This window comes from Ischnura elegans, chromosome X, assembly GCF_921293095.1.
Source record: "Ischnura elegans chromosome X, ioIscEleg1.1, whole genome shotgun sequence".
Classification (NCBI taxonomy): domain Eukaryota; kingdom Metazoa; phylum Arthropoda; class Insecta; order Odonata; family Coenagrionidae; genus Ischnura; species Ischnura elegans.
Genome location: NC_060259.1, coordinates 108,795,829 through 109,050,601, shown reverse-complemented (window position 1 = coordinate 109,050,601; position 254,773 = coordinate 108,795,829). Strand labels below are relative to the sequence as shown.

Here is a 254,773-nt window from a genome sequence, read left to right as displayed (position 1 = left end):
TCCATCATTTATTAATAACATTTTCCTCGCTGGAATAAACTGCCTCACGTTTTTATCCTGGCGTTTTATTCTGCCCTCAACCTTGCTGATAAGGGACATGAAAATATCCTGACTTGTCGTCAATTATTATCGATAATAAACGGGAACATCGGCGACCAACTCCTTCTCCAACATGTTTAGCATGCGTATTCCAACGCTTTCATACCCCCTTTCCAACCAAGGCCAAGTTCAGCATTCCTTCTGTTTTCTTTTTTCTCATCTTTAATGTTCAAGAGACCTGTTCAGACAATTTCGCCTGCTTAAAAAGAAAGAATCCTCCACCTCCACAAGTTTCCTAGTTGTTTACATAAATATCGTCTTTCGTTTGTTTTTGATCAAAATGAGATGCATCGTGGGACACCCCCAGTCCAGTTGTATCAAAATATTTGCATCAAAATATTTGGACAAACATTTTGATGCAAATATTTTGATGCAAATATTTTGATGCAAATTTGACCGTGGGACATCGGCTTAATTTTATAAGTGAGTCCTATAAGGTTACCAAAAACTTCCACACATGAAGTTATAAATAGCAAAGCCTAAAACGATGCAAATTTAAAGAAAACGATCTCCGATTCCAGCATTCGAAAGTGAATCTTCTGTTCGCAAGGCAGACGCGTTTAGCATTTGGTTGTAGTGATGGGCAGTGTGGAGCCAAGCGCACACGACTTTGGCGGATCAAAGGCAGCACATGGCACTACTCGCGGGTAGCCCACTGCTCACCTTTGCGCGCCGCTTGAAAGATTCTCCTGATTCATTTTCTGGGTATTACTCTAATAAATCTTACATGACCATTATCGTAATTCTCTCTCCTGCATGTTCCATGTGTCGTGAAAGCAAAAATGGTGGAAGATGCTCATGTAAAAGTTTTCGGCAACGGCAAATTTGAAAATAATACGAGACAAAAATGAAAATTTGATGTAGTACAAACAACTAAGATTAATCGATGAAATTAATTATGAATTGTTAACATGATCATGAAGTTTCGGAGAGAATATTTTGTAACAATAGAATTTATTAAATTGTCATCTTTAAGTACAGGAGACGGAATACATTTTCGTCTTCCATGAAAGATATGACATGAAAATGGTTCCTAAGTTATATCACCTGTTAAACATTGTGACTAAGCAATACGTGATTGATTTGAATACAATTTTTCTAATTGTGAAATCCCCCCTCACCACCTTCCCCTCTTCCCCTTTCTTCCACACCCTCTTCCCCCTCCCCTCAAACCAGAAGAAATTTGCTGAGGCGCACTGTGCGAGCGGCTCCCAAGAGTGTGCTATGAGCGGTGAGGCAGCTCCACAAAAATAGTCATTTATGCCATCACTATTTGGTTGACCATTTCGCCGAATCGACATTCGGAAGTGGGTTAAACACAAATACAAGATTCCATCGATGAAACAGACAAACAGACGAAGCAAATTCAGAAAAAGCATGCAATAAAGCATAATTACCTAAGAGACTTTAGGTTTGAACCCTCCCACAACATCACCCGTAAATACCGCGCATGGAAGTTACCCACTCGGCCACGGAGAGTCGTCTTCATGAAACATAAACGTTGAGTCGAAATATGAATGTACAGAAAGGAAAAACCTCTCCACGGGGGCCGAAAGAAAACACGCAGGCGGCCCAATGAGTGTTTGGGCGTGAGTTTCCTCAATACTATGCGCGCTTTTGTGAGGGTTATGCGCACCTCATAGCACCACTTCTTTCCCTCCTCAAGGGAAAAGCTGTGTGGAAGTGGACTGCAGAGCATCAAGAAGCGTTTGAATGTGTGAAAAGAAAGTTTTTAGACACGGTGATGTTACGCTATCCTGATTATGATAGGCCGATGTATTTGCAGACAGATAGCTCACATCATGGCATTGGAGCTGTTTTATTTCAAAAAGGGGAAGATGGAAGGGATCAAGTGATAGCTTTTATTAGTCGTACATTGAAAGGCGCCAAATTAGCGTACACAACGACCGAAAAGGAGGCGTTGGCTATTGTTTGGGCCGTTCAGAGACTCCGACCTACTATATTAGGAAGTGAGTTAACCATAATTTCGGATCACAAAGCTCTCAAATTTTTGAAGAGATGTAAATTAAATAACAGCCGTCTGACAAGGTGGGTGTTAGCATTGCATGAGAGTACGGGATTAGCTCCAATGGAAGTGCATTTTGGGGAAAAACCATCCCGGGAGGATGATGAATTAGTAAAAGTACCAGGCCAAGCTGAGTATTCACGGGCTGATGTGACGCATTTGGTGCGAGGGAGACTGAAACGAGCCGGTCGCATTCGTCGGTCTAGACAGAAGGGGAAGACTCATAAGTTTCAAGTAAATGACCGAGTCTTGATGAGAACCTCTCGTCCTTCGGACGCGAAAACAGGAAAGTTTCATAAATTCTTTCATTTATTCACGGGACCGTTCCGTGTCTCAAAGTTTGCGGGTCCAAATGCTTGCCATCTCGAAGAAGACTCAGGGGAGTCAATTGGTATACATAATGTGGGGAATTTAAAACCATATTTTGAACTTCCTCATGGGGAGTAGTTAGTCTACTGTGGGGATGAGACGATTGGGTAGAGTACTCAATCAGTAATTAGTTTTGTTGGATTTATGTTATTGTAGGCAAAATTTATTGTTTTTTGGCTGGTAAACTAACCAGAGGGTAATTTAAATGGAGATACCCCGTGTTTAGTTTAGTGTGGGGGTGTGTAGCGGTACGGACCGGAGCCGGCCCGACGCATCACTTTAAAACATCGCGGCTAGGGGGGTTACGTCTGCGCGCACGCTCACAATTTTAGCATTTTTTGTTTACGGAGTTCTGTATTAGATTTATGTAAAGGGTTTATTTTTTTTATTGTAGAATATTTTTTTATGTACGTGAAGTCGAGTGAAATTGTGTGAGAGTGTATTTCCGGGAGAGGCGACGCAGTGGTTCTCCCCCGGAATGCGTTTGAAAACCCGCCTTTCGGCTGGGGAAAAAGAGGGCGTTGTGGTGCACCAGAGGTGATTGTGGGAAGTAAAGAGGTGATAAAAGGGAGAGACGAGAAGGCTAGCTCTCTCTCTCCTACGGTCTGACACGAGATAAGTCAAATAGTGGTGTTCAGTGACAAGCAGCAGCAGCCAAGCTACGGCACGTGGAGGAGGCATATACGAGGACAGCTCTTCAGGGGTGGCGAGAACAACGGATAAAGGAAGTAAGCTTGGAATTTACCAAAGCCCGAATAGATCCTTTTGTATCCAGATTGTCCCCCCCTTTGAAAGTCCCAAGTGTACTCCCCACAATAAGGCCCTAGTGAATTCACTGTTGGCTGGTCTTAGTCACGGCCCTGCAAGACTTAAGTGCGGCACGTGGTGAAGCTTGAGCATAATATCTGAATGTTAGTGTCACTTGGCGGATCATTGAGCCCGAATTCAAGACGGGTGGCCACGTGACCAGACTAACGCCCAATTTATACTTGCTTTGCACGCAAAGTTTTTTTTGGTGTAAGTTTGAAGTCACTATTTTTTACGTTGCTTATTTGCCAAAGAGCGTGGGTATATTTTGCTGTTGGAAACATCATTTTTAAAAAATAATAATCATTGAGAAAGTGCGATTGTAATTTTGAAGGAGAAGCCGAAGGTGCATATTTCATGTTGGAGGTGACGCCGATGGATTTTGGAACGGGGATTTATTGTGTGTGTTTGGGGAATGCTTTAGTGTCAGTGTAAAGTTAGGAACCTATGGTAGTTCAGTTATTAAAAATCAATTGTAAAAGGGATGTCATTAAAGTTATTTGTTTTGCTATTGCCACGATTTCCTTGAATCCTGTTGTAAGTGAGTGTGCGTGCAGGCACGAACAATTGGGGAACTTGATTTTAAGCCCGGAAACGGTAAGTCTCCGTAGGGGCAATTTTCTATTTTGGGGGAGTTGAGAGTTAACTATCACATGTACGGGGAGATATCGAACGGGAGGCGAGCGGGCGGCTCTCGCGGTTTGAACCGTTACTATATATATATATATATATATATATATATATATATATATATATATATATATATATATATATATATATATATATATCTACACTACAATAGCTGTCATCCGCTCCCTCCCTTTTTCTCTTTCCATCCGTGGTCACAGAATATGTAATAATCCAGACTCCCTTAATAGATTCCTTTCAAATTTACACCATGTTCTCAGGAGAAGGGGTTACCCGGAACCCCTCCTCCGGAATAAGATCCGAAAAAAATCATATGTCCCGAAAACACTAGGCGGGGACAATTCGTCGCAGTTCCTTTCTCTCTGTACGACCTTTTTTCCGGGCGTGGACGTACTGCGTAGGACCCTAAAAGACCTTTTCCCCATCCTCTCAGACAACACGGACACTTCCAGATTTTTCCCGCGATGCCCTTCACTCGTTTTTAAAAGACCACCAAATCTGGCCAGCATCTTAAAAACAACCAAACCACTGCCCAAATAAAGTACCTATATTAAACCACAGCCCTCGCCCTGCAACCGTGCAAGATGCAAAACTTGTCACATCCTCATCACCGAACCCCTTCCCGATCAATTCCTTGCCTTCCCTCTCCCCTCTGTGTCGGACATTTCTTGCACAACAAAAAACATTGTGTACTATATACTGTTGTGCCAGAAATGCCCCGCTTTTTATATCGGCTTATCCACCACTCCCCTTTGCATCCGAATGAACGGGCATCGCTCTTCATGCAATAGTGTTTCTTCTGTTTCTGCTTCCCTTCCAGTCGCCGTTCATGCTTCCTCCCACAAAGCTCTGAGGTTGCCGTGCACCGTCGAACTGAGATTACGATCCGAGTTCTTAATTTTTCGTAGGTTCTGGGGCTCGCGGTCAAGATGGGAACTCACGGCATTGAACGCAATGGCACAGCAAGGGGATGAATGACCTCGTACACAGCGAATGACTGTCATACAAAAATTTATTCAAAGAAAATAAAACGAACACTTTTGTCCTTAAACACTAATGAGGGATGGAATGGTGATGCTGACTTGGGCGAGACAATAATGATACACTTGCAAAAAAGAAAAATGAAGAAAATATGCCAGACACAAAAAGAAAGAAATCCAACATCTAATAAATGAGGGATGAGATGACTATTGGGGTAAATGAACAAAAATGGACAAAAATAACACTGAATATCTCAATGATTGCTATGACACGGGCACTCGTAATCTTGCTCGAGTTGCGACAAAAATCACTGCACTTCAAAGACAATTATGGGTAATGTTCGTTTTTATACTTTCAAATGTTACATGCTCCACGTTCTGTTCAATCAAAAATGAGTCTGACGTCAACCAGATGGGATGACGCGAACGGGAGAATCGTGATACAATTTAAAATGGTCTTTAGACCGAGAAAGAGCGACGTGAGTTTATGTCAGAAACCACATGGTTGTCAGGATGACACACGTGCACACTGGGGGACTTTCTTCGTTATTAGGGCGCGTGGGCTGGCTGGAGCGGGGGAGGATCGGGATTATTTCCCCGTCCCGGGAGAGGGTTTAGAGTACTTATGTGTCAAAGACGGCGAGTCCGAATCCTGGTCGCCGGGTCACGATGCGTCGATCGCGGGGAACCACGTCCCGCGAATCCTTGGACGATGTCGTGATGTCCTGACGAAAAAACGAGGACACTTTTCTTGTGCCTCGCTGTACTCCACGCTTTCCTCTCCGGCACGCCTTTCCCCTGGTCGCGTTGCCCGACCTCCAGAATGCCGTAGCCCTCGTCTGCCGCGGCCCCGTCTTATTGCCCCACCTCGGCACTGTCACAGCTGACCTCCGTCCTCTCTAGCGGATCAACCACCGCTTTCTCAGGAATCGACCCGAGTTCCCACAATACCGGGCCTTATATACCCATTAAACAACAAAAGACATGCTAAATTCTAGCAGACGACACAAGAAAAAAAGAAGGTCGCTCATCACTCGCTGTTGCCGCGCGCCAACATGAATCGGGAAGAAGACGCGAACGCAGAATGCGCCGTGACGAGGCTTTTCGTCACATCATATATATATATATATATTGTGCCATAATGGGCACTTTCTCAATCCCTCCGAGACTCAACCCCTCTGAGACTCGACCCCTCTGAGACTTGACCCCTCTGAGACTTGACCCCTCTGAGACTTCACCACGAGGAGACGATTCGCGAGCTCCTGAGTACCAGTCTCGCGAAGCTCCAGAGTACGTCGTGCCTGACTGACCCACGCGAGCCGCTGATCCTCGCGTCCTGTGAACTGCTCACAATTTATAGTGAGTTCACCAACGGTGTCGGCCTCTTTACGGCATGTGTGAACTTCAATTACCCTCCGCCACCGTTTACCCAATTGTAAGGTGAATCGTCAGCGTGAAACCTGTTTCCCCTCCTCTGCCTACACCTCCCCTCTCACGCCTGCTTCGAGCGCCGCCGCGAACTTGCAAGCCGCCTGACTCGCTCTCTCTGCTACTGACCTCAGACAAAGGAAGGAACTCTCTTTCGTGCCGGCAAGAGTACATTATCCTCAGGCAATTTAGTATTTTATGTATTGTGCTCCTAAAGCTTACTTCGGTCATTAAATGTATTATTACTGTTGGAAATCAACCATATTGTTTGTTAATTTTTTACTCCTAACCACCTATATTCTCGTCAATTCATTCTCGCGACGTGTGTGCGTTGCAAAATGGTGCCGTGACCAGGATATTGGTCGAATTGACAGGTGGTTTAACTAATGGAGTGTCATTTCTTGTATTCTTTAAGTTGTCTGGGCACTGATTTCCACTATAATCTCTTAAATGGTTTACTTGTCTTTCACTGCACCTTGATCGAGGTATTTTCTGCTATTGATATCGTATGTATTACTGATTTGCTTAGTTTATTCACTGTGTTCTCTGGTGTGCATATTCTTAAGTCACTTGTTTTCGTATTTACTGTGTTTTCTAAGAGTGTCGTGACATCGACTCAGGCCTTGTGGTGTGACTTATTTAGGGTCTCTTGCTCTGATAATTATTACCTCGCATCAGTGTTTGTCTGCTCTGTAGATTACTGCGTTCATGTCTCAAAATCCAGAAAACCCCTACGCGGTAGAGTATCTCACCACGTCGTCAGACCGGCGTGATCGTCTTAATGCTCGCCAAACTTCCTTGAATGCTGTAGAGTCAAACGTAGGCTCAGCTAACTCTCTCGAGCAACACGAATCCATAGTCAACATGGATAACGCGGACGGTCTGCGTGTGGTACGTCAATTGATTGACGAAATTCCTACTTCGTCAAGTTCGTCTTCTAGTGTATGGTTTAGTTTTATTTGTAAAACCTCAGAGTTGTTAGATTTGGCTCTGACCTCTCAAACTCACTTATTTACTCTTTTACTATGTAAGCTGCCACCAAATTGTCGACCCTTCTGGCTGGGTGTTATTCGTAGGAATGCTTCCTGGGAGCAAACTATCTCCGAAATTTGGGACACTTTCGTCTCCAATCGCGAGCTTGACCGTCTGGTCTCTCAGAAGCTCAAAAGATTTCAATTTCCTAACGAAAACCCTCGTGATTTCTATTACTCTATCGTGTCTGCAAATAAGGCACTAGGTAAAAAGTTTACCGATCTCGAACTCGTGGAAGTCATTCTTGATGGTATCAATCCACTAACGCAGTCTGTTTTGCTCTTTTGTCAAAAGCCCACGAATTTGGTCGACTTGGAAAAAATGTTGATTCATGCCGCTAAAGCTCTTATGACACGAGCTGAGTACTCAAATTCTGTTTCCGAATCGCGCCCCACTGTTCAATTTCCTCGTTCTCCTCAATCCTCTACTCTTACATGCCATTACTGCCGAAAACGTGGTCACGTTGAGCGAGAATGTCGAAAGAAAATACGTGATTTGAACGCTCGAGACAGGCCGTCTCGGCCACAGCTGACTTTTGCTTGCGGTGACTCATTCCTCGGCCTTGCTCATATCCCAGTTCAAATTCAGGGCGTGCCTGGAGACGCGTTGCTTGACACAGGGTCTACTCTGTCTTTGCTTGATGAACGATTTTGGAACAATATTAATAAATGCAGACGAAGTCGAGGACAAGGCTGTTCAATTCCATTACATTCTATCGCCGGTGATAAAATTATACTTCGCACTCGAGTGACTTTACGTGTGAAAATTAAATCGTTGTCATGGCAACATCAGTTCTATGTGTGTTCTCTCCCGCTTCCGTGTCTTTTAGGATAGGATTTCATTAAGAAGGCGTCTATTTCTATTCACCCGAATGGCTTTTCTTTTGCGTCGTCTCCGGATCGCGTATTTCCATTTCGTGAAAAACTGATAGAAGACGATTTGGATTCCACTATTTCTGAAAACGACGGTAGTGAGCATGATTTCAATTCGACTTGTGTGGCAAAATCCATGACCGATGGCGAAAATAGAAATTTACGCCAAACTAATTCGCACTTGCTCGCTCGTGACGCTCCCGCTTCGCCGTTTGAACTTGAAAAACAAATGAGCAGCGTATTATCTCGTTTCTCCGATGTAGTCCGTCATTCTCATGGCGCGACTCACCTGTTACAGTATGAATTGGAGGTGACGGACAATCAGCCAATTCGTTCGTCCCCGTATTATTTATCGCCGCCGAAGTTACAAGCATTGAAAAGGCACTTGAAGAAACTTTTGGACGATAAAATTATCGAACCGTCTAATTCTCAATGGGCAAGCCCTGCGTTTCTAATTCCCAAAAAGGACGGATCTGATCGGTTGGTGGTCGATTATCGTAAGTTAAACAAGAAGGTAAAGGCGGATTGTTTCCCCACGCCCAATGTCGAAAATGCCTTCCAGTATTTGGGTAAGGCTAAATTCTTTTCTATTATCGATTTAAATTCTGCATTTCATCAAATTCCTCTCTCGTCAACGGCGAAGCAGTACACAGCTTTTATTACACCACTCGGTCTGTATCAATACACTAGGCTGCCATTCGGTCTAACGACTTCACCCCAAATTTTTTGTAGGTTGATGGATTTGGTATTGGGTGACCTTAAATATGCTTGTGTTTTTCCTTATATTGATGATCTGTGTATCTACTCGAGGGACTTTGAGCAACATCTGTTGGACGTGGAAGCAGTGCTATCCAAACTGAGGGTGGCAGGACTCACGGTACATCCTGACAAGTTAAAAATGGCCCAAACATCCATTGCATTCCTTGGCCACAGAATTTCTGAAGGGGCACTTATGGTGGACCCAGATCGCACTGCAGCAATCAGAGAGTTCCGCACTCCGAGATCGGTGAAGGAGGTGTCACGTTTTCTTGGTATGTCCTCTTTCTATTCTAAATTCATCCCTAACTTCGCCGAATTGTCATCACCGTTGACTCGCTTGAAACGGAAGGGTGCTGTTTTTCGTTGGGACGGTGAGCTGCAGGAAGCATTCCAAAAGTTAAAAGAGTGTTTAACTAATCCACCAGTACTATCTCTCCCTGACTTTGACAAAGAATTTCACTTGTATGCTGATGCCAGCCAAGTTGCCCTAGGGGCTGTGTTAAATCAATATTATGATGGTCATTTAAAGCCAGTTGCTTATGCTAGTAGGATGCTCAATGATCATGAAAAACGTCTGCCCTCTTATGAACTAGAATCTATGAGTTGTTGTTGGGCTGTTGAAAAATTCCGGTCATACGTCCAATTTAAACCTTTTCACTTGTATACTGATAATAATGCCTTGACTTGGCTATTCAAACATCCTAAGCAGCTAGGAAAAGTGGGGCGTATGGTCTTAAAGTTATCTGCCTTTCGTTTTGTCATTCACCATGTAAAAGGCAAGCAAAATAGTGTTGCTGATTGCTTATCTCGCCCCAATGAGTCTGATACGGCTTGCCAGAGCTCTCTCTTTCTGCATCATGTCCCTCTCTCTTTTGTAAATATTCGTGAGCACCAAATTTCGGATGCTGGTCTAAAGACCATTATTGAGGATTTATCTAGAGACCCAGAGTCACACCCGGGCTGGAAGTTAAAAAACCACCTTCTGTGCCATGTCACAAACAGAGCTGAAAGGCCCAAAATTGTTGTACCGCCTGCTATAAGGCCTATGTTATTTAAATATTTTCATGACCTTCCTACCAGTGGCCACATGGGTATTGCCAAAACTTGTGAGAAAATTGGACGTCAGTTTTGGTGGCAAAATTGGAGGAAGGAAGTCACTGATATGGTCAAAAGATGTCACTCTTGTCAATTATCTAAGCCTTTAAATCGTCTCCCACAGGGGCAAATGTCTTCTGTTCTTTCAACTTACCCTTGGGAGAGAATTTATGTAGACTTTGTGGGTCCTTTGCCCCGTAGCAAGAATGGCAATGAGTATGCATTCACAATAATTGATGGTTTCTCAAAATTCACTTTCATTGAACCCATCAGGAGTGCAAGTGCCTCCTTGGTTGTTAACCTTTTGACAAGGAAAATATTTCCCAAATTTGGATATCCAAAATTTCTTGTGTCAGACAATGGTTCTGCTTTTAAATCAAGGTTATTTCATGATACAATGTTTAAGCTTGGTGTTTCTCATGTTTGCACTTCACCATATTATCCTAAGGCAAACCAAGCAGAGAGGGTTCACAGAAATTTGAAATGTGCCCTCTCGTCTCTCTGTCATAATTCTCACAATAAATGGGAGGAATTTCTTCCTGATCTGTCTTTCTCGTTTAACTCAGCTCGTCATTCTAGTATTGGCCACTCTCCGGCTAAGGTGTTCTTGGGTCGTGAGTTGCCACACCCATTGAATAATGTCTGGGAAATTCCCCCTGAAATGTTTAATGATGGTACTGATACAAAAGATATGTCTTCATTTTGGTCTGAGGTACTAAGTAATTTGAAAAATGCACATCAGAGACAATCAGTAAGGTTCAATAAGATGCACAGTGATGTTCAATTCAAGGTGGGAGACCAGGTACTTCTCAAAACTCACCACTTGAGTTCCAAATTAAAAGGTAAAACTGCCAAGCTATATCCAAAATGGGAAGGCCCATTCACAATTGTTAAAATGCTTACTCCTGTAACAGTAGCTTTGAAGGTGTCATCAAAAAAGGAGAAAATTGCACATGTTTCTCATTTGAAGGCCTACTGTAATTAATCCAGTCTACTTGGCTAAAACTATCGGATGTCATGTTTACCGATTTCAATTTGTGTTACTGGCAACTTGTATTATTATATAAAAAACACATATTTGAGTGGTCTATTAATAATTTACTGAAAATATGAATAATATCTCAAATAATTTATGATAATAAGTGAATAATATAATGAATTTAGTATTCTCTACTCCGAAGTGGTGTGCAATTGGTATTGTGTTACCCATCTATATGTCGTCACTTACACCAGATGTCACTTGCCAGTCACTCTTGACTGATTCCATTTTTTCACAAATTTATGAGAGCATTCATTCTGTGAGTGGGAAAATTCACTGTTTGCCAAATGGTGAATTCATTATTTGCTGTTTATGGGTCATGCCATTAACCCAAGTTTATTCATGGTCAATACTGCAGCCAACTCGCCAACCCAAGTTATTGGGGGCCTGATTTTGAAGTGATGGGAGCAACCCAGGGATGGTGTTAACCCAAGTTGGTTACTGACCCGAGTCAGCTGTTTGCTCGGGAAGATGATATTTGTTCATGGCTGATGGCCTGAACACCTGCAATGCCCAGAATGGGACCTGTTGCCACTGATGGAATTGAGATTCCTGGCACAGATGGCTTATGTCAAGCCACAGAGATTGGCGTAGGGGGGTTGCGTTCCCATCGTCCGGTTGGCTTGCCTTCCGCAGTCAGCACCCAGCAGTATTCTGGCTGGTATTTTGGGGGGATTTATGGGGTTATCCTGTCTGTCGACAGAAGAATTCTAAATATGAATTATTGAAATACTGAATACTTGAATTGTTGAATAAGGCTGTTTGTATAATTGACCATTTAACCTCAGCCATTGACTTGTTTTTATTCCCCTGTTTGTGAGCTTCTCAGTAAAGCTCATTTAATTCTTGTCCCACATTTAGCTGGATGCTCTCTGTCTTTCGATTCTTGAACATGCAAAATTACTTCTTTCACGTTTTTTCAAACCCAGTATGGCACTGGCTAAGTAATATTTAGAGCATTTTGCTGGATGATTTTATTCAAATTGTTTATTTTGCTTGTAATGCAATTATTTATCTGGTGTCTACGACATATAGTGGGCAATTGTGTTTTCTCTGATCCACATGTGGTTAAGCAGTGGACAAGATAGTTAATGTCATTTGTAAATGGTAAGATGCACTCTTCATCTCTCTCTGCCTCCTACTTGGTTCACGACTGATGGGTACCATCTCATCTAGTTTCTCGATGGTTACCTTGTGTAAATTTTCAGTGATTTATTTATACTGCATCACTACTTTTGAATTCTTTATATTTTCACCCTTGCATCCATGTTATCATGGGGAGTTTATGATGTCTATGCTTTTTGATGTCTGGTATAGTGAACCTTAGTTTTTCATGCTTTGGCCTAATCAAGTAAAAAAGGGTTATGGTTCATCCTAATTAGTTTGTCTCACTGAGACGGAAGAAAAGTTGATAATTGTGTTAATTCTCTTGTTCCAGTGAATATTTTCTTTGAATTCTTATCCAAAATGTTTGTAAGACGGTAAGTGTGGATCAGAAAAGATCTCCTTAATGGAGCAACAAAAGAAAAGAAAAAAATGTTATAACAATTAATGAAAAAAAAAATATAATAAAAAAAAAATATGTATATTCAACAAAATTGGTTTAAAAAAAAATGAAAGAAATAAAATATGAATGAATGAAAAAAAAAATACAACAAAAAAATATAAGAAAATATCATTACAAAGATTGAATTATAAAAAAAAAAAATAATAATATAACAAGGTCCACATTCGTCTATCCTATTTTCTATCTATTATGCAATGATTTATCACTAATGTTATTGTTAGATTTGTTTGATCTGTCGTGATTATGGAAGTCTGTGACAATATTAAGGACTTCTCTAAGAGTCAGAAGTTGATTATTTTCTTGTCACGTATCTTTGTTGTTGCCAAAGCAGTATATTGTGTAAATTAGGCAGAGATGGAGGCATCTAAATAATATGTATTTTATGGTTTTCTTGGTAATTTCTAAACTATCGTTTCTCTGATAATAAATGATTACTTTGCCAATATTGTATCATGAGTGCATTGATAGTAATGCTAATAATAATGTCTGTTGAACAATTAATATTTGCTGATTAACTTATGGGAACTCTACAATAATGTAATATGCTATATCGAGGGGTTTGGATTGGTCAGAAATAAATGTTTTTTTCAATATTATTAATTCACTTATTTGCTTATTGTTCAGGGGAAGCTCTTTATTGGAAGGGATATCTGTTCTGGGTGAAAAAGTCTCACCCCCATCTTTAGTTCATTTTGTTCAAAACACATCAGTGGGTGGATGTGCCATAATGGGCACTTTCTCAATCCCTCCGAGACTCAACCCCTCTGAGACTCGACCCCTCTGAGACTTGACCCCTCTGAGACTTGACCCCTCTGAGACTTGACCCCTCTGAGACTTCACCACGAGGAGACGATTCGCGAGCTCCTGAGTACCAGTCTCGCGAAGCTCCAGAGTACGTCGTGCCTGACTGACCCACGCGAGCCGCTGATCCTCGCGTCCTGTGAACTGCTCACAATTTATAGTGAGTTCACCAACGGTGTCGGCCTCTTTACGGCATGTGTGAACTTCAATTACCCTCCGCCACCGTTTACCCAATTGTAAGGTGAATCGTCAGCGTGAAACCTGTTTCCCCTCCTCTGCCTACACCTCCCCTCTCACGCCTGCTTCGAGCGCCGCCGCGAACTTGCAAGCCGCCTGACTCGCTCTCTCTGCTACTGACCTCAGACAAAGGAAGGAACTCTCTTTCGTGCCGGCAAGAGTACATTATCCTCAGGCAATTTAGTATTTTATGTATTGTGCTCCTAAAGCTTACTTCGGTCATTAAATGTATTATTACTGTTGGAAATCAACCATATTGTTTGTTAATTTTTTACTCCTAACCACCTATATTCTCGTCAATTCATTCTCGCGACGTGTGTGCGTTGCAATATATTCAATGTTTTGCAGAAATGCGATGCACCGTATCACATAATATGAATGTTCAGGTGCTCCATGTGTTCATCGAACGAACTAGACGCCACTAAAACGTCATCCACATACATGGTTACGAATGACTCGGCTTCCGGTCCTATAATCCCATCGATACACCTCGTCATTGCTGCTCCACTATTTTTTAATCCATAGGAGCCACGCTGAAACACATAAGAAGTATGTTTGTGAAAAATGCAGTATATTTTTGGTCATTAGGATGGAGTTTCATCTGCCAATACGCAGACGTGAGGTCAGTGGTGGAAAAAAACTCTTCCCATGAAATTTTCTCAAAAGTTGCTCCACCTGCGGCGGCCTATCACGCTCACGGATAGTAACTTTGTTCAAACGGAGAGCATCCAAACATAACCTCACGTTTCCCTTTCCCTTCTTGACCACAACAAGTGGATTTACAAATGGGCTAGGAGACTTCCTAATGATTCCCATTTCCACCATCTCATTAATCTGGGCATCTACCAAGGGTTCATACACGCGAGGAATAGGGTAAGACTTCATTACGAAAGGCGTTTCCTCCGTCAACTGAATCCTATGCGTAAATCCTTTAACTAACCCCGGTTCCTCAGAAAAAAATCCCTTGGAATTTACTTAATAAAGCACCCAATGATAGTCTTTGATCAATAACTAAATGATTGAGGCTTTGGACTGTTTCTTTAATTTCGCTGTCCGTGACAGTGGCGCCCTTTCTCCCTTTTTCTTCGCCCAAAGTCAACGTGCACACGGGAAACTCAGCCTCTACTCCATCCTCTTCTCCCACCTTAAATTGTACTTTTCCATCCTTAAAATCAATCGTAGCGCCGACTTCCGCCAACCAGTCTGTCCCTAAGATGAGTTGACGAATTAAATTCTGCACAACGAGAGTCACTACGTCAACTTATCTTATTCCCACTTGCACCGTAATTAACGCTTGCTTGGTAATTGCGTGCGATTTCTTTCTATTAGCACATACCCAAAAACACTTTTTCATAGGAAATATTGGAAGTTTGGGGTCTTTAGCTAACAGCTGCTCAAATAACGCTTCGTCTATCGCTGAAACTTCGCTACCCGTATCTATCAGAGCCCCTACCCTATGACCTCCACACTCCACTTGAATCTCCGGACATTTTCTCCTCATAACTTGTCTTTCTTCCTCATACAATAGGTCGTCTAAAGGATTACCCTCTAGGATGCACGTAGCTATTATTTCTCGTGATTCCCCTTTTTTTTCTTCCGAGCCGACGGAATCACTCGCCTCGGACCTTACCCGTTTAACGGTATCGTCTCAATGCTTCTAACCCCCGCGCCTTCACCTTGGGTCGTCTCACCTACAACCTTACTAATTGCTCCCTCCTTCTCGGCTTCCCTTCTCATTCTCTGGGGATTACCTAATGCCGGCGGTGGGATCGTAAAAGTGGGTAAAACCGGAGTTCTCGCCTCAGACCCTCTCAACTCCCACTCACCCTTCCTTTCTACGGCTCCCCTTCTTCCCTCTGAAACGTTTATGGACGCCACTCGCCTGTTTTGTTGGGCTGCCTGGGGCCCCGACCTACTCTCCTCGTCATTCACTGAGTCGTAGATTCTTAACATACTCATAACTCATGGGTCGACGCTACCTTCGCACTTCCCAACAAATTCTGTATCCCAATGGGATAATGACGGCTCAAAAAATAAATAATCTCCTCCTCACTTAGTGGTGGCTCGCAATCTTTCGCTAATACGATTTTTTTCATCGCATATTCTTCCATTGTCTCCCTTCCCCCGGGATAATATCTCCCTTTACTTACATTTTCTCGAGATCGACACCTGGCCTTCAAGTCTCAATATCGACCCAAAAACTTCCCTTTCAAGTCCTCGTATCCCTCATCGATGGATTCCAATGTCTTTACCCACCGACTTGCTTTTTCCCGTAACATGTTAACAAAAATTATACTTTTTTGATTTTCCCCACAAGATACCGCTGTAAAATACCTTTCTGCTTCCTTCACAAAAGTAATCGGATTCTCGTAAGTATATCCTCGGAACGTACGCATTACAATTGCGTCCTTCGCCCATGTGATTCCCGGTCCGGTACCGGTGTGTAGCGGTACGGACCGGAGCCGGCCCGACGCATCACTTTAAAACATCGCGGCTAGGGGGGTTACGTCTGCGCGCACGCTCACAATTTTAGCATTTTTTTGTTTAAGGAGTTCTATACTAGATTTATGTAAAGGGTTTATTATTTGTGTTTATTGTAGTATATTTTTTTATGTATGTGAAATTGTGTGAGAGTGGATTTCCGGGAGAGGCGACGCAGTGGTTCTCTCCCGGAATGCGTTTGAAAACCCGCCTTTCGGCCGGGGAAAAAGAGGGCGTCGTGGTGCACCAGAGGTGATTGTGGGTAGTGCAGAGTCTATAAAAGGGAGATACGAGAAGGATAGCTCTCTCTCTCCTACGGTCTGACACGAGATAAGTCAAATAGTGGTGTTCAGTGACAAGCAGCAGCAGCCAAGCTACAGAACGTGGAGGAGGCAGATACGAGGACAGCTCTTCAGGGGTGGCGAGAACATCGGATAAAGGAAGTAAGCTTGGAAATTACCAAAGCCCGAATAGATCCTTTTGTGTCCAGATGGTTCCCCCCTTTGAAAGTCCCAAGTGTGCTCCCCACGATAAGGCCCTAGTGAATTTACTGTTAGCTGGTCTTAGTCACGGCCCTGCAAGACTTAAGTGCGGCACGTGGTGAAGTTTGAGCATAATAGCTGAATGTTAGTGTCACTTGGCGGATCATTGAGCCCGACTTCAAGACGGGTGGCCACTTGAACAGACTAACGCCCAATTTATACTTGCTTTGCACGCAAAGTTTTTTTTGTGTAAGTTTGAAGTCACTATTTTTTACGTTGCTTATTTGCCAAAGAGCGTGGGTATATTTTGCTGTTGGAAACATCATTTTTAAAAAATAATAATCATTGAGAAAGTGCGATTGTAATTTTGAAGGAGAAGCCGAAGGTGCATATTTCATGTTGGAGGTGACGCCGATGGATTTTGGAACGGGGATTTATTGTGTGTGTTTGGGGAATGCTTTAGTGTCAGTGTAAAGTTAGGAACCTATGGTAGTTCAGTTATTAAAAATCAATTGTAAAAGGGATGTCATTAAAGTTATTTGTTTTGCTATTGCCACGATTTCCTTAAATCCTGTTGTAAGTGAGTGTGCGTGCAGGCACGAACAATTGGGGAACTTGATTTTAAGCCCGGAAACGGTAAGTCTCCGTAGGGGCAATTTTCTATTTTGGGGGAGTGGAGAGTTAACTATCACATATACGGGGAGATATCGAACGAGAGGCGAGCGGGCGGCTCTCGCGGTTTGAACCGTTAGAATATATATATATGTATATATATATTTCACTCAACCATCATTTGGCGTTGCTCCCGTCATAAAATTAAGTATTTTTATTTTAATTTGAGGTTTGCCGTAATGCTATCACATTCTCTCACTCTGAACAGGCAACTATATATCACTGAGCAATCGGTTGTTGATTCCCTTGGCGTAAAAATACGATAATCATAAGTAAATATGAAGTTTTCCACAATTTTACCACTTTCTCACATTTGTAATAGGCAGCTATATTTCATTTTATCGTCAGCTATTGATTCCCTTGACGATAAAAGAATATTTTTTTAAATAAATATGAGGTTTGCCGCAATATTATAATTTTCTTTCACTTGGAATGCGCAGCTCACATTTATTTCACCCAATCACAGTTTCTTTACTCCCTCGTCATTACACTTCTTTTAATTACTCCAAGCTCCATATTTTTACAACAATTTTCTTACTTGTTCCTCTAATGTAAAATGTACTTTTTGAATCCTACTTTCATATTCCATGGCGTGTGATTTTCGTCTGAAACGGTGCCAATGGCATAACCATCCGTTGATAACATTTAGACGGAACGTACCTAATGACAACTATATTACCAAATCATAAATTAATAGCAATATCCGGTACCAATATTTAAAAAAGAAAATACGATATCAAGGATAATTTCAGTAATTCATTCCAGCAACAACAATCTCCATCACATACAAACTATGTTTCGATGCTTTAATATTGTTTCCTTCGCTTCTGTAGGCAAAGCACTATACCACACATTATGTAAGCATTGTTAACAAGTTACCCAATATGAATTATCTTAATCTAACAATAATTCGTAATTTCTGCAAATAAAAAGATTTAAAACAACGGCAACAAACTGCATACCAATGAGTCTTCACTTGTTTCTACCCTTCTTTCATTGGTGGTGACACGTCACACGACTTCTAACTTCGGATGTATTCGGTTTTTCCCTGTTTGGGAAGGAAGGGGAACCGTACCGACTGGTTTGAAACCGACGACCATACAGAATCGCTGGAGGTGCCGTCGTCGGAACGGAATGATGTCCAGTCGGGGGGCTTAGAAGGAAACCAATCGGTGCGGTACCGACGAAATACAGAATACGGCCCCTGGACAGAAACGTTATCTTAACAATGCATTAAGAGACTTGAAACATGACCCAGATTCAATGATACATCGTTATCTTCAGCTGCTCTTACGGTATAATGTCTCTCTTAAGTAATATTCATACTAAGGGGTGGGGGAAGGAAAGAAATGAAATAGTTGATTCCTAGGTGCCCAACCACGGTTGGAAATGTTTTTCTGTTGCAGTGACATTTACTTTCTCTCGTTATTAATATTTGCGTCATGGCCTTGAATGACGTAGGTATACCACGATCGTGGAATTCACTTGAACACCCAAGAGAATAGCGGCCTGGTGAAGGACACGCCTATTTGACATCATAATTTGATAGGGCTTCAAATAAACCTTAACCTGGAGGGTAGATTTAAGTGCATGCTGTGGGTGTTTTGATGGTGGCCTAATCTTTGTTCGCGGGAAATGGAGTTCCTAATTCCGTTCGGCGAAGTATCTCTCTTTTTGTTTTCTTTCTGCCCGACATGAAAATATAGTTCGGTTCTTGCATTATTTCCTCTTTTTCACTCTTGATGGATTTATTAGTCGATTTCTTGATAAGCCTATTGTCAATTTTTAAGCTATCTAATGGGAAGCCTAGAATGTTGCCGCAACAGTGGTTTTCAGCCAAATTACTGCTTTGTAGCACTATCTGTTCGCCCGTACAATTTAAAAGTATTCCGACCCATTTACTTGAATTTTTATTTCTTTGTATTCGTACGCTAAATTGGCGCGGCGAAAAGACAGGCTGATATCCTTCTTCCTGCTACATTAATTTCTCAATATATTTATAAGCTATTGATTGAGCCTCCACCTACCAACTCTTTCCTTAGACATACCGTCAACCGTCGATCCCAACTTTAAACAAATGATCTCTCCTCCACTTAAGGCCGCGTTAGGGCAACAACTTAACTTGACATAATTTGGCGTGACTCCGTTGCTGAAAACTTGAGAAGAGCGTCCACCGGTTCACAATAACTTATAGTGACGCAACACAACTTTGACAATAAACAATAGAAAAAGGTTTAATTTGGTAGAATTTTTCATTCACAACGATAGAAGAACTTGTCCACACTTCAATCAAATTTACATGGTCGCTTAACAAGGAACGAAGGCTATTTACGGAGGTTACTTGTTAAACGACCATGATCAGGTTAACAGACATTAACAGTGATCGAAAGTCATAAATATGGTTACTAAACATAAAAAGAAGTTTTTTACAGAGAGTCCTTGTTAAACGATCATGTTTCTGTCTTTTGCTTATTGTTGCTATGTTTTTGACCTTCCTCACTTTCCACAAAAGTGTCATCCATAAGCGACCCTTTCATTTCTTTCCTCTCTGCCAAATGGGGGGCTAAGGGAGCTATAGCCCCTTTGGATATTGTTTACATCAGGTGAAGGTATCAGCGTTATATGGGCATAACTAAGTGATTGAAATATTGATAAGATCGTCCACTAGTTCACAGCATCTTAAAGCGGCGTAGCTGAAGTTGGAATGACCATTACTTAATAATATCATAAATTTGTTATGGTGGTAGATAGTGTCGAGGAAGGCGATGATGCGTATTGACAGCCAGGGCATCCATCTAAATTTCTCTTCCGTGATTGGTAAACGTTATGAGCTGTGATTTTCAAGATACATCGCTTATCTAAATATTATCAATTCAAGCTACGCCAAGTTAAGGCGTTGCGAACAGGACCTTCCTCCACGTCCCTGTCCACTTACTTCTTTGATGATATAGTTCTCTGGTGTAATTTTGCCTTCATCTTCCCCAGGTGTTGATACCTCTATAAATTGTACCATTCGCACGTTGCACCACATTTCGAATGCTTCCAGTCATGACTTGGTATTTCATCAATTTTACTTGAAATAAGGCACGAGGTTGTACGTCGTGATAAATATTATCGGAACGTTCTCCAGAAATTCCGGACGGAACAATGGAACAAGTCAGGAAAATGGACGACATGTTTAATTTCCTATGAAATAAAATTTTCATCTTTTGGCATGTTATCATTCAATTTTCAAAGCCTTATACGACACGTGGTACTAAAACATTAATTAAAAATTATCGTCACATTACTTGTCAGATTTCTCAGATTTTTTCTATGGCTTGTAAAAAATTATAATACCGTAAGTAATTTATCTTATGCCAAACATTATTTATCTTTTCAATACGCAAGAATTCATGAGGATAACGTGAGAACCATACTAAAAAGCAATTTTAAATTAAAATCTAGATTAAATAGTGTCACAAATGAGACATCAGAGGTGAGAAATAAATAATGATTAATATCGAATTGGTTAAGATTATTCTAAAAGGACAGATTTAAGACTCAATCATGACTTTTTTGTTCTTCCGTGCATATGACCCCTCGCGACAGGTTAAATGAAAATGAATGATTCTTGAAAAAACGAAAATTCCAGCACCAAGAGTTTGACCACTGGCTGAGGTGACAACAGTGGCGGATCTATGGGGGCGCTAAGGGGACTACAATTGGCTATACAATTCACACTAGATAGAATAAGTTTAACAGATTCAGGCTTCAATTGGTGGAAGTTAGAAATATTTAAATAAGTAAAAGATCGTAGCACTTTTCCACAACATTTTTGCAGCATACAAATGAACGCGGCACGCGGTACCTCGCGAATGGTACGCGATAAAAATTTAGTGGAAAAGTGCTACGATCTTTTATTTATTTCAACTAGATAGAATGGTAATTTTGTTCGGACCCCCACTACTACTGGGAGGTTACCCCCTTTTTTTCCCCCCTTGTACCTATCCTGGATCCGCCACTGGCTGACAGTGCTCCTTTCCGTATTAAAGTTGGCTAATGGAAATAAGCCGGAATTTCTGTGCACACCAGGGCAGTGACAGCTGTATGCAGAGAGGACCTTGAGCAATAGACTACCGAAAGGCATCAGCATCCCTCTAAATGTTCTAATATTTCTAATGTCTTTTTTTGTCTTTTTTTGCCTTTAAAAAATAACGATATGAACTTTGAAATAACTCTGTATATCCATCTTGAAAATAAATGCAATTTAATCGTAGCTTAACTGGCTAAAGCACTCGACCGGAAATCGGGGGATCCAGGTTCGAATCCCGGTCAAGTCGGATGATTTTTTCTCTGTGGATCTTTCGCACGATTCTGGAGGGAATTTCAATTCCTTCTGCAACCAGCTTTTGAACGTCTCATTGAAATGCTCATCTCTCCTCGAGCTTTGATTCCACTTTCTCAGGTATTGCGGGAAAAAATTCTTCGCATAACGCGCGTCAGAATATTTTTTGCATGCTTGATTTCATTCAGTCGAAATCTTGTTACTAAATATTCCACGACATATTCCTTCTTCTTCGCTAATGAATATTCTTTTATCTAAGTTCAACAGATTCAGGCGTTGTATGGTGGAAGTCCAGCATAATTAAACAAAAGGTAGAATACTTTTCCACAGCATTATTCTTTTCTCTCTGTATTATTGTTGTGGACCGCAAGGTAGGTAACATTTGCGGCACCCATAATTCAAATTTAACAGGTGTAATTTCGGCTGAAACGATGAATGTGATTTCAAAGAGCTGTCTGTTTTTAACCAATAAAAAATCAGGTATTATGACTTGAAATTGAATAAAATATATACAATCTTATATAGACATATCTCTGAGTTTCCGGCGTATCCTGAAATTGGAATGCCAAGGCAAACAATGTGCTTCAATAATCTGGACAGGAGGAGTATATCGAGTTAGCAGAGTTAATACAGTACGGAGCACAGCACTTGCTCACCAAGCAACTCACAAAATAAAACTGGGTGGGAAATATTCAGCACATCCATCACTGGTCATGCTGTGGGAGGTTGTCATCCTCATTCCGTTATTCTATAAGAAAAAACGCACTCGCAAGATGCACGCTAGGGTGGGCCGAAAAAAGGTTTTTTTTCCTGATCAAATTTGCTCTGTGCGGGAAAGTTGCGAAATGATATAAGGATCTCGCACACAAAATTTTTTTCAATTCGGATAATATTAACCACTGCCGCCCGAGCTCTAAAGTTTAAAATTTTGCGAAACATCAGGCTGATTTCAGAATCAAACGGCTATGAAGACAAATTTTATGAAAATATGGGATAATGGATAATATCAAAGAGTGGATACATGTTTATAGTTTTTGAAAATGAAATTTGAAGTTTTTTGACAAAAACTATGGTTAAAAAAATGTCTATGAATTAACAACAAAATTAGAGTATAGACCACCCGCACAACACAACTCATTTTTGCCTACATTTCTAAAACACCATTTTGGGGGCTAAATTGCAGGTAAAATAATATTTATTTCGATTGAATTTCATTTCTTATCAAATAAGTCATCATATGGTAGTAAATAATCCCACAAAAAGTAATATTAAGGTAAATTATTTGAAATTAACATCAACCATAATGACGAATAACGTACCTGTGGAGCTATTTTCAACAAGAAATTCAGCCAAGGCTTAGAAAAAACAGAACCTGAACACCAAGCATTTCACTAAGTAGCTCTCTGCTAGTTTCGTAAAGAAACTACCCAGAACTCACCACGAGGAAGAGGCTACCATCGAGTTCCACCCGTGTCCCCCAACCAACCTTCCAAAGGATTACGGGAGGATTGACGCAATGGTTAGAATAGAGGGAAAGCGTACCAGGTGTGGAGTGAAGTGCGTGATATTTGTTGCACCCGAAAATTTCATGGGTAATGATTTGCCCACTTATGAAGAGATGATGAAAATGTTTTTGTACTCTCGGTACATTGAAGAAGAAAGTTAAAATACCATTATTTCTCTGTCTGGAATCGCGGAGACAGTGGTTTATGCCATTGAAGGCATTTGGCATAGATCCTCTATCCCAGTTGTTGGATATAGGCAAATTGTTTGAAAAATTATTCAATATCATGGAAATAATCGCAATATTCTTCGATCTGTCAACAAGAATGCTTTCATTGATCTAAAGCAATACTTCCTTCGTCACGCACGTCAGCTTTTTGATGTTGCGGCATGTAAATTGCTTTAGTGAGACTGATTCTGTTTGTGATATTCTTTCGAAAAGGCCTTGTTTAGAATGGGAATTCCCTAAGGACAGAGAATTGGCAGGAAAATGAAGATAGGCGCCATCGATGTACAGGAGACCAAAAATAGGAAGACGAGGCTTTGCAGGTTAGAAGGAACAAAGGAACACCCGAATGTTCCACCCTATTTTGTCATAACACTTCTGTTCGGAAGACTCAGGTGATGAAATGACATTGAAGGGAGAGTTATGTGATGCAAGTGAAGGAGAGGATTTCATGGAAAAAGGTTAGTGTAAGTAATTTGAAATTGCCAAGATTTGCATCATCCTGTGAATAATTCTGCATGTCAAACCATACCTCTGCAGCACTTGCATCTGCGCACCTAATAGATATCGGGTTGGTTACTCCAGGAGTCAATGTACTTTTTGTTGACAAGAACAAAGTTAGAAGGGAAAGAGAAAGATTGCGCACGTCTCTTCGGAGGAATGTGGGAACTGTTAAACTGCAAGCTCTTTACTTAGACGAGAGGAAAGACTCTGCTTTCGTTTACAGTCAATCAAAGTGAAAAACAATAGGTGAGGAGCATGTAACTCTCGTTCAAGAGCCCGGTTCACGCTACTTATGGCATGTCACCCCATGTGTAAGATTCCATAACGAATTTTCTAGGGGAGGAAATGATCATTACCGATGGACTCCAAGCAATTGTGTGCGATGGAACTGAGGTTAACACCGAAAGCCATGCTGGAGTAAACAGGAGAATGGAAATGGCCCTAAGAAGACCTTGCATTGGTTTGTTTGCCTGCTTCATTGAAATGAACTATCGTTCAGAACCGTCAAAAGAACTGATGACCCTGGCAAAATTTGTTATCTAAGTTTACGCTCCAATGCGGTTTTCAATAAAATTGAGACAATATTGAACAGAAGTCCCGAAGTATATTATGAACATGATTCTTCTTATGAAATATATAGATAGAGACATCAAATTACGCCGCTACTCTATGATTCAGGGAAATGTAATTTTGCTCACCCAGAGAATATTCCGCTTGCAATGTTAGCCGATGAACGCAAACAAATTTGTGCAATGGCCATCACAAATACATTGAAATCGAGAGAAACTCAGCAGGAGGAATAGAGGAAATTCGAATTTTCCAAAGCTAACCTTCGATGGAGTGAAGAGTTCTCGGGATCGCCACCGGGTCAGGAACTCCATATCTGCCGACGTTTCGATGACCGAGTCGGACATCGAAACGTCGGCAGATATGGAGTTCCTGACCCGGTGGCGATCCCGAGAACTCTTCACTCAGTCCATTCGCCGGGAAAGCACAAAATCTTTCTAAACTTCGATGCTCAAAATTATATCGACTTGGTTGACTGTGAACCAATTGAGGTAAATCAACCACCAATAGTAGCTGGGATGACAAACAAAAACTTGGAAGACCTTGTTACGGAAAGATCTGTATTAGAAGTACCTTTTCTCTTCCACAGAAGCAGTTGAAAGGATGGTACAAATGATAATGTTAGCATCAAAATCCGTGTGCAGTATAGGACGCAGGCATGGATGGGCATTATCGTGCATAAGAGACGGATAATAATAATAATAATAATAATAGAATAGAATAATTTTCTCATAGTAATTGATGTGCTTTCACAATCGTGTCCTTCGTAAGGTTGGCTGGGGGGGACACGGGTGGAACTGGATGGTAGCCTCTTCCTCGTGGTGAGTTCTGGGTAGTTTCTTTACGAAACTAGCAGAGAGCTACTTAGTGAAATGCTTGGTGTTCAGGTTCTGTTTTTTCTAAGCCTTGGCTGAATTTCTTGTTGAAAATAGCTCCACAGGTACGTTATTCGTCATTATGGTTGATGTTAATTTCAAATAATTTACCTTAATATTACTTTTTGTGGGATTATTTACTACCATATGATGACTTATTTGATAAGAAATGAAATTCAATCGAAATAAATATTATTTTACCTGCAATTTAGCCCCCAAAATGGTGTTTTAGAAATGTAGGCAAAAATGAGTTGTGTTGTGCGGGTGGTCTATACTCTAATTTTGTTGTTAATTCATAGACATTTTTTTAACCATAGTTTTTGTCAAAAAACTTCAAATTTCATTTTCAAAAACTATAAACATGTATCCACTCTTTGATATTATCCATTATCCCATATTTTCATAAAATTTGTCTTCATAGCCGTTTGATTCTGAAATCAGCCTGATGTTTCGCAAAATTTTAAACTTTAGAGCTCGGGCGGCAGTGGTTAATATTATCCGAATTGAAAAAAATTTTATGTGCGAGATCCTTATATCATTTCGCAACTTTCCCGCACAGGGCAAATTTGATCAGGAAAAAAACCTTTTTTCGGCCCACCCTAATGCACGCACCCTTGGTGCTCTAGTCCTCATCCCATCCTATCAACGCATACTGGCTGTTGAAATAATCCTTTGAACAATAGGGTGGTTTCCTATTATTTTCTTATTGCCTTAATCGAAAGATTATTACTCCTGGAGTACGTATTTCACGCTTTTAGATTTTTAAATGACGATATCTATTTTTCGCGATTAAATTAAAAGTGAAAATTTTCAAGCGCGCGAAAACGCGACGCCTAAGTATGAATGCCGGGAAAACTCCGTGTGATGTCGTTCTGGTTCCCGCTGCCACAAGTGAGGTGACCTTGGGGCGAGGCTCTGAGCGCTGATACGACGCAGGATGCTAACAGGTAGCAGAGTACCCTGCTAGCTGATAGCGCTTGGCTTAAATAAGGATTATAAATACCTTATCAAACGAAGAAAACTTTCCGACCTTAGCCAGTTTTAATAGGTGATTAATAAGACATGTTTTCCTGAGCTCTGTGCCTCATGCATGCATTGGTAATCTCAGACGATGTAAAACTCCTATCTACTCGTATAGAAATTAGGTCCCAGTGTCGTCACGTGGAGTGGAATTGCATGGGCGCCAATCTGGCCTTTTTCAAATGAGGATAAAATTGACCATTGCCATTCGTCTAAACTGGGATTTTTTAAACCAAATAATTTGTATATTATAAATACACTAATGGTGGGCAACAAATCGCAATGCCTTTCGTTTTCTTTGATGAAGGAAACTACCCTATTGTTGGCGGCACTGGGGTGGCAAGGGGATTAGGGAGCATTTATTTCTCCTAGCGCCTAGACCTTATTTCGGAATAACGTGCTGCCAACGCTGTCCAACATGTAAGGGTTCTCTTCTCTATAAAAATATAAGGAAAGTTTTGCAGAGAAAAGCTTCTAGCGATTACTGTAAGTTTCTCGCATAGTGACTTATGTAGTCACCCATAATTTGTCTCATTAAGAGCATGAAAACCGGCCCTCATTGATTTCATGAATATATGAAGGGTGAGTGTACATACGTGAAGTGTTCATACGATAGGCGTGAAACATTTGATGAATGAAATTCCACAGGATGTGGAATTATGTTGAGTATACACCAATCTTACATTGCATTTCATGAGTACTAGATTGTGGTCCGAATCCGCATCCGCTGCGGGGAAGCTGCGCGAGTTTTTCACACTATTCCTAAACCTCTGTCTTACCATAATGTAGTCTATTAAATATCTCCCCACATCCCCTGGACTTTTCCACGTGTACCTTCATCATAAAGGGCGAAGGTACACGTGGAAAAGTCCAGGGGATGTGGGGAGATATTTAATAGACTACATTATGGTAAGACAGAGGTTTAGGAATAGTGTGAAAAACTCGCGCAGCTTCCCCGCAGCGGATGCGGATTCGGACCACAATCTAGTACTCATGAAATGCAATGTAAGATTCAAAAGACTTATGAAAGTTAGGAAGGCGAAGAAATGGAACGTAGAAGCCCTGAAGGGGAGTATGAGGAGAGAATATCAGGAACTAGTGGACATTAGTATACGGGAGATTGAAAGTACTAAGACTGTTGAGGAAAGATGGGATAATATTAAAACGGGAATAGTCAAAGCGGCGGAGAAGTCAATTGGTTACGTTGACAGTAGAAGGATAAGGAAGCCGTGGATAACGGAGGCAATGGTAAATGAAATGGAGGAGAGGAGGAAGTGGAAGAACGTGGACACGGAACAGGGAAAAAGAATGTATAGGGAACTGAATAATCGATTACGACGTGAAACTAAGAGGGCAAGGGAGGCTTGGTGGAAAAGACAGTGTGAGGAAATGGAAAAGTTCCAGAAGGATGGAGAAATAGGCGCGTTGTACGCCAAAGTTAAGTCGCTATCGGGCGGCAAAAGAGGACAAGCCATGTCTAAAATTAAGGCTAAAGATGGGAGGATGCTAACCGAGCGAGAAGAGGTACAGAGTAGATGGAAGGAATACGTGGAGGACCTGTATGACGGAATGAACAGACCAGAGAGATTGACTCTAGAGGAGGAAAGTGCAGTGGAGGAGGATAATCTTGGGCCGGGGATATCAGATTCGGAAATAGAGAGAGCACTTCGTGATATGAAGGCTAGGAAAGCAGTAGGCGTGGACAATATCCCGTGTGAGCTTCTGAAGAATCTAGGAAAGGAAGGTAAGAATAGGTTTTTCGAACTAGTGCGCAGGATCTATGAGGAGGGATGCTGGCCGGAAGATTTCGTGAAGACGGTTTTAATTCCGCTTCCGAAAAAGAAGAAAGCTGTGGAATGCGGAGATTATAGGACTATCAGCTTAATATCGCATGCGGCGAAAGTGGTGCTGAGGATATTGAACAGACGAATGGAGGCGAGGGCAAACGAGTATTTGGGCGAAGATCAATTTGGTTTCAGAAAGGGGAAGTCAACTCGTGATGCAATAGCAATAATGAGGTCCCTCGTGGAGAGGAACCTAGAATACGACCAGGACGTATATGCGTGTTTCGTGGATTTTGAAAAAGCGTTTGATAGAGTGAACTGGGTAAAGTTAATGGATATTCTCAAGAGAATAGGTGTAGATTGGAGGGATAGACGACTGATTCGTAATCTGTATATGGCCCAGACTGCGCAAGTGAGGGTAGCGGACGGAGAATCCGGGTGGGCAAGCATTGGCCGAGGTGTGAGGCAAGGCTGTCCTCTATCGCCGCTGCTCTTTAACGTGTACGCTGAAGAGATGGTAAGGGAAGCATGGGATGAGTTAGAAGCTGGAATAAAAGTGGGAGGAATGATGTTCAAATCAGTGAGATTCGCGGATGATCAGGCGCTGATTAGCCAGTCAGCAAGGGGGCTTCAGGCTGTAGTGGATGCGTTATACGAGCGTTGCGAGGAATATGGGATGGGGATTAATCACAAGAAAACTAAGGTAATGCGGTTTTGTAAAGCATCACGAGCGAGGAATGTGAGACTTAAGATAAAGATGGGTGGGGAAAAACTTGAGCAGGTTGAGCAATTCAACTATTTAGGCAGTACGTTAGAGGAAAACGGATACAGTAGTAAGGACATTAGGAAGAGAATTGCATTAGCGAAGGAGGCGTTCATGAACCGGAAGGAGCTTCTAAGAGGATCGTTATGTAAGAGTTTAAAGAAAAGGTTAGTGAAGAGTTTGATCTGGAGTGTAGCTCTCTACGGTGCGGAAACGTGGACACTAAGGAAAGAAGACGAGAGAAGATTGGAGGCATTCGAGATGTGGGCATGGAGAAGAATGGAGAGGGTGAAATGGACGGATAGGAAAAGGAACGACGAAGTGCTGGATATGGTTGGCGAGGAGAGGCAGCTTTTAGATGAGATACGGAGGAGACAGAAGGTATGGATGGAGTTAGTGCTTAGTGGTGAGGGGATGTTGAAAATGGTGCTAGAGGGTAGAATGTTAGGGAAACGAGGGAGGGGAAGGAGAAGAATAGGATTTTTAGATAGATTGAAAGAGAGTAGGCCTTACTGTGAGTTAAAGAAGGCAGTGCTGGAAGGAAAGAGTGGCTCCCAGATCACTTCTTGCGTACTCCATGGAAACCTACCTTAATCGGTAGAATACTATAATAATAATAATAATACACCATGCGAGTTCGACCATCGATAGAGCGCATCGATAGATATTTGAACGATAATGCCATTATGTCTTCCGTCGGCCGCCGGCCAGCCGCCCTAATCGGAGCGGTGCACCGCTCAACTGATAGCCCTCTAGATGCCGGATAGGCAAGATTTTTTTCTCCATCTTTGTAGTGTATACTCTTCCCAAGGATTCTACATAGCATAATTCGAGGAGCACGGAGGAGCACTAGACTATATCGACACATTTGACCAAAAATAGGCCCAAAAATAGCTAACACTATAAATAATTAAATACTGCTATAAGAAATACTAAAACGAACAAAACTTACTATGATATTGTTTTAAATATGCAAACATACCGTATAAAAATTGACAGATGAATCCCATGAAATTTATATAGTCATTTGTTAAGTTGAATTTCCCTCAAATCGACTATTTCTACGCGTCGGGCGTTTTGGGCTGAACATGCCCATGTGTGACGGGTTACACAGGTCAACATAATAATCACACAGACCTATCAGGCACGAAATATTGTAGGCCATATCCTGTGGAATCCGAATACATAATTCAAAATTTCCTTTTAAAAAGTGGAAAAAATGACTTTTGGCCAGCTTTTTACGTTTTGGGACCACTGTGCGACGCCTCCAGGGATAAGGGTATGCCAGGAAGGGCGAAATGGATGGGAAAATGTCGTCGCCGTCATGAAGGTGACTTGAGCTACCACAACCGAAACCGAATTTGCCGTAAACATAATGAATAACGGCGAACCTTGAATGCGCGGCGAGCATATGGGATCAGGATTGATCCGTAAAGTCCAAAGGAAAGCTGCGCAGAACGTCGAAAACTGCTACGGGCGAACAGAGAGCCTAACACAGCTGTTACTTGACTTAGGAGGAAGAGACTCAGAGGCTACGTGCCATGCTTAGATTGCTTGAGTTAAAACATACCTTTCAGAGCGACACGGAGAACATGAACTTAAATGATTTTAGATCCTACAGAAAGGATCAAATTAGAGAAATGCTTCGGAGAACGGATAGGTATAGGGATTCGTTTTTCCCCGTCCAATAAAAGACGTACAAAAGGCTAGGAGAGAATTGGTAGCCAAATATCTCTATCGCACACTTTTTTTTCTTTCTTTGAAACGGTTGATGAGCGAATTGCGTGCGTATATTGAGGCGGTTGCGGGGTAGTACGTAGTATGTCGAGGGATTCCCGTAGCGCGCTCCTGCCACCAGCTGTTTGCAGACCATCGGCCACGTCCTCATTATTCGCGCGTGGTAATGTGTCGAAAACAATCCTTTTCACGCGTGTATTGTTATTATCATTGTTAATCTCAAATCGTTTCGACAGGTAAGGTCACATCAAAGCGTTATCAAGGAAGAGCGTAGCGCACACAATTATTTCGGAATCGATATCAGTGCGCTAATCCAAGATATGCATCTCTTGTCGGTTGGGCAACGCGGGCCGTATAAGAGAAGGCGAAAGGGGACGGCGCCCATCCATCGCAACATGCTCCGAGTGGTGGTACTTGCTGCGCTGTGCGTGTGGCGGCTGAGCGAAGCCGGCCCCGTGGTCTCCATCGCGGGCCTCGGCAACGTCGAGGGCGTGTTGACCGCCTCCGTGGACGGCGGACATCCCATCTCCTCCTTCCTGGGAATACCCTATGGCAGCCCGCCCACCGGAGACCAACGCTTCAAGGTACGACCCATGCTTCGCTTTTGTGATCGACCCACATTCATCTATGATGTGATGATGATGTGCTCATAGGATCACTTATTTTGCCTATCACCCTTTGTGCCAACAATGAACGGTGGCTCCAGATGCGATCGACGCTCTGGCGAATCGTAACCTTTCCGAGGGTTTCACGCATTCGCCTGCATCACCTCTTCTCTGGACGATACACTCCGATGCCGTCAATGACTGCCTCGATTATGGAAAATCGACCGTTGGAATTCCACATTCAGGAAATTTATTTCCTGAATATGGAATAGTTATTGCCTTCGAGAGGCATACACTTTGCAGTGAAGTTTTCTCGGGTTTCGCACCGGGTCAGCTCCTCCATTTCTCCTTCCAACGTTTCGACGGACAACGACGGACAACAACAACGGTCGATCCAGGAATCCAAATTTCTGAATTCCTGGATCCCTGATGACGATGGGCGAGTTGTCCGTCGAAACATTGGAAGGATAAATGGAGGAGCTGACCCGGTGCGAAACTCGAGAAAACTTCACTGCAATTATTCGCCGGGGGAAAAAACAAAAATTATAGGCATACATTTTAATAGTATACTTAAGGTTTACCTACCATAAGAAAAAGTGAGAGATCAATACTGAGAAAAATTAGGCATTCAGTCGGTGATAACGTAAGCTTAGTGACTATCCGATTTTATGGAGATAACTTTTTGTCTCATTATAAGATACCGTTGTACCTCAGCGTCAACGCTTCCGCGAACTGAAGGACGGCCATACGATCGAAGGAACTAGGATCACGTGACTTTCGAGTGAGTGACGTCATCCCCACAACTTCGAACTGAGACCACCTTTCATAACCCGGCTCGATGCCATTTGGAGCATACCTCAGCATAAAATTCGATAATTGAGCACGCAGCCAAATTGAGAAGACGACTTTCATCATTATCGTGTTTAAAGGACTTCAGGCAAATGTAGGGATATCGCTGCAGTAAAAATATTGCTACTACTAATTTAAGAATCACATAGCATTTCATATCAGGTTAATGACGAAAAATGAAGTCATCATCCGCAAGTCCTAAACATAAATCACGAAGCCTATTTGAAGTGTATTTGGGTAACAAGTTATAGTCGATACATACGCTCAACGGAATTGCGTGAAATGGTTCATAATGGCTACCAGTGCGCACGCGAAAAATTAGCGGAATTAATTAATTTAAAAGAACTAAGGGTTGTAAAGAAGCAATTTATTTATATAAACGATCGAAAGCGTTAAAAACCAATGCTTACCTATCATAATAACGAAAACCTCATGGTTTCAGTTTTCCGCATTGGCATTATTTTCGTGGGCCAAGCTACCAATGCGCCGAAAACGCTGAAAGGATAAAAGACATTTCTTTGGCATTCTTTCAGCCCTCGTGGCGGAAGTAGCTTATCTACGATAGATTCCGGGAGAAAGGGAGCATATGAATATCGAAATGGAGGAATATATCATCGAATAGCACATGTTACCGACAGTGTGATTAGGACTAGGGACTAGTCCTACCACATTGCAGGCATTACACAATTATCATCCTGAGGTGGAGTTGCGAACAAGATTATGATAACACGCGGTTACCGTACTAAACTAACCTTCGGGTTGAAGCACTGAGTGATATTACCTTATAAATGTTAGCAAAAACAGTCTCCTTAACTCCACTTCTATAAAGCGGATGAGAAAGTACAAGAGAGGTGCTATTTCGCGCTCGTCCGGCCACACCTTGAATATGGAGCGAGCATATGGGATTCGGCGCAGAAAGACTTTATCGGTGAACTGATTAAAATACAAAGGAAAGATGCACATTTCGTCAAAAACTGTTACGAGAGTACGGAGAGCGTTACACAGATGTTAAACGAATGAAGCTGAGAGCCACTGGAGACTCAGAGGCTGTGCGCTAGGCTTAAATTGCTTGAGAAATTGAGGATATATGTGTTTCAGAGCGTCACGCAATTCATCATATTGGAGCCTCACTGTATTTTCAGGTCCAACATATACGATAAATTAAAAGACATATTTTGTCTAACGGATGCGTATGGGAAGTAGTTTTTTCCCGAACAGTAAAGGACACTAATAAACGCTAAGCGGAACTTCGTTCGAGCATTTAATTTTTACTTGCGAACAGCTGGTGTCGTAACATCCCCTGTCACAGGCCCTTAGAGATGCCTTGCAGGGTAGTATGTACATGAAATCAAAGTAGCACTTGCTCGTTCATATAGTGTGACCATGGTCTTCTTCGAGAGAAACGCTGATACGCGAATCAACATAGAAAGAATACGAGAAACCATCAACCATGCTTACTCATGCAAATTCTATGTATCAATAAATTTTCAAGACCCTATAATCGAACGTGCATTCTCCATATGCCATGCAGCGAGTGAAAAATTGCGATGCCCATTTCTTCAAAATAGATGCAATAGAAGTGTATGATCTACAAATCTATCCAAGAGATTTCATAAGGTGCAAATGTGATTGGAATGGTCATAACGACGTCAGAAAGTGTTTGCCGCATTAGTATAAACATTCAGCACATATGCAGGACTGGATCAGAATATGCCAACGTGATTGATTTGATATAATTTTCCTAATATCATTGTATCGATGGGATTTCCGTTCTTAATACTCAAGTGTAAAGGCTGTGATACTATTGTGGACTTGCATATCGCCCTATACCACGGAATACGGAAAAAATTATCAATTCGAAGTGTTGAGAAAGAGCAGTATATTATCGGTTTTTACACCGATTCTCTAAGATATGATAAAAGCAAATCATCCCGTTATCTAACGCACGTATCTGTTCTTCTGTAACATAATAGTGCTTAAAAATACGCACGATCATCTAGTAAAAAGTAGTTGGTACTGAATTATGAGGAAACATCGTACCTTCTAAAATGATGATATTTTGACTTTTTTTTACAATTTACTAGTATGATTATTTGACTAAAAGGTGAAGTTTAAAGAATGTATAGATTAGGTATTTGTCAAAATTTGCATTTTTCTTATTTTCAGTGAGTTTACACGGGAAGAAATACAGGGAAACGTTTTCAAATTTGAGATGGAGACAAAGGCGGGCGAGGGTCGACTTCGCATGCCTTGAAAAGGGCATAGCCGGATAAAGAGGGTGAAAAGTCCCCCCTCCCGGATTTTTCCCGTACTTGGGGTATGCGATTTGGGATCAAATAGGACAAACCTCCCCACATTTCCATCCCGCTATGTGCCCACCAGGGCCGGCTAGATCGAAAATACGACTTTCACTCTTTTTTAATATCTCGGTCAAGAAGGCATATTTTTAAATGCGGTTTGCGGCATTTGAAACCTTATTTAATGGAGCAGATTTCAAATTGTTTTCAAGAACTTTGAGCGAGACAAGAAGATATGGCGTTGATTTGAAAATTTCTAACGCATGTTTTATAAAAATTTGTTTGAGAGAGCCAAAAAGAATAAACGTTTTCTGGAGGTGTTTTTTAATACCTTTCGGCTGGCGTATTGAAAAAATAATTTTAGGTGGTGGAGCATCGCGAAAAATGCGATTAAAAATATGCGATTTGTGCCATTTGGCTCTATGCTCTGGCCCTCCATAACACCCCTTTTTAATTATTATCATAGTATTCTACCGAGTAAGGCGCCCACCACAGGGACAGAATTGTATGCATACTGGTGCCGAAAATGGCTTCTCTGCCCTTAAAAACGCCCGAGTATGCTAAAAAGAATTTCCCGGCCTCCAACCCCCTCCGTCACTCCTTTCAAACGTTAGAATTGGTTTGATTTTACCGTAATAAACGTATCATGAGAATTTATTGAACTTTTTCAATGTCCTCCTTATCAGATATAAATTCATTGAAATTACCTCACCTATGCTAAAGCATTGGGATTAAATCATAAGTTAATGATAGCTGTTTGCTGAAATGAAAAAAATAATGTGTTTCAACTTTTTTCCAGTTGGCATACAAATAAAAAAAATCTGGTGAACAGTATCTAGCCAAACAGATGAATTTTCGGTGAATTTTCACTATTCAATTTTATATTGACTCCAGGATGTCAATAAAAATCTGTCTTGAAAGGTTATTCGTCGTCCTCTGACTATTCATTGATACATATTATTATATTGTCCGTCAAAACAATTGTTGTTAAAATCACGGCTGGTCTTGCGATTTTTATTGGTACTGCCCATTGGATAAATAATAAATTGTTGCTGCTATATGAGCGCAACATCGTATTCTTCTATTTCCATTACCACAATCACAGCAATATGTCAATATGCTGCCTCATACGATGCCATTCGCTGTAAGTATTCTAAATAAAAATTATAGTTCGTCGTATTTCAATAATATTTTTCCTTAATATTACCATTAACCAACCCGTCTTAATTTTGCCACGAATTACAATTGATTCAATTCTTTAGTCGTTAACTGAGATCGCTTGCCTTTCAACGTTGGCATCAGCACACTGAACTCTAAATCATCTTCTAAATATGACACAACATCCCGAAATCCTCTCTCCAGAATCAAAATGTCACCCTTTTTCATGAAACTTTTCATTGGATATGCCGATTGCAAGATTGATTTTAGAGAATCGGCATCATTTTGATTGGCCAAAAAAGGTCCGGGCATATAAACCACAACCCATCAAGGGTAAAAATAGGGAATGTTTACAAAGGGGAACTAGTACTGTTCATGTTTCCGGTTTGCAGCATAAAAGAAAAACTATCAGCCCTTGAGTGACTGACCTAACATCCGAATTTCTCGTCGACGTTACTCAGTTACTTGGTCCCATGAAAAACCAATAAAAGTTTGCGGACAATCAGTTCTCTGGAAAATGAAAGTCACAAAGTTTCGCCGTCAAACTGCGGTTAGATAAATCAGCGACTTTGTTCACAAATAGACGAATTTTAGAAACATGCAAGGAAATACTTATGCAATAGATACGGAATTGGTAATTGAATAGGTAAAAACCGCTTATCATGTAGATAATCTTTACAGACACATTTTTGAAAGGAATGATCAACCTCCTCTCACCTGCAGTCTAGAGTCTACGGTAATAGGATCGAGATAATTTATAGCGGTATATCCACAAATGAAACAACACTTGTGCGAAGATACAACGCGGGGAAAACTCAAATCGAGCTCATTTTCTTAATCTATATTCTTAAATTCCGGCAGTTTTTGGAGGCCCTGAAGCCATTTTCGGCACCAGTGTCCATACAATTCTGTCCCTGTGTGGGCACCTTAATCGCTGTAATACCATAATAATAATTAAAAAGGGGTGTTATGGAGGGCCAGAGCATAGAGCCAAATGGCACAAATCGCATATTTTTAATCGCATTTTTCGCGATGTTCCTCCACCTAAAAATTACGTTTTCAATGCGCCAGCCGAAAGATATTAAAAAACACCTCCAGAAAACGTTTATTCTTTTTGGCCCTCTCAAACATATTTTATAAAACATGCGTTAGAAATTTTCAAATCAACGCCATATCTTCTTGTCTCGCTCAAAGTTCTTGAGAACAATTGGGAATCTGCTCCATTAAATAAGGTTTCAAATGCCGCATACCGCATTAAAAAATATGCCTTCTTGACCGAGATATTAAAAAAAGAGTGAAAATCGATCCAGCCGGCCCTGGTGGGCCTCTAGCGGGCTGGAAATATGGGGAGGTTTGTCCCATTTGATCCCAAATCGCATACCCCAAGTACGGGAAAAATCCGGGAGGGAGGACTTTTCACCCTCTTTATCCGGCTATGCCCTTTCAGAGTGATAGGTTGTTTGAGTAACGTACGTCACTGATCGTGATGAGCACCTGAGCACGTGAGCACCTGACGTGAGGGGTTGGTGCATTCAGTCATCTTCGATTGCTCAGAAGGAAGTTCCGCTTCTCTGTCCCATGGGCGTACCCAGCGAGGGGCAGGAGGGTGCAGCTGCCCCCCCTAGAAGCAAAAATCACAAATGCCTAAAAGGAAAATGATATTTTTTCAAGCAAATAATTTTAAAAACTAATAACGAGTTGTTACAGTTTCCTTAAAATGTTGATTTCATTCACCTTTTCCATGCTTAAATCTTACACAACCTACAACTTCAACAACCATGGCTTCCCCCCCCTAATGTTGATCCTGGGTACGCCCTTGCTCTGTCCCTCACAAACATTGCCACTCTGCACTCATGCCTCACCTCGCATGCCCTCCATAAAGGCCGTTTTACACGGTACACGGAATTGCGCAGGTTAGACCTGCATTAATTTCTAAAATGGCGTGGAATTGCGCGAATACATGAACGAAATTAGAACAGGGGCTATTTTGCCGTCTCGCATCCACGCATTCTCGCATGTGTTCTAGCAATTCACCGCTTTACACGACGCAATTTTGATTGCTCCTTCACACGTACGTCAGACTGCGCAATTCCGTGTACCGTGTAAAACGGCCTTAAGAACCTGTGACATATTTTAAGTGAAGCCTTACTGGAGTAACACATCATTTATTTTACCTTTCCCACATTCCAGAGGTATACTTTGCATGAAATGCTATGCAAAGTTTCCTCTCCACGGATAGAAATGGTCCTCAAAGACAGACACAACGCTCACAACAATTATGTAATAGAGCGAATTCGATGAATTCAGCATTCCATGATTAATCATAAATTGGCGCACTGAATCGATATCAGTGCGCTAATGTGCAAAATTTACATTCCAAGGCTACATTTTTTCACAAAATTTCATGAATGTACATTTAGGAGGCGTTATTCAAGCTGCCCAGTACGATAACATTCATTAATCGCTGTCAAGTTTATGTCATTCTGAACAGACCACACATGAGCACCTCTGTCGTAATTTTAATAGCATACCTATCTTGTGATCGCGAAATATTGCGATTGCAAATCGGGAAATAGAAGTCTTACAACGAAGAGATTTACTTGAAATCAACTCATACCCATAAAAAAATCATCACCTTGGGATCTCGACTACTTCAAAAGCTTTTAACTTCCGCATTATATTTTTTGTATTCCATTTGCTTTTTGTTTCACCGGCAACTTCAAAAGAGGAGCTTCATAGAACGATTTTTTTATGGAACAACGTAGATTGCTGGTCGGCCTGAACTCTTCAGTTGCTTGAGTCGAGGACATGATGAACGGAAAGAGCGAGCGGGTCTATCTAAATTTATCGAAAGGCACCTGACATTACTTCGTTTTTTCACTGGACCTAGCCCGAGGTGTAAAGTAACCGACGCGTCGGTTACTTTACACCTCGTGCTAGTGGTCGCGACGGGCCGCACTGGGCGCCGGTCTAGAGGATCGGACTTCCAGATAAGGCTTCGAATCTACTGACTGTGAGCAAAAATTTCAGAAAAGAAATAAAGGAAGAAAAAATGCAATGGCACAAATTGATACGCTCGCAACATAACACGGGCCAACGACATAAGGCGAAAACCGCCACTCGTGTGTATATGTCGATCAGAGTTGCTTCAAACACTTCAAAACTTGAGGTCAATTTAGCGCTCGAAAATTTTTAGCGCTCTTTCGCACGTTTTCCCTTCGTAACTTTTTTTAAGGCATTGAGAGGAGTAATGTATAAAGGTTCGGTGCAGGATCAGAGCCAGAAACTTCCTACGGGGAGTGCTTGAGAAGTAAACGCGTTGCCCGTATTAATGTTGCGTAGTCAACGCGTGCGCATCGGAAAATCATACATTTCATTATGTTAGCTTTATATTACGTATGCATTAAGATGAAAGCTAAAGTCATAAGTCTTTATTGGCAGACATCATGAAATGTAACTATCTCGAAAAATGGAGTGTGAGAGGGTAGGTGGCCCTGGGCTTAGTTGCTCCTTAGCAGATGCCTCTCCGGTAGTCGCCACAAAGGAAAACATCTCGTGGGTGGCTGCAGCCCCCAAAGCCTGCAAAGGCAAACTTTTGGAAAAAATTTGCATACTTCATGCAATATCAGCAACACAGGTGAAATTTTTTTGTAAAATAAAAATGTGCCTAAACTTTATCGGTAAATCGGTATCGGACCTCATGTATTTTAAAGGCATTTTAGTGGCATTTATATTGAATAAATTCATTAAATCAGAGAAAAATAAATTTCAAAAGACGGAATTACAATATAGTTCTGCACAAGTGGTCTTAAAATAAGTGTTTTTTACTCAACTGAACACTTTTTTAAAAATTTCTAAATGATTCCACCGTGTCCGTACATTTATTTGTCGCACCTGAGCAACTATACTTTGCTATGTTCTGATTATATTGGTGAGGATAGCTCCAAAACTGCTTTCAAAAAACAAGTTCTAATGGATACGTTGCTGCCATATGCAGGCTTGTACGGAATTCCGGCCCATAGTTTTCAAGACTTGGAAAAGTTATGTTTAACAGCTTCAAAATTATCTAAATGAAGTTGATATTCTTGTGCTAAAATGTGGTTGATTAAAAACAACGGGAACCCAAGGGCCCCTGGCACCAAGAACCCAAAATGAGTTTTCGGGACTTGAAACTATAACACTACTGCAAACCGTGAGATTGAATCGTCATTGGACTGAAATTTCGTTTGTTTTGACGCATCTATGAGCGGTTGAGAGAGATGGTCCCGCGAAGTACGATCGCCCCCTCCAGTGCGCTACCCCGCACCGCGGTAGTACCCAACTGGGGGCGCGTTCCGTAATTCACTGGCAGTACTGCTACTGCTGCTGCAAAACGGAACGGAAAACAGCACCGCCACTGTAAGCAAAGCAGTGATTTCGGAACGGTCAACAGTAGCTGCCGTGATAATTTCGCGGGAAATAATGAATCGTGCAAATGCCACTTTCAAAGTAAATTCAATATATAAGTTGTAAGCATGAAACTTCGACATTGATGTATTGCAGCCTAAAGAAATATTTTAAAATATCCATTGCAATCGAGGAGAGTCACGTAAGACCTTTAAAATTAAAAGTACTTCAATCTCAGGTTGAAAAATGCCTTCCATTGTTAGGTTTTCAGTGCGTAAACATTATCAAGAACAATTTACAAGGCACCGATGCAGGATTTAATTAGCTGTCCCTCAATATTCATGATTGAAGAAAAGTTAAAGGCAATATACGCTTTACTACACATTATATTTCGTACTTCATGGACTAACGCAAAATAAGCGAGTATGCTGAAACTTAAGCAGACGAAAACATGGGTACAGTTGTAAGGTTATAGAAGAATGCCAAGGGAGACGAATTTCCAACGTACAGTTAAAATTGCGTGTGCCACTACCTAGAATATGCTTACACATTAAACGGTATGGCATAGAATAAGGAAGTTGCATCTCATTGACGATAGAAATTAAGAAAGTTTATGCATACATTTCTGTAACACATGATACACATACATGCGTGGAAAACGTAATTTTAATTATAGTTTCTAGCGTTGAAGTTTTGGGGGATTACTTCTTAACGTTAACGAGTCTTAACGAGTTAACGAGACATTATTCAAGACACCATCGGTTAATCACACGAAATTAGCAAACCAAATATTTCATACAGGCATACAGAAATTCATTCGCGCACAACACTGGCCATTTTCACATCCAATATATATTTATGAGTGGAAGTTATTTCTCTCAGTTTACTTGAATATATTCTGAATTATGTCCATTATATTTCATTTACTTGCGTACTATACCACGTTTAGCGTACTATTTGTATTGTATGTGTTTTACAAGGCGATTTCAGTGTTCCAAAAACAGGTGAACATCGGCTTCCGTCTGCTTACTGCCGCTGCTCCTGCCCACGGCAAGAGGCTTTTCTTGAGCCGTAGCCTACGTTATTCATATAACGTAGGCTACGGTATAGCACCTTCATTCTTGGCAATTTTTTAGGAATTGTCAGCAAGAACAATGCCAAATAGAGTCACGATTTACCGTCGTTTTAACACTTTTTCACAAAAATCATATTCCATTAGGCTTTAAAGATTACTTGGGTAATTTAAGACCTGAATTATCTTCGTCAAAAGTAAGACAACATCGTTATATTTCTATTTTCCACTGTAAATAGAATGTATCCAGAAACGATGGGATACAATTAACTTTGACTGGACCAATAATTCAAAGAGAAGACGGCAAAGCAGCCTGATTTACCATCAGCCCCCAAAAAATCAAATTTTTCGGTTGCTGAACACTTCACGAACCCTACTTTTAATAAGCAGATATTCGAGCTTTTCAGTCACTAGAAGTAGATATTATACATGCATATAACATTTCATTACCCTTTCCACTTATTCTTTAGTGGCTGTGAAGAGATAACTCAGGCATTTATTATAATTTGCATCTTCTCGCGCGCGCAATGACTATACGAAAACACACCGCCAAGTTAAAATTTTACCGCCAATCGTCTGCTTTACTGCCGCTACTGCTGCTCTCGGCTTGCAGTAGCCGCACTAGGGCGTAGTCCAGTACAAGCTCCCAGTGCTCCGAAGCGCTGGAAGCGAGTCTTTGCGTGGTCCAGTAGAAGCTACAAAAGCTCCCGTAGCGTTCTCGTACGTCACGCATGACGTCACTATATTCGCTTCTCTCTCGCTACAAACGCTCCCAAGAAATAGGTAGGGCGGCTGGAGCGAACCGGTTTTCAGCGCGAATTTGAACGGGAAGGAAGGCAAAAGAAAATGGTGTTCATAACAATTGTGGACCTGGCCGGCAATAATATGACCATATGGAGTTGATGGAAGAAGTCGCTAAGAGAGCTTGGATAGTAAATGCTAAAAACAAATGGTTAAAGAACTATTCGGGGGATATTACGGTGAGGCAAATGGCTGTAACTCAATGGTTTCACAATTCAGAGTCGCCACGGGCCAGATCGGGGAAGAAATTGAGCGGCAAGACCAAGATATCTTATAAAATTTGTTGTTGTGATAATTAATTATATATAATATTATTTAATTATTAGTGGTTTAAGCTTGAGCTAGCGAGAAGGGGAGATAGAAAATGGCTATTCGAAATTAATAAGACATGTAGTGAGTGAACTTTCCGGTCGAAGCATTAATTCCGTCCGTTACATATAAGAATTATGTTAATTTTGTAAGTTATATTGATTTATTTGTTATTTAGATCAATTATTAGTTATTTGAACTTGATATTGCGTGAAATTGAGATAGAATATGACTTCTTAGGTTAGGGTACGTGAACTTCTAGTTAAAGCATTCCGTTTGTTGCTTTTTGGCGGCCAACCTAGGTTTTCTTCAAGCTTTCCCCATGAAGATTGTATTCTCTGTTAAATGATGATATCTTCCTCTAATCTTCAACTGAAGTTTAATCAATTATTGATGTTCGGTTGTATTTTACTTATGTAATTTTCTTAAGGTCAGGTTGACACGCATTGCATTTATGCTTAAGGCTCGTTGTTGACGAGATTGGTTCAAGTGTAGGACTGCTTTTGAGACTATCATACAATGTCATGAGTGCAATTGATAAATCGTATAAAGGACACTCCACTTAAGGCCTTTTTACACCTACATAAATCCGTACAAGTCTAAATGTATGAACGCGAGAAAGAACACGAAATGTACCGTACGGTTGCGTTGTTGCACGTTAAGTGGTTTCACGTACGTAACCACTCAACTTGTGCAAATGCATGATCGACAAATTTAACCTATTTTAGCTAGGTTCAAACATTCGTACATGTTCCGTTTCGGTCCACAAAAATAATTCACGCAAATAGGCATTAACTTGTACCTGTATCGTTTATACGCAGGCTTTTAGGTGAGTTAAGTTAATTAGGCTTATTTTTCGTTTAATTGAAATTTCTCTAATAAGGTATTTAATCAGTCTTATCTTCTTTAATATGTATCATATGATCTGCTCTTCATAGTTTAAGTTTATCACCTTGTTGTTAGAGGATTTGCAAACCAGTGGGTAAAATCTTCAGGACAAGCATCGGTCTGCTGTGGTGCCCGATCATGGTATCCAATGAAGATCTAATATTAAATAGATTTCTTGTGGTGTATCCCATGGTCATATTCTTTTTGTCATTTATATTACAGACCTCTCTAACAAGCTAAGTAAAGTACAAGGGGCTATAACAATCCCTAATTCAGACGATCTAATATCCGAGCAGACGATACTAGTAAAACAAACGACTAACAAATGCTACAATCGCTCCAGCCGTGATCCAGTAGGGTAGCACTGGGAGCGATAGGAGCGAAAGTGGACCACGAATCTGTAGCGTCTGTAGCGGGAGCACTTGGGAGCATTGGGAGCGTGTACTGGACTACGCCCCTAGAGTCCACCGTAGGGAACGTCATCAAATGACTGACGTCATCCGTTACTGCACCGTGCTGCCAGTTGATTTCGGAACGGTTTGGCAGCACTGGCAGTACTGCCAGTGAATTTCGGAACGCGCCCTAAGGCCCCCACTACGTACTTCCGCTGCGACACACTTCCCCTCAACCCCCTCAACGGGAATGAATGCTCTCAGTGGACATGTGCACGCTTGGATTGCAGAATTGGACGAGAGTTTTCTCTGGCGTCGTTATTGCCGCGTGAATGACGAGATAGCGTGCGGCGAACAAGTTGTACGCGTCGCGAATGGTATTGCCGGAGCCTTGCTAGATACCCAGCGCAGCGGTGGGCAGGGGGTGCGGCTGAGCCTGGCTTGGGTGCGAGAAGCTACAGACAATCCCAACAGCGCATTTCAGCGATCACAACGACTCGTAAAATATATACTGGCGACTCTTTACTACGAAACATGCTGAAGTCTCGCTAACGCCTCCCTTTCACACGAGCGTTGAAATCATATGGAAAAACTATTTTGAGTACGTGAGAGTCAAAGCTGAGTAATTCGCGTGTGTGGTAAGGTACACACTATGATATTTACCGTAACTGAGACCAGCGTTGAATCTGTGTGGTGTTTAATTAAATTTCCACAGTTCAAAACTATTTTATTATGTTCGTATTACAGACAAACTCAGATATAACGTCAATGTTGGATTTTCAAAATCAAATAAACAGCGTAGCATCCAAGTATCCAAAAAGAAACTTGATTGTAGGTGGAGATTTCAACGTACCTTCTATAGATTGGGAGACTTAAAGCTACATTCCTGGTGGGAGGGATAAAGTGATCTGCGAGGCTTTATTACACACTTCATCTAATTCATTGTTTCAAATAGCATCCGCACCAAACAGAGGAGAAAGTATTCTTGATTTATTAGCGACAAATATACCACACCAGGTAATAAACGTTGGCACTGTCGAAGGAATAAGTGACCATGGGGTAGTAACTGCAAAGTTTTCTCTAAATACCGCTGTAAACTTTAAAAAAGAGCGTAAAGATTTCATTTTTAAAAGAGCTGATTTTGATAGGTTTAAGAGTCATCTGAAAAATGCTTTCCCCGAGTTTCAAGAATCAGTATTAAAGTTATATGTAGAGAATGTTGAAAAGCCTTTCTTTCACTCGTAACTTTGGGAATAAATAGCTACATCCCTAGTAAAACAGTAAGAGAAGGCAGCGAACCGAGATGGTACGACGCGGAAGTGAGAAAATCATTGAGGCGACAGAGAGCGTGTCATGCTAAAATGAAAAAAGTCAGCACGGATTTATCCGCTAATGAACGCGAGCTAATAATTAAAAAATATAGGATGACTAAAGCCGCCACGAAGGAAGCGTTCAGGAATGCATTCACGAATTTTAAAAGAAAGACACTAGTAGAGCAGTTACAGGATAACCCAAAAGCATTTTGGTCATATGTTGGGGAAGTTCAAGGTAAACGATCTACCGTATGTTCGCTGAGAAACGACAATGGAGATGTGTTGACAAGCAGTTACGATAAAGCCAATTTATTAAATTCCTACTTCAAGAGCGTGTTCACCGAGCCTTCTGAGAACTCACCCGAGACCGATGACAATCCCTGATAAGATGCCAGCTAGTGACATTAGTACGCTCGGAATAGAAAATATATTGAAATCGCTTAGTCCAAATAAATCACCTGGTCCAGACGAAATCCCTTCTCGCGTGTATAGAGAACTAGCCTCAGAAATTGCCCCCTACTTGCAGTTAATATTCAGTAAATCCATCAAGCAACACGAAGTACCTAATGACTGGAAAATCGCTAATGTAACACCAATATTTAAAAGTGGAGACAAGGAACAGCCATCTAATTACAGGCCGATATCTTTATCGTCCATCTCATGCAAGGTCCTTGAACACATCGTAGTCAGCTCGGTAATGAAACACCTAGACGCGCAAAACTTATTAATGGGAACTCAACATGGATTCAGGAAAAGCAGATCATGCGAAGCTCAGTTAGCGCTTTTCGCCCACGATATTTTAGTCTCCGGGAAGACAACATTCCAGTAGACGCGATTTTTCTTGATTTCAAAAAGGCATTTGATAAAGTACCCCCCCGGAAAGTTAATAATAAAACTGAAATCTTATGGTCTAGACGAGGATGTAATTTCTTGGATAAGAGAATTTTTGAGCGACCGCGTCCAAAGAGTAGTATTAGACGGTGCAGTCTCCAATGAGGTTAGAGTCACTTCTGGCGTTCCTCAGGGTAGTGTCATAGGCCCACTCCTATTCCTTCTTTATATAAACGACATTGGCGAAGTAGTACACAGTAAGTTACGATTATTTCCAGACGACGCTGTAGTTTACAGAGAAATCCGTTCCAGCAAAGATATAGATGAACTAACGAATGACCTTGCTGCTATCCAAGCTTGGTACGATGCTTGGCAGTTATAATTAAATTTGGAAAAATGCGTCGTAATGAATTTCTGGAAGAAGAGCAACTCCTTACAACGTAGCTATATAATTCGGGGTACCCAATTAGAGACTGTTGAATCCGTGAAATATCTAGGAGTTAGACTCCATAATGATCTATCGTGGAATAAACATATTCGAGAAATAACCGGTCAAGCTAATCGTAAAATGGGTTTTGTTAAAAGAATATTAGGAAAATGAGACGACAAAGTGAGAGAAATTAGCTAATTTTCCCTCGTTAGACCACATTTGGAATACGCTGCCAGTGTTTGGGACCCTTATGAAAAAGGCTTAATAACAGAGTTAGAACGCGTGCAAAGAAGAGCTGCCAGGTATGTGAAAGGTCGTTACGATAGTCTTGTTAGCGTAACTGACCTCTTAGATAAACTCGGATGGGAATCTCTGTCGGACCGTAGATTGAAAAATAGACTAAACCTTTTAGATAAATTCAAGAGCAGTGTCTTTTCTGACGAAGTTAACCATATCTTACGGACGCCAACATACTACGGAAGATCAGATCATATAAATAAAATAATAGAGATAGATTGTAGAACAGACAGATTCCGAATGTCATTTTTTCCACGATCAATAAGAGATTATAAAGGCAGCAATGAAAGTCGTAAATAGATTGCATGACTTGTAGTGTAGCCAACTAACCTATGTAAAAATTAATGCATGTTTCTTAATTCAATTATTATTTCTAACAGCATATAGTAGTATAGTTTGTTAGTATACGGGACGTTTTTTGGACGATGTGGTGTGCATGTGGGAGTCCAAATGCATGCTGCATGCTGGTGATTGATCACCCCCTGCCAAACACCCTAGAGGTGGCTCGCAGGGTATTATGTAGATGTAGATATTTAACATAATTCACCCCAAGAGTCGGCAAAGTGATCAAAGTAATGAAAATCTGGCATTGCAAGGGACCATTACTGCTTGCTTGTAGATTCAGAATGTCTTTTTTCCACGAATAGTGACAGACTATGACGGCAGGGTTAGAACTAGCAAATATATTAGATGACATGTGTTGTAGCCTACTAACTTACGGAAGGGTTTCCATTTCTAATCCGGAATTTTTGAATGAGAGAATTCCTGGTCCTGGGTTTGGAACCCTCAGTAAATCCTCAGGGCGACATAAGGAAGGGAACTGGTGCCCATACTTTGAATTTATGGCTGTGTGCCTTCAGGCTGGGTTGAGCTCTATCCTCGCGTACACAAACCAACCTTCGGGTTGAATCACTGTATGATAGTGTAAATGATACGTATCATTTTTGGTTTATCCTAATGGATTAGTTCAGCAAGACGACCAAGTTTCTCGTCTTCTTCAGGTATGTATGTACTATGGGGGAAAAAGGAACTCAACAAAGTTTTCGCCTCCGCTATCGTAAGTACTTCAGGAAAAAAGTTTCCTTTCAGATGGCATAATATTATAACGTCTAATTCACGGCGAGAGAGATTCAAACTCGTCGCAACTTCTTCCATTACAGCATAAAAGTCGTACAATGACAGCATTGAACCTCCTCCGAGAGCAATTCGCGTTGGTCACCAGAATGGAGTCGCATGAGATAATGTTGAATTAATGACTTTGGAACGTTCCATTTATAGTTCGTGGATTCTTTTTGATTTCTTGAGAACTTGCCATATTTTGCAAGAGAAGGAGCCAGGTCTGAAGAATAAATAGGAATGAAGGATAAAAATGCGGGGATTTTTCGTAATTGAGTGAAAAAGAGCGTTTAAAGCCATAACATACGGATTTATATCTATTTTGCCACCCAATTCTGGAGACCAACGCGAGTCATGCTTAAAGGCAGACATGCCACCGGTATTCCGTGACCTACAATTACACAGAAAAAGAGGACGACGAAACGAAGTGTTCGCATTTCCTCCGTCGGAATTCGGCCTCCGAGAGGGAATCGACTATCTCACCGAGCACAAATGTAAGCGGAGTACCAAGTGCATTCCATAAGTAATGCGACCAAATTCATAAAAAATCATTTATTGAATCTATGTGTACAAATAATCAAAAATCTGCGAAATTACACCCTCTTGCGTCAATACACTTCTGGAGGTGGTGTTTCCATGCCTGGAAGGCATCCTGAAAGGCATCCTGAAAGGCCTTTACTGTAATGTCCTTTAGAGCCGAGGTAACATGGGTGCTTTCAATCGTGTCCCAATGTTTACCTTTCATGGCTCCTTTTAACCGAAGAAACGAAAAAAACAATAGCGGGAGCCTGGCCAAGACTATGGGGAGGCTGGGGAACCAATGGGGGCCAGGAAGTCGTTGTCAATGAAGGCGCTGTGACTCGGCGCGTTGTCGTGATGAACTTTCCACGAGATCTTAAGCCGCTTCGGCAACGCTCGACCCTCCTTTTCAGTATTTTTAGTACTTCCAAGTAGAAAGCTGAGTTCACTGTGGTTTCGGTAGGAACAAATTCGTGATGGACAATGCCTCTGACGTCAAAGAGGACAGTGGCAACGAGACTGCAGGGCGGGCACGCGGGGTTACACTCCCGGTCTTTAAGTTCTCGCCCTCACCACGGAAGGGGGAGGACAAGGAAGGAGAAAGGAAGGAGGACGCCTCCAAGGAGTGGATAGGAGTTGAAGGAAAGGGTATCCCGCACAGTCACTGAGGCGGGTGGCGGGTACTACTAGCGAAACAATGATTTAATGTTTCTATAGAAAAGAAAAAAATCGTATGAGGAAGGAAATTGCTACGATTTTCCGTAGATAATCAAAGAAGACAAGAACTCTCAGGGTTCAAGGCGAACCCTGATAAGGGTACAACGCACCGGGGCCCGGAACCATGCCAGGGGCTTATACGCCAGGAATCCTGGGGAGGGGGCTGGAGAGGAAGGAAAAGGGAGAGAGGCGCCGCGGCGCGCCGTCGCGATCGGAGCCCGCCGACGCCTCCTGGGAAAGGAAAAGGGTTGGAAGGGCAGGAAATAGGGATAAAACACTCCAGTGCTATGGAAGCAAAGGAGGCCCTACCTAGCGAAACCAAGCGTACGCAATTTCTCTACCACCATCCCGGGGAGATTTTTCTACGAGGAAGAAAAATCCCAATGAGAGGGACAATCAAAGAAGACAGGATCTCATGAGAGCTCAAGGGGAGCTCTTCTAGGATACAACCACCGGGGCCCGGAACCAAGCCCGAGGCTCAAGCTAGGTTTACACCTGCGAGAAATTGCGCGAGTTTACTGTCTGACAGTCAAAATTGCAAGTGTAAACGGGTCGGCGAGCAGTGTCGCGAGCTGGGCGGCGGAGTGTCTGACACTTCGACTCGCAGGTCTAAACATGAAACTTAGCTCTAGCAATTTCTCGCGCTCGCACTGTCGCCTGATCAAACCGTGGGAGATATTTCCCGACACTTTTGCGGAAGTTGGGCTGAAGTGCAGTTGTGTTGTCTCTCGAGTCTCCTGTAATTAGTTGTTTTTTGTTTGTTTTTTGTGTCATGTTGTTTTGTTGATGGATGAAGGGAAAAGGATGGAAAATCCCCTTGAGCAAAGTAGTTACAAATGGTCGGACTTGGAGACAAAAAAACTTATTACGTTATATGAAGAAAGCGAAATATGGTGGAATGTGACCCTGAAAGATTACAGAAACCGAGTGAAAAATCAGGAATCTTTGCGTGACATTAGCAAGAAGAATAAATACATCAGAGAATGATAAGAGTCACCTAAAAATAGAGATTGTATGACGAAGATAGTGCATAGATAGTACAGCGCCAAACATATAGCTATGCATGGTACCACTTCAGTGGCACAAATTTGCTCTCAAGTAGATTGGGATGGACAATTTTACTACTTTACTAGTATTAGCTATTCTTATAAAATTTGAAGAAAATTATAATTGAACATTCATAACTTCCTTCGGTCTGGTAATGAATTCAAATATACGATGATAATTAAGTGGAGTTAACATGGAAGTAGTGGCCACAAGCAGTATAAGCTGAGATTTGTATTTCGGAAGGAATCAGGTTCAGTGGATGATTCCTATATGTTTTCCATTTCTATGTTACCTCTTCCGCTTAAATCAAATGATAAAAACAACATCTTATGGCAGAATACCAGGCCGTCTTCGATCAGGTATTGTAGACCCATTAAATTATTTCTGGAAGATGAAAGTTATGAGGTAACTGGGAAAGAAGTGAAAAAGATAAAGGCACAAATATCTCCACTGATGCCCTTGGTCATCGAAATAAACGGGAAGAAATTGTACAAAGTATCAGAATTTTGACGTTAAAAGAATCCTGACATTTCATCAGGCATTAGTTGAGTAGAGGTGGCATTATTTCATTGGTTTGGAACAATTCATAGCGCACTTTCCTGTGGTTTCTCCATAAGTACACGTGAATTTGAGAAGTATGCTAAAAAAACAGAAGAAATGTACATGCGTCATACTCATGGTATTACATGCCTTTCACGATACTTAAAATATAATTCATGAAACAAAAGTGATTGATTGCCCCCATTGCATTGCTTTCCGAAGAGGCCCAAGAAGCAAGGAATAAGCATATTCGGAAATTCAAAGAAAATCACGCGCTAAAATACTCCAGAAAGGACACAATGAGAGATGTTTTTAACCTACTATTAGTCACATCTGACCTTATGTTTTCAGTATTAGTTCGTTGCACCCAAAGCATTGTTATTCCCTCTCGATGGATGCCAGGCAGCTTCTCATGGAACCAATATTACCTGCGCCTAATGAAATTAGTAATGTTAAAGAGTTGGAGGACGTGGAGTCGGTAAATGTCGGAGATGAAGAGAGTTGGGAGAATAATTATTATGAAGGTGACTAACGTTTCGCAGTTCACTTTCTGTGAAAAACGATTTTACGTTTAAATCCTGTGTTTAAGAGCATATTTTTAACGTAATTAGTTCATTAAATTAAGAAAAGCGCATTACTATACAATTTTTTTATGATTTTCTTCATATTTCTCAATTGTTAAGTAGCATGAAATTATTTTGCAAATTAAATTAATTTTTTTCATAAAAACCACCTTGAAAAGACTTGTGATAGTGTTATTTTGTGTTTTTGTCTATTATTTGGCATTTCTGAATGTTTTCACGACAAAAGATCTAAGTTTTTTGAGAAAAATAATTTTGTCCCGCTAGATTCGCAATTGGAACCACTGTGCCATCCGTTTGGTTACTGTGGATATTTACACATACGTAAACAGGCCAATATAACGAATAAAAACGATTATGCTTATCAGAGGCAAGAAAACGTGGGGTTATAACTATCAGCCGCTGACTCGCTGATATCGATTCCCTCAAAACTATGTCCTGTTTTTGGACTTATGGCCCAACAAAGTAGAGCAGATTCTCCAGCTCTGTATCAGACATCCTGATGAAATTCCTAAACTGTTGAGAGTCGTCTATTTGTAACTCATTTACTTAAAGTCGTGAAAGCTCTCAAATGTTGCCTTCTATCAATCCATTCCACCCAGATACTCCTCTTCCTTTTTTTCTGTTTATGTACTCTATGCCAGTAATAAAGTAACACTATTGTAGCGGCAGTTTGCGCACGTCTACTTCGTGGCATTGTAAAAAGCTACTGACCACGGTATGGGAGGGACCACTTCCGCGAGTTGAAATTGCACCGAATGCTGTCACATGTAAACGGATTTCAAACCAACTGTCGCAACCAACAGTGACACTGGCTCGCGCGAGAGCTCGCAAAATAACACGCGTCCAACTCTCGGGAAAAATTGCATCTGTGAGTTTACACTATGCGACACCACTCGCGCAACTTATGTCGCAACTTTTCTCGCAGGTGTAAACCTAGCTTTATACGCCAGGACACCCGGGGAGGGGCTGGAGAGGAAGGAAAAAGGAGGGAGACGCCGTCGCGAAATCAAAGAAGACAATGAGAACGGTTTTAATCGTAGTCGGATCCATGGATTTGAGGTTGATGGCCGTTCACTGCGAGGTTCATCCGTGATCCCCCCTCGGCCCTTCATGAAGGACTTGTGCCATCGGAAAACTTGTGATTTGGACAAGGAATCACACCCACAGGCCTATACTGAATTGATGGAAACGTTTTGGTGACGGACCTTTGAGTTGTTTCTGTATCCACTACAGGAGTTCGTGAGAGTCAGGTAAAAGCTATGGAGGCAATTGTTTTATAATTTTCAGTTATAATTTTTCGGCAATAATTTTCATTACACGTGGTTTAGAGGAATGGCGTCATTTTTTGTACTTTTTCCACCACAGCGCAGCAGTAGGAGAATTGATAAAACATATAGGTAAAATTGAAAATTGGGTTTGTTAGACGCGCGGAGGGAGGAGGTGGAAAATGGGAGGGTAGACTATAGAGATAGGGATAGGGATTAGGGGGGGGAGGATTTGTGGGCAATGTGGAAAGGGCTGGGGGTGGTGACACAGAAAGAAAGGTAAGGGAGAGTTCGTCAGTGGCGGACACAGATGGGGGGCGCGATGGGGGGCGCGATGGGGGGCGCGGGGGGGGAGGGGGGCTTTTGCGGGCCCGCCCGTATTGCCAAACGTTGCAGAACCACAATTATAACTCTTTATAATATAAGATGGCATTGTCTTGTATATGTGCGTAATAAATTTAATTGAAATTATCTAAAACTCTGCAAGTGACTTGATTATTGTTTATTAGGATAAAATAAATGGTAACTCAAGATATCTTTTGCGCCCCCCCTTGAGTTTTTTCTGTATCCGCTACAGGAGTTCGTGAGAGTCAGGTAAAAGCTATGGAAGCAATAGGGGTGTTAACCTCAAACGAAATTACCCATTTAAGCAGATGCAAACGGTGAGTTTTGGCTAATAATTCACATTGGTGAAAAAATTTCTGCAATAGGTGCATTACATTTTCTTTTGTGCTGCGTTGAAATTTGTGCGCTTTCGAAACGGCCAGTTTCGGCGGGAAGTCAGGCTCGAATGGCTCTGACGTCACACACAGCTACTTAGCTGACTGTACGCTTTTAGTGAACGCCGTTATCCGAGCCGTGCTTGAATTTGTGAATGCCGTGGTGAGACATGCCTTCGGATTGTGGTTTTGTGAGGGCTAATTCTAATGCTGTGCCTAATATGAGTGCTCTGATGCTCATTTTTCATTATTAATATATAGAGGACAAGGCAAAGAAAAAATACGCAAAAATAAATCTAACAATGACATTTTTAGCGCTCCGGAAATGCAAGGTTTCAAGCAGGCAAGTTAGGAGTCAATGCATATTAATTATGATAGCACTGTTAAATATGTTAATCGTACTTATGAGTATATTTTGCATCAAATACTTAATTTTGTTACGATTTACTCAGCCTTGGCTTCCATTTTTAATCGAATTATCCCCTAGTAAACGCTGAAATGATTCTGGAGGGATAAATTTCATATTATATCACAAATCCCTGTCACGCAATGCTCGTTTTTTTAGTTTTAAAGGCTTTTGATAATTTATAGACTATAAAAACATGGGTGACATAAAGGAACTAATATTGTAAAATAATCACTTTTGTCCCTCTCAGATTTGTCTGAATCATAACATAGAATGGTGAATTATTGTCAATATTTATTCTTGTGAATGTTACCTACTGTAAGGCCCAGTGCACACGCACCGATTTTGGACGCCCGTTAAAATATCGGCCGATATTTTACCGGTGAAGCGCTGCTTGCACACACGCCGGATTTTTACAGGTCAAAAGATAAGTTGCTTAGTTGTTAAGCTGGCGCAGGGGATCCGCGGTGGCATTGGCCGGTAGCTAACCGACTTTTTACCAGTGCCGGTGCGCGGTCGGTCAGTGGCAAGCAGAGTCCTCTGGATGGCAGTTCTCTACACTACTACCTCATAGGGTCTTTGTAGTGTATTATCAACAATCCAGAGGACTCTGGTGCAAGCTCCCATGCCTTTCCATTGTTCACTATCGGAATGTGGATGGCCGTCCAAAATCGGCGTGTGCAATGGGTCTAAGGGTTGAAAAATATTTTAGCGCTGCCAGAAAAGAATACGGCGATTCAGCAGTTTGCAACTTAGGGCCAGTTTCACCAACGAGGATAAATGAATTAACTCGGATAATATTCTCCAAAAACCGAGATATTACAACAATCGCCTTTCACCTATGCATTAACTCGGTTTTGGGCTGTTATCTCGGTTTATACTTTTACTGATGATATTCCGCCGTTCAAAAGTTATTATCTGAGTTAATCTGAGGGTAGATGTAACGTGGCATGGCGCGCATGCAACTTCATCAGCTCTCGGAAAATACGAATGACAGCGATGAAGAATATCGACATTATATTCGGAGACCACGTTCATTATAGATAAGTGAGCGTGCAGATTATTTTAATAAATATGGTCATAGGCGGATCCAGGGGGGGGGCACGGGGGCACGTGCCCCCCCCAGACCCTCAAAAATATGCAAGATTTTTAATACGGTCCTATTATCATTGCGTTCGTTTTGTATTACGAGGTATCCTTGTGCCCCACCCAGAACAAAATCCTGGATACGGCCTAGCTTGTGCCCCTCCCAGAAAAAAATCCTGGATCCGCCCCTGAATATGGTAGAGTACATTTATTTACTCATCCCAAAATGGCAAATGAAACTGCAAAGGCAGTTCTCGCTCTCATTGAAGAAGACGAATTTTACTCACAAGGGGAGGTGGAGGTTTCCAATGCCGTATATTTTATAGCATTCGGAATGGCGAACACATCTCTAAACTGGTAGCGGTTCTAATGAATGGGCCTTAGTTTGGCTGTAATTAATTAATTTTCATGCGGTACTTTTAACAGGCCTTATACAATAATGATGTATACTGCTGAAATAGTGCGGAACCTTTGCATGTCGGGCAGTTGGTATAGTGGTACCGTCGTCGACTCTCACCCACGGGGACGGGGTTTGAGCCTTCGCCAGAGCAACTTTTGCATAGCTTTTTCTGTCGTCCTCATTTTGATCATACGGCGACAAGTATATGAATAATTTTAATTGAAGCAAGCATAGACATAAGGAAAATTTTTTATCGTCATAATGGGGTACGTGACCGCCCCTTGTCAAAGCAATTTCACGTTTCTTTCTTTTAAACCTGAGCTTTTCCATGCCTATGCTCCTCTTGAGCCAATGATTCCGACAACTCTTGCCAAAATATGTTCGCATTCATTAATGTTACAAGCCTTTCTTTGAATTTTCTCACATATATATACAAAACCGTTAATCTCTGTCCTCTTCCTGAATTAATACCTATGTAACAGCATCGTTATCTTCGAAATCGCAATTTTACCAATGTGAGGCGTAATTAAGTATTGTGGCATAAAATAACCAAGAACTGTGTTTATTTAAATCTGGGAGTCTCGGTAAATTAAAAATTTTCATTTTTAAATAACGATGCCTTAAACAAAGGTGCTTACAAGTTTTCACCGCAATATTCTCGCATTCCTTGCTCTTGCCAAACGCGGTTCCCCTATTTGTTTTTTGTTTAGTTTTTATTACCCGTGCGTGATATTCGGTGAGGCAAATTAATAAATCCTTCCATGAAAACGTAATTTTTGAGCTTATCTAACTCTCATTGTCAATATAAAAACTGTTGCTGTTCATTTTCTCTCTCTGTACTTGATTGTACACTGAAGGGCTCCAACTTGCTGCGATAAGTTAGCCCCAAGTACGCAACGCCGAGTTATGAAGGCACCCTTAAAGGTGTGACGTCACGAAAAACGTCACACACCCGTTTCTCGCCTCGCTCCAGACGCTCCCCTGAAAACTTGGGTCGCGGAGGAGCGAGTCATTTTTTGGCGGAAATTCGAAGGGAATTCACTGAGGCAATGGAGAGCTTACTAACGTTGCAGCTGTTGGACGCTGAATGTGGACGCCTTCTTTCTGTAAAGGTGACTACGAAGTAACGGAGTAGGCTCTCATAGTAAATAGATGTAAATTTAATGGTGATTTAAATAAATATATAGCAAGCACTGTATCTCCGTAGACATTCTCGTATCTCCCCCAAAATGAACTCAAATGTCTCTGGAAGCAACCTTTACATTCAAAAGGCAACATAAAATTAATAAAAGGGACATGAACTGTAAGAAAGGATTGTAAGAACATATATCGACACATCAACTGATGCCATAAATTAAAATCTGAAGAGAAATAGGATAAAAATGGAAAGGATTAATGTTTTATAATAGTTGTTATCCATAATAAGTTAATGTTTCAAGTGAGAAAACGGTAGAGTACCTATAGGTAGTTTAAGTTATTATAAGTATACTTTTTCCTTTACTAGGGTAATGAGTTTCAATTAGAAGGGGTAGGCGAGGGTAGGTGTGAGAAATACGGTCCAAAGTTTCTTGCTTTACTTTGTGGAACCTCGATACTGGAAAATAAAATTCATTTAAATGATATTCGAACATATTTATTTATATTTAATGACCATAATCGCCTCAATTCACATTTAAAACCATCTCTTCGATTTAATAATCCCAGTTTGCCCACCCTCGTTCATTTCCGCCATTTTGACTTCGCTCCTGACCGGTCCGAAAAGAAATTCTCGTAGCGAACGTAGCACCTATGGACCGGAGCTCCGGAGCAGTTCCGTCAGTAGCGTCTGGTAGAGAAAGTAGCATTCATTGGACCGCACCCTATATGAGCGGCGGTATCTCTCTTCCGCATCCTCTCGGCAGCGGTCGGATGGCATCTATATGAAAGGATGCACACATACTCTTTGCATCTGGATGACATCCAGCTGCCAAGAAGAAATTTGATGGTTTGTGCCGGCTGGGAAGTCACCCCTCTGTCTCGCGTGGTTCCTTTTTGTGTAATCCCTAGAGTGCGATTTTTATAGAGGGTATACCCTCTAAAGGCCTGTTTACAAGGTACATTAACACATACGGGTAAATGTCTAAATGTATGAACCATGGGCGTACCCAGCGAGGGGCAGGGGGGGGGGGCAGTTACCCCTTCCTAGAAGCAAAAATCGCATAAGTCTTTAAGCAAAATCAGTACTAAATTGAAACGAAAGTATTCAACCAATTTTCTTTATTAAACCCACGAAAAATAATATGTATTAGTATAACATAAGTAAATAAAATAAAACTATTTTTTCGAGGAAATAATCTCACAAAATAATAAAGCGCTGTTATAATTTTCTTAAAATGTTGGTTTCATTCACCTTTTCCATGCTAAAATGTCACAACTTGGCTTTCCGCCCCCTAGACCATGGCTTGCCCCCCCTAGTCATGATCCTGGGTATGCCCTTGGTATGAACGCGAGAATAAATGCCAAAATGCACCGTGTAACCAACCATCTTGTGCCGATGTGTGCACAGAAAATAGAACCTGTTCTAATTTGGTTCATGCATTCGTACATGTTCCATTCCGGTCCACAAAAGTCGTTCATGCTAACAGACATTAACTTGCACGTGTTAATGTATCATGTAAACAGGCCTTAACACTCTGAAGGAGTTTATGGGCCTAAACTCTAATGACGTCACTAACTCACGAAAAGAATTCAGCAAAATTTGCGTTTTCCATTTTAAAATTACGAGAGAATGGCTGAAGGAAGAAGATATTTTTCATCTTTATTTATATTACTTTTCATGCACCAAATCCTTTAAATGAATTGCAATTTCGACAATAGAGTGAACTATCACACTCTAGCGGGAGTGCAGTATGCTTTGCTTAGTGCACACATAACAAAGAATGAGTGACTCTCCAGATATCACCAGCAAGCGTCTCTTTGTGTTTCCCACAGCCGGCAGCGGCAGCGCCCGGGTGGGATGGCGTGCTGGATGCTTCCAAGAGCGGACCTGTGTGCCCCCAGCCACCCCGGTTCACGTCTGCATTCACACCGAGTGGCGAGGGCATCACCGCAACATCTTCCGAGGACTGCTTACGCCTGGATGTGCATGCCAGACAGGTGAGTCCACCCACAGAGCTAAGTAGTCTGTTGGACCTAAAACTGACAATCAATCTGCCACAAATTTCAATAGAATTTTAGCCTCTGTCTATGTTTTTAAGGGGACTGGATACCACGCCAGAAAAGTGCCGTTGCAGCAAGCTACCATTTAGGTCGCTAGGGGGCCATTTTTGCATGTAACGAGGAACTGTTTCCACTAAAAAACATAAGATATATGTAGCCTTGGTTTGTATGTCTTCACAGTTGCACTCGTAAAAACCTATTAGGAGAAAAAAAATTGCTAACTTCCCAAAAAAATCGCCTTTTTCTCGTGAGAATTACTCCGCTCCAAATTGAGACTCAGAACTGATCAAACATTTGAGTCAAGGCTGCGTCTTTCATAATTTCAAATATATATACCGGTAGAGCGTGCATGCAACCAGATTCGCGCTTTGTTCTTGGGCGTGATGGATGTTTTGGCCTTTCTACGGCTCGACGTCTATCACAGCGCTGGCGGGGACCTGGCGCTGTCGTCTTCCAGAGAAGGATCCCCCCACCTCCACTTCCCCTCTTTTCGGAGGTCTCTCTCCTTCCCCTCTCTCTCCCCCACTACCAATCCCTTGCCTTCCTTCCCCTCACACTGCTCCACTACGTCGGGCGTCATATTCGGAGAAAAAAATTATTTTGTCTCGGGAGATTGGAGAGTTCAAGCTTGCTACGAGAGAAAGATACCCCTGTGTTTTTCGACGGGTCAGTGTCGAGATTGATTGTGGACAGCAGATTATGGAAAAACCAACTCCTTACGTGAAGTGGAGATATCGTAACGGTTACCAGCCAAAGAAGAGGAAATATCACCCTCCAAAACCTAAGGAGGCAGGTAATTTCACAATGAAGTTCAATTCATTTTGCGTTTAAAAAATGACTCTCTTGTATTAATAGTGTACCAATTATTTAAGCTTCAAGAAAAATAACGAGAATAAAAATTCTCTCCTATGCCTGAAGCCTTATTACACATTTATTTTGTAGCAGTTGAAACCGGAAGCGTTTATTCCGAAGAATCATCGCCAATGGGTTCCGGAACAGGTGTAGTGGAAAGGTAAATATTGCTGAAAAATAATTACATTAAATCTTATACCTACGATTTAGTTGATAACAGTTCAGAAATATTCAATGGAGCGCTAGTTGCTAATTATAATTAACGTGTACATTACATCACCGTCAGCAAAAACGTTTTCAATCAAACATTCGTTTTCTCAAAATTAGTTTTTTCCCCTTAGGCCATCATCACCTCAGCCTGGATGCAGCAATTGGCATGGTCGAGAAATGGACCCTAAGGAACAGGATGAATATCGACGAGCTGAGCAATCAGACGTAGATGATTGCCTTCCCAGAGTTGAGGATCATTTGGAAAAAACGGATAGGTAATTGCAATAAGACTTTGGTGGATTTGTTGATTCGGTTCGGTTGAATTACTCGGAACATAATTTTGAATACGCAAACTCACAGGATTTAAAAACACATTTTAATGTAATTCACCGTCTCCTGTTTTGTACGCCCCTAGTTTAATATATAATATCACCAACAATCCTGTAGAGTCATACAACTCTTGCGTAGCTAATGTGCATAAAAAATTTGTTCATTAGAAGCTATATGCATTCATTTTCTCAATACTTAGTTGAAAGTTAATTTTAAAACTTGAATATTTTATATATTTTTATCATGAAATCATTCACGATCAAACAACATCGCTCCCAAGTAATGAAATCCTCTTTATTACAGGTGATGGTGATAGTAGCATAGTGCAAAGGCTGTCTAGGGAAATGCCATATGGGCAGCAGTTACCAGTGCAAAAAGTAGAATGCGTCAACCATCTACTTAGATATTACAGCAGTAGACTGCAAGATATTGCACGACGGCCAAGAAATTCAAAAGGGGCAGTGCCCGTTGGGTCAAACTCCGACAGAAGGACATAGAGCAAGGATCGAATCATGTTTTTGGTGACCATAATAAATGTGACAAATATTATTGCAAAGGGCCCAAAGAAGGAGAGGAAAACTTGGTCCCTCATTTCATTAGTTGCGGCAAATGGGAGGATATCACCTTTGCCAACAGTCTATTATCTCGTCACTCCGCTAGTTTGATATATAACGTGACAAACAATCTTGCGGAGTCCTACAACTCTTATGTAGCTAAGTACGTAGGAGGGAAAAGGGTTAATTTATGTTTAAGGGGGGCCTATGAAACTAGGTGTGCCATTGCATCGGTAGCCTTCAATGTGAAAGATGATGTACATGGCATAATTCACAAAGGACTGACGAGCAAGAGCCCAGGAGAATACACAAAAAAATTCTGTTTCCTCCAAAAGGAATAGGGAGTACATGAGAAAGCGACGACTGGAATTCTCTGAAACTTTAAAAAAGAAACGTCTGCGAATTGAGGGACCAGACAAACATTATGGGCTTGTTCCTGATGCACAAAGTGACATCGCATTGGCCAGCCAAGATTCCATGAATAATTTCCTATCATCACTTAAAATGGATAAAACCTCAAGGGAAAAGTTGGAGAGGGAAATACGGGAGCAAATGCTCAATGCGGCGTGGCAGGCGGAAATGTGGAAAAGGTTGACGGCCTCTTTCTTTGGCCGTATTTGCAATTTAAGGCCCACAATATCTAGGAAGAAGGTGGCAGACGATATTTTGTTTCCTTCCTTCAGAGGAAACAAGGCTACAGATTGGGGAAATGCTAACGAAAAATCTGCCATCAGGGAATATGAGTCTTCAATCAAATATAAAGTTTAACCCGCTGGTCTCTTTGTTGATGACAAATTACCTTCTTTGGCTGCTAGTCCTGATGGGGTAATATCTGATGGTGAAGGCTTGGTTGAAATCAAGTGCCCCTATAATTGTAGGGATATTACTCCTGAGAAAGGAGTTAAAAATAAAAGAGCTACCTTCATGGAAGTGAAAGAAGGAAAATATAAGTTACGCAGGAGAAACAGATATTTTTATCAAGTACAGGGACAGCTGGAAATATGGGATAAAAAATATTGCGATTTTATTGTGTGGTCTCCTCATGGGATTATAATTGACAGAATTCAAAGGGAAAGCAGTTTTGGGTCACAGCAATGGTGGATAAATTAAAAGAGTTTTACCTGAACTTTATGCTGCCTAAAATATGCCAGAATACACCTGGTTACAATAAATTATTGTACCGGAGTTGATGTTTTTTAATCAATCCTTTCCCTCAACTTTTTACCCTTCATTTCTCTTTGCACACCGGCCTCCTGGAACTAAATATGGTAATATTTTATCCCTGTATATCGCGGTGCGGCCAAAAGCAGCCTTCTGCCCCGGCCACTGGTTTTTCCTGGATTATCGCATATATATTATGGCATGGCTGAGTAAGACGCATTTTTCTTTTCTCGACCAATTTTATAAATTAATTAATGTTGTAACAAATTTAAGTGCGACTCCATTAGTGCTTACAATATGCTATACATCGAAATAATTAATAGCTTTCAGCCACGCGAACCACATTGTTTATCGAGTCACGCGCGCGTCATAAGTTTCCGGCTTTAGCCTTAAGGCCGTTTTACAGGAGGCACGGAATTGCGCAGGTTAGAGCTGCATTAATTTATAAAATGGCGCGGAATTGCGCGAATGCATGAACGAAATTAGAACGGTGGCTACTTCGCCGTCTTGCATCCACGCATTCTCGCATGTGTTCTAGCAATTTACCGCTTTACACGACGCAATTTTGATTGCGCCTTCGCACGCACGTCAGATTGCGCAATAGGGAACTTGCATATATTTCAGATATAATCAATAGCCCCAAAATTATATAAAAATATATGTTTGCATACCTCGGTGAAAGTTTTTTTATTATTTTATGACGTGGTTTGCGATATTTAATGCATCAAAGTTCACGAGAATTTTCAAATGCAAGTGAGAAGCGAAAACGCCCGATGATTGGCTGGTAGAAAAGTGACGTCATAGTTCAGTACGAGGCACGGCGGCACGGCCATAGTATAGGTTGCATACTTGAATACATGCGACGGCGTGGTTATGATTCATTTATTGAAGTGCAGACTTATCGGAGTTGTTCATTGTGACTTAAGGGCTATTATTTGATCTATTTCTCCTCCATTGAAAGCGATATATTGCGTAAAGATGAAGGCATATGGTTATTCTTAGGCTGATCCTAGCAAGCTTCCTGTTACTGATTCCATCATGATAACAGGGTATTTTAGTGAAACTGTAGACTTCGTCGGCTCGGAAAGTCGATTCCGAGAAATGGAAAGGTAGCTGATGTGCATCTGTAATGTTTTATAGTTCATAACAAAGTGAGACTTGCGTATAATATTGGCGAAAGCGTATACTCATGTGAAATGTGTATTCTTTTGGCAGTCCGGTAGAGTCTTATGGTGAACTTATTTCCACCTCGAAGCTGTCGCTGATACTTTCAACTTAAAAATACCTTGCCTGGAGGGCGACAGGAAGCTCCGAGGAAGCCAGACTATTAATGTTTCAATTTAGTAGCGATAATATAGACGAACTTCCAACACAATCTACCATCTTGTGACTAAAAACCCCGAAGCCACTTCCTATTCTGCAGAAAGAATCGGTCAATCGCACTTCGATCAATATAATAAACACAACGTCTTCAGGTGTTAATAAGTTACTTTTGAAATGAAATACTTCCTAAATTAGCATTAAAATGTGCATGTTTTCCAAACAGAGTCTTCAATACATTTTGGGAGCTTTTCTCACGATATATCTGAAACCTTCTCTAAAGGCAAGCTCATCGTCATTGCGATCGGTTGTCACTTAAAAATTCCGTATCGGAAATCCTAGAGGGATGACTTTCGACGATGACCGTGATCACCTGCACTCTCACTGGAACCCGTGGTGTAAATATCATCCCAATCGAATATCTATTTGGTTTTAACTGGGGAAAGAGCAACATAGAACTGCACATTCTTCGGGCAACTTTGGGTTTGACTTTCCCTCAAACACACCATTTCCCCTGTTGTGCACATCAGTCCTATCTTTATACGATGGCCCGACAACCTTTAAATGGATCCTTGGTTTATCCTGACAGCCAACTAAATGGAAATTGCTGATCCACACATATCCATTCTTATCTCCATAATTTCCAAATCAAAGGCCGCGGAACATTCCTCTTGTGACTCAACTTTTTTTTTAAAAGCAAGCAACGGCGCAGAATAAAATCAAAGAATGCTGCGATTCATTTTTTGTGACCACCTCTGGATTCCATTCTTTTTCCATCTACAACTTCCTTTATCTTTCGGGGTAAACTATGGGACAAGATAATGTTCAAATATTTTCATTAATTTATAACAAAATATAAGTTCTAAAAATACCCAAAAGCCATTTTATTAATCCGCACTGATGAGTGTAAATTAATGTGGAAGATGAATGCTGTAGACGTAGTAGTTTTCCTTAGGTTGAGTTGCAAAGTTCATGAAGTTGACAAAACGGCTAATTTTTCGGTGCGCGGAGTCATTTATTGCACCGACCGTGTCTACATTTTTCAATTTTTTTGTAATAAAATAAATCAGAATTTAGGATAAAATTTCCTTTAAAATGACGTATAGTTCATTTTTATAGCATGTAGTGAAGCCAGGATATAAATTTGCAAAGTACAGCGGCACATCCCCAGACGGCACAGAATCCTCCGTATCTAATTCATATGCAGATTGTATCCATGGACAAAAAACGATGGAGCGGTAGTCAATGAATACTATCTGCATACGAATTAGATACGGAGGATTCTGTGCCGTCTGGGTCATTTTGACGCCTACAGTAGAAGAAAACGCTGTCTTCTTGGCTGGCACTCGAATGCATGAGGATCAACGTTGCTCTATATTTTCATATTTCCTCCCTTGATTTTAAACATCATGGAATTTTCTATGTCCTTCCGTAACTGAAATTGAACAAGTGCCTTAATAATTTGAGTCCATCGTAACCATCGAGAAACACCTATCTCGATTTTTGTTCGGAAGTTGAGTTTTTATTCTACGGCGGCCGAATTATCAAGAAATCTCAGTTTCAAGTTATTCAGTCAATGAAATATGGAAATATTATTTAAAGTTATCTTCGCTCACATAGCACACGGGTTTATCATTCCGTTTATTATACTCTTATTTTTCCGTAACGCTCATCCCGACAGACGGCATACATCGAGGCTTTTCTTCTAATTTCCTCCGTGGGAATGCAGACGAAATTTTTTTCTGGGGTGTTATTGCACAGAGGGACAATGCACCACTTGTAATTTTTCCTTATTTCAGCCATGTTCTCCTTAAACGCAACGTGGCTCTTCCAAACCTGCAGTTACTGAGCTTGGATCTTGGACTCGTACTGAACTATGACGTCACGCCTAAGATTAGTGGGGGCGGTATTTTTTTGCCCGCGAAACTCGGGAGACTTTTTGGAGTCATTTTCTAGTGTATAAACTGAATTTTAAGCGGAAAAAAGTATATTGCGGTACTAAGTGTTTACTGTAGTATATCAACATACTGTTTATAAAAAGTATGCAATTTCCCTATTAGAAGGATGGTACATGAATCCTTCGTGAAAAATATTCCTCCGACTTTAAAACCATCTTAAACTCGGTAAATATGGATAGTATTCTCCCAGATTACAAAAGGACAACACTATATCGTCGTCTTTTGGACATAGGCTTCGTGTACGAACGCAGGCGGAAAAGAAGCATCCTTATCGAAAGGGATGATATTATTCGTTGGTGGCACAATTAATTATTTAAGGCAGCTAAAAAAATATCGTCGCGAACACAGGACGAGTATATTCACAGGCGAAAGTTGGATTAATGTTGGACAGATAGTGAACATTAGTTTGTGAAACAAACAATTAGAGAATCCGCGTCAAGCTTTCCTTGCTGGACTAAATACTGGGCTTGGCCCCCACTTCCCGAGGAGGACGGTTTGCTATTATACACGCAGGAACGGTACCTGGGTTCATAAAAGAAGCCCATAATCCTTATTTCACCCATGTTCTCCTTTAAACGCAACGTGGCTCTTCCAAACCTGCAGTTACTGGGCTTGGATCTTGGACTCGTACTGAACTATGACGTCACAGCCAAAGATTAGTGGGGGCGGTATTTTTTAGCCCGCGAAACTCGGGCGACTTTTGGGAGTCATTTTCTAGGGTATAAACTGAATTTTAAGCGGAAAAAAGTATATTGCGGTACTAAGTGTTTATTGTAGTATATCAGCATACTGTTTATAAAAAGTATGCAATTTCCCTATTCCGTGTACCGTGTAAAACGGCCTTTAGAGATGGGATTCTTACAGGGTAATGAGATCGCAATACATGAAGTTACTAATTCCACCTCTGAATACCCTTCACCAATTGTGAACCGAGTCGAAATTTTTCTGTGCTGCGGCGCGACATTAATTTTCTCCGGGCATTTTCAAACGAGTAAGATAAAAAAATGAGGATATCATGACTCCTCAGCTTCAGTGCCGATTACAGCGCTACAGACTTCAAAGTTAAGAAAAAAATAATTTTGCATGATCCCAGGGGAGTTGAGATTTAATAACTGTGTATGAATTTTTATAAATGTAATCATAAACACGTATATGCATCATATGAAATAGACCACTTGTAAAAATTTTCGAATTTTAAGACGTACTTTCACCTTTCACCTTTGGAGTTGAAGCTTTCGAAATAGAGGTAATTTAGGATTCGTCCCAGCTGTATTAAAAATTATGCTGTCGTTGCCATCATTGGAGTATATAAACGTGGATAATGTGATGGATTGCAACAACAAACGGTAGAGAGAAAAATGAAACTGCAATTAACGAAAGTGATACACGATTTTTCGCGTTCTCGTTTCGATCAATTTTATTGTGCAATATTGGTTACCGGCGTGGAATAAGTCAAGTCATACGGTCTATTTTATTTTTATATTATAAATTATAAACTTCAATCTTATTTACGATGCATTCATTGAGGTACAGGATGAATAGAAATGGGACACCGTGAAGAAAGCGAGCGGAATTCAATGCGGGAACTATCCAGAGAAAAAGAGACCGACCGAAGGGCTGATCAACTAAAGTAACACAAAAAACACAAAAAGAGTTTTTTGGGCCTCGAGAGTTTTTTTTCAACACAAACAACTCCTTGAGGTTTGCGTAGGTCATCCGAGATCCCGACCGCCAGCGGACCGAAATCTGACACCGCAGAAGGAAAGCTCAGTCCCTCACCCCAACCATGAATTTTTCTTTGCTCTCGAGTCCCCCTTCCACCCAGTCAACTTCCCCTCCAATTAAAACTGCAGCGGTCGCTTTCGGAACTAAATTCCAGCGACCGTTGTCGCGGAGTTCTCCCGAAGTATCCTATCCCCTTAATGTTTTGCTATTTAAAATGAATGCACTAAATGCACGCAGTGGCGGATCTATGGGGGGGACTCTACCCCCCCCCCCCCCTTGGGTATCCAATTTACACTAGATATAATTGTAATTTTTTCGGACCCTCACTACTTCTAGGTTAACTCCCACTTAGCCCCCCTTGTCCCTATTCTGGATCTGCCACTGAATGCACCCATAGGCGGATCCAGGGGGGGGGGGGCAAGGGGGCACGTGCCCCCCCCAGACCCTCAAAAATATGCAAGATTTTTAATACGCTCCCGTTATCATTGCATTCGTTTTGTATTCCGCTCTTGTGCCCCACCCAGAACAAAATCCTGGATACGGCCTTGCTTGTGCCCCTCCCAGAAAAAAATCCTGGATCCGCCCCTGAATGCACCTAAGTATGTACAGCAAGCTCATGCTTTCACGATTGTACCAAATGGAGGGCAACTTTTAAAGGATATTATATCGCCTTTTAGGAAAATGATTAGTGCAAATACACCATATGCTTTAATGCTTTAATGGGACCAAAAATGGTGTAGAATGATTTTTAATGTTTAATCAAGCCATTCTCATTCTTTCTTTGGCAATCTCGTGAAAATAGCGGTCCAGTCCATAGGGTAGGCGTGTGTTAGAATGCTCGCAATATGAAGTCATTCTCGAATTATCAACCACTCCCTCTACTTTGTCAAATTTTCAAATATTTTCAAAAAGCTTGTTGTCTGCGTATGTAATGGGCTTTCTCATCAATTTTTATGGCCCATTGTGTTAGATAGAGTTGGGAAAATAAAAATACCCATATATCTCTGTTTTTCCACCTACTTCATGAGCTATTCGCGACTAAAAATTCACCACCCTTAATATTTTTGCAGATAAATTGACGCCATGATTTCATGTTGAGCGGTTCACTGCCTCTCATTGGCAGCCACTGCTCCTCGCCCGTGGACATGGGCCTCGCTTCATTCCTTGTCTACACTCTCGTGAGCGATGCCTTCCCTTAGTGAAAGGTTCGATCTGAATGAGTAAATGAACCAGGAATTTAGGGACGTAACCAACTGATGAAGACTATTCTTGAAAATATATGCACATATAGCTATTAAAATTATTTAATACGACCAGTTTCCTTTTCACAGCATATTTCTCTATACCTGAATATACTCTGAAAAGCAAAACCATAAAATATTGCTAATTGGATGCTGCCTTTATTTTTTCAACAACATGTCATGCATGGATTCAATGGCATTTCGTCTAAAGTCTCTTATAGTTACAACTGATGAACAGTGGGAGACAAATATAGGTTTAAATTTTCTAACTTATACAGGTATGGTATTTGAAGGAGGCGACCGACAGCTTAGGTCATTTGCGACAAGAGGGAAGGGTGTGGAAGAGAGGGTGGAGAGAAACCCGGCATCGGCGTTAGCCTGCTCTTAACGAAAGGTGATGAGGGGACCACGGCTTAACGTCCCATCCGACGGACGGAGTGTTGCGCTTGAAATGTCCTCCACACAACATTCAAGCAGGGATCGGGCAGTCTCTGAAAATTCTCTGCCATTGCCGGGATTTGAACCCGAGCCCGCCGGGTGGGAAGCCAACACTCTAGCCACCACACCAACCCGATCCCCTAACTTATAAAGGCTGAAGAACATGGCCAAATGGGGAATGTTTTTTTTCGTAGTAACCTTCCCTCCCTTCCATGTACCGAATTATGTAATTTTATTTATCGCGATTTTTGCAGGTCTGATTGAACGGTCCAACTGCCTGTCCAACTGTACCTTGTACAAGCTCTGTTGTCTGTCTCAAGGGCTATGTAAAATCTGGACACTAACTAAATGTGCACCAATTACCCTTACACTGACCTCATGGGAGAGCTGCATACACTTCTACCAGGATTACTGCAATAAATTAAATAATAAAATGCAAAATATGATTCTTTTTCTGTAGTTATTTACGATAAAATACACTCTTCCACAGACTGAGCCAGGAACATTGCTACCAGTGGTAGTTTTCCTGCATGGAGGAGCCTTGTCGATTGGGGGTTCATACTCCATCAAACCAGAAATTCTTCTAGACCAAGAAATGATTCTTGTGGTCCCACAATTCCGACTGGGACCTCTAGGTAGGCATAAGTCTTCCAGGTGAACAAATGTCTCCATATACTTAACAAAACCATTTGAACTTTACAGTAACACACTCTCTCTTTCAAGGCTTCCTCAACTTAAATACCCCAGATATCCCTGGGAATGCTGCTCTGTACGACCAGCATTTGGCTCTGCAGTGGGTGCAGGACCACATTGAGGACTTCGGAGGCGACAAATCGCGAGTTACCCTCGCTGGCCACAGCACAGGAGCAGCACTAGCTTCACACCACATGCTCAGCCCCATCTCCACAGGTAACTATCACATTTTATCACACTACTACCATCTAACACCTACCATGTGGATGACTTCTAAAGCAGTTGTGCTGCTTCCCAGCCCATGGCAAATGACTGATCATACCTTCACAGGGCCTCTGACGGTTCTTTCGATTCCCCCACTCTGTCACCACTGGGTAGGGTCTCTTTTTGGTCTGTCGTCATCAATTGAATCCCTTGCATCGCTAAGGAAACAGTTGTTCTTGGTGAATATAAATACCGTATAAGTGCGTGTAAGAGGCGCACCTTTTTTCCCAGTCATTGCAGCCGAAAATGGGGGTGCGCCTCTTACATAAACTTCTTATCTTCCCCCCTCCCCTTCACCGGTCGCAAGGCCAAGTGGAACTGAGTGACCTAGGTTTTCAGCGTGAGTCAGTCATCTGAAACCCTGGGTCAAAATCAAGCGGCAGGCAGGGGAGTTTCTCCCTTAGTGACGCATTTTTAAAATGCTCGTGTTTGCTTTTCTTACTCGTAAGCATCGCGCCGTCACGTCGGTACCCCAGAGGTTAACATGGAAAAGATCGTGCGGGGTGATTCGCTCCGGAGCGCGCTAAATTTAATGCCACGAGTGGGCATTAGGGCGGATCGCAAAAATCGATTTTTTTCAAATCCATCTGGCCCAATGAAAAAAAGTTGTGGGACCGATCAAAAATAAGGCCTGAAAATTTTCAGACCTGTACGTGAACCCCTGACCCTTGCTCAAATGCAATTTAGGGGGGGAAGGTCAAAATTCGAAAAATATAATATTTTATGGTCATTCCCTATAGATTTTGCCGAGTTACTGCCCTTTTAGGGCGAAACTTTCGTGCATTTTGACGTATCTGCCACCATTTAGCCACAAAATGCCTAATTTGAGTCCGCGTCCGCGAAGAAAATATTCCAACGCCCACGCAGCGTCGCGGATACCAGAGCCGAAGGCCGATCCCTTCCCCTCCACGCTCGCTTCTCCCCCTCCCACGCCTCTAATACAGCAAAATTCATTCCGCGCATGCTGCTAGGAGGTCGTTTATCTTTGATAATATAAATCAGAAGATGGTAGAAGGTAAAAAGCGATGCGTAGTGAGACGACCCCTCGATAAAATTGTCAGTGGCGTGCTAATCTCCGTTGTTCACCGTAGATGACATTTCACGATAACGCTATTGAAATAAAAACTGTGAGTGAAGTTTTTTATTCCATTATTTCAACGAATAGTAGTGAGAAAAGTCACCTGTGTGGGCTAATTTAAGGGTTTAAATCAGTGAATAAATAGTTGTTTTCATCATAACGAGTTCTGTTATTGTCAGTTGTACGTGATGAATATAATAATGTGACAGTGACATCCAGTTTTTGATAAGAGTATTTGCCTATTTCCCACTATATTTTTATGGTATATGCTAGTATATTGTTTATGGATTTACCTATATTATTGAAATAGGTTATAGCTTGTGTGTGTGTTGGCAGCGGAACCGATTCGCGATCTCACATGTGGATTGTGTGCAGACTGTTTTGCTGTGAATTCGTACCGAAGGACGGATAGGACTACCTTCTCCGATAATTCGGTGTTGCGAAATTCAACAGCAGAGCTTACTCTAATGTCAACAGCACAGCTTACGATCGTTATCCTCCAGTATTAAAAGTTTCTTTTATAACTCGATTTGCCGCCGACGTATAGCAATAATTTGTCTTAACAAATTCCATGAGGGTCGTGGAATTAATTTTTGGTGTCCTAAAAAAAGGCTGGTGTCCTAACACCCCATGCCACACGCCTTTTAGGCGGCTTGCAGGGTATTACGTAGATGTAGATGAATTTCAGGTGTACTATTCGAACGAGTGGCAACGTTATCATCCATTTTTCCGATCACTAAAACATACGAAGTGAAACGCTTGTACTTCATCATCCCGATGCCGCATTATTAATATCCCAAGTAATAATCTAGGCACAATAGCAATAGGTATACTTGCCCAAGAATAACAGAACAAAATAAAGTGACGATGAGCGGCTAAATACTCCCTCAAAACAAATTTTACACCATGCGTTCAGCGTATTTCCCTACTCCCAACGGTTGTTTAGGCACTTATGACGTCACGCCTGGCCTCGGCAACGCTCGGGTGTCTTCGCGCAGTGGTCGGCTCAGAGAAATTTTTCTCGATTTTAAATGCAATTTTTTTATTTATTTTGATGTTGAATGGAGAAACTGAAGGTATTTTTGCGAGCTAATGTATCCATTTGACTTATTCAAAATAGTTTTTAGAGCAATCTACGACCCATGCAAGTTCCTCATTGAACCTGGTAGACCGAAAAAGGTCAGTTGGTGAGATGGGGTAGGGATGAAACACGTTTCCTTTGGTCCCCTGTAACCTGATAATTTCCTATTTTCCTGTGGAGTCTCGGAAAGGAAAAAAACGGCCGAGGTATTGGTTGATGGAGAGCCGAGTGTAGTTCCGTTAGGCCCCTTGCACACACACCGATTTTGGACGGCCGGTAAAATATCGGCCGATATTTTACCGGCGAAGCGATGCTTGCACACACGACGGATTTTTACTGGTCAAACGATAAGTTGCTATGTTTTTTGAGCCGGCGATCCACAGTGACAATGGCCGGCAGCTAACCGGCATTTAGCCGGTGCCGGCGCGTGTTCGGTACGTGTGCAAGCTCCAATGCTCTCCCATTGTTCACTATTGGAATGTGGACGGCCGATATTTTACCGGCCGTCCAAAATCGGTGTGTGTGCAAGGGGACTTAAATCTACGACGTGGTTATTATCCTACGGCGCTGAGATTGCCCCGATTGTTGTCCAATCTCTTGGGAAAGTTCATGCTATGTGCCTGTCGTGTTTTGCCTTAAAAATTTCCACGGCTGCAATTGTATTGCAATACTCCTGCGAAAGCTTTTAAACAAAATTGTTCGTGAGTATGACAAGTAACGTAGAGCGATGGCGTATGCTAAGAGAGGATCGGAACTCTTTCTACTCCCTCTTATGCCTCTATTACCGCCGCAGTTATCAAAATTTCCTCTTTCAAATAGTACTGAAAGAGGAAATTTCGATAACTGTCGAAATTCCAGGCATACGTCTACAACACTGCACGATAGGATTAAAAAAATGCCGCAAAATTTTTTTCTTTATAGCTTCCTTCCTCAAAATAGGGGTGCGCCTCTTACACACGCTTATGCGGTACATAATAGAATATAAGCTATGGCAAATAACTGCTTAAGCCCGTATGACACTTCCCAATTTATTGGCCAATCCATTGGATATTGGATTGTGGACCCACTGACACACACCAATTTCTAGCCCAATCTCCGTTTCACAATATTGGGCACAATAGAGTATTTGCACGTTTTTGGTGAGGCCTGTTAAAAATATCAGTTTGGTTTAATTAAGCAAAATTCCAACTCCTACAGTCGTTCGACCATGGGCGAATTTGTTATTAACAAATAAACATTCCAAAATCAATGTTGCGCTTAAAACACTACGCCGCCATGCCAGACGGCTTGTGACGTCAATCCCCATACTCAACTGACTGCAGTTCCTCCGATCATCTGCGATTGATGGAAACCTTGTTTATTGTTGTTTACGAACACTGAGGTGAATCTGACGGAATAAACCATCTGTCCTACTATAAATTAGTGGTATATTTCGTACAACAATTCTTTAAGTTCGTAGCCATGAGCGGAGATAGATTAATGGCTTGTGGGACAAAATTCCGGAATGAATATTGTTTTGTTCCGATACGTGGGAGCACCCGTGTTTCTACACCGAACAAGATTTTTGTGGATGTTCCCGATAAGCCTGAACTACGACGGAAATGGTTATTGGCAGCCCGGAGGGATCTTAAGTCGATGCCATTATTACACACAAAAGAGTTTATTATTCCATTCAGAAAGGAGAGACTAATGCGTAATACTGAAGCATATGTATGTTTGAGATGCAGTTATTCTTGTATACAAACGGCCGTGTATTCATTGATGATATACATTGCATATTTTTTCACTTCGGATGCTTACTTTCATTATGTATGCTTGATGACTATGGAAAAACATAATTGGTAACGTCAGTATTTTAAGCATTTATACTCGAAAAGCAGATATAAACAATGCTGGAGTGGAAAAGGAAAATTTAAAGAATTTACAATGCAGTAAAGAATCGTAAAGAAAATAACGTTACGGTAAATGTATAAATGGTACAAATTTGATGCATTGCAAATACCTACATGCGAGCAATTAGTAACATATGTTTACTCCTAAAATGTTATAGTTGAGGAAACACAACAACCTGCCTCCCTACATTTAAATTTTCAAATATTGACAGCATAAAAGTGCGGAAACATAGGGAAAAATAGTTTACTAGAGGTGTTAATGAATAAAAAACTATGCAAAATTACCCTTACTTGTACTTATTTATTGCTCATCATATCACAAATAGCACTACCACGCACACATTTCACGAGCTGTCTTTTTAATACTTATAATCAGTATATGCCGAATCAACTGTTTCAATGAAGAACTTGGCTCACAATAAATATAAAACGCTATTATGTAACACTAATAAAGCATAATTATCGGTTTTCCAATCACTCTGCACACCACACTAAAAGAATTTGCACTCCTTGAAATTCGTAAGGATTCTTCACATCTCACTTCCCACACATCACTAACAACTTAGAATCAGTTTACGTTATTTCACGTTAACATTGCGAAGACAATTAAATGAATAGTCTGAAACAAATTACCTACTAAACCAGTTATTGTAACATCAAAAAACTTAGAATTTCACTATCACTCCTACCGTAACCAAAATATGACCAAAACAATAACGAACAAAAGCGCAACGAATATGCGTGAAATGTAAACACTGACTAAATCTCAAAATGAATTGGCAATAGGTTTAATACGTAATAAAATCAAACAGAACTTAGAAGCGAACAAACGAATGCAAATTAATACGCGTTCGATGTATCCCTAAAGCACAACTAGTCCAAATATGAAACATCCCCTTCGCAATAGTCAGATACCTTTGATCGCAATGCATACGGTTGGTTGAACCAGCATGGAAGAAATAAATTCCTCGAAGATGTTACATTCACAACTCACTTCACTCTTTACTTCATCGTCTATATGCAATCGAGTTAGAGACTTAATTGTTGGATGAAACGCTTCATGAGTCTATTTTCTCCCAACTCGGGAGAAAATGAAGTTACAGACCTTACAAAAACGAAGATAGGCCCTAGGTACAGTGGCGGATACAGATGGGGGGCGCAGGGGGCGCGCGCCCCCCCCCTTGCGGGTCCGCCTGTATTGCCGAACATTGCAAAACCACAATTGTAGCTGTTTTATATCATAAGATGGCATTGTCATTTACATGTTTACAATCACTTTAAATAAAATTTTCATATACTTTGCCTATGACTTGGTCATATTTTATTACGATAAAAGTAAAGACAACTCAAAATATGTTGCGCCCCCCCCTTGAGTTTTTTCTGTATCCGCCACTGCCTAGGTATACACCGATCACGAAGGAGTCAACGTCTGTGAGGTTATTTGAAGAAGCTTTAACGAAACCAGGTTCCATTTTGCAAATTTACTTGCAGAAAAATGAAGAAATATCGCGTGAAATACGTGAAATATAAGTTATTCGTCAATGCTCCCGTCTGCTTGCAACTATAATATGGGAGATGACGTCACGTAACGAATAGCCAATTACAGGTCGTTTTACCCTCCAGAATTTCGATGCTAAAACAAAGGTTATTAAAACTTAAATAATAAATTAATAACAAAACACATGGAATTTTCATTAAACATATGAGAACTTCAAACATGTATGCACTAAATGGAAAGGGTTTCATGCTTATTCCTCACCCATGCAAACACTCTATTTCTTGGCCAATCTAGATTTTAGAACGGGTTCTATTTTCTCGAGGCCAATCTCCAATCAGAACTCAGTCTTGTCGACTCCTAGTGGCCAAATCTAGAAGCTCGTTGCAAAACATTTCACCTCGGAATTTTAATATCATATATAAAAACTTTAGAAGCATAGCAATCCATGGAATAGCTCAAATAATTAATATGTACTTTGAGAGAACATAAATTCACAAACATCAACTGTCTAAAGTGGGTGATTCGGAAATAACATTTCGGATATTTAATGAATAAAAACGTCGTGATTCTCCTCGATTGCGTCTATATTTTGTTTAAATTACAATTATTAAACTATTTTTCATGATTTGAGCGCTAAGGTTTCGGGTGAAAGTCCCAATTGATGACACAATCTCTGTTTATTCGATGAACATATTCCAGCCAAAACGAGCCGCTACGTTATCTTGGCTCACCTATGAGATCACAATATTTCCAATCTCTCATCATTCAAGGAACTCACCCGAATGAAATTTCGAGCAATTCGAGAATATCTTTGCAGCCCCTCGAAATAGTTATTAAATTTACAATTATTATGCCACCTCCCATTCTGTAGCTCATTGGCAATCAATCTGCGTCTTGAGATGCTCTTTTGTCATTTTGTGTTATGTGGCGTTCTCTAGTGGGGTATTAGAACACTATAACGGCCAATATTGGTGTAAATATTGGTACGTGTCATACGATGCCTAAAGCCCAATATTTTAACCAATATTGCGCGCCGATATATTGGCCAATAAATTGGCAAGTGTCATACGGGCTTTAAGAAGTCGAGAAATATTTTTTAGAAAAATGTATTTTTTGCAGAAATATGATTATATGCTATAATTTTACAGTAATCAGTCTTTTGAACATGAAATTAGCAAAAAAAATAGATTATCACCATTGAATATGAACTCAAAATTTACACCTGCAATGAAAGTGTTAAACATGGTACTCGGGGAGAGACTCACACTTTTTTGGATTGTTTCCTTTCAATGGAGGATGGATTCAATCCTGGGAGACATATCAGCTCCATATTTCTGCCAATAAGGATAGGGAAAACAGGGGTGAATACATCTCAGTGATGAGGGCATAAGATATGTGTACCAGGCCTACAACCACATTGCAAAAGAACAGCATGCTCTCCCTCTCCAAATGTAATGGGCGAAGGGCAGTGGCGGATCCAGAGCGTGTGGAAGCCATTACCACACCTGACCCTCTCCACTGCTCCCTTCGAGATGAAAAAGTATAATAATACAACAATACTGAGTGCAAAATTCAATATCCAACACCCGGTACATTGGGATATTAGCACTTACATACCTACATACTGTTCCTCTCCCCTCAGACAGATTTATCCTCCACCCCCAAGAGGGCATCCTCTAGCTTCTCTCATCAGATCATAGACACGACATCAGCCAGAGGAAAATAATAATATTATACTTAAAATTACGTTTCCAATCAGCATTTAGCCTCAATATCTGAATTTTCAATACTAGCAAATATTTTCATCTTAGCTTCACACAACTGGTGAATGTGCTCTGTCACACCTCTGTGCAGATAAGATAAAAGAGACCCTAACATCAAGCAATTGCATTTGGCACTCTACTAAATGAGATTCAAGCTGATGCTAATGAATTTGATAAAACATTTGAAATAAATGTATTAAGTGTTAATAGATGTAGGATACTCAACTTCCAGAGAAACCAAGGCCGTTCTGGCAATCGCTTAAAAAAATGTGGGTGCAAATGTGGAGTGTGACTTTGGTGTGGAAATTTGGTAAGAACACCAGTGCCTTCAACAGTGGCGCCGACTCCATGGGGCCTGAGGGGGCCCGAGCCCCCTCAAAGATTCGTTTGGGGGGGCAGAGCCCCTCAATAATTCAAGAAAATAATTAAGTTATATTATGCTTTGTGAAATCGCAAAAATACATTGGTAATTTTTATTTCCCATGTTTGACAATGGTTACCTTTTTAAATAAATTCAACAATGTGTGTTGAAAGAAATAATTATAAGGTTAAGCAGGTTAACCCATTATAGCCCATTGTTGCTTCAAAGCAACGTCAAAAATATATAAATTATCAGCTCTATTTAGGAAATAGCTAAACTACGTATTATTTTGGGGTGTAAATTTTGATGACGAAATATTTATCTGCCTCGACAATTATGATCGAGTGCAAAATTTTCATCTATTCAGAATAAAAAATCTTGAAATTTGATTTCTACCTTAAGCAGCTCTGGGTTATAAAGAGTTAGTCGAATGAAGTGGTGTGAATCATGGTAGTGTTTCGGTGCTGCGACACACTTTGAATTTAACCTCTTCCCGGGGCAAGACCTCCGATATGGGCCCCCCCAATGTTTTTTATAAGTCAGCGCCCCTGGCCTTCAAGGTTTGGTAGCACGTACAGCACTGGTGCACGATCCTAATGTGAATCAGTGTGTGCTCCATGTTCATGTAGAGTGGAAGTTGAATGAAAGGACAAATTATGGGCAAGAAATATTTTTATTCGCTTCCCATAAATTAGTAGTAGTAGTATTGGTTTTTAGGGTGCGTCGACGTCTAGGTCATTCTGCACCACTACTCCGTCATTAGATTCAAGTCGTAAATTAGAAGGATTGTCACTGCATTATTTATTCATATAGATTAGAAACAATCAGACATTATTTATAAAAATTTAAATTTGAGTAATCATACCCGTTTCTCTGAGAAACAAAATTATACCATTGAGATTAGTCGGGTTGTGTCCGAGGGGGGATTCAAGGTCCCCCCCTATATTGAGCCGAATCCGCGCATAACGGTATTTGTCGCACTCTGTCAGGATATGTCGGATACTTAAAACACATCCGCACTCATCACACTGAGGCGCTTCCTTCCCTTCCGTAAAGAGAAAGGAATGAGTAAAGCGACAGTGCCTAATCCTTAGCCAAGTAATTACCACTTCCTCCCTTCGATTGTTCCTGGCCGAGGAGGGCCAAGGTGACGTTGTCGCCTTGATGCTTTGCAATTTATTATTGTTCAGAGTCCTCCACGACTCCATCCACTGTTCAAGCACAGCTTTTCTAAGGGACGCTCTCAAGTCTTCGTATGGAACTAGCATTGATGTGTGCACTTCGCCGGTTAGATCTTCCTTGGCCAAGTCGTCTGCTTTTTCGTTCCCCGCTATCCCCACATGTCCCGGAACCCAGAGAAAGCATTCCATAAATTATTTTGAAAACACACCATTGGTAAATGCACTAAATATTATGGGTATGGTGCTTCATGTGATGCATTTATGGCTCACTGCATTTGGTATTAACAAAAAATGAATGCAATTACCAATTTTTATTGGTGAAACAATATGTTGCAAAGATATTGTCAATAATCACGGTCTCATAATATTTTTAGACTAAGCACATTATTGCAGCAGCATAAGGAGTGCGTACTTCAAAAAACAATGCATGAATGGCAAGTGAAAGTTATATTTTTGCAGAATAACAATTACAAGTAATGATTATTCAGTTACTTGCCATCTCCAAGGGTGAATCCTTTGAAATGGTAGAGTTTTTGATATGATCCTGGAATGTAAGACACCATCCTCACTACAATAGACTAGATGAAGATCACACAAAAAAGGATAATACATAGATTGATCCGCAACTCATTTTTCCAAATGAACAATAGAAGACCATAACAGAATTCCCCATGACTTAATGTAAGGTCCCTTGCCAGGCCGTCTACCAGCTTGGTTGACCTCCTATTCAATCATAACAAGAAAATGATCTCAATAATGCTATGAGGTGAGGGCTAACCCTTGCCAATTGTATGGGCCACAGAGAAAGCATCTGAAACTAGGGAACACATAGCATATTGCAATTTAGGCAATAATACTTCATCGCCATCATGTTCTCTTAAAGAGGCTAGTGAGATACCACACAGAAATAGCAGAGTTTACCCTTCGTTCTGAGTGTAAAACATTATTCTTTCCTTCAAATTTACACTTGAACATCAACAACTTTGGATCATAGCTTAATATTGTATGAAGTAATAATGAGAATGGATTGAGTGACACATTGGACAAAGGGGAGTGGGCAAGCTGCAAAATTCCATTTTTAAACTTTCAGAAACTAGATGATTGGCTCCAGGGGGGAAAATAAACTGTGTAACACGCATCTTGGGTAACTGCGCTCTCATGAGTCATTAAAGAAATGAGGAAATTTTTCTCATGGAAAACACCCATCCTCAGTGCCTGATCCTACTTTTTCCCCAGCATGAACAATGGTCTAATTGATATCCAACATTGGCCATCTTCTAGTAAGTATAGTGCAATTAAGAATACAGTCACTGTGTCCATTTATGAACTCATTATCTTCACACCTCGGCACTTCCTAAAATAACATATTAAATAAGTCATGATTTTTAAAACGAATCACAGGGAAATAAATGAAACTTCTCTAAGCATGAATGTTTTCAGGTCTTTTTCAGAGAATAATAATCCATGGAGGCTCTGGAACTTCACACTGGGGAGTTGAGGCAGATCCTATGTCATCTGCCAGAAGCTTTGCCAAAGCCGTGAACTGCGACCCCAATGGATCAACAGCAGAAATCACTGCATGCATTCTGGGAAAAAGCTCAGAAGAATTGATGAGTGCATATTCTGTAAGTCCTTTGCCTGTCATCACTTAAGACATTGCGTACATGTGCACCTGAAACTAGAGCGAGAGAATCCCCAAAAATGGATTCTGCCAAGAGATTTCATTCCAGTCGGCTGGGTGAGGCACAGCATACTGGGGTGCAGACTTCTTCCTCAGAAGGGATCCTTATGAGCTACCCCATTCAATGCCAAAAGATACAAGTGCAAAAACTTTATTCATTGGTCAAGAGCAATTTACTACATTTTGGCCATGTTCATGCAGAAGACTAGTACCAAGAAATGACTTGCAATGTATCAGCCAAACAATCTTTTACCCCTTGTTTATATAATAACGGCATTCTATATAACTGTTAAAGCAAGGGGAATGAATTTATATGGTAAAATGAACCCATGTGCTGAGGGATCATGTTCAAATCTTGGTGGAGGCAAAGTTTTCAAAGGAAGAATGATACTGACTATGGTGATGAGTCAACTGTGATATTGTACTCAGAACTCTGACAGCCAGGACTGTCCCAGTGGTCATAGGTATACTTATAAACCCAGGAATTATGAGATACATATACTGTGAATCTTCAATTTAGGTATCCACAACCCTTCTTAAACCCAAATATACAATGATGTGTGCCTATTAGACTCCCCTGTACACACACAAAACTTAAATTCCCTAAATTCTACGACAAAATCATAAAACTCCCTCACTTGGGCAAAAATATAATAAAATTAATTCCGAGACATCACAAAAAAGCAGAGATGCCTCGAACTCCTCTCCAAGCACCCACTACACCCATGTCTCGTATAGCGCAATTTCGATTAGCGCAATTTCGATATAGCGCAAATTCGTTCCTCGGGGAAACATTGCAACGCAGTGTAGCCTAATCAAAAATCTTAAACGCTCTCGTGATAAAACGTGAACTTGCGCTAAGTACACACGAAATTTCTATCAATTTACGCATATTAATATTATTTCTTGCCTCAAATCTTGTTTTTTGTTTATATATTAATCGAAATTCATTGCTGCGCAATTGCCAAAAGTATTACTCGTCATTGGGTCTAGATAGCCGGCCTACCGAAGATTTATCTCGTCTCCTTAACAGAATGATAATAAATAATTTAGATCGTTAATTAAGCGTGGGGCTAGTGGAAAAGAGTTTTTTTTTCAGCAATACGGTTTGAGACGTATTTTTGCCGTCGTAGGTTACCGGGCGATTGCCTTCCAGGTAGAGAGTCTACGCCAAAGCCTTCAAGGTCATCGGTATTCACGGGGGAGAAATGGAGCGGTGACCGAGTTGCGCATGAATAGCATCAACACATAAAAGGGTCCGCTATAGTGTCTCAAACACAATGGCTTCGTTCCCTCCCCGCAGTCATAGCCCTTCTGCGTCTCAGGAATACAGTTCAGCAGAAGAAGGTGATTTAGATAGAGCCATACAGGGTAAAAACCAAGAGAATATGGCAAAAAATAGGAATGCGTGTAGAAAATTCAAGAATTTATCAAGAAAAACCATTAACCTAGAAGAGGACTTGAGAGAGGTCAATTGCTTTGAAAATGGAGAGCGTCAAAGCGATATTGCGCGGAAGTTTAAACTCACGATGCCTTATTCTGAATAAAGACGAAGCTAAAATATCAGTGACCTCAGCCGCACCAACTTCAACCAAGCGGTCTACACATACGGAAAGTTCATGGTGAATCAGTACAAAAAGACGAGAGTGGTAATCGCTCCGAGATATTAAGTGAAAGCTCCGGTTGGTTCCAGAATTTAAACGGCAAGCAGGTATTTTCAGTGCGGCGATATCAGGTGAATCTGCCAGTGTTGATAGCGCAGCCACCACAACATTTTCTGATGAACTCCAAGCTGTTATTGAAAGTGGCTCCTTTCCCCCTCAACTAGTTTTAAGTGTTGATGAGACGATATTCTTTTGGAAAAGAATGCATTCTCGTTCATTCATTTTCAGGGAAGGAAAACCTTGGTCAGGTTTCAAGGCATTTAAAGACTGTTTCACGTAGCTGCTATAATGACTCGGAGGACTTCAAATTAAAATGATTTATCATTCATAAACTCCGCTAGCTATGAAATGGCATTTAAAGTAGCATTTTCCTGTCATTTCGATGAGCGACAAAAGGGCCTGGGTGACACAATAGTTGTTTTTAGACTAGTTTGAAAAATCATCAACTGCCGGCAACGCATTACGATCCCCTGAGATAGCAGATGATAGCCCACCCGCACGACAGGACGGAATTTCGAAAGCACGTAAGAATTTTTTTTAACGTGAATAAAAGTCTTTGAATGCGTGAATACTATCTTTAAAGATGTTTTAAACTATAAATACTTATAGAAATAATGTTTTCTAAGGCTTTTTATGGGAATATAGATGTTTTAGAGGAAATTCAATACCCAAGACCTATGCTACCAGGAACGCATCCCTATCTTCCCTATGTTAAAACGCTCTCGTATAACGCAAATTCGTATAGCGCAAATACCCCAAGGAACGCATCCCTTGCGCTATACGAGACATGGGTGTATATATTTTATTTTTTTTTAATAACATTTGGGACATCACGCATCTCAATACACACGTCATACAAATACTAAACTTACTACATGAAGACTCATTACTTGGCTAAACAAGCATCAAAGCCATCACTTTCCAATGCCCATTGTTATGATCAATGAGATGCCTGAAAATATGTGTGCCCAAACGCCTTAATTGTCTCACATATGCTTTGCTGTATGTACCTCAGGCCAAATACAATACTTCCTGAAATAGCATTTGCGGGCAAACCCGTCATCTATCGCAAAACTTATGAACTCTCTAACTTTGAACTCTGCTCATCCGACCTAAACAGCATTTACGTATGGAGCCAGTGGTGGGGACAAGAATTAAATCTTAGCATATGCAACGCACTAAACTTCTTGCGTTGGACATCCAACCATCCCCATGAATATGTTGTGGATGGTGTTAACATATAGGTGTCAGATGCAGTCAAATATCTTAAGGTCAAGCTCAAGGGAACATCAAACCTATTGTGAGGAACACACAAAAGAAATACAAGTGGCAGAGCCTTGAAGAAGCTAAGATTTGTCAAGCGTGAATTGGTAAAATTTTTTGGGTGAAAAAGTGAAACAGAGGTGCTACTTTGCACCCGTCACGCCACACCTTGAATAAGTGGCGAGCATAAGGGGACCTGGGGCAGAAATATTAAATCAGTGAACTTAATACCTAATATGCTAAGGAAAGCTACATGATTCTTCAAAATCTGCTACATTGAGCGAACAGAGAGCATTACTCAGCTGTTACATGAATTAGGCTGGAAGCCAGGAGAGACTTGCAGGCTATGTACCAAGCTTAGATTGCTTGAGCTATTACAAAGAGAGATCTCTCGGAGTGATACAGAGAATGTCATCTTAGCATCTCACTATATCCTAAGCCCGGCAGAAACAATGAAATATTTTGCAAATAGATGTAGGAATTTGTTTCTCCTGCACACAATAAAGAACTCAAATAAATGATGGGTGAGACCCAGAAGTCAAATACGCACTTCAAACATCCAACTTCCTAACTTTTTTTGTTGATAGCTGGTGTCATATAAACCCCCATACACCTTCTGAGGTGCTAGCATGGTTGCATGTAGAAGTACACTTCTTTTCCCAACTGATTCCCTCCTGACTGGCACCCAAGGACACCAAAACATAGGTACCTCATTGCAATTCACTCCTGATGTAGCATTTGCAGGCATAAAAATTGGTTGAGGGGGCAGTCATCGGCATGGAAAAGCAAATCTGTGAGAAGGCTTTTGTGGAGCTGCACTGAATAGTCCACAATATGTAAAGTGGTATACATCTCCTCACCCTTAGATAAAAAGATCAGGCTTTTAACCCACATCGAAAGGTACCCATACCCTTCCTCACCTATGCTCAAACAACGAAGACTAAAAAATGTTTCCCTTAGAACTTTAGGAGGAGGAACCCAACAAAGCTATCCCAAGGGTATTATGGGACCGAGACCCAAATGAGTGCAGTAGCTTTCATAACTAATATTATTTGGTCAATACATGGGTAACATTAATTAGTACAGGCAGCTAGAGACGAATACTTATTAGTATTAGACCCTGGGTGATAATTTTGATAAGGGTGATTTAAAGAAATGCATTAATGGAAGTTTATTTTTCAATCACAACAGGGTGAAGATGGGTTACTCTTATCACCATCAGTGCAAAATTCCACAAGTAGCTTGTTGCCAGAAAACAAGGTCTTCATCAGGGAGCACACTTTTGATGTTCTTGCTTCCTACAGATACAACTCAGTACCTCTTATGGCCGGCTCTAATAAACACGAAGGACTACTCTACTTAGAATGCAAGTATATGCCATACCATCATCAATAAACTGCCTCTAATATCAAGAATTTGAGCCAATTTTGCTATTTGACTCAGTTCTCCATTTGAATATCAATCTCATGCCATTTAGGAAATGACTGATTGCTCACACAAACTTATAATTAGGAGCAGCAATCAAGATTACCTAAATACTGGTTACAAAGAGTTACCATGCTTTAAGAAGAATTCAAATTTCCTCATAATTCATTTCCTCATAATTCTTCAAGAAGTAGTAGTTAGAGGTAATATAGCAATAATTTTATTGGTGGTACTTCCAAATTTCAGGTGTGTTGGATTGGTACCATAAGTATTTTGCAAGCAGAAATTCTGCAAAAAAAGAATAGTCAAAACTGTAATTACAATGCAAATTCTAGCTAACACTTATTCAAAATAGGTCTAGCTCCAACCAAACATAACAGAAAGAGACTCTGATTCTCAATTAACCTTCGAAAATGTCGGAGCAGCAAATAATTACGTCCACCATGTTGTAATTTATGCCTTGACAGTGATGCTGAGGTTGCTTAATAAGTCACTTAAGAACTTACACTCCAATATTGACATGGCCTCATTCCATACTAAATAACTGAAGGTGGTCATGACACCTTATCACTCATTTTGTCCGTCATCTGGAGATTTTGTGCAAAAATTGGGGACTATCAATATTTGGCGGCGATACACCTAATTTTTTGCTCTATCGATCTCCTATAAAAGGGGGGTTGTCTTACACTTGTGCAAACACGGTATGTATTGCTCTGATTTGTGGATATGCTAAGGGAAGTAGCAATAAATATTTAACATTGAATTTTCAGATTTGTACAACAGCTGGCTTTTACCAAACAATTATGTAAATGATGAAGAGTACTTAAGGTACCGATTGGTCAACCACATAGCAGACTCATACGGTAAGTGCTTCAAAATTATACACCTGACATTCCATACATTTTTACCACATTCAAGTAATACTGCTCTGTACGATTTTATAACATAGAAATTCTGGTATTGTTAAAACAGAGGTGCCTGACAGCTCTGGAGTTCTTGCAGAGGCACTTTCCAAGAGATATTTGGACCAAGCCACTCTCGGCAATTTTGCAGGAATGTTTGATGGCCTAGTTGATGTAAGTAAAAATAAGTAGTCTCTTCAAATTTGAGAATGCTTCGTTCTTACTTCTGTCAAATACATGTCTACACATAAAATATTGGCATTCAATTTCATCCACAAAGATTAATTAATCAAGAGCTTTGACTAATAAAAGCGAGCGAAGCAATTAAACTTTAATTTTACTTCATACACATCAAGTGATATACGTACAAAACAACAGGTACTAATAAATCATGAGGTAAATATAAATAGTACAAATAAATCATAATCTATGCTGTTGCAGTCCTAGACAAAAAAAGTGAACCACCTTCGTGCAGCTAAAGGCTGAACTGGAAAAGTGTGCCTCACAGGAAGTGACATACCTGCCCACTCCAATAGCAACTGGGTACACTCTGATATGGCAATAAACGACCCTTCTCGGGACAGTGAGTGGCTAAGTAATTGGCTTGGAGTGACTCAATGCATAAGGCCAATGCATATGCCCACCAGTCTCCCTTTTCTGCTGCAGATTCAGTTGTTGTGGTTTTGATGGATTAAAAAATGCATCAAGTCTTTAGCATTAATCATAGAACATTGATAAAAAACCAGAGAAATTGCCATTGGACAAGAATAATGACAAAAGCCATGATAAACTGCTGGGTTACATGTTCTAAATACATATTACACACAATGGAGGCAGTCAGATTTATCTTTCCAGCCTATTTCCAGGAAGGCTCATTTAAAGGGATTTCAAGGCCCACTGGGGTGGTTGACCAGGGGTAGGCCTCGCTGCCATCACTAACCAGAAAAACTTATTGGAGGAAATTAAAGACAGAAAATTATTCTTATCAGAAATCATACAAAAATTTCCAGGAACACTATATATAAATTGGAAACATCCAATAGTCGATCTTGTGATTCAGTGACCAGGTAATTTTCAGTCAGATGAAATTTTTTGCTCAACAAAGGCAACAAAATCTTGATTTCATAATACTCTTAGGTTATCATAGTACAAGCATCACTTCAATCAATTATGCCACCAAAGTACTGCTCTCATGCATAATTTACCCTGAACAACAATCCAAAATAACTGGTTTCCTTGGTAGGTTAATTCAAAATTCCCAGCCTTTGTAATGCAAAAATGGTAGTAAGATGTTTGAGATGGTTTCTGCATTAAAACAAATTTCACTCTTGTGTTTCCCAAATTTCTCTCAAGCCTTCTTTGCAGTCCTTTTCATTAAGAAAAGTTTCAAGTACATATTTACCCTCAGAATTGGTTTTCTGACCCTCCAGCAACTCCTTCCCTTGTGAACATGCCCTGCCTGGGGAGGGACCACTACGAATGAGCCCTCCTATGACAAGGGCTGGAGGTGCGTTGGAAAATTGCTTCCAGAGCTTTCAAGAGTGGTGCCCCCAGTTGAGAGCAAAGTGGTTCATTGTTTGTCTGGGACTGTTGTGAGTTAACTCTTAGTGAGTGATTAACTTCGATTTTGAAATAAAACCAATAACTTATTTGGTGAATATCACTCAATGATACAATGTGATTTTAATTGAGAATGACCAGACAATAACCACAGCTATTCTCCACTATAGCACTAGTATGCTTAACGTATGTATTGCAATGGGAGTTGCTTATGTATTTGGAAATAATGCCATCATGACTTTTTTAGCATATGAGAGCAGTCTCTTTGGGAATATATCACTCGATACACACAGTGGCACAGCGAGGGGGGGTTTTGGGGGATAACCCCCCCCCCCCCAGAGCTCAGAGAAATTTTCCTCCACACACCCCGATATTAGTTGCACCTAACCCCCCCCCCCCCCCCCCCAGCCTTAATTCCTAGCTGCACCCCTGGTAGACACACACAGTAGATTCCTCTAAAGAATCATACTACAGATCAGATCTTCTCAGTCAATGTAATAAGGAAGATGACGCTTTTTAATCTATTGCCTCAGAATGCACTGTTACTGAGAAGAAGTAGGTTCATAAACCGGGGATAATTCTTTCATTATCTTAATACCTTGACATAATCTTCAATGTAAACACATAGCAACGATTCACATCAAACCAACCATTCCAATTTTTTGATTGCTTCTATTCATAGGCATAAAAGGACATACCGCAAAATAGTACTCAAAAATTGATCATTTTGTACTCTTAATGCCAAATTCTGGTCAAAATTGATAATTTATCACAGTAAAAAAATATCAAAAAGGTAGAGTAATTTACCAGGAAATAGGATATGAAGGAAAAAATTCTTTGCACTTTTCAATGTAAATATTTATTTAGAATGAAGCCAACATGTTCCATTGCACTGCAGCATCATCAAGACTGATTGACTGTCGACTCCTTTTTAAATAAAGTATCCTACTATTTATTTTAAAAAAGAATCGGCCTCCATCATTCATTTCATTACCAGGAAATGGCAAAATCGGTTGCGGAGTTAGTATCACTTCAATAAATAAAAACGAACAAACTATGTATTAATCCACCAATTTATTTATGCGGTACGACTAGTTTTGACGCAGCGGCGTCATCCTCAGGTACAATTGAAATGAACTTCCACAAGGTGGAGCCTGTTACTATAGAGATTGTTTAGTATCACTTCTCAAATAACTTAATACACACTCATTACCACACACATTGAATCAAAATGCTCCATACCCCAAAACATGCTCTTGAAAATAATTAATTCTTGTTATATCCTCACAGCTCTGTGGGTCTTCCTTCGTAAAGGGCAATGTGTACAGAGTGGTGCAGTTTAATTCAGTGAATAGCAGCAGCTATTTATATTCCTTCAATTTCTTTGGAAAGGATCATCTGCTTCATCATGCAAATACAAGCCCTTCAAAAGTCGGTAAGACTCCTTACTATTAAAGAGGAGGATAGCTGTATGGGACAAATCATGATCTACAAAATGACCAGTATGAGACTAATGATAAGAATCATTAATCAAAACTCTTGGCAACTTACATTTGGAAAACTTCATAACACCTCCATGTAATTCAAAGAATTAAGTACATCTTGAAAGTCTCTTATCCAATTTAACATCTCTTTTATTTAAAGTCACATTAGAATAAATATGTAAGGGGTAGGAAATATGACTAGATGATAAATAAAATCCATAGATATTTAATGTAATTTTACTAAAAAACTTTTCCATAGATACTATCAAAATATCTATAATCTAAGCTACCATTTAAGATCAATTAATGTCATTAATACTCAAATTGAACAGGTGTTATCCATGGAGATGAACTACTCTACCTTTTCCCTCAACAAGATGTTCAATTTGATGAAAACCAGAAAAAAGTATCCGAAATTATGGCATCCTTGTGGGGAAATTTCATAATTTCCGGGTAAGTAAAAAAATATAATGAGAATAAAAGTTAAAAATATAAAGTATTTGTGATACTAACATCATTTTTTACCACTTAATATTTTCTATAACTTTCATTCATGGTTTTCAGGAATCCAACTCCCACTGAATCAACAAATGAACTTCCTCCTTGGTCTCCATTCACGAAAGACCAAGACAACTACTTGATCATTGATCAAAATGCGACAGCAGTTCTGGCAAATAATTACAGGCCACAATACACTATTGCTCGAGATGATGGGCTGGAAGAGACCTCACCATGAAATTATCATGAACATCTTCCAAGACACCAAACAGAGGCAGTGGCAAGAACTAATTTCATAACACCATTTCTCATATATAAAACTTGAATAAACTTTTAAATACTAATATCAAACTTATGTGGCAAATTTTAAGTACAGTGATGATTAGTAGTGTATGATGAGTAGTGTAAATAATACTTAATGAATAAAAATAGTGCTGCTAGAATTTAATATGTACTGGAAGAGGCAATTATGGCATTTGAGTGAGGCAGAAGTGAAAATGTTAGTGCACATGCTTTGTAGTTGAATATTCAATGAAATAGCATAACGGTGTTTCTCTGTGTGTAATGGTTCAACTTAATAAGGGACACAGACAAAAACACCTATTGAAGGTGGTTTGTCAAGGAAAGTAAGGTTGCAAAGGATTTATAGGCATTTAAGCTATTTACAGAATGCATAATGTGTGTTCCATTATTTGATTGCTTCAAGCAGACAAAATTTCTAGACACTCAAGCTATCGCAAGGGTTTTACTGTAGAGTGAAGGAACATGTTCCCCTGAGTGCAAATGCTGGATATTCCTCAGAAGAGGACTCAGCATGTAAGCAGCCGATTCATGACCTTCCACATATGCTAAGATGGCAGACACAAGAGAGGGATCACACCAGTAAGAACATTGAGCGACTTTGCTAGCCCTGAGGGTCAATACAATTCTCCTAGGAACAAAAATTGGCCACCTAATGGGGGACAATAGAGGCCATTCCCTCCAACCTCAAATCAAAATTCATTACAAGAATTTGAAGTCAAAGATAGGCGGAACGACAAAAATATATCAGCCCATTCAGTCACTCTCCCATAAGTTAAACGTTTTGGTTAAAAAAGTTCGCTGCTCACATTCCATGAGTTGGTGATGTCATTAGAGCTCTGGTTCATTTAAATGATCAGGAGGAATCCTTCACTGATTGAAAGAATTGCTCACAAGAGTTTAACAACAACAACCATGCCAATGCATAAGGCCAAGGAGTAACCGGGAAGGGGTTGGCCTTGGGTTGGCATGAGTTCACGATATCATCAACTTATCTGGAAAGGGTCAAGGCCTTTGATCTTTTGCCTGGGAATAGCTTGAGAAGCAGACAACAGATCAATAACTAGAAAAGTTTTTCAAACAATACCAGAATCGACGTTACAAAAAATTGGTGAATGAGCTCATGAGGTGGAAACATTAAGTGAGGAGAAACTGAAGGAAAACACCCCCAGAGACAGTAAACCAATTAATGAAAGTTTAATTTCATTAAAAATCATATGCTAATACCTAAAAATATATGTGTTGAAAAATCACACGATGCCTTCTGGAAACATAATAGATGATACACTGTTTTATAATCCACAGAAGTTTACTTAACTGACCCAGGTTTCGACATTACACTATGACAGTTTCAAAGGTCAACATACACAAATTGGCGAGAGCTTATTTTTACCAGGGAGGGGGAGGGGGAGTTAAGACAGGGAGGAGGTGGTGATGGTGGGAGGGGGAAGAGCTAACGAGGAAATGGATTCCTCAAGGTCAGTGTGTTTACGTGCTGAGTCTAGGAGAACTGATAATAACGGAGAGGAGTGAATCAGAGGTGCTGTGCCAATACACACTATATTCCCCATCCATCCCCTGCCTTTTCCCTCAATGTGGCCAACCAGCGTTGCAAGTAAACACAAGGGAAAATTAGTCTTCAGCAGTCGAGCCACTTGGAACTTTCTTTAGACCAGGGAATCCAACAACAGCAAGGGTATTCCTATTCACTGGGTGATCAGCGGCCCAAACACCCTCAGATGTAATGGTACCTCTTGCTGCCTCAGTCGAGCAAGGTTCACCGCCACTTTCTGAGTCACTTTCTCCTGTGTCAGAAGCGATAATAAATAAGATTGCTTGAAGAATTGCCATCCGAAGAGTCCATTCTGAGACCATGTATTTCATCCTCTTTAAGCGTTTTCCTCGGTAGTTTTTTCTGTGATGCTATAAAATGTAAAGAAAAATATTTTTATCATTTTTTATCGTGCGAATAATTTACTCTATATTAATTAGCAAACATATGTAAATGTAACCACTTACCAGAAGGACTAGAGGGACCCGCTGTTTCATTGTCACATGGGTTCATCGCAGGGTCATTTTCTCTTCGGCTCACACCCTTCGAGACTCTTCTCTTCATCTTCAAAGACAAGGTAAATACACTGAAGAAAAATGTAATAAAAGCATAAGTTGGTTTCCAATACAAGTAAGATATAACGGGAGGAAATGAAAGCAAAAAACTAATAATACTGCACAGTATATAAGTAAAACTAAGTATTATGGATATTTGAATCGTTAATTTCAGATCAAAATGACTTTTCAAAGGTTTTACAACTATTAGGAAAACTGAAGTTGATACCTCAAAAACTTGTTGTAACACGAAAATAAAATGTGTGAAATTTTTTTCTAACAATGGAAAAACATGCTTATTAAGGATACTCACACTTACCTCTTGAGATAAAAAGGTGAATCCGTTTGGAAAAAAGTTGTCTTCAGAACTTCAGGTGGCAACCACAAAACCGCATTAATATTCAGAAGTATCACAGAAAAATTTTGGTGAGCACAAACACTTCATAATATAATTTTTTAATAAAATCCAATACTTCTGGGTCCAAGTAGCACATAAAAAACTGTGTAACAACTACCCAAGGAGATTATCACTTGGAAAATGTTCGAATAAAAAACATTTTCCAAAGCCTGCAGAAAAAGTTTTTGACAATAATGGAAATGGAGCGCACTCCACGACGGCTAGAAAGCAACTGTAGAGTGGAAAAAAGGAAGCAAGTCGAAAGAGAGAGTCCCGTTACGCCCATTCATCTGAGGCCCAAGGCTGTGACAGCCCTGGGCTGTCATCCGTGCCAGTAGTTGGGAGCCGATGACAGCCCAGGGCTGCCATCCACATTGAATGGGTCAATGGCTAGTTTATTAACACGTATCGTTAGATTTCTATTGGGGCAGCCTGTGGGGGAGCATGACAAATCCAACAAAATATAGTGGAGAGAAAAATTTTTGTTCAGGAGTAGGACCACGTGCTGAGAACAACCTACTATAACCCTTGAACCACGGGCGTGCCCAGCGAGGGGCATCTGCTCCCCGGGAAGCAAAATTTGCAAATGTCTTTATGGAAAATAAAATTCTTTCAAACAAATAATTTTAAAAACCAATAAAGAGCTGTTTAAGTTTCCTTAGAATTCCTCAGTTTGATATTACATACAAACTTGAATTAGCATAATTTGTGTCATCAGCAGACATCAAGTAATTTTTGGTTTTTGCATGGAATGCTTCACATTCTATGGCAATATGCTAGATTAAGATGTAATCCCAACTATTGGTGGATGTCACAAAAATCAAAGATTAAAAAAATCAAACATATTTCCCATATTTATTAGAAAATAAAAATACAAATTTTGTTCAATAATTGAACTACAATAAGTTTTTGGTCACTTTTAAGTTAAAATAGTAAAACTAACTCACAATACAAGATCTTTGGCTTATAGCAACACTTATATGACTAGTATCAATGAACGATGCAAAAATAATCATCAATAATGTCCACAACACTTAGGACATTTTAAACAGGTGCTCACTTGCAGTAATAGCATCATACAGGCTGGAGCATTATTCATAGATATAAAGGCTTGAAAGAATACTTCAAGAGACACACATAGGAAGTAAGGATTATACTCCTTCATTTTAAATGGCTCCATTTGTACCATTAAAAAAGTTAAATGAAGTATTTATCTCCTGCTCAGCAGCAAGAAACTTTAATACCTTCAACTTTAGTAAATTTCTTAAAAAAAAATAGTCACCTTCATAAAAAATATGAAAATATTTTGCCCTCAATCACATTTTATTGAGGAGAACACTTTCAATAACTATAGGGATTAAAATTCCCCTTTTTCAACAGCAAGAGTCTCACAGTAATGAGATCACAGCCATGTAGGACCCTGCACTCCATCAATATGAAAGAACATAAATGATGATGCATCAAAATGCATAAATCACAGCAGACTTTTTCATTTTAAAGGCACGTCCTACTACAATGTTAACACCTCACATCATTAAAGCTACTTTGATCATATAATGCAGTCTAAAAAACTTACCTTTAAAAGGTGGAATAAATTTGGTCCCAGAGAGTGACCTTCGAGAGAAAAATGCTGCATACTGAATAAAGCCAAGTGAACTGACTAACACAATTCACTGACAAAAATTTAAAGGAAGTATTGAACCTTAAATCTAGGGGAAAACTAACATAATTTGAGAAGTATGAAAATGTATCCATCTCCAAAGAATTGGATGAATTTTGGAAAATATTGATATGAATATCCCCTGTTTCTATTCATGAAAAATACAGTATGCAGTTAGTATCTTAAGTTTGCAATGTTTCCCATCTTTAAATTATGCTAGTATAAAAAATTTGAGTTCCAGAGTAGGCAGTTTCAACGCATTTGTCTCCATCAAGATGCAATTTTACAAAATAATGAATTTTTTCAAATAGTTAATTATGTCCATGTCACGACCTTTGACTCTTAATGCTTGAGCGACATCCTTAGCTAAGGATGTTTTAGTTTTTGGCTGGCTAAGACTGAGAGCTTTATACAGAAATACCTTCTGGTGAATGCCCGCAAATACAGATTGTAAATATAAAATCAAAGCCTCAGCACATAGGAAGTTTTTATCAAAATTCTCTCGGATATCATCTAGAAGAACTCCTGAGTAAGCTGGGCCAAGGATTTTCTTGGAGTTAACATCCAGTATTGTCACTAAGTTCTGCAAAAAAAATTTTGCAATTTAGCCAGGGTATTTGCAAGTTAGAGAGGATTGTTCACCATAAATTGCTTAGTTCAGCAGATGGAATAAAAACTTACCTTGTCCCGTGGACTGATCATATCGTGCACTGTTAACCTCTCTGGTACACAGAGGCCAATAATTTTATACTTTTCAATGTGCGCTGAGACAAGAATGCCTCTGTGCCACCTGAAATATATCCACAACATATAAATAGATGTAAATATTAAAATTTAATCCAAAACAGGATATTATAATAATGATAACGATTAGAGATGTATCGGTTCCTATATCTGGTTCTCGGTATGGCTGGTTCTAAGCCTAGGGAACTGGTATCGAGAACAGATTGCACTAAGTCGGTGCTTTACAACCGGCTTGGAACGGTGGCAATGATTTGAATTTGGCACCCAAAGCCAAAATGGTCTGTATCGTATTCAAGGCCAAAAGTGAAATACATATTAAAAATACATACAGTGGAACCTCGACCTATCATTTTTCAGGAGGATGAATGAAACAAACGATGAATGCGGGAAAATGATCAAAGCGGGAATGTTAGGCTGGATTGCCTGTGTCCCAGGGGATGCAGGCTTTTTGGCAAGTAATTATGATATTCGTCAAAGGATTCAAACAAGATTTTAGATAATTAGAGGAATACTAGTACTTTATCGAGACACTTGTGTCATACTGTTGATTTGACTAATAACTCTTACAAATAACCTAAAGGAACACGACATCTCATTAAAAAATGTTTGCACTCCACACAGCATTTACACTGCCATTATGGATTCCTGTCTGATGTAAAAAAATCCATCCATCAAATGTCATTTCCCGTACACGTATTCATGAGAGCAATGTACATGTTATGCCTAACACAACTGCTTTTACCGGTGCAGTGATTGCTTGTGAGATGGATCACAAAGGCCAAAAATACTCTCATATTTGAAGTTTTCCTTTCTAATAAATGTATTTTTTATATAATTGAGGCAATGTGTAAAGGGTGAATAATGTTGCATTAATCGTCAGCGGCACACCCACCCTACCCTCGGCTTCGTCCCACTTATTATTTTCACCTGGTAGCTTGCTCTACCCCCACCCCTACCGTCATGTGCTAGTCGACAAACCGAGGCATTCAGCAATATTCGTGCGCTTCTAGCCGGATTCTTTTCCTCATCTTCATTTTTTTTCACTCCATCAATTTAAGTTCTCACTAGTTTCTTTGGAAGGGCCATGGTCTGAAGACGAATAAAAATAAAACTAATAAAAATGAAACCTGACTTCATTAAACCCACACGGAAAACACTCCCTAGTTTGAAGTCAATCCACCCTGGAAACTACGGAACCACTCGTGCGAGGTGAAGTTTGGAACTGATGCTATCAGGTACGGCGTAAGCAGAACATACTGCAGAGGGTGAAGCATGACCATATAACAGTGCCATGAAATTTTTTGTCCTAAAGAGAAGGCAACTTACCCACTCATTTCTAAGTAGCGTAGTGCCAGATGAGCAGATGAATTCGGATTGCTAGTAGGCAGAAACAAAATATCCTGAGAAGATATCCCTTCGTCAGTAACTAGGACATGTACGTGAGACTTACATTATAACTCCTAAATTGATGACTAATAATAACCTGACATACTGTTTTCAGGAAAAATTCCACATCAACTGCCGAGAAGGTCAGTTACGAGAATATCAAGTTTCGCCAGAAATCACAATCCTATTTTTCTAACTACAGTAGTATCCTGATTTAAGGTTTTTCAGCGGGGACAAAATTTAAAACACTAAATGAGGACCTACCATTTTTTTCAGGTTTTAGGGTCTGCAATGACTGGAATGGCTTTTTATGAATAAAAAATATTATTTTAAGTAACTAAAAGGTGCTGCATGCAGCAACAAATTCATTGATTAAATCTTCTTTGCCCAATTAAAGTTGGATAATACTTTTCCGGAATCAGCTAAAAAAAATGGGTAGTAAAAATAAGTAATGAGACGATGACAATTGTTTTACCTAATGAAATATTTTCAGAAAATTATAATATTCATCAACTTTAAAGCATTCCCACACGGAATATTATTATGGAAATTAGTGATTCCATTTTACGCATATTTCAGTGGCCTCGAAGAAATTTTAAAAATTTTTCTGTAAAAGTGACATGTAGGTGACTATAGCACTTCTAATGTAATAAAAAAGCTCTAAGTAGGTACTTTAAAAATCGTCATTGCATCATTAAAGATGAGTGAAATAAAGGGACAGCAGAAGATCGCTAATCCCGAATTCTAAACTACCGAATATCTGGGAAAAGTGAGGTTTTCTGGAATTTTGCCAATTTAACGTTTTCTGTTGCCTCGGCGAAACGAGCGATTTATGAGCCTCCTGTGCGCACATTTTGGATTTTGAGGTCATCCAAAAAAGGAGAATCTTTTTTCTAGTATGCGTTCAAGTCGATGGTGATTCAACTTGATGATAACACCAGATTCGCTGTCATATATCCGCGGCCTCATGCAGGTCGAATGGAGCCGGGAGGAGTTTCTTACGTGGTGCGCTGATCACCTTGACTCCGACTCACCATGTTTCTCGGCAGCTTTTAATAAGATTTGGTTGGACCTTGAATAACGATTAGCTAAACTCTGTTAAGTGAAAAGGTTTAATCTTCAACAGAACTGGATTCCATCTGAAAAATTGTCAGTGCCTCTGGAGTTTGGCAATTTCGTCCGAGTTATGATGTCGCAGTCAACCACCAAGGGATTCCTGCTGGATTTTCGTATTTTTCCTCGCTAATCTATTTTACCGTGATTATGCAGTGATTTTTTTCCAGCATGAGCGATTTACTTAGAGTCATGGACCGTGATAGTTAGTCAAAACTCCGATTGTCATTCTCTTTTGAAATAAAATAGCACCAGATCTTTGAATCGACAGCGATATCAACCAGCCGCATGTCGGTATATGGGCTCCGGGATATGTAAATTACGATGTAAAATAATATTGTTCCGTTAGGAAAGAATGCTTTCACTCACGATAATGACAGGGGAAACACTCTATTGAAAACATTACGCGGAAACCATCATTGTAGCGGCCCTTGGAGGATAACTCATGTCATCAGTCGTCACGTATCATCGAAGTTCACGAAGTGAAGGATAAGGTAGTTATAGGTTATCAAGGGATGACTTAGCTCCATTAGGTCGGATCTGATACAAAAAGTGTCTTGTGTTTGGATCAGAAGTGGAGCGAAACATTACGAGAAGACAAATCACCCAGCTTGCGAGTTGAAGGTCCCAGCGCTGCATTCGCGGAAGAAAGCAGTTGAAGAAGCGTTCCCCGGTAGATTCTATTGACTCTTGGTAAACTTTCACGAGACTCTTCTTGCTGATGAGCAGAAATTCGAAGATTTGGATAATCATTTGCATGAGCCGTCATGAAAAAACGTTAAATCGGGCAAAAAAATCTTGTGCGGGAAAAACTTGGACGACCTTAAATGCGGTAAAACGCAAAATGCGGAAACACTAAATACGGATAATTTTTACATTGTCCTAATAGGGAATGAATCGGGACCCCAAAAAATAAAAGCTAAATGCGGAAAAACGTTAAATGCGAAGACGTTAAATCCGGATCCGATTGTATTTCCTTGCTTAAAATGCTTAAATAATTCTAGAAATATATCATGTTGGGTTTCATTCTTTTTTAAATTACGTGCACATTACTTCTGTTTCACTCTAATAAAAGTAAAATAGCAACTGCAGAAATTCATTGTTAGACACCTTTTGGGCTAATAGGTGATTCATGCAGCAGTTGACCCCCAGCAGGTAGGCTGAAAAAGTTCAGCGGGCGAGAATGGGAGAGGCATGAAACACGTTTCTTTGTTCTCGTGTAATTTGTTATTTTCTTTCGAAGCTAAGGCAGGGTTCCCACTCTACCTAAATAATGAAATTCACGGTTTTTTCCAGGTTTACACGGTTTTCTCAGGGTTTCACGGTCTCAATGTCGTCAACTTCACGGTCCATTAATAAGCCAACAATAAGATAATCACCGGCCGTGAATTAACTACAAGTTAACGTACGCGACATGCGCCGTGAATGTAAACGCAGCAATGAAAAGTGATTTCTGTTATGACGTCAACGTTTGGAAAATTCAGGGCCAACTAAAGGCCCAACCCAACCACGCTCTTGCCCAGACGCCAAATACCATGGCCTCCTTTAATATGCGAATGTCCTGAGTACCTTCTTCCGTCTGGACACCGGAAGTCCTTTTTTAATTCCTCGCCGAGAGATTCTTTTTGCGCACGTTGATATTACCGCACAGTAACCAAATTTCCCTTACGCAATCTTTCCCAGATCGCGGAAAGTGTTTTATTAAAATTATTTATAGAATGTAATAAATCAAAAAATCATTATCATATAATATTAATACACTTGGTTTGAAATATATAAAGACAAAATAAATACCTGCTTTAACACGTTATTTTCACTTTCACTTTATCATTCACATAAACTCAAACGAGGAGAGCACAGTCTATTGAGAGCTATTGCCATAAATTGAAAGCCTATTTGCTGTAGAAATGTTTCCTAAGGTAAAATTCCAATGGCAAACTCATATTTCGAAGCAGAATATGGCATGTGCCCTCATTTTGCGTGGGAACCGAACTTCAAGTTACAAATCAGATGGTTTTCGGAAATGGTTCATTCTGGGTCTAATAGAAATGCAAGTTATTTCATTTGTCCTTTTTTGAATACAAGTCCATCCCAAACTATCACTAAAATTGGAACGCTTAGACAAAATAACAGACTTCCGCCATTAAAATGGAAAAATATCGGTCAATGTGTAGTCATATAGTACGGACCAATTACTACACTTCGAATATTCGTGTGTGTAGATAAATGTGTAGACAGAGTCTGCGCGTTCATGACCTTGAAACATGATTAACATATCGAATTTGATCAGTCAATTGTAGTATTATTATCAAGATTTTCAAGTGAGATATTTTCAAGGTTTCATGGTGAAATTCACCGCTTTTTCCAGGTTTTTTCACGGTAGACGAAATTCACAGCTTATTCACGGTTTTAAGGTTTTCACGGTTGAGTGGGAACCCTGTCAATGCAGTGAAATAAACAACAGAAGAATACATCCAATCACATGTGGCAACTGTTAAGCATCGTATGTACTTTCCCTACTACGGTATATTACTTCATAGGAATATTTAATTTATGAAAAATAGGATGTATGGCAGTTGTCGACAGGCAAAAAAGATATCGGATGAATACACAATTAATATATGGTAATTATGTATAATACTATGTGAAAAACTCATCTATTTTCGCCCTTGTCATTTTTCGACTGTAATGGCCTTTCTGGTTACTTTTCGGAAGTTACTAGTACTGCTCAACGTAGATCCGCTAATCAGAAAAGAGAACTTTTTCAATTCTAGCGTGTCGTGGCTGCTCCAATGCATTTTCTCGCACTGGGAACATTGAGGAACGAGGAACAAAGTTATCACGGGAAGGACTACGGGTCGCTCACTAATTGGGAAGGAGTTAAGGGAGTGCCCTAGCACAGTCGCGGAAGGCGATGCAGACCCTTTCTATTAACCAGTTTGTGCTTCGCTCGTTATAGATACACAGCGGTTTCTTGACTCAAAATATTTATAAAGGTTAAATATGTGCCTTGAGACAAAGACGGGTCTTTTACCAGGTTTCCTACAGGAGATATTTGACGCTTAATTTCACGAATTTTGATTTTTTTCAATGACCATCACCACGGCGCAAAATCACGTAAAGAAAATCCAACCGCCCAAAGCATAATATAATCGTTCAACTACAAGCAAAGGCTACACGTATGCCACACGTCGTAAATCAAAGCTACGATTTGGGTAATTGTGAGACCTTGCAGCCAGTTTTTCGACAACGCGCAGTTGTTTCGAGTCATCCTAAACACCTTTCCTTCTTCCACGAGTCATCCTTCACTCTTTTGCCTCCCCTCTTGGCCCTCCCCTCCACAGCATGCAGGCCCTCCCCTCAACAGCAACACCGGCAGCCGGCCGGTCACACGTTTTCTTAGCTGCTTGATTTTGAGGTCGCATCGTCGCTCTTTCTTTTTGCGTTTTTCTTTTTGTGGTGCGATAGAAGTGTCTAGCAAGCCCCAAGGGAAACGACGCCGTCGAAAAGAATAGAAGCCTTAGAAAAGGAAGACGTGCAACAAACAGAGACTTCTGTTAAATTAACATAAAATGATCTCAATAATGTTTTCTTGTCTTTGGATAAAATTGTCAGAAGTATATGTCTACAGTTGCGTTTTGTTTTAAAATGAGTAATTTTTAAGGATGCCATAACAAGACTGAATATGTTTAAATTCCGTAGTAGTGAAAATTTCTTTTCTATTGATAGTTTCTATTATTTTTATGAAACAATTAAAATGTTTTATTTTTCACGTCTTGATAACATGGTTAGAGAAAAACTTTGTTTTTTCACACTGCTATGCATAAGATTTTACACCGCATAACAAAAAAATTATCAACTTTGATTCTCAAAAGAGAAATCTTGCACCGACCTGCCACCCCACCTCTCATATCAAGTTATGTGCCCGAGTGTCCAACCACCCGACGCGGCGATTAGATGTGAAAATTTGTTCAGCATTAGTTATAGTTGACGATATTTCGCTGAAGATGAGACGACATTACAGTTTTCCTACAACTGAATACATTATAAATTCCATATGAGTGTTATTTTTTGATTTTTTAATGTGCAAATTACGATTTTATTCATGAGATATAAGTTACGGACTCAACGATTGCACTAGCAAGTCAGAAGATTGTCTCGGAAAGCGCGCGGCTGCAAGGAAATGGTTTCTTATTCTTGGAGAACCCATATCTTACCGCAATGCACCCGCATTTTGCTAACCACATTCTCCTAGGTCTTTCATAGTCCCTATCAGCTCAAACGATGGAAAGGGCCCAAGAGTGGCGGCGGGCACTACCCTGCCTACCATGGAAACCCCTATTGTGACCGTAAACCCTACCTCAGTCTTACGATTTTTATCTAGCGTTTAAAAAGTTTCCTACTAAAAGCATAGCTTTTCGTTTGTAGAAATGCTGCACACTGCTTTATTGCCTAGTTATATGAAGGGTTTTCGCCATTTTGAGGATCGCTTATCTTCCATACAGGTGATTTCTACGAGGTGGCTCGCACGGGGTTTTCCACAAATGTTTCTTCCCAATTGATTGAAAAACATTCCTTTCACGATTTTACTAAGCAAATTAGTCAACTTTAACTAGTAAGTGTCAAAGGATTTCAGTGCTTGTGCTACGGAAGCGAGGTACCAAGGTCTATTTTACCTAGAGCGTGAGATTTCAGCATTGAGGACGAACTACCACTACTGGAGGATATCTCGCAACGATAAAAAGGTTCCTATGTTTTCCAAGATAAATATCTCACTGATTTCGTGTGTTGTATTATGCAGGCTATTATACTCTAATTTCGATTTTCTTCTTCGGTGATTCAGATTGTTGATATTTCGGATAAGAAAAATTGAGAGAATGAAAGTAACACGAAAATATATACATACATGACGTTATTGTTAATGGATGTGGAAATTCGTTCAATATCTTCTCAATAAGTTTAACTGGGAGCAGGAAGTGGAGACGAAGGAAGTAATGCAGAATGTCATGAACAAATACTTTTTCAATACGTATTTCCAGAAATGGGACGAATGCAATAGAACCAGCGACAGGTTTGAAAAAAAAACATTGATGTTGGTTAGAGAAGGTTATACCCACCTGACATGTATAATAATCTCCTTGAGACTCCTTGCACAGTTTGTAACCTATTATTGTTTAACGTATTCGTATTGGCTTTACTTTCCTCCTAGGTGGTTTTATATCACTATTGCTATCTAATTCCTGGTTTTTCTGGGTAAAGCAGCAAAGAAAGGCCTAAGAAAGACTTTAAGAGGTCTAGTGAAAGGTCTAACAATAAGAGCAGATAAGTGATTGGTTTGAGAAAGCAACAGCAGCGGAGCAATCGCTAGCCACATCTGTGAAACTGCGCTCGCAAGGGAATGATGCGGCAGCGAAGATAATCACGGAAATGACCACGACCACCCCCACCCGAGGGAAACAGATATTACAGAAATGGAGGAAAATACCTACAACTCAAAATGAGCTGACGCCAGAAGAAGCTATTTCGCTGATTACTGATGGCAATTTAACACAATTTCTATCCAAAATTATTCGTAAGACTGCCAAGATCTGTGGCTATCAGCTTTATCCTAGTTATGAAAGGGCTAGACAAAAAAAATCTTCATACCCAGAGGGGACATCAATGGAAGAAAAATTTTTAAAGCGGACCTTCAAGGGCTTCTGAACCACACAGCCTCGTGCATCATAGCATCAATGCCAAGATTCAGTGATGATCACGGGGTCAACTTTTCCCTTGAATGCAAATGAAAACTAGTTGAGGAGCTGGTGAACTTATTCTTGACGTTTTCTTATGATTAAAATCTTTTGTTAATTTATAATGGTTCATATATAATTTCATGTTTTCCATTGCATTTTCAAAATATAAAATGCTTGCGAGGTGATTTCTGATGAGCGTTATATCAGAAAAAATGATGACACAAAGTTCAACTATTAATTAAGTACTACTTTTGTCTTGAAATCCAGGTTTCGGCTCTCCTACAGAATTTTTTTCATCATGTTCTGTTTAATTGCTTCTTTTCATCGGTGTTAATAAAAAAAATATTTCTAGCTGTAACCATTGCTTTTCGTATCCAAGTGTGATTTCCAAGAAAGCTAGCTGACATATATTGTTACATTTTATTAATAATTAATTATGTTGGTTGAATATATTTCACGTAAGTATATATAAAATGAGAAACCTCTCCAATTTTCGTTTGCCACCCATTTTTCCCTTCCGTTTCCAAAACTGCAAGCGATGATATCTTCATTACGTAAAAAGACTCTACATTCTGTTAAAATAACATCATAAACCACAATTCAATGCTGAAATTTTATTTTTTTAATTTCGTTTTATTCCCAAACCACCTAATACAGCTCAAATTGAGCCATTTTATATTGAGTATTCAAAATTTTTAACAATTATTTACACTAACAACCAAGCCCAGGATAGGGGAAACCTACCCCGGCGGGACACGAACCCGCGATTTCTTGTTTGGCAGACGAGGACATTACCCAGCCGCCGTCTGGGCTTTCTATTGCTATCCCGGGTCACAGAATAAGACTCGAAGGTCAGAAACTAGTACTGGAGGAACAGAAACAGAGATGGAAATATCCCCAAAAAACACACATGTCATCTAGTTTCATTTCTGGATGTGCCTACAAAAACGTGAGCATAATGAAACATGGAATTACTCACGAAAGCCCTCCGAGGAAATCCTACTTTTGTAAATATTATCCATTAATTACTAGGAGGAATTTTAACGTAATTGTTTTACAATTAACTACAGGAAAATAGACATGTAAAGTATTTATGTAACTTTTCCTTCTATTTTGTCAAGATTGATGAGATAAATTAAATAAAAATATAACCTTGGATACCCATGCTACTAAAAAAATGTGGAATTCAGTGCATAAATCCACCAAACGGAAAAATGGTGAATAAACAGGTGTAAACAGGAACACCATGCGACGTCACCAAAAAACAGTAAGATAGCGAAAAACACAAAAATAAGGAGAATATATTAAAAACAAAATTTCTGCTGCAGTAAGAGACATTTACGTGAAATAAACTGATTATTCCGACAATATAGCGGATAGGGAAAGATGAAGAGCACTACATTCTAATGATATCCAAGCCGAAAGTAGGAATATTATGTACCAAAAGATACTAAGAAACTTCATCAAGAATAATAACACTACTAAGAAGAACCGATTAAAAAGAATAGTTGGCGCAAAATGCCCGATCGGCTGGGCAAGCAGACGGAATTGACTATATGAGGACAGAAGGAAAGACAGAGAAAAATCTGGAAACCATAGGTGTCTATGGACGTCTTCAAATGAGTCGAATTGTGCGGCTGATGGCACAGCACCTATTTCATTCCGGCCTGGCAATGCACTGTCTACGGCGTGAAATACAGACAATGCTACACTGAGGCTGCTTTCAGATGATACGACTTTTCGCTGGTCGCCGTTCACGTGAAATTCATGCAGCTTTCAGACAAGACGACTCTCTGCAACGCCGTGTGCCATTCCGTGAACGGCAGCCGGTCAAAAATCGCTTCGTCTTTAAGTGGTCTCATGATTGAATCTTGTACATATGCAGTAATTCTTTAACAAGATGCTTTCCGAGAGCTTGTTTGTATGTTGACTAACCGATGCAAGGCATCAAAAAGTGTGGTTATCCTGCAGAATTCATCACTGCATAACAATATTGAGTTGGCTCCCGGCCGCTCAATTTATCCATGGCATTGCTGTACCGGCACGTTGAGCAGTTTATTGTTAATGTTATAAGAACTCTGACTGTGAAGCATGCGAATAAGTTGTTCATTAAAGTAACAATGTAAGCTACATTGCAGAACAGAGACTATATTTAGAACTGACTCACAAGTTACAACAAATTAATGGATGTCGTCAGAAGTTGGGGGAGTTTCACTATTGATCCTGATGGCATGCTAACTTTATATTCTGTATGTTAACTGTGCTTCTAAGCATATTTCGTATGGCCCTTCAAAATCAACATCGACCATTACTGTTTTCAGTGAATGCCTGTTCAGTACTGCAGGCAATATTTCTGCCAAAAAAAAGAGCACATTAGACCCAGATGAGGTAAAAATGTTGAATTGTAAAAATCAAAACCTGGAGAAAGAACCAGTGGCGGCCTCATTTAATGTGACATGTTGGTCGATCATGCATTCTTTAACAATATGTTATTTAAACTTTTCTACTTGGAAAATAAAATTATGGAGACAATTTAAAGTTTTCTTTACAAAGCTTTCCGGCTAATTTATATCTTTGGTGAAATTACTTTCATTCACTTCCTGTGGTTGTTCATTTAAATTTGCCATTAATTCAAATATTAAGCGTTCATCCATGGTACAGAGCATAGAGTACCGAAAAAATTTAAAAACCAACTCATCCTTAATAACGATTATATACCTTAAACATATATACCTTATCATACCTTAATAACGAATATTCTACAGTAAGGCAAATTGTTCTACAAGAGCAGGGGTAACATACAGTCAGATGATCAAGATATTCTAGAATGATGAACAATTACTTTCCTAAGTCAGTTCAACTGGCCAGAACGAGCTACTACATCTTGTGCTGAGCTTTAACTTAGGGTATTGCTTATTGAGAGGGCCAGTTAGAATTACCCTCACTATCCACTAAGGCCTTACCTTAGAAATAGGAAATGGAAATAAATCAAAATATAAATTACTTCAAGTACTTAGCATTCTCTTCAACAGGAACAAAGTAGATCAGAGCGGATATAATTCTCCAAACATTAGGGCGCAAGCTATTGCTTCCAGCAATCACAACAGTACGTCCAATCAGTAGTGAGTAAAGAATGTGCTGGGCCACTTTGGAGAATGTCTTAAAAAACTGAAGGATTTTATTCCCTGAAACAAAAACATATATTACAATTATTTGAGGACCAATCCAAAAAGATTCGGAAAGTTTGAAGTCTTTGATATTTTCTCAACTATGCATACCATCAAAGAGAAATAATGACTCATGAACTGAATTGATATGATCAAATACATAAAAATTAAATAATAATTGACAAAATGTCACAAAATTTTATATTTTCTTACATTAAAGTGTCAGTATTTATCACTGAATGTAAGTGTGGATATTAAACTATTGTCATATATCACGGAACTAAACTTCTAACAGAAAGATTCACAGTTACATGCCATATCTCATGGCTAGAGACATGCAAAACTTACAAATGCGATATTGCAAATTTTTATGCAAATTCTGGGGGTTTCCAGGAAATATGTGTACTTCATTTTTACCATAATTTCCCACAGTTGAAACATAATTTTCAATATCTTTCATACTTCTGCTAATGATGCTTCCACTGAAGTTACTTCCAATTATACACAAGCCATATTTTTCCATTTAACTGAGGATTTGGATAATTCTCTGTTCAATTTTTCATTAATATGTGGCAAAAGAACGCTGACTTACAAGAGAAATCCATGACTGCAAGTGATTACAGATATTTTGCCAGTGAGAATTCATTACGTGGGTACCATCCTTGCCCGAGGCATACATTTATTATCAGGCTTGTACATTATACCAGCAAATGATGAAATATAAACATTAAAAAAATTACATACGTAAAATCATATGATGGATTCATAATGGTCTCACAGAAATTCAGTAAATACATATATTATAATGCATGGGAACAAGTTTTTGAAAATGCTTTTTGTGACCAAAAGATGGCAAAGAGGTAGTAGATTCTGCGTAAGTATATTTAGCAGACTAGTTAAAACAACAATGCCTCCCTGTTAGCATGGTAAAAAAAGTAAAATAGTTAAGTACTAGTAGTAGTAAAAAAGTAAAGCAGTTTACATCAAGTGACTGGGTTAACATCGATAAGTTTTCATTGATTTATAGAGAATGCTGGAAGATTTCATCAATATTTTGTTGATACATTCATTGAATTGCAGAGTAAATCAAAACTGACATGAAACTTTACATTACTGATTTTAAATTCCATTATCATCCATTGCATACACTGGCCTTTGGAATGGGATTTCTTTTCTCTTTTACAATTATATATAAAAAATTCCAGCGATCTAGCTTTAGGGGAACAATGAATTTTCCCGTATTACTCACATTTTTTATTACCAATTCTGTGTTCTCCACATAGTGGTGCATAGGCGCTGCAATAAGGCATAACTCATGTGAATTTCGTAGCCGTACCTTATGGGGAAGTGGTTTAAAAAAATCACTTTTAGGTGTCCATGTCCTCGAGTCCCTAAAATACATCTACTATGTTGTCAAGGAATCAACATGTAAAAATTTGAAGTTTTGTAGCGGGTGTGTGAATGGGCCTGGATAATTGAACATGACGGGTGATTATAGCCGACATAATTCTCAGTCCGAATAAATAAAAACTATACAACTCGGATGAATGGTACACGAAATATACCACTTATTAGGTAATTTTTATTTTTTTGGAGGGGTCACTGGGGGTTATCGGGGGATTTTATTTGCTTGTCTCGTATAACGCAGCATCGTTTACCTTCGATAAAAATTTCGGCTCTTTAGCTGTAGTGCAAGCATGGTTATTCGACGGTGTCACCCGTTAAAATTAAATATTCTGCGTTCTCCGGGTAGCAGCACGTAGGGGCACAAAAAAGACATCACTCACGTTAATTTGGTGTCCGTACGACGTCGGGAAGTGGCAAAAAAAAATTCCGAAAAAGTTAAAATCGTGTGTTGAGGGAATGCAAACTTCACGGCGGATGTGTTGTAAGTTACCAAACGTTGTAGGAGTCGCGATTTCAATGGATAATCGATTGTATGTAATTTCTCGTAATTCGTTCGACTTATGGAAAATATAATGTAGCCAAAAAATTAAGTAATAAATATAGTATCTTGCATTGAAAGGAAGTAGACCTACAATTATTGCAAATAGGTCAAAAAAATCCCGAAATTCGGCCCATAAGAAAAGCATTGGAAATTTTAAAAAGTTAAAAAAAATACTTTAAATCAAAATATTGTAAAAACGACCACACCAAAAAATCAACCAAAAAATCTAGTATCTCATATGTTAAGGACTTATTCCTACAACTGTTTTATATTGGTTTAAAAAAATCCAAAGATAGGCCATAAGAAAAGCATTGGGAATTTTAAAAAAATATAAAAAATACTTGTAAACAAAATATGGCAAAATGTTTCACATCAAAAAATCGGCCAAAAATCTTATTTCAGTCAATAAAATTTCATGTCCCAGTGACGTATAAAAGTAGGCAATAAATGGAAAATGTTTTAGTCCCATAAGGCTCCAATGTTAATTCGGATCGATATATCTCGAAAACGGATCGACTTTTTCGAGTTTTCGGACTTTTCCCACCGATGAATATTTTTTTTCCACAACCTGTAAAAATTTCGTTTTCCCAGCACGTCCGGAAGTGGTCGGGAATTTGTATACGTGAATCAGTGAGTGGTCAATGAGTGAGTGAGTGAGCTATCTGTCACACATCGGGCTGTATATTATAGATATTTACAATTTATCTAACATGGTTAATCATTTATTAAAATTCATATTCGTTGGTTTAGCATAAATACTACTCGCACACGAATTATTTTCATCACATAGCCTCAAGCATAGCATCACTGCACTCACCTTTGAAAGAGTGGATATCAACATTAAGTACTCAAACAGATTAATATTATATCTTTAATGGTATTATTTGGAATCATATAATTTGGGATGTTCAAAACCCATAGTTGATACAGAAACTTGGCATTGTTGTGCAACCAGTGTGACAAAACACACAAAAGGTATTTTAAGAAATGGAAATAGTGCTCCGCAGAGATAATTTAATTACCATAAAACATGAGCTATGTAGCTTACGGATTCAACATCTTCTGCGCAATTTCTGTGAATTTGTAATTCTTAGTAAATTTAATTTTATAAAGGAAGAGAAATGATAAATTCTACAGGATATAACCACTCGTTGGATTCCATAAGTTTCGACAGCAGCATAAGCCTCACATGATAGCCAATATTTGAAGATGATAACTGCATACTTCACATCTAAACATTAAGCATTTAACTGTTTTAACTATGTTACAATTCGCATAATATATATTGTCTAGATTGTAATTCAGTTTGCATTTATATTTTACTATTAACAAAATCAGGGCCGCACATTTACAAAACTTGAGCTTATGTTGACAATGGTAATCAATACATATTATGCTTAAAATTATACATTCAAAGAGGGCAAAGTGATTACTGCAATGCTAAGTACACATAAAGTCTGCAAAATGATGAACGACGATAATTTCAGCATTGCAATGTGGATGACAATGACATCCTATAATGCATATTTTCATCTCTCCTTTTTTTAAATTGTACATATTGAATACTAGCAATTAAATGAGACATATTTCCATGAAATAAACGATAATCAAAATCAGAGAGAAGAGGTCTATTTTCTTGCTCATAGACACAAATGAGTTTAGTTAATGTCCTTTGACATTTCTGACAAGTAAATACGATTTAGCATAATAACTGATATGGAGCAGGTCAAAAGCTTAGAAATTCTCAACAGAAAAGTTGTATAATTATACTTATTTAAGTCCTAGTTGGAACGATATATAAAATCAGATTACTGGGTGTCTTCAAATCAAATTCAAATTCTCAATTTTCACTCACAAGGGGAGTGTCACAAAAGTGGGTCTCAGATTTCAATCAAACTTTGTGGTGTTGTAGTCCATCGGGAGCTGTCCACGAATCACCCCCCTTATGGGGTTATATAGCCAATAGTTTAAACAAAAAACGCAGTTAAACATTTGCAGGTGAAATGTATTCCAGATGAAGGAGATATGGGGGACATTACCCGGTGTGAAACCCAACGAATCGTCACTGTTATTTATTGACAAATTTATTTTGTACAAGTTTTTGGATGGTACTCATCAAAATAACATTTAAAACAAAACACATTATAGCACCACGAACATCGAGCGAAGCAAGCTTCTCCACAGTTGCATTTTGATTTTAAAATGTCTTCAGGAAAAACAATTTGTTTTACATTTAAAAAAACCTGGCGTTCAGTGGACAGTCCAGATGCATACCATGCATACAGAATCATGGGGCGAAATGCTGGTGCTAACAATTGTGCATGAATGAGCGCATGTATTTTAATCATGTCTCTACGACTGGTTAAATCGCGTTTTTCTTTTAGGAGAGTGGTAGCATTCTGAATGCGAGAAATAAATATTTTCACTTGCCTATAAAAGTACACATCACATGGTTGGCAAATAGGGGTACATTTCGGCGGGATTACTTTCACTGTGCACGTGGGTTCATTTTTACCATCCACAAACCGTTCATCGTACAGTGACTGATTAGTCTGTCCCGACCAGGAATCGATAAAAAGAAGAAATTTGTCTTCCTTGACGTATGACTTCAAAACATTGTCCAAGTAAAGTTCGAAGGAACTTGTATAAAGTTTACCTGATTTTGTACATGTAACATAAACATTTTCATATTGTTCCATCGCTTCTTCCACCTCGAGTTTCACTCTCGGGCCAAACTTCCCCGATACCTCCTGTAGGCATATAAAAACTTTAGGAAGCAGTTCGCCAGAGAGCGTCAAACTATACTGTGCGGTGTATGAGTGAGTCATTTTATTTAATTGACTCACACAAACTTCAGTCGATTTTTCTCCCTGATGCGATAGGGTCCGTCTAATTTGTGCGCGGTACTCACACCCCGTCTGATCGGTATTTATAACAAGGGAAGGGTTAAACAGCGGTATTGCTTTTCGGCATTGCTCCTGGAAGAGAAGAGCGGCCTTTATAATATCCTCTGTGGAGGCCTTTTCTCTCCTGCTCACGTATCTTGTGACCTTCCTCTGACGAATTTTATGTTTCCTTTTAAAACGGTTGGTCCATGCCAATGACGCGCTGAATTTAAAGTCTCCATCAAAAAATTGAAATGCTGCCGCCACAGCCCACTGCTGCAGCATTCTCGTGGTGACATGATCGCCATTTGCCCTGCACTCGCGGAACCGGTCGTAGGTCCATCTGTCGATCATATCCGCTTTGTCCCTTCTGGTTCCACCGGAACTAATGTCTCTTTCCCAAATGCGCAAATGTTCTCGCCGTTTCAAGCGATGGGTCACGCGGGAGCGAAGTGATTTAATGGACCACGATGGATTCAGTTTAGCCGCTGACACCGCCTTCACTTTGGTTTCTAAGGGGACCCTAATTCTTTTCTTTGGGGAAGGTTCAATGTTCACTTCACTCGAGGATGACTTTCCCTCAACACTTCCATCGTCATCACTAGTAGAGGAGACCTCCAAATACAAATCTCTGCAACACGGATCATTTTCCTCCACCAAATCATCGGCCAACTCGAATTCCATTTCGTCCATCATCTCCGTAATTCGAGAGAACATCTCCTGGCCTACTGCAACGGCACGTGAGGTAGGCTCTTCATCGGTTGGCGCCGTAATGAACGCACCTTCACGCAAAAGAGCCGCACAATGATAAAAGGCTGTCGTGAATAACCGTGCCTTTTCCGCGGCATCTTCAATTGGAGGAGTGTTACTCCTATCCGAAGAAATCCCCGGAAGAGGTTCCATTGGAGTAGTCCAAACTCTCTCTGAAAGTTTGCAAAAATATTTTTAACCTATGTAAACGATAACGAACGAGAGATACTTTAAATTTAAATAATATCATTTTTATCAAAATATACTTACTAGAGGAAACGTAAATATATATCACTCCTGACGGATGCACGACTCCAATACACGAACACCAGCAAACACCTATAATGATATAGCTTCACTCAAAACTCAAAACTTGCGCACGATTCAAAAGACACCAGAGAACTAACTCTCGTTTCCTTCCATCCCCCGCGCTCCAAACGCAAAAAGGGTCATAAAATTTTTTGGAAAAGAACCGTTGTGTTCCGGAGAGGGCGAGCCGGGGAGGTAAGGGTTCCTTCGGAGATGGGGTCGGTAAACCATCTTTTCAGCGAGCGGTCACTCAACTGCATGCAAGCCATCTGTGACTAGGGGCTCCCGAATATTATAGCGTTGGTTAATTTTGCTTTTACTATTACGGCAAGAGAATGATCGATTCTTATGGATATCACATACGCCTAGCTTCCCGGCTAAATTATTACTTTCCTACCCCGCTGTGCTGAAATTTCAGCTAATGAAAGCAATTGGATTCTTGAAATAAACTTGACAATTTTAAAATATGAGTCCTTAATATGATATTTCAACATAAAAGGAAACCAAGTGAATGTGTATCGTAAAAAAATGCTTTGTGTTGCGACACGGAAATAACATGACTTTAGGTATAAAGCATGTGGATAAAAAAATTCCTTGCATGAAAATAAAATTTACGGGGAAAATCGATAAAATAATGTTCAATTGCAGACTTTTGTTAAAGAAAAATAAAAAATAACAGCTGAAAAAAATTAGCCGCTACGAAGACTCGATCCTAGGACCTCCGGCGCAGTAGTCCGATACCGTATCCACTAGACTACACCATGCGATGATAGGAGGGCGATCTCAAAGGAATACATTTCACCTGCAAATGTTTAACTGCGTTTTTTGTTTAAACTATTGGCTATATAACCCCATAAGGGGGGTGATTCGTGGACAGCTCCCGATGGACTACAACACCACAAAGTTTGATTGAAATCTGAGACCCACTTTTGTGACACTCCCCTTGTCAGAGAATTCAATCAGAATCAAATTCATCATTTCTCCCTATTTTAATTAGAAATATGCTAAAAATTACTTATACATGACTTTCACTCTAATATCAGCCAGAAATACCCATTTACTCCCAATTTCCCATTGAAATTTGTTGCTTGATTCAGCATATGTTAACGATATATGATATACGATATTTAGATAAAATTTCAGGTGTCAGTTCATATGACAAAAAGGAAATATATGAGGGGTTGAAAGCAAGCATTTTCGTGGAATTTTTTTTTTCACTAAATAAAGGTTACCCTGATACACAACCTTGTCATGAGCATTTTGGAAAAAAGGTGCCATGCCAGTTAACACTTGGAAACACTGCATTGGGACAAAAATTGAAAAAGAAAATGAAATTACCAGGACTGCCTAGTTGGCTGTCAGCAATCCCTGTCCAAACACATTTGCTCCATAACTCATTAGCAGGAAACTTCTGACACTCTGAGACTTGAGTACTGTGATACTCCAAGCCATCACTACTTGATTCATCATCAGAGGAGTCACAGAAAAGCCTCCGGGCCTGGTACATGGATTGCCGGAGGATGGTCTGAGGGGTAGCGTCACCAGAAGCTTTTGCACTTGCCCCCACGCTGGATCTCATTTTTGCAGAGCCAATGGCCTCGTTTGTGGAATCCAGAGCAGAGTAATAGCTGCTGCTCGCTTCATTGCCACTGGCAACCTGCAACACAAAATGACAATCAATCCAGCACTCTCACTAATGTATACCATCTGAGGTTGAAGAAAGTTTGGTCACAAGGAGTGCTTCGAGGGAAATTACAAATTAAAACTCTTAGGACATCAGCAATACAGTAATAAGTGCCAATAATGCACTCCACCAAACCCCTGTTTTGGATTTAAGTAACACTGGCCTTACCTTGCCCCAGGAAGTCATCACATTATGATCTTGATTGGTACATTCACATACTACATTTTGTTGGTATGGTAGGTATAGTATTTGGAGGAGGCAACTGACAGTTGAGGTCATTCACATAATGAGGGAAGGGTACGGAATGTAGGGTGGAGAGAAACCTGGCATCGGCATTAGCCTACTCTTAACGAAAGGGGACCATGGCTTAACGTCCCATCCGACGGACGAAGTGTTGCGCTTGAAATGTCCTCCACGCAACACTCAAGCATGGATCGTGCAGTCTCTGAATATTCTCTGCCACTGCCGGGATTTGAGCCCCAGTCCACAGGGTCGGAAACCAAATCTTGATTCCTACTAGTGGGTACTTCTTGGCGAAACTTGTCCCGACTCACTGGCCAGTGTGTAGAAATTGGCAACTTCAAGTGATCAATGCAATCAGTATTGTTATCTCATGTCATCATGTCGCAAAACATTATTCTATCCACTATTTTCACTGTTTGTGAAAGGTAAATCTGATGAAAATTCAATCCCCAAGCTTTGTGACAGTGCTACTTCAAGCAGGTGCACCAATAAGTGAGCTATCATGACCCTTTCCCCCGGCCCAGGAACCTTACCTGCCTCTCCTAGCTTGGGCTTAGTCACGCATCCCAACCATTCCCTCACCAACCCTCCCACTCCACCCCAAATTTCTCCCCCAGTATAACCCTTCTCCCTCCCCCCCTGCCAGAATTGGGTATATATTGGATTGTCGATATTATACAGAGGGTACTTGATAATGACGCCTCAGCGTCGAAACGCGTCGTACCAATAAATTTTCCTGTGAAAAAGTTACCAAGGTTGTATATTTTCATTTCAACATGGATTTTCACAAAGTTAAAGCCGAATCAATTGAATTCATGTGACCTTTTGTTGATCAACTGAATGAAAATATAGAACTTTAGAGGATGAAGGCTTGAAGTAGGGGTCGACGGGGCCCCGAAATTTTTGGGTCGGGTCGGGTCATCGTCCTGACCCGACCTTCGGGTCGGGCCGTTTCAAATCTCGGGTCAAAATCGGGTCGGGTCGAAAATTGCGAGAATTTTATCCATCGCGAAAAATATTTCACTTTTCTTTTTTATAACTTCTATTGTCCCCAGCAACATTTTAAATTGATTATGGCCATCATTTGTGACAGCGCTCTCAAAATATAACATATTTCATACATTTTATGGCATAAGAAGTCGTAAAATACAAGCCAGCAAATATTTCCTATGTAAATGGCGATCTTAAGAAAACCTAAGTAACGTAAAAGTAAGACATTATTTTATATTAGAATGCAATAATCAAAACTAGCTGACATTAGAAGGCTAGCATCAATTAAGGGCGCTTAAGGCAGAAAGTAGTATCTAATATCTACGCAGTAGCGAGGAGTGGCGACAGGCAGTCGTGACGACTGCCGGCCCAATCACGTTTCAGTCTGACTCCGTCACTGAACTATGAAATAGTAGGGACTATAAAGAAATATTCACGGGTGATTGGTATTGACTTCCATATTTTCAGCTGAACATTATATATGCGTTATTGGGCTGAAATATTATTTCTTTCCGATCGATAATAACTTGACAAATGGGATACGGCATATATTCCATTTCTTATCCATTTTAGCACCTGCGGTAACGAATAAAACTTCTCGGCTAGGCACCAGGTTAGGCTGAAAAGTTTTTAAAGCCTAACCTCTAGAGATGTGCGAATAGTATCCGCGAATACTCGAATACTAGAAAGTATTCGATATTCGAGATCTCGAATATTTATGCCAAAGGTGCCGTCTCGAATACCTCGAATACTTTTAATTTCGCGTCATACACTGTCGCTCGCACGTCGTTGGTAGTTGACTCGAAAAAATGAGGAGAACTCTAGTCGTTTAGTGCATGCAGCGCCGTTTTAGGCAAGCTGACAAACTACATCAAATTCGCGGGTTAGAGCGGTGAATAGAGTTCAACGTGGGGAACCGAAATTGATCTGGTGAAAAAAATCCGAAAATCCCAGGTGTCCCCCATCAGGAGAAGCTCAGTGCCGTGGGATAGTGACATTGGCGCATTTCCCACGATCCGCTATCCACCTCAATTCAGCGTTCGCCCCACCCCCTCCGACGATTTCCTCTTCTCCGAAATCAAACAAAAGGTCCCGGCTTGCCCAGGGATCGTATTACGAAGACCTCAGCTTCGAAAAAAATATCAAGTTACCGGAAAAAAATAGAATCGCGTTTCACCTTTCTTCCCCAGGAGATGAAACTACCATAGGGAGGAACTCATCAGTGCCGTGGGATAGTGACATTGGCGCATTTCCCACGATCTGCTATCCCCCTCCATTCAGCGTTCGCCCCACCCCCTCCGACGACTTCCTCTTCTCCGAAATCAAACAAAAGGTCCCAGCTCACACAGGGATCGTATTACGAAGACCTTAGCTTCGAAAAAAATATCAGGTTACACGAGAACATTAAAAACGTGTCTCACGCCCCCCCTCTACTCACCCACTGGCCTTTTTCTGCTTACCTGCTTCGAAGTTCCCCATTTCTGGAGGTCAACTGCTGCATGAGTCATCTACTAGCCCAAAAGTTGTCTAACAATGACTTTCGGCTATTGATATTACGCTTTTATTGGATTGAAATATTAGTAATAAGCGCGTAATTTAAAAAAGAATAAGACCAAACACGACATATTTCTGACTTTATCTAAGCATTTTACGCAGGAAAATAAATGCCGGAAAGACGAAGAAATACGACGGAGGCTTAGCATTTTGGCGTAATGCTCAAATACGGTGCTCTCCTGTTATTTTTTATAGCCTCAATCGAAATATTAATACTCCTGGAGTACGTATTTAACGATTCTAGATTTTTATAAGACGATATCTATTTTTCGCGATTAAATTAAAAGTGAAAATTTTCAAGCGCGCGAAAACGCGACGGGTAAGTATGAATGCCGGGAAAAACTCCGCGTGACGTCGTTCTGCTTCCCGCTGCCGCGAGTGAGGTGACCTTGGGGCGAGGCTCTGAGCGCTAACACGACGCAGGATGCTAGCAGGTAGCCGAGTACCATGCTAGCTGGTAGCGCTTGGCTAAAATAAGGATTATTAATACCTTATCAAGCGAAGAAAACTTTCCGACCACAGCCAGTTTTAATAAGTGATTATTAAGACATGTTTCCCTGATCTTTGTGCCTCATGCATGCATTGGTAACCTTAGACGATGTAAACTCCTATCCTCTCGTGTAGAAAATAGGTCCCTGTGATGTCAACTGGAGTGGCATTACATGGGTGCCAATCTGGCCTTTTTCAAATGAGGATAAAATTGGCCATTGCCATTGGTCTAAACCGGTATTTCTAGAACCAAATAATTTTTATATTATGAATACACCAATGGTGGGTAACAAATCACAATCAATGCCTTTCATTTTCTTTAATGAAGGAAACTACCCTATTGTTTATATAAAATTAAAATATTCCATTAATCAGCTAAATTCCTGTTTGAATCCTTTAAAGGCAGTCACAATTACTCGCCAAAATCTTGGGTTTCCTGCTGCGTAAGCGACCTAGTCAAACATTTTCACATTCATCGTTTAGTATTCGAATATTCGAGCAATGATTTGATATTCGAATTCGAGAAATCTACTATTCGACCCATCCCTACAGTAACCTCATTAAGGTTTGTGAAGGTAAATGATGATATTTATATCATTCTTTTAGTTTACGGAGACATAGATGAAGGAGACTCCCGACCTGTTCTTAAAAGGCCGTTGCAGATGCCAATGCTGTTGTCAATGCGACTACGACTTTATCTCAGCAGCTGATATCTTAGAAATGTTTAACATTTATTTAAAAGGATTGTTTTTGGCTGGAGTGGAATCAATATTAACAGCTTTATTTTTATAAAAATTTATAAGTTCATTTATTTTTATAAAAACTTTTAAGTTCATTAAAATTATATATGTGAGGATAAGTTTATAAAAATAGCCATGCTTTCCATTTTTGCCTATTTTAAGCGGCTATCTGTGAAGTCTAGAATACGGAACGAGTATTTTCCTTCCATCTACCCGTTCATATAACAACTCTTGATGTTACCCCTGCCCAAACGCGTTCCACTCCCCTTGTTTACAAAACTCCAGAAGGGTTCGGTGTATTTAATTTTCCATACGGAAAGCATAAAAAACGAAACCAAATTACTGTGGACACGTCGACTTACTGGAAGATTATTTAACCCATTACTTAAATCAGCCAATCATGATCACTGCTAAAATTACTTAAATAAACCCACGTTTATCAATCTTCCAGTTTTTAATTGTCTCGGCCGGTTTTAACGTCATAGTCCAGTCGTTTTAACAGGTCTGGAAAGAAACCTGATGTGCTGCAGTTGTAAATGAAAGGATTTCTTCGAATTAATGGAGAGAACGCTCTGTGGGGTTCTTGGTGCAATTGGAGTGCCCTGGGTGAACAAACTGGAAGAGAAAGGAGAGAGCAAGGAATATTTGCAAGGTTACGGTGCGGGGAAGAGAGCGGAAATGGGTGGAGTAGTGTGTGTGGCAGTTAAGATTGGCCTTTACAGAGATTTATGGCCATAAAACCAATCGGAACCATGCGGTGTACATTGGGGTACAGACTTTTTTTTAGCAAATAGGAACCATATTCCTAAATATCCGACTTTCTTTGCCCTTTCTTCCAGTTTACTCTCCCAACGAATCCCAAGTGCTCCCTGAACCCTTCTAGAACGTTCTCCTTCCCATGTCCCCGCACCCTCAAGAGAATTGTATAGTTAAGACCTTGCTTTACAATTTTTATTGCCAGACGTCCTTAGAATGACGTGAGTGTGGCGTCGAAACGGGTTGAGGTTAAGTATATACAGTAAATAAAATAATTAAAATGTGCATTTACAGAACGGTTGTATGAAAATATTTCATGTTGAAATATATGTTAGCAACAATGACACAATATCTATGCTATTACATGAAATTAGTTTTCACTGACCTCAGTACATGCATTCATTTTTATTTGAATCATGCTGAAAAATCCAACGGCAAGCGAAAAATCACGTAATGAATATGAAAGATTAGTACTAGCAACAACACAAATATTAAGCTCCTTCCATTCTAAGTTTAGATATGTTTCTTAGTGACCATTAGTGTTCTTACACCAAAATTTAAAAAGTTTGGATGTATAATAAACTTTTAGAAGACAGGAATGCTGTTGTTATTGAAGTGTTAAAACCAGCCCAGTGCAACTCCCGAACCCTGGTAATGCCAAGCGATGTCGTCCTTAATGTCGCCGGCGATGGTTTCAAACATAGATGGCAGCACCAAAGCTCGCCCGTGTGCTCCTATTCATTAACCTTGTTAGGACTTAGCGTAAAAGGCTCTCAATATGAATTTATATCGTTTAAATACTTACTTAAGCACTGAAACTTATTTTCACAATTAAAAGCCTTTGTTCTATGAAATAAATGCGTGGAGAACCATGAAATAAACCCCCGAACATGACATTCTCTACCTCATTGCATTCCGTCCGCTAGGCTTCAAACAGATCAATCGACGGCGTCAATCAAGTACAAACTCTACAGAATGGGATTATAGCTAATACTTATCGCAAAAGCTCATCAGTGGAATTCAACTTCCTGAGTTACAAGCACGTAATTCTGATTCAAGGAGATTGTATCATGCTATGAAACAGTCCCAGACTAGTGGTGATAGTATTTTATCAATGTATGTTATAAAAGAGGTTCTAAACAACAAATTCAAATCCTTTAAATATCGAATAAATATCGAATCAAGCCCTGAATAGCATTTTTAACACACATTATTTCTTTCCTGCGATATAAATGTGGAAAAACCTAAGTGTAGGCCCCCGAACTTCGCATTTAGCTTATCATTAAATATCATCTGCTATGATTTCATTAGGTCAATCAACAATGTAAAATAGTAAACTGTACACACTGCATGGATAAACAGTTTATACTTATCTCAACAGTTTATCAGTGGAATTCAGCTTCTAAGTGGTGAACAGGTAACTACGAAGTGAATGCTAGACTGGAAATAATTGCACGTCATAGTTGTTATACTAATCGAGGCGGAAGGAACAGGGTAAAATGATAAGACCCTATCTAATATACTAGCTTAAAGTGCCCTATTTCAACATGAATAGCGGCTTCCAATAAACATTTCCACTGTGTTGTGGTCGAAAAATTTGAGGCTGAAAATCTTAAGGGATAGATATGGAAATGTCAACGAAGTCAATTCTACTACAAGGAATTCGTCCTTTCCCTCGAAAGAGTCAAAAAACTTCATCGAGAAAAATCTCCTTATACATCGCACTTGGTATCTCAAGAAAATTGATCGTTCTTAAGTAGCTTCTATATTCGAAAGTTTGCTGAAAAGAGATCATTCCCGTACAATCACCATAAAACTCCATAGATGTTTCGGGCGAGCTACAGTGCTGCCATCTATGAGAATAATTTCTCGTCAGCGACAATAGCGACGACAGATGAAGCTTTAAGTGCCCAGTCCTGATTATTCTTAGTCCGTGGTTAAAACTCAAATTTTTATTTCCAGATTATATTTACACGAAGGACTACTTCATTTGTTCATGTTACTTTCATCCTTTGTATTATTAGTGTAAAAAAATAGGTTTAATATTTTTCACTTCTGGCAAAAAACTAATAATTTATAGATGGTTAATTAATAGTAAATAACTAGACATAAGTCATTATTATAAGGCAAATATTAATGGATAGTGATAATTGTTATTAGCTTTCATCAGTTATCATTCTATTTTTTTAAGACTTGAGTTTTTGGTTTCTTTAACCTTTTGTAATTAAAGAGTAACACATTTATGGAAACAAAATATTTCTTGTGTATATTTGTCATTGATTTTAAACATTTGTAATATGGGCCATTGAGTTTAATAATAGCCTATCTGAAATTGAGTGCACTGGAAGAATTGACTTTGGGATATATTTACAGGAAATACAGGAAGATGTTTGTTTTACCTTGACCTCATTATCCAACTTAGTATTGTATTTATTTGTGTTATTTTTGTAGTAGTCTGTTTCAGATATGCATTTGCATTTCTGTTTTGAGTGAATACACTTAAACTAATCTACCATTTAGGTATAGATTGTATATTTTTATTTCCTTTTATTGGACTTCATAAACATATTTTTTGACATTTCTGCTTCAAGAAAAAAATTATGATCAAATTATTGGATACGACCCGACCCGAGACCCGACCCGACGGTCAAAAAAAATACCCGACCCAAACCTTAAAATTTTGACCCGTCTACCCCTAGCTTGAAGTGATGTGGATGAGTGCTAGTTCATGAAGTTTCTTCAAAAGTGAAGTGAAGATGTGCCATTGTCTCAGCCCTTTCTACAGGCACAGACTGAATCAAAATGAATCAATAGATAAGTGGTGTCATTGTTTTTGTGACTTCTGCTGGATGGCTAAGAATGTGGAAGATTCGCAATGAAATCACTCAAGTCAACATCAGGTCAAGGATCACTCAAGTCAAGATGGATCTCGCTCCAATGACAGTGAAGGCAAAAGAGAATACAAAAACTTATGTGACAAAGGAACAATAACAACTGTTAAGTCAAAAGAAAATTTTAGATTATAGCAGACTCCTGATTATCCGGCTGCGGTTTATCCAGGTTGTGGATAATCCGTGCATGATTTCATGCTCGCCCAATTTTTTCTGCTATCTTTTTTGAAAAATCGGACAAAAATCATCGGAATCTAGGCATTAATTCTAGGATACACTGGGCTTATTACATATTTGCATTTGATTCCCCTTCATAAAACGGAAGCAATCATGCGCTAGCTGCATTCACGGGAGCACCGTGTTCCTGTTTTCCTAGCCTCACAGTGCACAACCGTGGTCCTTGATCTCGGATACACGTTGCGTAGCAGTTGCAACCTGGCAACTTGTGCGAGACGCGACAACGTGGCGTGGTGCCTGGTAGTGAAGTTTCTGACGTCGAGTAGTGCTTTTGAAACATTCGTGCAAACCACTTTTCTGTATCCGTGATCACACAGCCATGGATGTGTGGTTTTCAAGACCAGGCCTCACATGGAGCATTAATAATACAAGTACAACCATGTTATCGCCACTGTCGCGAATTGGCGAAGAAAGCTCTCATTGAGTTTGGGATGCACTCTAAAATAGCAGAATAACTGCATGAACAATAAATTGTTTCACGTAAATTATGAACATTTCACAAGTGAAAGTTTGGGTGATCCGTGTTTTCCGGTTATATGTGCCGTCTCTCCCCATCGTTAGCCCATTGGGATAATCGGGAGTGTGCTGTACTTTGGTTAAACTCAAATGAAAGTGGATCACAGGCGATGACTTAAACCATACAATATCATTTTTAAATAATAATATGTGCATAACTTTGAGGTAAAATTAAGTTTTACAGTTATTTACTTTGATTTCCAAGAAGTTTCCAGTAGTAATGGAGGTTGCCCATAACACTGGTATGAACTATGTCCTTCAAGATCTGTCTTATCATCAGATTTTATCGTACTTAATCACACCTTATTTCCTCCCACTGAGGAATCCAAGGAAATCGAAATTGAGAAGTCTTTCCACAACAGTCAGCATTATAGATAAATATATATCTAGTATATATATAGTAGCCTTAGTGTAATGGAAGAATTAAAATGAGCTTCCAAAGCAACAATGCATCAATAAATTGGAGAAACGGTTAATACCAAACCATGATTAGGTGAGATATTTTTCCTGGTATTTTCTTAGGTAGAATGGGTAATTTTTTTGGACCAGATATCAAAATACCACCATCAAAATCTTACCTTAATCGGAGTTCCACTTTCACTGGTTTCTGACACAGATCCAAAATAGTCACCATAAGGCATGGAAATACTAGTGGGTAATAAATGAAGCAGGATTTTACGATACATTTCACATGAGATAGCCTCTTGCACTTGAGCTCTTGAGCTGCTGCTGCTGCTGGTACCATTGGTCGTGGGTGGTGCCTGGTCCAATGGCCAAAAGCACCCAACCCTCAGCTCCAAGTCACAGCCATCAAAATGACTCTGGATTTGGCACAAGTACCAAACTCCAATAGCCACACCAAATGGGCTTAAGGCAGCAATAGGCCGTAGATCAGTCACTGAGTCTCCCCTCCTCTGGTTGGAGACTAAGGGCTCATGATGACCAACCATTAACTTTATGTAAGTCATGTATTGGTCAATTTCTAGGACAGTGGATACTGAAAAGGAATCCTTCCAGGGAGACAAGGCTTCATAGAGATGTGTGTTTTCCTATGTTCAGGATAAATAATTTGTATCAAAAATGGGGCCTAAAAATCAAAATAAAACCTAAATGGTAATAAATTATAAATTAGATAAAACTTACCAGCACACTCCTAGCAGACTGAAGGATTTTATTAAATTCATTCTGCTGCTCAACCAGTTGGTCCAAGTTGACCGTGGAGATAAAATAGTCTTCGGGATCAATATCCTTCTCTATCTCCTCTTCTTCCATTCTCTGAAATGATATATGCAATGATATTGATAAAGAAATGATTGCGAGAGAAAACTTAAAAGCATAAAATTTAACAAACTCACAAACAGGAGAATCAACAAAATGATACAGTGAAACCTCGATATAACGACACCCCACGGTGCACTAATAAACACTCGCTATAGCGAATTGTCGCTTTACCGGAGGTGGAGCAAATAATAGCCAATATACCTGTTGCGAACAGATATACAGCAACAGGAGTGGTGCGGCGACAGATAAACATCTATCCGATAAACGTAAGCATAAATCCAGACGAAAGGCGATGTTTTTTTGCATCACTAAATTTCCTTACTCAAATAACGACTAACTATTCAAACAATTTATAAGCGCCGCACTGAATAAAAATCATGCAAAGCATTGTTTCGTCATCATTATATTTATCGAACGACAGTTTACCACATACATTTGAGACTGAGCACTCCATTAACTTCATTTCTAACAGATCGCTAGCAATTACAGAGGTTAAGGAGTCTTCATGAAAGTCTTCCGGCGGTGAAACCCTCGCTATGGCGAGAGCCAACACCGAAAGGGTCTCGTAAAAACGAATTCTTTAACACGCTTATTATAGGGTAAATTGACGGTGCATCGGCTATCTCTCGTAATAGCGGGGGTGTCGCTATAGCCCGTACTCGCTTTAACGAGGTTCCACTGTAGTTTCCATGGATTTATCTTGGAGGGGCATAATGAGATATGGCTTCATATAGATTAGAAAACCATGTTAAAAATACCTCCCACTTATGGGACTATGAAAGTTAGGTTATAGTATAAAGGTACAAGGTCATCATAGGAAAATTGTCCTTATCCACCAAAATGCCCCTCTGAAAATTTGGATGTACAAATTATTTCCAATTCAGGATATGAGCTATCAACTCCAAATATTGAATGGAAATATCAGAGCAGATTTGACCAACATAAATTCATGAGAATGATGTTTACAAGACATAATATGAAAATATGTTGGAGGAAAAATTAAACCACAAATTTAAGACTGTAATGCAATAAAAATATAAGAAGACTAATGATTAGGCCAAGATCAGCATCTAAATATCAAGCACAGAGATGATGAAATGAAGTTATCACCAAGTCCCTTTGAGTACTAGTTGCAAATACGTTAATGGGAATTAGCTAATTGTAGATATTTTCACATTATAACAACAATATTTTTATGAAAAGTACAGTGGCGGAAAAAATTAACGCAAAGTTTGTTGGCGTCTGAAAGTGGCCAGTTCAGGAACTATTTGTCTACCAAAAGTTTGCCCTCGTAATGCTCTCATACAACTGGCAGTTTTAAAAGCATTATACCCCTTATACCGGGGTAATAATTATGTTCGTCGCATTATGACAAGTTCATCTAGTTACGAATTCTTCGCCATATTCTCCAAAGTATGCATTGCCCATGACACACCTAGAATGGAGTTTACTCTTGTCGGGACATCAGTGGACACAGCCGACATATTGGGCATTGAGACTGCCTTAGACAGCAATTGCTCCGGTGGTGTAGTGGTTTAAGTATCATGCTTCAAATTTGAGGTTCCATGGATCAAGTCCCAGGGACGGATGATTTGATGCTGCACACAAACTGTAAACATTTTTCTGATCTTAAAACTTCGCAATACCTATCACAAGGTCCAAAGAATGTTGCATGGCAATTGAATTCTTATGCGCTTATTTATTTGTTGAAATTCAACTACTATATTGCATAACCATTTGGGCAGTTGACAGTGGAGTGTATTTTGACTACAATCTCTGCGTTGTCCAGCCCCGCTTCAAGGCCCCAAACCATTAGCTCCATGTCGGATGTGTCACAGCCTACTCTTCTTCTCCCCTACAAGGGAAAACTCCTACATAGTTCCTCACAGCAGGATGAAAGAACTTTTTAGCCGCGTTCAAGAAATCAGTTGTCTGTTTTCAATTCAGTATTGCAATGCTTTGCTCAATATTCCACGCCCAATAATAGTTTCCCAAGGATTGCATTGGAACAACTTAGGTAACATACTGCAATTGAAAAGAAATGTGAAGCCAAATTGATTTAGGTAATAGAATATTTGATGGTCATTTTAAGCTTCAATAATTTCTTCATGTAGTTGTCTGAAGTAATTGATTAATTTGGTCAGTAAACGATTCCTTTCAAAGTGAAATGAGAGGTGTAGATAGAGTTTTTTGAACTTCATTACTTCTTTAAAACTTCATTTTTAATCACAAAGATGATCTATACGGACGCATATTTGATTAAGAACATCAATTAAAAATTAGATCTTTATTAAAATAGATGTATCTGAACTCAGAGTTAAATGTTTTTCAATTCTATAAACTGACATAAAATGAGAATCAGGAAAGTATTATGATTTTCACTTCTTGAAAAGTTATTTAGGAAACTGGAAAGATTACAGAAATTTGAATTGGTGGGAAGGAACTTAATGGACTTCTGCTCTATTTTTGAGTAAATAGGAGAGAACGACTTTTTTATAGAATTTGTTTCCTTGGCAATCGAATTATTATTAATATTTTCCTAGCTATAAGAACTTTGATACATCCCATGGACTGATATTTTTTCCTCGTGAATTTCTCGTTCAGGCATAATAAATCAATTGATTCTTGAGTTTATTTCTTCAAATTCTAGCGAATATTTTCTTTGTTCAAATCCGATCTTTCTTTATCAATTCTTACATAATACCCCTCTCCTCTGAAGTATACGTGCTGCACCATGCAGTCATTCACCCGTCTACTCTGTCTTTGGGTCCCAAATGTTTTCCGCATAGTATTTAATGTCTACAATTAAGCTCATTTACTTTTATTTTGCTACGTACACTGCTTCAGAAGTCCATCTTTAGTGCACATTTCAATTTAGCAACAATCATGGAATTATATCCTTCGTAAGAAAGTGAAACGGAAATGTCTGCTGTATATGAGGTAAATTTTTTGGGTGGGTTACTGGAAATATTTTTTTGCTAAGACAATGACAAAATTCGACCACACACGATAATTCACGGAATCGTCAAAAAACTCTATCGCACCTCTTCATTGTATAGAGAATATTGGAAATTCAGCCAGAAAATGAAGATGTCATAATAAATGGTAATCCATATAATTACAAGAATAAAATTTTAACATTGATAGGTGAAGGTAATGAGCAACTCATTTTTTATTTGCTACATTTTGGTTAGTGAGTCTTTTGAACTTATAGCGACCAAAATCGATATCGGATTAGGGAATTTTAAAAATTAGTGTGCAAATTAACATAAATGTCTTACAACTGCATTTCTGACGCGAAATTACGTCGAATAATTGATTGTGAGGTCTATTCTATTCCTACACCAATATTGAGTGCTAAAAGTAATGAAATATTCAAAGTACAGTGAGTCCTCGTTCTACGTCACCCCGTTTAATGTCATTTCGCGATAACGTCACGAAATTTTTGAGACCGTCATTTGTTTATCGCACCTTCACTTCACGATAACATAAAGGCTTTTAAATTTCGCGCGAGAAAAAAATGCGAAGTGGCGGGCATTGCAGGTTGTTCGTTTTGTCGGCGGTAATACAGTCAGTCTAAACGAAGTGTAAAACGGAGTGTTTATTGTTAATTGCGATTATGGTTTTAGCAAATTTTCTGCAAAATGAATTCTTAGGTAGGTGCGCAAGGTTTTACTTGACAAAATGGTTTTCAGGAACCTAAAAAGTGATTTCAAGGAATTTTTCCGAGTAGAACTCGGGAGTTTTTGTCGTCACTTTTTTTGCCGTGTTCACAATAATTTTGGTTCCTGTAACTGCGACGATGTTTCAGCGATGATGATGCCCAGGCGACGCTCGCCCGGGCGACCACCATAGCGAAGCCGAAAAGCAAATGCGGGAAGATACAAAAATGGAGAAGGATTTACGTCAGTGCTGTCGTCGATGAAGACAGGAACTCATATTTATGCCATAGCTTGGCATTCCCATCGTAAAATATGCCCCAGATATGATACGCTAAAATTTTTTCGCCTAGGAATTGTGAGGTTTAGGAGCCGATATTAACTTTTTACATTGTTTCTTATGGGATATTATGTTTCGATTAACGTCATTTCGTTTATCGTCAGTTTTCAGGAACGGTAAGTGACGTTAAACGAGGACTCACTGTAGGGACTAAATAAACAGCGGAAAATGTGAACAGTCCAATATTTCTTTGAATTCGAAATAACATTAGTTCCATGAAAATGATGAAATATTTGAAAAATGTATGCATAATGCTCATTTTATTGAAAAGTTAAGGGTAAGTCTAACCTCTGCTAACTTAATCATTTGCTAAATGCTTCTGATGAAATACATACGCAACACCCAAAATTTCCCGATTGAGAACTACTGAGTTTGGGCGGCTCGATGTTCTGCCTTCGCTCAGCTCTGCAGAACTTCCGAGGAATTTTCCCTTGAAATGAGGGAGGAGTAGTAGGCTGTGACACATCACACATACAGCTTATGTTAGGGGCCTTGAAGCTGGGCTGGATGACTTGGAAAAGGTAGTCAAAATGCACCCCACAGTCAACTACCCAAATGGTTATGCAATATAGAGGTTGAACTTCAACAAATAAATACCGTATTTCTCCGAATATAGTCCCTCTCCGAATATAGTCCCTCTCTGAATATAGTCCCCCTCTGAATATAGTCCCCCTCTGAATATAGTCCCCCTCTGAATATAGTCCCCCTCTGAATATAGTCCCCCTCTGAATATAGTCCCCCTCTGAATATAGTCCCCCTCTGAATATAGTCCCCCTCTGAATATAGTCCCCCTCTGAATACAGTCCCCCTCTGAATATAGTCCCCCTCTGAATATAGTCCCCCTCTGAATATAGTCCCCCTCTGAATATAGTCCCCCTCTGAATATAGTCCCCCTCTGAATATAGTCCCCCTCTGAATATAGTCCCCATCTGAATATAGTCCCCCTCTGAATATAGTCCCCCTCTGAATATAGTCCCCCTCTGAATATAGTCCCCCTCTGAATATAGTCCCCCTCTGAATATAGTCCCCCTCTGAATATAGTCCCCCTCTGAATATAGTCCCCCTCTGAATATAGTCCCCCTCTGAATATAGTCCCCCTCTGAATATAGTCCCCCTCTGAATATAGTCCCCCTCTGAATATAGTCCCCCTCTGAATATAGTCCCCCTCTGAATATAGTCCCCCTCTGAATATAGTCCCCCTCTGAATATAGTCCCCCTCTGAATATAGTCCCCCTCTGAATATAGTCCCCCTCTGAATACAGTCCCCCCCCCCCTAATTTTGAGGCTTTAGTTTCAGGAAAAGTTTAAAAAACTACGTTTGAATACAGTCCCCCCCCCCCCCTTTACTTTTACCACAGGCATTTTTGGAAAAAAAAAGGGGGGACTATATTCAGACAGATACGGTAAATCCGTAAGAATTCAATAGTCATGCAACATCCTATGGACCTTGAGATAGGAATTACGAAGTTTGAAGATCAGAAAAATGTTTACAGTGTGTGTGCAGCACCAAGTCCTCCGTCACTGGGACTTGATCCGTGGAACCTCTGATTCATAGCATGATACTTTACCCACTACATCACCAGAGCGATTACTTTTTAGGGCAGTCTCAATGTCCAAAATGTCGGCTGTGTCCACTGATGTCCCGACGAGAGTAGATTCCATTCTAGGTGAGTCGAGGGCGAAGCTTACTTCGGAGAATATGGTGCAAAATTTGTAGCTGGATCTTTTGCACGTTGTCATAATGCGTCATAATATGATTATTTCCTCCATATAAGTGGCATATAGTTTTAAAACTCCCAGTTGTATGAGAGTGTTACGAGGGCAAAATTTTGGAAAACAAGAAGTTCCTGAACTGGCCGCTCTCAGACGCCAACGAGTTTTGCGTTAATTTTTTCCACCACTGTACATAAAAATACAAATTTAATAATTATTAAGCATAACAACATTTATACATGTGAAGCTCACCATTACATGGTTTTTATAGATGTCTGAAAAAAAGGCAGTGCGAAATAATAATTTTTAGTCTAAAAACTAGTACATAATTGCAAATTAAACATATATTAAGCCAAGCATAAAAAGCAACGATAACATCAATACGTATGATAACAAAAGTAAATAATAACATCCCGTACATGGTACCTGTCAAAAATAACTGGTTTTGGTCCTCTTTGGTAGCTGACCAACCCTGGATCCTAAAATGTTTAATGTATTGAGGTGTATAACATCAAAATTTCCTCATGGAATTGAATCAAATATCTCGCTAATTCAATGCCATTGGAAAAAATTTTAAAAATGCACTCCCTCCTGCATTACACCCATTCCTCGCTTAGCGCAATTTCGACATAGCGTAAATTCACTCCCTGGTGAAACATTGCAACGCAGAGTAGCCTAATCAAAAAGCTTTAACACTTTCATGATAAAATGTGAACTTGCACTAACAAGGAGACTTTGCCTAACTGATGTCAAGAAAGAAGATGAGACCCTTTTTATTTGAAAGTAGACAGTTAGGCAGGAATACTGCTGAAGGGTTTTGTCCAAATACGCCCGGGTTTGAGAGAAAAAAGCATTTAAAAATTTAAAAATACGGTCACGTTCAATTTAATTTAAAAATTTCGCCCCATTGTTTAAAGGTCGATTTGGCCCAGTGGTACCGTATCGCGCTTACGTTTTGAAAGTCCAGGGTTCGAGGCTTGGAATGAGTAATTTTTTTCCAGTCTGCCACTTTCTCCATTTTTTGTACTTTGTTCCATCTTCTTCAGATTTGTTGATTTCAGACGTTACACGTTTTTTTACTAGACTGCTTTTTTAGAATAAGCCTTAAATTGACATTCATGTCACTAGCTTACCTTGCTTCGAATTATTCTTTCCGTTGCCGAGATTCATCCAAATAGGAGTGATATAACTCTGATGCTGGCGTCGTAGTAAAGGGAACTCGTTTCCGAAGCAAAAGATTTTAAACATACCGACTTCGAAGAGTTTCCCAGGTCCCTACTTCGAGTAGAGTTTTACCTGTCTACCTCTATGATCAATTTTGAGTACTCCAAGTGCTAAACGTTGTTCTTCTTACATTTATTGCTGTCAATTAGTCTATTTTTAACTTGGTAATTGTTAGAAATGTTTTATATGCTAAATTTTCAGAATGAAGTGAGAATCGTTACTCATTATAGCTCTCGCCGTCGACTGGACCCCGACTATTGTTTGGCGGGCGGCAGGTAGGATTTTGAAAAGAAGTTTTGTCCTTTACACTTGGATAGTTGAAGGGCTGAACGAATAGGACAAAGGTTTTTTTAACACTTAATAAACTGGATAGGAGGTTGAAGTTCTGTATTTTTTTTCGGAATGTGTAAAGTATCCAAAAAGTCATTTTTGACCACCCTGTCAACCATTATCCCCTATTCCTTCTTCCCTAACCGATCGCTAGGCGAGGTATGCTTCCCCTAACTAACCCTCCCCTCAATATCAGTCTCCTTCTTTCTGCGTATTTAGCGGGCAAGAGCTTTCAAACAAACTGTATAAACTGGGGAAGGAGCTGTTGGCACATATGAACTTTTTATTAGCTGGATAATACTACTAGGCTAACTTGAAATTGGTTCATGGCCCGCAACGCTTGAAGTCGATGTCCATACGATCGTATCATTTTTAGATTGGTTTGTCGGTTCATCCTACCCTTTTCTTTTTCCATGGCCTACCTAGACTCTCACTTTCTGCTACTTCCTTGTGCTTTTCTCTGCAGCACGATATCATTCAGTTTACCCTCCCTTTCATGAGACCATAAGGTATAACCCCGCGAGGAATTGTTGCCGTATACAGGACCATTTATTTTAGGAAATACCCCAGTAATATAGGGCACCAGAATAAAAGAATTGAATATTACTGATATTGGCAGTGCCATCTCTAATTTTTCCTTTTTTATTTATTAATTTCCCCTTTACATGAACTCGGATGATATGCGTCAAAAAAACAAGAAAAGCACAAAATTGAAAAGCACCATGAACATTTAATAAAACTGCTACCTGAGCATTTGCACTTGCGTTTTTTTAAGTCTTCAGGGAGACATATTTCCCGTAAGTTCTTGAAAACACTTCTATTTTCTACTAACTTTGACGCATACCAAGCATACCTAAGCATATTATCGAATGCTGGCGAGGACAATTGATGATGAACAATGGAATGAATTTTTATTCCATCCTCACGTGAGGAAATCTCTCTTTGCCCTTGAAGAAGGAATGTGCAGTTCTTGATTCGTGCAATAAACTGTTTTATCTGTCTGTAAAAATATACATCGCACGGCTGGCATACGTTTGTGCACTTCGGTGGTATAATTTTTATGCTGCATAACGGTTCTCCTTCCTCGTCGATAAATAGTTCATCGTAAATGGCAGCATTAGTTTGGCCCCCCAGGAATCGATAAGCAATAAAAATTTATTCTTTTTAACGTATGGCTGGAGAACATTTTTTTTAAACTTAATATACAACGCAGTTGTAAGTTTTCCAGACTTGGAACACACAACGGAAACGTTTCCAAATTCATTCTCCATTTTCTTCACACTTTCACACACTCGCGGACCAAAATCACCTCCAGGTTCCTGCATGCACAAAAAAACTTTAGGAAGCAGCTTTCCTGAAGCAGTAATAGCGTACTGCGCTGTATATGAGTGTGTCATTTTCCTCACGCTCCCAAGAGCCACCTTAACAATTTTGTCTCCTTTGTTAGAGAGCGTCCTCTTCCTATCAACCCTGTACGCACACCTGGTCTGATCTGTGTTTATTACGAAATCCTTATTATAATTGGAAATCAGGCTTCTTGCTTGCTTCTGAAACTTCATCGCTGATTGCAGGATTTCTTCGATTGAAGCATGCTCCCTTGTAGACACGTATTTCGTTATTTTGCGTTGTACAATTCGGTGTCTCTTCTTAAAAGATGCCACCCAAGAAGCACTCGCAGAGAATTCAAACTCTTGCGATATGCGCTGAAACGACGCGGAAATGGCCCATTCCTGTAAAGTCCGGGTCATCACCGGCTCATTCATGTTTCTGGCTTCCACAAAGCGATCGTATACCCATCTGTCGATCATTTCCAGCTTGTCGCGTTTCGTTCCCCCTGATTTTATATCTTTCTCCCATACGGATAGCATTCCCTTATGTTTTAAATGCACCGAACCTAGGGTTTGAAGGGTGGCAAGGCTCCATTTAGGTTGTTCCTTAGCCATATTCACAACTTTCACTTTAACATCTAATGGGATGTGCTGGTGAGCCGACCTTTTGGGGCTGGGTTCATACTCGCTGAGGTCCGTCGGCGATGAGTCATCACTGGACCTTTCTTCGCCTAAAATTCCTGTTACATCATCCGGTAGTAGGAGATCGTCAGATTCACCGGCACTAAACAGCTCCTCTACTTCTTCAAACTTGAACTCATTCAAAATATCCAAAAAACTCCCAACAACTTCATCTCCGATTAGTTTGGAGCATCGCGTGACAGAAGCGTTTTAGGGTCGTTAATAGCCTGCATCCCACGCAAAGTGTCTGTAATGTGATAAAATATTTGCATTCAATAATAAATACTATTAAAAATAATGGACCACGAATATCTTTTGCTACAAATAGCATTATTTACATCATTAAAATATGCCTACCTTCAAAATGACGAATAGCTCCCGTTAAATCATCTTTGCTAAAAGCATGTTTTGACGTTGAATAACAATCGTCTACGGCACTGCCACTAGAAGGCCCAGGGATTGGATCTGGTTCCATTGTATACTCAGGTAAAATACTTATTTCGCACGGTAAACTAAATTATGAAGCCCTTATTCCAAACTTCTGCCTTCGGATGTCAACTGATGAAGGTTTAGGCTCAAACTAATTCCAAAGACAGGAATATACGATCAATATCCTATCAAAAAAGGATACGTAAATTGAATAATTCAATAAAAAAATTAAGACGGAACTTCGACCGTCAGTTTGGATTAGCACGTGTTAAAATAAAATTCGTCCTATAGTTTGTCCAAACAGAGACGGCGGGTAAGAGATCTCTTAATCGATTAAGGCACCGCTCATTAGCCCAAAAATAGCCGCGTACCTGCCGCCCGCCAAACAATAGTCGGGGTTCAGTCGACGGCGAGAGCTATAATGAGTAACGATTCTCACTTCATTCTGAAAATTTAGCATATAAAACATTTCTAACAATTACCAAGTTAAAAATAGACTAATTGACAGCAATAAATGTAAGAAGAACAACGTTTAGCACTTGAAGTACTCAAAATTGATCATAGAGGTAGACAGGTAAAACTCTACTCGAAGTAGGGACCTGGGAAACTCTTCGAAGTCGGTATGTTTAAAATCTTTTGCTTCGGAAACGAGTTCCCTTTACTACGACGCCAGCATCAGAGTTATATCACTCCTATTTGGATGAATCTCGGCAACGGAAAGAATAATTCGAAGCAAGGTAAGCTAGCGACATGAATGTCAATTTAAGGCTTATTCTAAAAAAGCAGTCTAGTAAAAAAACGTGTAACGTCTGAAATCAACAAATCTGAAGAAGATGGAACAAAGTACAAAAAATGGAGAAAGTGGCAGACTGGAAAAAAATTACTCATTCCGAGCCTCGAACCCTGGACTTTCAAAACGTAAGCGCGATACGGTACCACTGGGCCAAATCGACCTTTAAACAATTGGGCGAAATTTTTAAATTAAATTGAACGTGACCGTATTTTTAAATTTTTAAATGCTTTTTTCTCTCAAACCCGGGCGTATTTGGACAAAACCCTTCAGCAGTATTCCTGCCTAACTGTCTACTTTCAAATAAAAAGGGTCTCATCTTCTTTCTTGACATCAGTTAGGCAAAGTCTCCTTGTAAGTACACACGAAATTCCTATCATTTTACGCATATTAATAGCGTTACTTGCCTCAAATCTTCTTTTTTGTTTGTATATTAATCGAAATCCATTGCTGTGCAATGGTCAAAATCATTGCTTGTAATTGGGTCCATATCACCGGCCTACCGAAGTAATTTATCTCGTCTCCTTAACAGAATGACTATATTTAATTTAGATCATTAATTAAGCATGGAGCTAGAGGAAATGAGTTTTTTTTTAAAGCAATATGGTTTGAAACGTAATTTTTGCCGTCATGCCATTATCGGGCGATTGACTTCCAGGTAGAGGGTCTACTCTAAAGCCTTCAAGGTCATCGGTATTCACGGGGGAGAAATGGAGTGGTGGCCGAGTTGCGTACGAATAGTATCAACACATAAAAGGGTCCACTATAGTCTCAAACACAATAGCTTCATTCCCTGCCAGCAGTCGTAGACCCTCTGCATCTCAGGAATACAGTGCAGCAGTAGAGGGTGATTTCGATAGAGCCATACTGAGTAAAAACCAAGAGAACAATGGCAAAAAATAGTAATACGGGTAGAAGAATCAAGAAGTTATCAAGAAAAACCATAAACCTGAAGAGAAATTGAAAGAGGTCAATTGCACTGGATATAGAGAGCATCAAAGTGAAATGGTGCAGAAGTTTAAACTCACAATGCCTTATTCTGAATGAAGATGAAGTTAAAACATAAGTGACCTCATCCACACCAACTTCAACCAAGTGCTCAACACTTATGGAAAGTTCATTGTGAATCTGTACAAAAAGAGGAGGGTGGTAATCACTCCACATCCAATCGACATTTAGTGAAAGCTCCGGTTGGTTCCAGAATGTTAAACGGCAAGCAGGTATTTTCAGTGCGGCGATATCAGGTGAATCTGCAAGTGTTGATAGCGCAGTCACCACAACATCTTCTGATGAACTCCAATCTGTGATTGAAAGTGCTCCTTTCCCCCTCAACTAGTTTTAGTGTTGATGAGACGATATTGTTTTGGAAAAAGAATGCAATCTCGTTCATTCATTGTCAGGGAAGGAAAACTGGGTCAGGTTTCAATGCATTTAAAGGCTGTTTCACATAGCTGCTAATGCCTCGGGGGACTTTAAAGCCAGTTATGATTTATCATATACACAAATTCCACGAGCAATGAAATTGTATTCAATTTAGCACTAGCCTGTTATTTGGATGAGCGACAAAGGGGCCTGGGTGACACGATAATTGTTTTTAGGCTGGTTTGAAAATTCATCAACTGCAGACAATGGGTGCATCCAGGGGGAGCTCCGCTCACTGAGCGGAAGGTGAGCGAACCACCGCTCTCCCCCTGGATGCGACCGCTCACCACCCGATCACTAGTGAGCGTCCGCCATATTTGTGAGCGTACTCCGGGTATGATCACCTCGCTCACCGACCAGTGAGCGGCGGCGCGAGTTCAAAATGGTGCCGAAGAACTGTCGAGTCAAGCATAGCCGTATTAATTATACATTGTAACGTATCGAACACTGGATGACTTATACGTAATGTAGGCATATTAAATGCGATTGGCAGAAGGCCTTTTGTTACGTTTTTATTTACTAAATTAGGTAGCCAAAATATTATTCTGCGGTGGAATTTTGTCGTAAGCCAGGTAAAGTTCAGATGTAGCCTTCGCTGAAAAATGGATTTTCAAGTTGAAATGTGTTTTTAATTCTTTATTAATATTTCATAGGCTTCAGATAAATTGAAATATATCTATATACGTTAATCGCGGGGTATTACCATGGTATTACTTATCCGCTTAGTCAAAAAATAAGGCGTGAGTAATTTTTCTCCCGGGTTAACTAAGTTTCAACATTACCTTCTGGCCGTTTTACACGGGGGACGTCATTGCGCAATAGCTGAAGTATGTATACATATGAAGTTAAAATCAAAATAGTATCGTGTAAAGCGGTGAATTTCTATAACACACGCGAGAATGATCGTACATAAGGTACCTTTATGAATATTGGTCTTCTGGTAGAGAAACATAATACAGTGATATCAGGGTTAAGAGTAAAACCTTTCATGTGACCTTTGACAAAGTGAGTGGCTTTAAGCCGATGTCCCACAGTCAAATTTGCATCAAATTTTGATGCAACTCACCCGCACCCTGTCCCACGGTCAAAATTTCATCCAACTGGCTTTTGGTCCTATCGTTTGCACAAATCACCGGTGCTCGGTGATTTGTACAAATTGGTTTTTGATCAAAATGAGATGCATTGTGGGACACCCCCCATCCAGTTGCAGCAAAATATTTGCATCAGTATGTACAAAGTAGACAGAACTAGAAATGTTGAAGGCTAGAGGCTAAATCTATTATGTCAATAAAAAGTTGGCATCAAGCAAGTTGTTCAGCGATTTTAAAAACCCTTAAAACTACTCGCTGGCGAACGACAAGAAGATATAACGAAATTTTTTTTGTCATCAGCAGAAACATGAACATTGACCCGAGCACATTCAAAGTCCATTCCTCAATTAGAAGCTCATGTGGCACATAGCTCACTTCAAAAGTAATGTCAGATTTGGTTAGTACGATAACACCAGCATTTTTTTTTAATTTGACCGGTTTACCAGCACTTCCTCAAAACATCCGCCAAACTACGTCCCGAAATGCTGAGATATAACTTCATCATTAGTCACCCGATGTTCACAAACAGTTTATTGTGATAATAATAACGTCTACTGCTGTCCTTGATCAATTATTAAATCTCATTCAAGAAACTATAAGACGAAGCGGATTTCACGGAATTAGCAAATGTGAAACTATTGCTTTCTAAACATGGGAAAGACGTCCATTTTAGTGCAAAGACCTCTTTTTTCAAGACTTCAATGTCAGGCGCCAGATTCCCAACGAAATATTTGGACGATTGACACAAAAGGAATTTCCAATAAATATCACGCGACTCGTAAAGAACTGTTGGCGATAAATCCTTAAGGCCCGTACATTAAGAGTGATATATATTCGGGACAGAGTCACAAGGTATGAATTTATCACAGGAATTAAAGGATATTTCGCAGCCGCTTCACGAAAGTATGCACAAGCGCTGGGCGCCATATTGAATGTTTTGCATTTCAAGTTCCCCACCAAAGCGCTCACTGAGCATTCACCATCCAGGGGGGAATGTGATTGCTCAGTGAGCGCTGACGTCACAGTCCGCTCACTGATCAGGGAGCGATCACTCCCCCTGGATGCACCCTATGCATTACGAACCCCTGAGACAGCAGATGTTAGCCCACCCACATAACAGGAGGGGATTTCAAAAGCATGTTCGAACTTTTTTTACGTGAATAAAAGTCTTTGAATGCGTGCTTACTATCTTTAAAGATATTTTAAACTTTTATATGAATAAGGTTTACTAAGGCTATTTATCGGAATATATGTGGTTTAGAGGAAATTTGATACCCAACACCTATGCTACCAGGAATGTATCCCTATCTTCCCCATGTTAAAATGCTCTCATATAATGCAAATTTGTAAAACGCAAAAACCCCTCTATATTAGGCATGGTTATATTAGCACTTCTTTAGATGACATCTCCATGATTTTTGTACTGTGCTAATGCACACTAAATGCAGATATCAAATCAATTTGCGGGGAGCCATTCGAGGTTCAATATACTAGATGGTACTTGCTCGCAGAAAATAACTTTAACAGCTGCAATGTTTTTAACACCCAGATTGTCAACAAATGCTTAACGAACCATAACATTCCTTGACAGATATTTCATGAAAGAGCAGTGTTTCTCAGAAATATATGCCCATACATGTAAAAAAGAATCAAATACTCACAAAATTTACCCGTTTTAGTACCAAGCAATTATATACTGTAGTCCACTCAATGTGCTGCATGTGTGAACGATGTATGGCCATAGTCAAAATAGGGAGGTTTCCTATTTTTTTAAATTGCCTTAATCAAAAGATTATTACTCCTGAAGTACGTATTTCACGCTTTTAGATTTTTAAATGAAGATATATCTTTTTATGAATTTACTAATGGTGGGTAACGAATCACAGTCAATGCTTTTGTTTTCTTTGATGAAGGAAACTACCCTATTTGTAGCAAACTATATTAAAAAATGAAATTGATATATTTTGACAAAGGCTTAGTCCATCAATTTAATAAAGGACCGCTGATTTTCATAAGTATGATAAAAAAAGAAAATATAGCTGAAAATATGATTTAAAAAATAGAGGTTGACAAATTTCTCAAACAATTAATGGTATGAGACCATAAAACATGGCATTCCCATCCAAATATCCAAGTCATTTTAAGTTCCAATAATTAAATAAAATAGATTCTCACCTGCCTCCACTGGAAGTATCTGTACTGAATGTTTTTTAGCCTTTGCAATCCGAGGGATACTTCCTCAAGAAATAGGCATCTATTCTCCTCTTTCATGACACCTGATACCTGTAAAAACCTTTCATGAACACAAATACACCAAAAGAAAAGCAATAACAAGTCCCCAGATAGCAATTACCTGCAGGAAGCTCTCTCTTAGCAGAGATACTTCGAGCTCAAGCTTCTTCTTATTCCTTGAAATATATGCCAGGCAAAGGGGTCGAACAAACCCCCGTGCACAAATGTCATTAAGGGTAAAGTAATGCACGTATGCATGAACTCCCTCAATTATATCTGTCTGAAGAACTTGGGTATCAGCAGTAAATCTAAAACTCCCACTGAAAAGATAATTAGAATTAAAAACAAAAGAACTAGGTACCTATGATTGTCCAACAGTGATCCTCTGATTTGGCCTCCCTAAACATTGCACTATGTGAAAAACTCAAAATCTAATATATTGGCACTCTAAGATACTGGCAGGTAAACGCAAAGTACCAGAGATCCATGGAAACTTTGAGAGCTAAAGAGAATGGAGGTGAACATCAGTCAGCTGAGTGATTCCAGTGACTGGGATTGACACTACTGCCATTAAAAATATTGTTGTTTTAACGTAAGTTAGAGAAACTCCAAGCCAAAAAGTGCCTGTATGTCTCAGATCAGATAAAAAGCTAAAGACAGGGTACGACAACAATACATGAAAATTCTTTAGGTCAGTGGGTTTTTTTTCAGAAGGATACATCACAAAAACTAATAACATCAACGGTGAAAATGGAAACCAAACTTGTGCAGTAAAGAACGAGCTGCACCCAGGAAGCAGTGCTTCTCCAAATTACTTAATGCCAATGAAAATGTCCGTGATTATGAAAGAGAGAACATTTTTCAAAATGTGCAACCTGACACATGTGATTATTGACTACATCTATAATTGAAGTACACGAAGCCATGAAACAGCTAAGCAATAATAAACCTACAAGGAATGATGGTATCTCCATTGAGATTTACATAGCTGGAGGGATGACACATCTGATAAATCTCCATGAACTAATCCTGGACGTATGGAGGAAAGAGTTTTTGCCTGGCATCAACAAAGAGTATCTCTGCATGATGCGACAGGTTATGCTTATTCTACGAAAATTTGCCAAATTTCCTTCAAATCATGGGGGCACAGTCCATACCATCACCTTCATTTGCCCATGACTGCATCATTCCTCCAAGTCTCACAGAAATGATAGAATTACAGAGATATCAGCGTTGCCATACTGGGGTAAGAGGATTTTTCCGGGACCATCAAAACACTCCCAATGTGCACTCCATTACGTCGACTGATAGACTCTTTTGGTAACATTCGATGTTGGGAGAAATTAGGAGAGCGAGAGTGGGATACGTGGGGGCAGTCATCCGCTTATGTTCACGCTGGGTGAGTTAAAATCTTCACAGATGCAAAAGTAAGCTCATACAAAGTAATAGCGTTTGACTCGGCAACAATGAGGATGAGGGAGACCAGAACAGATATATTGTTGCGAGCATTAATTGCCACTTGGTCAATGACAGCACCCGTATCTCCCTTATCATTACAGACTCTGAAGATGGGAAAAAACGGACATATTTAGTAAGTGAGTTTCAATATGGCAGCAAAAAACTTTATATGACAGTTAAAGCGAGAAATTTTGTATCGTAATGAACATGTGGGGGCATAATGAGAATTGCTTGGTACACAATATTAAATTCCGACAAAAGTTCAAATAATATTGAAATCCTCTTCCAGGTATATAGATGTCATGACGTAAATAGGCTGAAAATTTGATATAACATTTCAACGTCTTTGGCGTCATAAAGTACACAAACCCAGATTATCATACTTCTGCACAACTTCCGAAGATTCAACTAACGTTACCAATATCAGGAGAGAGATAAATATTGAACCATTAAATAAAAACTAACCTTGCATTTGCTTGGTAATCCACCGACATTATTTTCAATATAAAGTCATCTAGGTCTACTCCAAAATCAGCATAAGTTAAGGGAACAGTCAAAAGAGGTATGGGTCCTTTGACTTCCGAAAATTCGGCAAGTACGATAATGTCTTTTGAGCTGCAAACACAGTCCTAAAAATTAAAGCGATACATAGAGAAAATTAATGACACAACATTATGAATACCCAACAATCATGGCGGATGCTTTACATATGAACGAATGTAACAGCATAAAATACTTTACCATGCTGACTTGTTTGCGACCTACATTTCCACGTTCTAAGTTATTGCCGCGGGTGATATTTGTTGTATTCTTTTCTTCTTTCATGGCGTCTGAATAACTTATTCCAAGAGCGGCTAATTCGGAGTACACCGACGCCATGTCGATTTAAATTACTAATTGTCGTGGAATTTCGACTCGCGAATGTTTTTCAACGGGCGATTTCTTGAAAAAGTGCAATGAAAATGGTACAGATGGCGCAACTTGGAAAATATATCCAGAGTCCTCTGGATGGCAGTTCTCTACACTACTTCCTCATAGGGTAACCAAGTACTGGAGTTTTAAAACCTAATGAAATAAATATTATAAGTAATAAATATTATAACGACGTGCTTTTGCCGAAAAGAATATTTTTAAATTCTCTAAATGGTGAATTCGGCAGGAATTGATATCAACAACTTTTCTCTCTACCTAATAAATTAATTTAATTCCCATATTATATAGCATTGCTCGCAGTAGCGGATGCAGAAAAAACTCGAGGGGGTATCGCAAAAGATATCTTGAATTACCTTTACCCTAATAAAAACAATCAAGCCAAATGCAGAGTTTAAGAAATTTTTAATTCAATTTATTACACAAATAAAAGAGACAATACCATAGTATCCAGAGTCAGGGGCGCGGCCAGGAATTAAGGCTGGGGGTTTAGGTGCAACTAATACCGGGGTGTGTGGAGGTATGGAATACGCACCAGGATAAGCGGTAGGTGCGAGATTAATAAAATGCAGAATTTTAAGGTAAACGGTGTAAAATGGTGAGCTTTACGGCTTTCTGATGGATATTTTATTTATCCTTACTCTGTTCTATTAGTAATATCAATCCAATTAAGTAAAATGGGTAAAACTTAAATATTTCTCTGAGCTCTGGGGGGGGAGGGGGGTTAACCCCCAAAACCCCCCCTCGCTGCGCCACTGTCCAGAGTCCTCTGGATACTATGAGGCCTATTACGAACGGCTCACCGCATGCGGTGAGATACCGCCTGCGGTATCATACCGCCCCCAAGCGCGTTTACCGCCCCCGAGCGATTACGAGTGGCCACCGGTCGGTATCATACCACGGCTAGGGGTCGGTATGATACCACGGCCAGCTACCCCGGTGGTGAGATACCGACCCCCTAATGGCGGACGTCTGTTTACATTTTTCGGGTCGAGTTGGCATTTTTAAAACAAAATATCCGACGATAGAAACTCGGAAGCTATCATATTTTGTGTTATTTATAATATTAATGTCTGACTAAGCGTATAAAATATAAAACTGGAGCCGACTGGAGCAGTTGAACAAAAAATTTATACCCATATAACAACGTTGTAGCCGTCTTGAGCCACGGCCGTAGGAGATGGATGCGTTGATTGTAAGTTGACCCTCATTCATTTATTTAATTAGAACAATTTGGATGTTTTTTAGGGGCCTATTACGAACGAGCGGGCGGTACGCTTCCGCCGTGCGGAGTTTTCGTTCGGTATACGGTATCATACCGCCCCTTGCGATTACGAATGGTCGGGTCGGTAAGTCACCGCCAGGCGGAGAGAACGTCTCAGGGGGTCGGAGAGGAGCGATGCGGCGGAAGTGACGTTTGTATGAAAAATTCTGAGCTCCTTCAGCCCGAAAATGGTGTAGCCAATGGTAAGCGTTTTTCGTGTTCTAAATCCGCGGGAACTGTTTCCCACACGAATACTTCGGCAGCAGGTTGTACGTGGACTGTATCAGAAAGAATGGATTTTTCGGGGTATTGTATTCGTTAGTTTGTCTTATAAATGGAAAAAATGGACTATATTTTGCTCCTTTATTCGTAGTTTTAGGAGAAAATATTGAGTAAAGCATTAATTTACAGTGACTTGCGGAAGAAATCTGGAAGGATTTCATTCAAACAAACTCAGGTAATGGCTAATTACATGGCGGACCACCGCAATTTTGCGAGGGGGACTTTTTTTGGGCCAACGGGTAAACTGAACCATCAGAAGCAATGGGTTCAGTTACGGGATTTGCTGAATGCCCACGGCCCTCAGAAATCTGTGGAGCAGTGGAGAAAGGTATTGCTGGATTAGACCTTCGATCGGTTATATTTATTGTAACCGTGCTGCATAAAAGCCTATCTTGTAATCAAATTGTACGTTTTTTCTCCCATCTTAATATGAAGGCCTGGAAAGACCTAAAAGGGAAGGTTCGCGCAAAAAACGCGAAACTCAACATGGAAAGGAGGGCCACGGGAAATGTTCCGGTAAATAGCCTTCCACATCTACATTAACATTGCCATTGAGCTTTAATATTACTTTGATCGCATATAATTTAATACTCACTCCATCTAGGCATCCACGCCACCCCTCACTGACGAGGAGCAGAAGATCTTGGGGGTTATTGGGAGGGAGACCTCAACCCCAATGCTAGATACTGAAGAATTGGATGTAGGTTACTCTTGAATTTTTTATATATACATTGACTTTGGTTTACGTCCATATTAGTTGCAATTTCACTTTCGGGAACTAATTTTTATTTATTTTGAATTTTAAAGCAGCCCATGGACAATATCGATGATGACGATGTTGGTCAGCCTCTGGTATGTTTTTTTTTTTCTATTTTCATCACAATTATATAAGAGAATAATTTAATTTATTATGCCTGTGATTGATATTATCATTGGATGGCAGGTAGTGGAAGATATAGCATGCGAGGTGGAGACTACTCTGCTGAGCCTCCCAACAACATCGCAACATAGAGGTATTAATTTATGATCTTTTATGTAACCAATGTATTAATTCTTCTAGCAACTGTTATTCTACTTTCTCTTCTGTTAATGATATTTTTCTTTTCAGAAACTCAGCCCACAAATAGGACCCCCTTCACAAGTACGTTCCCTTGATGTACCTTTTCCAATGATAATTATTCAGTAAATTATTATCACCAGTCATGATTTGAATTCATCTCAGTTCTCTGAATTGTGCCTTTTAGGTGCTGCAACAAGTCGAGGTGGTCTGCAGAGGGAGGTCTCTGACCTAAGGGCACGCCTGGACTCCTATGAGGAGAGGAGTTTGAGTATAATGGAGGTAAAATGCTTTCCTGAGAGTACAGTAATATCCCGGAATTTTTCTCAATGATGGAATTCCGTGAGAGATCTCCTCTTCCTTATCTTACTCACTTGATGATCTTGGATTTATTCTCAGGATATATATGAATCCCTCAAGACCCTTGCCCAGACTCAGGGAGAGATTAGCCAGACTCTGGCAAGAATAGCCACCACTCTCGAGAATAGGTGCTCTTGGGCTGCTATTATGGATGGAATAGCATTATGCTATTCTTCGATATTGCAACCGATGTTGCTATAATATAGCGTATTGCAACGCCTATGCTATTTGGTATTACGAACGGTTGCAATTCGTGTTTTTACTACACCGGAAGACGTAATTCTCAGAATAGCATAGGCCCGTTGCTATTTACTATTATGAACGGCGAATTGCAACCGGTAGGCTTGCTATAATATTACGCGGTCTTCGATGCCGAGCAATTCGGTATTGCAACCAGAAAACGTGCGCATTGCGATGTCGAATTGTTTTTCTGAGGTTAAAGTAACCTAATCAAGCATTGAAAAATGGAATAATAGCCAAAAATAAAATGATATCAGCTTTATTTTAATTAAATAATAGTAGCTTAAGTGATGAATATTTAACTAGTTAACACATTCTGTGCTGACCGTTTTTTGAAGAAAATGCCCTGTGGCTGACTTTTTGGCAAAAATTTGTATTTTTTTATTATTATTTTAACGACGTGATTTTATGATTTGTGATGCCTGCTACATGTTTTCGCACTTTTTTTTAAAAAATAACCCTTCATTTGTTGAAAATTTGAAATTTAAATTTTCAAAGTATCCTGTCAAACTTTTGATACCTTCCCGCAACACACCTACATGTTTCCCACATTTCTTTGCTCTTTGTCAGTACTGTAGCGAAAACCCGTTCAGACTTTATCACTTTCTGGAAAAAAACTAATGGAAATAGTAATGCAGCAAACATTATTTTTATAATCTGGAAATGATACATTCAAATACGATTTTAAATGTTTTATTGCTCAAAAGAAAATATTGCGAGTATTACCAATATTTCCAGCAAAAGTGTTGCTCCCTATTGTAGAAAAATTATTATGAACGATATGATATCCTGTGGATAAGATTTTATAATGATAAACATTGGTTTATAAATGAGAGGGAAAATTTGTATAAACGAAGAATTGTTGCAACGAAACACATTATTTTACAAATCAAAAATTGACCAGCATTTTTAGAATAATTTTTCAGTTACTAAATACTTCGTATAAAATGATATCTTTTTAAATAAATATTGAAATAGAAAATATAAAAGGTAAACATTAAAAAATATTTTTTTCTGCTGGGTGAATAATTTTCTGCATCACAAATTCTTGTGATACTTCTGGAAACAGTCAAGACACAATCGAGGATCAGATAGGCAGGGCTATAATATGATGTATCCTGGTTGAAATTCTTCTTGAAGCACTGCCTACATCTCTTCTGTTTTCGTCTTTTCTGTCTATCGTTTTTTTCATATAATCGGGTAAATGTCCTAATAAGCCCTTGGTTTTGGTTGAGGCAGGCTAGGATGACTATCTCCTCAAAGGGATCGAAGGTACAGATATTGTCATAAGAGATTCTATAACTGGAATTAGAAGGTCGATGAGAGGAATTTTTCAAAAATTTTCTTTGAATAAAAATTACGTTTCAGCAACAGTGATTTCAGTTGGTGGATTCCCAATTTTTAGTACCATTTGATGGATTTCCTTTCAATGGGAAAGTCAGAGATCATTTGATCCCAATGATCGATGCCACAATTGTAATTGCTGTATTCAACCACCGCATGTGGCTTTCTCGGCGTGCACCCTCGTTTTTTCGTAGATTCGTTCATTTTTTGCACTGAATTCAGCGATGATCATCCGCACTTCCCTCTTATCCGTCCACCTTAGGATACCGATTTTATACTCATGAAAGGTCTCCACCACCTCACCTTTCTTTAATTCGCAGCAGAGCACCAAAAGAGGAATAACTTTCTTGCCTCTCCTCAGTGTCCCCGTCAAGTTAGGTTTCCCATTTGGATGGAGTCTAGAACTGGCTACACTGTTATAAAAGTTATCAATATAAAAGGATTAGCCTCAGTCTAAATGATCCTCCATCATTTCTTTACCATCTTCTCCGAATGCCCTTTTCCAGACACTTCTGAGTTGGAGGACCTGCAGTGCCAAACCCTTTGCTTCCGTCAACATATACAACTCTATTGCGTACCTGTAGCGCTCTCCCCTCACATATTCACTATATCCCAGCCTAGCTCTCCAAGGAACCATAGACTCTTCCAAACTTAGGTCATGTGAGCGGGTTACTACTTTTTCCATTGATTCCTTGAATTCTATATGGGGCTAATTTTGAATAATCAGTGGGCCAGAGGAGTGTTAGAGTCAGAGAACGTAGATAGGTTCTTGTTGATTTGAAGGGCTTGGAGAATCGACATGAATTGTTCAAGCGACTTCTCTCTCCTGAAGCAATGCAAGTCATATAAAGATCAAGCTTTTCAATTATTGGAGATAAGGGAGATTTGGATAATTCTAGCACGAAAAATAAGGCCAAAAAGTAGGGAAATTCTTCTATGGTTAAATATTTCCATCTAGTAAATTTCCTTCAGGACACATATAGCCCATTTTATATCCTCGGATGTATATATCCTCGGGCCGGATCAGTTTCTCCGAGTTCGGCGGCATGTAACTGGGTTAGTGGAAATTGTTCTCTTAGGCTTTTTTTTTGTTGGGGAGGATGCCAAATAGAATGCTTGTAAGTATTTAGGATATTATGGAAAAAATGAAGTAATGAGTCTCTAATTCAAATGCTAGTGAACATAAGGATGGGGAAGTCTAGCTATTGTGCATGAAATGTAAATAGTAAAAATAAATTGCAATGTGGAACCAGGACTTTACTGAAGTTATTGTAAAATTTATGCAAATATACTTATTATTTCATGCATAGCAGCAAATAAACATAGGGATAACAACAAATTTTGCCATGATGAAATCATAGCAAATAAAATTCACTCGGGAACTTTAAAAGTATAAGACCGGAAGCATTTATTAATATCGTAAGGATAAAAATACACATACCTGGAGTATGTCCGAAATTAGGCAACCTGCTAAGCAATTTACCACGATAGCATTATTTGAAGTTAAAAATAAAAATAACAACAAGGGAAAAATATTTGTATTCCTTCTTGTAAAAACCAATTAAATAAACACAATCTAATCATTGCGTTAAAAGTCATAAAGAAAGATAAAATACCTTGAAATAAAGTAATATAAAAAATAATATTACCTATCCTCGTCAAATGCAAAAGTATCTTTTTATTATTTCGCTTTGAATATTTGTAAAAGTTTTTTTTAAGGTATAATAACAATTGTGAGAATATATAACTGTTTTCTGCATTATAAAATGATAGTAATAAAAAATACATTGTAAAAAGCCACGTCCTTGCAGAGAAAAACCGGGTAAAATAAAAAAACACAGAAAAAATCGAAAAAAAAATTTTTCGGAGCTTTCCGCATGGAAAACAGGCGATGAGTGGTGACTGACCCTCTCCCATACCCTAACAGCGGTGGCTGGCGCTCAGGGCGGAACATAACGCAAAAGGGAATCATGACGTAGCGTCTACGTCATCAGTCACTGGGTAGTGGCTGCCATGACGTAGACGCTACGTCATCAGCACGGAACGTGTTAAGTGATTTGGTTAGGAATTAACATTCGAGCTTAATATATGAAGCACAAGCTTGCTTCATCGACAGTACGAAAACAATAACAATTAATGCAAAGAATTACTACCATTAGCCCAAATTTTACGTGTTTTATTCATATTTACAATTCATAATTTTATTTCATCACTTGACTTGCTACTAAAAATATCCTCAATGTAGGCTATCAGGTCGATTCTTGAAAAATTTCAAGCTTGTGTTATCACACTACCCCGTGAGAAATGGTTCATCGAATCTACGTCGAATCTTCGTCGATTCGACGAGTATAGATCGATATGTGGTCGACGTCGATTTTATTTGTTCAATCGACGATTTTTCGACGTGTTATTCTCATTGGTCAGCGGGGCCAGCGTGTTGATTGGCTTAGTGATGTTGTGACAAAGTCTTAAATTTAACTGTGAGATTCTATGAAAACATATGTGACACAAATTATAAAGCTAAAATTAAATAATTATTATATTAATTCATACACATTAATCTTAATCTCGGAGAACAATCTTTGATTCCTTTTCATTCTGCAACTTTACCGGAAGCGCATGTTGTTTAAGATTGAAGGCAGTCTCCAACAGACTCTACCGGTCTCTACTAATCTTTGGACTCTGTCGATCTGATAAACCGGTTGAACCGTGGGAAACCAGTGTCGGTTGCTGTCGGTGTTTCGATTCGTGTCATTTCGATACCTTTAGCCTCGCGTCATAGATATCAACATCTCACATTTTTTCTCAAGGGTTTCTGATTATTATTAAAGATAAATACGAAGGACTTGAGGTTACAATTCACCATAATAAATTTGAAACAGACTAATTATTTCACCCGTCATTTGTTTAGACAATGCGTGCTCGAGTGAAACCCGTCGTTGGGGCAGCAATAGATGCTCTTTATTAGCCGAAAAGATCTATATTTCTGTAATTATTATTAGTAATCGCAGGTAAGAAGACGGTACCACGTCGACATAGAAAACACGTCGATGACATCGACGTCGAAAACACGTCGATGACGTCGACGTCGAAAACACGTCGATTTTCGGACCATATAGACATCGATCGATGTGTTGCCATCGACGTTTTATCGATGACTACTTCAACGTCGAATCGACGGCGATTCGATGACTCATTTCTCACTGGGCTAACTCGCCAAATATATTAATAGTTATAGCTTTCAATGAAAACCATATATTACCATAATAATACCATATACTTTGATCAGCCGTTCATTTCCTCAATTGGACAGTATATACAAATACATGCAACGAGTCGAAATTGTTTTCCCCACTATTCGCTGCCGTCTACAATTAAAACTAAAAATTTACTAAATTATAAACACGGGCAGTCGACTTGAATTACTTGCTTGAAAACAAAGGATTTCTCCGAACACCAATAAAGTTTCCGAACAAATATGATTCACCACAAACGTTTAATGGAATATCCATGCACTACATCATTCATGCAATATATATCATGTGGAATTGAATACAAATTGTTTCCTCTATAGACAAGTAAGTTATTCACACAATTAAGTTTCAGTTTATCGGCACAGTTCAGGGTCTATCAAAAATTTCAGTGAGCACATAATAAAATCAGCTGATACGAAAACAATGATAACTGACACAACAGCACTTTCCACACGATTCACTATTGATAGATTCACTTTTTCACAGCTGTTCCATCCATCCTCAAATTCACCATCACCTCCCTCTGCTTTTTCCAAATATGCAGCTGAAATATCGATACTATTCCATCATAATACATAAAGCACAGCTGTGACGTTGCCACCTACTTCATTTCCTAAACAGAGAATGAACACTGAAATTAGGGAGTCATATAATATATAGATAACATTAGAAACGAAAGCTTCTAGTTCATACAGTAAAACGATATCGTCACGAGCAATACAATAAAAGTTGATACATATTAATTCTGATATGCAACAAACAGACTTCGAAGCCTAACACATTTACGAAGAAAATCAAACATATTTAGCTTTCAATGATTATTTCGCATAGCATATATCTCACGGTAAAGGACCGATCGGATATAGGTAAATCATTGAATATTTATGTCCGATAAATCATCATTATAACAACGAAATTATGACCTAACCCACCTGTCTGAAGCCATTGGGAAATTATCACAACCACAACAAACAGCTGATTTCTTAAATGAGATTTTCAAAGCGTATTATATACTTCCAAGGTTTAATATAATTTTTAAATGTAAATAAAGCAATTATTTATAATTTCAAGTCAATATTCCGTAAAATACAGAAAAATATATAAAATATCTTCTCCCTCATTGGTTACGCAAACTGTTCAGAAAGTTTTTCATACGGGAAGAGGCGGAGCTTCCAAATAGCTCGCGCAAGAAATAGCATGCTGCTATTCCGAACAAAATTATTACTACGCTTCATTCATAATACGGGGTCGTTGCTATAATGACCCGCAGAAAAGCATATGCTATTTTTTGCAACGCTTATCCATAATAGCAGCCTTGTTCTCACGATGAGGTATAAGTCCAACAAACACCTTGCAATTAAGCAACCTTTCTTAATTCATCTTTTAACTTTAAACTCTCTTTTTTTAGGTCCAGTGGGAAAGGCCTTAATTTCATCCCCTAAGGCAACAAGGGTTTTATTATTTTTATATGTATTTTATTTATTATTCCTCTTGCAGAGAAGAGAGTATATATATATATTTTTTTTTTCAAAAGAAGCCAAGAAGGGCACAAAGTTTGGGGGATATTTTTTATTTTTATTTTTTTGAAAGAAGCCAAGAAGGGCACTTAAGTTTTGGGTTGTATGGGATGTGCTTGGGGGAGGGGGTTAAATACCTTTGAATTCTGACGGTCACTCAATGGTTCAGAGTTAACTTCTCCCAACACATCCAGCTCCCACTAGGTGCCTCCACGTGGCACACCCTGGTTAACTGTGTTGACCCACAGGCTAAACCTATGTGGGGGTAACTAATAATTTTGGAGTGTGTATGATTTTTTTAGGAAAGGGGCAAGGTGGAAGTTTTCCACACAGGCTGGAGTAGGGTGGATGGGATAATGAGGGGAATCCGCAACTATGAGAATAAGGGAAGAAGATTGGACCCCTGTTGCGACTAATGAATTACATCATTCCATCACCACCTGTCCACCCTCTTCCATGGAAGAGAGCTGATGCACTATGAGAGGGGAACTTTCCAATAAGTGTTGAGGTTTTTGGAAATTTTAATAGCAATTTTCGTGGAAGCCTTTTCCCCCTATTTGTGATTAACACCAGCTGCAGTGGCAGCAGGGTAAAGTTCCTGTCCAAGTCCATAGGTAGGTTTTCCCAGTCAAGGATTTCTACTCATGCATATTATGAGAGTGCCACAGTCAAAGTCTCAACGGGTATCCATTTCAGTTATTGAAAATGAATAGGAATAAAAATAAATACAAATTGAATGAAAATATACTCTGTTTTTGCATTTTACGGCAAGAAAGATGTACCCTAGAAGTACAATGCACTGGGACTCAGCTTTGCTCGAACCTTACATAAAGATGCCAGTTTTCATGTTTTTTGTGAGCTTACTTTCTTTCCTAAACCTTGCCTATAGTATTCCCAGAGTACAAATACAGTTATATAAAAGAAAAAACTTTTCCTTTTAAGATACCATAAGTCATGTGAGGGATGTGGTGTTAACTCAGAAATACTGATTACAATTTGTGATTGATGCATCTAAAGGACAACAAACATGACTCCTTGCATTCCAATAAAGGGGTTCAAGAGTCAAAAGAGGGGGTGAGATAAGTTTGCAACTATGTTCAAGAATATTTGGGACTACTTTTAGTTAGGCTCCAATCCTTCAACCAACTACAGTTTCACAGTGTTTACTGTCCCAGATAACACGGCATTTGTATTACATCTGTATTACATCAATAATACACAAAAAATACGTGACCAAATACATATGTATAAGATGGAATACGATCGTATTACATCGGTATATTTCACGTAGAAGTGGTTCAAAAGTCCCTATGGATGTATGTATTCGTGCGTATTACAAATTGGAAATCTGAATACCCATACATGAATTATACATATGTATACAATGGAATACAATCGTATTACGTCTGTATATTTCACGTAAAAGTGGCTCAAAATTCCCTCAGGATGTATGTATACATGCGTATTACAAATTGGAAATCTGAATATCCTTACATGTAATATACATATGTATCTGCAGGCCCTCGTACACGAATTATACATATTGATTTTCTGACCCACATCCACTTAATATCAATATGGATCGAACGGATGAATAAGGAAACCAGAACATACAGATAATAAAACATTTATTCAAAGAGAAAAATAAAATAATACACACAAATAACAAGTGTGGCCATGAATATTGCTAACAAGCATTAAGGGCCAGCAAACAGTAGGTGAAACTTAGTTAAAACAAATGGCACAAAGATAAATCAAGTACAAACAATGGTTTGAGTTGGAAAATAGAAAAAAATGTTACCACGGAACAAGTGTCGTAACACATTGCACAAGAAGAAACCTGAATTCAGGAAACCAACTCTGCACCATTAGCCACTTCCTGAAAGGAGAAAAGAAGAAGTCAAGTTTAAAAGTCATGCAAAAATATATCTTTTTGTAAGATCTGAATAGGAGCTCAAGTCCTTACAATTTTTTTTTCAATTCATATAGGCAGTCAGTATTCTGTGAAGTCTGTAATTTTAGTACTAATTCTGTATTCTGAATGCAAATGAAAGTTTGGCTTCTCTGCTAGATTCCAAACATAAGTTTTAAATTTTTTCATTTACCAATTGTGTCGAGGTCCCAGCTAGCACAGATTTGACCTTGTCCTTTGAGAAATCATATATTTTGGGGAAATGCTTTCATTTTACAAAATTAATAGCCTTTCTCTTAAGAAGAATGAGAAATATGAGAAAAGATCATATGACTACTTTTAAATATAAATTAACTAGGAAAACGTGAATCCATTGGTATGCTTATTTAGTACATGATACTAACATATTAGTACCATGATTTAGTAGCGGATGACTCACACAGAAAAAATATAAACTTGTGATATCAAATTTTCAAACAAATAAATTTCATACATAATAGATAATTTCAGGCTTAACTTTAAGAAACCTCTCCATTATGGTTAAAAAAAAAATTTCCCTCAAAGCTTACCTCGGTATTAACAATTCCACCTGGTCTTCTGGCTTTGCTTCGTCGTCTTTTCCGTAATCCATTCTCCTCTTGTCCAGGCCAAGCTATTTACATCGTCTCCTGCTGGGTATGCGCGAAAGAGCATGAAAAGAAAATTATAATTAATTAATTTGGCCCGTACGCACCTTTTTCTTACATATAATGACAAACTTTCGCATGAAAGTTACGTATTTATCTTGTGTTAATAATAATGACGAAATGCACCTTGATTGACTGCATTTCAAGATGAAAGAAATATTACATTTTGCTTTGAGGGAACCGATATTATAATATTACACGACCAATACTTCTTCTTGTTCGTTAAATAATTAGAAGTAGAGGGCAAAACCGCTCGGAACCTCGAGGAATCTATTAGCATAGAGTAAGTATATACTTACTCTATGCTATTAGTGACAAGGCTACGCTGATAAGTCTAAGGTCAAAGATGTTATGACTAAAGCATAGGATAACTAGGAATGCAAGAACTGCAATACAGTAGGTTGTGGTAATAAACAGCGATAAAACAACATACACGTGAACGAAAACATTCCTTTAAACAATTTTGTCTGCTCTTAATTAAGAGAAGAAAAAATGTATCTTCAGCCGCGAAGCACGGAATTACTATACGACGCATAATCTATTAATTTATACGTACAAGATTGACGTTAACGTCAATCTTGTACGTATAAATTATTAGAGTAATTACTATGTTTTACCATATAACTTCAATGGACACCAGTCTCCTCGATACATAACTCAACAAAAAAGGAAAACAATAGCCAAACATAAACAAAATAATTACCTCTATTGGCGCAATGTGTTGACCACATTGCGCCAATAGTTGTATCCAAATATACTCAAATAACATAATTAATGTAGTCTATGTAGGCGTACAATACAATAAAAGATAAATCATACCTTACCTTAATAATCCAGTGACAGGAAACTGCTGGAGCTGGCTTGCACGAATCGCAATAACGTGTGGGGTTGAAGCACATTTCCAGCAAAACATAGCTTGCAAGCTATGTTTTGCTATGCTTGCAAGCAAGCCATGGCTTCGGGTTGAGCACACCATCCACACGCGCCCGTTATTGAGGATTAAAACACTATGTCAATTCTTCCAATAAGTATAATAATACAAACAAATATAAAATTAACTATACATCAGTAGCTAGTTAATAACGGATTTCCTTTTGTTTATTAGCTTAGATGCCGGAGTTCCTCCAACAGCACGTTCTCGTAGTCTCGAACGAAATGCCGAGGTTTACTGTCAACGAGATTATAACTGCATCACTCCCACGCTCCCACTCACTTCCCTAGCGACAGTGAGCCGCGGAATTGAGAATTTAATTTTTTGTCTAAACAGTTACATTAAAATATTGTTTAAAAAATTAAACTTCGCTTTTACTTTTGATCTGTGCAAGTACTATGTTTTGTATTTTTCATGTATTGTGAACCATTTTTCCATGAGTATATTTCGCGGATAGAAACTGAATTTTACATATGTAATACGTCTGTATTTCGCATGCATTTACAAATTAAGTTTATGAACATTTCGCAAGACGCCACGAAAATCTACCTCCCAAGTATTACATGAAATATACATAATGTATATTTTGTGTATTTTTTACCACATTTACATATGTATTTCCTCTGTATTCATACATATTTGTAAAAGTGGTACGTGTTACACGATAAATACATTTGTATTTTTGTGTATTTTTGACCACATTTACATAAGTATCCAAATTTCAAAAATACACAAAAAATACAAATGTATTTATCGTGTAACATGTGCCACTTTTACATATGTATGAATACAAAGGAAATACATTCAATAATACATATGTACTACAGATGTAATACATAACAAAAATATATATGTATGTTACCCATGAAAATACAATATATATACATATGTATATCCAAATGTGTGTTGTTGGGGGTGCCATCCAGAGAAGCTGTTAAAGTAATTGGAGCGCTTAAGCCCTTCCACCACGTCAAGGTAGTAGCCCATAGGAAGGGAAAAACCAAGGAATAATGCTTCTTAAAAAAAAAAAAACTTTTCAAAGTAAAAAATAACTTTTTAAAATAATAATACCCCCGTAAAATAAAAATAAGACAGATTTGGATAAAGATAATACAAATAAGGGGTATGAAAATAAAATAAGAACTTCCATCTGAGTATGAGGGACTCTGAAAACGAAATGAAAATATTGTTACTTTAAGACCGTGTCAAAGAAATGTCATGACAAAGGAAAGGTGAGGTAATTCTAAATACCTATGCCTATGTGAAATACCGATGGATAATGTCGTTCTGAATCCTTCGGGCCCGTCCACAATGCATCTCCTATTGGCTCTCCGCCATTAGGAACCATATTGCCTCTTTCTCCCTCAGGTTCTTCGGGAAGAGGAACCCTACAAGAAGCCACTTTAAGGTACTCATTGCTATACAATCTCCTTCCTGAATGACATGGTAAATAACCTAACTTACCCAAAATGCAACAAAATATTGTGCAAAATGGCACAGACAGAAATTATATCCGAGGCCCGTTGCGGGTGATAATGCAGGGTGCGGTCTCGTAGAAGACACCTCCATCCCCTTTCAGCACCCCGAACAACCTCTCAACAACACTCCGTGTAGCACAATGAGCTGCTGTGTAGCGGAACTCTGGAGTCCCTTCCTCTGCGTGGGGGAGAGGCGTGAGCAGCCAGGGCTCCAATGCATAACCAGAGTCTCCTGAGATGTAGGGATAAGAATATAGTGACAGCCAACAAAATAGTCATCATTAGTTTCCAGGAGCATGTCAGCATTTACCAATCAAAAAATACATCCCAAATCTTTCTTGATGGGCAGCCATAAGTATCCTCCTCACCCTGCTGTGGGACCAGATGAAGTGGTCATGAACAGAACCAGGGTAGGTACAAATATTTAAGATTTTCATCTGGTCCCAGATAACACGGCATTTGTATTACATCAATAATACACAAAAAATACGTGACAAAATACATATGTAGAAGATGGAATACGATCGTATTACATCGGTATATTTCACGTAGAAGTGGTTCAAAAGTCCCTATGGATGTATGTATTCGTGCGTATTACAAATTGGAAATCTGAATACCCATACATGAATTATACATATGTATACAATGGAATACAATCGTATTACGTCTGTATATTTCACGTAAAAGTGGCTCAAAAGTCCCTCAGGATGTATGTATACATGCGTATTACAAATTGGAAATCTGAATATCCTTACATGTAATATACATATGTATCTGCAGGCCCTCGTACACGAATTATACATATTGATTTTCTGACCCACATCCACTTAATATCAATATGGATCAAACGGATGAATAAATATAAGGAAACCAGAACATACAGATAATAAAACTTTTATTCAAAGAGAAAAATAAAATAATACACACAAATAACAAGTGTAGCCATGAATATTGCTAACAAGCATTAAGGGCCAGCAAACAGTATAGGTGAAACTTAGTTTAAAAAAATGGCACAAAGATAAATCAAGTACAAACAATGGTTTGAGTTGGAAAATAGAAAAAAATGTTAGCACGGAACAAGCGTTGTAACCCATCGCACAAGAAGAAACCTGAATTCAGGAAACCAACTCTGCACAATTAGCCACTTTCTGAAAGGAGAAAAGAAGAAGTCAAGTTTAAAAGTCATGCAAAAATATATCTTTTTGTAAAATCTGAATAGGAGCTCAAGGCCTTTCCATTTTATTTATTTTTTCAATTCATAAAGGCAGTCAGTATTCTGTGAAGTCTGTAATTTTAGTACTAATTCTGTATTCTGAATGCAAATGAAAGTTTGGCTTCTCTGCTAGATTCCAGACATAAGTTTTAAATTTTTTCATTTACCAATTATGTCGAGGTCCCAGCTAGCATAGATTTGACCTTGTCCTTTTAGAAATCATATATTTTGGGGATATGCTTTCATTTTACAAAATTAATAGCCTTTCTCTCAAGAAGAATGAGAAATATGAGAAAAGATCATATGACTACTTTTAAATATAAATTAACTATGAAAACGTGAATCCATTGGTATGCTTATTTATTACATGATACTAATATATTAGTACCATGATTTAGTAGCGGATGACTCACACAGAAAAAATATAACCTTGTGATATCAAATTTTCAAACAAATAAATTTCATACATAACCGATAATTTCAGGCTTAACTTTAAGAAACCTCTCCATTATGGTAACAAAAAAAATTTCCCTCAGAGCTTACCTCGGTATTAACAATTCCACCTGGTCTTCTGGCTTTGCTTCGTCGTCTTTTCCGTAATCCATTCTCCTCTTGTCCAGGCCAAGCTATTTACCTCGTCGCCTGCTGGGTATGCGCGAAAGAGCATGAAAAGAAAATTATAATTAATTAATTTGGTCGGTACGCACCTTTTTCTTACATATAATGACAAACTTTCGCATGAAAATTACGTATTTATCTTGTGTTAATAATAATGACGAAATGCACCTTGATTGACTGCATTTCAAGATGAAAGAAATATTACATTTTGCTTTAAGGGAACCGATATTACACGACCAATACTTCTTGTTCGTTAAATAATTACAAGTAGATGGCAAAACGGCTCGGAACCTCGAGGAATCTATTAGTGACAAGGCTACCCTGATACGTCTACGGTCAAAGATGTTATGACTAAAGGATAGGATAACTAGGAATGCAAGAACTACAATACAGTAGGTTGTGGTAATAAACAGCGATAAAACAACTTACACGTGAACGAAAACATTCCTTTAAACAATTTTTCTGCTCTTAATTAAGAGAAGAAAAAATGTAACTTCAGCCGCGAAGCACGGAATTACTATACGACGCATAATCTATTAATTTATACGTACAAGATTGACATTACTATGTTTTACCATATAACTTCAATGGACACTAGTCTCCTCGATACATTACTCAACAAAAAAGGAAAACAATAGCCAAACATAAACAAAATAATTACCTCTATTGGCGCAATGTGTTGACCACATTGCGCCAATAGTTGCATCCAAATATACTCAAATAACATAATTAATGTAGTCTATGTAGGCGTACAATACAATAAAAGATAAATCATACCTTACCTTAATAATCCAATGACAGGAAACTGTTGGAGCTGGCTTGCACGAATCGCAATAACGTGCGGGATTGAAGCACATTTCCAGCAAAACATAGCTTCGGTTTGAGCACACCATCCACACGCACCGGTTATCAAGGATTAAAACACTATGTCAATTCTTCCAATACGTATAATAATACAAACAAATATAAAATTAACTATACATCAGTAGCCGGAGTTCCTCCTACAGCACGTTCTTGACGTTCTCCTGGTCTCGAACGAAATGCCGAGCTTAACTGTTAACGAGATTATCACTCCCACTCACTTCCCTAGCTTGTTGCAACAGAATTGAGAATTTATTTTTTTTGTTTAAACAGTTAATTTAAAATATTGTTTAAAAAATTAAACTTCGCTTTTATATTTTTGCGCTGTGCAAGAACTATTTTTTGTATTTTTCATGTATTGTGAACCATTTTCCATGTGTATATTTCGCGGATGGAAACTGAATTTTACATATGTAATACGTCTGTATTTCGCGTGCATTTACAAATTAACATAAATATGGTCGCCATACTACCCTTGCTCACATCGATCAGTATATGATTTATTTTAAGCTTCCAGGGTATAAATTCGAATGGATGAATGATCATTGAAATGAGGAAATCTGGCGTATGCAGTGAACATATTATTTCTGCAAAAAATGTTTCTGAACATTTCACTAGACGCCACGAAAATCCACCTCTCAAAAATTACAGGAAATATACATAATGTATATTTTGTGTATTTTTGACCACATTTACATATGTATTTCCTCTGTATTCATACATATGTAAAAGTAGCAAGTGTTACACGATATTTACATTTGTATTTTTGACCACATTTACATAAGTATTCAAATTTAAAAAATACAAATGTATTTATCGTGTAACACGTACCACTTTTACATATGTATGAATACAAAGGAAATACATTCAATAATACATATGTATTACACATGTTATACATAACAAAAATACATACGTATGTGACCCATGAAAATACAATATAAATACATTATGTATATCCAAATGTGTGCTGTTGGGGGTCATCACAAATCTGAAATCAGGATGTGATACACAGATGAAGAACTCACAGTACATAGGTAATACTATGATATGTAATAATTAAATAAGGAACTGAATGGATACCATTTGCACATTTAATGAGAAGAAGCCCTTATGGTTCCTATATCCCTCAGCATTTACTGAAGGAGTGACAATTGCAGTATATACTGCATATAGGTCCATATGGGTGCAATCAATTGCACCTATAACTCCAGGAAATCTAATCCTAGGTCTGAACCTGAAAAGTCAACCAATTTTTTTAATAAAATTAAAATCCTTCCACTTCAGTGTAGTAGCACTACATATCAGTTCACAACCAACCTTTCCCCTATGCCCTCCCATGTGGCCCTTCTGGGAAACTTTACCCATTTGGGCAACATCCTCCGTACCATTGCCCTTGCCACCCGCTTCAGGCATATACTCACAGAGGGTTGGCTCACAGAAAGGAGAGCATCTTGCCCGACACCTCTCTGATAGCCACCCTCGGCCAAAAACCTTAATGTGACCAGTACCTTAATTGTGGTGATTAAATACATACCATCAGGAAACAAATTCATCAACAATCATTGTGCAATAACTTTATTCTCTATTGAGCAGGTTACTTACCTGGCAGTGAACTGTTAGTGCACGCCTTTGTACCCTTGTTAAGTGGGGTTGCAACTCTGTGCACAGAAATTGTGCCACCACCTTCGGTACTCTTAAGTATTGCAAAAAAGCATCGTCTGATACTTCGAAGGGATTAGTGGAGTCCCTTAATATCCTCCTTATCGCGGCTTGCCTTCTTCTGGCATCCATCTCTTCCACAAGAGCAAGCTCCAGGAGGGCAAGTCTGTAACTCTGTTCTCTCCCGAAAATGGGAGAAAGGAGATTCGTGAAGCGCCTGCGCGAGAGTTGTCGCCCGCCCCAAGTCTCTAGGGCGCCCCGCCGGAGAAAGGAGACTATTTGTCGCCTGGGAGAGTACTAGTCTCTCGACCCAAGTCCGTAAGCCCCCTCAAGCGCCTTTGGCGCCCCAGGCGGGCGCTTCAGTTACGTCCCCCTCAAGAGCCCGACGTATCTCTTTCTCCCATGGAGAAAGTGCGTATCTCGACAGTGTTTTGTTGTATTTTCTCAATATGGCGCGTTTTCTTTCAAACCATAGAATATTATTGCTCGTATATGAGGTGCATTTAAGAGAAGTGGGGCAATTAACACCAGTGGGAAATTGTTGCGGGATATTAATAAACCGTTTGAGGCGAGGGAGGAAGATTTCCGGCCGCATTAGCGGAGAAGGTTGTCCTATCCGTCCTTCGATGGTCCGATTCTCTTCCTGCTGAAAATCCATCACCCTCAATAGCAGACAAAAACACCGCAATCCTATGAAATAACAATTTACTGTAGCTCTGAATTCTTTTCGTGTAAGTAGCGGGGTTTAGAAAGCTAATGCTAATTCAGAGAGCGCAAGAAAAGCACTTTAAATAATGGAAAATAACTTCATACTACTCATCGGAGCGAGTTTTCTCCCATCCGAACGGGAGAAACAGTTCTCTCTACCGAGTTACGGACTTGGGTCGGGAGACAATTTTTGGCGACAACTCTCTCTCCCAAACGAGGCGCCCCAAGTTACCGACTTGCCCTCCAGGGGCCTAAGTCCGTAACTTGAATTCTCCTTTCTCCGGAGAAAGTGTACTCTCCCGTAGTTTTCTCCCGACTGTAGTCCGTAACTCGGCGGAGAAAACGTCAGTTCCTGGCCGCTACCGGAGAAAACTCTAATTCTCGGTATCGGATAGGAAGAGCAGATAGGTATGAAAAATATTGAATCCGAAGCCGGCGATACCGTGAAGAACCAATAGAAAAGCTTTGTTTCAAATAAAAAAACGAAAGGGAAATCAAACGATTCTCACCTGTAATAAAGGCTACTCGTTCATCATTAAAGTTAAACTTTCAAATAAAAGAAATTGATGCATCGAAATTATAATTGATAGTGGATAAATCGATTTAAATCCATCGCAGATATATTTGTTCATTAGTACACACAAAAGAGTATATTATACCATTGAAAAAGGAGAGACTAATGCGTAACACCAAAGCATTTTTATGTTTTAGATGTAGGTAATCTTGTATACAAACGGCCGCTGTATTCATTGATGATATATATGGCATATTTTTTTGCACATCGGATGCTTACTTTCATTGGTGAATGCGTGATGAGTATGGAAAAACATAACTATCAACGTCAGTATTACATGCATTTATCCTCGAAAAGCTGAAATACACAATGTGGGAGTGGAAAAAGAAAATTGAAAAACTTTACTATGCAGAAAAGAATCGTAAAGAAAATAACGTTAAGATAAATGTGTGAATGGTACATATTTATTCTTGCAAATACCTACGTGCGAGCAATTAGTAACATATGTTACTATCTCCCAAAATGTTATAGTTTAGGAAACACAACAACCTGCCTCGCTACTTTTAAAAATTTCAAATACTGACAGCGTAGAATAGCGAAAACATGGGGAAAATGGTTTACTGGAGAAATATAGAGAAAACAAAGCAAAATTACCCTTACTTATACATATTTATTGCTCATCATATCACATACAGCACTACAACGCACACATTTCTATCTTTTTAATACTTATAATCATTATATTCGGAATCGACTGTTTCAATAAATATCTTGGCTCACAATAAATATAAAACACTATTATGTAACACTAATAAAACATGATAATCGGTTTTCCAATCACTTTGCACACACTAAAAGAATTTGCACTCCTTGAAGTTCGAAAAGATTCTTTACACCTCACTTCCTACTCATCACTAACGACTTAGAATCAGATTACGTTATTTCACATTAACATTGCGAAGACAATTAAATGAATAGGTTGAAACAAATTGCTAAACCAGTTATTGTAACACCAACAAACTTCGAATTTCACTATCACTCTCACCGTAGCATGACCAAAACAAAAACAAACAACAACACAACGAAATGCGTGAAATGTAAACATTGCCAAAATCTCACATCTCACAACGAATTGGGAATTGGTAATAGATGCAATACGTAATAAAATCAAACAGAACTAAGAAGCGAACAAACGAATGAACATTAACAGGCGTTCGATGTATCCCTAAAGTAAGACTAGTTCAAATATGAAACATATCCCCTTCGCAATAGTTAGATACCTTTCATCGTAATGTACACAGTTGATTCGTAGCCTAAGTTATATACGTGCGAAATAATTTCGTCGAAGATGTTACATTCACAACACACTTCACTCTTTACTTCATCGTCTATGTGCAATCAATTCACTAAGGGGTTCACTAAGGACACAAATTTTGTTCACTTATACTAGAGGCACAATGAAAGTTCACTGCACGTACTTTCCTTGCAAATGCAGCCATACAAAAATTTCTATCCTTGTCACTAATTACACTACATACGTTGCCTGCCTAACTAGAAGAATGCATTTTCGTGTTCTATTTTGTCACAAATACGTAAAAAACCATATTGGAATACAATTTGAACCGCAGTACGATCGCCCACAACGGTCCGCCATTGGTATTTTCCTCGTTTCTCCTATGGAGAAAATGAATCGCCGGGTCCCGGGCAGGTGACTCCGAAGCTCCCGTCCAGGGCGCGTCAGTTTCTCCAAATCGCGTTACGGACTTCAGTCGGGAGAAAGATACTCTCCAGGAGAGACAGTTTCTCCGTTACTGGGAGAAAGTTTTCTCCGTTACCGGGAGAAACGAGTTACAGACTTCAGTTGGATGAAACTGGAGCTTCACGAGTCTCTTTTCTCCCAACTCGGGAGAAAACGAAGTTACAGACTTAGGCCCCTGGAGTGGCAAGCAGGTGATTGCAACAGGTTAGCAGTTTCTGATCGAAACTGCCGATCTGCAACTAATTGGAAACCATTTTTTAGGTCTAACATCTTAACGCTCAGGACATGACAAAAAGGATAATTTGACCCTTCCAGTGTCTCTAAAAGTGCAACATTGGCTGAACAATGCTCAACTACAAACTTTGCCTGGCATTTCAAACCTGCAAGTTCATCTACAGTTAGGCACTTGAAATATCTGATAGAGGGGCTGTTGTCATTAGAGTCCTTAATTTCAAACTTGAAAAAATCAGCAAGGTAAGGGAGATATTCATCTATATATGCAACGTAACAATACCATTCCACCTAGTGGCAACTGGTGACCCAGCTAGCACACGGGAGACTGTCTCTGGAGAAGGGTAAGAGACCGAGAGGAGACGGCCGCTTTTCCTTGCGTTTCTTCAATTTTCGAGTGTACCCCCCTCCCACTTCCGCTTCTTTCCGAGGTCAACGCTTAGCTTTACCGAAATTACATTATCTGCCAGAAGCAGTTTGCTGAGATTGAATGGTCAAATCAATAATTTTAATTACTCCCTAATTTAATAGCTGTAATACGGTTTAGTAAAACTCGAAATCAACAGTAATTAATATAGTTATACCGTTGATTGCGCCGACACCGGAAAGGATCCCTCCGCTGAAACGCATCCGCTTGGAAAATGGCCGAACATGGCACGTCCTGACTTCGAAGATACCAACACAGCGTTGTTATCCTCGTACCTGTTCTTGTTATAGTTTATTCAACTGCATATTCTATCACCGGTTTAAGGTAAGTACTATATTATGGTTTATCCTTGCCAATGTTTGTGGGTTTATCGTCATATTGTTTTCGCGTGTGCGCTATACTTCTCATGCCCGAAAGACTTGGATATTGGCGTTAAATGCTTAGAGAATTTGGTTCTCGTATGATTAATATTTGCATATATTTTCATTTTTTTACATATTCTCTTCGTAGTGGAAAATATTCGTTGTATGATGTGCTTAAGTATTTATCTCGAATAACTTAGTTTGTGTGTATTGATATTTTCACTAAGAATGGCCATTATCCTTTCCACCTTACTATTAGTTACTCGGTTGATTGTTAAGTTCCGTTGAATTCCCGTCAATGAGCAATGTGAACATCAGCTTTATTTTTCAGACATTAAAAGCAATTAAAATACATTTGCGTAATACCCGGCAAGCCACCATGTTGTGTCGTGGGGGTGAATTATTACCGACTATGCACTACATATCATGCATGTATGGAATTTGGAGTAGGGTAGTAGTCAAAACTTCACCATCTCGAAAGAAAAAAGTAGTAAGCTGGGGTTCACAATATATTTTTAGTCATCACTGAAACTGTTGACTTGGAATTTTTTGAGAGATTAGATAAAAACTCTACCAGCGACATCCACGATTCCCATTTCAATTCATTTAAAAGGCTTGTTACGATATTATAGTCATATCGCCGAAATCTCGCCGTTCTTCGCAGTACACGTTCTTGTTCATTATTTATGCAGGTTTAGTGGGAATCTCATGTACTGCTAGCGTATCCCGAATTAGGTCTGACAATAAAGAACTAGCCGATTTCTCGCTTTGTCACTCTGGATTGCATGAATATGAACGTATAATTCTTGTGTATAAATAATTATCTCGTTTAGTGCTCGTGCGCCTAAGGGCTCATATGCCATGTGTGGACAGTGAAGTTATATTATGGACTTCAATAATTACCCAGATAACACGGCATTTGTATTACATCAATAATACACAAAAAATACGTGCCCAAATACATATGTATAAGATGGAATACGATCGTATTACATCGGTATATTTCACGTAGAAGTGGTTCAAAAGTCCCTATGGATGTATGTATTCGTGCGTATTACAAATTGGAAATCTGAATACCCATACATGAATTATACATATGTATACAAAGGAATACAATCGTATTACGTCTGTATATTTCACGTAAAAGTGGCTCAAAAGTCCCTCAGGATGTATGTATACATGCGTATTACAAATTGGAAATCTGAATATCCTTACATGTAATATACATATGTATCTGCAGGCCCTCGTACACGAATTATACATATTGATTTTCTGACCCACATCCACTTAATATCAATATGGATCAAACGGATGAATAAATATAAGGAAACCAGAACATACAGATAATAAAACATTTATTCAAAGAGAAAAATAAAATAATACACACAAATAACAAGTGTGGCCATGAATATTGCTAACAAGCATTAAGGGCCAGCAAACAGTAGGTGAAACTTAGTTTAAAAAAATGGCACAAAGATAAATCAAGTACAAACAATGGTTTGAATTGGAAAATAGAAAAAAATGTTAGCACGGAACAAGCGTTGTAACCCATTGCACAAGAAGAAACCTGAATTCAGGAAACCAACTCTGCACAATTAACCAATTTCTGAAAGGAGAAAAGAAGAAGTCAAGTTTAAAAGTCATGCAAAAATATATCTTTTTGTAAGATCTGAATAGGAGCTCAAGGCCTTTCAATTTTTTTTTTCAATTCATATAGGCAGTCAGTATTCTGTGAAGTCTGTAATTTTAGTACTAATTCTGTATTCTGAATGCAAATGAAAGTTTGGCTTCTCTGCTAGATTCCAGACATAAGTTTTAAATTTTTTCATTTACCAATTATGTCGAGGTCCCAGCTAGCATAGATTTGACCTTGTCCTTTTAGAAATCATATATTTTGGGGATATGCTTTCATTTTACAAAATTAATAGCCTTTCTCTCAAGAAGAATGAGAAATATGAGAAAAGATCATATGACTACTTTTCAATATAAATTAACTATGAAAACGTGAATCCATTGGTATGCTTATTTATTACATGATACTAATATATTAGTACCATGCTTTAGTAGCGGATGACTCACACAGAAAAAATATAAACTTGTGATATCAAATTTTCAAACAAATAAATTTCATACATAATAGATAATTTCAGGCTTAACTTTAAGAAACCTCTCGATTATGGTTTAAAAAAAAATTCCCTCATACCTTACCTCGGTATTAACAATTCCACCTGGTCTTCTGGCTTTGCTTCGTCGTCTTTTCCGTAATCCATTCTCCTCTTGTCCAGGCCAAGCTATTTACATCGTCGCCTGCTGGGTATGCGCGAAAGAGCATGAAAAGAAAATTACAATTACCTAATTAATTTGGCCCGTACGCACCTTTTTCTTACATATAATGACAAACTTTCGCATGAAAATTACGTATTTATCTTGTGTTAATAATAATGACGAAATGCACCTTGATTGACTGCATTTCAAGATGAAAAAAATATTACATTTTGCTTTAAGGGAACCGATATTACACGACCAATACTTCTTGTTCGTTAAATAATTAGAAGTAGAGGGCAAAACCGCTCGGAACCTCGAGGAATCTATTAGTGACAAGGCTACGCTGATAAGTCTAAGGTCAAAGATGTTATGACTAAAGCATAGGATAACTAGGAATGCAAGAACTACAATACAGTAGGTTGTGGTAATAAACAGCGATAAAACAACTTACACGTGAACGAAAACATTCCTTTAAACAATTTTTTCTGCTCTTAATTAAGAGAAGAAAAAATGTAACTTCAGCCGCGAAGCACGGAATTACTATACGACGCATAATCTATTAATTTATACGTACAAGATTGACATTACTATGTTTTACCATATAACTTCAATGGACACCAGTCTCCTCGATACATAACTCAACAAAAAAGGAAAACAATAGCCAAACATAAACAAAATAATTACCTCTATTGGCGCAATGTGGTCAACACATTGCGCCAATAGTTGTATCCAAATATACTCAAATAACATAATTAATGTAGTCTATGTATGCGTACAATATAATAAAAGATAAATCATACCTTACCTTAATTATCCAGTGACAGGAAACTGTTGGAGCTGGCTTGCACGAATCGCAATAACGTGCGGGATTGAAGCACATTTCCAGCAAAACATAGCTTCGGTTTGAGCACACCATCCACACGCACCGGTTATCGAGGATTAAAACACTATGTCAATTCTTCCAATACGTATAATAATACAAACAAATATAAAATTAACTATACATCAGTAGCCGGAGTTCCTTCTACAGCACGTTCTTGACGTTCTCGTAGTCTCGAACGAAATGCCGAGCTAACTGTTAACGAGATTATCACTCCCACTCACTTCCCTAGCTTGTTGCGACAGAATTGAGAATTTAATTTTTTTGTTTAAACAGTTAATTTTAAATATCGTTTAAAAAATTAAACTTCGCTTTTACTTTTGCGCTGTGCAAGAACTATTTTTTGTATTTTTCATGTATTGTGAACCATTTTCCATGTGTATATTTCGCGGATGGAAACTGAATTTTACATATGTAATACGTCTGTATTTCGCGTGCATTTACAAATTAACATAAATATGGTCGCCATACTACCCTTGCTCACATCGATCAGTATATGAATTATTTTTAAGCTTCCTGGGTATAAATTCGAATGGATGAATGATCATTGAAATGAGGAAATCTGGCGTTTGCAGTGAACATATTATTTCTGCAAAAATGTTTCTGAACATTTCACTAGACGCCACGAAAATCCACCTCTCAAAAATTACAGGAAATATACATAATGTATATTCTGTGTAGTTTTGACCACATTTACATATGTATTTCCTCTGTATTCATACATATGTAAAAGTAACAAGTGTTACACGATATTTACATTTGTATTTTTGACCACATTTACATAAGTATTCAAATTTCAAAAATACAAATGTATTTATCGTGTAAACACGTACCACTTTTACATATGTATGAATACGAAGGAAATACATCCAATAATACATATGTATTACACATGTTATACATAACAAAAATACATATGTATGTGACCCATGAAAATACAATATAAATACATTATGTATATCCAAATGTGTGCTGTTGGGGTAGTTATCGTAGGAGTCCGTGTATGATTTTGGAGAAAATATTACAAATCAACAATATGGTTTTCTGTTATAATTACCCGATGTTCTATTTAATCCAGGCTTTCCTACCTTGCTTTCTTGATTACCTGGAATTTATGAAATCATAACATTTCTTTTTTATTTCATGATTGATAGGTGATGTGTATTAATTATCAGGAGATGGAACCTCTTTCGCTGTTTTTGCTGTAACGTAATATTCACTACCAGGATGATTCTTCTGTGACATTGTGCCAGACATGCAGTTTTGGCAGATAAAACTTAAAAGGAAATGTTATTTATGGATTTCTAGGCAGGTGTGCCTGTAGTTTCTGTGTTGACATTTGGGTGAGGATGTTTAACTAGGTAAGTTACCCACTGGACTATTAATTGTTCTTGAATCTAATGTTAATGCATGGAATCATGCCGATTTTTAATTTTAATTAATATGTGATGTGTAATAATTTGGATGGAATTAGTTGGTGCAACCTATTTGATTTATTTTGGTGGTTTGCAACATACACAATGAGTATGATTCTCCAGTTAAATTATGCCAGACATTTAGTTTAAGCAAAAGCAGCTAGAAAGGAACTCCTTTTATGGATTCCTTGGTGGATGTTTGATGAAAGAATCCATAACAAATCTTTTTATTTATTGATTAATAGGTGGCATATGATAATGTGAATGCTGCAAGGTGATGGGACCAATTTGGTTTCTTCTGCTGGTGGACAACATGCACTACCAGGATGATTCGCCAGTGACATTTTACCAGGCGTGCTTAAAGAGGCAGTGTGAAAGGAAATGTTATATATGGATTTTGTGGCAGATGTGCCAGTAGATTCTCAGTTTAAGTTTGGGTGAGGATATTAAACTTGCTAAGTTCACAGAAATATTATTTGTTATTGAATCTGATCTCCAATCATGGATTCATAACAATTTTATATTCTGATTAATACATCATATGTAAGTATAGTATCGGGTGATGGATCCTCTTTGTTTTGATGTTAAACTTGCTAAGATTTTCACTGGAAAATTATTTGCTCTTGAATCTGATCTTCATGCATGGAATCCTTACAATGTCGAAAAAAAAATCTTGATAAATAGGTGATGGATCCTCTTTGGCTTCTTTAATGAGACTGTGCCAGTCCTGAAAGATTGGCAGAAGGCACTGGGAAGGGAATTAGTGGATGGATTCCTTGGTGTATGTGCGTATATTTTTTCTGTTATGGTTTGGTTGAAGATATTGAACTCAGGATTATACATTATTCATTCTTAAATCCACTGTTAATGTTAGGAATCTTAACTTTTTTAGCATAACTAGGTGGATAATACTATTATTTTGCTTAATTTGTTGGTATGATATTGAAATTCAAATGTAGTGGTTCAGAGAGAGCTATTTTGTAATTTAACCGTTTTGTCTAGGTTTCTTGTTCGCTTGTGGCACGTGGCTAGTGATACATTATTTATTTGAGAGTCCCAATCATGCATGTTTTTCTAGAACAGTTTCCAGGCTTTGTGCCACATGACTTTTAGCAGCTACCATGTTACCATTTGGTGCACAAGGTTTATTGGATAGTGTACCCAGCTAGCACATTATAAGTCATTGAGATAAGGTGAAAGGAAGAAATTAGGAAGGCTCTCATCAAGTAAGTTTGTTATGGGTTTCTTATGGGCATGCTAAGGCCGACAATCATCCAGAGTAATGACAAAATGGATGCCAAACTTTCAGCAATTCCGTAGATGTTGTTTAGATTCCATCATTTTTGAGCATTCATTTAAGGGATTTATGTATAGGAATATTTTTTCCATTCTTGGAACTTCTATGAGTAAGTATAACATCTTACTGCTGTATTCATACTGGGTTATCAAGCCATAAATTAAAATTCATAAATGTTAAATTGTGTGGACCTTGAATAATTTCAGTTTTTCGTGCACATATCAAACAAGTTTTTCTACATAATAGGATTTTAAACTGGTAACTACACCATTCTCTCTCATCAGCTGCTGTGGTGTAGTGGCTAGAGTACAGAACGTCAGATACGTAGGTCTGTCATTCAGTTCTCCCTGATGTTTTTTTCTTTCTGCCACAAGTATAAAGTACTAGTATTGTGCTTTATATCTTCACTAGCCAGTCGCTTGCCGTTATTAATTTTTTTCTATTTACGGGTAAATCTGTTATCAGTTGTTAAGCCCTTATAAAAACTCACTTAATTTCACCAGTAGCCTTTTAATTCATGTCGGGATGAGCTGCATAGCATATGTAGTATGCTGTTCAGCCGCCTTTGGTGCTCCAACAGAAGTGACTTACTTGCCTGAGGACATTTGATAGCATTCCTTACCTATTCTTCCCTAGCATCTTACCCTTGCCTTAAATTAGCTTACCATCTTACCCTTAGCTTATGATAAGCTGCTTATCAATTCTTTCCGAAAGAAAACCATAAGAAACTGTTATCTCTCTTACTTTGTGCTATCTGGGTAGGTAATCGAAGGTTATTTCTGAATATAAGCAGTAAATGTGGGTTATTAAAATATTTTTTTTGGATCATTCCATGTGAAATCACCCAGGAAACTTTCAAAACGACACCCACCAACTCTGATTTTAATAAAATTTTGGTCTCTTCCTACTATCACCTATTTCATTACTCATGTAAATATTTCCTCTCACTATCATAGCTTACAAGATACGAAGGGTCGAAGTTTGAGATGTTTGCAGGGGCAGCTAATATTCCATTGTCTCTGAAAAGTTATCTTGCTGGTGGATTGTGTATTCACTCACATGAAGCTCTTTCATTACCCTCTTTTTGCTCCTAGAAATTGCTGCCATTGTTAAGAATTGCACCATTCCCTTATGGGTGCTTGATGAGTTAACTGATTCCTTGATTTTTGAAGCCTGTGTACACATCCATATCACAAACTTTGTGGAGTAATTCTTTTGGCAATTTTTGGTCATCCTTTTCAGAGGATAACCTTTCATTGAGAGCTATTTTAACTCTGCTTTTAAATTTACTGCATTTGTCTCTACTTTCCTTTTGACATAGGTTGATCTTCTGTGAGATGAAATGCCATGCAATTTTAAAGGTTTACTTTGTGAAACACCAGTTTAGGTGGACTCATTTCACTCTTTAAGAGTAAGTTTAATGATTGAAGCGTATTATTTGAGTAATTTTATCTAAATTAGTATTGTCATTTATCTTTTATCGTTCAGTAAGAGTCCTATGTATGGTTATACCATTTTTCTATGAACTAAGTACCTAAAAAATAGGTGGATTCCAGGAAAAGAGCATCATTTCAGTGTGTGCAAGCCATTGGGATCTTTTCCCCTCAGCTGCCGCAAGTTAAGTATTGTTCTTAACAAATAATACGAACTGGAGCCACATTCACCTTTACTCTGCATTTTTGTGGTAATTCTGAAAATATGAAGTAATGTTTTTATCTAAAAAAATCTGCTAAGTAACAAAATTTGACATTATTTTGGCTAAAGTAGCAATGCATGGGGAATGAAAAACATTATGTGGAAGCTTCCTACTTGAATAGACAAGGGGTCCAAATTTCATTCAAATTTATGTGGTTTTTGAGTTATGAATTTTTACCTTGTGCCCTGCACTCAGGAATTTGAATCCCACCACCGCCACTTCTGAGCAAACATCTCAATCTTCGGCCCCTCATGTCTTGCAAACTATGAGGGTAAGGGAGGAAATATTTTACATCATTCATTAAGTTGGTTGTAGTAGCTAGTGACAAAAATATTATAAAAATCCAAGTAGGTGGGTGCCATGACCTGGGTGAACTGACATGGAATGGCCCTTTTATGTGAGTCCTTTTAGCTCCAAAAATCTCAGCCTTTCCTTGTGCATCAAACTATTTTCAAAATGTATTAACCATATCTAGTGAGCATTGTATTATTATTTTGCTAGCCTGAGGGAGTACATGTTATACTGTCTCAAAACCACTATTAATATATTTTTATTGGAGTCATCGAGTTTCTTGATTCTGGTATTATGCTTCTACTTTTCAGGCCTTGATTCAGTCTCTTGATGTTCAGTTTACTTGTGAAATGCAATTGATATCCAATTGGGAGATACATTTGAAGCTTCACTTACATGATCTGACATTAATGGCAGTCAAATTGGAAGACAACTTTGCCAACGTCAAGGTTCAACTGCTTACTGGACTCAGGTGGACATGGGTTCACTCAGGTTCATTAATGTCATGTCTCTGTCTACTTTCATTAAACAATAGATAGGGGATATCCGTCCCATTGTATTTGTAAATAAACCAATATTTGAAAATATATAAATTTTTTGCCTTTTCCTATGCTAATTGTATGTTGTTATTTTTGTTTCTCAATTCTCATCAATGCTGAAAGCTGCCCTGTGTTACAAATTCCGTAAGTAATATGCTTATTTTTTAGGTGAGGTTGTAGTTTGCATGTGCCACGGTTTATAAGTGGTATGGTTACCAATTTTCTACGTATATTAATTCCAAAAGGGGGGCGGGGGTCGCTGTAACGCTAGTAGTACTTAAATATGCCACTAGATGGCGCAACCGGTTCACTATTCTCGTACCTAGTTTGCAAACTTATCGCTTGATGGCGCATCAATCGGAAATCGGAGACCGTCTCTTGAGTAGTGCGGACATTTCGTCATGGGTTCGTCATCGTATCGTCCGGCCGTCTCCTTGTTGTCTCCGGAGACGCTTACCGCTTCCGGGAGACGGTCTCTTTGGTTTCTGTAGAGAGTCTCTAAGGATTCGGGGGAGACAGTCTCCCGTGTGCTAGCTGGGGAGGGATACAGTTTTGGGGTAACATGTTTGTCTTCAAGAAACTTCAAATAATGATGTTTCCTTTTTCTGGTGTTAAGAAAAGCCATTTTAGCTTTCACAACACATTGATTCAGTTCAGGAAGTCCAATAGCCCACATATTTCCCACAAGATTGAGTTTGTGTGCCCAGCACTGGACATAGATGAGTGTAGATGACATTAGCATTTTTATAATGTCAGCACATTTTGTCATATATGGGGCAGAGTCTGTTGTAAATGAAAGTACATTTTGATAGTCCACACCATATTTTCCTCATGTCTCCACCAAGGCTGCTATTATGGATAAGCGTTGCAAAAAATAGCATACGCTATTCTGCGGGTCATTATAGCAACGACCCCGTATTATGAATGAAGCGTAGTAATAATTTTGTTCGGAATAGCAGCATGCTATTTCTTGCGCGAGCTATTTGGAAGCTCCGCCTCTTCCCGTATGAAAAACTTTCTGAACAGTTTGCATAACCAATGAGGGAGAAGATATTTTATATATTTTTCTGTATTTTACGGAATATTGACTTGAAATTATAAATAATTGCTTTATTTACATTTAAAAATTATATTAAACCTTGGAAGTATATAATACGCTTTGAAAATCTCATTTAAGAAATCAGCTGTTTGTTGTGGTTGTGATAATTTCCCAATAGCTTCAGACAGGTGGGTTAGGTCATAATTTCGTTGTTATAATGATGATTTATCGGACATAAATATTCAATGATTTACCTATATCCGATCGGTCCTTTACCGTGAGATATATGCTATGCGAAATAATCATTGAAAGCTAAATATGTTTGATTTTCTTCGTAAATGTGTTAGGCTTCGAAGTCTGTTTGTTGCATATCAGAATTAATATGTATCAACTTTTATTGTATTGCTCGTGGCGATATCGTTTTACTGTATGAACTAGAAGCTTTCGTTTCTAATGTTATCTATATATTATATGACTCCCTAATTTCAGTGTTCATTCTCTGTTTAGGAAATGAAGTAGGTGGCAACGTCACAGCTGTGCTTTATGTATTATGATGGAATAGTATCGATATTTCAGCTGCATATTTGGAAAAAGCAGAGGGAGGTGATGGTGAATTTGAGGATGGATGGAACAGCTGTGAAAAAGTGAATCTATCAATAGTGAATCGTGTGGAAAGTGCTGTTGTGTCAGTTATCATTGTTTTCGTATCAGCTGATTTTATTATGTGCTCACTGAAATTTTTGATAGACCCTGAACTGTGCCGATAAACTGAAACTTAATTGTGTGAATAACTTACTTGTCTATAGAGGAAACAATTTGTATTCAATTCCACATGATATATATTGCATGAATGATGTAGTGCATGGATATTCCATTAAACGTTTGTGGTGAATCATATTTGTTCGGAAACTTTATTGGTGTTCGGAGAAATCCTTTGTTTTCAAGCAAGTAATTCAAGTCGACTGCCCGTGTTTATAATTTAGTAAATTTTTAGTTTTAATTGTAGACGGCAGCGAATAGTGGGGAAAACAATTTCGACTCGTTGCATGTATTTGTATATACTGTCCAATTGAGGAAATGAACGGCTGATCAAAGTATATGGTATTATTATGGTAATATATGGTTTTCATTGAAAGCTATAACTATTAATATATTTGGCGAGTTAGTGTGATAACACAAGCTTGAAATTTTTCAAGAATCGACCTGATAGCCTACATTGAGGATATTTTTAGTAGCAAGTCAAGTGATGAAATAAAATTATGAATTGTAAATATGAATAAAACACGTAAAATTTGGGCTAATGGTAGTAATTCTTTGCATTAATTGTTATTGTTTTCGTACTGTCGATGAAGCAAGCTTGTGCTTCATATATTAAGCTCGAATGTTAATTCCTAACCAAATCACTTAACTAGTTAAATATTCATCACTTATGCTACTATTATTTAATTAAAATAAAGCTGATATCATTTTATTTTTGGCTATTATTCCATTTTTCAATGCTTGATTAGGTTACTTTAACCTCAGAAAAACAATTCGACATCGCAATGCGCACGTTTTCTGGTTGCAATACCGAATTGCTCGGCATCGAAGACCGCGTAATATTATAGCAAGCCTACCGGTTGCAATTCGCCGTTCATAATAGTAAATAGCAACGGGCCTATGCTATTCTGAGAATTACGTCTTCCGGTGTAGTAAAAACACGAATTGCAACCGTTCGTAATACCAAATAGCATAGGCGTTGCAATACGCTATATTATAGCAACATCGGTTGCAATAATGAAGAATAGCATAATGCTATTCCATCCATAATAGCAGTCCAAGACTCGAGAACACACTGTGGCGGTGGCACTCTGGAGCACTTTACAAGCAGCAACGAAATATAATAAGACTACAAATACACACTGACCCTTTCTGTTAGTGGTTTCATCACATAAAATCACTATCTTTCTCCCTTTAACTACTTCTTTAAGATTTAAATCTACTTAATATAAAAATCTATTTAAAGTAATTACTTCTTGCTCCTCTCAAATGTTTTTAAAATGAACATCCCTCAAAGTTTTAGAATGAGGAAGACTACCTGCCCCTGGAATATATTTTTCCATCCACTCTCTAACAGCTGGGTGATCAACTTTAAACAAAGGTATATTAGCTTTCACAAATGCCCTCACCGTGTCTTTTGTGAATTGTTCTTTTTCTTGCCTTGCCCGTTTGCTCGCATCCAATGTTTCAGAAATCGAAGTCTGCCGTTTTGATCCTCCCTCAGACATCACCCTCTCCTTATTTGCTTTATGAGAAGCTCTGACGTTGACATGTTTCTCACATGTGTCTTTCTGGCTCCAGTCCACAATGACATTGCAAAACTTGCACATCATATTTTTTTTGCTTTATCAAACACATAAAATCCTTCTTTCTCATACTCTCGCACTCTCTGAAACACAGTCACAACTTTAGGCATTATCAACCTCCAAGTATTTCTGAATATCCAATTAATCAGTCTTTCTGCCATTCGTTATTTCCACAATACGAATACCATGAAGTGGGTCCTCTCACCAGCTCCACGTCACTGTTTTCTGTCGATGTTCAACTAGTGATACAATTCAAAAATGCTCCAAATGCAATACAGCTACAATGTAGTTACCAACGTGACTTTGTGTTGATAAGTCTGGCGATTTTGAAAGCGAAAAACAGCGCGCGGCGGTAGACACCGGCATTAACAAGGGAGACGGCTTGCCCGCTACGCATTGGCAAAAAACTCTAACCTCACGGAGTACAGACAGAGAAAGAGACATAAATTGGTAAATGAAATCCTTTAAGGGACTTCTGAACATCACATTCCGACACTACGTTTATTGTCCACTGCCGCAAGAGAAAGTGCAAGGAACCCAGATAACACGGCATTTGTATTACATCTGTATTACATCAATAATACACAAAAAATACGTGACCAAATACATATGTATAAGATGGAATACGATCGTATTACATCGGTATATTTCACGTAGAAGTGGTTCAAAAGTCCCTATGGATGTATGTATTCGTGCGTATTACAAATTGGAAATCTGAATACCCATACATGAATTATACATATGTATACAATGGAATACAATCGTATTACGTCTGTATATTTCACGTAAAAGTGGCTCAAAAGTCCCTCAGGATGTATGTATACATGCGTATTACAAATTGGAAATCTGAATATCCTTACATGTAATATACATATGTATCTGCAGGCCCTCGTACACGAATTATACATATTGATTTTCTGACCCACATCCACTTGATATCAATATGGATCAAACGGATGAATAAATATAAGGAAACCAGAACATCCAGATAATAAAACATTTATTCAAAGAGAAAAATAAAATAATACACACAAATAACAAGTGTGGCCATGAATATTGCTAACAAGCATTAAGGGTCAGCAAACAGTAGGTGAAACTTCGTTTAAAAAATGGCACAAAGATAAATCAAGTACAAACAATGGTTTGAGTTGGAAAATAGAAAAAAATGTTAGCACGGAACAAGCGTTGTAACCCATTGCACAAGAAGAAATCTGAATTCAGGAAACCAACTCTGCACAATTAGCCACTTTCTGAAAGGAGAAAAGAAGAAGTCAAGTTTAAAAGTCATGCAAAAATATATCTTTTTGTAAGAACTGAATAGGAGCTCAAGGCCTTTCAATTTTTTTTTTCAATTCATATAGGCAGTCAGTATTCTGTGAAGTCTGTAATTTTAGTACTAATTCTGTATTCTGAATGCAAATGAAAGTTTGGCTTCTCTGCTAGATTCCAGACATAAGTTTTAAAATTTTTCATTTACCAATTATGTCGAGGTCCCAGCTAGCACAGATTTGACCTTGTCCTTTGAGAAATCAGATATTTTGGGGATATGCTTTCATTTTACAAAATTAATAGCCTTTCTCTTAAGAAGAATGAGAAATATGAGAAAAGATCATATGACTACTTTTAAATATAAATTAACTAGGAAAACGTGAATCCATTGGTATGCTTATTTAGTACATGATACTAATATATTAGTACCATGATTTAGTAGCGGATGACTCACACAGAAAAAATATAAACTTGTGATATCAAATTTTCAAACAAATAAATTTCATACATAACCGATAATTTTAGGCTTAACTTTAAGAAACCTCTCCATTATGGCTTTTAAAAATTTTTCCCTCAAAGCTTACCTCGGTATTAACAATTCCACCTGGTCTTCTGGCTTTGCTTCGTCGTCTTTTCCGTAATCCATTCTCCTCTTGTCCAGGCCAAGCTATTTACATCGTCGCCTGCTGGGTATGCGCGAAAGAGCATGAAAAGAAAATTATAATTAATTAATTTGGCCCGTATGCACCTTTTTCTTACATATAATGACAAACTTTCGCATGAAAGTTACGTATTTATCTTGTGTTAATAATAATGACGAAATGCACCTTGATTGACTGCATTTCAAGATGAAAGTAATATTACATTTTGCTTTAAGGGAACCGATATTACACGACCAATACTTCTTGTTCGTTAAATAATTAGAAGCAGAGGGCAAAACCGCTCGGAACCTCGAGGAATCTATTAGTGACAAGGCTACGCTGATAAGTCTACGGTCAAAGATGTTATGACTGAAGCATATATGCTATCCTATTGGATAACTAGGAATGCAAGAACTACAATACAGTAGGTTGTGGTAATAAACAGCGATAAAACAACTTACACGTGAACGACAACATTCCTTAAACAATTTTTTCTGCTCTTAACTAAGAGAAGAAAAAAAAAGTAACTTCAGCCGCGAAGCACGGAATTACTATACGATGCATAATCTATTAATTTATACGTACAAGATTGACATTACTATGTTTTACCATATAACTTCAATGGACACCAGTCTCCTCGATACATAACTCAACAAAAAAGGAAAACAATAGCCAAACATAAACAAAATAATTACCTCTATTGGCGCAATGTGGTCAACACATTGCGCCAATAGTTGTATCCAAATATACTCAAATAACATAATTAATGTAGTCTATGTAGGCGTACAATACAATAAAAGATAAATCATACCTTACCTTAATAATCCATTGACAGGAAACTGCTGGAGCTGGCTTGCACGAATCGCAATAACGTGTGGGATTGAAGCACATTTCCAGCAAAACATAGCTTCGGGTTGAGCACACCATCCACACGCACCGGTTATCGAGGATTTAAACACTATGTCAATTCTTCCAATAAGTATAATAATACAAACAAATATAAAATTAACCATACATCAGAAGCTAGTTAATAACGGATTTCCTTTTGTTTATTAGCTTAGATGCCGGAGTTCCTCCAACAGCACGTCCTCGTAGTCTCGAACGAAATGCCGAGGTTTACTGTCAACGAGATTATAACTGCATCACTCCCACGCTCCCACTCACTTCCCTAGCGACAGTGAGCCGCGGAATTGAGAATTTAATTTTTTGTCTAAACAGTTACATTAAAATATTGTTTAAAAAATTAAACTTCGCTTTTACTTTTGATCTGTGCAAGTACTATGTTTTGTATTTTTCATGTATTGTGAACCATTTTTCCATGTGTATATTTCGCGGATAGAAACTGAATTTTACATATGTAATACGTCTGTATTTCGCGTGCATTTACAAATTAACATAAATAGCCGCCATCTTTACTACCCTTGCTCACATCGACCAGTATATGATTTATTTTTAAGCTTTCTGGGCATAAATTCGAATGGATGAATGATCATTAAAATAAGGAAATCTGCCGTTTGCTGTGAACATATTATTCCTGGAAAAAAAGTTTATGAACATTTCGCAAGACGCCACGAAAATCTACCTCCCAAGTATTACATGAAATATACATAATGTATATTTTGTGTATTTTTTACCACATTTACATATGTATTTCCTCTGTATTCATACATATTTGTAAAAGTGGTACGTGTTACACGATAAATACATTTGTATTTTTGTGTATTTTTGACCACATTTACATAAGTATCCAAATTTCAAAAATACACAAAAAATACAAATGTATTTATCGTGTAACAAGTGCCACTTTTACATATGTATGAATACAAAGGAAATACATTCAATAATACATATGTACTACAGATGTAATACATAACAAAAATATATATGTATGTGACCCATGAAAATACAATATATATACATATGTATATCCAAATGTGTGTTGTTGGGGAAGCACTGCTTTTCCGATTAGTTTGCCGTGAGTTCGCTTCAGCTCAACTCGCGCTAACGAATTTTTAAAAAGCGTTATCTGGAATGTCGAATTGTCGAACTTAAATATTTTCGGGCTAGTGTTGGATCCCAATATGGTAAAAACTATAAATGTGTAATTATACGCATCAGGGATTTCCAGTGAACACTTTGTTCCTGTAAATATGCAGCATTATCCATTTCGCGGTAAACGGTAGAATAGATGGCTTGAAATGGCTTTTTTAAACATAGATAGGGACTTCGGAACATCACATTCCGACACTACGTTTATTGTTTACTGCCGCAGAAGAAAGTGCGAGGAAGCACTGCTTTTCCGATCAATTTGCCGTGAGTTCGCTTCAGCTCAATTTGCGCTGACGAATTTTTTACAAGCGTTTGGAATGGTGACATTTGTTGATGTTCTGATATTTAGGAACTCGTAATCAGCAAGTAATATAATATTATCACTTTATCGTTCCTCGAATTGTTCTACGTTTTTGAATTCATCTTTTCAGTACAGTGAGGGAATTTCTCTGAGTGCGAGATGAATTGTCCAGAGGTTTACCAGATACCAGGTCTCAGTTTAAAAAATGAAAATCTATGCTTCAAAATAATTAACGCGATCGATTTCCGGCATGTTGAAAACTACAAAACATCTTTTGTTGATGGGCATCTTTCATACACAGCATTCGACGAAATTTCGCGATAAAATACAATCATTTCGTGGCAGATTTCGCGAATTATTAATGATTTCGCGAAATAGTATGGATTTCGCGAAAACGAAATGCTTAATATTCCATTTCCCTGCACGGGGGGAAGGAGAGTTATCTCTCCCTTTGGGGAGTCGCGACCCCACGGGCCCGAGCCCACCGAGGAGACAAGCTCGTAAAAAAAGCCCGTCGCTCGCTCGGATAGTGTCCAGACAGCATGTGACTCTGCTGCTCTGAGTAGCCGTAACATCTGACGTCCAGAATCACCCACGTGTTTGCCGTGCGTGGAGACCCGTACGTGGGGGAGAAGGCGATCCTGGTGGGTGAGCTCTCCGGCACCCAGCTGGGCGTCGGATACCCGGTATGGGCCGGAGTTCAACACCCCACTTCGGCCCTGGATTCCCCGCAAAACGGGCGGCCGAGAAGAGCCCAGCTCGGCTCCTGGCGGCTGGGCGACTCCTTCCGTGCGTACGCCAGGACGGGTAAGTGCTGGAGATATGGGGGTCTCCGTAGGGCGGCTGAAGGCGTGTGTGTTCGGAGGGCCCCCGCGCTGGAGGTTCTAACCCGAAAGAGACCCCTTTCGAAGGTTCCTATGTCCCTTGGGTAGCCCTGGCGACCACACCGAATCTCGGTGTGGCGTCCCGAATGTGTGGCCCCGTGGTGGGTATGGAGCCCAGGGGATGAAGTATAACGTAGTATGGAGTCTGAAATTCTTCCTCCACCAAAGAGATCCCGCCCGGACACGGGCGGAGGAGAACACTTATTCGAAAGAGCAAAACGGTTTCTGTCATTGAAATGCTCCAAGGACGGCGAAAATTTGAAAAAGGCTCCTCCCTTCTTCATTAAAAAAGCATTTCAAGCCATCATTCCAGGAGAGCCAAACTCAGTAAAGAAACTTAGAGATGGTTCCCTATTAATTGAAACAGCCCATAACATACAAGCCGAAAAATTGTTAAAAGTAGAAAAGTTGCACGATATACCAATCAATGTCGAGATCCACCGTACTTTAAATACATCTAGGGGTGTGATCAGTCACTATGACCTACTATATGTCGAACCAGACGAAATTAAGAAGGAGATGGCTTCCCAGGGTGTCATTGATTGTCGACGACTTACAACAAAGCGTAACGGTGAAGTGATTAATACTACCTCGGTAATCCTCACGTTCGGTTTGGATAAAATCCCGAGCAAAGTGTACCTAGGCTATGAATCGGTACCTGTAAGACCTTTCTTTCCCAACCCGATGCGTTGCTTTCAATGCCAAAAATTCGGCCACATCGCACCGCGATGTGAGGGCAAGAACACCTGCCCGCGCTGTGGCAACGACAAGCATGACGGTGAGAAATGTACCTCGGAGCCTTTCTGTGTCAACTGCGAGGGCACGCATCCATCGTACTCCCGAGATTGCCCCGTCATGAAAGATGAAAGGAAGATAATGTAAATCAAGACCCTGGAAAGAATTCCCTATTCCGAGGCACGAATGAAATACCGATCACAGATGGCCCCAACATTCTCAATATCGTTTTCGCAAATAGTCGCAACCACCACTAAAAAAACTACATGTACCATCTCTACGCAGACTTATAATGATTTTCGCATTGAGAGCACGAAGATGCCCATACGAGAACCAAAAAAAACAGAAAAGCAAATTAATAAAGTCACAGACAGGAAAAGTCATTCTAAGGCGGTTTCCCTTAAGAAAAACCCAAAATCTACTTCTGAGGATGCTGGGAATAAGCGGGATTAAACACCCCCACCCACATCCTCTAAAGATGCACAATATGATGCAATGGAAGAAGAACTCTGTGTCTCGGACACAGAAGTGTTCCAGGCCAGCATAAAGCAGAGGAAACAGCGGTTAAAACGTTGATCCTCCGCTCACTGTGTACATACGTACATTTCCAGATTTTAACCTATTGTAAGTCGTCTTCGCCGACGATAAAGGGGTTCGGGGGAAACAAAGCAGCGAACAAGTCCAAATTCTCACACATAGCAACTTGCATTATTCAGCCCAAGCCGTACAACACTGTTTCGCTGCCAAACCCCAACTGCCTCTCCTAGCCGCCACCAGCCCCACGACCCTGGAGTCACCGAAAGAGATCATTTGTTAAGCGACTCTTCCGATGACAGCAGGAATGTGCTTAATGGCTGGGTCCCAAACGAAGTCCGTTCAAGGCGACCCTCGTCGGAGTCCCTCGTCGTCTCGCAGCTTATAATAATCTTAATGAAAGAGCGCTTACACTATTTATTTATTTATTTTAACAATTTAAACCATGTATTTTATTCTACAATGGAATATGAATGGTTTTTATAGGCACAAGGAGGAGCTGGTTGTTTTAATTAGAGACTATAACCCCGTCTGCATCTGCCTGCAAGAGACGCATTTTAAGCTGACAGACAAGACCCTTTTAAATTTTTTAGACTTGACGACACCAGTGGTCAGCAAGCCCAGGGTGGAGTGGCAATTGCTATTCGGGAGGCCCTATACACCTCACGAGTGCAATTGAACACTCCGCTGCAGGCAATTGCAGTGACAGTACACGCACCCGAGGCAATAACTCTCTGCAACGTATATCTGCCGGAAGGTGCACATGTGAGTCGAGTTAACTTAGAATCCCTCGTCCGCCAGCTACCTCGGCCCTATATTTTAATGGGTGACTTCAACGCACACGACACCCTATGGGGTAGCACAAGAACTCAGTGCAATCAAAGGGGACACATAGTTACAAATTTTATCAATGACCTTGTTTTTACTAAACACCGGTGAAAAAACTCGATTCAAAAGCTTCAATGGTACCTTCTCGTGTATCGACTTAAGTATTTCGACGGGTGGCCTAATGCGTAGGCTTGAGTGGTCCGTACATAAAGATTTATGCGGTAGCGATCACTACCCTATTTTAATTATTAAAGGTGGCGATTTTATCCACCGTTCAACTCAACCAAGCAGTTGGGTTATCCGCAAGGCCAATTGGTCTCTTTTTAAAAGAAAATTTTATTTTAACCACGACGACAATGTGAATGGTGTGGGGAACATAAAAGTACTCACATATAACATTCTAGAAGCCGCAAATTCCACCGCACCCCGTTCTAAATGCAAATCTCACAGGCCCTCAGTCCCTTGGTGGAACGAGGAGTGCGCAATAGCTATACAGGTGCGAAAGAGGGCACTCCAAATCTTTAGCAAATATCCTACGGCGACAAATCTCACCGCCTTCCGGCGCCTCAGAGCGAAAGCTCGGCAAGTGGTTAGGGAGGCCAAGAAAGCTTCATGGGAGGAGTTTGTGTGTTCTATAAACCACAGGACTCCCATATCCGACATCTGGAGGAAGATTAAAAGCATCTCTGGCTCTAACCACAACCTTGCAGTTTCATCCCTGAAGGAGACTGACCGAGTCCTGACGACACCTCCCGCAATAAGCGAGTGCTTCGGACGTCGACTTGCGGAGACGAGTTGTAACGGCAGCTACGACGAACCATTTAGGACACTGAAAGAACAGAATGAGACGATACCTCTTACCTTTAACCCGAGAGACTCTGGCGAGGTTTACAACCACCCCTTTTCTCTCTGGGAGTTGACCTCAGCCATCCTCGAATCCCGTGACGGCTCACCAGGAATAGATACGGTGCATAACGCTTTTCTAAGAAATCTTCCCAAAGAAGCACTCCCGCATATGCTGCGATCCCTTAACCAAATTTGGTCAGACGGTAGCTTTCCAGACCCTTGGAGGGAGTCCATAGTCGTACCCATCCTTAAACAAGGAAAAGACGGATCGGACCAAACAACTATAGACCGATATCTCTCACCAGCTGCGTATGGAAGGTGATGGAAAGTCGTCGTTTCGTTTGGTGGTTAGAGCGGCGGAACCTACTTTCGGATGTCCAGTGCGGCTTTCGACGGGGTAGGTCAACCTCCGACCATCTCGTCAGGACTGACAATTTCATTCAGGAAGCATTTCTCTTGCGGCAAAACGTAATTGGCGTGTTCTTCGACTTAGAGAAAGCGTATGACCGTGTTTGGCGGTACAAAATTCTGAAGACACTTGATAAATGGGGGTTTAAAGGAAATCTACCTATTTTCATTAAAAATGTTCTGTCTGCCCGAGTTTTTAAAGTAAGAATAGGTGAATATTTATCTACCTTATATCCACAAGAAAATGGAGTACCCCAGGGGTCCGTACTGAGCGTGACCCTATTTGCCATTGCGATAAACGATGTGGCCGAATGTATCCGCTCCCCAGTTATGGGCTCCTTGTTTGTTGATGACCTCGCTATTTTCTGCAGGTCATCAAAATTAACGAATGCCTCTAGGCTGATACAGCTGACTCTGAATAAGCTCTCCGTTTGGTCTCAGAGGAATGGATTCCGTTTCTCTACTGAGAAAACGAAATGCATTCACTTTTACCGAGGACGGGGTGTACAAGCCCCACCGTCCCTATATCTCAATGGTAATGAGCTTCCTTACGTTGAGAACGCGCGATTTCTGGGTATGACATTGGACCGGCGTCTGAATTGGCGCGAACATTTCCGAACTCTAAGAGACAATTGCTTCAAAGTTCTGAACATTTTACGGTTTTTATCACATTCGACATGGGGCGCGGATCGTACCTCAATGCTAATGCTGTATCGGGCATTAGTACGTTCAAGGCTAGACTACGGATCGATTGTGTACTCATCCGCCCGTGAGACCTACATGAAACCGCTCTCGACGGTTCATAATACTGGACTGCGTTTAGCAACCGGTGCCTTCAGGACTTCCCCTGTCTTGAGCATTTACGCCGATACAGGAGAGCCTCCCATAGTCAATCGCAGAGAGACGTTGATGTGCAATTATGCCACAAAAATTTTATCCGCGCCGAACCACCCCTGTTTTAACATTATTTCTCACCCACTGCTTTTAGACCTTTTTAACTGAAAGACAAGATACACTAAACTTCTAAGTGTTCGCTTCAGAAACCTAATCGCAGAACGCAATTTTACCTTGCCCGCCACGTACCCCACTGGGTACAGTAACGTGCCGCCGTGGTTAATTCCCCGGCCAGCTTTGAGACTTGATCTTACTCGCTGCTCTAAATCTACTACTATGCCGGGAGAATACCAACAACTTTTCAAGGAATTCCGCGCCGAAAACTCCGAATTTACGTTCGTATACACTGACGGTTCCAAATCGGATACCGCCTGTGGGTGCGCTGTGGTATCCCCATATCATGGAGTCCTTAAGGCAAAATTGCATCTGTACTGCTCCATTTTTACGGCTGAGCTCACTGCCATTAGGATTGCTCTCCGATCCATTAAAAAAATTGTTGAGCCATTTATGATCTGTACAGATTCATACAGTGCTCTCCAATCCATATCACTTTATTCTCCTTTACATCCCATTATTCAGGACATACAAAGCACTCTGTCATCCCTGAGTAAGAAAGGAACCACTGTAAGGTTCGCTTGCGTCCCTGGACATGTGGGAATGCCAGGGAATGAGAAAGCAGATTCTGCAGCCAAAGATGCACTCAGGTCTCCGGATACCGATTTTCAATTAATGCCAGCGGAAGATGTAGGAAATGCCATGAGGGATATCATCATCATCATCACTGGTCAACAATCCTAGGATTGGTTTGACGCAGCTCTCCACTCAGTTCTCCTATCAGCTAATCTTTTCACACCTACGTATTTCTTCTCTTTCACATCTCTCTTTACTTGTTCCATATATTTTGTTCGGGGTCTTCCTTTTCCATTCTTGCCTTCCACTTGTCCTTCGACGATTGTCTTCATCAGGGCATCATGTCTCAAGATGTGGCCTATAAGGTTGTTCCGTCTTCTTATTAAGGTTTTCATGAGGCTTCTCTTCTCTCCTACCCTTCTTAGGACTTCCTCGTTACTAACTCGGTCGATCAATGATTTTTATCATTCTTCTGTAGCACCACATTTCAAAGGCCTCTATCCTTGCTTTCTCCGCTGCGGTCATTGTCCATGCCTCACTTCCGTATAGGAGCATACTCCAGATGTAGGTTCTTATAAATCGTTTCTTTACCTCCATATTTAAGTTTCATGAGGGATATAATAAGACAAAATTGGAAGACCCAATGGCTTGAAATTCAAAATAACAAACTTCGGGAAATTAAGCCCGTAATAACTGCGTGGCAGACCTCCGTAAGAAATGTCCGCCGGGAGGAAGTGGTTTTTGCTCGCTTAAGAATTGGCCACTGCTTATTAACCCATTCATACCTCTTCACCGAAGAGAGAATACAGCCCCAATGCTTAAATTGCGATTGTCCACTAACAGTGCGACATATCCTGATGGACTGTGCAAGATATCGGACTGCACGGGTGAATCACAAGCTCGGAGATAGCCTAGCTGAGGTACTAGGAGACACTCCCGAAAACATTTCCCGACTAATAGCATTCCTAAGCTCAACTCGACTTTTCAATAAAATATAAAAAATATAAATGATACCTCTTGTAAATTATTGACACATTAATTTAAGGACGGGCCTTTTCCCCTTTATCAGTTTCAGTCAGTGAGTGGTGCAAAATGGCCTTAGCCGCCGACGCACCCTATAAAAGAAACACTACTACTAACACAAGGAAATTTTAAGAATGGCCATTGATTGTGGCGCAAACTTAGCCATGGCGGTCCTTCACACCACAGGAGATGATGTTGAAGCTGTGAAGGCATCAACCCCCGCGAAGCGCAGTCCGCAGGATTTTGGCTGGAGACGACATGTTGCCAGTGATGAGAGGGTATTTTGTCTTGGATGTCAGCCACCCAGTTTGCAACAAAAGTTTTAAGCAGATGAGGAGATCGTTGAAGCCACGCCAAAACGATCGTTGAATCACACCATGCAGAGATGAAGTCAATGCTGTAATGCGAACATAAAATTTAATGAGAGTATTTTAGCAGTTTAGCTAATATGTGCGCTCCACACAACTCTAAACGCGGTAAAGTAACCCGCTGGAGGGGAGAGACTCTTGATTTGGTAATTAATCGGGAATACTTTATCCCGTTTTTTTAGTCAGTTGATCTAACGTACATGCATGCTGCGTATCCGTGCTCCGAGGCATCCGAAAACCCATGTAGTTCAACACTAATTGTTTTAGGAGGAAATATTTGACAATATATTATAATTTTATGCAGTTCTAGCAACTCAAGCAAGAACATACTCCACTTCTGCAACATTTCCGGAGGAAGGGAATCATCCCACTGAAGCCCAACTATCCACAATAACTGGATAAAATATTTTGCCCAAAGGATAACGGGCGTTAGCCATCCACAAGGATCATTGAGTTTGGCAATAGTAGAAAGCACACATCATTTTGTGGGAGGACCTTCAATAAGATTCATAGAGTATGAATAACAATCTTGAGAAGAATTCCATTGAAGCCCACAGAGACTGTAGATAGGTTCACCTGTACCCTGCTGTAGGCGACAGGAATTTCTCGGTGGTCCTCTGGAACTTGGGATAAGAGCTGGGAAGAGTTACTACACCATTTCCGTAGCTCGAAACCACCTGTGAGAAGTAGACGATTTAACTCAGTTTGAAGGAGCAGTGCATCATGACTGCTATCAGCACCAGTGATAATGTCATCTACAAATGTCTGCGATTTCAAAACTTCTGCGGCGCGAGGAAAAGTGACACCTTCATCCTCAGCTAGTTGCTGTAGATTTTTAATTAAAACAAAAGGAGAACTCGTTACCCCGTAGGTGACTATAGTTAATTTATAAACAAGTAACGGAGTAGAAGGGTCTGAACGCCAAAGTATCAGTTGATACCGCTGATCATCAGTATGCACTTACGTTTGCCTATACATCTGGTGAATATCACACCTAACGACAATAGAATGAGTCTGGATCGTACAATGAGATCGCAAATATTGTTTTGAAATTTTGGACCAGATAACAAAACGTCATTAAGAGACACATTGGAAAAGGTTCGGGCACTAGCATCAAACGCCACACGAAGTTTAGATGGCATAGCATTGCGTTTGAGAACGCCATGATGGGGTAGATAATAATTAAGGAATTCAATTGGCGATTCACAAAGTTCCATGTGACGTGAAGAGAGGTAGTCCGTCATAAAGTCCACGTACATTCTTTTGAAATCCGAATCCTTAGAAAATCTCCTTTCCAAAGCATAAAATCTTCGCTCAGCATTACTAAAAGAATCACACAATTCTTGATGATCATCCTAAAAAGGGAGGCGAGTTACATAACGTCCAGTTACATCTCTGGAGTGGGTTGATTTAAAATGATCCTCTATTTGTCTAGCACAGGTATGACGTAAGGGGTTTCTTCAATATCCCCAATTTTTTTTAATTGCAGACTTTTTCGAGTTTTCGGACTTTTCCCCCCGATGAATATTTTTTCTCCACGACCCGTAAAAATTTCGTCTTCCCAGCACGTCCGGAAGTGGTCGGGAATTTGTATACGTGAATGAGTGATAAGTGAGCTATCTGTCACACATCGGGTTGTATATAATATAGACTCGCCGCGCTGCGCGCGCTCGTAGGGGGCTACGCCCCCTAAAACACCCCTGCATCCGGCTTCGCCGGCTGCCCCCACCAGACGGCTTCGCCGTCCCACCCGCGGCGTCTCGGAACGGCTTTGCCGTTCCTCGTCAGGGGTCGGCTTCGCCGCCCAGATATCGAGGTAGCCCTGTGACGGAGACCCGGTAGTTCCTCGGAACGGCTTCGCCGTTCATCGTGCGGGGGCGGCTTCGCCGCCCAAGGGTTACCCGAGTCCCGCCGAAGTGTCGACTCCTGGGAACGGCATCGCCCTTCTTCGTGGTTGGGCGGCTTCGCCGCCCAAGGTTTACCTGGGTCCCCCCGAGCCAGCGACTTCTCGGAACGGCTTCGCCGTTCCTCGCCCATGGTCGGGTTCGCCGCCCAAAATTTACCTGTGTCCCCCCGAGCCGTAGCCTCCTCGGAACGGCTTCGCCGTTCCTCGCCTGTGGGCGGCTTTGCCGCCCAAGGGTTATCGGCGACCCGCATCCGGCTTCGCCGGCTTCCCCCACCGGACGGCTTCGCCGTCCCACCACCGGCGTCTCGGAACGGCTTCGCCGTTCCTCGTCAGGAGTCGGCTTCGCCGCCCAGATATCGAGGTAGCCCTGTAACGGAGACCCGCTAATTCCTCGGAACGGCTTCGCCGTTCATCGTCGGAGGGCGGCTTCGCCGCACAAGTGTTACCCGAGTCCCCCCGAGGCGTCGGCTCCTGGGAACGGCATCGCCCTTCCTCGTGATTGGGCGGCTTCGCCGCCCAAGGTTTACCTGGGTCCCCCCGCGCCATCGACTTCTCGGAACGGCTGAGCCGTTCCTCGCCTGTGGGCGGTTTCACCGCCCAAGGGTTATCTCCTCGTAATGGGGCGGCTTCGCCTCCCAAGGTTTACCTATTTCCCCGAGCCATCTCCTCCTCGGAACGGCTGCGCTGTTCCTCGGGTGAGGGCGGCTTCGCCGCCCAGGGGTTATCGGCGCCCTCCCTCGTAAGCTTCCTCGTAATGGGGCGGGTTCGCCGCCCAGGGTTTACCCGTGTTCCCCCGAGGCGTCAAATCCTGGGAACGGCGTCGCCCTTCCGCGTGATAGGGCGGCTTCGCCGCCCAAGGTTTACTGTGTCCCTCCGAGCCGTAGACTCCTCGGAACGGCATCGCCGTTCCTAGTCCTTGGGCGGCTTCGCCGCACGAGGTTTACTGCGTCCTCCGAGCCGTCGACCCCTCCTAACGGCTTCGCCGTTCCTCGTCTGTGGGCGGCTTCGCCGCCCATGGGTTATCCGAGTCCCCCCGAGGCGTCGACTCCTGGGAACGGCATCGCCCTTTCTTGTGATGGGGCGGCTTCGCCGCCCGAGGTTTACTGTGTCCCCCCGAGCCGTCGACTCCTCGGAACGGCTTCGCCGTTCCTCGTGAATGGGCGGCTTCGCCGCCCAAGGGTTATCGGCGTCCTCCCCCCTTAAGCCTCCTCGTGATGGGGCGGCTTCGCCGCCCAAGGTTTACCCGTGTCCCCCCGGGAAGTCGACTCCTCTTTACTTTACTCTGTTTCTCCCCGAGCCATCGACTCCTCGGAACGGCTTCGCCGTTCCTCGCCTGTGGGCGGCTTCGCCGCCCGAGGGTTATCGGCGCCCTCCCCCCGTAAGCTTCCTCGTGATGGGGCGGCTTCGCCGCCCGAGGCTTACCAGTGTCACCCCGAGACGTCGACTCCTCGGAACGGATTCGCCGTTCCTGGACTGTGGGCGGCTTTGCCGCCCAAGGGGTATCGGCGCCCTCCCCCCTCGTAAGACACCCATTCGGCTGCTCCACGTGTTGGAGCGGAATTGCCGCCCGAGGGTTCTCGGAGGTTTTCCGCGCCTCTGACTCTTGGGAATGGTTTCGTCGTTCCTGGGACGGGGGCAGCATCGCCGCCAAGGTTTTCACTCCTCACAGAGCAATGCGTACTACCAGCTATCCCCCATCGTTTACAAAGGCTACCGGGGGATAATGTGGCAGAATGTAGACAAATGCTAGCCGTGATTGTGGCATTTTAGCTTATGATGATGTTTTCAAGGTGGTCCGGGGGGTTTCCAGGGTTTTTTTTTGAGTGTAGTGACAACGGTCACAATCATACAAAAAAATTCCTTAGCGATGAGTCATAGGAGAAGGGAATTACTGGTAAAATATGCGAAAACACCGAAGGACATGCTCTTTACAGAAAAAAAATAATTTTTTTCCCCGGTCTAATAGGATGCCACGTGAAATTTCGAGGGGTTTTCTTGCATAAAAGGTCTTTGTTTACCTACAATAAAAATTCCAGCGATCTAGCTTTAGGGGAACAATGTATTTTCCCGTATTATTCACATTTATATTGCCAATTCTGTGTTCTCCACATAGCGGTGCATAGGCGCTGTAATAAGGCATAACTAATGTGAATTTCGTAGCCGTACCTTATGGGGAAGTGGTTAAAAAAATCGGTTTTATGTGTCCTTGTCCAGGAACCCGTTTTATTATCTACTATTTTGTTAAGAAATGTACATTTAAAAATTTGAAGTTTTACTGCGGGTGTGTAATTGGGGCAGGATAATTGAACATGACGCGTAAATATAGCCGACACAATTCCCATTCGGAAGCAATAAAAACGATACAATTGGGATGAATGGTACACGAAATATACGACTTAGTAAGTAATTTTTATTTTTTTGGGGGGGTCGCAGGGGGTAATCGGGGGACATTTTGTGCTTGTCCCGTATAACGCGGCATCGTTTACCTTCGATAAAAATTTCGGCTCTTTAGCTGTAGTGTAAGCATGGTTTTTCGACGGTGTCACCCGTTTAAATTCAATATTCTGCGTTCTCCGGGTAGCGGCACGTAGGGGCACGAGAAAGACGTCACTCACCTGAATTTGGTGTCCGTACGTCGTCGGGAAGTGGCGAAGAAAAATTCCGAAAAATTTAAAATCATGTGTTGAGGGAATGCAAACTTCACGGCGGATGTGTTGTAAGTTACCAAACGTTGTAGGAGTCGCAAATTCAATGGTAATACATAATCGTTAATTACTCGAAATTCGTTGAATCTATGGATATAAGCATATTCCCAAAAAATTAAGAAAAAAATCTAGTATCTTGCATAAAATGGAATTGGTCCTACGAATATTGCAAATTGGTCAAAAAAATTCCCAAAGTGAGCCCATAAGAAAAGCATTGGAAATTTTAAATTGTTAAAAAAAATACTTTTAAACAAAAAATTGCAAAGGCGACCACACCAAAAAATCAACCAAAAAATCTAGTGTCTCATACGTTAGGGACTTATTCCTACAACGATTATAAGTTGGTTTTAAAAAAATCCAAAGCAACCACAGGGGACGTATTTCATCAAGTTTTATTAGCGATTTTAACCTATATTTAATCAATAACGGCGAGAAACCCCGTTTTAACTCTTATAGCAGCGATTTCTCCTCCATTGACTTGTGTATTGTATCAACTAGTTTGGTCAATAAACTCACACTCTCTGTGCATAAGGACCTTAGTGGGAGCGACCACTTTCCCCTTTTAATCAAAAGGGAGCAAAATTTTAACCCCGATCATATTAGACCAGGCCGTTGGACTGTCCGGAAAGCCGATTGGCATTGTTTTAACTCAAATTTTAACTACGTGTGGGATAAAAACAACGACTCCTTAACAAACGTAAATCTTTTGACGTCCAGCATTATTCAAGCTGCCGAAATTAGCATACCACGATCTTGAAGCATCCTTCCAAGAAATGCGGTGCCATGGTGGAATGAAACCTGCGCAGAAGCCATTAAAAAACGTAAGAAAGCTCTACGAATTTTCAATAAGTATCCTACAGCAAATAATCTCTCCGCTCTTCGGCGACTGAGAGCGAAAGCGCGTCAGGTAATAAAGGACGCAAAGAGGACTTCTTGGACGAATTTTGTCTCCGGTGTCAACCACATGACTCCACTTGCACAGGTATGGCGTAAGGTGAGGAGCATATCGGGTAGCAGCCAGCATCTAGGTATATCCTTCCTAGAAGTCGAAGGAAAGATTATCACTTCTCTAGCTGCGATAGGGAACGTATTCGGCCAATTACTCGTCAAAGTGAGCAGCGACGAATGCTATGAACCTTCTTTTACGGTCCTCAAGAAACGGCTCGAGAACGTTCCTATATTCTTTAACGAGCCTGAAGCGACGGCAGATTACAATATTCCATTTACCATTTGGGAGCTGAAATCTGCCATTAATGACTCCCACGACACGTCCCCAGGACCCGACGAGGTCCACAATGCCTTCCTCCGCGATCTATCGGAATCGGCGTTGCTGGAAGTCCTTGAAACTTTTAATCAGCTCTGGGCCACTGGTGATTTTCCTCCGTCTTGGCGGGAGTCCGTCATTGTTCCCATCCCAAAACATGGAAAAGACCGAGCTGATCCGAATTCTTACCGGCCGATTTCTCTCACCAGCTGCTTGGGCAAATTAATGGAGCGAATGGTGAATCGAAGTCTTATTTGGTGGCTGGAGCGTCGAAAACTATTCTCTAGCATACAATGCGGATTCAGACGAAACCGTTCCACCATGAACCACTTGGTTAGAATTGAAAACTTTATCCAAGAAGCCTTCCTTCTCCGCCAACACGTAGTCGGTGTATTCTTCGACTTAGAGAAGGCTTACGACCGGGTCTGGCGACGTAAGATTTTACGCGTATTACGCGAGTGGGGTTTTAGATGCTGTTTCCCCATCTTTATACAAAATTTTTTAACCAACCGTGTTTTTAAAGTGAGGACGGGACAGTTGTTATCAAATTTTTACCCTCTTGACAATGGAGTTCCCCAAGGCTCCGTTTTGAGCGTGACGCTGTTCGCTATTGCGATCAACGACGTAGCTCACTGCATCCAGGAGCCAGTGATAGGGTCACTGTTTGTGGATGATCTCGCGATTTTCTGCAGATCATCCAGGTTCGTGAATGCATCGCGTATGGCGCAGCTCACTATAAATAAACTTCACAAGTGGACCCAAAATAACGGCTTCCTTTTCTCTTTGGAGAAAACAAAGTGCGTTCACTTTTCTCGCACTCGGGGCGTCCATGTAAATCCCACGTTACACCTTGGCGGTAGAAACCTCCCATTTGTGGAATCAGTCCGTTTCCTGGGGATGACCCTCGACCACAAACTCAACTGGAAGGAGCACATTAATTCTGTCAAGGTAAACTGTTTGAAGTCTTTGAACATTTTAAAGTATTTAAGCCACGTATCTTGGGGAGCAGACCGCACCACATTCATTTTACTTTACCGCACATTAGTGCGGTCGAAATTAGACTACGGCTCATTCGTGTATGCGTCCGCTCGCGAGACATATTTGAAAGCACTTAATTCAGTGCACAACGCAGGTCTGCGACTATGCACTGGGGCATTTAGGACCAGCCCGATCCCTAGTATCTATACCGACGCAGGTGAGCCGCCTCTATGCTACCGAAGGACCTGGCTTCTTTGTAGCTACGTTTCCAACGAGTCTAGCTTCTTTGTAGCTACGTTTCCAAAAAGTAAACTATAACATGGATGACGAGTCATCCATGTTATAGTTTACTTTTTAAACCCCGTTTTATAAATGTTTTTAACCGAAGGACTAGAGTAACCAGACCAGTAAGCGTTCGTTTTAACGATTTTATTCGCGGGTGCGATTTCACGCTGCCCGAAGTGTATCCTTTTTCATTCTCGGAACACCCCCCTTGGATGACTCCCACTCCGGTTGTGAATATTCTTTTACGATCTCGACCGAAGTATGCCACAACTCCCTCAGAGTACCAGCGTTTGTTTGCCATGTTCCGATGGAATCACCCCAACCTTACCCCCGTTTACACTGACGGTTCGAAAGATAACTCTGCTTGTGCATGTGCAGTGTTCTCCCCTATCCACGGGAACATCAGAGCGAAGCTACACCCGATGTGCAGTTTTTACACGGCGGAGCTTTATGCCATAAGGACAGCTCTAGAAGCCCTAGGTGACTACGGCGGCTCCTTTGTCATATGCACTGACTCCAGGAGCTCGCTACAAGCCATCTCTGGTTTCTCACCCGTGCACCCGATCGTGCAAGAAATACACTCCCTGCTGCTGACCCTAACGAGAAAGGGTTTTAATATCCTTTTTTTGTGGGTACCGGGATATGAGGGGATAGCCGGGAATGAGATAGCAGACGCTATGGCCAAGGAAACTCTGAGTAACGAAGATCTTGCCTCAACGCTGGTTCCCTACAAGGACTTAAGAGTATCTCCAAGAAATGTGGCATTGGAAAAATGGAGGGAATCGTGGAGGATTCTTAATAATAACAAGCTCCGTGGCATCAAGGACATAGTAGCAGCTTGGCCCTCTTCAGCTCGTAGTAATCGGAGAGAGGAAGTAGTACTAACACGATTGAGGATAGGGCACAGCCCCCTTGCCCATGCGTATCTCTTTACTGAAGAGAAGGAACCTCCCCAATGCGATGGTTGTCTGTGCCCATTAAGTATTAGACACATCATGTTAGATTGTGTTAAGTACCGCGAAGCGCGAAGACGAAATAATCTAGGGGGAGACCTAAAAACCCTTTTAGGAGACCACCCTACCAACTTAATCTGTACATTTCGGTTTCTCGGAGAAATAAACATTTTTAATAGTCTAATTATGCACACTCTTTGAACGAAGACATCAGATGCAGTGGATTACTTTATGCATAACTTTTGTAATTAAATCACACAGTAGTGGTGCAAAATGACCTAGCCGTCGATGCACCCTAAATCCAAACACTACTACAAAATTGGTGTTCCCAAACAAGGAACAAACTGTATAGCGTGAAACCTGACATGTCAGGGTGGGCCTCATCTTTCAGGGGTACGCGGAGAGAGGAGGTTGTCATTACACGATTGAGGAAAGGACACTGCGCCATGACTAACTCTTAGCTATTCACGGAAGATAAAATCCCGCCTCAGTGTAATGTAAGTGACTCCCTTATCAGTGTAAGACATTTCTTGACAGAGACTGATCTATACCGGGTATGGCGAAATAGAATGGACCTTGTCGGAGGATTAAAGGACATGCTCCGTGACGACCCTGAGCAACTTAGCCAGGTAATAATTTTTTAAAAAGTAACTGGCCTTTTACACTAAGTTTACCATAAATTCACCAACTTTTTAACATGAGATATAGTGTGGTGCAAAATGACCTCAGATTTCGATGCACCCTTTAAACAATATTACTACTACTAACAAAATAAGCTATGGCAAGTTATGCCACTACATTAGAATGCAGCCGATATCATTGCGAGGGAAGTACGGCTGGAAAGGCACAAGGTGGCGAGAATATTTTCCAGCTTGAAGGAACTCACTTTTATGTGGCTAAGGGAGGAGAGTCGGCAGATTGGAGGCCCTGGGCACATTGTAGAGATTGACGAGAGTTTCTTTGGCAAGTTTTTTGAGTTTCTTGTCGTATTCGTTCTAGTTCCAGTGTTCATCAGAGCTGCTGTCTGGTATCTCGAGGTAAATTTAGTTCAGATCGTCGTGCTTAACCCATTAATATAGACTCCTGTTCTAGGTCTGTCAACATTGGCAGAAATATAAAGTTTTATCGAAGTCATACTTATCTCCCTGACTCTTCCCTGGAATTCCCAGGTTTCCAAAATCAGGGTAATTTTCACCTTGCCTTCTCTTAGGATCATTTGCAGGATGGCGTGGAGTGTTGGAGGTTCGCCTGGAACATTTGCATGCTCTCCATGGATATTGATCCCCTTTAATGGGACTTCTTTCGGTAGCCTTATCAGCAGGGGGTTTTGGATCTTCATCGCTGCCCCCTGCCCATGTAGTCATGATCTCCAAAGAAGGTTCATCAACATCCAGGATAAACCGAGTGCTATTGCGTTCCTCCTGCCATTCATAGAGCCGTTACTAGTCCCGGATTTACTCGCCCTAGATGTTCTGTGAGAACTTTCGTCTCCGGCTTGGTAACTCCAGGCAGCTACCCAGACGGCACAGGAAGTTTTCGTACCTGAATACGAGGGTGGACCATCAAGATACAAAAATCGCGCTTAGGAAGTTACTAAAAAGGTTTTGTTTCTTTATTTCCTTTAATGACGAAAAAAGATGCAAAAGGACTGGCAAATTCATATGCATCGATAAAATTGTATCTCATCGATAACACTGTATTCGGTCTGGGACTATTTTCTTTCGCGGGTGGTGCCATCTGGTGCCATCGTGCCATATCCTCCTAGAAAGATCACATGCCTTCACAAGCTGGTACAAGCCCACACAAGCCGTTGGAGATCGCATCGTTTACGTCACGTCTCACCACATTTCAGGGATTTTTGTGGTTAAGTTTGTGAAAAATAGAGTGTCTGGTAATAGTGAAGTTTCCCTTATTCTTTAATTTCATTCACTGGGCTTCAGAAACGTGTTTGTGAGATATTTTTGTTAAAAATGCCTTTCGTGTGTGTATTGTCGGGATGTAATGGAAACTCCGGGACATGGTTCAAGTTTTTAGCTTTCCAAAAGATCCTGAGTTGAAGAAGAAGTGCATTTGGGCGATAAGAAGAAAACATTTCACCCCTACGAAAAACTGTGAGGTGTGTACTCTTTCTCGCTGTAATTATTTAGATGTAATTTTAAGTCAGAAGTGGCTTCGGGATGTTGATGCATCAACATCCCGAACTATTCAGTACTGAAGTACTATTCAGTACTAAAAATGGTGATTCAAAATATTGTAGCAGCAATTCTTTTGAAAATTCTTGCATTTTAGTTGTCTTTTTTGTATTAATTCATTCGGTAAACGTGTGGTTAAAGGAGAAACTAGGAATAAGCTGCCAAGTTTATAGGATCGAATATTCCTTCTTAGCTTGCCCTATGGTGTATTACACGTCGGCTTTCATCATTTCAAATTATCTTATGCTATATGGTGATGGTTTTCCGGGTTTACACCGCGTTGATACATGTTTTGCGGACGACAGTTTCGGGCACGTTCCAGCTCCCGTCTTCGGGTCCAAATGATTTGCAGATCTGTGATCCTTATTTATTTACAGCTAGTCAGACGGATGTTGATTTTTAATTCCATTGTTGGAAAAGCCGTTTGAAAGATGAGGATAAAGGATAGCCGTCTTCCCTATTGAAGTTCTTAGGGTGACTCGCTATTTCAATCGCCTCCCTTATCAGCCTAGGGAAATATTTATTTTCCCTGGCGATGATTTTCGATTCCTTGAATAGTATGACGTGCCCAGGTTCCGACCATGCATGCTCTGCAACCGCAGAAAGACGAAAATTTTTCTTTTCGGTTGCCTTCAGATGTTCATTTATTCTGCATTTGAGGGATCTAGATGTTTGCCCGATGTATGATAAACCACAGGAACACGTTACTTCATACACTCCTTCATAGATATCTGATGGATGACGATCTTTTTCACTCCGGAGGAGGTCAGAGGTCTTCTTCAAACTTATAAATCGCGTCAGAACGTCATGTTTGGCGAGAACTCTAGCAATTCTTTCCGACGTTCCAGCCACGTATGGCAAGAGAGCATGTGCCTTTGCCTTTTGCTGGTCTTCCTTTGCAATGTCCAAGGCCACATCTCTTTTCTCTTCTTCCCTACGCGCGATTTTTTGAATCAGTACCCGATCGTAGCCATTTTCTTGGAGCGTGGTAAGGAGGTGTTGTTTCTCTCCAGCGAGCGAATCTGTATCCGATATGGAATATGCCCTATGATATAGAGTTTTAATAACTGATGCTTTTTGCCTGGGATGATGGTGTGATTTGCCATTCAAATAGCGATCAGTATGCGTTTCCTTACGATAGACTGAGTGTCCCAATGTGCCATCTGATTTCTTCTTGACGAGAACGTCCAAAAAGGGAAGTTGGTTATTTTCTTCCATTTCCATAGTGAACTGGATGGAATTATTTTGGCTATTAAGATGTTCAAGGAATCTTTTCAGTTTATCTGTCCCATGAGGCCATATGACGAAGGTGTCGTCAACATATCTCACGAAGAGTTTCGGCTTCATAGGGAAAGAATCCAGGGCTTTTCGTTCAAATTCTTCCATATAAAGATCTGCGACGACAGGTGATAAAGGAGAACCCATGGATGCCCCTTCCGTTTGTTCATATAATTTCCCTCCCCAAGAGAAATAGCAATTACGAAGGCAAAACTCCACCATTTTCGGAATGTCTTTCGGAAGGCCTTTTTCTGTCAGAGTCTTAATGACTTCGATGGCATCTTCAATAGGTATTTTGGTGAACAAAGATACCACGTCAAAACTAACAAGGAGATCCTCTTCCGTAATCTTATATTCCTTTATAATATTGATGAAATGGAAGGAGTTCTTCACATAGGTTGCAGTTAGGCCCGAGAATGGCCGAAGGCTATGGGCAAGATAATTTGCAAGCTTATGTGTCGGTGAATCAATAGCACTTACGATAGGCCGGAGTGGTATCCCATCCTTGTGAATCTTAGGCAGGCCATAAAGTCGTGGAGGATTAGGAGCCGACCGGATCAGTGATCGTCTCTCCTCTTGGGGTATTGACGAATGCTTCATGAGGTCCTTGATGTTCCTCTGGATTTTTGCCGTAGGATCTGAGTTAAGTTCTTTGTAGGTGGGGTCGTCTAGCAAACCGCAAACCTTCTTTCGGTAGTCCTCCTTAGAGATGATCACAGTTGCGTTCCCTTTGTCAGCTGGCAATATCAGTGAATCATCGATTTTCCTGAGTTCACAGACGGCCTCTCTCTCTGCCCTGGTCAAATTGGGTTTTGGAGGCTTCGCTTTCCTGATGATATGGCTGACTTCTTCCCTGATTTCATCGGCCTCTGATTTCCTTAGCTTGCGTAAAGCATTTTCTACCCCAGTGATTATTTCCTCCTTCGGTATACTTCTGGGTGCTATGGCAAAGTTAAGTCCTTTGGATAGTATGGAGGTTACAGAATCACTAAGATTCACCTGAGATAGATTTATAACCACACGATCTGTTTTATTGTCCAAGGCCACATCTCTTTTCTCTTCTTCCCTACGCGCGATTTTTTGAATCAGTACCCGATCGTAGCCATTTTCTTGGAGCGTGGTAAGGAGGTGTTGTTTCTCTCCAGCGAGCGAATCTGTATCCGATATGGAATATGCCCTGCGTGGTATCTTTGTTCACCAAAATACCTATTGAAGATGCCATCGAAGTCATTAAGACTCTGACAGAAAAAGGCCTTCCGAAAGACATTCCGAAAATGGTGGAGTTTTGCCTTCGTAATTGCTATTTCTCTTGGGGAGGGAAATTATATGAACAAACGGAAGGGGCATCCATGGGTTCTCCTTTATCACCTGTCGTCGCAGATCTTTATATGGAAGAATTTGAACGAAAAGCCCTGGATTCTTTCCCTATGAAGCCGAAACTCTTCGTGAGATATGTTGACGACACCTTCGTCATATGGCCTCATGGGACAGATAAACTGAAAAGATTCCTTGAACATCTTAATAGCCAAAATAATTCCATCCAGTTCACTATGGAAATGGAAGAAAATAACCAACTTCCCTTTTTGGACGTTCTCGTCAAGAAGAAATCAGATGGCACATTGGGACACTCAGTCTATCGTAAGGAAACGCATACTGATCGCTATTTGAATGGCAAATCACACCATCATCCCAGGCAAAAAGCATCAGTTATTAAAACTCTATATCATAGGGCATATTCCATATCGGATACAGATTCGCTCGCTGGAGAGAAACAACACCTCCTTACCACGCTCCAAGAAAATGGCTACGATCGGGTACTGATTCAAAAAATCGCGCGTAGGGAAGAAGAGAAAAGAGATGTGGCCTTGGACATTGCAAAGGAAGACCAGCAAAAGGCAAAGGCACATGCTCTCTTGCCATACGTGGCTGGAACGTCGGAAAGAATTGCTAGAGTTCTCGCCAAACATGACGTTCTGACGCGATTTATAAGTTTGAAGAAGACCTCTGACCTCCTCCGGAGTGAAAAAGATCGTCATCCATCAGATATCTATGAAGGAGTGTATGAAGTAACGTGTTCCTGTGGTTTATCATACATCGGGCAAACATCTAGATCCCTCAAATGCAGAATAAATGAACATCTGAAGGCAACCGAAAAGAAAAATTTTCGTCTTTCTGCGGTTGCAGAGCATGCATGGTCGGAACCTGGGCACGTCATACTATTCAAGGAATCGAAAATCATCGCCAGGGAAAATAAATATTTCCCTAGGCTGATAAGGGAGGCGATTGAAATAGCGAGTCACCCTAAGAACTTCAATAGGGAAGACGGCTATCCTTTATCCTCATCTTTCAAACGGCTTTTCCAACAATGGAATTAAAAATCAACATCCGTCTGACTAGCTGTAAATAAATAAGGATCACAGATCTGCAAATCATTTGGACCCGAAGACGGGAGCTGGAACGTGCCCGAAACTGTCGTCCGCAAAACATGTATCAACGCGGTGTAAACCCGGAAAACCATCACCAAATAACTAACCGCGGAAGCCTCCGTAATAATCTTATGCTATAGTTTAAAACAATAAAAATATCAGGCATACAAATATTTACTATATTTACGTGCCTAGTAATTTGATTTCTCATGCAGAAATACCAAAAATTGGAAATGATTTGACCTAATAAGTTACATGGTATTTTATTATTTATTAATTTTAGGTGTGTGAGCTTCACATCGCACCTTGTGATATCAGAAAATAATCTGTGGCCTTGGACGAGAAGACGAGGAGAAAATTCTTGCTGAATTGAAGGTGCCCAGATTGGAGGAAGGTACCATTGCAGAGACATTGTACCACTGTTACCTGTCGCATAGAAGACAGACATTGTGGCAGAAGTGACATATTTGTGGATGTGGATTTGAATTGTGCAAGTTGATGCTGTGATAGTGGACGTTCATCAGAGAAAGTATTGAAGATAGTTTTTATGTATCGACCAGTCCTCTTTTAAATAATTTTTTATTCGAAATAGAATAAGAGTAATTGTTTCGCTAAATTAGATGTGGGATAGAAGAGAAAATTGGAAATATTATTGTGGTTGACAATAGAAAATACATAATACAGACATTGTGGCAGAAGTGACATTTGTGGATGTGGATTTGATTTGTGCAAGTTGATGCTGGGATAGTGGACGTTCATCGGAGAAAGTATTGAAGATAGTTTTTATGTATATCGACCACTCCTCTTTTAAATAATTTTCTATTCGAAAGAGAATAAGAGTAATTGTTTCGCTAAATTAGATGTGGGATAGAAGAGAAAATTGGAAATATTATTGTGGTTGACAATAGAAAATACATAATATATGTATTGTATTTCTGTGGGTTTTTTCTTTCCTGCCTCTTTAAAATTTCTTGTGGTGGTGACTTCATGCAAAGTAAGTATAAAATCGGAGGTGTGATCTAAGAGATACCATGTTTTAATTTACAAGTGTTTATGCTGGTGATTTGGCAGGACTTTCATATTTTTAATAGGTTGATATATTTACTGCAGTGACCTAGAGACTTTTACTCATCCCAAATAATTTTTTAAATACTTTAGCGCCTGATATGGGTAAGTTTTAGTAGCTGAGACTGAACCCAGATAGCATGCAAGCTTGCAGCAAACTTGTCATAGGCTTGTCCTTGGATTGTCACGACAAGACTTGTCGTGGCAAGTTTGCAGCAAACTTGCTGTGACAAACCTATTCTGGCATGAAAGCTATGTACAAGCTTGAATAAAGCTTACAAGTTATGTGAACACATACAAGCCGTATACTTATACATCACACCTGCAGAATACATGCCATATTGCACCCATAGCAGATTTGTCATATCATTCCTGCTGCAAACTTGCCATATCACACCTGCAGCAAACTTGCCATATCAAACCTGCAGCAAACTTGCCATATCACACTTGCAGCAAACTTGCCATATCACACCTGCAGCAAACTTGCCATATCAAACCTGCTACTACCCACACATAGCATGTTAGCTTACGTGAAGCTTGACTTTTCCTTGCCATCTCAAGGTTGAATTTTTCATGCCTCTTTCCAGCCTATTTGGCTTGGTTGTAAGATTTTAATAATATGTACTTAATGAGAATTATAGTAATATAACAATATAATGTTATTTGATATAATTATCTTCATATTCATTAAAAAAAACTCAAGTAAAAAACTTTTCCCATTATATTACGAGCTTATTTTAATATTTTGGATTAAAAATCGTATTTTGAACTCGCGCCAAAACGCCCGGCGGCAGTCTTATGTACCACGTGACCTAACGGTTGCCGTTATATTGTGAAGAAGGATTTGGTTCTTTCCCGGCGAATGCTGTTGATGAAATCTTCTAGGGAAATCAGCAGGGTGATGATGGCCATTGCTGCCAACGTTTCGATGGCCTTCTCTGCCATCGTCTTCAGGGCGAATGATGGACGTGGTTATTGCCGGGCTTATATACGCCGTTGGGGAGGTCAGGTCGTCCGTGATTGGTCAGTTTTTTTAGAGTCCTCTCCTCCTCTCAGCTTACCCATTCTTTTTATGATTGGGTTCCACGATTTGCTAAGGTTGAAACCCGCGTCCCTATTCATTTTATTATTTGTGATTCGTATTATTGATTCGTTATATTGTGATTGTGAATTTAGCTGTGAAAAGAAAATAATCCGTGTTTCGTAGTGAATACTGGCAAAAGGGGATTGGAAGATTACTGAATTCTCGGAAACAGTGGCTTTTAGCGGCACGAAGAGATTTAAGAAGTTGCCTCTGTCAGCATCTACTCATCTCTGCTGTACTGACCATGTAAATGTGAGTAAATGGAACATTTTTTTCTATTCGATACTATGTAAGATTAATGAACCGCCAATTGCTATCCAATAATTATTTAAGATTATTCATTATTTTATTCTCAGTGTAATTACAATTTAGCATGATCTTTGCTTTCGCTGGCATAGTGAAAAGACTCCATTCAGACGGTTTAAGTTGAAATATCAGGGTTCTCGCAGTAGAATCCTCTTTTTAAGCAGTTCTTTATGACGTTAAAGTATTAGTCTCAACCTCAGTAATGTAAGAGCAGTTTCATTTAGATTATTATAAGGTGCGAGACGACGAGGGTCGCCTCGAACGGACTTCCTCTGAGACCCAGCCATTAAGCACGTTCCTGCTGTCATCGGAAGAGTCGCCTGACAAACGATTCCTTCGGTGACTCCAGGGCGTGGGCTTGTGGCTGCTAGGGTCGGCAGTTGGTGTTGTGCAGCGAAACAAGGTGTATGGCTTGGGACTGAATAAAGGAAGTTGCTTGTGTGAAAGAATTTGGACTTGTTCCCTGCTTTGCTTCCCCCGAACCCCTTTACCGTCGGCGAAGACGACTTACATTTGGTGTCCGAAGTGGGGGATCTTTGCTAAATATTAGGGGAAGCAACTGCAAATCAAGTCACAAATAAATCAAGGATGACGGGTCGGATCAGCTTATCGGGCCGTGAGATGGACCTCCAGCAGGCGGTGGATGAGCTATCCGCGCAACTGAGGATTCTCAAGGAAGAGAACGAAGGTTTTCGGGCCCGCGCGGATAACACGAAGGGGGAAGGACAAATCACAAGGAAGTCATTCTCGATGGTATCCTCCATTGATTATTTCTCTGGCGCCGCGGGGGAGAACGTGGAGACGTTCTTCTCTCAAGTGGAGCAGGTGGCGAAACTTAGTGGTTGGAGCGACGACGACAAGTTAAGTGTGGTCACCCTACGTACCCGCGGGGGGGCACTAGAGCACCTGCGGGCGAAGGAGAGAGCAGGGGCTGTTAAAACATATGATGACGCTCGGAAGTCTCTGTTAGAAAGGTACCGGAGGGTTAAAAACCGACGGTTTTACAGAGAGATGCTTGCTGGCGTCCGCATGGCACCCAGGGAGCAGATCGAGGAATTTGCGGACCGCATTCGTGAATTGAACAGCCACACGTGGAGGGAGGAGGAAGATGCCGCAGCGGCCGCGATACGCCAATCCGAAGCGGATGAAAGAGCTTTGGACGCGTTTTTAAACGGCCTGCCGGGCAGAGTGGGGGAACATACGCGTCTCGCAATGCCGGAAACCTTCGATGCAGCCGTTAATGTGGCCGTGCGTATACGCGAGGCAGAGAGGAGGGCTCATCCGGAGACGGAAGAGAGAAACGTTTTCACGATGCGTGAGGGAGTCTGTCATGCTTGTGGGCAACCCGGACACTTTGCGAGAGAGTGTGCAAACAGGGGTGGAATGCTGTGTTTTAACTGCGGTGGACAAGGACATTGGGCGAGGAATTGCCGAGTGGGGGGGCGGATGCGCGTCGGGGGGCGCGTTGAGCCGTCTTTAAACGGTTCCGGGGCCGAGCAGGCCGCCCGCCAAGGCCCCCGGTAAAGACTTTGGTTCCATGTGTGCACCGTGAAGGGGGAATGGAGGACTTAGCGGTGATTGTCACGTGTGAATATAAGAGGCGGCGTATGTTAGTGGACACTGGGGCCCAGGTGAGCCTAGTGACTAAGGAGTGCTGTGGGGGGCAAGTTCTACGTAGGTCTCGTTTTAGGATAAAGGGTCTGACGGGTAGATGTATTTGGAATTATGGAGAGGTAGTGCTTCCGGTATGGTTCGGAAGTGATGTGCATAATCTTCGGGCCCAAGTAGTGGACACCTTGGGCGGGTATGAAGGCCTTATTGGTATTGACTTCCTTCGTGAAACGGGGGCCGTTATTGACGTGAAAAAGGGGGAACTCTCAATTGGGGGGTCAATAATTCCCTTGACCGAGAGAGGAAGAGCGAAATCCGGGGAATTCGCACCGCAGTCGGAGGAGGCATTTGGAAAGGGGCCGCGATGTGCGGTGACATCTGTGGGGGGATTTACGACGGGGGGCGTGGCTTCCACCGCCAGAGGGGGCGGGCCAAGAATCATGTCATGGGAACGACCGAGGGACGCGTCGACGGCCGGCCCGGGAGGGAAGCCAGAGGTCGCCGAGAGAAATTTCGACAGCCCTCGGGCGGGAAAACCAAGGAGGAGAGTAAGGCGGCAGCGCGGATGGAAGCGGCGGAGGGCGGGCGGAATGGCTATCCTGCCGACGGACTCTTCGGTGGGACAGGCGGAGGGGTCGGAGGGGCTGGAGGGGCCTGATTTCGTGGGTCATGAGGGACCTTGGAGCCGCCGGCCACGTGTGGATGTGCCGGTTCGACTCCCAGCGGCGGAAGTAATCCCAGCCCGTTCATCGAAGCTCGTATCCCTCCCCTTACCCGGGCGGGAGTGGACGGAGGGAGAAGAGTGCGTGCTGGAGCCGGCTCTCGAGATGGAGGAGTGTTTAGTTGCCCGGTGCTTGTGTCGGGTGGACGGGGAAGGAAGCGCGAAGGTGCGCGTGAGTAATTATGGGGAGTCGGCAGTAAATCTATGCAAGGGCACAGTGGTGGCGACAGTGAGCGATGTAGATTTTGTTCCAAATGAAAGATTCTGCGGAGATGATATTGAGGGTGTATGCGATAGGAACGTGCGCTCTGTGGAGAGTACGAGTTTGTGCGAGCTTTCGGATAGTGACATTGAAGGGAAATTGACGCACCTGAATGGGGGGGAAAAAGCTGTTATGCGTCCCCTAATAGGAAGGTACAGGCATTTGTTTTCATTAACGGGAACACCCCCTGCGACCCACTTGGTAGAGCACCATATTCCTACAGGTGACGCCCGTCCCATTTATCGGAGACCCTATCGCACTCCGCATCATTTAAAGCCTTTAGTGGAGGATTTTGTGAAGGAACAGTTGGAAGGGGGAATAATATCTCCTAGTCACAGCCCTTGGGCCTCACCCGTTGTGATCGTGCCAAAGAAATCTGAGGACGGAAAGCCTAAGTACCGGTTCTGCATAGACTACCGTGCTTTAAATGCAATTACTAAACCGGATGTATACCCACTTCCAAACATTACGGAAACCTTGGACTATTTGGGGGGGTGTAGGTATTTCTCGACCCTCGATCTTACGGCGGGTTATCACCAAATTCCCATGGCCCCTGAGTCACGCGAGAAGACTGCCTTTATTGTAAATAGCGGATTATACGAATACCAACGTATGCCAATGGGACTAAGAAACGCGCCAAGTGTATTCCAACGTATGATGGACGGAGTCTTCAGGGGAATGACCCCCACAGAGTGCTTGGTGTATCTCGATGACGTTATTGTATTTGGCGGGTCGATTGAAGAGCATGCAGCGCGGCTGGGCCGAGTGTTTGAGAGGCTCGAGTCGGCCAGGTTGTCCTTGAAATTGACAAAATGTCACTTTGCCCTTTCTCAAGTAAGCTATCTAGGCCACATTATCAGCGGAAAGGGAATTCAACCGGACCCAAGTAAGATTTCGGCGGTAATGGACTTCCCCACTCCCAAGACGGTAAAGGAGACACAATCGTTTTTAGGAATGACTAATTATTACCGTCGATTTATTAAAGATTATGCCATTCTCGCTCGCCCGCTTACAATGTTACTGAAAAAGGGAACTGCATTCGTTTGGGCTCCGGAGTGCGACGAAGCAGTGGAAGGGCTAAAACGGGCGTTGACGAGCAGCCCAGTGTTGGTATATCCAGATTTCTCCTTGCCTTTCATCATAGCGACGGATGCAAGTAATTTCGCGATAGGTGCCGTCCTATCACAGGTGGTCAATAATGAGGAGCACCCGGTCGCATTCGCATCGAGGCAATTAAAGAAACCGGAAGTGAATTATACGACGACGGAGAAGGAACTTTTGGCCATTACGTGGGCGGTGGGACACTTCCGGTGTTACATCTACGGCCGGAAATTTACCATTTTGACAGACCACGCCGCGCTCACTTGGCTTTTTGGATTAAAGGACCCCAGTAGCAGGTTTATGAGATGGACTTTGAAATTGAGCGAGTACGATTACGAAGTAATTCATAAACCTGGTAAGACCCATGCAAATGCGGATGCCTTAAGCAGGAAGATTCACCAAGTATCCGTGGAAGAGGTTATAGATTTTCGGAAGGAGCAGGAAAAAGATTCCGAGTGTATTGAATGGAAAGGAAGAGAGGGATTCGTGGTCGATGGGGGTATACTATGGAAGGAAACTATAATGGGAAAAAGAGTAGTAGTGCCTCGCAGCTGCCGGGAGAAAGTGCTCCGTCAGTGCCACGACCATATACTGTCAGGACATTTAGGTGTACAGGCAACAGGAAGTAGGGTTAAAAGGGACTTTTGGTGGCCATCCTATTCGCGAGATGTCAAGAAGTATGTAAAGGGCTGCATTGCCTGTAGTCAGAGGAGCCCTTATGGTAGGTGCAAGGCCCCATTACAAGCACTACCAGCAGCGAATAGGCCTTTCGAGTTTATTGCAATAGACATTGTGGGTCCCCTTCCGAAGACAGAGGAGGGTTATAGGTATATCTTGTCGATACTTGATCATTTCTCGAGATATTTAGTGATGGTACCATTAACAGATCAGACGCTCCCCTTATTTCCTTCGTCCACGGGCAGCTCGACCGTCGGTGGAGGGGGTGTAATTTGGGCAGTGATGATGGAAAAGGGTGGTGGCTGGAGGAAACGTAGAACCCGAGAGCTATCGCTGTGTCTGGTTTATGTCTCTCATTTGTTTTAATTTTTGTAATTTCTTTTAATTTGGATTATTTTGGGTTTGGGACATGTACTTATTATATTCTGGATGGGTTGATTTCTTTGGTTTAATTGCTTCGGGAGTGTTAGCAACTCACTTTGGGGGGATGTGGATGTAAGAGCAGTTTCATTTAGATTATTATAAGGTGCGAGACGACGAGGGTCGCCTCGAACGGACTTCCTCTGAGACCCAGCCATTAAGCACGTTCCTGCTGTCATCGAAAGAGTCGCCTGACAAACGATTCCTTCGGTGACTCCAGGGCGTGGGCTTGTGGCTGCTAGGGTCGGCAGTTGGTGTTGTGCAGCGAAACAAGGTGTATGGCTTGGGACTGAATAAAGGAAGTTGCTTGTGTGAAAGAATTTGGACTTGTTCCCTGCTTTGCTTCCCCCGAACCCCTTTACCGTCGGCGTAGACGACTTACAGTAAACTCGTTTATGAAGGATTTTTCTTGAAAATGAATAACTATTGGGAATATGTCGAAGAATAATAGCTGTTAATTAGCTGTTCTAAACATAGCCATCAGTTGAACTCTCTCTAATCATTATAATTTAGGCATTGATTTATGCTTTAGTTCATTTTTTTACAAATGCCCATGTATATATCGTACATTTCTGCCAGTACATTCTTAACAGGCATGTTGCACTCAAGGGCATAAGTAACACATTTCTAAGCTGTTTCTGTGCAATAAGATTGCAATTCTTCAAATTTTTGAGATGTAAAGTAATCAATTACTCGTGTTTGTTGACAGAAAAATTAGTCGTGTGTTAAAATCTATGGTTAGCACCTGTTTGATAAGCATTTAGGCAGGATTTATGATGATGAAGTACCAAGTGTTCTATAAGGTAGTATAATATAAGCAAATCAATTATAGATCATAACAGTTTTTCTTTCAGTCAAATTGTCGGCATCTACGCAGTTGGAGTTGCGTTTTCAATGGCTTTCATCCGCTCCGTGGTTCCATGTTGTAGATATATCATTACCACCAATGAGTTTATGAGTCCGGTGCCCTCGAAGTTGGGGAATACCTGGCCCTCTGCGACAGAATCCCATAGCTTCTCTAGTCCCTCTTCAACCTTAGGGTACTATGTAGAAAAAAACCTTTCCGCAGCTTATTTTTCGGTTAGGTATATGGGTTGTATCAAAACAACCAGCAGAAATAACCGGACACTCGTAACGAAAGCATGTTGCTCATCGCTGCGGTAGAGGTTTTTCCAACGTATCTCAACTTGGAAAATGGTACGAGTACTCAGATATTCTCCCGTTATAGCAAAATAACCTGAGTAAAATAACCAAGGCGGTAGTGCAGCTATTGCAAAAAAGAAATAGAAATGAAATTCTGGTAATACTATGTTATGTTGTGACTTACACCAAATAGGCTTATATGGTCTACCAGGGTCTAGGCTTATACGGGTTGTGAAAGTATGCCTGCCATGTGACCAAATTTATTGATATAAATATGAACATTATCAACGTAACAATTTTACTGGGGGTCTGGAGGGTACTGTCATTTTAAGTGATTTCTATGGGGACCGGGCAGGCGCGCAGCTAGGATTTAAGGCTGGGGGGGGTTTTAGGAGCAACCCTCATATTCTATTCTCATATTCTAAGACCGTGGGAGCCACTAATGCTGGGGGTATGGAATACGGGAGGTGAGGGTGCCCTCCCCCAGAAAGATAGGTAAATGGTTCAAACTTGTGAGTGTTACGGCTTTCTGAGGGATATTTTATAAATCCTTACACTATTCCATGAGTAATATTTATCCAATTAAGTAAAATGGATTAAAGTTTATTATTTCTCTTAGTTCTGGGGGGTTTAACCCTCAAACCCCTCGCTGCGCCACTGGGACCGGGACCCCTCGAAAGCCATAAGTTATTTCTTAAAGATTAAGTTATATTAGAGCATGTCTTCTGCATGAGAGTAGCTAGGGGGTCCCGGCCTCCCCAATAGGATCGTAGCTTCCCGGAAAAATCAGGGGGGGGAGCCGTGACCCCTCTAGATGCTTGTTGAAGATAAGGTTATATATATGTTTAAAATCTACTGAGTGTTCGGTTCTTTACCGCTTTAACCGAATCAAACATCCAGGTGAAATAACATGGTCTTTCCGCGCAGTCTACAGGGCATTCGGTTACTTTCTTGAACAGCAGATGAAAAATCTCCTTGCGAAATAATCGATTTCGGCTGTTCTCGTAGCGAGTGCTCACAATCAGTTTTTTCCTGAACGAACACGAAAACACCTAGGCAAAATAACCGGATCACTGCCTTCTGTCGGACAGTCTAAATACTTCATGCTCCCGACCAGATTTTCGGATGAGTAAGCAAGAAGCAGCACGAAATTAAAAAATGCCATAGTATTTTCTTAATTGTAAGATATGGCATTCAAATGAATGTATAGGATTTATTCAACGAAAAAATTTCTCAAAGCAAGTAATAAAAATAAATGTGTAAACATTGTCACAGAGATTTACTTCAGTCACTTATTAAGAAATGCAACAACTAATTTCATAAGATGAAGAAATGCGAATTATAAACATTGACGCTTTACTACGGTGCGTAATTGCCCAGTAAACACGTATGACTCATGCATGAGGTCATAAAGAAGTCTGACGAATTTGTAGGACTCCTACAAAAGAGTCCCAAATGGCCTCATAATGATGTCTCCGTGAGGTCATATGCACCCCAGACGGCACAGGAAGTTTTCGTACCTAAATACGAGGGTGGACAATCAAGATACAAAAATCGCGCTTAGGAAGTTACTTAGAAGGTTTTGTTTCTTTATTTCCTTTAATGACGAAAAAAGATGCAAGAGGACTGGCAAATTCATATGCATCGATAAAATTGTATCTCATCGATAAAACTGTATTCGGTCTGGGACTATTTTCTTTCGCGGGTGGTGCCATCTGGTACCATCGTGCCATATCCTCCTAGAAATATCACATGCCTTCACAAGCCGTTGGAGACGTTGGAGATGGCATGGTCTACGTCACGTCTCACCACATTTCAGGGATTTCTGTGGTTAAGTTAGTGAAAAATAGAGTGTCTGGTAATGGTGAAGTTTCCCTTATTCTTTAATTTCATTCTCTAGGCTTCAGAAACGTGTTTGTGAGATATTTTTTGTTAAAAATGCCTTCCGTGTGTGTAATGTCGGGATATAATGGAAACTCCGGGACATGGCTCAAGTTTATTTAGCTTTCCAAAAGATCCTGAGTTGAAGAAGAAGTGCATTTGGGCGATAAGAAGAAAACATTTCACCCCTACGAAAAACTGTGAGGTATGTACTCTTTCTCGCTGTAATTATTTGGATGTAATTTTAAGTTAGAAGTGGCTTCGGGATGTTGATGCATCAACATCCCGAACTATTCAGTACTGAAGTACTATAGTACTATTCAGTACTAAAAATGGTGATTCAAAATATTGTAGCAGCAATTCTTTTGAAAATTCTTGCATTTTAGTTGTCTTTTTTGTATTAATTCATTCGGTAAACGTGTGGTTAAAGGAGAAACTAGGAATAAGCTGCCAAGTTTATAGGATCGAATATTGCTTCTTAGCTTGCCCTATGGTGTATTACACGTCGGCTTTCATCATTTCAAATTATCTTATTATAGTTTAAAAGAATAAAAATATCAGGCATACAAATATTTACTATATTTACGAGCCTATAGTAATTTGATTTCTCATGCAGAAATACCAAAAATTGGAAATGATTTGACCTAATAAGTTACATGGTATTTTATTATTTATTAATTTTAGGTGTGTGAGCTTCACGTGACACGCTACATCGCACCTTGTGATATCAGAAAATAATCTGTGGCCTTGGACGAGAAGACGAGGAGAAAATTCTTGCGGAATTGAAGGTGCCCAGATTGGAGGAAGGTACCATTGCTTCACTGTTACCTGTCTCTAAGAAGACAGACATAGTGGCAGAAGTGACATATTTGTGGATGTGGATTTGATTTGTGCAAGTTGGTGCAGTGATAGTGGACGTTCATCGGAGAAAGAATTGACGATAGTTTGTATGTATCGACCAGTCCTCTTTTAAATAATTTTCTATTCGAAAGAGAATAAGAGTAATTGTTTCGCTAAATTAGATGTGGGATAGAAGAGAAAATTGGAAATATTATTGTGGTTGACAATAGAAAATACATAATATATGTATTGTATTTCTGTGGGTTTTTTCTTTCCTGCCTCTTTAAAATTTCTTGTGGTGGTGACTTCATGCAAAGTAAGTATAAAATCGGAGGTGTGATCTAAGAGATAACATGTTTTATTTTACAAGTGTTTATGCTGGTGATTTGGCAGGACTTTCATATTTTTAATAGGTTGATACATTTACTGCAGTGACCTAGGGACTTTTACTCATACCAAATAATTTTTCAAATACTTTAGCGCCTGATATGGGTAAGTTTTAGTAGCTGAGACTGAACTATACGTTAATTTTTGCTTGCATTTTGATGAATTCGATCATACTAATAGCAGATGTGTCAGCAATCCTGTTTCATCGGCAATTGGCATTATTTAAAAATTTTATTTCGTCAGGCTTTAGGGTAAGCTTTTTAATGCTCGTGGGCTATGTGATGTCTTATTTAGTGTCAAAATTAATAAGAATTTACTCTCATTAACATCTCAAGGTTTCCAAGTAAGTACGAGCCACTTAACAATGCTGGATGCTGGGGGTGCGTGAATTAGCCGTGAGAATCTAATTTTTCGCAGAGTTATTTAAGTGGCCGAGTAAGTTTTGTAAGTTCTCAATGGGTAAATAATACTATATCATGAATTCTAATTACCATGAAAAACTCACAACCGACAAAAACTTTGTCGGTCGTGAGTCTTTCATGGTAATTAGAATTCATGATATGGTGTTATTTACCTATTGAGAACTTACAGGTTCTCGCTACGGTCGGTAGCTATCGATTGTGTTGCGTTCGATACATTTTTCGATCGTGCGAGTTACGATATGTCTAATTTCGACCTAATCGATTGAGATTAGCCTGAGTGCCGTGTTCCTGCGCGCTTCGTATCCAATCGTACGTGCTTAGTAGCGGACATTCACATGCTGCGTACGCGCTTCGTCGACAGGCCGCGAACGGAAAATATCCATTGACGAAAAGCGACGGAGCGGCATAGTATCCCCTTAGTCAATGGGTACTATGTACATACGAATTAGATACTGAGGGTTCTGTGCCGTCTGGGACTCGTATAGGAATTCTTTTCGCGGTCTCACACGACTCTGAAGGAGCTCATACAAGAGGTCTTATAGGACTCCTATAACAGTTCCAATATGATATAGGCGCAAATGTGGCGCCTCGACATGTGTGATAATGGAACTACCTGGAGAACCAGAAAAATTACCCACTTCGTAATAATTCCGATAGATGGCTTTGAAATAGCCTACAAAAACGCCGGGGCCCCTACCAGCCCATTAATTAAGGTTTCAATATACTTTACGCACCTTTATTTAAGAAAACTCTCCGATGACATAAGTACCCGACGTATCCAATTAAAATAAAGCAAAATAATACATCTAATGAGAACCATAGGTGGAAATAAGGCAGAAAAACAAAATGGAATAGACAACTTCATGATATTTATAAATTTATTCTTCATAATATTAAGTCAATAAACAAACATAACGAGTTTTTGAATTCTTCCTCTCTGCATACTTTACGCGGTCTCCGCTTGATACAGCCACTGCCTCTCCACTCTCTCCAAGGCGACACTACTTGCTGATGTCGGATTCCATTTCATAACAGAGGCTGAAAAAAAAACATTGAACTTAAGTTTGTTGAGAGTTATAATTGATAACATGATAACATCAAATAAACCAGATAAAGACTATTTATCTCATTAGCAGTCCCTAAATACTCCCAGGGCCGGTTTTAGCACCGAAGATGACCGTTTTAACTTGGTTAATTTTAGGAGTAACCGAATTAGTGAACTACTTTTGATTAACTCTTACACTTAATTACATTCCTATTGCATTAGAATGCACTTAGAAGTTAACTTAAATACATGGTGAACGTTATTTCCATGCTTTATCGTTCCATAAGTTACATTACGAAGTGAAATCAAGCAAATTATAAATCGGTTAGCACTTTTGTTTGTTTACGTCATGATTTTGAGAACTGAGAAGTTTATAAACTTCAATGATCTTAGGGAAAACTGTTTTGTGAACTCGAGATAATAAAAACACTGCTTGAACACGTACTAGATATGATCGAGATAGTGTATATTAGCGGAGATAATTTAAAATGCGATAACAGCAAATTTATAAGGATACGTTGAATGGATGAAATGAAACACATGAACAACAACAAAGGCACGTTACAAAACGTGTTCCATCTAAAAATTTTACATGAATATTTACCGATACTCAATGATAAGCATGAACTTAACCAGCTTGGAAAATAGTATAATTAATGGATTTTGTCATTAACAAGTGGATAAAGAATCGTACACATAAAATCATTGAAACTTACCTTCCAAGTCTCCGTGCACGTAACACATCATGATGTCCACAAGGTTCGTGCCGATCTCAGATCCGATGGAATCCTGATTCACGTTCGTAGACACAAGGAAAAACACGAGCAAGAACTAGACCATGGAGTACACACGATATTAATCATAAACTAGACGTCTGAGCTCAAGGCAGTAGAATAACACGACAACACAATGGCGGACCTAGCGGAAAGTGGAAGTGTCAGCTTATTTAATGGAATCGGAGGGAGAAGTTTACGAACCCATCTCTTAATATAAAGAGTTAATTGAAGGAAGAAAAAATATTATACACGCAGAAATATATAATTACGATTGAAATTATAATTCATTAACATATACATGACTTGATTTATCAGGCCTCATGTGTGTGAGATCTTGAAGACCCCATGAAGTGTGAGGACTTCAAGACTTCATGAAGTATGCGATCTTTAAGACATCATTCATGTGACCTCATGAAGTATGAGGTCTTAAAGGCCCTTTCATGTCTCTTAATGTGGAATCTTAAAGGAGTCCAACGTATGAGTTCATATAAGACCTCATTACGAATACTGTGTTGACTGGGTGGCAGCTCGATCTTATTGCGAGAAACTATGGGGCCGAATAAATCGTGATGGCGCACGAGCAATCAGTGGCGGATACATATGGGGAGCGCCCCCCCCCCCTTGCGGGCGGGAGACATAGGGGCCTATTACGAACGAGCGGGCGGTACGCTACCGCCGGGCGGAGTTTTCGTTCGGTATACGGTATCATACCGCCCCTTGCGATTACGAATGGGACGGTCGGCAAGTCACCGCCGGGCGGAGAGTACGTGTCAGGGGGTCGGTAAGGAGCGATGCGGCGGAAGTGACGTTTGTATGAAAAATTCTGAGTTCCTTCAGCCCGAAAATGGTGTAGCCAATGGCAAGGGCGTGCGGTGTTCCAATTCCGCGGCAACTGTTCCTAGCAGACGAATATTTCGGCAAGAGTTGTTGGCAGTCGATGAAGACAATTAGTGGTATTTATGGATTAATAAGGATGTGTCCTTCGTTAATTCACCTCAAAAGTTTGACAAATGAACGAATTTTGCTCCTCAATTCTTACTTATAGGATAAAAAGTTGAATAAAACAATAATTAGCAGTGACTAGCGGAAGATATCGTCAAAAAATCACGTATGAGCAGTCGCAGGTAGTGATAAAAAACATGGCAGACCATCGAAAAATTACGATAGAAGTGCTTTTAAGGCCAACGGGCAAGGTGAACCACCAATTCCATTAGAGCTTTGACCGAAATGCCCATTCTTAAAAAATATATGAAAATCCACCACGAATACTTAGCTGGAGACCCTTAATCACAGACAATATGACACTCAACATCTGTGAAATGACAAAATATCTGTTGCTCTGCATTCCTTTCGTGTTAGTAACGGGGTTTGGAAACCTAATGCAAATTCAGAGAACAAGAAAGGCACTTTTAAAAATAATGAAAAATAACTTTTTGGCTGTTATCTATGAAAAGCAATGGAGAATTAAAAAACACAAGATATTCACTTCTGGTAACAATAAAATTTTATTTCAATATAATGTGACAGAGTTTCACCATTTCTTTGGTTTAATCACGGATACACAACCACAGCAAAACAGTCTGCCCACAATAAACATGTGAGATCGCGAATGATCGGTTCCGCGGCAATCACACACACAGGCTACAACTTATTTCAATATTTCAGGTAAAATCCACAATCGATACAAGCTCACACCATTATAAATAATGATAAATAGGCAAATACGATCATCAAAAACTGGAAGTCACTACCATTCTTATATTCATCACGTAAACATTACAATCAAGAGCTCGCTAAGATGAAAACAACTATTTAATCACTGATTTTAAGCCTCACATTATCCTACGCAAGTGGCACAGGTGACTTTTCTCACTACAACTCCTTGGTACGAAATTGATATACTAGTATAAACAAATTTCACACATGGCTTTTAACTTGATAGCTTGATCGTGAAATGTTATCTCTGCGGTGAATGACGAAGATATAAACGCCACTGACAAATTTTACATTACTATCAGACACTTCTCGATAGCGTAAACCACTGTTTAAAAACCAACCACAATGGAACAGTGATAACTACAGCTCTTGGCAGATGTTTGTCAACCTCGTCAAACTTTGTGCATTACAACCACTGGTACTGTGATTAACGGTAGTTGTCACATTGAAAATAACACTATTTTGAAAGAAAAGATGTTCGTAGAAATCTCCAAGCAGGCCTCCCTCTAAGAGGCCTATTACGAACGGCTTACCGCATGCGGTGAGATACCGCCTGCGGTATCATACCGCCCCGAAGCGCGTTTACCGCCCCCGAGCGATTACGAGTGGCCACCGGTCGGTATCATACCACGGCTTAGGGGTCGGTATGATACCACGGCCAGCTACCCCGGTGGTGAGATACCGACCCCCTAATGGCGGACGTCTGTTTACATTTTTCGGGTCGAGCTGGCGTTTTTAAAACAAAATATCCGACGATAGAAACTCGGAAGCTATCATATTTTGTGTTATTTATAATATTAATGTCTGAGTAAGCGTATAAAATATAAAACTGGAGCCGACTGGAGCAGTTGAACAAAAAATTTATAATACCCATATAACAACGTTGTAGCCGTCTGAGCCACGGCCGTAGGAGATGGATACGTTGATTGTAAGTTGACCCTCATTCATTTATTTAATTAGAACAATTTGGATGTTTTTTAATTTCCGCTGTGTTTTTATATGCAAAAACATCTTCCATTTCTTCATAGGTGCCGGAAAATTCGTCGTTAAGGACTGCCTGTGCTTGTATTGTATGGTGAATACAGCTGTTGCTCGCTGCTTGGAGATTTCTACGAACATCTTTTGTGGCAAAATATTATTTTTTCAACGTGACAACTTCTTGTATTGCAAGGTGAATACTACTTTTGCTCGCTGCTTGGAGATTTCTACGAACATCTTCTGTGCCAAAGTAGTGTCATTGTCAACGTTATAACTGCTTGAATTGTGAGGTGAATGTAACTTTTGCTCGCTGCTTGGAGATTTCTACGAACATCTTTTGTTTCAAAATAGTGTTATTTTCAATGTGACAACTACCGTTAATCACAGTACCAGTGGTTGTAATGCGCAAAGTTTGACGAGGTTGACAAACATCTGCCAAGAGCTGTAGTTATCACTGTTCCATTGTGGTTGGTTTTTAACCAGTGGTTTACGCTATCGAGAAGTGTCTGATAGTAATGTAAAGATTGTCAGTGGCGTTTATACCTTCATCATTCACCGCAGAGATAACATTTCACGATCAAGCTATCAAGTTCAAAGTCATGTGTGAAATTTGTTTATACTAGTATATCAATTTCGTACCAAGGAGTTGTAGTGAGAAAATTCACCTGTGCCACTTGCGTAGGATAATGTGAGGCTTAAAATCAGTGATTAAATAGTTGTTTTCATCATAGCGAGCTCTTGATTGTAATGTTTACGTGATGAATATAAGAATGGTAGTGACTTCCAGTTTTTGTTGATCGTATTTGCCTATTTACCATTATTTATAATGGTGTGAGCTTGTATCGATTGTAGATTTTACCTGAAACATTTAAATAAGTTGTAGCCTGTGTGTGTGATTGCCGCGGAACCGATTCGCGATCTCACATGTTTATTGTGGGCAGACTGTTTTGCTGTGGTTGTGTACCCGTGATTAAACCAAAGAAATGGTGAAACTCTGTCACATTATATTGAAATAAAATTTGATTGTAACCACCCAGACGGCACAGAACCCTCCGTATCTAATTCGTATTGTAACCGTACGGACACGTTCCCTCCGGTACAATAAACTACAACTAATTTGCCGGGCTAGTGTTGCCGGCGGTGGGCCGTGAAATAGGTTCTCTTGGAGCACGTGGTAGGAAGAGGAGCGGATGCACAAGACTCTAAATTTTAGCATAACCATTTATTAATCCAACAGATATCATACGTAACAACGAAGAACAAAAAAAAACAATGTCACAAATAATCCCCTCATTAACAAAAACTAACCAAATCATGGGGCTGAGCTCGGTCGCGGGTGATTACGAGAGCTAAAGCACGGAAACATAAGCAAAGTGCCATTACGACCCAACAAAATTTAAAGGACGGAAACCCATGCTTCACCCCAGTTCTGTACTCAATTTTCAATAACCCAGTGCAATAAAGTTTACCAACGTAGGCTGGAAGGTCCGATGGTATTGGCTGGAGTTTGGGAGGCACCAGGACGCCGGTCACAGGTGAGGTGACCCCGGCTGAGGTCTCTGGAGGAACCACAAGTTGGTTACTGGCATGCCCGGTCATCTGGCCGCCTGTCTCTCCAGCACGGAATAGCCTGCCGGCGACTTCCTTACTCCTCGGCCGCCAGCGATTGAGAGCTCGAGAGAACTGCCTCTCCTCGTTGCGGAAACCGGTCTCCTCCTTCCCCTCTATCGCCTCACTCTCTTCTCCCCTTCCCCTCCATCGCCGGTCGCACAGCTGATTCCTCTCCGCCTTCCTCGCTTCTCCCCTTCCCCTCTCTTCGCCGGTCGCTCAGGTAAACTCTACCGCGCACGAGTTCCGTCTCCTTCCAACCCTTATTTACCGCTCGTGCCCTCGCTCTCGCAATCACCCAGCGACCTCGTGTTGTTACAGTATGTACATAGTACCCATTGACAACGGGGATACTGTGCCGCTCCGTCGCTTTTCGTCAATGGATAATTTCCATTTGCGGCCTGTCGACGAAGCGCGTACGCAGCATGTGAATGTCCGCTACGAAGCACGTACGATAGGATACGAAGAGCGCAGGAACACAGCACTCAGGCTAATCTCAATCGATTAGGTCGAAAATTAGATATATATCCTAACTCGCACGATCGAAAAATGTATCGAACGCAACACAATCGATACCTAGCTACCGACCGTAGCGAGAATTTTATACGAATCATTATGAACTGTAAGTTCTCAACAGGTAAATAATACTATATCATGGTATTTAGGGGCCTATTACGAACGGTTCACCGCATGCGGTGAGATACCGCCTGCGGTATCATACCGCCCGGAAGCGCGTTTACCGCCCCCGAGCGATTACGAGTGGCCACCGGTCGGTATCATACCACGACTTAGGGGTCGGTATGATATCACGGCCAGCTACCCCGGTGGTGAGATACCGACCCCCTAATGGCGGACGTCTGTTTACATTTTTCGGGTCGAGCTGGCGTTTTTAAAACAAAATATCCGACGATAGAAACTCGGAAGCTATCATATTTTGTGTTATTTATAATATTAATGTCTGAGTAAGCGTATAAAATATAAAACTGGAGCCGACTGGAGCAGTTGAACAAATAATTTATAATACCCATATAACAACGTTGAAGCCGTCTGAGCCACGGCCGCAGGAGATGGATACGTTGATTGTAAGTTGACCCTCATTCATTTATTTAGTTAGAACAATTTGGATGTTTTTTAATTTCCGCTGTGTTTTTATATGCAAAAACATCTTCCATTTCTTCATAGGTGCCGGAAAAATCCGTCGTTAAGGACTGCCTGTGCTTGTGTTGTATGGTGAATACAGCTGTTGCTCGCCGCTTGGAGATTTCTACGAACATCTTTTGTGGCAAAATATTATTTTTTCAACGTGACAACTTCTTGAAATGCAAGGTGAATACTACTTTTGCTCGCTGCTTGGAGATTTCTACGAACATCTTCTGTGCCAAAGTAGTGTCATTTTCAACGTTATAACTGCTTGAATTGTGAGGTGAATGTAACTTTTGCTCGCTGCTTGGAGATTTCTACGAACATCTTTTGTTTCAAAATAGTGTTATTTTCAATGTGACAACTACCGTTAATCACAGTTCTAGTGGTTGTAATGCGCAAAGTTTGACGAGGTTGACAAACATCTGCCAAGAGCTGTAGTTATCACTGTTCCATTGTGGTTGGTTTTTAAACAGTGGTTTACGCTATCGAGAAGTGTCTGATAGTAATGTAAAGATTGTCAGTGGCGTTTATACCTTCGTCATTCACCGCAGAGATAACATAGAAGTGAATATCTTGTGTTTTTTAATTCTCCATTGCTTTTCATAGATAACAGCCAAAAAGTTATTTTTTGTTAATTTTAAAAGTGCCTTTCTTGTTCTCTGAATTTGCATTAGGTTTCCAAACCCCGTTACTTACGCGGAAGGAATGCAGAGCAAAAGATGTTTTGTCATTTCACAGATGTTGAGTGTCATATTGTCTGTGACTAAGGCTCTCCAGCTAAGTATTCGTGGTGGATTTTCATATATTTTTTAAGAATAGGCATTTCGGTCAAAGCTCTAATGGAATTGGTGGTTCACCTTGCCCGTTGGCCCTAAAAGTACTTCTATCGTAATTTTCCGATGGTCTGCCATGCAATTTGTCACTACCTGCGTCTGCTCATACGTGATTTTTTGATCATATCTTCCGCAAGTCACTGCTAATTATTGTTTTATTCAACTTTTTATCCTGTAAGTAAGAATTAAGGAGCAAAATTCGTTCATTTGTTAAACTTATAAGGTGAATTGACGAAGGACACATCCTTATTAATCCATAAATACCACTAATTGTCTTTATCGACTGCCAACAGCTCTTGCCGAAATATTCGTCTGCTAGGAACAGTTGCCGCGGAATTGGAACACCGCACGCCCTTGCCATTGGCTACACCATTTTCGGGCTGAAGGAACTCAGAATTTTTCATACAAACGTCACTTCCGCCGCATCGCTCCTTACCGACCCCCTGACACGTACTCTCCGCCCGGCGGTGACTTGCCGACCGTCCCATTCGTAATCGCAAGGGACGGTATGATACCGTATACCGAACGAAAACTCCGCCCGGCGGTAGCGTACCGCCCGCTCGTTCGTAATAGGCCCCTTATTTTACTGCTAAATCGGGAACAGAGGTCATTAATGTATTTAATGAACAAAAAAGGTTCGATTATGCTTCGTTGTGGGACTCCTAATGTCCCTTTTACTATATTAGCACTTATTCCGACAAGAACTGCTTTTTGCTTACGATCATTCAGAAAGTGGCGTATCCAGTTTACCACTGTTTCCTTTAATCCGCCTGACTGTAATTTGTATAAAAGTTTGTTGTGAGGTACCGTATCAAAAGGTTTATTAAAAAAAGAACATCGTGAAAAAAGAGCGCGAGCGGTGTTTCGCATGATATATTTGGTTTTGATTTGGAAGCTGTGCTGCAGCCATTGAAGATGTTACGACTCTCCAAAAAAGACATGATTTTGCTAATGACGATATCTTCGAGTATCTTGCCAATAATCGATGGTAATTAAATCGGACGATAGCTGCCTGGGTCATTTCTGTTTTTCTTTTTGAATATTTTTGTAACGCTTGCAATTTTCCAGCCTACAGGGGGTCTATTCTCTAACTCGAAGCTCCCGTCGTGGTAGCTTCGAACTAGCTACCAGAATTGGCTACCAACCTTATTTTCTAACAGGGAGTAGCTTTCTCAGACCGAGAATTTCTGGTAGCTTTCTCAGACCGGATATGGGGTATGAGAAATATTTCGTGCGAACTCAGATTTTACTCTTAGAACCAATGAAATCGCTCGTTTCATTTCGTAACCTGCGGGAAAATCATAATGTAGTCGTTCTCGGCTGACTTTTTCTTCTAGTTGAAATTAATGTGCTTTGTAAATTACGAAATGCTGAGTGCCTTCAGCTTTCATAATAATAGAAATACGAATAATAATAGAAATACGAAGAAATAATTATATTTGGCTAAGCGGCTTTTATATCAATTCAATTATAGTTTCGATCGATGCAGCAGTTTATGTCACGATTGATAATCATGTAGGCCATGTAAATATAATGAAGAGAAAATGTTAGTAAACTACCAACACATTAAACCAATGCTATCACATTGTCGTTCTAATTCCCGAGAACTTTACACTCAGCGCTCCTTATGCTTTTGCCTGTTTGATGCAAAAATTTTGATGACCAACTGTTTCTGTGCAGAGATTGTTCCTTCTTGCACTGCGAGAGAATATCGCAATAACATGTACATACGATAAGTATATTATTTCGGGAATATCTACAACAAAGTTAATGGGAAGGTGGAGAAAATTATGTTTGAAAGTTACGTCATTTCACTCAGATTGGCCTAAGCAATCATTTTAGGCTCACAATATGCTTCAAACGATATTTACACAAAACTCTACTGACGTGCCGTTCTCACGACGGCTAAATTAATATTTAAATGGTTTTATGAATAAGTATTATATGCCAACCGCCAAGCTTGCACTATTGCAAGCGAGGGCGATTCATTAGAACTTGACCATCATTATGAAAAAACAACCTATTAAACGTAGTTCCTTCTCCCAATATTAAAGTCATATTATATTATTGTTTTTGTGATGACTTCCTCCGTGGGCTTCTGGAATATCCATGGCTACACTTTCTCAAAATTCAAAACAAATACACCAACTTAACTACCGGCACTGAAATTAAATGCGTATATACGGCCAAAGACACACAAATGAAAGCAGAATGATATCATGAACACATTTATTCATTGGAAGAGCAAAAAATTTATTAATAACTATCATGAAATACCTTACATTGCATTATAACACAATAATATATCCACCTCTCTCCGGTCTGCATCTATGTAACACTAAACTCTCTTCACACAATCACTTCACAACAAAGATCGTTGCTAATAATGCACGGTAAAGTTAATCATAAATGTATAAACACTTGCAAAAATAAGACTACCATCTCTGTGCAGTGGATACATTGGCATTGGTAATGATTTCAACGCATCAATTTGTACCGTCACTACAACAGTCTCTCGCAACATCAATAATAATCACTGTTTTCGGGGTTTTTCTTCTCACTAGTAATGACTTCATGCAAAATAAGATTTCACGTGATATAAAATGATTGAAAGTAACATTTTTCTTCTCCAAATAATGAAATCAACTAGTTAACGCGATCGATAGTTCACTCCGAAACATATTATGTTTAGACACGAAATTTGTCACTCATGCCCACTACTTTGTTAAGAATACAATAATTGAAGGCTTCAAATAATTTACGCAGCATTCCCGACCTCATTAAAGAAAATAATTACGCAAAACAACAAAAATAGTCAACACTTTTCTTGTTTACCACTCAATCGCTAGTGCCTCATTCACATTACGATCGTCCGAGCCGTCGTCCTTACGATAGTTGACCGAACTAGCCGTGTGAATGCAAGTTGCAACTATAGTTGACGTAGTTCCGAACGTTGCCACTTTACTATGGTTAGGCGCTGGGAGACCGGAAACGGAAGCGACAAGAGAAAGACGAAATGCTCGTGAAGCTCTATTTTTTTCATGGACATTTCATGGATTTGTCCTAGGAAGGAAGAATATGGGCGGAAGAAAAATTATTCGGTAAATACACGTTGAAAACAGTAACATCTTGTCAATGCAAACCACAACTGCTTTGCTAATTATCAATTTCCCGTTCACTTTAGATGTCAGCACTAGAGAGCAGCACAGGCATAGAGCATCTGGAGAGGGCGTTAGCTGAAAAAAGTGAAGCCAGCAGAAACCTGTTTACCCGATGCGCTTTTGTTCGTCCGCCATATCCCTTTACCTCGCTCGCTCGTTTTCCCATAAAGGTACGTGTTAAGAAAATCACCTAATTTTCAGTATACCGAGGCTGCTGAAGCATTCTGAAGGTATGCTGATATTCTAGAATTCATCTTAATACTGGTATATTATTATCTCCGTTAAAAAGTGAGTATTTAACCTTGAAAACGACATATTTATTCAACCTTCGCAGATGGTTTGCTGCGCGGCTTACGGGTGCAGTAATTGCCCCGGTAAAAAGATACCTGGGGCCTAAGTCTGTAACTTCGTTTTCTCCCGAGTTGGGAGAAAAGAGACTCGTGAAGCTCCAGTTTTATCCAACTGAAGTCTGTAACGGTAACGGAGAAAACTTTCTCCCAGTAACGGAGACTCTGACTCTCCTGGAGAGTATCTTTCTCCCGACTGAAGTCCGTAACGCGATTTGGAGACTCTGACGCGCCCTGGACGGGAGCTTGGGAGTCACCCGCCCGGGACCCGGCGATTCATTTTCTCCATAGGAGAAACGAGGAAAATACCAATGGCGGACCGTTGTGGGCGATCGTACTGCAGTTCTAATTGTATTCTAATATGGTTTTTTTACGTATTTGTGACAAAATAGAACACGAAAATGCATTCTTCAAGTTAGGCAGGCAACTTATGTAGTGTAATTTGTGACAAGAATAGAAATTTTTGTATGGCTGCATTTGCAAGGAAACTAGGTACGTGCAGTGAACTTTCATTGTGCCTCTAGTATAAGTGAACAAAATTTGTGTCCTTAGTGTACCCCTTAGTGAATTGATTGCACATAGACGATGAAGTAAAGAGTGAAGTGTGTTGTGAATGTAACATCTTCGACGAAATTATTTCGCACGTATATAATTTAGGCTACGAATCAACTGTATACATTACGATGAAAGGTATCTAACTATGTATTGCGAAGGGGATATGTTTCATATTTGAACTAGTCTTACTTTATGGATACATCGAACGCCTGTTAATTTTCATTCGTTTGTTCGCTTCTAAGTTCTGTTTGATTTTATTACGTATTGCATCTATTTCCAATTCCCGTTGTGAGATGTGAGGTTTTGGCAATGTTTACATTTCACGCATTTCGTTGTGTTGTTGTTTGTTTTTGTTTTGGTCATGTTACGGTGAGAGTGATAGTGAAATTCGAAGTTTGTTGGTGTCACAATAACTGGTTTAGCAATTTGTTTCAACCTATTCATTTAATTGTCTTCGCAATGTTAATGTGAAATAACGTAATCTGATTCTAAGTCGTTAGTGATGAGTAGGAAGTGAGGTGTAAAGAATCCTTTCGAACTTCAAGGAGTGCAAATTCTTTTAGTGTGTGCAAAGTGATTGGAAAACCGATTATCATGTTTTATTAGTGTTACATAATAGTGTTTTATATTTATTGTGAGCCAAGATATTTATTGAAACAGTTGATTCCGAATATAATGATTATAAGTATTAAAAAGATAGAAATGTGTGCGTTGTAGTGCTGTATGTGATATGATGAGCAATAAATATGTACAAGTAAGGGTAATTTTGCTTTGTTTTCTCTATATATACCTCGCTAGTAAACCATTTTCCCCATGTTTTCGCTATTCTACGCTATCAGTCTTTGAAATTTTTAAAAGTAGCGAGGCAGGTTGTTGTGTTTCCTAAACTATAACATTTTGGGAGATTGTAACATATGCTACTAATTGCTGGCACGTAGGTATTTGCAAGAATAACTATGTACCATTCACACATTTATCTTAACGTTATTTTCTTTACGATTCTTTTCTGCATAGTAAAGTTTTTCAATTTTCTTTTTCCACTCCCACATTGTGTATTTCAGCTTTTTGAGGATAAATGCATGTAATACTGACGTTGATAGTTATGTTTTTCCATACTCATCATGCATTCACCAATGAAAGTAAGCATCCGAAGTGCAAAAAAATATGCCATATGTATCATCAATGAATACAGCGGCCGTTTGTATACAAGATTACCTCCATCTAAAACATAAAAATGCTTTGGTGTTACGCATTAGTCTCTCCTTTTTCAATGGTATAATATACTCTTTTGTGTGTACTAATGAAGAAATATATCTGCGATGGATTTAAATCGATTTATCCACTATCAATTATAATTTCGATGCATCAATTCCTTTTATTTGAAAGTTTAACTTTAATGATGAACGAGTAGCCCTTATTACAGGTGAGAATCGTTTGATTTCCCTCTCGTTTTTTTATTTGAAACAAAGCTTTTCTATTGGTTCTTCACGGTATCGCCGGCTTCGGATTCAATATTTTTCATACCTACCTGCCGTTCCTGTCCGATACCGAGAATTAGAGTTTTCTCCGGTAGCGGCCAGGAACTGATGTTCTCTCCGCCAAGTTACGGACTACAGTCGGGAGAAAACTACGGGAGAGTACAGAGTCTCCGGAGAAAGGAGAATTCAAGTTACGGACTTAGGCCCCTGGACTCACATTCCACCGGTAAGTTGCAAAATAGTCAATTATTAGTAATATCTATATCATTTGCTTGAAGTGCATGGTCAACCTTGTTTATTGTCTATGTATTTGCCACGTGCAGCAGGTGGACTCATGTGCGGCAGTGTACTGGTTATTTGTTACTTATCCTTATCAGTGCTAAAATTGTATTATACTATATGTTGAATTTTGTCATGAGTGATAATGCTTATCGTAATGAAGTAAGATATTTAAAATAATATCTGTTCTTTTTCGGAACCCTTTTCATCCCTGCGTACCATCGCTGGTAAACATTTTTGTGTATCGACATAATGGTTCAAAAACTTTTGTGCCAATTCGCGGTACAAGTTGTGCGATGTGAGTGAATTTCGTGCTTCATTGAACACTTGGTGTTCAGATATTAGGTCTATTTAGAGCGGAGATACGCATGGCACTCTTAGCCACCGAAATTCGACATTAGTTAAAAATCATAACACATGTACAGGGATTTGTGGTTCTCAACCAAGCATTGGCAAATTAATGTTGTTTTCTACAAATTGTGGAAATTAGATCTAAAATGCAAAATTGTTAAGTTATTATAGTAGCCTTACAATTGCGTCTCATGTTTTGAAAGGAATGCTTAGCAATATTTCAATTATCGACCGAAAAGTTATTATGATCATTAGCGATGACCAGTAACAGCACTTACTCGGCAAAAAAGGAACACGAACTTCTTCCTCTGTTGATGGGTTGATATACACCTTAATTGATCTTATTTAGAAATAAAATGCTCAGTCTTAAAAATATTGTTGTAAAAAGCATAAGTTGATATGTATTAATGAACCACTTAACATGCCCAGGATGTGTTTTTTCTTGTTTCATAGCCCATTCATGTCACCTTAACTCTCAGAAAGTGGAGGGAACATGTTCTAATTAGTTTTTGCTGAGTTACAGCAATCTCTGGTTAATGTCATTTTTCATATAGCTCTTGTTCATCTTTTTTTGCTCGTAGGTGTTGTTTATATTTGTTTTTGTGATTACAACTTTGCTGAAGCAACAGCTCCTTTATCTATGCTATGATCAAGTTGGTGCCTCTTTCATTTTTTTTCAATTTAGTGCCCCTTTCCCTTTCATTGCTTCTTTGTGAATGTGTTCATCATGATCAATCATGTGTTCGTCTGTTTTGCAATTTGAAAAAAATAAGTAATTACCCTGTATAAGGCGATGAAAGTTTGTGGCACATATGGTGGTTTCCTACTAACTACTCGCCCAGAACTCATGATCTGTCAATGAATTTCCCCCTTTGACTCAACATATTTGTCTTTCGTTACAATTGTCACTTCAATTTTAATCAATGTGAATAACACTCATTAAGGTTATTGCTTACGATACAATAAACAATCTATTCTAGGCTATATGTACATTAGGTGCATGCATATGTCACACCACTACAATACATAGCAAACAAAAGTATGCACCTATTTTGTACCACACATGTGCACCATAATGTCAAGTTACTCAAATACTAGCTTGCAAAAATTCAATTTCATTACTTTCATTAACGGGTGACAAAAATATTGCCAATTTTAGACAACATTAAATGGAATAGGATTATTTTGTATATGTGTAGTAAATTGTTCCCAATTTGATAAGGACCAACTCTGTTTACTACCAGTGTGGAAGTGCGGTGGCCTAGTGGATAGACCATTGGGCTACTGCTAGAAGCGTGACACCTTTTGACACATCCAACAGAAATTCTTGCATTTTGTGGTGGTCAAAGAAAGTAATCAGCCCTCCTATTCTGAATAGCTTCCATTCAATCACTTGTTTAATTAGCGACGAACTTCAAACGAACTCGAAATTTAAATTTCTCATTCATTGTTCTCCTGATGAAGTAGAAACTGAAGTGATAGCATTTTTCATAAACATCTAGAGGTTTATCTTGATTGGTGATGCTAAGAATTTGATATATCACACAGATTCTGCCCATTGAAATTGTCAAATAATTCCTATTTAGGTGTAATATAGGTAAAGAATTTATACATTTTTAATTGCAGGTTCAGCTAATCCAGTAGCCGATGTAATTGAGGTTGTATGAACGTACAAAAATTGGAAATGATCCCGGAGGTGTAGCGGCCTTCATCATGTATTCATAATGCTCTTGCCAATCTGAATATATCTTAATAGAATGTTACATCATGTCTGCCTGAGATTCATTGTTAATTTGGTTACTTTGCATTAATTGTATAAATAATCAGTTTCAATAGCATTGTTTAATCATTCTGGAAATCTGAAAATGTAACATTTGATGGGTGTGTACATTATATAAGTTGGAAAATGGGAATTGTTTTCTTTTTTAATACCTCCTTCAACGATTCCATTTAACACAGCTGTCACCCATGGGTACGTGCACAGTGCACTGTGCATGTTCGCCTAATTTTGGGGAAGGAAAATAATATCTGAATTGTCAGCACTTGAAATTCATCAGACCCATTCTCAATTTCTTAAGACAGTATTGTTTTCATGGCAGTTTACTCGGAATTGTAAGCGAAATCTCTTTCGAGCTTGTCTCATAGATGATATTTTACTTTCCTAATGCTAAAAATTTTCCTTTGATGAGGGAGCCCTTTTGATTAAATGGCCATGAGGTTATTAACAGTAGTTTCGGAAATGATTTACACTGTGCAACACTTAGATATTGAAGTTACATATCCGAAAAAAAATGTCCGGCGATAAGAATCGAAGCTTGACTTCGCTGTGTTAAAAATTTTCTCATCAATACTTTTTGTAGAGAATTCATAAGTAATGGTAGGCATGATTCCCGATTGTTTTAAGTCTTGCTAAACCATGTTATTTTCCTTGAATCACGATTTATGTATATTTTTGACGGATTATTAGCCAAATAAAATCTTGTAGTGCACGCAATAGCAATTAAACGTGATTATTATCGTAGCATTCAGTGTCCTCCCATTCCTCTCTCGTCCATTTATCCTTTTTTATTTACTTTCATAATTGAATTTGGTTTAAAACATTCTATTGTAAATATCAGAAGTTATATACTTTAAGGGTTCACATGCATTCGTCAGATATTTTTCAGCTTACGGCCGAAAATTAGTTGCTATTGTCGCAAGTGACTTGTCGTGCGTCATATTTTTAATTTGCCGCACCGTGGTTGAATCGTCTATTTCATCCAAAAGATGCATTTTTTCCGGTTTTATATTCAACAAATAATCTTCGCTCATCGGTGGGGACGACTTTTTCCGGCTGTCAGTAGGGAAAATATTGAGTTTCCTTTGACGAATATCCCATAAGGAACCATGTATTTCTGCTTCACCCGAGGTAAAGGAATATGGCGGACGGGCTGAAGTGCCACGCCCCCCTGGCTTCACTTTCCTACCGTGGGAGGGGTAGCTAACGCCCTCTCCAGATGCTCTATGAGCACAGGTTTCAACCATAGTTGTGTGAATGCACGATAGTTCCGACCATGGAGAATACATTATATAGGAGATTAAAGAGACTGCCACTAGGTGTTGCCATGAGCATCCCGAGCTAACGAAGTGTTGCCAAATGTCGCAGTGTTGCCTATTCTGCAATGACGGGTCGCTGCATGGGGAAACGTATAGTTTTAAAGGGCAATAGGACGGATAGAAAACCGAATTAACTTTTCGACTTGACCACTACCCGTTAATAAATACATTTCAACGAATCACTGAACAACAAATCGTCCTTTTGTCAATTTCCCGCTAACTCCATGACCAGCAGACGACGTATTCCGTAATATATACGACGCCTCTCACAGTGCACAATTACCTGCTTAACATGTCAGAACATCGCAACTTCTGGATTCCCCTACTCTAAGTATTGCGATGTATATCGGTAATGTTATCGGAGTATGACATTAACTTTAGTTGTCATAAGGCACAACGAAGAAAACCACAGAATAATTAAGCGTAAATAAAGAATGACTTTTAGAAAGTATTTGCACGAGAGGAATCAGTGAAAGTTTAGAAATCGATCTTAAAAAAATACAAACACATTTCTCTTATCAACGGAAAGAGCGATTGGTACAGATAAAGCTCAAAACCCACTAAGCCCCGAACTCTTTTGATTTCAAAAGGAACGAGAAAAAAAAGGCACCGAACACAACCACAAACAACATTTCGGACGTGATGCATCATAAAGCGTTGAAGATATGGCAATTAATCTAACAATGCTCATTGCATTTGCAACGGATATCACAGTGCAAGATTAAGAATGAAGAATGCTATTGACTAAAAGGCGCTACCCTACCTAAAAGTTGTCCTTCACAGAATTGAAATTTGGCATTTTATTATGACTATAACACAAAACTCACCTGTGCATGGATTTGCAAATACTTGCCTCTGATGGGGTGGCACTCACATTAACTGTAACACACATTAGATATCATGCAATTTGCAGCTGTTACGGGAAACGTGGACCGGATGTCATGTAGACTCAAATAATTATATCCCAATAATTATTGTTCACAATCACATCAAACAGAAATTTATTGCCAAAATTGTAACTTACATAGAAATGTAGTTTCAAATGTAAAACAGAAATCTCTTTAGTCCAATATCAAATTATAGCTATTCACTGTGTGAGTCACACACTACGTAAACTTTCCTTTTATAAACCGTTTAAACCTAAGATGATTAAGCACAGCAAATAAATAATGAAACAACACTGAGAACAGTTGATACAAAAATTCAAGCCTTGTATCGTTGAAATCACTTGCACTACACTAACCTAATTGCACTATGATAACACTGACTGCTCCAGAATAGTATTAATTGCACTTCACTTTCACTAATTTAACTTCGCTCCCACCAATTGCACTACTCCAGCGGTCGTTTCTGGCCCAGCATCCTTGCAATCGAAACAGCAAAACCACGGCAATACTCCACCTAAAGGGTAGAAAACAGATGATGTAAGAAAACTGATTTAAAGGATGAAACACAAGGATCAACAATACAACACACTATAAGAAATAGTTTAACACTCATTACAAATGTTAGAAAATTTTCTAGTTACCGATCAGTGAAAGTTTAGAACTCTATCATAAAAAATACAAACATATCTCTAATCAACGGAAAGAGCGATTTTATGTTTCAAACGGAAAGAGAACTCACTTTACAAAACGAAAAGATATCAAATTAATTCGACGATGCCCTATTTTCACAACGCATTCACTGGCGCGGACATAAATTCGTAGGCATTGCGAAGAGGTTCCTATTCCGCCATTGCGTCAGCGCATCAATCCGCGAGACATATGCATCATCTAAATAGAAGCATATGGCAGATTAAATTGATCTCTTCACATGTCAACAATTCTGCCTTGAAGTCATTACACTACATCGATTTTCCCTTATTTAAATCCCACTTATTTAGAAGACAAATAGAAAGCTTTCAGTCCAGAGAAGAACATTCATGTATAAATGCCAATAAGGACGCCAAAATGGAGTCGCCCGCGATATCCCCACGATGTGTAAAAAAGGCGATTAATTGCTTACCGGCCGACTTTAAAATATTTTATCCGGATGTAAACAGCAAACATGTGTATTCTAAAAACTTTGGATCTTATTTTTTAATGGTCTTTAGCCAACTTGCATATAGCTGGCACTTCCCGCCATTGCTGGCGGGAAGTAACAGCAGCACATTTTCCTCCCCAGTGCTCACTTTCCTCCCACGGCGAAAGATAACCAATTGTTATCTCATCACAAGATATGTATATTAACGTCTAATAACAGACAATTTAAAAATATCGGCCAAAGTTGATCAATCCCTCTTACCAACTAAAATGGTACTCACCGTAGCCACACCATGCCATAGCCTTGGACCTGCTTTCTTCCAGATGTCCAACGAAGTGTTCAATTTTTGCGTCTTTTTGTAAGCGGTCGTGCATCCCCACACATAACAAGTTGGAGAATTGCAAATATTTTCCAAAGAAAATCTCACAAATTGATGAATTCCGGAGCTCTGCACACAAGCGTCCGTTGCCTTGCGTTGGAATGTAATGACTAAGCAACCCAGAGAATATTTTTGTCGCGACAAGTGGCAAAAGTGCGGAACTAATAGACGCGGGAGTCGGACCACAGCGCTTTCGGATTACAACGGGTAGCAAGACAACTAACCTGTGTAATGTATTAATCATGGTTCCGACGACGGCTCGGACTATCGTAATCTGAACGAGGCATAGCCGTTGCCGGGTCTACACTAGTAACTTAAGTGACTACTTAAGTTGGCTCTGTATTTAAGTTGGTAGTGTAGGTGTCACCAGCTTCATTTAAGTACACCTCCACTTAAGTCATCTTAGAACCCAACTTAAATTGCGTAGGCAACTGTTTCCGCACGGTTGAAGCTCTTCATGTGTTGTAAATGGCACATAATACCCATCTCACATCATCCCGTTGATTATGTTCTAAGTTGTGCTGTATTGTATGATGTGGTTATTGAGCGTTCTATTTCGTTAGTTAATTTCTAGTGTTGGGGATATTAATTCGACGAATTTATTTTGTAGTGTTTCTCATCTTATTGTTGGTTTTATTTCCGTGAAAACTAATTGCTATGCCTGTTGCTTGTTCGGTTTCCTAGTATTCGTTCCAATGGTCTTGTGGTTTGAGATCTCGTTCTATTAAATGGTTGCTTCGTCTGTTTGCCCTGAATACATATTTTACACACATCTAAATTATCACATTTCAAATCACCAATACCATCAACAATTTTACAAAGATGTTTTAAATTTGGATTGCCAATATGACCTAACCTGGTATGCCAAACTTGATCACTTACACTTGAAAAGGCCTTTCTCTCAATGGCACACTCGTCAATGACAATAGGAAGTTTATAGATATTATCCATTCTATCACCAACAACAATATTTGCATTACCTTTCTTGACATAACATTTCTTATTTCGAAAATTAATTTCAAACCCTTTCTTTTCTAGTCTAGAAACAGAAATTAAATTGAACTTGAGATTTTCCACTATTAGCACATTATTCATTTCTATCTTGTTTACTTTTCCATTCACAACTGCAAATGCTTTTATATCTCCTACTTCTTTAGCAACAAGAAAAGTATCTGACTTTGCTACCGTTATTTTTATTGGATTGTCAAATTGTCTAATATTATAGATCGGAGTTCCCACCTTAACAAGATGATCTGATGCACCGGAGTCCAACACCCAGTCACTCTCAGGTGTTGCGGTTTCGCTTACCACCGCTGATGATACTGCCGTTGTTTGGAAGCTGTAGGCAGGTTCCACCTCCTCTTCTGCCACCAAACATGCATCATTTCTGCCTCCGTTGTTCCATGGTCTTCCTGTGCGACCAACTGCTCGTCCACCTCTTCCATTCGAGCGCCCATGAAACGCTCCTCCTCCAGGCTTCCAGCACTGCACCTTCCTATGTCCTCTCAAGCCGCAATTGTGACAATTGAATTTGAAGCTTTCTTTCTTCTCTCTTCCTTCACTTTGGGTCCTCTGGTTGCCCCTCCTGCAGCCAGCAAAGGCCATATTCGGGACATCTCGTTCCGAAGCGACTGAATCTCTTGTCTCTTTCTTGTGTGCCTCGTACTCCTCAATCCTCACTCTAACAAACTCCATTTTCAATTCTGTTGCAGCCAACGATTGCAGACTAGTTACAACTGTCTCATACGATGATGGCATCGTCATCAGGAATCTTATTACGGCACCGTCATCGTCAATTTTCTCGCCGGTTTGTTTTAGGGAACGGATCAGTCTGTCGAATCTCAGGCAGTATTCGCTAAACGATTCCTCTGTTGGGTCATACACAAGCGTATGTAATTGTTTCGAAAGCATCATTCGACTCATCACAGACTTCTTCTCGAATCTATTCTCTAATGCTTTCCACACGTCAAAAGCGGTAACTTTGCTTTTGACTAGCTCCAGCTGACTATCTTGTATTCTCTGAATTATTAGACTTTTGCATTTCTTATCGTTCCTACGTAATTGCATAATGTCTTTCTGCTTCTTTTCTCGTGCGGACTCGTTGTCACTTGCTAATATTGCGTACGGTTCTGCCAGGACATCGAACGACCTTTCAACATGTGACAGGACTTCCGTCTCATCTAAAAACACTTCCATTCTATATTTCCAGTCACTATAGTTCTCCCCGTCTAATAGCGGTATTCTATATCGCTCTTCTTCCATATTAGAAGTTCTAATCCACCACGTGGTCGCAAGTCACTTTCTCACTGTTTCTGGGATTTCTGGAGTTCCTGCGCTCGTAACCCCTGGGTCCATAACCTCTGGGAGGGGTGAATCAATTTGCACAGTTGTTCTCTGGGTATTGGAACTTTATTCCAAAAGACAAAAAGGATATGATACACCATACACGAATGGATCTAGCGAACTTCGCACCATGACTGCGGCCAACCGACCGAACCGACACACACGTCCCGACCAACTTGGACAGACTCGACGGACTGCTCTAGCCCGAGCAGGCCACACACCTTCTCCCACACCGCAATATCGACAGTCAATTGTCACAGTATATATGAGAAATTGTCTCAACTACAACAGATACCTTACGGACTCTTTTGTCCATGATGCGGGAGTTAAAATCAAGTAACGAAAAAATGCAGTCAAATAATGAAACGATGCGACAGGAGTTAAAATCTAGTAAGGAATTGGTGCGAAAAGAAGTAAAAGTAAGTAATGAGCGGTTGCAAGCGGAAATAAAAAGTATAAATGATAATTTCTGTTTTGAGATTGAGCGAATTAATGACAAACTAGAGGAAGTCGAAACCAAATGCACGCAGAGAATAACTGCAATGGCTCAAAATGTTCGTGATGAATGCCTGAGGTTAGTTAAAACCGAAGTAAAAAATGTAGAGGCAATGTCGAAAAACTTGGAGCGTTCATATGAAAATGTCGAGGTACAAGAGGAACGATTGAAATCGGTGGAAGTTGAAATCGCCGCATTAAAAGCTAAGGAACCCGTCATGGCGACTCCAACCATTTCTGCACAGACTGTATCTTTGCCTGTTTTTTCAGGCAACGGTCATGGGGGCCTATTACGTAACTTTTACTCGGAGCTAGAGCTATCTCCCTAGTAGCACAAAAAGGATTATATCTAGATATAATACGTATCATTGTATACACTGTATACAGATTATATCTGTATAAAATCCATGCAAATGTCCTCTACCACGCATATAATATCTAGATATTATACGTATTATATCTGCTGCAATAATATGGATTTTATACAGATTAAATATGCGACATAATATAACCCTCCATAATATATATTCAAAATATAATCCATAATATAATAAGATAATATATATTAACCCTCCATATACCTACGAGATAATAGAGAGAGACTATACTTGCCACAAAGAACTATTGACAATGTAAAATTCGCGAGAAAAATAATATTTTCAACTAAATATGTCTGAAAGGATTGTACTTCCACTATGCCAGCAAAAGCAAAGATCAATCCAAACCTCAACTACTAGTCCAACCTCAGCTACTAAAACGTACCAGTCCCAGGCGGATATGTATTTGAAATATTGTATGGGATGAGCAAAAGTTTCAATGTCACTTCAGTAGATGTATCAATCTAATAAAAATTTGAAAGTCCTGCCAAACCACCAGCATAAAAATATGTATAAAGAATATGATATCTCTTAAATCACATCTCAGCTCTTAGCATGCATGAGGACATCACCATAATGAATTTTAGTGGCAGGAAAGAAAAAAACAATTAAAATACATATTTTTTATTTTCATTATTCAATCACAATAATAGCTGCAATCCTCTCTTGTTACCATGAAATACTTTGCTGAAACAAATACTGTCATTCTCTTTGAACAAAAATTATTTTTAAGTGCATTGACAGAAGCCATACTATCTTCAATAGTTTCTCCAACGAATGTCTATTGTCACATCATCCACTTAAAAAAAATCCACATCCACCATAGTTCTATACGTCACTAATACCACTGTATTTCTGTCTTCTGAATGATAGTTTGGTAACTGAAGAAATGGCACCTTCCTCCAGTCTCGGCACCTTTAATTCAACACGAATTATCTCCCCATCTTCTCGTGCAAGGCCACAGATTCTTTTCTGATATTAATCGATGTGAAGTGCAGCTCACACACCTAAAATTAATAAATAAGAAAATACCAAGTAAATTACTTAGTCATTTCATTTTCAATTTAAGGCATTTCTGAATGAGAAATATATCTAATGACTTGGCTGGTAAATACAGGAGATAACTATATACCTCAATGATTTTTTTATAAAAAACTAGATATAAGCATAAGATAATTTGAGCTGATAAAAGCCGGACACAGTTAAATTCCGGTTCATTGCACCACTCATGATTGTAAGAGAAAAAAGCATATTTCCATTCACGGCGGTTCATACACACTAATAGTATAGAAGTTTCTGACGAGACTCAATGAATGTCTCAGCATTGCTTTCCATGCAACTTATTAATTGAGTATCACTGGTCTTGCGAAATGATACATAAGCTCAAATTAATTCGAAAGCATGAATACCTTAAAAGGTATGTGCTTTCCCCCGTAATATACGGTACTACGCCAAAAATACAATGACTCAGGAAGCCTCATCAAAAATACCCTAGTATATAACTTAGGGCGTAAATAATTCAAACAGCTTTTCAAATCTAAGTTAAATAAGTATTTTTAACTGAGTACTGAGTTTCAGACGCATAACACACCAAAGGGCAAGCTAAGAAATAATATTCGATACCATAAACTTGGCTGCTGAATTATAATTCCAACTAACTCCTTCAACCACACGTTTACTGAACGAAATAATACAAAAAACAACTAAAATAGAAGAATTTTCAGTCGAATTGCCGCTACAATATTTTAAACCACCACTTTTAGTATTGGAGACATTCATCAACATCCCCAAGCCACATCTAGCTAGAAATTACATCCAAATAATTACAGCGTGAAAGGGTACATACCTTACTGTTTTTCGTGGAGGTGAAATTGTCTCTTCTGATCGCCCGAATCCACTTGATCTCCAACTCAAGATATTTTGGAAAGCTAAAACCTTAAACTTTGGGTCCACCCTGGAGTTTTCTTCGCACCCCGGTACTGAACACATGAAAGGCGTTTTTAACAAAAATGTCTCACAAACACACGTTTCTTAAGCCCAGCGAATGAAATTCAAGAATAAAGGAAAATTCACTATCCTCAGAAACTTCAATTTTCAACAACTTACACCACAAAAATCCCTATAAAGTGGTGAAACGTAACGTAAATTCACTCGTAAACAACGTAGGAGTTTCAAGGATATCACTACTTCGCTCAAAGATGATCTTATGAGTGGACTCATTAAAACCGATAATGTGCAACTAGGCAATTATTAGTTTTCAGAGTGAATATTAATCCACAAATATAATTTTCCTCGGCAGTATACTCATCTATATGTTACATTAATATTTTTAGTCGCTAATATGAACTCAAAGGTTTATGCCGGTATGGATACACCAATATACATAATGTAAATCCCTACATATAATAACGCTGTAATACAGCAATAATACGTTACAAAATACATTATGTATAGTATACATCAATTTCCTTGGTAAATACATTATGTACGCGAGTTCTTGTGCTGTGTGGGGATGTTTGAAAGAGAAGCAGAGATTTTAAAATATATGATAAATATATATATAATACAGATATGTGTATCTGTATATGATGTATACCAGAATCTTTAAAATATACAATTAATATCCTTATGGTGTAACCATGGATCATCAGACATGTATAAAATATGTATGATATACAGATTTGCAAATATGTATACGGATGTATTTCGAAATCTTAAAAATATACAGATATAATCCTTTTTGTGCTACTAGGGCTGTAACTCCGCCCGGATTTGTTTTGATTTGTAGCTCCAACCCTATTACGTACCGGCAGGAGTTACGAGAAGTCTCCGAAAGAATGCGGAGCTACAGTGGCTATGGAAAATTCGGAAAGCATATCTCCAGAAATGAGTCAACCAATAGGAGCTTAGGGGGCCTATTACGTAACTTTTACTCGGAGCTAGAGCTATCTATAACTCCGCCCGGATTTGTTTTGATTTGTAGCTCCAACCCTATTACGTACCGGCAGGAGTTACGAGAAGTCTCCGAAAGAATGCGGAGCTACAGTGGCTATGGAAAATTCGGAAAGCAAATCTCCAGAAATGAGTCAACCAATAGGAGCTTAGGGGGCCTATTACGTAACTTTTACTCGGAGCTAGAGCTATCTGTCACTCCGCCCGGATTTGTTTTGATTTGTAGCTCCAACCCTATTACGTACCGGCAGGAGTTACGAGAAGTCTCCGAAAGAATGCGGAGCTACAGTGGCTATGGAAAATTCGGAAAGCAAATCTCCAGAAATGAGTCAACCAATAGGAGTTTAGGTATCCGATAGTAAATGTTTCTGAGCAGACGGGTTTAACGTGAATTTCGGAATGGAGTCCCAAACTTGTATTTCGTAAGTTAACGTGAAATAATTAATATAAACTACATTGTTGAAATGTTTATACTTTAAAGCTTATTCATATACAGTTATATGTCATCCATTGTATACAGTCATTCATTTATCGTCGAATCCAAACCTATTCTCTGCCCATGTTGCTATTATGGCAATGAATACAATTTTAGATACCGGCAAAGGTCGGAGAAAATGAGCAGGAAGCAGTATGTGGTGCTCACTAATTTTATGAGTGACCACAGAAGCTTTGCCCTTGGCGTATTCCAAGGAATAAACGGGGAGGCAACAATAAATAAAATGTGGGGTGACAAACCTTAATAATATTTCATCGACAATTAACAAAAATGTGCTACTGAGATTGACAGATGCCTACAAAGAACGAAGATATTTGCACACACACCGACATGTTTTTTTAATACCAATAATAAAAATAAAAATGCCTTATGAAAACTCCAGCCCGATTTCCTTCGCTTCTCATCTGTCATTTGTTGATGTCTGCTGTCGGAATCTGAAAGATAAGGCAATGGATCGACCAATAAACATATATTGGGGAAGGATGATGAGGGTGTTTGCGGAGTATGTAAGAAGGAGGCATCTGACATATGAAATGAGACGAATAAGGGTTTCCCACAATCCGATCGAATTAGATGAAGACCATTTTCCAATGTTTTTCAGAGTGTCGAAACACATTTTTCAATATCTCTGCCGGTCTCTGGGACCCACACTAAGGAAACGCAGAATATCTCAGACGCAGAATAAGAAGATTCAACATTACACACGCCCATAGTGATATAATGAAAACTCTTCAATAATATTTATCTGTTTTTCCACGCTTAGTGATATTCTGCGTTTCCTTAGTGTGGGTCCCAGAGACCGGCAGAGATATTGAAAAGTGTTTTTCGACACTCTGAAAAACATTCGAAAATGGTCTTCATCTAATTCGATCGGATTGTGGGAACCCCTTATTCGTCTCATTTCTAATGTCAGATACCTCCTTCTTCTTACATATATGTATACTCCGCAAACACCCTCGTCATCCTTCGCCAAATATATGTTCATGGTCCATCCATCGCCAAATCCTTCAGATTCCGACCTTCCGACGGCAGAAATAAACAAATGACAGTTGAGAACCGAAGGAAATCGGGCTGGAGTTATCATAAGGACGGGTCAGAAGCCTGCGTTATTCCAGCCCCGAGATAGCTCCAGTTCGCAACTCCTATCGGAGTTATTTTGACTGCTGTAATCGCAAATTGAGCTATGGCAGCCATCATAACTCTTATAGCTCCATAGCTCCGGAGTTATGACTTACGTAATAAGCCCCCATATGCGTTTAAATGATGTCATTTCTTTGGAGAGCTCAAGTAAAAATTTCTCCTAATAAATAAAAGCGAACAAACTATGTATAAATCCACCAATTTATTTTTGTGGTACTACTAGTTTCGACGCAGCGGCGTCATCATCAGGTACCTGCCGCTGCTGCGCCGCTGCGTCGAAACTAGTAGTACCACAAAAATAAATTGGTGGATTTATACATAGTTTGTTCGCTTTTATTTATTAGAATGAACCTCCACAAAGTTGAGCCTGTTACGATAGAGAAAAATTTCTCCCTTGAAACAGAGCTGATTCTGGGCTGAAACTCCACTGAATGCGCTCAAACTGCCTTGAAACAACCTTGTCACTGCACTGCACTGCCTTGTCCTCAACAAGAAAAAGAGCACTCAACTGAAACTCTGATGCCATTCTCCCTTGCAAGTCCATTGAATTTGAACTGCTTCTCCCTTGCTGCATATGTGCCCCACTGATACTGAACTGGACAATAGGCTCAGGCCAGGCCGGATTTATGACACCACTGCGTCTCTCTTGCCGCATGTCTTTACTGCCTTGCCACAGAGCTGCGGCAGCATTGGGTATCCCCTCTCCCTCATGGATTTGAACTGCTTCTCCCTTGCTGCACATGAGCTCTACTGGCACTGAGCTGGACAGTAGGCTCAAAGGCCAGGCCAACTTAATAACTCCACTGAATCTCTCTTGCCGAATGTCTTAACTGCCCTGCCACAGAGCTGCTGCAGCATTTGGGTATCCCCTCTCCCTCATGAATTTGAACTGCTTCTCCTTTGCTGCGCGTGTGCTATCCATCGTAAGATTTGCCAACATACGGAACCCTTCTACCGGACATATACGCGACCCCTGTTTCCAGCGGCAATGTATTTTTTTAAATTTAGCTTTTGGCAACACGTATACCTTTTCCCGCGCGTCAAGCTGTCGGTTGCCGTTATTTCTCTCAAGTTGCTAGGAGCGAGGTGAGCGTGGGTTTTAGCATGAAAAGATTGATGGCATAAATATCTTCCCGGTACTTCGACGTTTGTTAATGGCAAGAATTAATCGAAATTACGGTGAAGGGGAGAATGAGGTCGGTGGTGGTGACTGCAGTCATAATTGGAGGTAAGCGTTTTAACTTCTCAGGAGGGCAAGTCGGTAACTTGGGGCGCCTCGTTTGGGAGAGAGAGTTGTCGCCCAAAATTGTCTCCCCACCCAAGTCCGTAACTCGGTAGAGAGAACTGTTTCTCCCGTTCGGATGGGAGAAAACTCGCTCCGATGGGTAGTATGAAAAATTTCTAAGGCGAATCTGATATTGGAGCTTGATTTATCGAAAAATTAACCGTGTGCAATTTAAAAATGTTTTTAATTTTATGTCAAACTCATCCATGCAAATATTTTCTAAATTAAATGCATAATAACCTCATTATGACTTACTAAAGTCGGGACTACTTTTTTGACCGCGCGCAGTGATTCCTCGCTTGCAAGCGGCTGCTAGGCTAAATCCAAGTGCCGGTATATTTTGCTTGTCACCATGTAAATTCTTCATTTCGTATCAATTACAACCTCACCAAAGTTGAAAATTAAGAGTATATTTCTAATGTGAATACAGCTTTTGCTCGCTGCTTGCAGATTTGTGCAAACATCTTTTGTGCCAAAATTGTGTTATTGTCAATGTGACAACTCCCGTAAATCTTCTGCTGATAATCACAGTGCCAGTGGTTGCAATGTACAAAAATATCGGCTAAGAGTTGTAATTATCAGTGCTCCATCGTGATTGAATTGTAAGCAGTGTTATTACCATATCGATTAATGTCTGACAGCAATGTAAACATTGTCAGTGGCGTGTTCACCTCCGTTGTTCATCGTATAGGTACATTGACATTTCACGATCAAGCTATCAAGATCAAAGCTGTGTGTGAAGTTTCTTTTTCTAGTATATTAACGAATAATAGTCAGAAAAGTCACCTGTGCCTCTTTCGTGGGCTAATTTATGGCTTTAAATCAGTGAATTAATAGTTGTTTTTATCATAACGAGCTTAGTGATTGTAAGTTGTTCGTGATGAATAAAAGAGTGGAAGTGATTTCCAGTTTCTTTATATTTTATTTGCCTATGTCTCACTTTATATTTACGGTGTGTGCTAGTACTTAGTTTGTGGATATTCATTTATTATTGAAGTACATTTATAGCTTCTGTATGTGTTGACAGCGGAACCGATTCGCGATCTCATGTTGTGTGCACACGGTTATGCTGAGCAGTCGTATTCGTGAAACCAATGAAATGGTGAAACTCTATTACATTGTCGTGGAATAAGTTCTTTTAACAATAAGGGCATGTCTTGTGTTTCATTAACTATCTGTTGCTTTTCATAGGTAACTGTTTAGAAGTTATTTTCCATTATTTAAAGTGCTTTTCTTGCGGTCTCTGAATTAGCATTAGCTTTCTAAACCCCGCTACTTACACGAAAAGAATTCAGAGCTACAGATAATTGTTATTTCATAGGATTGTGGTGTTTTTGTCTGTTATTGAGGGTGATGGATTTTCAGCAGGAAGAGAATCGGACCATCGAAGGACGGATAGGACAACCTTCTCCGCTAATGCGGCCGGAAATCTTCCTCCCTCGCCTCAAACGGTTTATTAATATCCCGCAACAATTTCTCACTGGTGTTAATTGCCCCACTTCTCTTAAATGCACCTCATATACGAGCAATAATATTCTATGGTTTGAAAGAAAACGCGCCATATTGAGAAAATACAACAAAACACTGTCGAGATACGCACTTTCTCCATGGGAGAAAGAGATACGTCGGGCTCTTGAGGGGGACGTAACTGAAGCGCCCGCCTGGGGCGCCAAAGGCGCTTGAGGGGGCTTACGGACTTGGGTCGAGAGACTAGTACTCTCCCAGGCGACAAATAGTCTCCTTTCTCCGGCGGGGCGCCCTAGAGACTTGGGGCGGGCGACAACTCTCGCGCAGGCGCTTCACGAATCTCCTTTCTCCCATTTTCGGGAGAGAACAGAGTTACAGACTTGCCCTCCTGATGGCATGTTTATTCCTTCCATGTTTAGCCATGAGAACGTTGACATTGAATTCGTGTTTTAATCCAGGCACGTTTAAGGATTTCAAGCTCCTTTTTCGGGGGTCATGCAGCCAATAACGAATTCTTCTTTCAACGCGTTGGCGACTGCCGTCCACTTTTCCTGCCTCATGGATACCCCGGACGAGGAGGACAATACACCGACCGGTCATCAATGCCGCGCCGTCCGTTAGTCATCCTGCGGAGGACCGGACTCGGGGCGTAATCCAGTACACGCTCCCAATGCTCCCGAGTGCTCCCGCTTCAGACGCTACAGATCCGTGGTCCACTTTCGCTCCTATCGCTCCCAGTGCTACCCTACTGGATCACGGCTGGAGCGATTGTAGCATTTGTTAGTCGTTTGTTTTAGGGGGCCTTCACAGTTCGGCGTTGCGTTGACGCCGCGGCTAGCGAGCCAATCAGAGTCCGTCTTTGAGAATTGATGACGTCACGTCTCCAGCTCGCTGCGTCGTCGCAGAAAAACTGAACCTGTCGGATTTTCTCTGCGTCAAGGCGGCAGTACGCCGACGATTTCGAATTGGTGTTTGTTTCTGGGTATACAAATATGCAAGATTAGCTCTAATGGGAGTGGCAAATGCTATTTATTTCATTATTTACTATTAAATTGAAGTGATCAGCTTAGATATTTCGTATCTTTCCTAAACATAAGACAAATGTTAACCCTAAATTAGATTACAATCACTGAGGAGCATAGATTAGCGTAACTAATACCCGTAAATGGTATCAAAAGCTAAATACAGCGTGAGAGGTGCTTTTTGGTAGCTAAGGTAGTTAAAATTCCATTTTATATCCAATAATTGTGCCCTCATGATCTACTCAGTTAGAGCTATTTAGATAACATGACTAGGACAATCTGTTTGAACAATAGATATCATTAATAAATATTCCTGATAAGATTCCACGTTACTCATGTTCATTGAGTGTATGTAATTAGCTATTTGTCGAATATTCCGAGTTAGGAAATAAAATTTAAAGGTCATAATAATGCATAGGCAAGGGCCATCACTACATGCATTATTATCGACTTTATGGTCGCCATATTAACTTCAAATGCTATTTATAGTTAAGAAGAATATTTTAAGAAATGAAATTGTGTTAACATGCAGAAAACAACGTATGTATTGTGCGATTAGTTCGAAATCATAAGATGATATGCTCACAGGCTGATTTTTAGGAGCCGACGCTTTTTGCCTTTCATTTGTTTTCGCAACGCAGAGCTGTGAAGGGCTCCAACTTGCTGCGATGAGTTAGCTCCGCCCCCAAGTACGCAACGCCGAGCTATGAAGGCACCCTTACTAGTATCGTCTGCTCGGATATTAGATCGTCTGAATTAGGGATTGTTATAGCCCCTTGTACTTTACTTAGCGTGTTAGAGAGGTCAGTAATATAAATGACAAAAAGAATATGACCATGGGGTACACCACAAGAAACCTATTTAATATTAGATCTTCATTGGATACCACCCTAGTAGCACAAGAAATGTTGAGCATATGCTCAGATTATGTCAGGGAAATATGTTTTGCACACAACATTAGCATATGCTGAAAATATGTTCAGCAGATGTTTAAAACCACATGTTTTCAACATATGCTCGAAATATTTCCAGCATATGTTCAGACGATGTGTTGAGCATATTTTCATAGAAATATGCTCCACATGTGTTCAACGAAATATGTTGAGCATATGTACGTAGACATATGCTCCACATGTGTTCAACGAAATATGTTGAGCATATATACGTAGACATATGCTCCACATGTGTTCAACGAAATATGTTGAGCATATACTCGTAGACATATGCTCCACATGTGTTCAACGAAATATGTTGAGCATATACTCGTAGACATATGCTCCACATGTGTTCAACGAAATATGCTGAGCATATTTTCAAGAAAATATCTATGCGTTCTGAGAAATATTTCGTCGACAAATCAGCGATCAGGATTCGAATACTGCATGCTAGTTTTATAATTAATGTAAAGGAATATATCTAGTTCTAGTTTATTCTAATTCAAGTATATCAATTCATAATTTTAACCAAGGCCCTGATTTTAACACTTTTAAAACAATTGAAGAGCGAGACGCATGCGTCGACGTTGTTGTGTGTGTTCATGTTGCTATGATTTCATTGCACCAATCGCACGTTGTTTACGTTACTTTATACAAGAGGAGAGAGCCCAGTTACCTCGGAATCATCTAGAAGCATGAAATGTAAGTACATTGGTAGATAAATATATGAAATTACTATTTTACAATTAGTACTAACTGTTCTTGTGTGATATCGTAAAAGTTCTCAATCGCTGTTTATGAACGGATGAATGTATGATATTACTATTTTAGTTCTAACTGTTCTTGTGTGGTATGGTAAAAGTTCTCAATGGCTATTTATGAACTGAATTGTGGTCGTAAATGCCGTATTAAGTTATTCCTGCCCAATGTAAATACTTGGATCGAATATGATGCATGTAACTGAGTGAGTGCGAAAATGTTCGATCAAAATCAATCATAGCCACAATAAAATGTGAAGGAAGTAATAAATTCTTGGTCAAGGCTTAGAGCCTGTTCTAATTTCGTTTGTGAATCTATTCATAAACTTTTTTTGTTCATGCTAATATTGTAACAAGGCCATAAAATTATGATAACGGCAGCATATTTCATGAATGCTAAACTAATCGCTGGATGATGAATTAGCCCTCTCTTTCATGGTATCATTTTGAGGCATAATTAACTAATTTGTAACCAAGTATCATTAACGAACTTATTTTGTGAATAACTGTCGCAGCGAAGTGCTAACAGTAAATATGAGTAGTCTCGACTAGGAATCATGTTAACACAGTTGCACTCTGATATGAGGGAACGAAGCAAAGAATTGGCATAGGTAACCCATGCGGGGATGGCTCAAAAGGTGTGCATGATACGTACTATCGTTAGTTTTTTCCATCAGATTACTAAAAATTTACTTAAGCACTTAGGCGATTCACTCAGAAGTAAGGGGACAAAAATAATCGAGTTGATTTGCAGTATCTACAGTATTCCTGTGGTTCGTGCCTCAAATACTAACCAAATCTGGCATATATATTGCTTGGGTTTCACGGATTTCAAGACATACACCATATGCCCATTGGTATTTATAATTTCATGGACAATTAGAGACCAAAGTCACATAATGTGTATCTTAAGCGATTTTTTATGGAATATAAGGCTCCACATTATAGTGGAATTAAATTTAATGTTGTCAATTGAACCGTTTGTTCTGTTAAACATGATATTCTCAGGTTCATCATAATTTTCTTGCTTTCCAAATTTCATTACATATTTTAAGCAATGCAAAATCTGTTAATGAGAAATGTCTGTTTAGTCATGCAAAAAAATGACATTTTTATTTTTTGAAGAACCTCGAGGTTCTTCAAAAAATAAAAATGATCATCACCCTCTTGCATGGAAATGAATCGGTGTCTTAAAATGTTCATGACCTCACTAATCTATTAGTATTATCTTCATCTAGCACTCAATAATTGTATTATGATGATGAACTTACATGGAAATGTATTGTAGGATTATTGATATTTAAGACCAATGTATATACACTAGCTGACATGAATAACTTTTACATTACATATTGTGTGAACTTATGATGCAATACTTCCCTTACTGCTGCTTCCTCTCCTTAGTCTGTCTCATGAAAATTTTAAATTTTGCAACTTAATGTTAATTTACCATTCATGAAAGATGTCAATATTCACCATTTTCAGGTTAAAGAAGTAATATTTTTTGCTGTTTAGTGGATAAATATTGATTTCTGTTTATTTTAATCTACAGATGCTCTCCACTCTTGTCTTATGTTTAGCAGTGCTGATAAATGTGCCTTTCTTGAGTTAACTGGGGAGTGGCTACGATGGTCGTGCTGCCTGAAGAAGACTGAGAGAAATCAAGGAAAAGAATAGGCTTGAAATATTTGTTGATAATGTTAAATGCTTATGTTTTTTTATTAGAATAAATCTACTTCATTATCAAATTGCAGAACTATGTCATACTTGATTCTCCTATTATATCCTATGTAATCCATTATCTACCAATTGATTACATATTCCGTAGGAGCTCCATCAAAGGATAAAGTGGCAGTAGACTTTAATAATTACAAATAATTTGGGCTAAAGCATTAGTGGCTCATGATACCACCTATGTATCAATATTCTTATTAATGATACTAAAACATGCCTTAGCCCTTTTCCTTGTTCGTTCAATCTTTCGTACGTTGTAATCTAGCAGTGTGGGGTGTAATGCTTTCAGAAGCACATGTGCAGTGGAGCTGGTGAGAGCTGTACGATGACAAGGCTAAAGAGGATGTTGAAGGGTTAGACAACATGAATGTTTTGCAGGCAGTCGCTATTACCCAAATGTACCTTTCACCCTTGCCTACTCATACAATTTCGTCACAGGAAAAAGGTAATAATGACTTCATCCCTCTTGTTTGCCCTTCTCTCTCCATCCTCTTTTCTGGATTGTCTTCGTAAACCCTTTGTACACCTTCCGTGGGAGTTTCCCATCCTGACCAGGCAGCATTGCTGCCTACCACTGACTTGCCTCTTCTGCCTATCATCAGACAACTCTCGTTGGCTCAACTTTAGGAATGATCCGTGATAAAATTACGGACATTATATGGCTAATTAATTACATTATTTGGAATGCATAAAATTTTCATTGTTTTCAAACAATAGAAGTGGGGAAATCTCAGTTGAACAATTTGTGGGAGACTTTTTTTTTTCAGAGATTCACTTATTCCTTGCTGTTCCTTATGGTTGATTAACCATTTTATTTTGCAATATTTTCAGCTTTTCTGAAAGGCATCACATGTAACTAAAACTTTATTGCTTCTCATAGTAGAAGGTTAATCTATTTTTTATGTAATAAGTTTCAGGGTGTAGTACTCCCTCATGACTATCTCATGTGTAGGATTTGCTCTTAAATCACTATGGGATGTACCCTACAAGCACACAGGAGACTGTCTCTTGACGACAGGTAAGAGACCCCGAGGAGATGGCCGCCCTCTCCCCCTTCTCCCTTGGTTCGTCAATTTTCGAGTGTTCACCCCCACCCACTTCCGCTTCTTTCCGAGGTCAACACTTCGCCTTTCCGAAATTACATTATCTTCAAGAGGCATTATGCGGATACCGAGTGATCATGGCTGTATATTTAATTATTTTCTAATTTTATATTGGTAATTCGTCGTGGTATAACACGAATTAGACATTAATTAGTATAATTATATCGCTGACTACGCCGATACCGGAAAAGAGCCCTTCCTCCCCCTTGCAACATCCGCTTCGTCTCTTTCACTTTGTGCCATAACTCGAATCTGAGAGGTCCTGCCTTCGAAGTTACGATCACCGCACGTGTTTATCCTCATTGTTGGAGCTTGCCGGTTCTTGCAATCGCTTTTTCAACTTCGTCCATTTTCACCGCTTTGAGGTAAGTACTGATTAATTTGTATCCCTGCTAATTTTATGGCATTATCATATTGTCTTCACGTGTCCCAAAGGACTTAGATTTTGTCATTTATTCGGTAGTGTATTCGATTCGCTTATGGTTGCCTTTTACATGTATTTTCATGTGTTACTCATTAACCTCATTAAGGATAATATTCGTTATCTAATGTACCTACCTTAGTGTTGATCCCAAATCGCCTCGTGCAAGTCGAAAATATTCACGAAGCATGGCCGTTATCCTTCCGACGCTATTATTTACTCTGTGGACTATTATTAAGTTTTGTTGAATTCCCGATAATAAGGAAAATTAATGTAAACAGCAGATTTATTTTGAGACATTAAAATTAATGAAAGTTGATATGTTTAATATTCGGCTAGCCGCCATGTTGTGTGGCTCGAGGTGCATTGTCACATTTACTGATATAGATTATAATAATGAATTAATGTCCTTTAGTCTCGCTAATACTCGAGAACCGATTTGGCTCATTTTGATTTTAAAATGTTGGTGAGTGAAAGTTCAGGGAAGGTTTAAAAGGTGAGAATATTATGAGGTATATGTGTCCTTGGAATGGACCCTGAATATTTTCCGTAAGAAGGACAGGTAAAGTTCGTTATGAACGACTGCAACCTTTTCTTTTGCATATTTAAATTAGTGATAATGGTTGCACATAGTTGGAGCATATAACATTGGAAAGAAAAATAAATTCCCATTCTTGCACTCGAATTTCGTCTTTGCGTTATTTACCTTGAATTTGGGGAAAGTATTCGAAAAAATGCTGAAAATTTAGTGACATATAGGCTCACTATCCCCTTGATTGTTGATTTACCTCATAAAAAGCTGATTTATCATTGTGGGTAAACTTTTCTCGGGATTCCCTCCGGGTTAATGTTTTTATATCGGCCAACGTTTCAAGTACCGTCTCGGCACTCATCATCAGGGCTGAATCATAAGGGCAGCTCATTTATCACTGTTTATTCACAAATAGGGTGCGCGAAATGATTTTCACATACTTTACGTTAATTTCGTTACTATCAGTTCATTGTTGATGTTAACGTAGTCAGTTGATTTTGTAGTTTGACATAGCGCCAATATTTACTTGTAAGTGCGCGAGAAATTAAATACTTTGATCATTCATAATGCTAAGGAGATGGCGACCAAACTTTGGTCGTTCAATTCAATCAAATATGCAAATCAGATTATTCGGTTAAGACGCAGTACTCATGTGATCCTGCAATGAGTTGCATTTAACTATGATTGGGTTGTAAATTATTGTACCGATAAATCAGTGCAGTTGGGGAAATACTAATAATTTGTTAATATTGCAAGGAATTTCTCTTCTGACTTGGTATCATAAATAAATATGGAAAGTGGAACTGGTTGATTGGCATCTCAGTGGATGTTCCTGTTAATAGTGGTAGATTTTAATCTTGGTGAGTGCTTCTTGTGATTTATCAATATCCACCCTTACAGTTTATATGTATGGACTAAGAGAAATTTTTTACATCTTCATTAGTAGGTGGTGAAGTAACAACCTGACGATTGGATCATCGTTCTTCTGATTCTGGTGGGCAACAATTACTCCAGGGTGACTCTCTTCTGCCTTGGTATCATAAATATCTATGGGAAGTGGAACTGGCTGATTGGCATCTCAGTGGATGTTCCTGTTAATAGTGGTGGTTTTTAATGTTGGTGAGTGCCTCTTGTGATTTATCAATATCCACCCTTATTGTTTATATGTTTGGAGTAATCGAATTTTTTACATCTTCATTAATAGGTGGTGAAGTAAGGACTTCATGATTGGATCATCGTTCTTGTGATTCTGGTGGGCAACAATTACTCCAGGGTGACTCTCTTCTGCCTTGGTATCATAAATATCTATGGAAAGTGGAACTGGCTGATTGGCATCTCAGTGGATGTTCCTGTTAATAGTGGTGGTTTTTAGTCTTGGTGAGTGCTTCTTGTGATTTACCAATATTCACCCTTACAGTTTATATGTATGGACTAAGAGAAATTTTTTACATATTCATTAGTAGGTGGTGAAGGAACAACCTGACGATTGGATCATCGTTCTTCTGATTCTGGTGGGCAACAATTACTCCAGGGTGACTCTCTTCTGCCTTGGTATCATAAATATCTATGGGAAGTGGAACTGGCTGATTGGCATCTCAGTGGATGTTCCTGTTAATAGTGGTGGTTTTTAATGTTGGTGAGTGCCTCTTGTGATTTATCAATATCCACCCTTATTGTTTATATGTTTGGAGTAATCGAATTTTTTACATCTTCATTAATAGGTGGTGAAGTAAGGACTTCATGATTGGATCATCGTTCTTGTGATTCTGGTGGGCAACAATTACTCCAGGGTGACTCTCTTCTGCCTTGGTATCATAAATATCTATGGAAAGTGGAACTGGCTGATTGGCATCTCAGTGGATGTTCCTGTTAATAGTGGTGGTTTTTAGTCTTGGTGAGTGCTTCTTGTGATTTACCAATATTCACCCTTACAGTTTATATGTATGGACTAAGAGAAATTTTTTACATATTCATTAGTAGGTGGTGAAGGAACAACCTGACGATTGGATCATCGTTCTTCTGATTCTGGTGGGCAACAATTACTCCAGGGTGACTCTCTTCTGCCTTGGTATCATAAATATCTATGGGAAGTGGAACTGGCTGATTGGCATCTCAGTGGATGTTCCTGTTAATAGTGGTGGTTTTTAATGTTGGTGAGTGCCTCTTGTGATTTATCAATATCCACCCTTACAGTTTATATGCATGGACCAACAGAAATTTTTTACATCTTCATTAATAGGTGGTGAAGTAAGGACTTCACGATTGGATCATCGTTCTTGTGATTCTGGCGGCAACAATTACTCCAGGGTGATTCTCTTCTGACTTGGTATCATAAATATCTATGGAAAGTGGAACAGGTTGATTGGCATCTCAGTGGATGTTCCTGTTAATAGTGGTGGTTTTTAGTCTTGGTGAGTTCTTCTTTTTATTTCTTTTTATCCACCCTTATTGTTTATATGTTTGGAGTAATCGAATTTTTTACGTCTTCATTAACCCCTTGGTTGGGGGCAGAAATTTCCTTATCTTTCACCTAGTGGGGAGCAAATCCAACGATTTTCGGAGATGCCGTTATTGGAAAAAAATTTATAGTAAAGCTATTGCACAAAAATGGCAATATACTTCAAATATATTGGTATAGAACCTCAGACAAAGCAAAAAACATGAAATGATGCATAAAGAATGAATATTCATGCCTTCTCCGCATAACATTGCGACGCGACGGCACGCGCGACTATAGTCGAGCTCCCCACATGGGGAGTATAGTCCGCTTGCGACTATAGTCGCTCTCCCCAGTTAAGGGGTTAATAGGTGGTGAAGCAAGGACCTCACGATTGGATAATCGTTCTTCTGATTCTGGTGGCCAAAATTCTCTGTGAGGATGATTTTCCTCTGGTATCGTAGCCGAGAATTGGATGACTTAAACATAGGGAGTGGAAAGTGGTATTGATACAGCTTGCTTATTTTTTAATGTTGCTGTTTTTTGTGTGTTTACATGAGATGATGGTTTAGAACTCCGTAGGTTCTTAGTTGTCGTTATCTTGCTTGGTTATTGTGTAGCTTAATTCTGTAGTAACAGATATTTGTCTTTATTAATAGGCAGAGTTATCGGTGTCGTAGTGATGTATCCTGTTTGGTTTCTTTTGCTGGTGGGAGACATTCACAATAAGGATTATTCTGCAGCGAAAATCTGCCTATTATGCCATTTTGGGTGAAGAATCTTAGGAGGCACAGCTTTATCCGTAATCTTTGGTTGTATTTTACTCATTATCCTCTCATATATGGTTGATATTTAATTAGTTTTGGTTAATGTACTTGATGGACTCTCTCATTCCTTTTTTATTGTCATTTTTATATTTGATGCAGTTTAATGGAGTAATAGAAATTTCTTAATTTTTTTAGTAGGTGACATATAAATGGTTCATTTCCACACCCGTTTGACCACATATCTGCATTCCTCATGCAGTAGCCGTACCGTTTTGGGCATATTAATATAATAGAGGAACTATTATCGATGGATTCTTTGGCAGTTGTTCCCATACTTATGTTGTTGGGTGGTTATGTGAAACTTGCCAAGTTCTCTGCAAGTAAATTCTTCGTCAATATTTTGAGTGATTACAATTTTTTTAATTTCTTCATTTTCAGGCAATTTGTTCTTATTACCTTGTGATGGAACATGTTAATACCTTCTGATGGTGAGCATGGTTCACAGCCATAATGAATCTCCACAATGTAGTGAAGCAGGCATGATATTCTGCAGTAGAATTAGAAGGTTGTGCACTTAATCCTTGGCAGAGATGCCTGGTGTTTTTCTGTTGTTTCATTTAAGATAGGGAACAATGGAAATCCCTCGTGTATTGTTTATTCTTAAGTATGGGTTTAACATATGGCATGGTGACATTCTTGGGATATTGCTGTGAGGATGAAGATGCTATTTTCTAAAATGCATAGCTTTGTTATTGCGATTCTGCAGTTTTTAATTCAGGGAGGATTCTTTACAGATTTCCTTTTTTGTTCATTTTATCTTTAAAATCTCATCTTGTTCTTGTGTATCAAGTATGTTATTTTCATTATGTATTGGCTCTATTAAGTGGGCATTGCATAGTATTTTAGCTGACCTGAGAGAATACGTGTTAAAGTTCCCAAAGCATTATTATTGTTTTTGTGTAGTCATAGCATTTTCTTAATGCGAGTATTCTGCTTTTTCTTTTCAGGTGTTGCTTCAGTCCCTTGATGTCCAGTGGCCTTGTGAAAAGCTGTTTCTATGTAATAGGAGTTCATCTTTGAAGTTCCTCTGACATTCAATGTGGCTTGTTCTAATACTTTTTGTAAATAAACCAATATTTGAAAATGCCTGATTTTCTTTGACATTTCCTACGTTTGTCACCGAGATTTCTGTTTGTGTGTTGTCATCGCTGTTGCTAGCAGTCCATTAACACCATGTTCGTAAGTAATATGCTTTAATGTCAATTCGCATACGCCACGGATTTATAAGTGGCCGGTTAATATGTCCTAATTTGGAATAGTGAAGTAGCGGTCGGCTGTAGCTCGCTGCTCGTAGTGCTGATAAATGACAACAGATGGCGCCACCGTCGCACAGTTGATACGTCCGACGTAGTTCGCGTGGTTATCGCTTGATGGCGCATGAATCGGAAATCGGAGACCGTCTCTTGAGTAGTGCGGACATTTCGTCATGGGTTCGTCATCGTATCGTCCGGCCGTCTCCTTGTTGTCTCCGGAGACGCTTACCGCTTCCGGGAGGCGGTCTCTTTGGTTTCTGTAGAGAGTCTCTAAGGATTCGGGGGAGACAGTCTCCCGTGTGCTAGCTGGGTAGACTGTTAAGATGCAGCAGCAATTAAGTTGGTAATTAATTAATCTTTGGTCATTATAAGGATGTTGGATCAGAAGCAGGATCATGGTTATTTCCTTCTGATAATCAGTACCATCGATGCTTTATTCTGTCGAATGCTTATCATTTATAAATTTTAAATTAACATTGGCGATTTCAAATCCTTGACCAAATTTAGTTGTATTAATGATTAAACATTTTCAATTTAAAGTGCTAATCTGATAACTTGAGTGAATGCAATGTGTAGGTCTGACATCATGCCCTAAGTCCACAGTGAAAGGCAGGAGCGGTAAAAAGGAGAGAATTTGTGCATCTATAGGTATTGCAAGGTTGTAAGGGAATACTTTTCATAAGGGGGATAAATGGATGCAACCTCACCCTAGTGAAAATCTCCATAGGATTTCTTTGTCCTTTAGTAATTTGACAATGGGAAATGATTGTTCCTATAGGAAAATTTTAGGTTCCTATGGGAAAATAAAATTTTCCTGTAGGAACATAAAAATTTCCTATAGAAACAAATGTTTCCCATTGTCAAATTACTATTGGAAAAAAAAATCCTGTAGATATTTTCACTAGGGTATGCTGAGCATATTTTGGGAGAATGATGGGCATATGTTAAAAACATATGTTGGGCATATTGGATACCATGCTGAGCATATGTTAAAAACATATGTTGGGCATAAGTGGGTGATATGCTGAGCATATGTTAAAAACATATGTTGAGCATGTGTGGAAAATATGCTGAGCATATGTTGAAAACTTGTGTTGAACATATGTTGAGCATATGCCTTGCCGGACATTTACATATGCTCAGCATGTGCTCAAATTATGTTGAACACATCTTACATATGTGTTGAAAATGCCCTGAGCATACTCTGAACACAAATTGTGCTACTAGGGCATGATCGGGCACCACAGCAGACCGATGCTTGTCCTGAAGATTTTACCCACTGGTTTGCAAATCCTCTAACAACAAGGTGATAAACTTAAACTATAAAGAGCAGATCATATGATACATATAAAAGAAGATAAGACCGATTAAATACCTTATTATAGAAATTTCAATGAAACCAAAAATAAGCCTAATTAACTTAACTCACCTAAAAGCCTGCGTTTAAACGATACACGTACAAGTTAATGCCTGTTTGCGTGAATTATTTTTGTGGACCGAAACGGAACATGTACGAATGTTTGAACCTAGCTAAAATAGGTTAAATTTGCCGATCATGCATTTGCACAAGTTGAGTGGTTACACGTGTAACCACTTAACGTGCAACAACGCAACCGTACGGTATATTTCGTGTTCTTTCTCGCGTTCATACATTTAGACTTGTGCGGATTTATGTAGGTGTAAAAAGGCCTTAAGTGGAGTGTCCTTTATGCGATTTATCAATTGCACTCATGACATTGTATGACAGTCTCAAAAGCAGTCCTACACTTGAACCAATCTCGTCAACAACGAGCCTTAAGCATAAATGCAATGCGTATCAACCTGACCTTAAGAAAATTACATAAGTAAAATACAACCGAACATCAATAATTGATTAAACTTCAGTTGAAGATTAGAGGAAGATATCATCATTTAACAGAGAATACAATCTTCATGGGGAAAGCTTGAAGAAAACCTAGGTTGGCCGCCAAAAAGCAACAAACGGAATGCTTTAACTAGAAGTTCACGTACCCTAACCTAAGAAGTCATATTCTATCTCAATTTCACGCAATATCAAGTTCAAATAACTAATAATTGATCTAAATAACAAATAAATCAATATAACTTACAAAATTAACATAATTCTTATGTAACGGACGGAATGCTTCGACC

General features: G+C 39.8%; 3 protein-coding genes and 4 long non-coding RNA genes across 12 annotated transcripts; 4 read left to right on the top strand and 3 right to left on the bottom strand.

The window, feature by feature from the left end:
- Nucleotides 1–31,072: 31,072 nt before the first annotated feature.
- LOC124170489 (acetylcholinesterase-like) lies at nucleotides 31,073–88,445 on the top strand. Its single transcript, XM_046549236.1, has 11 exons — nucleotides 31,073–31,284; nucleotides 57,698–57,862; nucleotides 68,205–68,349; nucleotides 68,438–68,623; nucleotides 78,966–79,150; nucleotides 83,325–83,499; nucleotides 84,329–84,421; nucleotides 84,531–84,634; nucleotides 87,311–87,455; nucleotides 87,837–87,957; nucleotides 88,069–88,445. Exons 1-11 carry the CDS (start codon nucleotides 31,096–31,098, stop codon nucleotides 88,238–88,240), a joined length of 1,680 nt encoding a protein of 559 aa, XP_046405192.1. The 5' UTR covers nucleotides 31,073–31,095; the 3' UTR covers nucleotides 88,241–88,445.
- Nucleotides 88,446–91,641: 3,196 nt separating this feature from the next.
- On the bottom strand, nucleotides 91,642–139,487 carry LOC124170488 (guanine nucleotide exchange protein smcr8b-like). 2 transcript variants are annotated; one of them, XM_046549234.1, is made up of 10 exons: nucleotides 139,322–139,487; nucleotides 139,046–139,209; nucleotides 137,244–137,442; nucleotides 137,066–137,173; nucleotides 121,746–121,877; nucleotides 121,181–121,651; nucleotides 111,841–112,159; nucleotides 104,448–104,628; nucleotides 93,147–93,255; nucleotides 91,642–93,048 (listed from the first exon to the last, which is right to left on the bottom strand). In XM_046549234.1, exons 1-10 carry the CDS (start codon nucleotides 139,457–139,459, stop codon nucleotides 92,749–92,751), a joined length of 2,121 nt encoding a protein of 706 aa, XP_046405190.1. In that variant the 5' UTR covers nucleotides 139,460–139,487; the 3' UTR covers nucleotides 91,642–92,748. The 2 variants fall into 2 exon arrangements, with proteins under 2 accessions (XP_046405190.1, XP_046405191.1); XM_046549235.1 differs by having other exon boundaries at nucleotides 139,346–139,487.
- LOC124170491 lies at nucleotides 113,473–117,805 on the bottom strand. Its single transcript, XR_006867477.1, has 2 exons — nucleotides 116,019–117,805; nucleotides 113,473–114,061 (listed from the first exon to the last, which is right to left on the bottom strand). It is a non-coding gene; the product is annotated as an uncharacterized LOC124170491 (long non-coding RNA).
- Nucleotides 139,488–162,042: 22,555 nt separating the features above from the next.
- LOC124171557 lies at nucleotides 162,043–170,650 on the top strand. Its single transcript, XR_006867847.1, has 4 exons — nucleotides 162,043–162,152; nucleotides 166,490–166,696; nucleotides 166,996–167,187; nucleotides 170,346–170,650. It is a non-coding gene; the product is annotated as an uncharacterized LOC124171557 (long non-coding RNA).
- A 31,747-nt stretch (nucleotides 170,651–202,397) lies between these two features.
- LOC124171252 lies at nucleotides 202,398–203,333 on the top strand. The gene has a single exon (XM_046550395.1). The coding sequence runs from the start codon at nucleotides 202,398–202,400 to the stop codon at nucleotides 203,331–203,333; it is 936 nt and encodes a 311-aa protein (XP_046406351.1).
- A 26,279-nt stretch (nucleotides 203,334–229,612) lies between these two features.
- Nucleotides 229,613–231,284, bottom strand: LOC124171077. Its single transcript, XR_006867652.1, has 2 exons — nucleotides 230,947–231,284; nucleotides 229,613–230,042 (listed from the first exon to the last, which is right to left on the bottom strand). It is a non-coding gene; the product is annotated as an uncharacterized LOC124171077 (long non-coding RNA).
- Nucleotides 231,285–247,525: 16,241 nt separating this feature from the next.
- LOC124171351 lies at nucleotides 247,526–252,456 on the top strand. Of its 5 annotated transcripts, none has more exons than XR_006867687.1 (4): nucleotides 247,526–249,224; nucleotides 249,310–249,482; nucleotides 251,202–251,874; nucleotides 252,317–252,456. It is a non-coding gene; the product is annotated as an uncharacterized LOC124171351 (long non-coding RNA). The 5 variants fall into 5 exon arrangements; XR_006867688.1 differs by having other exon boundaries at nucleotides 247,528–249,224; nucleotides 251,202–251,656; nucleotides 251,748–252,456; XR_006867686.1 differs by adding an exon at nucleotides 250,914–251,045 and having other exon boundaries at nucleotides 247,530–249,224; nucleotides 251,202–252,456.
- The last annotated feature ends 2,317 nt before the right edge of the window (nucleotides 252,457–254,773 follow it).

What these genes read in the sequence shown, in the direction of transcription:
- LOC124170489 (XM_046549236.1), top strand. Translation starts at nt 31,096, where the DNA reads ATGCTCCGAGTGGTGGTACTTGCTGCGCTGTGCGTGTGGCGGCTGAGC. An exon ending in AGGACTACTCTACTTAGAAT is followed by an intron (nt 83,500 to 84,328) that starts GCAAGTATATGC and finishes TTGAATTTTCAG; the next exon opens with ATTTGTACAACAGCTGGCTT. An exon ending in CCACATAGCAGACTCATACG is followed by an intron (nt 84,422 to 84,530) that starts GTAAGTGCTTCA and finishes TTGTTAAAACAG; the next exon opens with AGGTGCCTGACAGCTCTGGA.
- LOC124170488 (XM_046549234.1), bottom strand. Translation starts at nt 139,459, where the DNA reads ATGGCGTCGGTGTACTCCGAATTAGCCGCTCTTGGAATAAGTTATTCA. An exon ending in GATTACCAAGCAAATGCAAG is followed by an intron (nt 137,443 to 139,045) that starts GTTAGTTTTTAT and finishes TTATCTTTTCAG; the next exon opens with TGGGAGTTTTAGATTTACTG. An exon ending in GAGAATGCTAAGTACTTGAA is followed by an intron (nt 93,256 to 104,447) that starts GTAATTTATATT and finishes GATATATTTCAG; the next exon opens with GTGGCACAGAGGCATTCTTG.
- LOC124171252 (XM_046550395.1), top strand. Translation starts at nt 202,398, where the DNA reads ATGACGGGTCGGATCAGCTTATCGGGCCGTGAGATGGACCTCCAGCAG.